Source organism: Sparus aurata, chromosome 23, assembly GCF_900880675.1.
Source record: "Sparus aurata chromosome 23, fSpaAur1.1, whole genome shotgun sequence".
In the NCBI taxonomy this organism is placed as follows: domain Eukaryota; kingdom Metazoa; phylum Chordata; class Actinopteri; order Spariformes; family Sparidae; genus Sparus; species Sparus aurata.
In genome coordinates this window covers 12,095,466-12,379,163 of record NC_044209.1, presented here as the reverse complement: position 1 = coordinate 12,379,163, position 283,698 = coordinate 12,095,466, and the positions used below count along the sequence as shown (strand labels likewise).

General features: G+C 39.7%; 23 protein-coding genes and 1 gene segment (V, D, J or C); 14 read left to right on the top strand and 10 right to left on the bottom strand.

The window, feature by feature from the left end:
* Window positions 1-18,204: 18,204 nt before the first annotated feature.
* On the bottom strand, window positions 18,205-22,150 carry LOC115575140 (sulfotransferase 2B1-like). The gene is made up of 6 exons (XM_030407005.1): window positions 21,975-22,150; window positions 21,254-21,450; window positions 19,988-20,114; window positions 19,754-19,848; window positions 18,468-18,645; window positions 18,205-18,287 (listed from the first exon to the last, which is right to left on the bottom strand). The coding sequence occupies exons 1-6, from the start codon at window positions 22,111-22,113 to the stop codon at window positions 18,205-18,207; spliced, it is 819 nt and encodes a 272-aa protein (XP_030262865.1). The 5' UTR covers window positions 22,114-22,150.
* Window positions 22,151-30,966: 8,816 nt separating this feature from the next.
* LOC115576253 (Ig heavy chain V region 914-like) lies at window positions 30,967-31,619 on the bottom strand. The segment is given in 2 exon segments: window positions 30,967-31,407; window positions 31,543-31,619. Coding segments are annotated over 2 exon segments (447 nt in total).
* Window positions 31,620-46,284: 14,665 nt separating this feature from the next.
* LOC115575139 (sulfotransferase 2B1-like) lies at window positions 46,285-49,162 on the bottom strand. The gene is made up of 6 exons (XM_030407004.1): window positions 48,968-49,162; window positions 48,251-48,447; window positions 48,004-48,130; window positions 47,767-47,861; window positions 46,482-46,659; window positions 46,285-46,301 (listed from the first exon to the last, which is right to left on the bottom strand). The coding sequence occupies exons 1-6, from the start codon at window positions 49,104-49,106 to the stop codon at window positions 46,285-46,287; spliced, it is 753 nt and encodes a 250-aa protein (XP_030262864.1). The 5' UTR covers window positions 49,107-49,162.
* A 27,245-nt stretch (window positions 49,163-76,407) lies between these two features.
* On the top strand, window positions 76,408-84,869 carry cabp5b (calcium binding protein 5b). Its single transcript, XM_030407420.1, has 6 exons — window positions 76,408-76,596; window positions 78,311-78,341; window positions 78,460-78,603; window positions 79,381-79,490; window positions 80,083-80,230; window positions 81,335-84,869. Exons 1-6 carry the CDS (start codon window positions 76,546-76,548, stop codon window positions 81,361-81,363), a joined length of 513 nt encoding a protein of 170 aa, XP_030263280.1. The 5' UTR covers window positions 76,408-76,545; the 3' UTR covers window positions 81,364-84,869.
* Window positions 83,594-90,118, bottom strand: asphd1 (aspartate beta-hydroxylase domain containing 1). Of its 3 annotated transcripts, XR_003982658.1 has the most exons (7): window positions 89,982-90,118; window positions 87,915-88,394; window positions 87,477-87,683; window positions 86,259-86,466; window positions 85,578-85,691; window positions 84,250-84,460; window positions 83,594-84,112 (listed from the first exon to the last, which is right to left on the bottom strand). XR_003982658.1 is itself a non-coding variant. In XM_030407417.1 (6 exons), exons 2-6 carry the CDS (start codon window positions 88,365-88,367, stop codon window positions 84,351-84,353), a joined length of 1,092 nt encoding a protein of 363 aa, XP_030263277.1. In that variant the 5' UTR covers window positions 88,368-88,394; window positions 89,982-90,118; the 3' UTR covers window positions 83,594-84,350. The 3 variants fall into 3 exon arrangements, 2 of the variants coding, with proteins under 2 accessions (XP_030263277.1, XP_030263279.1); XM_030407417.1 differs by having other exon boundaries at window positions 83,594-84,460; XM_030407419.1 differs by lacking the exon at window positions 85,578-85,691 and having other exon boundaries at window positions 83,594-84,460.
* A 28-nt stretch (window positions 90,119-90,146) lies between these two features.
* On the top strand, window positions 90,147-109,733 carry sez6l2 (seizure related 6 homolog (mouse)-like 2). Its single transcript, XM_030407416.1, has 19 exons — window positions 90,147-90,282; window positions 91,042-91,122; window positions 91,334-91,462; window positions 91,552-91,767; window positions 98,782-98,915; window positions 100,042-100,234; window positions 100,753-100,938; window positions 101,032-101,215; window positions 102,158-102,321; window positions 102,737-102,931; window positions 104,607-104,745; window positions 105,476-105,672; window positions 105,849-106,043; window positions 106,427-106,621; window positions 106,745-106,936; window positions 107,195-107,233; window positions 107,929-108,046; window positions 108,185-108,296; window positions 108,439-109,733. The coding sequence occupies exons 2-19, from the start codon at window positions 91,065-91,067 to the stop codon at window positions 108,466-108,468; spliced, it is 2,676 nt and encodes an 891-aa protein (XP_030263276.1). The 5' UTR covers window positions 90,147-90,282; window positions 91,042-91,064; the 3' UTR covers window positions 108,469-109,733.
* Window positions 109,734-110,881: 1,148 nt separating this feature from the next.
* Window positions 110,882-117,161, top strand: kctd13 (potassium channel tetramerization domain containing 13). Its single transcript, XM_030408856.1, has 7 exons — window positions 110,882-111,342; window positions 112,089-112,349; window positions 112,873-113,042; window positions 114,760-114,849; window positions 115,086-115,138; window positions 115,269-115,464; window positions 115,764-117,161. The coding sequence occupies exons 2-7, from the start codon at window positions 112,112-112,114 to the stop codon at window positions 116,010-116,012; spliced, it is 996 nt and encodes a 331-aa protein (XP_030264716.1). The 5' UTR covers window positions 110,882-111,342; window positions 112,089-112,111; the 3' UTR covers window positions 116,013-117,161.
* Window positions 117,162-117,982: 821 nt separating this feature from the next.
* Window positions 117,983-123,915, top strand: hirip3 (HIRA interacting protein 3). Of its 2 annotated transcripts, XM_030406476.1 has the most exons (9): window positions 117,983-118,121; window positions 119,387-119,507; window positions 119,626-119,776; window positions 120,089-120,096; window positions 120,631-120,907; window positions 121,012-121,169; window positions 121,463-121,610; window positions 122,398-122,496; window positions 123,495-123,915. In XM_030406476.1, the coding sequence occupies exons 1-9, from the start codon at window positions 118,048-118,050 to the stop codon at window positions 123,680-123,682; spliced, it is 1,224 nt and encodes a 407-aa protein (XP_030262336.1). In that variant the 5' UTR covers window positions 117,983-118,047; the 3' UTR covers window positions 123,683-123,915. The 2 variants fall into 2 exon arrangements, with proteins under 2 accessions (XP_030262336.1, XP_030262335.1); XM_030406475.1 differs by lacking the exon at window positions 120,089-120,096 and having other exon boundaries at window positions 120,527-120,907.
* A 538-nt stretch (window positions 123,916-124,453) lies between these two features.
* On the top strand, window positions 124,454-126,851 carry antkmt (adenine nucleotide translocase lysine methyltransferase). 2 transcript variants are annotated; one of them, XM_030406611.1, is made up of 7 exons: window positions 124,454-124,613; window positions 124,818-124,902; window positions 125,183-125,349; window positions 125,450-125,554; window positions 125,630-125,770; window positions 126,020-126,070; window positions 126,351-126,851. In XM_030406611.1, exons 3-7 carry the CDS (start codon window positions 125,185-125,187, stop codon window positions 126,570-126,572), a joined length of 684 nt encoding a protein of 227 aa, XP_030262471.1. In that variant the 5' UTR covers window positions 124,454-124,613; window positions 124,818-124,902; window positions 125,183-125,184; the 3' UTR covers window positions 126,573-126,851. The 2 variants fall into 2 exon arrangements, with proteins under 2 accessions (XP_030262471.1, XP_030262470.1); XM_030406610.1 differs by lacking the exon at window positions 124,818-124,902.
* Window positions 126,852-127,819: 968 nt separating this feature from the next.
* Window positions 127,820-143,843, top strand: xpo6 (exportin 6). The gene is made up of 24 exons (XM_030407023.1): window positions 127,820-128,625; window positions 129,784-129,874; window positions 130,415-130,527; window positions 131,038-131,235; window positions 132,030-132,189; window positions 132,501-132,578; window positions 133,562-134,093; window positions 134,882-135,008; window positions 135,136-135,245; window positions 135,404-135,512; window positions 135,704-135,796; window positions 136,876-136,945; window positions 137,083-137,242; window positions 137,494-137,586; window positions 138,150-138,294; window positions 138,734-138,883; window positions 139,139-139,328; window positions 139,441-139,596; window positions 139,938-140,052; window positions 140,174-140,345; window positions 140,669-140,830; window positions 140,935-141,033; window positions 141,630-141,860; window positions 142,792-143,843. The coding sequence occupies exons 1-24, from the start codon at window positions 128,623-128,625 to the stop codon at window positions 142,891-142,893; spliced, it is 3,459 nt and encodes a 1,152-aa protein (XP_030262883.1). The 5' UTR covers window positions 127,820-128,622; the 3' UTR covers window positions 142,894-143,843.
* A 2,265-nt stretch (window positions 143,844-146,108) lies between these two features.
* On the top strand, window positions 146,109-150,933 carry nme4 (NME/NM23 nucleoside diphosphate kinase 4). Its single transcript, XM_030407029.1, has 5 exons — window positions 146,109-146,276; window positions 147,000-147,130; window positions 147,220-147,321; window positions 147,476-147,588; window positions 147,783-150,933. The coding sequence occupies exons 1-5, from the start codon at window positions 146,162-146,164 to the stop codon at window positions 147,901-147,903; spliced, it is 582 nt and encodes a 193-aa protein (XP_030262889.1). The 5' UTR covers window positions 146,109-146,161; the 3' UTR covers window positions 147,904-150,933.
* eps8l1a (EPS8 signaling adaptor L1a) lies at window positions 149,246-160,446 on the bottom strand. Of its 3 annotated transcripts, XM_030407026.1 has the most exons (14): window positions 160,310-160,446; window positions 156,161-156,275; window positions 155,972-156,030; window positions 154,519-154,657; window positions 153,780-153,868; window positions 153,604-153,678; window positions 153,380-153,528; window positions 153,080-153,289; window positions 152,702-152,810; window positions 152,482-152,622; window positions 152,222-152,360; window positions 151,453-151,612; window positions 150,393-150,525; window positions 149,246-149,895 (listed from the first exon to the last, which is right to left on the bottom strand). In XM_030407026.1, exons 1-14 carry the CDS (start codon window positions 160,424-160,426, stop codon window positions 149,830-149,832), a joined length of 1,701 nt encoding a protein of 566 aa, XP_030262886.1. In that variant the 5' UTR covers window positions 160,427-160,446; the 3' UTR covers window positions 149,246-149,829. The 3 variants fall into 3 exon arrangements, with proteins under 3 accessions (XP_030262886.1, XP_030262888.1, XP_030262887.1); XM_030407028.1 differs by having other exon boundaries at window positions 149,246-150,525; window positions 160,306-160,323; XM_030407027.1 differs by lacking the exon at window positions 160,310-160,446 and adding an exon at window positions 157,073-157,267 and having other exon boundaries at window positions 149,246-150,525.
* Window positions 160,447-160,548: 102 nt separating this feature from the next.
* Window positions 160,549-173,139, top strand: slc6a16a (solute carrier family 6 member 16a). Its single transcript, XM_030407024.1, has 12 exons — window positions 160,549-160,681; window positions 165,883-166,108; window positions 166,358-166,515; window positions 167,756-167,882; window positions 167,969-168,144; window positions 168,444-168,554; window positions 168,698-168,939; window positions 169,389-169,581; window positions 171,263-171,464; window positions 171,982-172,141; window positions 172,234-172,396; window positions 172,738-173,139. The coding sequence occupies exons 1-12, from the start codon at window positions 160,679-160,681 to the stop codon at window positions 173,080-173,082; spliced, it is 2,106 nt and encodes a 701-aa protein (XP_030262884.1). The 5' UTR covers window positions 160,549-160,678; the 3' UTR covers window positions 173,083-173,139.
* Window positions 173,140-175,092: 1,953 nt separating this feature from the next.
* Window positions 175,093-194,766, top strand: slc17a7a (solute carrier family 17 member 7a). Its single transcript, XM_030406830.1, has 13 exons — window positions 175,093-175,307; window positions 185,594-185,846; window positions 186,292-186,410; window positions 186,606-186,720; window positions 186,811-186,898; window positions 187,096-187,182; window positions 187,873-188,015; window positions 188,114-188,263; window positions 189,077-189,209; window positions 190,050-190,160; window positions 191,541-191,668; window positions 191,788-191,857; window positions 191,946-194,766. The coding sequence occupies exons 1-13, from the start codon at window positions 175,246-175,248 to the stop codon at window positions 192,239-192,241; spliced, it is 1,755 nt and encodes a 584-aa protein (XP_030262690.1). The 5' UTR covers window positions 175,093-175,245; the 3' UTR covers window positions 192,242-194,766.
* Window positions 194,767-196,282: 1,516 nt separating this feature from the next.
* Window positions 196,283-201,460, top strand: LOC115575058 (GTPase HRas). Of its 2 annotated transcripts, none has more exons than XM_030406831.1 (5): window positions 196,283-196,602; window positions 196,835-196,947; window positions 198,026-198,204; window positions 199,248-199,407; window positions 199,573-201,460. In XM_030406831.1, exons 2-5 carry the CDS (start codon window positions 196,837-196,839, stop codon window positions 199,684-199,686), a joined length of 564 nt encoding a protein of 187 aa, XP_030262691.1. In that variant the 5' UTR covers window positions 196,283-196,602; window positions 196,835-196,836; the 3' UTR covers window positions 199,687-201,460. The 2 variants fall into 2 exon arrangements, with proteins under 2 accessions (XP_030262691.1, XP_030262692.1); XM_030406832.1 differs by having other exon boundaries at window positions 196,289-196,598.
* Window positions 201,461-202,232: 772 nt separating this feature from the next.
* On the bottom strand, window positions 202,233-212,470 carry pold1 (polymerase (DNA directed), delta 1, catalytic subunit). The gene is made up of 27 exons (XM_030409016.1): window positions 212,316-212,470; window positions 211,085-211,273; window positions 210,395-210,508; window positions 210,071-210,211; window positions 209,714-209,839; window positions 209,321-209,489; window positions 208,784-208,898; window positions 208,462-208,591; window positions 208,148-208,314; window positions 207,912-208,016; window positions 207,574-207,714; window positions 207,325-207,435; window positions 206,994-207,185; window positions 206,821-206,909; window positions 206,592-206,708; window positions 206,104-206,217; window positions 205,699-205,846; window positions 204,866-204,961; window positions 204,638-204,775; window positions 204,323-204,498; window positions 204,050-204,202; window positions 203,855-203,957; window positions 203,624-203,756; window positions 203,240-203,353; window positions 203,082-203,134; window positions 202,617-202,714; window positions 202,233-202,522 (listed from the first exon to the last, which is right to left on the bottom strand). Exons 2-27 carry the CDS (start codon window positions 211,269-211,271, stop codon window positions 202,435-202,437), a joined length of 3,318 nt encoding a protein of 1,105 aa, XP_030264876.1. The 5' UTR covers window positions 211,272-211,273; window positions 212,316-212,470; the 3' UTR covers window positions 202,233-202,434.
* A 1,975-nt stretch (window positions 212,471-214,445) lies between these two features.
* On the top strand, window positions 214,446-225,309 carry gys1 (glycogen synthase 1 (muscle)). Of its 2 annotated transcripts, none has more exons than XM_030408083.1 (16): window positions 214,446-214,595; window positions 217,395-217,513; window positions 217,965-218,174; window positions 219,489-219,680; window positions 219,890-220,075; window positions 220,242-220,386; window positions 220,505-220,622; window positions 220,842-220,962; window positions 221,099-221,205; window positions 221,353-221,412; window positions 221,680-221,872; window positions 222,782-222,908; window positions 223,007-223,102; window positions 223,207-223,370; window positions 223,455-223,535; window positions 223,625-225,309. In XM_030408083.1, exons 2-16 carry the CDS (start codon window positions 217,451-217,453, stop codon window positions 223,865-223,867), a joined length of 2,106 nt encoding a protein of 701 aa, XP_030263943.1. In that variant the 5' UTR covers window positions 214,446-214,595; window positions 217,395-217,450; the 3' UTR covers window positions 223,868-225,309. The 2 variants fall into 2 exon arrangements, with proteins under 2 accessions (XP_030263943.1, XP_030263942.1); XM_030408082.1 differs by having other exon boundaries at window positions 214,447-214,595; window positions 217,993-218,174.
* aspdh (aspartate dehydrogenase domain containing) lies at window positions 224,922-228,600 on the bottom strand. Its single transcript, XM_030408084.1, has 8 exons — window positions 228,515-228,600; window positions 228,278-228,335; window positions 227,990-228,134; window positions 227,786-227,870; window positions 227,358-227,507; window positions 226,817-227,040; window positions 226,593-226,732; window positions 224,922-225,553 (listed from the first exon to the last, which is right to left on the bottom strand). Exons 2-8 carry the CDS (start codon window positions 228,330-228,332, stop codon window positions 225,516-225,518), a joined length of 837 nt encoding a protein of 278 aa, XP_030263944.1. The 5' UTR covers window positions 228,333-228,335; window positions 228,515-228,600; the 3' UTR covers window positions 224,922-225,515.
* A 628-nt stretch (window positions 228,601-229,228) lies between these two features.
* tmem86b (transmembrane protein 86B) lies at window positions 229,229-231,217 on the top strand. Its single transcript, XM_030408649.1, has 3 exons — window positions 229,229-229,509; window positions 229,702-229,945; window positions 230,282-231,217. The coding sequence occupies exons 1-3, from the start codon at window positions 229,459-229,461 to the stop codon at window positions 230,731-230,733; spliced, it is 747 nt and encodes a 248-aa protein (XP_030264509.1). The 5' UTR covers window positions 229,229-229,458; the 3' UTR covers window positions 230,734-231,217.
* Window positions 231,218-231,416: 199 nt separating this feature from the next.
* hspbp1 (HSPA (heat shock 70kDa) binding protein, cytoplasmic cochaperone 1) lies at window positions 231,417-235,089 on the bottom strand. Of its 2 annotated transcripts, none has more exons than XM_030408646.1 (8): window positions 234,891-235,089; window positions 234,147-234,275; window positions 233,676-233,889; window positions 233,323-233,547; window positions 233,008-233,163; window positions 232,253-232,349; window positions 232,044-232,155; window positions 231,417-231,696 (listed from the first exon to the last, which is right to left on the bottom strand). In XM_030408646.1, exons 2-8 carry the CDS (start codon window positions 234,264-234,266, stop codon window positions 231,616-231,618), a joined length of 1,005 nt encoding a protein of 334 aa, XP_030264506.1. In that variant the 5' UTR covers window positions 234,267-234,275; window positions 234,891-235,089; the 3' UTR covers window positions 231,417-231,615. The 2 variants fall into 2 exon arrangements, with proteins under 2 accessions (XP_030264506.1, XP_030264507.1); XM_030408647.1 differs by having other exon boundaries at window positions 234,680-234,898.
* A 473-nt stretch (window positions 235,090-235,562) lies between these two features.
* On the top strand, window positions 235,563-239,465 carry tufm (Tu translation elongation factor, mitochondrial). The gene is made up of 10 exons (XM_030409015.1): window positions 235,563-235,654; window positions 236,414-236,460; window positions 236,555-236,693; window positions 236,856-237,022; window positions 237,213-237,482; window positions 237,669-237,801; window positions 237,915-238,019; window positions 238,160-238,311; window positions 238,516-238,635; window positions 239,016-239,465. Exons 1-10 carry the CDS (start codon window positions 235,618-235,620, stop codon window positions 239,184-239,186), a joined length of 1,341 nt encoding a protein of 446 aa, XP_030264875.1. The 5' UTR covers window positions 235,563-235,617; the 3' UTR covers window positions 239,187-239,465.
* Window positions 239,466-248,786: 9,321 nt separating this feature from the next.
* Window positions 248,787-254,701, bottom strand: kcnj12b (potassium inwardly rectifying channel subfamily J member 12b). Its single transcript, XM_030408779.1, has 2 exons — window positions 254,111-254,701; window positions 248,787-250,476 (listed from the first exon to the last, which is right to left on the bottom strand). Exon 2 carries the CDS (start codon window positions 250,331-250,333, stop codon window positions 249,059-249,061), a length of 1,275 nt encoding a protein of 424 aa, XP_030264639.1. The 5' UTR covers window positions 250,334-250,476; window positions 254,111-254,701; the 3' UTR covers window positions 248,787-249,058.
* A 6,963-nt stretch (window positions 254,702-261,664) lies between these two features.
* On the bottom strand, window positions 261,665-277,109 carry LOC115574921 (trichohyalin). Its single transcript, XM_030406600.1, has 18 exons — window positions 276,945-277,109; window positions 276,093-276,153; window positions 274,488-274,806; window positions 274,251-274,344; window positions 273,967-274,105; window positions 270,086-270,195; window positions 269,596-269,873; window positions 269,344-269,492; window positions 269,130-269,222; window positions 265,780-268,539; window positions 265,353-265,500; window positions 265,085-265,190; window positions 264,417-264,573; window positions 264,172-264,264; window positions 263,807-263,893; window positions 263,078-263,219; window positions 262,583-262,674; window positions 261,665-262,406 (listed from the first exon to the last, which is right to left on the bottom strand). The coding sequence occupies exons 1-18, from the start codon at window positions 276,962-276,964 to the stop codon at window positions 262,350-262,352; spliced, it is 4,905 nt and encodes a 1,634-aa protein (XP_030262460.1). The 5' UTR covers window positions 276,965-277,109; the 3' UTR covers window positions 261,665-262,349.
* A 1,415-nt stretch (window positions 277,110-278,524) lies between these two features.
* natd1 (protein NATD1) lies at window positions 278,525-282,167 on the top strand. Its single transcript, XM_030408940.1, has 3 exons — window positions 278,525-278,768; window positions 279,906-280,024; window positions 280,509-282,167. The coding sequence occupies exons 1-3, from the start codon at window positions 278,669-278,671 to the stop codon at window positions 280,623-280,625; spliced, it is 336 nt and encodes a 111-aa protein (XP_030264800.1). The 5' UTR covers window positions 278,525-278,668; the 3' UTR covers window positions 280,626-282,167.
* The last annotated feature ends 1,531 nt before the right edge of the window (window positions 282,168-283,698 follow it).

Below are 283,698 nucleotides of genomic sequence, written 5' to 3'. Positions count from 1 at the left end.
GCCAAGCTATCAGCCTCAGCTGACGTGTCTCCATTCTGGGGAACCCGCCTGGCCTACAAAGCTCCCCAACCTAGAAAGCGACGTTCTCGGCAGCGGCCTGCCTCCCTGAAGTCAGGCTCTGGGGCCCCAGCCCAAACGCATGCCTCAGCTCCGGCCACAGACCATGCCTCAGCTCCGGCCACAGACCACGCCTCAGCCACAGCACAGCTACCAGCCCATGCCTCAGCTCGATTCCCAGCTCCTATGTTGGCTGCCCAGCCGATGCCAGCTGGGTCATCCCCTTTGACGGCATGGCTGACAACGGTTCCAGCTGGCCTTCAGTCGGCGGCCCGGTCGACACCTGCCAGTGGCCTTCAGTCGGCGGCCCGGTCGACACCTGCCAGTGGCCTTCAGTCGGCGGCCGGTCGACACCTGCCAGTGGCCTTCAGTCGGCGGCCCGGTCGACACCTGCCAGTGGCCTTCAGTCGGCGGCCCGGTCGACACCTGCCAGTGGTCTTCAGTCGGCGGCCCGGTCGACACCTGCCAGTGGTCTTCAGTCGGCGGCCCGGTCGACACCTGCCAGTGGTCTTCAGTCGGCGGCCCGGTCGACACCTGCCAGTGGCCTTCAGTCGGCGGCCTGATCATCTGCAGATACACCTGCTGTTGTCTCTGGAGATGGTAAACCGGCCTTTGACTGACTCAGAGTAGTTGATGTAGCTACTACCATCACTGATAGTAGCAACCCACTCCAGTCTTTTTCCAGGAGCCTGTCTGATCCAGGCCATATAGTAGCTGCTGAATGTGAATCCAGAGGCTGTACAGGTCAATCTGTGAGATTCTCCAGGCCTTTTAACCACTGGTTCAGATTCTGTCAGAGTCTGACCATCATTAAACCAAAGAATAAATCAATGAATAATTATAACATGTGAATGTAAGGTATTGTCAGCACAAGTTATTTAAACTTAGGATAAGTGTAGCTCCTCACCTGCCCAGCAGACAGTTAAAAGCAGCAGTCCTGTCCTAAAGTCCATCATGTTAAACTGTGTGTCCACTGTTCTCTGTCATCCTCTCTGCAGTCAGATTAGTAGAGGAGGAAGACATCTGAGTTTTGCATTGACTCATCCTCACAGTGTGGAACTGGATTTGACTAAGATCTCATTTACTGTTTGGTAAAACTGATGAATGAATATTTACTGAACAAATTCATTCCTTCAAGAGAAACTGTTGCATGAATTGTAGTTTTTGTGCAGCTAAGACAAAAACATAATTTTGGCTGATTGCACCTCATTATAAAACCCCACTGCCGCACTGTGCATCATGTCAAGAATTTTTGCAATGCCACTGAAGAGAGTATTTTGTATTATATTTTGATAGGAAAAACAAATGTATGACAAAGGTTGTTGTTTATATAGTTATGTTGATTTGCTAAAAAGTGTTTATGGAACATGCCTTTTTAAGGACGTCGGAGTAAAGACAGCTAGACAAGCAACACACCTTTATTTAGTTTCATGTTTGTTCAGATAAAGAGATTTTTCAAAATTCAGTTGTGAGCTAGAATAAATTTGTCAGTATTTAACTTGTATATTGTGAGTCAGACAGACAAAATACACTTTTTGGAAAATGTTTCCATTCAATATTATAATTTTTAAAATATTTTCATACTCTCTTCCTCTCTTTACTGTAACAGTGAACTGGTGTCTAAATCATTAGTGGTCTGAGGGCTCCTCCTCTGGTGGCTTCATGTTACAAGTGTTCAGGCACTGAGGGGTTTTTGTTCAGGTCTACTGATGGTTTGTGTTATTGTGGCTCTCTGGCACAGTAATACACAGCAGTGTCTTCATGCTGCACATTCTGTCCATTTAGAGTCACTGTGTTGCTGGAAGAGTCTAAATTGACACTGAACTTGTTCTTTAGTGAATCCTTGATGTTAGTATCTGAACTAATCCACTCCAGTCCTTTCCCTGCAGGCTGTCTGATCCAAGCTGTCCAGTAGCTGCTAACAGAATAAGAGACCTGACAGGTGATGGTCAGACGTTGACCTGGCTGCACAGTCACAGAGGCTGGCTGTGTCAACTGTTCACACTTCACACCTGTGGAGGAAACAAAATGTTTTGTCAAAAATGATCAAGTTAAACTACAAAAGAAGAACTGTTGACTTTGACAAATCCAGAGAGACTCACATCCAGCTGCCAGCAGCAGAGCTACAGAAAACATGGTTGATGTTGAAAGTGACGTGCTGTGAACTCCACTGACAGCCTGATGGGAAGTTTTTATAGCTGAGTAACAAGGAAGCTCACTGAGTTTGCATAGAATCAAACATATGAAGCATCAATGTTGGTCTGACTGGAGCCAATAGAAGAGTCTGTTGACTGTTATTATTTCTGCAGAGTGAAAACATGCCTGGAAATCACCCCTGCTTTACACATATTTTCATTTCATTACACACTCAACTGGAACATTTTGAAACTGTCCCTGTTTTTACAGAAATTAAACAACTGTAAATGATTATCACAACTATTCTTACTGTGAATATTACATGAACCATAAATGATATCAAACTTCTGTCTGATGCTGCTGGTTGACAGAGTTTTAATCATTTCCGTGTCAGCAGATGTTTGAAGACATACAGAGAAACTTGCAGCTCAGGAACTGAAACCTGTGAGACAAAATGCAAAAACTACATCTGAGTGTTGAGAGTCAGTTAATATTAATGAGAACACAGAGTCTCCTTTAAGTAACAGGAGAGACAAACTGACTGCCCTCTAGTGATTTTATGAAAGGAACTGTAACATTATTTTTCATCTTTATGATGATCCTTTTAGATTGCACAAAGTTTAGAGACATTATTGTCTCTAAATTTTGTAGTAGTGTTATTTCAGTGACTACATTGTTGTGCTGTTCTGCAGGCTTTTTATCAACAAATATTCTTGTGTTTTATTTCATTTAACATTGACTATAAATGTTTCTCAGGAACAGATTAAAGATTATAATATAATTGTGTATGATATAAATACTTCATGCTTTGGCTCTTTCAGCCCAGTAAAGATGACTACTGTAGGTTTTTGTACAGCTGCTCAACAACTTCAGTCACTGTGGCTCTCGAGCACAATAATAAACAGCAGAATCTTCAGTCTTCAGACTGTTCATCTGCAGATACACCTGCTCTATGCTGTTGTCTCTGGAGGCAGTAAACCGGCCTTTGACTGACTCAGAGTAGTAGATTTAAGCACTGTCAGATCTGATATACGCAAGCCACTCCAGTCCTTTTCCAGGAGCCTGTCTGATCCAGCTCATCCAGTAGCCATTAATTGAAAATCCAGAGGCTGTACAGGTCAATCTGTGAGATTCTCCAGGCCTTTTAACCACTGGTTCAGATTCTGTCAGAGTTTGACCATCAACACCTGTCAAGAGAAAAAGGGATATGCCGTCCTTAGTTGCTTGAAGCGGGAAGCTTTTTGAAGACAACTCTGAATTAAGATCAGTGTAGATGTTCACCTGCCCAGCAGACAGTTAACAGCAGCAGTCCTGTCCTATAGTCCATCATGTTAAACTGTGTGTCCACTGTTCTCTGTCATCCTCTCTGCAGTCAGATAAGTAGAGGATGAAGACATCTGAGTTTTGCATTGACTCCTCCTCACAGTGTAGAACTGGATTTGACTTGCATCTCAGTTACTGTTTGGTGAAACTGGAGAATGAATATTTACTGAACATGTTTCATTCATTCCACAGAAACTTGTTCATGTTTAGCAGTTTTTGTGCAACTGTTTGACAAACACCCCTATATTGCCCCTCAATAGAAAGCACTCTGCACAATTTTAAGAAATTGACCAGCTGATCAGTTTTACAATACCACTAAATTGAGTATTTTCAACATTTTTTTATTAGGAAAAACACAACATTCGTGACAAATGTGGTTGTTTGTCTTGTAATGTTGATTTTCTAACAAAGGGTTTATGAGGCATACTTGTTTAAGGACATAGATGAAAGAAAACAAGACAAGTATGAGAAATAATTATTGAAGTTTCATGTTTGTTTAGATTGAGATTGTTTTTCAAAATGCTTTGAGCTGAAATAATGTCAGTATTTAACTTACATACTGAGTCAACACACAGAATATAGTTTTAGGAAAATGTCTCCATTCAATATGATCATTTTTGAATACTTTCATAAACCAGCTCATGTTTCTTTTACTTTGTTTAATGTGTCTCTTCCTCTTTACTGTAACAGTGAACTGGTGTTGAAATCATTAGTGGTCTGAGGGCTCCTCCTCTCGTGGCTTCATATTACAAGTGTTCAGGCACTGAGGGGTTTTTGTTCAGGTCTACTGATGGTTTGTGTTATTGTGGCTGTCTGGCACAGTAATACACAGCAGTGTCTTCAGACTGCACATTCTGTCCATTTAGAGTCACTGTGTTGCTGGAAGAGTCTGAGCTGATACTGAATTTGTTCTTTAGTGAATCTTTGATGTATGTGCTCCATCCACCACCACCGCCTCTTATAATCCACTCCAGTCCTTTCCCTGCAGGCTGTCTGATCCAGGCTGTAGCATAGCTGCCCAAAGAATAAGAGACCTGACAGGTGATGGTCAGACGTTGACCTGGCTGCACAGTCACAGAGGCTGGCTGTGTCAGCTGTTCACACTTCACACCTGTGGAGGAAAACATGTTGAATATTGAATGAGTGTAATAAGAGTGAACAGTCAGTGTGCTGTGATCATACTGTCAGTGTCTCTGCCTCAGTGAGACTCACAGGATCCAGCAGAGCTACAGAGAACATGGTTGGTATTGAAGGTGATCTGATGGGAGCTTTTCTTCTGCTGCAGCTGACAGCATGATATCAAGTCTTTATAGCAGACTGTGAGGAAATTCACTTTGCATAGAGAAGGACACTGACAGGATATAAAAGAAGGATCAACTGTCCTTTTACAAGAAGTCACGGCTAGAAGTTGTGAAAATTCATTTTGACACGCATGTAAGACAATGTTCATGTGATTTTAATGATGTTAGTTATTCAGTTTTTTTCTTATTGTTTACAAAACTTTATCAAGTCGGATGGAAACACGCTGACATAAAGACAATATCTAAAGCTGTAGTCTAACTACTTTTTGGTTATATTTGCTTAAATTGTCATTAAGATACAGGTCAGCTGTGTAAAAATCCACCGTCTGTGGCTCCAACCAGTGGCTGTAATTTGATTTGCAAGAATCTACTGCTCCCGGCTAAATACAACCAATCAGTGTCCCTCCCCCGCAGTGCCTGCTCTTACCTGGTCAGATACTTTCATGCCCAAACTGTAAACAATGGCAGAGGACAGACAACAACAACAGAGCAGAAAAATGCCCCGCCATTGCCCATGTCAAAGGAGAAGAAATAAGAAGACTGATAGAGAGAAAAGTAGGATAAATATCAGAGCGTCATTTCAGAGGTGGAGAGAGCTGCGGGATTTGCAAGGACTCAAGAGTGACGCAGAGTTTGCTGCTTTTCTGCTGGACAAGTAAGGACCCCCCCTTTGATATATGTTTAATTCTATGTTTTGACCACAAGGCTATGGTGGTGGTTACAGTAATACTCATAATAGGGCATATGGCCGTGTGATGTTGCAGTCAAGCTACGTAGCTTGTTGCTAAATCTAGTTTGTTATCTTGTTAACTCCAGTGTTTAACTTTGTGTTTATGGCTACAGGTTAGCAAAAAAGTCTTTCAAGTGACCGGGCAGTCATAATAACGTTAGCTTGTGTTCAGGACGCTCTGAAGCGGTTGAATTAGTGTAGAGAAATAATGTTATTCATGCTTCAGAGAAAAAAAAATGTTCAGGCCGGGGTAAAAAGGGGAAAACTATGGCGATATAGGAGTTGGACCCAAACGCAGATAATCAGAGGACAAGAGGCAGCAATGAGGGGAATGAAAGGCGAGCTTTAATAAAACTAAAGCTGAAGAAAAAAAACAAAGTAGCAACACAACAGCAGGACAAAGTAGCAAAATAAAACAGTTCAGCAAAGTGTAAAGAAAAAGGCAAAGTACAAATCAAACACGAAAAACTCTAAACCAAAACATACCACAAAGAGACTGGAAACAGGAGCGGACGTGGACAGCGGCAAACAGAGCCATGAACGGACGCTGGCAGAGACAATGAACGGACAAGGAGTGCAGGGAATTCACAGACTAAATACACAGACTAATGACCAGACAAGGAACAGGTGGGGAGAGAGGAGGGAGGAGCCCAGGTGAGGTAACGAGAGGGAGGAGCAAAGAGGACAAAACACTGACAGACAGAGGGAGACAGACTGCAACTAGGAAAACACACAGGAGAAATTTAAGAACACATGACACAAGAGGGCATGGAAAATCAAAACATGAGACAGAAAACACACAACAGACATAAAACCAGAGTCATGACAGATAAGCTGGTTGTCAAGTCGGGGTTTAAAGGGAAAACTAAGAAGGGATAGGAGGTGGACCCAAATGCAGTTACACACTGAAGGCATGTATTCTGAGTTTTGCATTGACTCCTCCTCACAGGGAGGAAACACTTCATCAGTTCAAGTGTAATTTGCCTCAGCATCATGGTTTCTCATTACTCCCCACAAGCATATTGGACAGATGAGGTCAATAATCTACTGTTCAGTATCTTTCAGTAATCAGAGAATATCCATGAGCATTTCTGAAAATGTTTTATTGTCATCTCATCATGTTAAACCATCCATCAATGATTTGAATGAAACTTTTTGATCAACAGCTTTCATTGTTTGTACTTAAACACAATGACATGGGCAGTTTAATATGAAATAATGTTTTGCCAATAGAGGAGACTATTTTTGTGAGTAATCTAGTGAAATAGCGTAGCTCGTCATGCTATAACCAGATATGATACATGATATCTTCACTGTCTCTCCAGGTCTTTTCACCTCAGAGGGAGACTGGTCCAGTTTGATCTCACTCCAAACTCCTGGAAGCAAAGAAAATGTGATCATTATCCAACAAACTTGTAAATTACAGGTTTGACATTTACAAAAGAAGTAAAGCCGAATTAATTTTCTCACCATGAATACTAACTACAAATAATAAACTCCAGATGATTGTATTTTCCATTCTGTGATAAACACTGTAGTTCAGAGCTCTCTGATCTCAGTGTTTCAAATATATCTCAGTCTGTCACAGGTTTCTGTCACAAGTTACTGATGGTGTGTTTATAAGAGGAGAGTTTGCATAGACCTCCTCTACAGGTTTAAAGAGGGAACATGTTACACACACACATTTCCATACGTTGAGTACAACAGACACTGTAGAAAAATGTCCTGGCAACTAACTTCTGGACTGAATGTGTCATGAAAAATAATCATCAGTGACAATCTTTAAATTACAAAATGGAAGCGTGCAGCTTATTTGTGAATAGATACACCTACTGTTTAAGTTGTAGTTGAATTACAAAATGTTTTCTCATTTTTTAAGGCATTACAATACATAAAGATAGATTAATAAAACAAGTCACATGCATCTTGTATTGAGGGACGTTTGAGTCTCTCAGCCTCTTCTGTACTGATGTCGACTGCAGGGGAAGTCAACTTAGATCTACCATTAAAATTCTCAACTCTTCTTCTGTCTGCCGGAAACACATAATTACCTAACAATTTTACATAACGATTCATTCATATAGACTCCTCAGACATCCCTGTATACATTAATGTTTGCATTTAACAACATGTGTGTGCTGGAGTCCCATGGTTTCTGGCTATTTGTGACTCAGACTCTAGATAGACCACACATATTAAGACAGAAAGGGAGTAAAAGTAGCATTTTAGAGTAAATTGTTTGTTGCATTTATTCAGACCATGTCCACTTACTTTGTGTACTGATGTATTGCTATTGTTTGTTAATCAGAGATGAAGGAAAAGTGATGGTTAGACAACTGAGCGTTCCCAGTGCTAAATAGAGGAAGTAGTTTTTGTATGACTCTCCTGTTATTGTCTCTCACTGTGTCTTTCTGGCACAGTAATACACTGCTGTGTCCTCAGTCTTCAGACTGTTCATCTGTAGGTAGACTTTACTGCTGGAGTCATCTCTGGAGATGGTGAATCTACCCTTGACTGACTGGGAGTAATAGATAGGAGTACTAGCTGTGCTTATATAAGCGATCCACTCCAGTCCTTTACCAGGAGCCTGTCTGATCCAGTGCATCCTGTAGTCACTGAATGTGAATCCAGAGGCTGTACAGGTCAATCTGTGAGATTCTCCAGGCCTTTTAACCACTGGTTCAGATTCTGTCAGAGTCTGACCATCAACACCTGTTGAGACAAAAAAATATGTGTGTGTCATTGGCTTGGAAGCACAAATAAAAGTTATCTGAAGGTTTAGGTCAGTGTAGATGTTCACCTGCCCAGCAGACAGTTAACAGCAGCAGTCCTGTCCTATAGTCCATCATGTTAAACTGTGTGTCCACTGTTCTCTGTCATCCTCTCTGCAGTGAGATAAGTAGAGGAGGAAGACATCTGAGTTTTGCATCAACTCCTCCTCACAGGGACCTGGATTTGATTCGCTCTACACAAGTCATTCATCCAAGAGACCATTTTGCATATTTTACTATATTTTATCTAACAGAGTGACAAACACAATATCTAAGTAGATTCCAAGCCAACATGTAATGTTAGGTTATTTAGATCATGTCTGTCCAGACCCACTTTTGTATGTCTGGTGAAATTAAGAACAGGTTTAATATCTGAATGTCCACCTGTTATGGATGTACAGGCTGCACATAGTATATTTGAATGTCTGGCTGGGGTCCCTCTTGGATGTCTATTGATGTTCAAAACAGGTTAAGTATCTGAATGTCTGACTTTTTTGGATGTCTGTGAACGTGCAAGAAGTGCTTAAAATCTTGCCATCTTGGCAGAACCCCACAGATGTCTGATGTAAGTTAAACATCTGAATTGCCTTTGTTGTAAAATACAACGTGTTTCTTGACAAATAGTCATGTATTTACCTGTTAATGAAAATAGATATCTAAATTATAGTGTAACAGTAGTTACAACTAATGACTATTTGAAATAAATATAAAAAATATTATGGATTATGGAAATTATGCTGGTCTATGCTGGTATGCTGATGCTATGATGGTGCTGGTAAGCTGGTCACCAGCATACACTTTCACTATTCGTTTTTGACTTTCTTCATAAGAATGATGTTTTCTGTGTTTATGTGATGATTTCCAGAGAGAGACAATACATTTCCACTTGTGACAAGACAAGAAGCTAAACTGACAAATCCCATTCCACAAATAAATTCTGAAATCACGACATCATGACTATCAGATAATAATAATAATCGAAGCCATGACAGTACAGATTTAATTTAATTTGATTTACTTCTTGTGAGCAGCAGCACGTGAGAAAACATGATCATCAAATCGATTATTTATTTTCCCTCCTTTCTGATGAAAATTACTGAGAAACAAAGAACCAAGAGTGACTGACAATCTGAGGTCTATTTGATTTTATCAAAGCTCAAAGGTAAGAGGCACATCTGAATCCTGTGGATGAGACATTATTTTTTACTTTTCTTTGACATAAACATGAGGGCGAGAGTAGAATATGAGTACTTCTACAAAATGTTCATGTTAAAACATGTTAAATACTTTTTCTCAAGTAAAATTTTGGATGCATGGCTTTTACCTTTAACAGAGTATCTCTACATCTGTGCTGGTCTGTCTGCTCTGTGTTGGAACTTCTAGTCAACAGGGCAGTTAGAAATTTTAACAGCAAAATTTGTACTCATTTTCATTATTTTTTAATTTTTAATTTTTGTAGAAAACTTTGTCTTGTGAGTCTTAGAGCTGTTGGGCTCAGACATAGAGGCCATCTTTACAAACCAGAAATGAAGGATAAAAGTCAACATGAAACAAATGCAATAATGGTAGTGATTCAAATGTACTCCAAACACAGATCTGTCAACACATCAGCCTTATACTGCACAGACAGATTGTCACCTGACAGGAAGGCACCAGAAAATGTGTGTCTAACACGTCAGCAATGTCGTCTCGTAACTCATTATTATCAAGAGAGTCTGGATTCTCCAAGGCTCATCTCTGACTGTCTGTACCTTTAAAAAGTCTCTCGTCTAATTCTCTGTGACTTTGTGCAGCACAACTCAGTTAGAAGAGGAAGTAGTTTTTGTATGACTCTCCTGTTATTGTCTCTCACTGTGTCTCTCTGGCACAGTAATACACTGCTGTGTCCTCAGTCTTCAGACTGTTCATCTGTAGGTAGAGTTTACTGCTGGAGTCATCTCTGGAGATGGTGAATCTACCCTTGACTGACTGGGAGTAATAGATAGGAGTACTATCTGTGTGTACAAGTGCGATCCACTCCAGTCCTTTTCCAGGAGCCTGTCTGATCCAGTTCCAGACTGAGCCTTCAAAGTCAAAACCAGATGCTGTGCAGGTGAGTCTGTGGGACCCTCCGGGTCTTTTAACTGTTGGTTCAGACTCTGTAATGGTCTGACCTTCAGCACCAGTGGAAACAAAGAGAGCAACAACCAGGAGTGTCAGCTTTCTGTAAGCCATGTTCAAAGTGTGCTTCTGTTTTCAAATCCATGAGTCCTCTTTAAATATGATGTCAACTGGATCACTGTGAGAGTTTGTATACAGGAAGCTCCTCCTACATCTCATTCTGCTTTTAAAGTCAAATTCAACAGTTTGAATGCAAAATAAAACAGCATTTAAACAACCTGACAGATACTGATTGAACACATCTGTACCTTCATGACTACAAAGAGCTGATGGGTAAATTTAGACAATTTGACTTTTCTATTTCATTATGTTTTTGTCAAAGCATCCAACAGATAGGTTGTTTAAACTTGAGTCAAATAAGCTACATAATGGCTTTAAGTCTGTTTAATATTGTAATGTAAAATGAAAAAAATGCTGTCGTGAACATGTAAATCTCTGCTGACTGTCGGTTAGATATTCTATATGTCAGTGATCTTTTAAATAACAATTACATCTTATATTATAAAATTTGCAATTACCACACAAATGCTGTTTTTTGTCAGCAACTGTTTTCTCTGAGGTGTGGATTCCAAGAAGTTCAACTATGGAATGAATAAGATGTCCCTTTTTTGTAATATTTTTGTTGTAATTAAACCTTATAGGTTTCTCATGATGATTTCAATTTAGCTGCATGTGTTATACGTATTATGTACAATGTATTACATGTAATTTTCTTCAACTGATGAGTGACAATGATATGTGAGATGATCATGATAATGATGAGTTCTCTTGAAGTTTTGTGATGTTTACAGACTTTATTTATGTAGTGAGTGTTTTTTTTTTATTATTATTATTGGTCAATGGTGATCTTTATCAGGCCAGTTTAGATGAGTTCTGTAGGTTTTTGTACAGCTGCTCAACAACTTCAGTCACTGTGGCTGTCGAGCACAATAATAAACAGCAGAATCTTCAGTCTTCAGACTGTTTATCTGCAGATACACCTGCTGTCTGCTGTTGTCTCTGGAGATGGTAAACCGGCCTTTGACCGACTCAGAGTAGTAGATGTCGCTACTGCCACTGCTGATATAAGCGACCCACTCCAGTCCTTTTCCAGGAGCCTGTCTGATCCAACCAGTAGCCCAGTGGCTAGCCAGAATATGTGCAGGTCAGTCTGTGGGATTCTCCAGGTCTTTTCACTGCTGATTCAGACTCAGTCAGTGTTTGACCCTCAGTACCTACAGACAGTTAAACAGCTCATTAGTTACTGTAATGCAGCCATGTTGTCTTTGTAGCAGGAGGGTTGTCAGAAAAAACAATCATCGTTCTTACCTGCCCAGTTAATAGACAGGATGAGAAAAACAACCAAATAATCAGGTGTGATCATTGTAAAAGCCAGTTGTCTCTGTCCAGTCTACAGTGTGTCTGTCAGTGATTCAGTCTCTGTCCTTCACTCTGCAACACATATGTAGAGATGAAGAGATCAGAGTTTTGCATCGACTCCTCCTCCTCACAAAGAAACACACCACATCTCACACACCTCTGGACAAAACAACAATGACATCATCATATTATGTTATACATTTTAAGTTTTTTTATTGTAATGTTTTTAATAATGAAGGTGAAGTTATTTAACAGTGATGTTTATTCACACACCAGTAAGATATATTTATGTGTTGGTCCATCCATATACTGGATATATCATGTAAATGTTCAATATATTCTCATCACCTGTTGTTAAACATTAATAATTGGAACATTTACATTTACATCCATCATTGTTGTAGAAAAACACATGTTAGATGTAACACTGAGAAACAGGAAGTCACAAACCACAACATCAGCTGTTGTTTTCATATGATGCATGTATGTATGTGTGAGTGTTTAGAGTCACTGTCAAACTCTCCTTAGTTAGTGTCATCTGACTTCATATGTTCTGCTCCCACCTGCACATGTTGTGTTAGATCTTTTTCTCAACTTCAGTTCTTGTAAACATTACAAGTTTTGAACTTCTATTTGTTATTTATGGCCTGTATACCTCACTGATCTGAGCGTATACATCTTGAATTCGAGTTCTAAAAAGCATCATTTCTGGATTATTTTGGCTATAAAAAATAATCAGATGAAACATAGTATATTGTTTATCACAGACTACTTAGGGTCAAAGTTACCAAGGACATTTGTTTCGAAACCATTTAATTTTTTTATACAGTCACATAAAGTAACACTAGTCGTGTTCCCGGTCAAAAGTGACCGGAAAGTTTTATTTGTGTACAAAGGAAATTATCCCCAAACAATTTCACAATATTACAAGATCGCTAAGTATCATTATAAACTTGCATGTTCCAGGCATAACTTGTCCTGGCATCACATGTTGCCCATATCTTTATGCCATATTTAGACGGCTTGCTTGGCATGTACTGTTTGAAAGGGCAGCGTCCCCTCAAAGCGACTAGACGCTCATCCACTATGACGTTTGGACTTGGGTTGTAGATGAGTGGCAGGCGCTCTACCCCAAACCTCCCTGATTGCTGCCAGTTTGTCTTGTTGACGACGGCCTGGTCTTGTATCACGGTTGTCAAAGCGAATCACCCGTGACAGCATGTGAAATTCCTGGAGTGACATGGTGGCCCAAAAACATGTCCGACCAGATTCTGCATCCCATAAACTGCTGGTATATTTGTTTCTGGATCTGTACACACCAGCCAAAATCAAAACACCCATGTATGCGTTCTTGTTTGTCTGTCTGGGTTACCTCCTTCCAATCGTATTTGTAGATCCGTTTCCCCACCAAGTTGGTCATGTTTACCACTGTTTTTGATGGAGTCAGTCAGGGACAGTTCAAAGCAGGATTTGATGTCATCAATTCGGGATACGGCATATTTTGTAGGTCCTGGGGTCCATTTTCAGCTGAAAGCCTACCTTGATTCTCAAATGGGGATGAAGACCAGGATAAGTTCCCATTATTTGACCTGAATGTGACAGCAGCCTCAGCATGGCCATTCTCTTCATCACTGGATTCCTCCCCATCAGTTAATTCTTGGACTAGATTATTATCTGTCGTCTTTATCTTCTGACACTTCCTCCTCTAATCCATCCTCACTGTCAGTTTCCTGGCCTCTCTCCTCCTCACCAGTGTGGTGATCACATAGCCTAAGTAATCAATAGCCTCACTTATGGTATCAGTCCCTCCAGAAAAACGCGATTATGCGATCGCATAATTCAATGCATAATCAGCATATTTATGCAGGGGGCCGCATTTTTTCAAATACGCTGCACTTTCGCTGCATAAATTGCTGATTTCCCGCCAAAATATGCGGGGGTTGCATGATTTCATAATCCCCTCATTTTCGTTGCAAAAAAGTCACATATATCTCAGCAGAAAGTTGAAAAATGTTGCGTCTGCTTCACACAAGAGCAGCCATTTTCCCCTGTTGCCATGGGAACGTTATGAAGTGACGTAATTACGCGACATGAACATCATCAAAAAGCTGCAAACCCTGCGATGAAGCCATGATGAAGCCCGCAAATCAGTCTCATTTGCCAACAAAAAATCATACTAGTTTCAAAAACCTTACAGTTGTAAGTATATTAGTTGTATGTAAATATATGGTACAGTAAGAGATTGCACATTGTGCATTGGAAGCACTTATTTTAACAGAAGATGTCTGTTTTGTATAGCTAGCTCTGTAAAACAGGAAACACACATTTAATTTTTTTATATTATCTTTATTCATTTTTACAGAAGGTGTAGCATATTCCTTTTGTAAAGCTACAGAACTTGTTTGACTCATCAATGTTTTGTAAGTTTGAGCCATGTATTTATTAAGGTCTGAAATAAAACAGGAACTTAAATATTCCCAGCACTTTCTGTGATGTAGTATGCTGCTTATCATAGGAAGTAATAAGAAATGACTCTTTACATTATGGTAGTAGCCTAGTGAGAACAGGGTGTTGGGGGAATCACTTTTTTTTCTCTTTTTATCATCAAACCGCAATTTTTGCAAGTTCCCGCAATTTTATCGCATAAAATTGCATAAATATCACGCATATTCCATCGCATTTTTTAAGAAAACGTGCCGCATAATCAAGGATTTTTGCCCGCAACAATCACAAAAAAACACTATGTTTCTCTGGAAGGACTGGTATATCGACGTGCCATGGTGCTGCCACACAATGAACTGTGAGCAAGGCCCCAAAAAAGCATTTATATAGGCTATCAAAGCTGCAAGAAAGGTTCAATATTATTGAAACAATGTTGCAACTTTCTGAGAACAGGTGTTGTTCCCGCGGGAGAGAGACTCTACTGGGCTAAGGTTCCCATGGTGGTTGCCTGGGAACCAAGGTGTGTTGGTGTGTGTGTGCGTGTGTGTGTGTGTGTGTGTGTGTGTGTGTGTGTGTGTCCATATGACAAATGAGGATGTACCTGAGATCTGTTTTTTACACTAATTGTAGTCTCCCCCATGACTGGTCATTTTTGACCGGGAACACCAAAGGTGTACAAAAGTTGAATAAAATACACAAAATTGTATGCAAATAAATACTGCGTTGAAATCCTCTTTGTGGACAAAGTCATGGACTCTTAGGTCAGTCTGATCAAATTAAGTACATTTTTCAGAGATAAAACTTTTAAATCGGACAGATTTGACCAGAACACAAAATAAGGGTTAAAGCAACAGTTTTTCTTCTGAAGAATTGTCTTAAATAAGCTTTGGTTTGCAAAATCAAGATATGCATATTTAATTTTATGATTGCTACATTTATTTTTTTAAGAAATATTCTCTAATTAAAAATTAGATTTTTTCACAAAGTATTTACTGTAAATGTTTTGTAACATGTTCTTGGAGACTGCTTGAAGTGAGAACAGAATTCATGTGAGATAATTGTGGTAAAGATGAGTTCTGCAGGTTTTGGTACAGCAACTCATCATACAGGTTTGTTTATCTTATATGCATTACAGACGTACAATTTGACATTTGACACACATACAATTTGATTTCTTAAACTATCACTATATTTGTGATCTAATTTGGACAGTAAATAACAGGTTAGACAAGTAATAAGATATTTGATAAGAAGTGTAAAATGGGGCAGATATGTTTTGATAATAATTATACAAATGAATGCTCCTTAAACAGGACTTTTACTCTTCTAACATGCAGCATATATTTTGAAAGTTGTAAACTGTTTCAATTTTAGAAGTTTGTCTGGGAGATCTTGGACGGCCAAACAAGATTCTTTTCATGACTTTTTGTGTGACAAATTTGCAATTGAATTGAATATTTTACATTTCAGTTTAGATAAAAAACGAATTCAATATTCAGTCAGAACTCTGAACTTTCATGACTGTCAGTCACAAAATGTGATACTGAGACAAGTGAAGGTTTCCATTGGTGGTAAATCGAGGAAGTAGTTTTTGTATGACTCTCCTGTTATTGTCTCTCACTGTGACTCTCTGGCACAGTAATACACAGCAGTGTCTTCAGACTGCACATTCTGTCCATTTAGAGTCACTGTGTTGCTGGAAGAGTCTAAGTCGATACTGAATTTGTTCTTGAGTGAATCTTTATAGTGTCAGCCTCCAGTATATCTCCTCCCAATCCACTCCAGTCCTTTCCCTGCAGGTTGTCTGATCCAAGCTGTGTAGTCGCTGCCAAGAGAATAAGAGACCTGACAGGTGATGGTCAGACGTTGACCTGGCTGCACAGTCACAGAGGCTGGCTGTGTCAACTGTTCACACTTCACACCTGTTAAAAAAACAAAATGTTTTGGAACAAATGATCAAGATAAACTGCAAAAGAAGAAGTGTTGACTTTGACAAATCCAGAGAGACTCACATCCAGCTGCCAACAGTAGCAGCAGAGCTACAGAAAACATGGTTGATGTTGAAAGTGACGTGCTGTGAACTCCTCTGACAGCCTGATGGGAAGTTTTTATAGCTGAGTAACAAGGAAGCTCACTGAGTTTGCATAGAATCAAACATATGAAGCATCAATGTTGGTCTGACTGGAGCCAATAGAAGAGTCTGTTGACTGTTATTATATCTGCAGAGTGAAAACATGCCTGGAAATCACCTCTGCTTTACACATGATATTTTCATTTCATTACACACTCAACTGGAACATTTTGAAAATGTCCCTGTTTAAAAGAGATGAAACAACTGTAAATGATTATCACAACCAGAGCCGGCCCTGGGCATAGGCAGTATGCAAATACTAGGGGCGCCGTCATCCGCGGGGGGCGCCAAAAACTAAAAATTAAAATGTAAAATGCAGTAGTCACATATACTTCTCTTCTCTCTTCAGATGCACTTTTAACATATTTCAGCACCAGCCCAGTGACACAGCTTTAAGACTAAAGGCTGCACCAGACCTGCTGACTGGACATCTCTTCTAACTGACAAAGTGAGATGAGAGCTAGTTCATAGAGGACCAGTTCAAATAAAAAAAATAAAAACAGTTACACATTTCCCAAAAACAAAGATGGGAGAGTGTCAACATAACTTTTGTAACAGATCCGTAGTCGATGCTGAACAAATCAAAAGAAGCTGGCTGATGTACTTAAGCAAAATGGTAGCTTGCACTGCTTCTGCTGCTAAATGTTTTCTCCAAAAGAATACAGACTTAATAAGGAAGGACTAAAGGACTGGAAAAATGCAAGCCACTTGCTGAAGGTTCATGAGGATAGCCAGGAGCACAATACCCACATGGCAACATGTAAGGAGTTGGAGGTCGTTTTGCAAAGCAGCTGACAATAGATAAGGCACTCTGAGGCTGAGAGATAATATGTTTGCACAGTGCCTTATTTATATTGTATTTTTATCACTTGTTTATTTCCTCAGTTTTTATTTGGTGTGATATTTTTGACTTAAAATAAATAAAATCTTGAATATATACATGCAGTTTCTGTGTGAGTATATGAAAATTGATTGTGAAATTGACTGCGATGCAAGGGGGCGCCGCCTAAGATTTTGCCTAACTCACCAAATTATTCAGGGATTGGACTGGGTTTACTGAAAAAAGCATTTGCTAGATCTACAACTGAGAAGTACTTGCTTTCATTAGGTACCTGTGACAGAACCATCAGTGCTCTGGCATGTACAGTGTCATTCACTGCTTTTAAATCTTGGACAAATCAGCAAGTTGGTTGATTTTCCTGTCGGGTCTATTTTACTGGTAAGATAGGAGTACGACATGGTGAGATTGGACACCGCAGAATAACCCCTTGATTCAAATAATGGACTTATCCCTTCAATAAGTTCTGGATTCAATGGGTATTGAGCTTTATAAGGTCTGTAATCACTAAGACTAACTAAGATGTGACAACCAATGGTGCTGAAGTTTTTACCAATCCTACATCATATTTGTGTTTTGTCCATAGTTCATTGGGAACATCAGCCAATCATGTACCATCAGCTGACATTAGTGTTGCAATTACAAATTGCCAGTGATCATACCCCTTCTGTATGTATTAATTCCTAACTAGTTTCTGCTCAAACATTGTTCCAAAGGTGGAATGATTTGCCAAAGTGATGGGCATTGATGAAAATATATGTTTAAAAATTATACTTCAATTTAATGACCTGAAAAGGTGATACAGCTCCCACATATGTGTGTGTGTGTGTGTGTATATATATATATATATATATATATATATATATATATATCTCAATCCCATATGAATGTATATTTAACATCTTGCTTAAGAGAAAGCAAGACATTGATAAAACATTGAAGGACAATAGGAGAACTTAACAGTCTTTGTCTTTGTAAACTGCATCAAAGTACTCTGCTTCTGCCACGGTAAGTTGGTTTTTCCAATCTCCAGCAATTCCTGAAACACAACATGCAAGATGATCATAGTGCAACTGAAGAAATGACGTGTGGCCCCATTTTAGGGTACAGCTTATTTGAAATTTCATAAAGATAGTGTGCTTGGCTCTATACTTTGCCCCAAGTAACAGTGGAAATTAAATCGGACTGTATGCTGTATGAATCATCTGTTGAAACTCACCTTTCCTCATAAATTCAGACTTAGACATGCAATTAATTTCAAGAGGAGCCAAAGAGAAGTTTGAGCTGTTTGTTTTCATGTTCTTGAAAAGACATCGGTCTGCTATCTTCTCGATCACCTCATTGTCCAAAGGTATCTCTAAGAACTGAGCGATTCTGGACACAGAGTCCTTCAGGTCCTGCAATAAACAGACACACACACACACCATGTGTGTATTCTCATGACACTGGAATTGTTTAAATATGTTTAGAATCAGAATCAGAATTTCCTTTATTTGTCCCACAAATGGGGAAATGTTTTCCTCACAGCAGCCACAGTACAGTAGTGTTGTAATAAACAATGATAATAGTACAAAATAAACAATACAACAAAAAAGTAAGAAATAGAAATAGACTCATATATATTGTAAATAAATAATGTTTTACACTGTTAACAGTGTATTTATAAGCAGTTTGGCAGTGAATTGTTGAATAAATCATAAATCTGGGTATGAAAAATTGTCCAGTTAGTAAAAAAAAAATGAGAAATTAGTTATTTTATGATATAGTGCACATGTGATGTCTGTTGGGAGCAATGCTGGTTGTACAGTCTGAAAGCAGCAGGAAGGAAGGACCTGCGATACCTCTCCTTCACACACTTAAGGTGTATCAGCCTATCACTGAATGAGCTGCTGATCAGTCATGGGAGCTGAATGTTCGCTACGTCACGGTTTATTCAGTCAATCTGTTTCAATAAAACAAATTGTGCATTAACTCTGATTCACAAAAGACCAAATCCACTTCAAGCCAACGTACAAACTTTATGGGGATTTTGCAGTTTTCGTAAAATGTCTAATGTGATATTCTTACAAATGTTTTATGGCAACACGGCTATTGTCCTCAGAGGATAATTTGTAAATTCCTTGACCCCAGAGACCTTTTGTGATGGTGCTACATCAGCAGGACAAAATTTCTGCAGTAGGACCCGAAAACCCAGTGCAGACACTCAGGCAGAACAAGTCAAAGGAAAAGGACTTAACTGTTGGACAAGTGGAGAATCAGAGCTCAACCACAGTCTGATCTTCTGGCTGCTGAGCAGCTCCACTGGATCAATTGTGGTTAACGGCTCTTTTGCTCAAGGGCACCTAAGCAGTGGTAATGAGGGAGGGGCAAGCACTGCCTTCCCCAACCACATTAGTCCTGTCTGTCTGGGGATTTGAACCGCCAACCCTCCAGCCACATGTTGCGTCTCTAACCTCTAGGCTACTTCACACTGCCCAAAACTTAAGGCACTGTTAAATGTCTCACCATTATCATCTCTTCATAGGAGATGTGCATCATGTGCTCTTGATCCTCAGCATTCAGCCAGCTCTTCACATGATCAAACCATGACCCATAGGCAACTAGAAGAAAAAGAAAATCACAAACACTCCAATATCATAAATGAACATCCATCTATCAGTGAAATGCAGTTCAGGTTGCTGTCACTTTATTGTGCGTTACGATAAAAAGCAAATTTCTTGAAATGAGTTTAAGAACAACCTTTTCCATCGAGGAACTTGTAGAGAAACTTGGTCTGTGGACCTGGGTTGACATGATAGGAGGCCTTCTCAAAATAGTGAATGGCAGATGTGAACACATCTTTGGGGTTTCTCATGACATTGATGACCTGGAACGATGTTGTCACATTCATCATTAACATGGCTGTTTGTATGGCACCAAAGGTAGAATGTGCATCAATGAAAAGAATGATCAAATCAATCAAATCAAATTTTATTTGTATAGCCCTTTACAATAGCCAGACGGTACCCAAAGTGCTTTCACATCAAAGCAATAAAATGATTCAAAAAACAATACATAAAAACACAAGAAAGTGCTACAGTGCTGCAAGAAAACACAAGAAAGTGCTACTAGTGCAGGCCCTCTAAAAGCGCATAAAGTAAAAAAACAGGAAAAAATAAGCACACCTAAGAGCAGTTAGTTAAATGCCAATCCAAAAAAAAGTGTGTCTTCAGCTTTGACTTAAAAAGGCTAAGGTCAGTAGTGGTGCGAATGTCAGGGGGGCAGTCTGTTCCACAGCCTGGGAGCTGTGACAGCAAAAGAACGATCGCCCCACTGTTTAAATCTTGACCTTGGGACCTCTAACAGGAGCTGGCCGGAAGAACGGAGGGCCCTGCCACGATCACGGACAGTTAAAATGTCTGACAGGTAGGAGGGAGCCAGGCCATTAATGGCGTAAAAAGTAAACAATAAAAGTTTAAAATCAATTCTAAAACGAACTGGAAGCCAGTGGAGTGTCGACAGCACATGGGTAATGTGTTCACGCCTGAACATGCCTGTTAAAAATCGGGCAGCAGCGCTCTTAACAAGTTGGAGACGCGAGATTAAAGACTGGCTGAGGCTGACATAAAGTGCATTACAAGAGTCCAGTCTTGAACTGATGAAAGCATGGATGGCCTTCTCGAGGTCCTGCCGACTTAAAAAAGGCTTCACTTTGGCCAGGAGACGCAGCTGAAAAAAACTTGTGCTAACAACAGACCTAATCTGTTTATCGAATCTGAGCCCACTGTTACCCCAAGATTCTTTACATGTGGTTTAAAAAAGGGCGCCAGAGTCCCAGAGTTTGTAATTAAAACATTTGACATAGATGGCGTGCCAAACATTCGGTTTTGCTGTCATTCAAGTGCAAAAAGTTCAGAGCCAGCCATTGTTTTACATCAGTGATACAGTCCAGTAACTGAGTAAGTGCAGTGTTTTCATTTCATCAGTGATGATAGTAATCAGTGACAAACTTTATGCCAGATTTACCCTTGGCTTCACTTTGAAGAAAGATGGTGGCATCATGTTGTACTGTAGATGTGTAGCATACATTCGTGGAGACGGCCTCCCTTCCAAGTTTGGGTCATACTCCAGCCAGGGAACACGATCCCAGTTAGGAGACTGGAGACAGGTCAAATCTCCTCCATTGACTATCAGAGGGACAATCTCTTGTGACCATGTGCTACCTGAGAGCAGGACAGGAGAATTTCTTTGACTTATTAGTTTATCATTTCAGCCTCCTTCAGACTTTCAACAGTCCAACAGTGAATAAATCATTCCAAATCAAATTAGAACAAAACAACAAATTAGGTGTTGTGCGCATTTGTTCGATTCAAGTATTCTTTCTTGTATTCACATTTAATGCTATGAGGGGTCGAGGCGAAGTCTGAACAAGTGAGTCTTGAGTCTGTTTGACAGCATTAAGACACATGTATTTTAAAAACAAACACACACTGTAGTTCATGTTTAATGGTATGTCATTCAATCACAGGTTTTTAGTGGAGTGCTCATATTGCCTTTAACTCCTCCTATTAAATACACCTTCAGTTAGAAATGCATGAGTGATGGTTAAATACTCATGAAGGGTAATGTGAAATAATACTACATTAAGACATGTGTTTTAAAAACAAACACACATTGTAGTTCATGTTAAATGGTATTCCTGAATCCTGAAGTACACAAACATTTGGAAAACAGTTCAAATGCGTACCTGACTTGGGATATGTTGCGATGACGATATCATCTGGCCGAAAAGAAAACTCCTCAAAGTATTTCAGAGTCTGTTGAGTATGGAATTGTTTGAGGAAATAGATCCCCTTGTACACAGTGTATAACTCTGCTTCAGTCATAGTTCAGAGAGAACATCTAGCAGATTCCCTGTAGTTAGTATCAGACTGGCACAGGCAGCTGTGGAGTGTCATTCACTGCATTGTCTTTATATATAGGGTATAGGGTTTCTGTCAGGCTACTGGTAAAACATGTATGACAGTTTACCGGTTAACATGAATGACAGGTTAACCCTCCACACTGGTAAAACATGTATGACAGGTTAACCCTCCACATTCTAGGGAGGGAGGTATTGTAAATATTAAAATTATAGGTTGAATTTCTTCTAGTGCCCATTTACACTTGCAGAATGTAGATAAAGACACACTCTAACAAATTATGTGCTGGCTCAACGTTAAAAATTTATGTAACAATTTGCACAGATATTTTCAAGCTATTTCAACTCAGCCAGTATTGAGTACATGCCACAAAACTTTTTTGGTTAGGCTAACTCAATTACTTTAGTACAAGCAACATGATTTGCCTTGTCTTCTACAAGCTTATTTTAGTTGAACCAACTTAATTCTAATTGTGTTAAAATTACTCCTTTTAGTTATTCTAACTTATTTCTTTTCATTTCATTCTACTCAGAAATTACCATGCAAATTGTTACCTGCATTTTTTTTAGCACAAGAACTTATTTATCTAACTTATTTAATCTTCTTTAAATGACGGCCAATATGCTCGAAGTATTCTCTTGTTGTGGAGATATCGTTTAAGGGGCAACATGGACACTTAAATGACAGTACAGCGGACAATGTCACTGTATCACAGGTTGAGTGACAGGTAGGTTCGCAGCCTGCCCCATGTTTTAAATGAGCAACAGCTCATTTAAAACATAGGGGTATAGGGTTTCTGTCACTCTACTGGTAAAACATGTATGACAGGTTAACCCTCCACATTCTGTATACGCCCCTTGTCCTCCGCTTCAAAAATGACACACCCTCACTAAAGATCTAAAATCAAGCAAAGTGCTTAAAATAAAGCAAAGTGATAGATAGTCACAATATTCTTTTTCATTTAGAGTATTTTGTCTGTAACAACGATGCTTGTATACTGCATTATTCATTTTGGCAGCTATTTTAGTCTTAGTCTTAACTTTCATAGTTTCAGTCTAGATTTAACATTTCAGTCAAGTTTTATTCAACAACAAATCATACGTGATTTACACACATTTCTCATGTTTTACTTTAACAACAGGTAACCATATGAAAAAGAAATATATTTGTGAACCCAAACGTTTACTTGTTCATGACAAGTTATAACTGAAAGGCCCTGCGTGTTTATTCACAAGCTTTGAAGCCAACAAACTACTGTTAGCTAAGACATTAACCCTGTCAACGTTAGCCTGCAGCGTAACAGTTTTCTTTCTGTGCACTCACTCTTTTAGATTTTACTATTTACAAGAGGGGGGAGGTATTGTAAATATATCAATTATAGGTTGAATTTATTCTAGTCGGTTTATACTGACTTTTAAATTGACTTTTTATGTCAAAATGACATTGAATGATTTTGTCTGCATGTACTATATATGAAGGTTTATATTTGAAGGCACGTGTCAGTGTTTCCTGTAGTCCAACAAATAGTGCAGTCAAAACGGTGAAGGCAAACAAAGTATTGAGGACCACAAGTGTCACAGAAATAGTAATTCAGCATTTAACACATTTTACATTAAATAAAGGCATTAATAATTTGTTTACAAATTAATGTATTAATCTTTTTATAAATAGACTAGATTACAATTCCTGCAATTTCCTTTTAGGATATGCATTTCCATTTACCTGCTGCTTTTCCTTTTCCTATTAGCTATTTGATTTGCTTAGTCATTTAGCTTCTCATTTTAGCCTTTCTGTGATACTTAGGTCCTTGAGCTGGTACAACGAGGTAAAGCATTGCAAATTAGCTGATGCATAAGCTCTCTGATTATTATCTGAAGACGTATGACATGCCTGGATTTGCATCTAAAATGAGCACACTTCCACCGACTGAGCCAGCTAACTTTTGGTTTAGTGCCTGCTCACTGGGATCCCTATCCCAGTGAATCATTGACTCATGTGGATCTTCTAGACTTTCCAAAAGTTATTGGACCCAGTGGCTCCAACTAGGGTCAGGGCTAAGGGGTTATTGTTAGGAAGGGGTAAGTTAGATAAGTTGTTGATTACAGTTTTTCTCGATTGTTTACACACATTTTCTGAAAGCATGCCTCATGCTCTCAGAACTCTACACACAAATCAAAAATCACACACACAATGGGCAAAACCCCTCAATTCTCCTGCAAAATTAAACTTTACATTCAAAACAATGTTATTTCTTCTCAAAATGGTATTTTGTTTTAAAATGACACACACAAACCATCAAATGAATAGACATTTATAAGAACCAGTAGAACACTGATGTTCTCAATGTAAAACACTATGATGAATGGACAACACTTCTTCATTCATCATAATGACTTAGGCCTTTTTTGTTCAGTTACACTTACTACAGTCAGTACATATATAAGTGTGATGTAAAATATTTGAGAATATTGTTTTTATACTCAGAACACACAAATACACGGTAACATATTTTATTTTTCCCACAAACACAATGTACACAGTGTACATCCCAACCAACACCAAGTGCATATACAACAATATGCGGTCTACATACAAAACAGAATAATTTACTGTACACAGTTACAGTAAAAAATGAACAAACAAAAAAACTGTGCAGCATGCCCTCCTCTGTTTCGGTCTGGCCACAGCACCTCATCCACATCACTGAGGCAGTTGTGTCTGAATTTGTGGAGACTTAATGAATAGTAACATGATGGTGAAAAAAATTGTTAGTCTCTTTCATGAAGTCACTAGAGGGCAGTCAGTGACAAGTTTGTCTCTCCTGTTACTTAAAGGAGACTCTGTGTTCTCATTAATATTAACTGACTGACTCAACACTCAGATGTAGTTTTTGCATTTTGTCTCTCAAGTTTCAGTTTCTGAGCAGCTGTTTTCTCTCGAGGCTCCAAGTTTCTCTGTATGTCTACAAACATCCGACACTGAAATGATTAAAACTTTTTCATGCCAACCAGCAGCATCAGACAGAAGTTTTCATACGGTTTACATGATGCTGTCTGCTGTCACTTTGCTGCAAATACAGGAAGAACACTAAGTGATCAAATGCTGCAATAACAAGAAGCTGTTCTTACATTTGAAGTTAATCTTAAATGTGATGTAGGAGGTGCTGACAGTAAATACATTCTCTCAGGAAAACAGTATACATCATATTTAAAGTGTTTTAATGATTTGAAAACATGCTGAACACACTGTAAACATGGCTTATAGAAAGCAACATTCTTGATGGTTTCTCCTTTTGTTTCCATGACACATCATCATATTGTAATGCTGATTTTAAAGAACATGTTTTTCATTATCTATGTTTCACGTAATATTCACAGTAAGAATAATTGAGATAATCATTTTCAGTTGTTTCATTTCTGTAAAAACAGGAACATTTTCAGAAAGGAGACACTTCAGCTGATGCTGGAGTTGAGGCATGGGCTGAGGCAGGTCGCTTGGCTGTGGCTGTGACTGGGGCGTGGGTTTCGGCTGGTAGCTTTGCTGTGGCTTGAAAAAAAAAGGTTGCCAGCAGCAATTTGAGGAGCCCGGCTAGCGGGGCTGGTCATAAAGTCCTGGTACCACCGAATAATCTCAAGGCCATTAACTGCAGGGTCCATTTTATAAGGGCTGGTCATTCTGTCAGGTAGGGGGTTAAGGGAAGACTATTGAAAAGGGGAAGGTGGACCCAAATGCAGTTACGGACGAGAGGCAAGGATACGGGGAAACAAAAGCGAGCTTTATTTTAAAGCTGAACACAAAAACAGAAGCAGGCAAAACGGGGGGCAAGAGGCAAAGTAGCAAAAGAATGCAAGGCAAAGTAGCAACAAAAATAGCAAGACAAAGTACAAATCAAAGGCAAAGTTCAAATCAAAAATGCAAAATGCAAAACTCCAAAAACACATACCGTGGGGGAAGAAGGAACAGACAGGCGGCAGCACAAGAACTGGGGCATGGACACAGACGGACGCTGACAAGAACAATGACCAGACAAGGAGTGAAAGGAACACGGAGACTAAATACACAGACACTGATGACAAGACGAGGAACAGGTGAGGTGGACCAACAGGTGAGATAACGAAAGGGAGGAGGACATGAGAACATGAAGGGAACAAAACCAATAGACAGAGGGAGCCAGAGGGAAGAACATAGGAAAATACACAGGAGAACTTAAAGGACACACGAGGGCATGGAAAAACAAAAGACAAGATACAAAGACATAAAACCAGAGTCATGACAGGATCTTTATTTCGCTAAATAATCTTTAAAAGGCAGAGGAGTATTAAATGATCTTAGAGTGTTCAATTAGGTTTAGATTTAACTAAGATTTCCTTCACAAACATTATTAATATCTTATCCTTCAAAACTCAAATGATTTCATTCATCTTGGTTTATAATATCCCTGACTGAAATGCATTAACCTTTTAAATAAAGTGACCAAAATCCTCAACTTACTAAAGCTGTATCTAATGCAGTAATTCAGCTTAGTGTATTGATGAGAATACATCTGAACAAAGAATACATGATCCCTAAATTAATAAATGTACTACATTTATATTAATGACTTAAAATTAGCGACATTATTGCCTCTTAATTTGTAGTTAAGTTTTATTTCAGTGACCCCATTGTTGTGCTGTCTTTGGGCCATTTGTTAGCAACTAATCTTTATTTTCGTTTGTTTCATTTAATGTTTACTATCAACATTTCTCAGGAAAAGATTTAAAATTATAATATAATTATGTATGATATAAAATACTTCATGCTTTGGCTCCTTCAGTCTAGTAAAGATGAGTTCTGTAGGTTTTTGTACAGCTGCTCAACAACTCCAGTCACTGTGGCTGCCGAGCACAATAATAAACAGCAGAATCTTCAGTCTTCAGACTGTTCATCTGCAGATACACCTGCTGTCTGCTGTTGTCTCTGGAGATGGTAAACCGGCCTTTGACTGACTCAGAGTAGTACTGGGTGCTACCACTTCCGCTATAAATCCAGACAATCCACTCCAGTCCTTTTCCAGGAGTCTGTCTGATCCAGTTCATATTGTAGCTGCTGAATGTGAATCCAGAGGCTGTACAGGTCAATCTGTGAGATTCTCCAGGCCTTTTAACCACTGGTTCAGATTCTGTCAGAGTCTGGCCATCAACACCTGTCAAACCAAAAAAGATACACAATGAGTTATGTTCCCTACACAAATAAAAATATGCAAAATAAAAGTCAGTGTAGATGTTCACCTGCCCAGCAGACAGTTAACAGCAGCAGTCCTGTCCTATAGTCCATCATGTTAAACTGTGTGTCCACTGTTCTCTGTCATCCTCTCTGCAGTCAGATAAGTAGAGGAGGAAGACATCTGAGTTTTGCATTGACTCCTCCTCACAGGGAGTAGAGAACTGAATTGGACTTGTTTACATATTGCTGTTCTTTGAGAGTTTTTACTCAAGCCAAAATAATTGGATTCATGCATCTAACATATATGTATATATTTATTTATGAATTTACCTTGTATACAAATTATTACATTTCAGACTGTTGGCACAATAATATGCATAATTGTTGGATGTCAGAATTTAAATGAGCCAGAAGGGAAACTGAGAGGTCAAGAAAAACTACTACTACTACTACTACAGGTAGAAGACTGAGGCCAAAATGGGACAGAACACTGCAGAGGAGGTGTGAAGTGAGATCAATCTCATACTTTATCATACTACAGTATGTAAATATATAATACTGTCTTATTAAATGATATACGATGTAGTATTTCTGCAATGTTTTAAAACAGACGAATAATTATGTCATCAATAAATCATATGAGTCTGTTTTGTACTGTTTGCTGAGTCTGTTGTTATTAATCACACCACTGTCACTTTACCTCAAACACCACCACTGCTCCCACCGCGCACATCACACGCTGTGTGTAGAGCACCAAGTGCTGAGGGGCACCAAAAATATCATCATGAAAAATGATCATAGTCATAATAATTATAATGCCGATATTATTTCAGTATAGAAATATCAGGCATATTTTAGCCATGTATATCACAAAAGAGGCAGAACAAGAGATATATTGAATTGCTCAAGAAAGTAATGATGGTGCCCCCTAAAGACACACACACACACACACACTCAAGTTCCCAAGCTCCCCGTGGGTGCCCCCACATGTTTAATCATTCTTAAATAAGGGCAATGTGCTTCTAATGTGATGGTCAGTCCAGCATACACCTCGAACTAGCTGATGTTATTGCTAATGTTAGCAAACTCAAATATGTTACAACTTAGGTACAAGCTAAATTGAGATTTTACTGTTAAACATTATCTATGGATTTTACAAGTAACTGACACCAGCTAGCTGTTACTTTAGATATTGAGCAGTAGTTTATGGTTGATTCTGACGTGACGGTGGTCAATACTTTCTCAGGAACAGTTAGCAAGTCAGTGCACCAGGTCGGCTAACAATTCCTCTTGCTTAACGCCATTTATTACCGTGTAGCATGCGGTAAATAGTCTTTAGCCAGGCATATCAAATGGCCCTTGTTAATGTGAAGTCTGAAGAACTCACACTTTTAGTGTTACTACTACAGCTAGCTTAGTTAACTTACAGCTGAATGTGACAGAAGCTACATGACAAAATGAACTGGGGATTTGATTGCATTTATATCAGGATGCAAAGGCATGGACGATATCTGCCAGTGAAATAGAAAAACGTTTTGTAATAGACAAAATACACTTGTGACCATATTTAAGTTGTATTCAATTAAATGTTAAAATAACATTTGAGATTCAGAAATGTAGTCTTGTGTAAGGTGTATCATTTTGCTCTTATTCCTGTATGTAACATATGGATATAAAATGTCATTATGAATGATATAAAGCAAATAGTATTGTTGAATTGGGTGCAATATTGCAACTCATTCTATTATGCTTTTATATGAGATTAGATTAGATTTATCAAATATTTGAAAAATAAGTAATAAAGCAGGAGAGCTCCTTGGCTGCATGCTTTCAGTTTTAAATAAAATTAAATAAATTTTAAAAAAAATTTCGGTATAGGATTCTTTGATTGAATATTTTGTCTATTTCTATACTGATTCTTTTTCTTCGTATTTTCATAAGGAAATTATGCTTAGGGGACCAAAACGGCTGCCAGCGGTACTGACCTCACCTTATTTAAAAACAAACAAACAAACTCATAGATTGTATTAATATGTTCATGAGGTCAGTCCTGCTGGTGGCCATCAAACTGTTTAACTCAGCTCAGATTTATCACATTATAGACTTTGGTGGACTTCGAGGCTGTAGCAGTCTCAATGGAGCTATTAAAGAACCTTATTATTGAGGCATTAAGTAATTTCTTGTGTAAATGCATAACAATTATGAGGATCATTATTACTGTTATTAACATGAATATTAACACAAATCATGGATAATAGGATTTAACACCATTTTATCCTTTATATTCAGATACAGATACATTTCTTGTCTGTTTGATTGAATAAAGCTGCCAATATCCCCCCCACATCTAAGAAAGTTACATTTCTCTCTAAATGTAACTTTAAATCAAGTCATACATCAGTGGTACTTAAATATGTATGTGTTGTAACATTTTGAATAAAGAGAATGCGCAGGGTCTATGAGCCCAGTGTGGATGAGAAATGTTTGTCACTATGGGATTGATTCTTCATCCATCTTTAATCAGGATTATAAATCTAATGACACAAACAAAAGCTATTTTAGATTGAGATCAGTGAAGATGTTCGCGTGTGTGTGTGTGTGTGTGTGCGTGCGTGCGTGCGTGCGTGCGTGAGTGCGTGCGTGCGTGCGTGCGTATGAGCATGTGTGTAATATTGAGAGTCAGACAGAAAACTTTGGGAAAAACCCTGCAATGTTCAATATTGTGTTATTAGGTCTTGTAATGATTAATGCCATATTAATTTCACTTTTCAGTACAACTTATGTCTGTTCCTCTCTTTACTTTATCAGTGAGCAGGTGTTGAAATCATTAGTGGTCTGAGGGCTCCTCCTCTGGTGGCTTCATGTTACAAGTGTTCAGGCACTGAGGGGTTTTTGTTCAGGTCTACTGATGGTTTGTGTTATTGTGGCTCTCTGGCACAGTAATACACAGCAGTGTCTTCAGACTGCACATTCTGTCCATTTAGAGTCACTGTGTTGCTGGAAGAGTCTGAGCTGATACTGAACTTGTTCTTTAGTGAATCTTTGATGCGTGTGCTATATCCACCACCTCCTCTTATAATCCACTCCAGTCCTTTCCCTGCAGGTTGTCTGATCCAAGCAGTAGCATAGCTGCTAACAGAATAAGAGACCTGACAGGTGATGGTCAGACGTTGACCTGGCTGCACAGTCACAGAGGCTGGCTGTGTCAACTGTTCACACTTCACACCTGTGGAGGAAAACATGTTGAATATTGAATGAGTGTGTGTGAGGAATGAGGAGTGAAGGACACTGACAGGATATAAAAGAAGGATCAACTGTCCTGTTACAAGGAGTCAAATACTCAGAGTTGTTACATTTATTATGAAAAGTAAAAGAAGAGAGAATGATTATGAAGAAGTTTTTTTACAGATGTGCTCCTTCCTGTGTCACTGTGGCTGTCGATCACAATAATAAACAATAATTAAACTGCTGTCAAACATTAATAATGGGAACATTATAAACCATCATTGTTAAAGAAAAACACATGTTAGATGTAACAGTGACAAACAGGAAGTCACGAACCACAACATCAGCTGTTGTTTTCATATGATGCATGTATGTATGTGTGAGTGTTTAGAGTCACTGTCATACTCTCCTTAGTTAGTGTCATCTGACTTCACATGTTCTGCTGCCACCTGTAGGTCTTTGGAAACAAATGTTCTGTGGAGTTTTTGTAAAGCTTCTCTGCTTCCTTTAACCAGTGTGTGTCTCTGGCACAGTAATACACAGCAGAGTCCTCTGGCTTTAAGTTGGACAGTCTCAGATACACCATGCTGCTGTTATCTTCTCTACTGATTTCTGCACGTCCTCGCACACTGCTGGCATAAGTGTTACTACTGGAGCTGGAGTAGCCAACCCCGATCCATTCCAGTCCTTTTCCTGCAGGTTGTCTGATCCAGCTCATAGTGCAGCAGCTGAATGTGAAGCCAGATCCCATGCAGGACAGACTGAGAGTCTCCCCAGGCTTTTTCGCTACTGAACTGGAAGGAATGGACTCCATACTCTGACCTGTACAACCTGATGAGATGAAAGAAGAGAGGAGCCACAGAAGAAAGTGAGACAGTCATCTGGGAAGTTTTCTGCTATCACTGACTGACCATCAGTCCATGTTGTGTGATAAAAGATAAAACAGCAAGAAGCAGGAGAACTCACAGGGCAGAGAGAGAGCAACCAGCAGAAGAGTGAGTGTGTTCATCATCCTGAGGCTGGAGATGTGACCTCTGATGCTCCACACAAAGTACAAGAGCAGTCAGCAGGACAGAAGTACACTGCATAGACTGAAGATTTGCATCAGGACATCATGTGGAGGGAGTGGCTCATCTACACACACACTGTTAGTTTCATTAATTGTGACATTATTTTTATTTATCTTCATTAATGCTGCTTGTCGTTTCATGTTGGATACATAAACACATCCAGAGAATGAACCACCCATTTATGTATTTACTTACCTACTATTACATGTATGTATTTATTTGTGAAGCACGTCTCAATGATTTAATGTAAAATTCTTGCTTATCACAGCTACAGAGAACATGGTTGATGTTAAAGCTGTTGAAACTCTTCTGTCCTTTCTCTGACACAAATGTCAATTCATTTTAATTATCATTTATTTGTATATATTTTAGGTGGAGAAAATGTTTTATCATAGGAAGATATTCATAAAAAAGAGCACTTGGGTTCTTTTTTATTGGGTGGAGAGCAATACTGAGGAGATCGAAGAGCCACACTTCAGGAATAAAGAAATGTTTCAAATGTATTTTACCAGAATAAACACACTTTCCTCACTAGAATGATGTGGGCAGCCAAGAAAACACAATAGAGCCTAAACAGAGCAGAGTTCTGAGAGAGAGAATGGCTGGCAAGAAGCTGGGCCTTTTATATCCTGTGGAGCACTGAGCCCAGGTGCTTCCAATAACCACAATCAGGTCCTCCTTGTCACCACTGCAGCCAGCTCCCACCTCAGAGACAACACAGTAAGTCAAAGCACATACAGGGGCCATCACACAAGCAAGAAAGAATGAGAATGAGGGTGAGAGACACCTGGGTGTCATTCCCCACCTCTTTTAAGACTTCACAAAAGGGTGTCGTTACATCATGATTGGCTGAGATGGAAATGCCCCAAGCTGCTTCCACTCCTCAATCAGGAGTCAGTCCCCAGGGGGCCAGAGTTCTCTGCAATTACTCCAAAGGGATTTTGGAAAATCAGCCAAAAACAGGAAAGATGGTAAATCAATCAGACTGCTATAAATAAACTGAACTAAACCAACAACTCCCCCCCCCACCTTTTTTAAATGTTTTTTATACATGCTTGAAGATACAATACAGCTGCAGTAATGCTGTCGTTTTATCAGTCTGTTGTTGTGAAGAAAGAGCTGAGCCGAAAGGCGAAACTCTCGATTGACCGGTCAGTCTGCGTTTCTACCCTCACCTGTGGTCATGAACTTTGAATCATGACCGAAAGAATAAGAACCCGGATACAAGTCGCCAAAATGAGTTTCCTCCGCAGGGTGGTAGGGCGCTCCCTTAGAGATAGGACGAGGAGCTCGGAGTAGAGCCGCTGCTCCTCCACATCGAGAGGAGCCAGCTGAGGTGGCTCAGGCATCTGTTTCATACGCCCCCTGGACGCCTTCCTCAGGAGGTGTTCCTGGCATGCCCCGCCAGGAGGAGACCCCGAGAAGAACCAGGACACTCTGGAGTGACTTTGTCACTCGGCTGGTCCTTGCTCAGACAGCTGCCCCTGCGACCCGGCCCCGGATAAGTGGAAGAAGATGGATGGATGGATGATAAGAGCTGTAAAATTGGGCAGAAGTTTTAATAAAATAGCTTTTTTTTTAATTTGTAAAATGTCTTAATTTCAGAGGTTTCTTGGGAGATCATGGACGGCCAAACAAGATTCTTTTCATGACTTTTTTTGTGACAAATGTGCAATTCAATTTAACATTTTACATTTCAGTTTAGATAAAATAAGAATTTAATATTCAGTCACAACTCTGAACTTTCATGACTAACAGTTACTCACAAAAATGTGATACTGACACAAGGGAATATTTCCAGTGGTGGTAAATAGAGGAAGTAGTTTTTGTATGACTCTCCTATTATTGTCTCTCACTGTGTCTCTTCTGGCACAGTAATACACAGCTGTGTCTTCAGACTGCACATTCTGTCCATTCAGAGTCACTGTGTTACTGGAAGAGTCTGAGCTGATACTGAACTTGTTCTTTAGTGAATCTTTGTAGTATGTTGTTGATCCAGTAGCTGCCATCCCAATCCACTCCAGTCCTTTCCCTGCAGGCTGTCTGATCCAAACTGTGTAGTAGCCACTAACAGAATAAGAGACCTGACAGGTGATGGTCAGACGTTGACCTGGCTGCACAGTCACAGAGGCTGGCTGTGTCAACTGTTCACACTTCACACCTGTTAAAAAAAATAAAATGTTTTGTAACAAATGATCAAGTTAAACTGCAAGAGAAGAACTGTTGACTTTGACAAATCCAGAGAGACTCACATCCAGCTGCCAACAGCAGCAGCAGAGCTACAGAAAACATGGTTGATGTTGAAAGTGACGTGCTGTGAACTCCACTGACAGCCTGATGGGAAGTTTTTATAGCTGAGTAACAAGGAAGCTCACTGAGTTTGCATAGAATCAAACATATGAAGAATTAATGTTGGTCTGACTGGAGCCAATAGAAGAGTCTGTTGACTGTTTTTATATCTGCAGATTGAAAACATGCCTGGAAATCACCTCTGCTTTACACATGATGTTTTCATTTCATTACACACTCAACTGAAACATTTTGTCCCTGTTTTTACAGAAATGAAACAACTGTAAATGATTATCACAGCTATTCTCACTGTGAATATTACATGAACCACAGATAATGGAAAACATATTCTTTCAAATCAGCATTACAATATTAATGATGATGTGTCATGGAAACAAAAGGAGAAACCACCAAGAATGTTGCTTTCTATAAGCCATGTTTACAGTGTATTCAGCATGTTTTCAAATCATTAAAACACTTTAAATATGATGTGAGTTGTTTTCCTGAGAGAATGTATTTACTGTCAGCACCTCCTACATCACATTTAAGATTAACTTCAAATGTAAGAACAGCTTGTTGTTATTGCAGCATTTGATCACTTAGTGTTCTTCCTGTATTTGCAGCAAAGTGACAGCAGACAGCATCATGTAAACAGTATGAAAACTTCTGTCTGATGCTGCTGGTTGGCAGGAAACAGTTTTAATCATTTCAGTGTCAGCAGATGTTTGAAGACATACAGAGAAACTTGGAGCCTCGAGACGAAAACAGCTGCTCAGGAACTGAAACCTGTGAGACAAAATGCAAAAACTACATCTGAGTGTTGAGAGTCAGTCAGTTAATATTAATGAGAACACAGAGTCTCCTTTAAGTAACAGAGGAGAGACACACTTGTCACTGACTGCCCTCTAGTGATCTTATGAAAGAAACTAACATTATTTTTCAACTATATATTATGACTCATTTAGATTCTACAAAATTTAGAGACATTATTGTCTCAAAATTTTGTAGTAGTTTTATTTCAGTGACCACACTGTTGTGCTGTCTTTGGGCATTTTTATCAACAAATATTCTTATTGTGTTTTATTTCATTTAAAGTTTACTATCAGTGTTTCTCAGGAACAGGTTTAAAATTATATGATTATGTATGATATGAAATACTTCATGCTTTGGCTCCATCAGTCCAGTAAACATGAGTTCTCCAGGTTTTTGTACAGCTGCTCAACCAACTCCAGTCATTGTGGCTCTCGAGCACAATAATAAACAGCAGAATCTTCAGTCTTCAGACTGTTCATCTGCAGATACACCTGCAGTCTGCTGTCGTCTCTCGAGATGGTAAACCGGCCTTTGACTGACTCAGAGTAGTAGATGTAGCTACTGCCTCCGCTGATGTATGCGACCCACTCCAGTCCTTTTCCAGGAGCCTGTCTGACCCAGTGCATATGATAGTCACTGTATGTGAATCCAGAGGCTGTACAGGTCAATCTGTGAGATTCTCCAGGCCTTTTAACAGCTGGTTCAGATTCTGTCAGAGTCTGACCATCAACACCTGTCATGAAGATAAAAATTAACCAAGTAAAATAACCTAATAACACAAACAAAAGCTTCATCATGTCAAGGCCTACAAAGTCTATTGACTTTTGAAGCAGAGTTGTTTCTATTTCACTGAATAGAAACTATAAATTAACTCTAGGAAATCATATGTTCCACTCTGTCCTCCATAAACAGGTTTAATAAAGGATCATTTTGCAATTAAATATATAAAGATAACATTTGACTTTAATATGAAAAAAGTGAGTGTTCTCATTTGTGGTGCTAAATAGAGGAAGTAGTTTTTGTATGACTCTCCTGTTATTGTCTCTCACTGTGTCTCTCTGGCACAGTAATACACTGCTGTGTCCTCAGTCTTCAGACTGTTCATCTGTAGGTAGACTTTACTGCTGGAGTCATCTCTGGAGATGGTGAATCTTCCCTTGACTGACTCGGAGTAATAGATAGGAGTACTAGCTGTGCTTATAAAAGCGATCCACTCCAGTCCTTTTTCCAGGAGCCTGTCTGATCCAGTGCATCTCATAGCTGAATGTGAATCCAGAGGCTGTACAGGTCAATCTGTGAGATTCTCCAGGCCTTTTAACCACTGGTTGAATTTCTGTCAGAGTCTGACCATAAACAACTGTTGAGATTAAAATGAGACACATGTCATGCTTAACGATGGTTGCAAAATTAAAATGACGAATCAAGCCCCGTGATGATGTTCACCTGCCCAGCAGACAGTTATCAGCAGCAGTCCTGTCCTAAAGTCCATCATGTTAAACTGTGTGTCCACTGTTCTCTGTTATCCTCTCTGCAGTCAGATAAGTAGAGGAGGAAGACATCTGAGTTTTGCATTGGGGGGGTGGTTCGGGGGGATTTCATTTTCATTGGGAGCATATGAATTTTTACTTTGTGATGTATCATCATAGTTGACCATATTTGATCATATTTATTAGTTTGTCAGGCTGATGGACTATTATTCACAGTGTTGCTCATATTTCCATTCCTAAATATAAAATGTAGAAACTGTTACTCTAAATACATCCATCCATCCATCCATTTTCATCCGCTTATCCGGTGCCGGGTCGCGGGGGCAGCTGCCTGAGCAGGGACACCCAGACCTCCCTCTCCCCGGATACTGCCTCCAGCTCTTCCGGGAGGACCCCAAGGCGTTCCCAGGCCAGCTGGGCGACATAGTCACACCAGCGTGTCCTGGGTCTTCCTCGGGGTCTCCTCCCGGAGGGACATGCCAGGAACACCTCCCGAGGGAGGCGTCCCGGGGGCATCCGAAACAGATGCCCGAGCCACCTCAGCTGGCTCCTCTCGATGTGGAGGAGCAGCGGCTCTACTCTGAGCTCCTCCCGGGTGACAGAGCTCTTCACCCTATCTCTAAGGGAGCGCCCTGCCACCCTGCGGAGGAAACTCATTTCGGCCGCTTGTATCCGGGATCTTATTCTTTCGGTCATGACCCAAAGTTCATGGCCATAGGTGAGGGTCGGAACGTAGATTGACTGGTAAATCGAGAGCTTCGCCTTTCGGCTCAGCTCTCTCTTCACCACGACGGACCGATACAAAGACCGCATTACTGCAGCCGCTGCACCGATCCGTCTGTCAATCTCACGCTCCATCCTTCCCTCACTCGTGAACAAGACCCCAAGATACTTAAACTCCTCCACTTGAGGCAGGAACTCTCCTCCCACCTGGAGGGAGCAGGCCACCTTTTTCCGGTCGAGAACCATGGCCTCAGATTTGGAGGTGCTGATTCTCATCCCAGCCGCTTCGCACTCGGCTGCAAACCGCCCCAGGACATGCTGGAGGTCCCGGCTCGAAGGAGCCAACAAGACCACATCATCCGCGAAAAGCAGAGATGAGATCCATTGGCTCCCGAACCAGATCCCCTCCGGCCCGTGGCTGCGCCTAGAAATTCTGTCCATAAAAGTAATGAACAGAACCGGTGACAAAGGGCAGCCCTGCCGGAGTCCAACATGTACTGGGAACAGGTCTGACTTACTGCCGGCAATGCGAACCAAGCTCCTGCTCCGGCAGTACAGGGACCGTACGGCCCTTAACAGAGGGCCCCCGACCCCGTACTCCCGGAGCACCCCCCACAGTACGCCACGAGGGACACGGTCGAATGCCTTCTCCAAGTCCACAAAACACATGTGGACTGGTTGGGCAAACTCCCATGAACCCTCGAGCACCCTGCGGAGGGTATAGAGCTGGTCCAGTGTTCCACGGCCAGGACGGAAACCGCATTGTTCCTCCTGGATCCGAGGTTCGACTATCGGCCGAATTCTCCTCTCCAGTACCCTGGAATAGACTTTCCCGGGGAGGCTGAGGAGTGTGATCCCCCGATAGTTGGAACACACCCTCCGGTCCCCCTTTTTAAATAGGGGGACCACCACCCCGGTCTGCCAGTCCAGAGGCACTGTCCCCGACTGCCACGCGATGCTGCAGAGACGTGTCAGCCAAGACAGCCCCACAACATCCAGAGACTTGAGGTACTCAGGGCGGATCTCATCCACCCCCGGTGCTTTGCCACTGAGGAGCTTACGGACTACCTCAGTGACTTCGGCTTGGGTGATGGATGGGTCAACCTCTGAGTCCCCAGCCTCTGCTTCCTCTATGGAAGGCGTGTCAGCGGGATTGAGGAGATCCTCGAAGTATTCCTTCCACCGCCCGACGATGTCCCCAGTCGAGGTCAACAGCTCCCCACCTCCACTGTAAACAGTGTTGGTGGAGGACTGCTTCCCCCTCCTGAGGCGCCGGATGGTTTGCCAGAATTTCTTCGAGGCCGACCGGTAGTCCTCCTCCATGGCCTCCCCGAACTCTTCCCAGACCCGAGTTTTTGCTTCCGAGACTGCCCGTGCTGCCGCACGCTTGGCCTGCCGGTACCCGTCAGCTGCCTCAGGAGTCCCCCGGGCCAGCCAGGCCCGGTAGGACTCCTTCTTCAGCTTGACAGCAACCCTTACTTCCGGGGTCCACCACCGGGTTCGGGGATTGCCGCCGCGACAGGCACCGGAGACCTTACGGCCACAGCTCCGGACAGCCGCGTCAACAATGGAGGTGGAGAACATGGTCCATTCGGACTCAATGTCCCCAGCCTCCCTCGGGATCTGGTCAAAGCTCTCCCGGAGGTGGGAGTTAAAGATCTCCCTGGCAGAGGGTTCTGCCAGACGTTCCCAGCAGACCCTCACGATACGTTTGGGTCTGCCAGGTCTGTCCAGCTTCCTCCCCCGCCAGCGGATCCAACTCACCACCAGGTGGTGATCAGTTGACAGCTCAGCCCCTCTCTTCACCCGAGTGTCCAAGACATACGGCCGGAGGTCAGATGACACGACCACAAAGTCGATCATTGATCTCCGGCCTAGGGTGTCCTGGTGCCACGTGCACATATGGACACCCTTATGCTTGAACATGGTGTTTGTTATGGACAAACTGTGACTAGCACAGAAGTCCAGTAACAAAGCACCACTCGGGTTCAGATCGGGGAGGCCGTTCCTCCCAATCACTCCCCTCCAGGTAACACTGTCATCGCCCACGTGGGCGTTGAAGTCCCCCAGGAGAACGACGGAGTCCCCGGTTGGAGCACTCTCCAGTACCCCTCCCAGGGACTCCAAGAAGGCCGGGTACTCTGCACCGCTGTTCGGCCCATAAGCCGAGACAACGGTGAGAGCCCTATCCCCGACCCGAAGGCGCAGGGAAACGACCCTCTCGTTCACCGGGGAGAACTCCAACACATGGCGGCTGAGCTGGGGGGCTATAAGCAAGCCCACACCAGCTCGCCGCCTCTCGCCGCGGGCAACTCCAGAGTAGAAGAGAGTCCAGCCTCTCTCAAGGAGTTGGGTTCCAGAGCCCAGGCTGTGCGTGGAGGTGAGCCCGACTATTTCTAGCCGGTACCGCTCAACCTCCCGCACCAGCTCAGGCTCTTTCCCCCCCAGTGAGGTGACATTCCATGTCCCCATGGCTAGAGTCACCATCCCGGGATTGGGCCGCCGGGGCCCCCGCCCACGACCGCCACCCATATCCCTCTGCACCGGCCCCGTCTGAACCCTCCCGCGAGTGGTGAGCCCACGGGAGGGCGGGCCCACGTTGCTCGTTCGGGCTGCGCCCGGCCGGGTCCCGTGGGCAGAGACCCGGCCACCAGGCGCTCGCCTGCGAGCCCCAACCCCAGGCCTGGCTCCAGGGTGGGGCCCCGGTGACGCCGATCCGGGCGACGTGCACGTCCTTGGTCTTGTTTTATTCATTCTAAATACATTTAGGGGGATTTAGTCCCGACTGCTATTTCTTTTTTACTTTCTCGTAATTTTTTTCTTTTTGTCTGACGATTGCCAGAGGGACACAGTTCATTCTCAATAAATTAACGAAAGAACCCATTTTCTTACATAAATGTTTGGAGTCTTGTTCTGGACTGAAGTTTGCTGATTTTCTGACTGCAATCTGTCGAGTGTTTGACACAGAATCTGCTTGACTGTGTGTTCTTATTTCAATGAAAAATGTGTCAGAATCAAACAAAAATGTAAATGTTGTCAATGGTCATGAATGAATGGACAAACAGCAATGACAGAAATGGGTGAAACTGTAATACCTGATATAAAACAATACAACTGAGGGCATAAAACTTGATTCAATAAAAGATACTGCTGCATTTACTCTCTTTTATCATCAAGAAATTAGTTTATCTTATATGCATTAAAGACTTGAAAGCACATACAATTTGATGTCTTAAACTACCAATATATTTGTTGAGGTAAACAGCAGGCCAACCCAATCTCTGCCTGAGTGCATCATGTTGGAGTACGCCTCTAAGCCTGGAGGCAGCTGATTGAGGGCACCAGGTGGAGATGATCTACTAATCATGAGGTTTGAAGGCACTCGCTCACAGGACAATGGAGGAGCAGTGGGTGAGCAGTGTGAGAGGAATGGTTGCAGGGTTGGGACTTTGGAAAAGGAGACTGCGGGACTAAGGCTTGGTTCAAAGGAAGAAGGAGCCGGTGAGCTTTCAGCTATGTGTCTATGCTGCCTGCATTGTGGACTAATTATGTCCACTAAAGTGGCGAATAAGTTATGTGATTAAAGTTGAATGTTATTTAATGTCAAGTGGGTTGAAAACGCATTCAATGACGTGGTGTATTTTTAAAAAAGAATATTCAAGCTAAAAGTAATTTGATAAATAATGTGTGTATTTATGGAAGCTAAAAGATGACAAAATGTGTAAGGTTAAAATCATTCTCAGATACTGCTTTAAAATGTAGTTAATTAATTTTGGGTTTCTAAATATGGGTATTTTTCACTTATTTTCAAGATTAATTTATAGTACTGTACAAATTAAGTATCTGATTTTGGGGTATGTTGATTGATTATGGTTTCTTGGGTTATATTTTTCCTGACTTTCTATCTGTGTTTGTGTTTAAGGTTTTTCACCTGGTATTGGCCTTGGCAACTTTTCAAATAAAAAGAAAGAAAAGAAAGAAAGCTGAATCGTGGTCATTGAGTGATTTCCAGTGGAATCTTCTGAATCGAGCTGCCTTTTCAAGTGGGGGAAGCTGCAGTTTTAACCTCATAAGAGTGTGGGCCACTTGACAATATTTGTGATCCAATACAGGTAAATTACAGGTTAGACTAGTAATAAGATATTGTTATAAGAACTGTAAAATGGGTTTTAATTAAAAAAACTTTAATGCTCCTTAAACAGGACTTTTCTAAGTAACATAACTTTTTAAAAGTTGTAAATTTTCTTAATTTCAGAAGTTTCTTGGGAGATCTTGGACGGCCAAACAAATTTGGAATTGAATTTAATATTAAATATTTCAGTTTAGATCAAATAAGAATTCAATATTGAGTCACAACTCTGAATTTTCATGACTGACGGTTACTCACAAAAATATGATACTGAGACAACTGAATGTTTCCAGTTGTGGTAAATAGAGGAAGTAGTTTTTGTATGACTCTCCTGTTATTGTCTCTCACTGTGGCTCTCTGACACAGTAATACACAGCAGTGTCTTCAGACTGCACATTCTGTCCATTTAGAGTCACTGTGTTGCTGGAAGAGTCTAAATCGATACTGAATTTGTTCTTGAGGGAATCTTTGATGTATGTGCTCCATCCAACACCTCCAAATATAATCCACTCCAGTCCTTTCCCTGCAGGCTGTCTGATCCAAGCTGTAGCATAGTCGCTAACAGAATAAGAGACCTGACAGGTGATGGTCAGACGTTGACCTGGCTGCACAGTCACAGAGGCTGTCTGTGTCAGCTGTTCACACTTCACACCTGTGGCGGAAAACATGTTGAATATTGAATGAGTGTAATAACAGTGAACAGTCAGTGTGCTGTGATCATACTGTCAGTGTCTCTGCCTCAGTGAGACTCACAGGATCCAGCAGCCAGCAGCAGCAGCAGAGCTACAGACAACATGGTTGGTATTGAAGGTGATCTGATGGGAGCTTCTCTTCTTCTGCTGCAGCTGACAGCATGATATCAAGTCTTTATAGCAGACTGTGAGGAAGTTCACTTTGCATAGAGAAGGACACTGACAGGATATAAAAGGAAGATCCACTCTCTTGTCACAAGGAGTCAAAGCTTGAACTTGAACTTTTGTCCTGATACCTTTCAGTATGATGACGTTCAATGTGACAACTTTTGTCCTGATATCTTTCAGTGTGATGACATTCAATGTGACAACTTTTGTCCTGATACCTTTCAGTGTGATGCCGTTCAATGTGATAATTTTTTTCCTGAGGCAGTTCAGTGTGACATTTTTTTTTCGTAGGCCTTTTGGTCCGATGACTATTTTTTATGTGGCTGTTTGGTGCGAGTGTGACAGAGCTTTTCCTGAGACCTTATACCTTTTCATCTGAGGTCTGACGCTGAAGCCTGATCCTGAGGATGTCCTAAAATGTACACCGTACCCAATACTTACATTTAAATACGAGATCTGTGCCACTTGAGGTCGCATTTATTTATTTATTTCTTCTCTTCTCTTTCTCCTCTTTTGCGATTAATCTTGGGATATGTGAGACCACGAAGTTTAGTAGCGGTGCACACTCGAAAAACAGGTGAAAGGAGTGCGCATTTGTGGGCAGCATTATGAGAACACTTTGAATTGGGACATCCTTCGTCACGGAATAGTGACGTAATCGCACTTCAAATGCACACTCGAAGTGTGCAGACCCTGAATTGGGACACAGCTTCGAACTCTGACCTGAACTCTGAGTAAGTGCTGTAGTTGCATTCAAGTTCCAGTACACAAGTGCAGGTGTGGGCCACAGGCCTTCTGGAGTACTCAGACATGTTGGTGAATGTAACCTTAGCCGTTTTTAAACAGCGTCTCCGCATCATCTCCGGAGCGGTGGTTCGTCAATTCTCCGCCGATGGTGATTCACACAGAGCGAAGCATCTCCGCCTTCACGTGTGTAATTCACACAGAAAGCTGCGCTGCGGCTCCTAAAGAGGCGTGACGGTACACGTCATGTTGATGACGTCGGTGTTCCCCCAGGTGTTCCCCTGTTAATCCAAACCCGCAACAGTTTATAATTATATGGATGCTGTTATAATGTACAGTGATTGAGATCCTCACCCACCAAACATCCTGGAAAGTGACGGAGTTACATTTTTCGCGCTAAATTACATAATTATAAATAATCACCATCAGTAAACAGGACGCTGTCTGACTCTGTCACTCGCGGGGACGGAGGCTGTTTTCTGGGGAAAGTTCCCTGAAGTCTCGGGCCGGAGGGCTGATGGTCACGGTGATTTATTTTCATCACAAACACTCGGTGAGTTAAAGTTTTTTGCCGGCAACAAACGCTGTTTTTTGAGGAGAAATGTGAGGAAGAGTCGGGAGGACAGGCCGGAGGACGGACGCTTCTCCACATACAGCTGTGGTATTTGTTTTCCTCATATAAGGTACCAAAGACAGTAAAAGTTACTACTTTACTTTTGTTCGGTCCTGTAACGTTGCTTTGTGGGGCATTTCTCTGTATTTAGTTGACTGAAGGACCTGTGCAGTTACCAGACCGCACGACCGACACGCCCTCGCTCCGCGCCTCTGGCTTATCCCTTCACACTGGGACGGCTCACCAATAATGCGGCCCTGATACTACCTCCAGAGGCGGATCAGCGCCGGAGCTACATTTTGTATGCAAACGGCAGTGTGAAAGAGGCTCTTGATTGTGTTTGACAGAAAAAGGTCAGACCCTGTGCAGAACCTAAGGAACTGAACCAATCTCTCTCTGATCAATTTCTCTGACAAATCTCAGAAGGTGAAGAGAGGTGGTCCTCTCTGCTGGTGACAGTTTGAAAACTGAATGTATTTTGTGATACTTCTTGCCTTTGGTTGAAGATCAGCAAGGATCTTGTCCAGCACTCCACCACTGAGAGAATATTCAATAGTTTCCAGGACTGGCTTCCAGCACTTTATTATAAATGCTGGCAGTTGTACCAACTCCTTGTGTGCTATTTCTTCCAACAATCTTTGTAAGTTTAGTTCTGTTGGTAGAGTGGTGCAGTTGTGACTGCTCAGAATGGTGAGAAGCTCTTCCATATCAGCTCCCTTGAAATCAGTCAAAGCCTCTGTAAATGCATCCTTCTCAGTTGGGCTTACATAGTTGAAAAATGCCTCCATAAGGCTGCAGTTTTGTGTAGACATGGAAAGGGCTTCACTAAGAAATGGCGGAGCCAGCTGAATAGGCAAGTATTTAAATCGCTGCCATCCAAAGGCTACAATACGGGCAACAGCTTTCCACTGCCTTTCTTGAAAGGCATGATGCAAAGTGGGGATCTTGTATGTGGTTCCAGAGGTTCTTGATGCATAGAACTTGCTCCAGAAATCAGTGATACAGTCCATAGCAAGCCCACTTCCCATTCCATTCTCCAACTCACCATTTTCTAGCACACGCCTAAATCCAATGTTGGCAACTAGTATATTTTCATTTGAAAATGCCTCAATCATGTCATTAACACAATGCACTGTGCGAATAGTAATTGTCTGCTTTTCAACTATGTTCTCTGGATTCTCATAGAAATTTATAGATGAGCTAGTTGTTGTAGGTGTAGTTTGAACTTGCTTCCTGATTTATGACTTCAAGTGGTGTTGACTGACTATCAAAGGAAGTGTCTGAGTCACCGTTTGTGGGCACAAGGTTGGAAATTTGTTCTTCAGTCAGAGGTTTGGGATTCTCAATTTCTGTCACATGCTGGATTATTCTGCAATCTCTGGTACTGGAGGCAAGGTTGGAATCCACTTGAACTTCAATAACATTATCTGATGGCTGCTGCTCAGAAGCATGGAGAGGCTGATAAATCAGTGTGTCACAAAGAACATCCAAGGAAAGGTTTTCATCATCACCAAGGAAAATAACTTCCTCATCACCAAGGACAATAACTTCATCATCAGGAGATAGACTAAATGGCTGGGCTACAGACACTTCAGATGTCTGAGAAGTTGGGGTAGAATTAGAATTGCTGGTACACTTGCATGCGTGAAAGGGCTGGAGCTAGACAAAGGCCCGTCCGAGGACCGAGAGGACATAGAGCTTAACGTTAGGCCTTTTCAGGTTTTATTTTACTGGTGTCTTTCCTGCTTGTATGTCAGTTAAATGCTATTACACTGTAATATATACACTGCACGTGTACTCTGCTTAGACTATATTGCTTTTCAGTGACAATAAAGTTGTATGAATCTCATCACATTTTCATTCTTAGTCTATATTAGTCTTATGTTTGGCACACACCAATCTGTTTTTTTTTTTTGTTTGTTTTTTTTTTTTATTAAAATGTACAGACTTAATAAGGAAGGACTAAATGACTGGAAAAATGCAAGCCACTTGCTGAAGGTTCATGAGGATAGCCAGGAGCACAATCCCCACATGGCAACATGTAAGGAGTTGGAGGTCGTTTTGCAAAGCAGCTGACAATAGATAAGGCACTCTGAGGCTGAGAGATAATATTTTTGCACAGTGCCTATTTATATTGTATTTATATCACTTGTTTATTTCCTGTTTTTATTTGGTGTGATATTTTTGACTTAAAATAAATAAAATCTTGAATATATACATGCAGTTTCTGTGTGAGTGTATGAAAATTGATTGTGAAATTGACTGCGATGCAAGGGGGCGCCGCCTAAGATTTTGTCTAGGGCACCAAATTATTCAGGCCTGGGACTGGGTATACTGAAAAAAGCATTTGCTAAATCTACAACTGAGAAGTACTTCCTTTCATTAGGTACCTGTGACAGAATTGTGTGGGGAAACAGAACCACCAGTGCTCTGGCATGTACAGTGTCATTCACTGCTTTTGAATCTTGGACAAATCAGCAAGTTGTAGGTTGATTTTCCTGTCGGGTCTATTTTACTGGTAAGATAGGAGTACGACATGGTGAGTCTGGACACGGCAGAATAACCCCTTGATTCAGATAATGGAGTTATCCCTTCAATAAGTTCTGGATTCAATGGGTATTGAGCTTTCCAAGGTCTGAAATCACTAAGACTAAGATGTGACAACCAATGGTGCTGAAGTTTTCATCAATCCTACATCCTATTTGTGTTTTGTCCATAGTTCATTGGGAACATCAGCCAATCATGTACCATCAGCTGACATTTGTGTTGCAATTACAAATTGCCAGTGATCATTCCCCTTCTGTATGTATTAATTCCTAACTACTTTCTGCTCAAACACTTTTCCAAAGTTGGAATGATTTGCCAAAGTGATGGGAATTGATGAAAATATATGTTTAAAAATTATACTTCAATTTAATGACCTGAAAAGGTGATACAGCTCCCCCATATATATATATATATGTATATATATATATATATATCAATCTCCGGCAATTCCTGAAACACAACATGCAAGATGATCATAGTGCAACTGAAGAAATGACGTGTGGCCCCATTTTAGGGTACAGCTTATATGAAATTTCATAAAGATAGTGTGTTTGGCTCTATACTTTGCCCCCAGTAACAGTGGAAATTAAATCGGATTGTATACTATATGAATCATTTGTTGAAACTCACCTTTCCTCATAAATTCAGACTTAGCCAATCTATCAATTTCAAGAGGAGACAAAGAGAAGTTTGAGCTGTTTGTCTTCATGTTCTTGAAAAGACATCGGTCTGCTATCTTCTCGATCACCTCATCGTCCAAAGGTATCTCTAAGAACTGAGCGATTCTGGACACAGAGTCCTTCAGGTCCTGCAATAAACAGACACACACACACCATGTGTGTATTCTCGTGACATTGGAATTGTTTAAATATGTTTAGAATCAGAATCAGAATTTCCTTTATTTGTCCCACAAATGGGAAAATTTCTTCCTCACAGCAGCCAAAGGACAGTAGTATTGTAATAAACAATGATAATAGTAGAAAATAAACAATACAATAAAAAAGTAAGAAATAGAAATAGACTCATATATATGGTAAATAAATAATGTTTTACACTGTTAACAGAGTATTTATAAGCAGTTTGGCAGTGTATTGTTGAATAAATAATAAATCTGGGTATGAAAAATTGTCCAGTTAGTAAAAAAAAACTGAGAAATTATTTATTTTATGATATAGTGCACATGTGATGTCTGTTGGGAGCAATGCTGGTTGTACAGTCTGAAAGCAGCAGGAAGGAAGGACCTGCGATACCTCTCCTTCACACACTTAAGGTGTATCAGCCTATCACTGAATGAGCTGCTGATCAGTCATGGGAGCTGAATGTTCGCTACGTCACGGTTTATTCAGTCAATCTGTTTCAATAAAACAAATTGTGCATTAACTCTGATTCACAAAAGACCAGATCCACTTCAAGCCAACGTACAAACTTTATGGGGATTTTGCAGTTTTCGTAAAATGTCTAATGTGATATTCTTACAAATGTTTTATGGCAACACGGCTATTGTCCTCAGAGGATAATTTGTAAATTCCTTGACCCCAGAGACCTTTTGTGATGGTGCTACATCAGCAGGACAAAATTTCTGCAGTAGGACCCGAAAACCCAGATGCAGACACTCAGGCAGAACAAGTCAAAGGAAAAGGACTTAACTGTTGGACAAGTGGAGAATCAGAGCTCAACCACAGTCTGATCTTCTGGCTGCTGAGCAGCTCCACTGGATCAATTGTGGTTAACGGCTCTTTTGCTCAAGGGCACCTGAGCAGTGGTAATGAGGGAGGGGCAAGCGCTGCCTTCACCAACCACATTAGTCCTGTCTGTCTGGGGATTTGAACCGCCAACCCTCCAGCCACACGTTGCGTCTCTAACCTCTAGGCTACTTCACACTGCCCAAAACTTAAGGCACTGTTAAATGTCTCACCATTATCATCTCTTCATAGGAGATGTGCATCATGTGCTCTTTATCCTCAGCATTCAGCCAGCTCTTCACATGATCAAACCATGAGCCATAGGCAACTAGAAGAAAAAGAAAATCCCAAACACTCCAATATCATAACTGAACATCCATCTATCAGTGAAATGCAGTTCAGGTTGCTGTCACTTACTTTATTGTGTGTTATAATAAAAGCAAATTTCTTGAAATTAGTTTAAGAACAACCTTTTCCATCGAGGAACTTGTGGAGAAACTTGGTCTGTGGACCTGGGCTGACATGATAGGAGGCCTTCTCAAAATAGTGAATGGCAGATGTGAACACATCTTTGGGGTTTCTCATGACATTGATGACCTGGAACGATGTTGTCACATTCATCATTAACATGGCTGTTTGTATGACACCAAAGGTAGAATGTGCATCAATGAAAAGAATGATGATAATAATCAGTGACAAACTTTATGCCAGATTTACCCTTGGCTTCACTTTGAAGAAAGATGGTGGCATCATGTTGTACTGTAGATGTGTAACATACATTCGTGGAGACGGCCTCCCTTCCAAGTTTAGGTCATACTCCAGCCAGGGAACACGATCCCAGTTAGGAGACTGGAGACAGGTCAGATCTCCTCCATTGACTATCAGAGGGACAATCTCTTGTGACCATGTGGTACCTGAGAGCAGGACAGGAGAATTTCTTTGACTTATTAGTTTATCATTTCAGCCTCCTTCAGACTTTCAACAGTCCAACAGTGAATAAATCATTCCAAATCAAATTAGAACAAAACAACAAATTAGGTGTTGTGCGCATTTGTTCGATTCAAGTATTCTTTCTTGTATTCACATTTAATGCTATGAGGGGTCGAGGTGAAGTCTGAACAAGTGAGTCTTGAGTCTGTTTGACAGCATTAAGACACATGTATTTTAAAAACAAACACACACTGTAGTTCATGTTTAATGGTATGTCATTCATTCACAGGTTTTTAGTGGAGTGCTCAAATTGCCTTTAACTCCTCCTATTAAATACACCCTCAGTTAGAAATGCATGAGTGATGGTTAAATACTGGGGTAATGTGAAATAACACTACATTAAGACATGTATTTTAAAAAACAAACACACATTGTAGTTCATGTTTAATAGTATTCCTGAATCCTGAAGTACACAAACATTTGGAAAACAGTTCAAATGCGTACCTGACTTGGGATATGTTGCGATGACGATATCATCTGGCCGAAAAGAAAACTCCTCAAAGTATTTCAGATTCTGTGAAGTATTGAAATGTTTGAGGAAATAGATCCCCTTGTACACAGTGTATAACTCTGCTTCAGTCATAGTTCAGAGAGAACATCTAGCAGATTCCCTGTAGTTAGTATCAGACCGGCACAGGCAGCTGTGGAGTGTCATTCACTGCATTGTCTTTATAGGGTTTCTGTCACTCTACTGGTAAAACATATATGACAGGTTAACCCTCCACATTCTGTATACGCCCCTTGTCCTCCGGTTCAAAAATGACACACCCTCACTAAAGATCTAAAATTAAGCAAAGTGCTTAAAATAAAGCAAAGTGATAGATAGTCACAATAGGGTGGACACTGAATATTCTTTTGTCCGTAACAACGATGCTTGTATACTGCATTATTCATTTTTGCAGCTATTTTAGTCTTAGTCTTAACCTGTAGACATAAAAGCTTCATTAGTTCTGTCAGATTTTAGTTATCTTAGTCCTTCATAGTTTCAGTCCAGATTTAACATTCAGTCAAGTTTTAGTTAACAACAAATCATACGTGATTTACACACATTTCTCATATTTTATTTTTACAACAGGTAACTATATGAAAAAGAAATTTATTTGTGCGACCCAAACGTTTGCTTGTTCATGACAAGTTATAACTGAAAGGCCCTGCATGTTTATTCACAAGCTTTTAAGCCAACAAACTACTGTTAGCTAAGACATTAACCCTGTCAACGTTAGCCTGCAGCGTAACAGTTTTCTTTCTGTGCACTCTCTCTTTAAGATTTTACTATTTACAATACCTCCCTCCCTCTAGGGAGGGAGGTATTGTAAATATTAAAATTATAAGTTTAATTTCTTCTAGTGCCCATTTACACTTGCAGAATGTAGATGAACACAGGCCCCGTCGGTTTATACTGACTTTTAAATTGACTTTTTATGTCAAAATGACATTGAATGATTTTGTCTGCATGTACTATATATGAAGGTTTATATTTGAAGGCACGTGTCAGTGTTTCCTGTAGTCCAACAAATAGTGCAGTCAAAACGGTGAAGGCAAACAAAGTATTGAGGACCACAAGTGTCACAGAAATAGTAATTCAGCATTTAACACATTTTACAATAAATATAGGCATTAATAATTTGTTTACAAATTAATGTATTAATCTATTTATAAATAGACTAAATTACAATTCTTGCAATTTCCTTTTAGGATATGCATTTCCATTTACCTGCTGCTTTTCCTTTTCCTATTAGCTATTTGATTTGCTTAGTCATTTAGCTTCTTTTAGCCTTTCTGTGATACTTAGGTCCTTGAGCCGGTACAACGAGGTAAAACATTGCAAATTAGCTGATGTATAAGCTCTCTGATTATTATCTGAAGACGTATGACATGCCTGGATTTGCATCTAAAATGAGCACACTTCCACCAACTGAGCCAGCTAACTTTTGGTTTAGTGCCTGCTCACTGGGATCCCACTCCCAGTGAGCCAGTTAATCATTGACTCATGTGGATCTTCTAGACTTTCCAAAAGTTATTGGACCCAATGGCTCCAATTAGGGTCCGGGCTAAGTAGGGCTGGGCGATATATCGAATATACTCGATGTATCGCGGCTTGTTCTCTGTGGGCAGTGGTGGACAGTAACGGAGTAAATTTACTTGAGTACTGTACTTAAGTACATATCCAGAGGATTTGTACTTTACTTGAGTATTAGATTTCTGTGGTACTTATTACTCTTACTTGAATACATTTCCAAGACAAATATTTTTACTTTTACTCAAGTTAATTTTTAGGAAGGCTGAAAAGTACTTGTTACTTTCAGGTAGCTCCTTTTTTTTTTTTTTTTCTAAAATACCATTGGACACAAGCTGTGTTTGTCAAAGAAGGAAACCTATCACAGTGCACGCTCTCCACTGGGATCTACGTAAAAGCGGAATACGTCATCCCTCCCCATAAGGATACCACCAAAGTAGCCACGCTCTCGACTGTGTCTGTCAACACAAAACCGCGACAATGGCTGCATCAGATGTAGTTTTTTGTAAAGCAGTGATTCTCAACCAGTGGTCTGGGGGCAACATTGGTCTTTGAGGGGGTTCCAGTTCCCAACTTAGCTAAATGATAGAGAGTTAGTTGGACGGTGCAGGTTCATTTGGTTACAGTTTTAATGATTGTTAATAAACATCTGCATCTGCAACATCTGCTGTCCTCCTGTGATCCCATTCATTTTATTTGTATTTAGGTGTTTCTGCAGGCTTTATATAACATTGTGGTTCTAAAAGCAAGCACATCAGTGCAGGTGGTTTCAAAGAGTTAATTCTCAGAAACAAGAGTTAAAAGGTCCTTAAAGGAGAACTTCGGTCGATTTAAACATGCAGCTTCATTGCTCAAGCTACCCTTGACTTGCCAGTACCGAAGACGCGAACAAATTTGGTCCAGCCATTACAGAGCTCCGTGAACGTAGACGTAGCATTGAACGCTAACAGCATGGGGTCAGAACTTTACACTGTGTTTTAAGCGTCTTAACATGCTCCACATCTCACACCAAAAGTTATGCAACATCAGCAGACACCTTAGCACACAGCACTGTAGCGTGTATGACTCAAAATGAATAAAAAAGTAGTTAAAACAGTGTGTTTGTGCAAGGAGCTACTTACCTGTTTGTTGACATCCGTGTGTTTCGGTAGCTAGACCAAACTAGCATATCCATCGAGTGTGCACTTAACAGGCTTAACAGGCTATTGTAAGGCTCATGGCTCATGACAGGCTGTAACATGGACATGTACATTATGAACATAAACACGAAAATGCTGGATTACGTTTCCGTCTCCGCCAGTGAGGGAGTAAGTGCACGCTCGACGGATTGACTAGCTTGGTCTAGCTACCGGAAGACGCCGATGTCAACAAACAGGTAAGTAGCTCCTATAGAAAAAATTATAGTAATTCATTGATGTGAAAAATAAGAAATTTACTCGTACTCTTACTCTTACTTTTACTTAAAGTAAATTTAAAAGCATGTACTTTTGGATACTTAAGTACCTTTAAAAGCAAGTACTTTTTTACTCTTACTCGAGTAACATGTCGACTGAGCTACTTTTACTTGTAACGGAGTAAATTTTGACCAGTAGTATTTGTACTCTTACTCAAGTACTGGGGTCGAGTACTCCGTCCATCTCTGTCTGTGGGATGTAGAAAATGACTATATCATGAATATTCGAGTATACATTCAATTGTCACGCAGTTGCTTTTAGTCGCGGGCACTGAACTACAGGTTTTTATCACTCTCTCTCTTCGCTCCGCACAGAGAGATAAAACAAACGCACCTAGTTACGTACATCACATTCTGTCGTGTGTGCCCGTCATACGCCCGGCAGCATGCAGCGGCAGAGATCTCAGGTAGTGGAAGCAGCAGGTGCTATGAAAAATGGAGGGAGAATTAATTCCCAAGAAAAACAATGCAGGATCCATCGTCTGGCGGTGGTTTGGGTACAAGAGGGAAGACGTAAAGTATGCATGGATTAAAGTTCTCCATCGCTACGAAGGATTTCCGTCATTCAAACTTCACAGAGGCGACTTATGAGATCGATATAGATCGGAGGAGAGCAAGTGTTGGCTGATATTATTGACAGATTGTCACACTCTACAGCCAATGGTATTGTTAACAGCGTGTGCGCGCCTGACCACTGACAATGTAGTGACACAAGGCGGGATCTAAACACGGAGCGGCGCTAACGTTTAGCTGCTTAGCTAGCAAGGACTCGTTGCGCTGCTACGTTATCAATTAGTTTTTTAGTTTAGTCAACATGTGAGAACTCGTCTGACACGGAGAGTCTCCTGTTATGTGCTACATGCTAACAAATATAGTCCAGACTTTGTCTGCAGTGTATCTGTGTAAACAGCTTCATTCAGCGTCTCTCCCTCCCCTCTGGCACCGTGAGTTACCATGGTTACAGGAACGCCCTGAAACTTTATAATAATCAATAAGAAGTTTTTGGTTAGTTTGACTGTACAAATTCATGAACGTTGCCTGATTGTAGCTCAATGCTGAAATCTTGTATTACAACATATAGAACAAATGTAAAGCCTCAGAGCTTCTTTGATTATAACAGTATGTAAGTGATGACAGAAAGGTGATAACTCGCCATCAGACTGACAAGGCTGCAAAAGTTGCTCTTTGTATGATGTATTTTTATGTTAAACGATAAGAGGTTCACTTTAAACATTATTAATAATAATAATAATAAAAATAATAATAATAATAATTAATGATAATGATGATGAGAAGAAGAAGTAGAAAAACAGCGTACTAATAAGGTTCCCTAGATGGTTGATTATTTGAAAGAGTAAATCTTGAGAGAAGCTTGGCAAAACAAAGCCACAGTTTGATTTCATAGATTGAAAATTACATTGAAAAGACAAAAAACACTTTAAGTGTGAATAGAACAGCTGTTCGGATCATCTTCCTGTAAAACACTGTTGGTCAAATATGTAAACGTGATGTCTGCATGAGAGAACATGGTGAGGCTGTTACTCTTATCTTGTTTTTTTAGCACATGTCAAGAAACGTGCCCTGTAACATGTTTCACAAATTATAAATTGGGAATATGACTTGGCTACAGCTCGAAAAAACATTTCAGTCAAAAGATTTTTTTTTTGCTATAATCCATGAAATCAGCATATATTAATGCAGTATGAACAATGTTTTTATGTAGACACGTAGAATCATCATACTGGCATGACTGTATGTATCAAAGTGTTTATTCAAGGCTAAGGGAAAATATCGAGATATATATTGTGTATCGTGACATGGCCTAAAAATATCGGGATATTACTAAAAGGCCATATCGCCCAGCCCTAGAGCTAAGGGGTTATTGTTAGGAAGGGGTAGGGTTAAGTTAGATGAGTTGTTGATAGCGTGCAGAGAGGCCTGCATAAGGATGCACGTGACCACACTACCCATTAAAAAACTGAGGTCCCTAAGGTTGTGCATATGTGCAGCTGTGTACTTTTAAGCCCTATAGTGTAGTTAAGGCCAAGAGCTGATCAGTGGTGAACCCCAAATCTGAAGCAATGGCCGTTGGGGTAAAACATGCAAAACAAAGTCACAATAGCTTAAAAACCCTTAACAAAAACCTCCTCAACACATAAGAAAACTGTATTACCATGTTGTGTACAAAAATCATAGCGAATAATAAAGAAGGAATGAATATAATCATATGATGTAAAATTGAGTAAAGCATGGTATTGGATGGATAATAATAATTATAATCATATTATAGGAAATTATATAGCTAAATACAAAATTTAGCTAAAAAAGCTAAAAACAAGCAAATCATGATGTACACCCCCAACAGGGGGTTATATAAATATAAGTATAGCATTTGCAGTCAGATGGGGTTCCTGCTGAAACCATCATGTTGGGTTGTAAATAAAGAGGATGAAATCCCCACACAAACATTGTGTCACCACATTTAAATGCATGTTTTATCTGTTTCTTTGTAGGCCTGCAGGCTTCAAAAAGCAGGGTGGAGGGTAAAAGCCCATTTGTGGTGTAAGGGGGACCTCTGGTGGATGAAACTGGGAAGGAGTGCGACCTAACAGGCAGGAGAGTAATGGTGGACCTCCTACCTGTTAGGTCGCACTCGGGGATCAACACTTTTTGTCTGCCATGACGGTGGCGCGCCGGAGGTGCTACTGCTAATGTGAGTTGTCCAAAAACCTTCTTTTTAGTAAACTCTGCATACACAAACAATGTTCTCAATGCTCGTGTTCATGTGTAGAGACCCTGGTGATACTATGAGCAAAGTTTCACGTTGTGTCGAGCCTTCTTATTGTTTTAAAACTAGCGATTTTGATGCTAGCGTAAAAGTGCGCCTGCACCCCATTGAAAATTAGCTTGCCCAAAAAGTGCTTCTTTCGTCGTAATTATGCATTTACATAAAGGTTTGACTCATATTCACAAGTAAACAACAACAATTAGCCACTCCTTTTTCAACAGAGGTGAATGTATATGCAGTTAACAAAACATTCAATAAATGATAATCAGGGCTGCTGGAAAATTTTATCTCCAGTCCACATCTAGACAGAATTATCCTCTCTTCTGTCTCATGATTAGCAGGCTGCCACAAATCTTTTCTTTTTTATTTCAACAACATACCCACCTTCAAGTGAAGCATGAGCCTCCTCTTTTTTTGACTTTTTCTTTCTTTTGCTTGCTCCCGATTCATATTGCTGTTTAGAGACCATCTCTCCACCTGCATCCAACTGCCTGTCAAGCGCACCTGACCGCTGATTGGTCAGATGCTGCGTGCTGTCAATCATTGCGGCAACGCGTGCGGTGTCAGATTACTCGTCTCTTTTTTTCTCTCTCCTGCTTCGGGCTGACTTGTTGCTCTACGCGCGCCTCACTGCAGCGATGCGCGTCCTTTGCTTATTTGCAGAGATTGCATCCCCTTGTGCAAAATGGGGCCCCCAATGGATCTTGGGGCCCTACGCACAGCATGTGTTCTGCGTGTAGGGAGGGGTGGCGCTGCTAGATCTACAACTGAGAAGTACTTGCTTTCATGAGGTACCTGTGACAAAATTGTGTGGGGAAACAGAACCACCAGTGCTCTGGCATGTACAGTGTCATTCACTGCTTTTAAATCTTGGACAAATCAGCAAGGTTGATTTTCTTGTGGAGTCTATTTTTACTGGGAAGATAGGAGTACATATCGTGAGTCTGGGCATGGCAGAATAACCCCTTGATTCAAATAATTAGTTATCCCTTCTATAGCTTCTGGATTCAATGGGTATTGAGCTTTACAAGGTCTGTAATCACTAAGACTGACTAAGATGTGACAACCAATGGTGCTGCTGTTTTCATCAATCCTACATCATATTTGTGTTTTGTCCATAGTTCATTGGGAACATCAGCCAATCATGTACCATCAGCTGACATTTGTTTTGCAATCACAAATGGCCACTGATCATACCCCTTCTGGGGTAGCTGATGAAATCAATCATTGATGTCATTGCCGCTTGAAACCCATGGATCTACATCACTCCATTCTTTTGTATGTGGCTTTGTTAAAGACACATGTGGATCAATGTGTTATTTGTGAAATATTTTAATCTCATTGGTCCCATTACCCCACAATAAGTAAGCGCCAGTCAACAACCCTGACTCTTTAACCTCTCTGAACACATAACTATGACTCTCTCTTTTGCTGCTACCAACGTTTTAATCATGGGCAATTGCATGGGATCACACATTGAGTCCTTTCTAAATAAAACGTTCTTGTTGTGCTTTGAGGATCATCATATACATGTATCTGCACACAACTAGATATTAATTCAGTGTTTGACTTTGGAAAGATGTTTGACTTTGGAAAGAAAAATGCAGCTTATAACAGCTTGATATTCACTTTTCACTTTCAACAAATTTGATACATTTTTCTTAATGTTTGGATTTGGAATAGCATGTGCACTGTTCCCAATGCATTTGCGTGAATGGAAATAAAAGCTATTATAAGGATTTTGAGCTTCACTCACTAAACACACTACACATTATTTCGAACACAACTGTAAGTGGCATCACTGGGTAACTAGCCTGCACTGCTCTGAGCCTGCGCTCTGCTTACACCTCTTTCTTCACACTCACTCCTCAACTGTTCTTTTAAAGACTGTCCTTCCTGCTGGGCAATATGGGTTATCAAGTCATTTAAGGCTGGGTCAGCTGTAGCTGGCCGGCTTGAAAGTTAAACCCTGCTGACTCTGACTGGAGGCGACAGTAACAGGCATGCATGTAGAACAAAAAGACTTTATTTATCCCACAACATGGAAATTCACTTGTTAAAACAGCTCAAGATGCAACAAGTAAAAGAAAAGGAATAAAAACTAGAATGAGCAAATGATCACATTTACACAACTTCTGTTGGAATCAGGGTTTTTTTTTAATCTGCTCTATGAACTGTATGTAGTTATTGTCCAATTTGTTAGTAAGCGAACTGCAAGTTAGCCTGCTGACTGAAGGGGTGTAAACAGGCCCAGCACAAAAAGAAGAAGGATAAGAAGACCAAAAGAAGTAGAAACGATCTTTGCTGTTACACTTACAGTGTGACAGGGCCTTTCTATGGAAGACATTACTGCCTACAGAGAACCTGAAATTAGGACTACTTCCTAGAAGGTGGATTTCTGAATCAGGCGCCACACTTTACACAACGGTGGCAGGATGATGTGGTGGGTGTGGGTGTCCTCCCCCAGATAAATGTGAGGTTAATAGACAGGATGAGAAAAACAACCAAATAATCAGGTGTGATCATTGTAAAAGCCAGTTGTCTCTGTCCAGTCTACAGTGTGTCTGTCAGTGATTCAGTCTCTGTCCTTCACTCTGCAACACATATGTAGAGATGAAGAGATCAGAGTTTTGCATCGACTCCTCCTCCTCACAGAGAAACACACCACATCTCACACACCTCTGGACAGAACAACAATGACATCATCATATTATGTGATACATTTTAAGATTTTCATTGTGATGTCTTATAATAATAATTAAGAAGTGTCTGAAGTTATTTAACAGCGATGTTTATTCACACACTAGTAAGATGTATTTATTTGTTGGTCCATTCATATACTGGATTTATCATGTAAATGTTCAAATATATTCTCATCACCTGTTGTTAAACATTAATAAACGGAACATTATAAACCATCATTGTTGTAGAAAAACACGTATTAGATGTAACACTGAGAAACAGGAAGTCACAAACCACAACATCAGCTGTTGTTTTCACATGATGCATGTATGTATGTGTGAGTGTTTAGAGTCACTGTCATACTCTCCTTAGTTAGTGTCATCTGACTTCATATGTTCTGCTGCCACCTGTAGGTCTTTGGAAACAAATGTTCTGTGGAGTTTTTGTAAAGCTTCTCTGCTTCCTTTAACCAGTGTGTGTGTTTGGCACAGTAATACACAGCAGAGTCCTCTGGCTTTAAGTTGGACAGTCTCAGATACACCATGCTGTTGCTATCTTCTCTACTGATTTCTGCACGTCCTTGCACACTGCTGGCATAAGTGTTACTACTGGAGCTGGAGAAGCCAACCCCGATCCATTCCAGTCCTTTTCCTGCAGGTTGTCTGATCCAGTGCATAGTGCAGCAGCTGAATGTGAAGCCAGATCCCCTGCAGGACAGACTGAGAGTCTCCCCAGGCTTTTTCACTACTGAACTGGAAGGAATGGACTCCATACTCTGACCTGTACAACCTGATGAGATGAAAGAAGAGAGGAGCCACAGAAGAAAGTGAGACAGTCATCTGGGAAGTGTTCTGCTATCACTGACTGACCATCAGTCCATGTTGTGTGATAAAAGATAAAACAGCAAGAAGCAGGAGAACTCACAGGGCAGAGAGAGAGCAACCAGCAGAAGAGTGAGTCTGTTCATCATCCTGAGGCTGGAGATGTGACCTCTGATGCTCCACACAAAGTACAAGAGCAGTCAGCAGGACAGAAGTACACTGCACACACTGAAGATTTGCATCAGGACAACATGAGGAGGGAGTGGCTCATGTACACACACACTGTTAGTTTCATTAATTTTGACATTCTGACATTATTTTTATTTATCTTTATTAATGCTGCTTGTCGTTTCATGTTGGATACAAAAACACATCCAGAGAATGAACCACCCATTTATGTATTTACTTACCTACTATTACATTTATGTATTTATTTGTGAAGCACGTCTCAATGATTTTATGTAAAATTCTTGCTTATCACAGCTACAGAGAACATGGTTGATGTTAAAGCTGTTGAAACTCTTCTGTCTTCTCACTGACACACATGTCAGTTCCTTTTAATTATCATTTATTTGTATATATTTTAGGTAGAGAAAATGTTTTATTATAGGAAAATATTTATAAAAAAGAGCTCATGTGGTCTTGTAATGGGGGGTTAATGTTTGGGGGGAAAGGCGAGTTCTTTTTTATTGGGTGGAGAGCAATACTGAGGAGACCAAAGAGCCAAAATTCAAGAATAAAGAAATGTTTCAAATGTATTTTACCAGAATAAACACACTTTCCTCACTAGAATGATGTGGGCAGCCAAGAAAACACAATAGGGCCGAAACAGAGCAGAGTTTCTGGCTGGAAATCTAATCTGAGCTTCTCAGTGACAAATTCAGAACGCAAGTGAGAAAATAATAATTGTCTAATAATGATATGAGAGGGATTATGGAAAATCAGACCAAACCAAAGAAAGATAGTAAGTCTTAAACAATAAGACTGCTACGAATGAAGTGAACTAAATAAACAAACCCCTTTTTCTTATATACATGCTTGAAATTTTAATCTGGACTGAGTTTTGCTGATTATCTGACTGGAATCTGTCCAAAACAAATGTAAAGGTAAGTGTTTTTCATGTTTATGAATGAATGGACAAACAGCAATGACAGACATAGCTGATGATGTAATACCTGATTTAAAACAATACAACAAGGACGTGAAACTTAATTCAATAAAAGACACTGCTGCATTACTCTCTCTTTAAATTAGTTCATCTTATATGCACTAAAGACTTAAAAGCACATGCAATTTGATTTCTTAAACTATCTCTATTTGTGATCTAATTTAGACTGTATATTACAGGTTAAACAAGTAATAAGATATTTGTATAAGAGCTGTAAAATGGGGCAGAAGTTTTGATTAAAAAAAACTTGAATGATCCTTAAACAGAACTTTTACTCTTCTGATAACTTTTTAAAAGTTGTAAAATGTCTTAACTTCAGAAGTATATTGGGAGATCTTGGACAGCCAAACAAGATTCTTTTCATGACTTTTTGTGTGACAAATTTGCAATTGAATATAATATTTTACATTTCAGTTTAGATAAAACAAGAATTCAATATGACTGACAGTCAAAAAATGTGATAATGAGACAAGTGAAGGTTTCCAGTGGTGGTAAATAGAGGAAGTAGTTTTTGTATGACTCTCCTGTTATTGTATCTCACTGTGTCTCTTCTGGCACAGTAATACACTGCTGTGTCTTCAGACTGCACATTCTGTCCATTTAGAGTCACTGTTTTGCTGGAAGAGTCTAAATCGATACTGAACTTGTTCTTTAGTGAATCTTTGTAGTATGAGGCTCCGGTATATTTCATCCCGATCCACTCCAGTCCTTTCCCTGCAGGCTGTCTGATCCAAGCTGTGTAGTAGCTGCCCAAAGAATAAGAGACCTGACAGGTGATGGTCAGACGTTGACCTGGCTGCACAGTCACAGAGGCTGGCTGTGTCAACTGTTCACACTTCACACCTGTTAAAAAAACAAAAATGTTTTGTAACAAATGATCAAGTTAAACTGCAAAAGAAGAACTGTTGACTTTGACAAATCCAGAGAGACTCACATCCAGCTGCCAACAGCAGCAGCAGAGCTACAGAAAACATGGTTGATGTTGAAACTGACGTGCTGTGAACTCCACTGACAGCCTGATGGGAAGTTTTTATAGCTGAGTAACAAGGAAGCTCACTGAGTTTGCATAGAATCAAACATATGAAGCATCAATGTTGGTCTGACTGGAGCCAATAGAAGAGTCTGTTGACCGTTATTATATCTGCAGAGTGAAAACATGCCTGGAAATCACCTCTGCTTTACACATGATATTTTCATTTCATTACACACTCAACTGGAACATTTTGAAAATGTCCCTGTTTTTACAAAAATGAAACAACTGTAAATGATTATCACAACTATTCTTACTGTGAATATTACATGAACCATAGATAATGGAAAACATATTCTTTAAAATCAGCATTACAATATTAATGATGATGTGTCATGGAAACAAAAGGAGAAACCACCAAGAATGTTGCTTTCTATAAGCCATGTTTACAGTGTGTTCAGCATGTTTTTTCAAATCATTAAAACACTTATTTAAAACACTAAATATAATGTGAGCTGTTTTCCTGAGAGAATGTATTTACTGTTATACAACAAGTAGTTCCGACCAAGCAATCTGATTGGTCAACAAGAAATTTAGACCGTGCTCAAATCAGCATGACAGCACGCCTGACTAATTACTCAAAATATTACTCCGCCAAGTCTGTGTATCCATCTCCCTGGCAACATTGTAACTGTCAGAGCTGGAGTAGGAAACGGCGGAAAAATAGGCTACAAAATGGATCGGTTTGTTGTTCATATTGATGTTTTTGCTTCAGCGTCTGTCCGAGGAGGACAGCAACAGGGCCAGGCTGGGAGCGGGCGAGGAGCTTGAGATAAACATGCGGGAATGAGTTATCAGCAAACGACGCTACGAGAGAGTGTCACGTTACATGATCAGGGTGATGGAGAAACAAATGTACGAGTCACAGCAGAGATGAGGAGTTTCCCGCTAGTGCTGGTTGTCTCCGCCGCAACAACTTCACTTGCAGAAGACAACTATTGCCCAGAATGATGCCAGAGAATTCACCGACAAGCTGGCGAAGTTTGTGACATTTTCATCCCGGATTTTTGAGAGGAAGGAATTAAACGTCTTTCCCAAATTGCCGCCTGGTCCCAAAATAAACGCCTGGTCTGTTAAGTGATTGAAACAAATAAACGCCCCGCCTATTATTTATATTCCCTTCAGTGTGAGAGACACTATTGTGACAGCATTGGAAACGATTTTTTTTTCTTTTATATTTTTTATAAAACGTTCTGTGTCTATAAAATGGTTCTGTGTGTGTGTGTGTGTGTGTGGGTGTGTGTGTGCGTGTGTGTGTGTGTGTGTGTGTGGAGAGGGGAATTTTTGCTATGTGTTCTCCAGTCATATATTACTGTTTATGATCATACTTTCAACATGACACAGGCTTCATGTGAAAGACGATGATATATATTTTTCTCATTTCTGTTCTCACAAATATGGCTGTGTTGTTATGCTGATTTGCTGAAAAAGTGCTTATGAGACATACATTTTTAAGGCCGTCAGAGTAAAGACAACTAGACTGACAACTGTTCAGATAAAGAGCTTTTCAAAATGCAGTTGTGAGCTGAAATACATTTGTCAACATTTAACTTATATATTGTGAGTCAGACAGACAGAATACACTTTTTGGAAAATGTTTCCGTTCAATGTTATAATTCTTGAATATTTTCATACTCCAGCATGTTTCTTGTACTTTGTTTAATGTGTCTCTTCCTCTCTTGACTGTAACAGTGAGCAGGTGTTGAAATCATTAGTGGTCTGAGGGCTCCTCCTCTGGTGGCTTCATGTTACAAGTGTTCAGGCACTGAGGGGTTTTTGTTCAGGTCTACTGATGGTTTGTGTTATTGTGGCTCTCTGGCACAGTAATACACAGCAGTGTCTTCATGCTGCACATTCTGTCCATTTAGAGTTAATGTTTTACTGGAAGAGTCTAAGTCGATACTGAACTTATTCTTTAGTGAATCTTTGTAGAGAGTATCTCCAGTATATTTCATTCCAATCCACTCCAGTCCTTTCCCTGCAGGCTGTCTGATCCAAGCTGTCCAGTAGTCACTAACAGAATAAGAGACCTGACAGGTGATGGTCAGACGTTGACCTGGCTGCACAGTCACAGAGGCTGGCTGTGTCAACTGGTCGCACTTCACACCTGTTAAAAAAACAAAATGTTTTGTAACAAATGATCAAGTTAAACTGCAAAAGAAGAACTGTTGACTTTGACAAATCCAGAGAGACTCACATCCAGCTGCCAACAGCAGCAGCAGAGCTACAGAAAACATGGTTGATGTTGAAACTGACGTGCTGTGAACTCCACTGATAGCCTGATGGGAAGTTTTTATAGCTGAGTAACAAGGAAGCTCACTGAGTTTGCATAGAATCAAACATATGAAGCATCAATGTTGGTCTGACTGGAGCAACATAGTTACATAGTTACATAGTTATAGTTGTTATTAGAGATGCATCGATCAGGATTTTTGGGGCCGATCACCGAAAGCAGTATCTGCCGATCCCGATATTGCCAATCACCGATCACAGCGTCAAATCCATAAATTCTTCCATATTGTTGTCTTGTGTAACTTTCATATATTTAATTAATGATTCTTCTTACACAACATTGACATTGTAGTATTAAGTATAAAAATTAGGAGATGAGAAAGTATCATGAATTGACAGCCGTTTTATTGCAGGCTCAACATTTCTTTTTGCCACTGCTTTTAACTGAAGCAATTCAAGTCTTTGAACTGCATTATTACTCTGAGTTTTTTTTTTTTTTTTTATAATGCAATTTTTAATGTCTTTTAAATTAAATGTTTATGTCTTTTAATGTAATTTGTGTGTGCCTGTAAAGCACTTTGAGTTGCCTTGTGTCTGAATTGTGCTATACAAATAAACTTGCCTTGCCTTGCCTTGAGGCAATGTGCAATATTTGACACTCTAGAGACTCTCTTAGAGACAACTTGGACTCAGCCTACATAGAGTAACTGTAGATTACTAGTGGGAATGCATGCAGTCAGGGTGGGAATTTCGTCATTTTAGGGGCAAGTCCATTTGGCCTTCACTTTTTTTTTCAGGGGCACCAAGGCCACAGAGTAAAATGTGTTGATTTACTTTCAGACTGATACCATAACATCCTAATTTATAATAAGACATGGATTATGTATTAAAACATTTTTTAATACCAAAATCAAGTTAAAGTTACATTAGAAAGTCGTTTTTGTTAAGTAGGGTTAGGGAGAGGTGAGTTTTGTGACACCACACTGAATATTAGTGTTATTGAGTATTTCTCCCAATAGAAATTCCCCAAAATTATGGCAAAGCACATTTTTTCCAAACAAAAAAATTGTAGAAAAACCAGCAGGAGACCACTGATGTGTGGAGTGATTTTGGTGACACTACACTCTAAATAATAGTGAAGTTATTGAATATTTTTTGTAGTATCTCTTTTCAGTGTTGCACTTTGTAGACGGTCCCTGTGCCCTCGTCTCACAGACGGCTGACCATATAGACCAGAGTTAATGTTCAGACGCTCGTTTTGATGAAAATACGGTTGTAGCTCGTTGTCTTCCTTACTACGGTAGGAATTTGCCATCATTTGTGTTTTAACAAGGTTTCAATTATGAGTTATTGATCCGGGAAGTTCGAATCTGTGAATATATTTCCAACTTTACCGAACTAAATCCTACCACATAAGTCAGTTACCTATCATGTCAAAACCGGCTGCGCTTGCTTGCTGTGCTGTAAGTTTCGTTCTTCTGTAATTAGGGGTACATGTCATGTCCATAGACTTTATTTATCAATTTATTTATTCATTCACTTCAAGCAATGATCTATTTAACATCAGGGCACATTTCTCTTTTATTCAATACAAAAAGTCAACAGATCCCATAATTTATTTAGCAAAAAATGCATATACTAAACTGGAATTTTAAGTTTTTTTGCTGTCCGATTTGATAAATGTCAGGTTTTGCTCCTCAGATTAAACCTAAATGACATGTTTTTGAAGAATATTTTCATAAATATTTATTCAAAATAGTTATTAAAACATGAGAAAAGCATTTTAAAATATATTTTGTTCATTCATGTACATTAAACCATCCACTTTATGTGTGTCCAAGAAATCTCCGTCAACCGTGTTACTCTTTGAAATATATCCTATAAATCAGCAATGGTTTGCTTTAAAGTCACTTGTCCAACATCACTTGATGTCATTTCCTTTCTGGAGGGAGATGTGAAGAGGGTGTGATAAGTCTCTACTTTTCCTCTTCAATATTTTATCAATAATATGATGTGCACATAGAGTAGATTAATTTATTGTCAACTGTGTTACCAACTTGTTCACATGAACTTGCATTAGATGTTACATTTACAAATATGCAGATAAAGTGTATGAAAACACAAGTTTTTAAAAGTCATATGGTGACAGGTCTGAGGTCTGCAGTGAGCACAAGGCCCTAAAATGGCTGAAATGTCAACTGTGTTACCTGTCAACCGTGTTAACTAGCCACTGTAACACAGTTGACAATGTTGGCAGTTAATTGTTAACTTTGAACTTAATTAAGTTAAGTTAATTGTATGAAATAAAATTCAAATTTGTTGAATGAAAATAACGTTTTTTTTCTTCAGAAAAGGGTTCTCTTGTTCTCCTGTCCTGTCAACTGTGTTACTCCTGTCAACTGTGTTACTCTTGTCAACTGTGTTACATGTGGTTTTTGTAGTATAAATCTTTTAAATGTTGGAAAAATTGCAAAAAAAAAAAGATTGGAAATATCTCTGGAGAGGGAAGTCTTACATAGGGATGATGAATATTTCTAAATTCAGTATAATGGGGATTTATGTTGAAAAAACGTTCATCCTTTGTCATAGCATCTCGCAGAATTTCCATCACGGAGCTCAAAATTCAAATGTTTTAATAAGTTTGACAAATAACCTCAAAACCCCTGTTCAACCACTGGTTAATAGACTCAAACACTTTCAAAAAAGTATGTCATTAAATGTGTAGTATTTCATATATGTTTTATAAGAAGCAACATTTTGTCCGTAACACAGTTGACAAAATAATGAATCAAAGGTTTTTTTCATTAAGATATTTAAAAAAATATTTGACCTTAAGCTTGCCAATTAATGAATTAGGCACATTAAGGGTGTATATAATGGAAACATCTAGTTTATTTATCAAAAAAGAATACTAATATTTTGACTTTTTGGTTGACATGAAATGTACCCCTAATTATAGAATGTCTGAGAGGCTTTCACGTGAGATCATCGTGATGATGAGACTCCACCTGCGCGAACCGCGAACTCACTGAAGTTACTGTGAGTGACTACTGTGCACTCAGGTGGCTGTAATTAAAGGCAAGCCCGCTACGCTGACCGGGCCAGGGGCACAGAGGCCACTGTGGCCGTACGATGAGTTTTTTTGTAACGCTGCATCAAGGCCAGAGTGCGGGGCAACGGCGGCCATGGCCGCTGTGAAATTCCCACCCTGCATGCAGTCAATGCACTGTCTTTACATTGAAACGTCATCTAATCGGCCTGATTTGATCTATTTTGAGAACTCCGATCAAAACTGATTGGGGCATTATCGGCCGATTGCGATCGGTTGCCGATCGATCGGTGCATCTCTAGTTGTTATTAATGTTCTCAATGTGAATATTAACATACATGATGGATAATGGAAAATATCTTAATTACACTTTAAATATGATGTGAGCTGCTTTCCTGAGATAATGTATTTACTGTCAGCACCTCCTACATCACATAAGATTAACTTCAAACATATGACAGCTTTATTTAGACTACATAATTTATTACAATTATTTTTTTGCTCATTTACACTACTTACTCACAGTATTTGCTGCAAACAGAAAAACAGTGACAGCAGCCAGCATCATGGGAATATGAAAACTTTAGTCAGATGCTGGTTTGCATCTGTGTTTGTAGATGCTTAAAGACATGCAGAGAAATTTGGAGTCTGGAGAGGAAAACAACTTCCCCGGAGCTCAAACTTGAGACAAGAAAACAAAACAAAAAATGGGTGGAGTGTCAGTCAGTTAAGACCAATGAGAACATCTCAGAGTGAGAAAGAGTAATATGACACTGACTGCCCTCCTGTGATTTTAGAGAACAGACTGTAACCTCATTTTCACCTTCATATTTTGGCTCTTGATCTCTTTGACTTTTTTATCAATAAGTGATCTTTATTAAATGTTGTTTTTTTTTCAGCCAGTTATAATGGTGATTTTGATATGTATCATTGTTACAGTCCTAGTGTTGTGGGCAAATTTGTGTTGTGTTTTTGTGTTGTGTTTCCCCTCAGGTGTCGCCCTCGTTCTCCCCCTCCTCCTTGCCTCCACACTTCTCCATGTGTGGAGGGCAGCACCTGGTCCTATTTGCCTTGCCTTGTGGTATAAAGTGCTGCTGGAGCCAGTGACTGAAGATTTGCATCAGGACATCATGAGGAGGGAGTGGCTCATGTACACCCTCTCTGTTAGTTTAATTTAATCTATTTTTAATTCATTATTTGTTTGTTTTTTTCAAATTAATGATGCTTTCATCATTGGATATAAAAACATATCTGCAGACAGAAACACCCATACATCTAATCATTGTTTTATATTATTTACATGTCTGTGTTTTTTTTGTCACTGCCAGCAGGAGTCAAATGAAAACAAATAATCTAAATGAATTATTGAGTTTGCAGCAGCTGGTTGAAGGCCTTTATTTTATTTATTGATATATTACTTCAAATGACACAACTACTTTTTTTTCCAGCAACTGCTTTTTTTCTGCGGAATCTTCTTTAATAAGCTTTGTTTTGGAAAAATCAAGATATTCATATGTACTTCAGTGAGTTCTACATTTATTTTATCAGAAATATTCTCTAATTAAACACGAGGTTTTCACCAAGTGTTTCCTGTAACTGTTTTGTAACATGTTTTTTGAGAATGCTTGAAGTGAGAACAGTGTTCATGTGAGATAATTGTGGTAAAGATGAGTTCTGTAGGTTTTTGTACAGCTGCTCAACAACTCCAGTCGCTGTGGCTGTCGAGCACAATAATAAACAGCAGAATCTTCAGTCTTCAGACTGTTCATCTGCAGATACACCTGCTGTCTGCTGTTGTCTCTGGAGATGGTAAACCGGCCTTTGACTGACTCAGAGTAGTACTGGGTGTCACCACTGGGTTGACTGATAAAAGCGATCCACTCCAGTCCTTTTCCAGGAGCCTGTCTGATCCAGTTCATCCTGTAGTCACTGAATGTGAATCCAGAGGCTGTACAGGTCAATCTGTGAGATTCTCCAGGCCTTTTGACCACTGGTTCAGATTCTGTCAGAGTCTGACCATCAACACCTGTCAAACCAAAAAAGATCCACATATAATGAGTTATGTTCCCTACAACAATGAAAATATGTGAAATAAAAATCAGATGTGTAGATGTTCACCTGCCCAGCAGACAGTTAAAAGCAGCAGTCCTGTCCTATAGTCCATCATGTTAAACTGTGTGTCCACTGTTCTCTGTCATCCTCTCTGCAGTCACATAAGTAGAGGAGGAAGACATCTGAGTTTTGCATTGACTCCTCCTTACATGGAGGAACCGGATTTGATTCATACTGTATATCAGTTACTGTTTGGTGAAACTGTAGAATTGAATTCTATGGATCATCAACAGGTTCAGTATCTGAACCTCTTTTTGTTCGTCTGTGAATGTGCAAGAAAAGCTTCTTGCCAGAACACCTTTTGGAGGTCTACAGACATCTGACACAGGTTCAACATCTGAATTACCTTTATTGTAAAAATGTTCAACAAATTGTCATGTAAAATACTTGCAAATGTGTAAACAGTAGTTTTGAATTATGGCTATTTGATATAAAGTAATTTCAAAACGATATTCATAATAAGGGGTTGACTTTTGAGAAAATGTCTAGAAATGTTACAAGGTTTGATCGTTGTGTAAAACATTATTGCATAGAAAGTAATCATTTGGCACAGTAAATCACAAGCAAGCACAATACCTTCACTATGATCAGTTTTATACAATGTTTTTGTCCTCTAACCTTTGAACAGTAGTCAAACTGATGGAGGTTTGATGATCAAACATGGTATTCAACAAATCTAATAGTGAATGAAGACAAGATTGGCCTTTTGAATTCAGTCATTACTATTAAAACATTGAATACTGAATGCTAAGTGGCTGATAGCTTATGCACAGGGGCACTGCCAGGGATTTTGGGGCCCATGAAAAGAAATCAAATTGGGCCCTTGAATAGGCCGGCGAAAAAATGTGATGCTGTTTTATATAAAACTATGCATTTTAATGATATTTTTGACGAACATTCCCATATTTGTGAAAAGAACAACTTAACAGTTACTTGGTTACTTCTCACTGTCTCCCTTGTAGTCCCGCATGCAGGTCTAAAATATCTCCACAACTGCAGACTCACAGGTGGTGGCATTGGATTTGGGGTGAAAAAATACATATATGAGGCTATATGGTTGTTGCGATTTAATCTTCTGATTTCCAGAAAATATAAACATTTCTCTGATTGTTTTGAGAGTTGTATTTAGTCACACAGTCTGCATGCACCATAAATTTTGTCCCACACTACTGACCAAACTTTCTATTTTAGTGATAGCTGAACTTGAACTATATCACACATACATATGCTCTTTTTATTTCAGAACTGTTTTTAATACATGAAAATCATTCTGAAATAAATATGGATTATAGGCTATTTTTATTTAATAGGGTGACAGACAGCTGATGATGATGATGATGATGATGATGATTTATGTTAGTATTGATAAGCTCCTTTCAGTTGAAACTTCTACAAATGATTGCCTGGCATAACTTTTATTTGCCACTATATGAGCTCACCTTGTCTCATGTCCTCTGTAACATCATCAGGAGATGATGAGGGACCTGCTGCTGTTCCACTCTCCCTGGCTGTTTCTGAAACTGAGGGTCATGTAGTTCAGTGGTTTTAAAAGTGGGGGCCGCGGCCCCCTGGGGGGCCTCAGAAAATTGGAGGGAAGATAAGATTTAATAACCATTTGTCCTGAACCATACAACATGTAAACTGCCGTAATCGTCGGATTCTCAAGTTCAGCTGCAAGTTTGGCCTGACGACGTCATAATCTGGACTGAAAAAAGGAATGGACCGGCTGTGAGGGCTTTGGGACAGAGAAGGGGCCCCAACACGAGCCGCTACTCGCTGAGAAGTGTAAGAACAGTACGTGCTTTCACGTCAGAGTCTTCAAAAGTCTCCAATAACACCAGAAAAAGTCGCTAGATTTGTCGCTACTCGCTTTTTTTTTAAAAAGAGTATCTAGAGAGGTCTGAAAACTCGCTAAATAAAGCGACAAAGTCGTTAAAATTGCAAAACTGGTTAGGAGACGCATTTTTGCACCTGCAGCTGCAGGGGTGGAATGAACTATTATGTTTTGTAAGGGGTGAGAGGGGCCTCAGACAGCCTCCACTATTTTTTTCATACAGAGTAAAGTCTCATATCCAATTCATTCTGCCAATTTTAAGTTAGTTATGACACTAATTGCTTAGAATTAAAAAAATAAAAATAAAAACAACATTTTTATTTCAGGCCTTTCAAGGGCCCCCTCCCCCATTGGGGCCCTGGGTAATCAGTCCCAGTTTCCCCCAGCTTGACGCCCCTGCTCATGCAGACCTCCCAGCAGCCACCAGTGTGAATCCCACTAGTTGTACCCAGAGTGATAGAGTAAACAGGGTGGCGACACTCCCAGACCTCAGTTGTAAAAAATGGCGGCGCTTTTTACCGCCTACTTCTGGGTTATGGAGCTCGGATTAGTTCCAAACTCTGCCATTTGGGCGTTGGACCTCATTCACTTACATTGCTGCACATCGAATAGTTCCAGAGGTAAATTGCTGAAATATCAACCTCTTTTGAATTGTCAACTGTCTATATTGTATCAGGCCCTTTATGTTGCTTATACTGGTCTTCATTTGTATATGCACAGCGTAATTATCTATATTTTATCTTGGTTGTTACAACCAATTTTCGAGCATTGCCTGCTAGCTAGTTAGCTAGCACAACTTCACCAGCTGTGAAGGCAAGAGTTTGGTAATGAATCGCTAGCAACTTTTATTTTAATGATGTTGGGTAACTAACAAGCAGGACTTACATGTATTTCAAGGGGTTTAATTTATTTTGGCTTTTATCCGCTGAACCTGACCGTGTCAGCCATCGTTAGTCGGTTATGTGTGTGATATAAGACTAGTTCTAGCTGCTAGCACTAGTAGAAATAAGGGGGCATTTGTGATAAATATTTAATTTAATATTTCATTGAATTTTTCGGACATACTAACTTTTCATTATGTGATGTGTTGTTGGCTGCCCATAATTTTTTGTACTGTTCCATGTTCAATTTAACATGGTTACTCTCTTCCATGTAGGCTACTGTGCTTTATTTTAAGCGGCTGCTGCTGGAGGTCAGGGCGGCTGACGGTGGTGGTGACAGCGGCTGACGATGGCTGCTGCTAATGGTCTGCTAATTGGCTGCTAATTTGGTCCTTCTCCTGAGTTTTTTTTTTTTCATTGTGGTTCTTCATGGGTGCAATGTCTTGGATCCGCCTACCCCTGCTTTTTGGTTTTCTTGTTTACACACATATACACACAAGCACACATTCTTGTTGTCTGTCATTGTTTAATAAAAATACTTTCTTTGAAAACCTTCATTTGTCTTCACTCATCCTTACACTGATTTCTCAATAACTGCAACAGGAGTTACAAGTGTTTGGTTATAATAGTTAATTGCTTTATTACTTGGGTTGAGTTACAGCTAATGTTACTCTTACTCTGTGCACTAACCCAGAACCACAGCAAAAAATCTTAATAGCTCTGCACCTACCTATAGACCCAAGCATACAAGCATAAATAAGTAATTATTCTGAAATAGTTCTGATAATATGTGTATGGCTTAATCTTAAATATTCTAGTAATGTTCTTAGTCTTAACATGATCATGTTTCACGTTGTGGTCCTGGGGTGGCCACTTTCATCAGAAGTGAGCTAGCTGCTAGGTGAATGCTGAACCGACCATCGGCAGACCTCTGCTACCATTAAGGTAATCTAATGGCTGAATCTGAATTTATGAGCCAAATCACGGGAATCAATAATACAGCCCTGTTTCACTAAAATGAAAATCATGAGACGTTTATAATCAAATAAATGATATGGAAAAGAAAAGTTAAACATGAACACTAAGCTTTTCCCACCAAAAATGTCAAACTTATCTAAGTAATACACAGCATTTTGTGGTCACACTGCCTCACAAAATGCAAAACTGACATTAACAAAACAGCTGAAAAAGTACTTGGGTGTGTGTTTATATATATATATATATATATATATATATATATATATATATATATATACAGACGCAGTCGCTGCTGTCTGTCCCATGGAAGAACATGACAGCCAGCCTGTGTTTTGGAACTATTCGGGCTTACGTGAACCACGTGACTGCCCCAGCGGCAACATCACAGTGTCACAACTCTTTATCTCTATGGCACTGGTTGTACCTTGTGTCCTGCTTTGCTCTGTATTCAAAGAATGAGACTTGAGTACCATAAGGATGTCTGGAGGTAGCTGAAAACAGGCGTCATGAAAAAGCAGCAGTCCTTTGGATGTCTGTCTGAGACGCTGAAAACAAGATTAAATAGTAAAAATGTTTCTTTTGAAGCCTGTGAGGTGGTCACCTGGACATCAGTAGAGATTGATATCAGGGGACAGAAAACTCCAGTAGGGATAAAAACAAATTTAGTTTGATGGTTTCTTTTCTTGTGAAATTAAAAACTTTTTAAAACATAGTTATGAGCTGAAAAAAAGTCATCAATAATTAATTAATTGTGACTCAGACAGAGAAGACACTTTTTAGATAATGTCTCTGCTACATTCAATAATATTGTTATTGTGCATTCTAATGAAATATGTTGTGTTCATTTTTCTTTATCATTGTTTAATGTGTCTGTTTATATTTACTGTAACAGTGAACTGGTGTTGAAATCATTAGTGGTCTGAGGGCTCCTCCTCTGGTGGCTTCATGTTACAAGTGTTCAGGCACTGAGGGGTTTTTGTTCAGGTCTACTGATGGTTTGTGTTATTGTGGCTCTCTGGCACAGTAATACACAGCAGTGTCTTCAGACTGCACATTCTGTCCATTTAGAGTCACTGTGTTGCTGGAAGAGTCTGAGTTGATACTAAACTTGTTCTTAAGTGACGCTTTCAGATAAGGGGTGCATCCAGCACATCCGCTTATAATCCACTCCAGTCCTTTCCCTGCAGGCTGTCTGATCCAGTGTGTGTAGTAGCTGCTAACAGAATAAGAGACCTGACAGGTGATGGTCAGACGTTGACCTGGCTGCACAGTCACAGAGGCTGGCTGTGTCAACTGTTCACACTTCACACCTGTGGAGGAAAACATGTTGAATATTGAATGAGTGTAATAACAGTGAACAGTCAGTGTGCTGTGATCATACTGTCAGTGTCTCTGCCTCAGTGAGACTCACAGGATCCAGCAGCCAGCAGCAGCAGCAGAGCTACAGAGAACATGGTTGGTATTGAAGGTGATCTGATGGGAGCTTCTTTTCTTCTGCTGCAGCTGACAGCATGATATCAAGTCTTTATAGCAGACTGTGAGGAAGTTCACTTTGCATAGAGAACAAGAGAACAGGGGTCAGAATGATATTGTTATGTTATTGTATAATTAGATTTCTTCCTTACAATCAAGTGAGGCATAACTTAATTGCTTTGCTGAATATAGCCACACCCTTCATTTTAGGTGAATTTGCAAACAGCTTACTTACATATTACATATTCCATCTATATGTCTCCACCCTCTGGAGTCTCTACTGTAGGTTTTGTGACCAAATATTGTTAAAGCCTTCTAAACAAAATAAGACACCTTGGTGTTGGTTGTAGTCTGACATGGACTATTAACTTGTCTTTTTATAACATGTAAAAAATATAAAAAGCTGAGTAATCTAAAGAGGACAAGTAGATTTATAAATCCACCTCAAACATATACTGATTTTTTTTTTTTTTTTTACAGCAGCCATTCCCTAAACAGTTTATCAAAAGCTTTTTTATGATTGAATAAATGAGGAATTAAATCATCTTGGTCTCCTTGAATTATTCCTGTCGTAAGCATAGAGTCAGCTCCTTCTCCTGTATGTACAGGCCCATTTTTATGTCTCACATTTAGTTATTTAGTCTCTAACACCTGTTTTTTTTTTATTATTCATTATGTTTTTGACTTGTGCCCTACTCAGTGTTTGGCAGTTATGAGCTATTTTCTTTTTTTAGTAGTTTAAATATAACTGAGAAAATCTTCACTCCTGCCTTTCAGAAAAACAGTTGGGTGTATAAAAATAGGAAGTGAAAAACCACAACCTCAGCTGGTGCTTTCACAATGTGTGTTTTTTAATGTGTGTCATACTGGTCAGAATATTTTAGATCTAATTGTTCTGCTGCCACCTGTTGGTGATTGTAGAAACTAGTTGTTTGAGGTTTTTGTGAAGCTTCCTCACTTACTTAGATGAGTGTGTGTCTTGCACAGTAATACACAGCAGAGTCCTCTGGCTTTAAGTTGGACAGTCTCAGGTACACCATGCTGTTACTATTATCTCTGGTGATTTCAATACGTCCTTGCACACTGCTGGCATACACTGTTTTACTTGCATCATAGTAAATAAGCCACATCCATTCCAGTGCTTTTCCTGAAGGCTGTCTGATCCAGTGCATGCCATACTGACTGAAATCAAATCCAGATCCCCTGCAGGACAGACTGAGGGCTTCTTGAGGCCTTTTCAACACTGACGTAGACGGAATGGACTCTAGAGCCTGGCCATTAAAACCTGCCAAAGAATAGAAGCAAAAAGGAGACCAGTGAGAACATGAGAGAAATAAATTCTTGATCAGTATTGTGGGATGAAGCAACTTACAAGGCAGACAGAGGGCTGTCAGCAGTAAAGACAGTTTTTCCATCATCTTGAGACTGGATATGTGAACTCAGCTGCTTCACACTAAACAAGAGACAGCAAGTCTGTGTGACAGCAGAAGTACATCTCTGAAAAACTCTGGATTTGCATTGAGAATTTGTAAGGGAGGGGCTAATGTGTTCAATAGTATCTTTAAGATACAAAATAAGTCATGTAAAATTGTATGCGTTTGTCAGCATTTTCAGTCATAAACATAGGCTCGCTACTTTACTTTGTGCTCATGCCTTGAACTGCTGACGCAATTAAATTATAAAAGATCAAAATCCCTAAAGAACCCCTTCTGACATGTTTAAGATGTATATTTAAATATAAAACACTGTAATTAAACCAATAATGTGTGTCTGATATATAGCTTTTAAGGAAGAAAAACAAGATGATAAACACATTTTTGACTGGAAGTGGTAAATTATAACAACACTATAGATGCATTTACAATGCTATCAGCCAATCATTTTTTAAATCTTTTAATAAAAATATGAATTGCTTCCTCTGTTAATACATTTCAACAAGCTCATCAGGTGTGTCCGAAAAATAATTTGTATCAGAGAGGTATCTTGTGTCAGTGGACAAAAATAACAGAAACAGCTAGAAAATACCTCAGTGCATCTAATAGCATCACTATGATCTTACTTGTATGATCAATCAGGTAAATACTTTTCACTGAGGTACAGGCACAGAGCAATTCATAGCTGTTTCATTACATCACATTAAAATGTCAGGCATTCATCTTTTTTCCACCCCTTGTTAGCTACTTTAACACTGACACTCTACATGTTTAGCATCATCATGCTACTGTGTCACATCTGATACAGTTCCTCACAATGGTCAAAGTCTGTTCAGCACGTGACTCTGTGAATATATTCCAGTGCATGGATGATGAAACTCTGAGTGAAATGTCACTTTCATTAAAAAACATTTTAACAAGAGTCTGTACTTTACAAAGTAAGAGAAATGGGATTTTATTGTATCTGGTGCATTTGAACTGTCTGTATGTAAAGTGTACCTATTATATGAACAGGATTAATGTTGCTCATATGTATGCACAACGTACAGACAGATAAAAAGGGACTTGACAGCAATATCTGGCAACGTGCTTATGAGTTCAGATAAAGTGCATTTTGTTTTTTATATATTACATACATACAGACCAAATTCACTATATTTAAAACACATTTTCACTGAAAATGTTGTTTTTGCCTGCAATCAAACTGACTGGTCATGTGCTTATTTATGCCTTCTCATGCAATCCAACAAACGATTGAGCTTCACACATGACCATTGCGTGTAGATTAAGAACATCCTCTTAGGCTGCACAGAACATTTAATTTTGCTGAAGCATATATGGTTATATTATAGGCTGATGATGTACAGTATATTCCCACTGTATAGTCCCCCTTGGGCTGCAATCATTTAGCAATGATCAGGTTACATCTTTTTTCAACATATTGAAAGGAATTACTAATTCATATGTAGTGGCATATGATTCACAATCTTTCTAATACTAGATTGTTACTCTGTCCACTCTCCCATCTGTTGTATTCTGTGTTGTTTCATCTAGTGATGACGAGGAGAGAGCCTTATCTAGACAGTCATTTACTCCACCAGTAGCACATGAAAGAATAGAAGGAGTCAACAAACTAAGCATAGATATGTATCCTTCATGGGTTTCCGTTTTCCAAACGAATAGGGATTTAAACCCAAAGATGAGGAGAGATGTCTATTTTTTATCATTAGTAAATTACAGTGAAATGTATTGATGACATTTAGATGCATTCATTCTATATGAAAATCAGTTAAAATAAACAGTCACATTTTCGCTGTGTATATGAATTTGTGTATATTCCCAACATTAAGCCTGTCTTTCTTTTCTAGACCGAAGCTGCAGAGTTAATCCATATGAGACCTCATCCCTCCTCTCAGGCATTTGCAGATAAGCACTGATCATGGTTTAAACACACACACACTGGCTCGCACTGGAAGCTGAATGATATAGCGACAGATAACACAGTAACATACATTTTTCTGACAAAGTATTCGCAAGTACCCAGCCCAGGATCTTGACTGAGGCTATCATTATGAGTCTTAAACAAGCCTGCATCTTTCTCAGAGGAGGAACCAAGAGACACGTAAGTCAAAATGGTTTTATGGTTTTACAGCATAGTTTATGGATTCATGGTGGTGTTTTTTCTTTTGGTTATATTATTTATTTATTTATTTTGTACTATTTGCCTGTCTTAGCTTGGTATTTCTAGTTTTTCTACTTTTTTTTTCTACTATGAATTTTAAAGGAAGTAAGTATTTATTATGCTGTATGTGATTGTTATCATTGGTTTACCAGGAACATAAAACTTATTTTCATCCACAAATTATTTATGAAACAGATATTGTTTTGTTATTATAGTCCTTCTCATGTGGTGTTAGTTGAGGCTAATGGGGGGGGAAAAGCTAAAAATGCTAGTCCCGTTGTGGAGTAAATGTGCAAGTGCAAAGTTTTTAGCTGCATGGCGCATTAAGGCTAAGGCACAGGCAATAAGTCAGTTTCTGTGCTTTGTCCCTAAATTTAAATAATGCATTTACAGAGAACCTTAATACTTTAAATGCAAATAACTCATAACATAGTAAGTAAGTTGCGCTCATAATTTATATTCATATTTGGACCAGAAATAGAAACTCTAGGAAATCTGGGCCAATGTTGTAATCCCAAAATGACCTGTGTGTCTGTGACACACACAGATGGCATATGGACAGATGCCAGAAGCACATGAACAGAAATGTTGTCTGGATATTAATAGAAATAAGTATAGCAATATGCATTACTGTGTGCTGATCAGAACGGGGGATTTACATATGTAATACATAATGTAATATACTATACGAGACGGCTGTGGCTCAGGGGTGGAGCCAGCATCTTATTATCGGAAGGCCTCTGGTTCAATTTCCCTGATCTGCATTTCAAAGTGTCCTTGGGCAAGATACTGAACCACAAACTGCTCCTGATCTGATGTCAGCACCTGTATGAATGTATGTGTGTATGAATTACTGTAAGTCACTTTGGACAAAAGTGCCTGCTAAATGCCCTTAAATGTAAATGTATTACAATAGTTGAGGAACCCTCCTGTCGAAGATGTAGCCGGAAGTAGATGCGAAAGAAATTCATAATCATTCAGATATTCAGAACAGTTCTTGACTTTAATAATTGTTAGATTCTTAGATTTCAAATGCAATTGAAATATTCAAGCCAATATAGTCTTTTTCATTTATCATATACCAAAATTATATACTTATATACTTGTTCACATCCAAAACAAAATTACAGGTGCAGAGAACATATGGTGGAATGTGCTGGTGCATATTAGGATGTTGAATGAAATTATAAGTTCACCACTCTAGAAAACCTAAAAAAATGTAGCTCTGATATCTGTTAAGCAATATTACAATAATGGTTCATTTGAGTGTATGATTAAACGTTTTAAAATGTGTGAAAGTCCCAACATATAATAGTCTAGAATAAAATTGATTTTGTCATTTGTCATGCCTGATTGGTAGTAATTTCCCATTTAATACACTAATTCTATCACTTACTTAGCAATTTTTGAATTACTTAAATTGGCAGTTCAAACCTATGTGTCTTATTTACATGTAAAAATCTTACTGATTTACAGAATAAAAAAATTCAACATATGTGTTTAGTGTGCTTTTCCCCCAGAAACGTAATTTCTCATCTGCAAAAAATGTGTATATACATGAAGTTTATGGAGCTTATATGTTATTGGCTTGCTTACATTTCGTGGTAAATCACTTTTTACTAAAATTTGTGTTTGTGCCATTATTAATTTGCAGTCAAGAGCTCTTACACAAGATGAGATCGAAGGTAACTGCTGTTTTTATGCTCTTAGATATACTTGTTAGAGTGCTGTGTAATCTTTTTTTTTTTTTTTTTTTGGTTTAGTCACATGTGATTCTCAATTTTGTGTCTGTATGTTCTTTAGAGCTGCATGAGGCTTTTGTAGAATTTGATAAAGACAAGGATGGTTTCATAAGCTGTAAAGACTTGGGGAACCTCATGAGGACCATGGGTTACATGCCAACTGAAATGGAGCTGATAGAACTGAGCCAGAACATCAACATGAATTGTGAGTAATGTTGTCTACTTCATGAGATAAAAGAAAACAATATGATGTAATATATTAATGCCTATTAATCCAAATTGTGTTGGGCTGGTAAAGTGATTAGAATATATATACTGCCCTTTGTTTGGTATGGGTAATTCCCATTTCTTACTAATGCCATAGAAATGGCAAATAAAAGAAACATGGGCAAAGCTTATAGGATGCCATTTCTGTAGGTTTTGGAGAATTAAAGAATGAGTACCATTCATTACTTATGTATAAATATATGGCAAAACATCTTGAAGACTGATTTCTGGTTTTAAAAGTTTAAGGAAATCTGTCTTTCAGTTGTGTCTCCAGAGATACAGGGCACATTTGAATATTCCAATCTTAAAAGTGTTGGTCGATACAAACACCACTGAAACACATAGTGTCTGTTTGCTTATCATGTGGCAGTTGTTCATATAAATTGTACAGCAGAGAACAGATAGCATCTTAGTTATCATATATTTGAATATCCCATCTGACAGTTGAATGTGAGCTCTGTGAACACTGCGTGTTGAGAGCTGTAGTTGTTTAAAACAAGGGAGATAACTGGCCAGAGAATATGGCTTATGTGTGCTTGTTTGCATGATCTACATTGTCCACTGACCACTTACACTTCCAGCAGAGTGCAGCAGAGTGAAAAGTAGGCACATAGACACGTGTTTTATTTTTGATTTATTACAGGTAAACTTTGCTTATGCTGTGTTTTCCTGCTGCTGCCTGACTATAGCTATAATATCATGTGTCTCATTACAGTGGGAGGGCGGGTGGACTTTGAAGATTTTGTGGAACTAATGACCCCCAAGCTTCTGGCTGAAACTGCAGGGATGATTGGGTTGAAGGAACTGAAAGAGGCGTTTAGAGAGGTAAGCTCAAAATACCTTTTCTCTCTTTATGGTCTTTGGCACCCCATGGTGGATAGTAAATGAACATACCGTAAAGGCTGAAATCTGGCAAAACATTATGTTATGATTGCAATATGTATCTTAAGTGCCCAAAAGCTTTGCAGTGAATTGGATATGCAATGTAAAAGATATATTTCACATATGTGTATATGTAATAAATTAACATTACATTTTTTTTTAAAACTCAAAACACTGATATCAAGAGATGACATGGACATACAATTAGTGTCATACCCAAATCAATTCTCTACATATTTATAGGTATGCCAATTAATGCCATATTGCAAATAAAGTACATATTTTGTCTAAAACGACATAATATATGCAATATACATTTTAAGTAATATATTTCTAAACACATTTGTCGGTATATGTTACCAATGTTATATCAAAATGTGCATTCATTATGTTTTTAACAAATTCTTGAAGCAATATAAGAATGTATTGGCATGTATCAAATGTTGTGTGAGGACTTAAAATGTGTTTTTTTCTATATTTTTCAGTATATGTCAATATATGCCAGTTCCGTAAGTGTTATTCCCTTCTCCTACAGTTCGATATAGATGGTGATGGTTCTATCACATCTGGTGAGCTGAGACATGCCATGATAAAGTTATTAGGAGAACAAACCAGCCAAAATGAAATTGAGGCTGTGGTCAAAGAAGCTGACAATAATGGAGACGGAACAGTTGACTTTGAGGGTGAGCTGCAAGGAAACAATGTACAAACACACACACATAAACACACACACACACACACACACACAAAAACACACACACACACACACACACAAACTGATTTAGTCTTTTTTGTAGCCTTATATTTAATTCTGCTGTCGAATGTTGCATTCGCATGGAATGAGGCAGAGGGAAGAAGGAAAATCTCATATAATTTCAGTGGATTAGAGGAGTATGGTAAAATTAGAAGAGGCTGGTATGGAATATAAAAAAATTAGCAGTCCTCTGCTGCAGAACTTACAAAGAGAAGCTGATAATTAGTCAGTTCTATTCAGCTTTGGATTTAAAGCTGCATTGTATAGCTACAAGCGCTACTAGAATAATTGAAATAATAGAATGCAACATGATTTTATTACATTCGCCAAGAGGAGGATGATCTAGACTTATTTAGTTGGCTGTATCTGTGAGTGAGAACGAAAGGAGAATGCTGGGCCTTGGCCAAGTTATGCACTCTACTGAGTGCCATTATTATTCAAGATATTCTGTTCCATTTTGGGCAAATGATACGATATCACCACTGCAACATATCGTTATGTGTGTTACATTTTTTTCACCCTGCCATTCCGACTGTTTTTCCTGTGACATCCAAAAGGTGTTGTCTACTGTCTGCTTGAATCCATGTGAATGCAACATCAATGTCAAGTAACATGTATTTAATCAATAATCTTTGTTTAACCTAAATAGTCACAGTTTTCTACAAAATTGTTGTTATTTCTTTGAGAGAATTATGAAACAAATTAACAGGGCTCTGATATTGGAGCAGACTCACTGGCACACCTGCTGCTCTGGCAAACCAAAATGTCTGCCACTGAATACTGTTAAAAACATTTGGTTTGTTAAATTGTATTTGATCATTGTTTCATGCATCCACCCATCTCATCATTTTGCTATCAGTAAGCTGTCATTTTCAGGCTGTTCTTAACTTATTATTTACATTCAGCAGAAAGCAAACTGTTTGGATGTTGGAGTTCTAGCTAATTGTAATCATACAATTATTAGCAATTAGCAATTAGCTTGCTATAAACCTAAAAATGTGGCTAATCAATATCTTTTCTATTCTTTTGGCAGAGTTTGTGAGAATGATGTCACAGAAATAAGGGCAACAGAATAAGTGGATTACTGTGAGTGGAAAGAACGCATTTGTATTGAATTTCATGCTGAATATAACCTACTTCTTCTGACCAATTTTACCTAATTTCCTGTTAAGTGGTATCTGTGTTACAATGATGTGCAGCTAATAATCTCAAGTGAAGAATTTGTTTTTTTGCTGAGTAAAAATTAATGGATATAAAATTGTAAATTGGAATGGTAGCATTAGACAGCCACGTGATCATATTTTTGGAGTTAAATTCGGTAAATTTGAAAAGTTGTTTATTTGCCGCTGAATTCCCAAACTTTTCCTACAGAGCAGTGACATGTGAAGTCTTAAGCTCTAGCAGTTTAAACTGGAAGAACTACTTAATGTTAAATTAAAGCTGTCTGTAATGTCAAGCTAAGCATGTCAACAGAGGTTGAAGTGTAGTAAGTGAGTCTAACAGAAATTTGTTCTTTAAATGGACCTAGGTCACATTTGGAATAGGGCCCTACTTTACTAAACATGCTATAGCATAATGTGTATAAAGTGATGTGGTTGATACAAGTTTTCCTCTCTAGACGTTGCCCTCTTTTTTTCCTCTTTCTAACACAATGCTGGCACTCCTTAAACAAAAGAGGTCGGATGTGGCGCCAGCATCTACTGTGACATTCTACAAACGCATGGGACACAACATACCAATTACAATCATTTAAACAATATATTAAAAAACAGGATAACTTATGAAATTGCAGTGATTTGCTAGGATATATCACAACATTTATATTTAACAAACATTTGCATATAAGGGAAATACACTCTCAGTTATTGTTCTTTAAAAAAAGGAAAATAAGCTCTATTTTGTTTTAACATAATATACTGGATAGGTTTCGAGGTTAATGTAGATGCCATGAAGAAGATGGTGTCTAATGATTTTGTCCATTACCAGCTCTTTTGTCAAGCTTCAACAGCACTGATTAAATGTGTGTCATCAGTATTTTATTATTTGTGCATCATGCGTGTCAGCAAATACAACCATCTGTCGGGCCAGTTTTAGCTCATGGGCCCCAGTTTGGGCAGTCCTGGTCTCGGCCATACGTCTTAATAAATAAATCTTAACTTGACTGAAATTGCTATACTATACCAAGCAAATGAATCCACATTTCAGTAAGTATGTCTGATATTCTGAATTGCAGATTGCCAACAAAAACAATATTAACAGATTAATTTTCCATCCACTTTGTTCATTTGGCATCTTTCACTGAAAGTAATCCCTCACTATTGCTGTTACATAACAAAAGGCCATCGTGTTGAGTGTGACAATTACTATTTTTGTCCTTTTAATAAATGTGTTGGTTACATTCTTTTGAAGATATAATGTCAAGACTGTCACAGAAGAACATTATTGTTTTTTATAGTATTAGTGTAATGGCCAGGAAACAAATACCAGTTCTGGTATCAACTGGTGTGGTGACCATTAGTAATGCAAGATGCAAGATAGCATCACACTAAGGACTTGAAAATGCCATCACTGTTCTGAAGACTTTGCATTGACACAGCACGATACATAACCTTGCTTTGTGATGATGATAGACAGTTGCTAGTGTTTTTTTCCAGCATTATCATGTCTTAATGCAAACCACAACAATAATACTTAATATTTGAGTTGCTGTAATATTTGCCTGAGAATCTGACAACACTGTTCCCATCCAATCCCAAGCAGCTCATAGAGTAAATGTCAAGTGTTGAACAAGTCATACATCATGACACAACATACATAAACTAACAATCTCAGGAATAATCTGTCTCTGTGGGGTGGATTAGTTCAGCCTCTGTAATCCCCATCATGGGACCCTTAAATGAACAGATGGCAGATAAGACAAAATCACCGCTCTAATTCTCATCTACTGACTAAAAAAAGTAACCAAAAAGGGAGCTTAAAGGGAGCTTAATGAACCAGAGCGTGTTTTTAAAATGATGTTTTAGTGTGTTTAAATCAAAGGACATGTTCATTAGAAATGTGTTATTGGCTCGTGTTTTTCCCCCCAGACAATAATACCGGTGATTTCAGAGTTCAATTGAGAATAAATACATTTAACTTTTAACTGCTCAGCAAACTGAGTAGTCAATTGGGTATAGTTAATCAAGATAATATACTTAAATAATATTTTTATTTTTACTTTCTGCTAAATGCATACTGTATCATACTGTACCTGCACATGTTTTACTCTATTAATCCATACACTGAGCCAATGCTGATTATTTGTCATTTATTTTGTTATTTGGTTTCCAAGAAAAACAAAATTGACAAAAATGCTGATGTATATAATATGTAAACCACCAATTATATCAATAAACAAAGAAAAAATAGATTTATAGATTCACATACAGAAACATACAAGCATACATAGAGGATAGTAATACGAAAAGAAATAATAACCACAGTGTGCAAAGTTTCAATAAGTTTGGCATTCAGTTTTGGAAAACAAAAATATAGATACATTTATATAATTTTCATTTTTTTCACAGTTGTTTTGGTTGAATGATAGGTAATCTACATACCTAAATTTCAAAATAATGAATGCCAGGATGACTCTAATTACCTTTCCTGAAGGCATATGAGTGCATGCATCAACATCTCATAACAAAGTACAGGGACAGTTTCACATGCAAGTAGCATTCACTAGTGTAGTATATGATGTCAAGATAAGATTTACAATAGTTAACAACCGTATCTGCTCTTCTTGGGTTTACTCTCATTGTGCTTGAAGCCAAATTGTCTAGCATGTTGCACTGTGTTAGCATCATCCATAATACCACACTCACATGGCACTTCCTGGTGTAGACCATTAATCAAACACCACTTGAAAGCTTGGCTAATGGCTTGTGTAATTCTTAGGGCAGATTCACACAGTGATTCATCGACTGGAATTAGATGCATGACCCACGACAAGCAGGGCAGAGTTAAGGCATCCCTGCATGTTGTATTTTGGTAGTGCAAGAGAGATGCATTTAGAGGTCGGGGCTGAACATGAAGTCCAAAGCTTGTCTTTCTGCTGCAGCTACATTTGGATGCCAGAGGTCCACACTCAAAATGACTCGAGGTCCAGCATCTGGAGGCCCTTTAGAAACAGAAACAGGTGCAATTTTAGGCCAAGCCATTAAGATTAAAACTGTTGGGAACAACTCATAAAATGGAGCAAAAAAAAAGATACTTAAGTAAAGAGTCACTTAAAAATAGAGATTATGTATTTCACTGCTTTTTTTATTTTTTGTGCATGTTTTAATGATGAGATAACAATTAAGAGAAAAAATGAGAGTAATAAATCAATGTTATAAGCATTTGTTTTCATCACAATTGTATTTGTTACCATTTGTTGTGGACGCATATGTAATTTCTGCCACAAGGGGTCTCTCAATAAAAGCAATTAAAACAAAAGATGTTGATGACAATGTGAAATAGCTTGTGATCAGAGGAGTTGTTGTCTTTATTGACATGTTTGCAGACAAAGAATTAAACTTTTATTCATGTTTTGTCTAGTCATGATTGCCAGCTACCCTTTTCACTATCTGACATATTGTCAGATGTTTTCCCAGAGGACTGACCAAATAAAACACACTGATACCTTCAATATATCACTGATTTCTTTGGGTTTTAAAATTGTTGGAAACATTTGGGAAAATGTAAGTGCAAAACTCAACACAATCTTTTAGAAACATCTAGTCATTCTTAATGTATAAATGTTGCATATTATATCTGTACATGTGCTAGATGTAAGAACTGTCCACCTAAAACAATTAATATTCTAAGCAACTCCGAACATTGGTGCCAGCTGCTGCTAACTGTTGCTGCTGTTAACTAGCAAGCTCTAGGATAGCGAGCGATCCTATTAGCTGACTCTGCCCAGAGCTCAGACCACCGGGGGAGTGTTGGTATTGTTTACTGGTGGACTATCATCTCTTGAGGTACAATGTGGCTATGGGCTAGCTGGTTGGCATGCTAACATCAAGAGATATGTCTCCAACCCAGTACAAAGATACCTTTGACATAACTTCAAAACTGTAATTTCTTCACATTAGGTTGATAATTTAAGTAAATTATTTTTAACATTATCAACACAAATTCTTATTCTTCTTGTTTTTTTAAATGATGAAATGCAATATTGTCACCCTAATACAACACATGGTCACAAATTACAGCAAAACTTTTATTTCAAAATTGTATGTGATTCAACCAACCCTTATGGGAGACAGTGTGAAGGAATGAGTCATCAACAAGGAGGCAGTGTCCCTCTGACCAGCACTGAGGCTCCCCTCCCACCACCAGCTCACAGGAGGGTGGAGTCTGCAGACCTGCAAATATGTCTGTTTTCAAACTTTGGAAAGAAAATATTGTGTGTTCTCTCAGCTAAGAAGGCCATGCACTCCATCCCTGTCTATATTTAAAAAGAGAGGATTATAGACAGACGGATCACCACACAAATTGGGCTATGGGGAAGTGAACCTCAACCGTGATCTCATAAGTATCCCATTACGTAATGGTTTAGTACTTTATCGGGTCATTTTGTTTTCTTCTCTTTTTTCTCTTCAGTATAGTTAAATCTGACAACAGTTATAATCAAATTAGTTGCACTGGAGCAATTCCAAAGTGCACCATACTGTGCTAGTGCACCTTTAACTTTCCTGTTTGTTTAAATACCACCCAGTTAGAGTTTTTGTTCATATACTGTAATCATATTCTGGTTCACACTATTGAGATTCATGTATTTTGGGGTGGTTATAGCACAGTGCATTGCATTAATTTTAATAAACCATGTGAAGAAAAAGTATGATTCAATGGATTTTGATTGGAAGAGTCTGATGTCTCTAAAATGCAAGTAAATGTAGATAAACCACGATGAATGAAACCCTTATACCCACCAAGATGACAACGTAGGCGTGTATTGGTGGGTCCATATGAGCTCCCCAGCGTGGCTCCAGGTCCCAACAGCCAAAATCCAGCAGATCCCAATGAGTTGCTGCTTATAAATGTACGAAGAGAGAGAAGTGTCCGGTAGGTACAGGGACAGGAGCGGCAGTTTCCTGCCACGCAGACACCTGCATTGTACAAAGAAAACACTGCCTGGCCCTAAAAAAGACAAGGAGCTGAAATTAACACATGACTTATATGAGACACAAACATCAGGATCAATTAATGTATCCCACTGTCAGTATCAGAGTTTAGGGGTGGATTTTTTGGGAGAAAATATTATGTTTCAGTTTAGGTTTTGCGCATGTAAAATAAGAACACTGATAAATCATTTGCCTGTGACATAGATTCAGACCTGAATTTAGAGAGTATTTGTTTTTTGATAATGTTCTACATGAGAAAGCACTTTGGCCATGCAGATAAAGAACAAAGTGGTGGAGACTTTCAACTTCATGGCAATTATAATTCAACCAATAACTATATTCACAAACAAATCTTTGTTATCATTTCATTAATTCATTCAACAATAATTAACAAGCTTAATCATTGTAAGCATTAAGAAGTGAAAGCTCTGAAACTAAAATATCAAAATATTTCAACTAATGTTGGGGTTGAGACTAAATATTATCAATTGTAACATAAGAAATAATCACTCTTCGACACCTGGATTTAACCAAGTAAATCGGTAAGAGACTAAATGACCATGTTTTCCATCAATGGATTTTTTACTTCCCTGATGGCACGGATTCCAAGATGAGAATGCCAGGATTCATCGGGCTCAGATGTGAAAGAGTGGTTCACACATCATGGATTGGCCACCACAGAGTCCAGACCTTGACTTAATTGAAAATCTTTGGGATGTGCGGGAGAATCTTTCACGCAGCGGCCGACTCGCTCATCATCGATACAAGATAGTGGTGAAAAATTAATGCAACTCTGGACCAAAATAAATGCTGTGACATTGCGTAAGCTTATTGAAATGATTTCACAGCAATTGCGTGCCATAATCAAAGATAAAGACGGTCCATCAAAATATTAGTGTGTGTGACTTTTTTTTTGGCTGGACAGTGTATGTATCAATATCGTTATATTATAGCTATATTTATATACAAAGCATGGAAATGTTCTTTCCTCAGCCCCTAGTGGGCTTGAATGATTTTATTATGTACCTTTGGTCCGAGGCAGGTCCAGCCTGATTTTGGGTCGATGCCCCGCTGGTAAACAGTTTTGAATTCAGCCAAGATTACAGCGTAGTTGGCTTCCAAGACCTCAATGTCATGTCGATGAGCATCACGGGGGAAGAAAGGAACACTTGGGACATCTGGCAGGAAGAAGAGATGAGGCTTCTGAATAGCAGAGTGATCATTCAGTCTGACCTATAGTAAGAAAAATAAGAAATCAATGATTAATTCTGGAGGATGTTTCCTATCTCCATCGTTTGAAGAAACTCTTTCCGTTCTGGACCAAATGAGGTGTTTGGATGACTACTTTTACACAAGATTATGACGTTTTATTTGCTTTGAAAACAAACTAAACACAGTTAAATTCAACGTAATATACTACTTATATAAGCACCAGTTTATGGCATGCATGGAATAAACTTGTACCTGCTCACGGAGGCCTTTATGAATGCGGCCCATGCCCACCCAACTGTAGCGCTTGGCATACTCTTGCAGTGCTGCGTACAGTTTCTTTGCTTCTGCAGATGCCTGGGCTGGGAACAAGGCATGACTCAGCACTGGGGTAAGGTAGCCCTGTCCCTGATCTTCGTCCTCTTCTGATTCCATGGAAATAAAGGGGGTAATTTGATCACTCCTTGAGAGCTTGGATCGGGCACTACACTTGGTTCCAGCACAGCTACCGCCACGGGACATCATGGACCGCCTTGAGCCTGACTTGAGCTTCCCAGCATGTGTGTGGCCTGGGATTGGCAGGTCAGAGCCCATCCGATAACAGTGCCACAGAAAAAGTAGCACTACAGTCCATAGAAGGCCACTCAGTGAATGAACACCCAGCTCAACATATAGAGGCATGGGTAGTGTGTTCATTGACCAGTGCATTCTTTAAAATTGTGAGATGCTAAAATACTGAAAAAGAAACAGATAAAAAGATTAAGGCAAGGACTGTACAAAAAAGAATGTAAATATAAACATTTTTTTACTGGCCTAGAACTGATTCTGTAGGTGACTCCAGATTGTCTACATCCCAAACAATTAGCGTTGATGGTGGTGTTTTGTCTACTATCCAAATAAATGTTTTGTCTTGTCAAACCGTTACAAATCGCGGTGAGAGAAGAAGAGGCTATGTTTTCTGAGCCTAATGGGGAATGATGGACTGTCCTGGTTTTAAACAGCCTACTCATTCATTACTTCCTTACTTCAATCCCCTTCAGGGGTCACAGGGAGCTGCTGCCTATCCCAGCATGCACTCAGAAGAAATTAGTGAAACAGTTAAGACAGGTTTGCTGGTCAATCACGGAACCACTTACCCTATGGTTTAGTTGCATCCGACATGGATTTCATTGTGTTACATAAGTCTAGATCTACCTCTCTGAGCAAGAGGTTCAGCTAGCTGTGGATGTAGATCAAGATTGCACAGCAAGCAATATTCTTCCGTCATACCAGGGCTTTTCATCTGAACTGGTTCTTGGATGCTAATTCAGAGAACACCTGTTTCTCCCTTTAATGTGTTTATTGTGTAAGCTTTCAAATGTTTCTTTTTATTGGCCTCAACATTAATCTAATTATAGCTGTTGTGTTATGAATAATGGACTGCTAGTCTCAGTTCACTTACTTTTCAGCTGGTGTAATTTAAGATTATCATATTGTTTAAAATCAATTACTAAAATAGATATTCAGTCTTTGCAAACAGATTTTTGCAGACGCTCAAGCACCTCAGCTGAGTCTGACTTTGATGAGCACTCAGGACATGGACACTTGTTCATCACTGTCATCAGTGTGAGTTCATGTCAGTAAAAAAGTCGAGAATAACAGGGCAGACCAAATTATGTGCTGTGAACAATTGATCAAAACTTGATTTGATACAATATACTGTGTGTGTGTGTGTGTGTGTGTGTGTGTGTGTGTGTGTGTCTGTCTGTCTGTCTGTCTGTCTGTGTCTGTGTCTGTGCGTGTGTGTGCGTGTGCGTGTGAGACAAACAGAGAGTCAGACAGACACACTTAGAATGAGATTTTTTGGTTTTGTTTTACTTTGTCCTCCAAAACAGGAAACATGAGTGTTTGCACGTCTGTGCATGCGCCTGTATGTATGTGTACGCGCGTGCGTGTTTGTTTTGGGTGGGAGGGCTCTCTCCTAATAGGCTTATTTAAACGGAGTCGCTTCGTAGTGGAATCAATTACATACCAAGCGATGACACTGGCCACTGGAAACACCTATTAGGCGACAACACAGTCACACATCACAAAAGGTGTCCTAATGTGGTTGCTTTTCTTGCGGGCGCGTCAGCATTCATTTTGTATTTGCTCTGCGCCAGCTCCCACAGCTCAGCTGGCTCGTGTTTAATGTCCGCATTCCATGTTAGCGCAAACATCCACCCATTACAGGAAACCACCACGGCACAAACATGTTCGCCATGCATACCGTGTTGGCACATGCAGGCCTGTACATGAGCAAACATACAGTGCGTGCCGCATCTCACATCTCTGTCTGATTACCTTGATGAACCGTGCAGCGTTGTTTGGGACGCGCTTCAGCACCGTGCTGGTGGACAGCTCCTCCAGCGCCCACTCACAAAATGTGGACGTCTCCCGCGCGCCGCTGCAGTTCCCGCGCGCTGCCGCTAGGGCGCACCTGAAGCTTCAACACAAATGCCCTCACATCATAGCCGAATGCGTCAACCACACGGTAACCAGCTAGGGGCATCTCACCAGCACAAACCCCGCCGTGTTCTCGGGGCCTAAAGCAACAGGATACAGTCCGAGCAACAGAGCACGGGACGTCGCCTTGAAGACAAAGGTAAGCGGCATGCACCTTTCAACGTTGCTGAGATGGTTGACGGTCTCACGGTTGTGATGACTGATGCCAAAAATCGTCCTCCGCACAAAGAGGGCCGGGGGAGGTGCGAGTGATGCTGCCTGGTATAGCCCCATCATTTTGTCACACAGCAGGCTGGTAATTTCACCGAGGAAACGCCTCGAACGACAGCGGAGAGGCTTTTTGTCACATTACCATTAACAGGTTGATGATAGAATAAGGTTTAGTATCCACCTGCGGTGAGGCCAGGCTCATCTGGTGAATTTTGGAATAGCGCATTTTCGGGCATGTTGTTGCAGATTTGGACGAGAAAACGCAGGGGGGAAGCCTGAATATTTAACCTTATAGCGTGTGCGATGTGTACCTGTCCCCTTCACCTGGACTTGCGGAAACAACTTCAATCTAATTGTCATATACACCATCTCTATTGAATCAACTGAATGGATATTTTCCAGATTGAGCTTTTACAGTATCACATCTCAATGATCCTCTGATCCGAGTCATCGTGGCCTGTGTGATGTAAACATATGCTCAGTACCTGAATAGCGATATCATTTTAAATTATGACTAATATTTTGCGATTCATTAGTACTCCAGCCAACATGGGTTATCTGTGTGCAGCCTGCAGTAATTACAAGCCACTGATAAGCAATTACATGACAGTACAAGATACAGTAATTGTTCTATTTACATGATTATATAATAGTTTGCTAATCAATCTGCTCACTTTAACCTTCCCAGGTCATTGAGTTTCATCCAAAGCCATGGGGTTCACACGCCTTGCCATGATGATGTCTGTCACTATGATGCACCTAGTTTCAGGTAACTCTAGTCAGTGCATGTGTGTGTGTGTGTGTGTGTGTGTGTTCTCCAATACATGCACATTTGTTGCCCACCACAAACGCGGTCTGGTGCAGTGTGTTGTTTTTTATTTTTATTTTATCTCATATCTCGAGGTTTGCTTGCTATTCCCTACTATATAGATTGTTTTCAGTTTGTTTTTGCAAACAATAATTACCTCCACTTATTGCAGGTATGAGCTTTATGACTCCTGAGCCTGATGCACCACCAACATCCACCCCAGACTCTTACCCTCTGGGTGACCTGATCCATGCTGCCCTGCAGAGTAAGGAATACTTAGGAGAGGCTTCTGCAGGCACAGGTAAACTAACACAGGCCTTTATGGCTTAGGTAATGTAGCTATAGTAGAATGATGACTGCTCATTGGAACTCAACCTTTGGACTCTGCAGGCACTACCACCAATCCAACACAAGCTGTGCCTGGGATGGGGCAGACCGAGTCAACAGCGACAGTCATATCACCAGGCCTGCTCACCACAGCTTTAAGTTCGTCAGCTGCAGCCAGTCAGACAGGATCAAGGAATACCATGTCCTCACTGCCCATCGAGGAGGAGACAACCACCACTCTGATCACCACGACCACCATAACCACAATGCACATGCCAGGTAATTGCATGCCACCACCTGGCTTCCCCTGAGTTTTGGTTGTTTATCGATGAAGTTTTCTGATACAGTGATGTGAAAATGCACAAGCAAATAATTCAGAATTTCAGCGGCGGCATTAGAGGTGCTCAGTTTTCATTTGCGGCAGCAGTGACGGTGAATTCCTTCTGAATGACATTGGTTCCCATCGCGACTCCAGCAATTTGTCTCCTCTTCCTCTCTTTGAAGACATAGCAACAAGAAGAGCTTGACAGACAAGGTAACATGAAACATGTTGTCATAAAATATTCATGTTGAAACATCAACAGGTTACTGTATGTGAGTTACACGCAAAGAAAGATTCACAAGTGCTTTCTATTATTTAGAAGATTGTCGCATTGTGACATAGACATTCTTTGGTGACTTTTAAAGCTATTTTTTAAAGCTAGCTATGGAGCTAACATAGCTACCTGCTATATGAATGCAGCAATTTCCCATTTACCTGCTGATGATGTGAAGCTGCATTCTGTTACACGTTCAGCATCCAGTATGGATTTTAGAATTGTAGCTTTTTTTTAGCTTGATTTTTGGTAACAATATGAGTTGAAAATAGTCAAGCAAAGTGTTTATGTTCATACATGCTTCTGTTTTTTTTCTGTAACAAATAATGTGTTTTTTGTATTTTTACATTTCAGGATTAATGCTATAAACATTCGGAGGGACAATGCAATAAGTGTTTGCACTTAAGATGGTTTACCAGCCTGAACTGCTGTGAGAAGAAAGCTGTCAGATGTGTCAGTAAAATGTCTGTAACATGGATGTGTGCATCTTGACTTAGGTGATGGTTAGGATAGCTGGCACTGAAAACAGAAACATGGGTGCAGAAAACAAAGCACAGGGTAGGGAAGGTAAATTCAGGATCTATATGGTCTGTTACTAAGTGGCTGAACCAGGAACACATTCACTTTGCTTTCATAGCTCTCTCTGTGTACTTAAATGATCATTTTAATCCAAGTAAAAATCTTTGTATGTATGGAGCTACAGAGAAGCATGCAAGACCTACCAGAGGGGCTTAGATTCATACCTGAAAGAATTCGGACATTCGCTGTTCTTTCACATTGTCACATGGAAAGTTCTGTATCCAGAATATTCTTGACAATAATGTCTCAATATGCTTTTTTGTCTTTTACGTATAATTACGACAAACACATTGCTCTTAATCATCGGGCACGACTGTTCACCACTTTTGTAGTCATTCAATTGTAAGAAGAGAAGTATTAATATGACAAACCAGTCAGTCAGTGATGCCGTCATGACCAGAATACTAATAGGGAGTGCTGAAGAGCAGAATAGCACCCTGTATGAGTGATAGTCAGATGTGAGACAACATTACAACATTCCTTTTGGCCGGGGTGCCTGTGCAGCTCTCACTGCAGGTGGATGAGAGCTGTTACTCATTCTGCTCATGAAATAAAAGACATAATTCGAGCAACAGCTACAAACGAGAGTTGAGGAAATGTGATTGAATAGGTAGGATGTACGTCAGCTGATTTACACTAGATATGAGGACGGAAATGTCATGTGTTAGATCTCGAGTTTGCCCCCTTCCAGGAGGCACTGGACCAGCTCTCTGTTATAAAGGGTTAGATCCCTAAACCTACAAAAGGTTGCTTAAAAAGTGGGAATTTAAATAGGGATTTCTTAAGCTGGTAGTGAGGAGACTCGCCTAGCTTCTCACTGCCTGGATCCGACCGTCTACCCTGCTTCCTCCGGTTTGGCATCTGACATGAATAGCCCTTGAGTCAGATATGCCCACCAGCCACGCCTGTTAATGGCAGCTCTCCTCTAAATGATCTGTGCACTTGTTATGGTGCTAAGTTGGATTTTAGGGCTTTTGGTTAACCCTTAAGGGACTGTTTTAATTTGGTAGGCTAGAGTAACCTTTAAGAACCTTTAAGATATTTTGCACACTTAATACCTAACTTTTTACTTCCATCAAACAGACATAAAATCAATGTCCTCAACTTTAACTTTACCTACATTATGTTGGTTTTATGGCATAGACTTTAGCAAGGGCAAAGCATACAGTACAATACTTACTTCAATTACCATCAATCATTGTCAAAAATGATTTTGAAATCTAAACACGGTAAATAATGAATCAATTTATTTGTTGTAATCCTTTTCGCAATGTTTAGACTGCTCACATACTCAGGTATTGCTTCAAGGCTGGAGCGAGTGGAACAACGTACCTTAGTCTGTGCCTCTGATTTATATACTTTCTTACTTTGGACGGTGGTTAACCGTCTCTTGATGACGGTTTGCAATTTCATAATGCCATCACGCCGTGGTCATGGTCTGTGCCCTTGCCCGATGTGTGGCCTTTCCTCCTGTCCTCATAACCACTTGATCAGTCCTTTAACACTTCCTCTTGGCCTCAGCTCAACACAGATTATTTACTGATTTAACATTTCCTTCATACATTTCTAAAATTCAATATTTTTCTTTCAATCACTGTTGCACATCACACATCGTTTTACTTTGCAAAGTTAATACTTAATTCTCATAGTGATCATGACAGACAGAGACTTAAGACACACTTCTCCTTTTTCTGCCAAACAGTGCTTCTGTCACTTCTTCTTGACCTTTTCCTCCAACACAACCTAAATATATTGTCTTAACATTACCTTCATTAAACTTCTAATTTGAATACATTTATTTCAGTCTTGGGTAAACATTACACATCCTTTTACTGTACTCATAGCAAGTTCATGCTAAATTCTTTTATGTTCATGATCATAATCAAAAAATATCATCCCCCCCTCTGACAGAGCCTTGAGTGTAACACTCCTTTTTCTACCAAACAGTGTAGTATCACTTTCCCTTGGCCTTTCCTTCATGAAACTTCTAAACTTCAATACGTTTATCTCAATCTCGGTTAAACATCATTTTACTGTAATCATGGCAAACACAATGCAGTAGGCAGAGCTTTGATATATCTCAGAATCATTTCAGTACTATGTATAATGTCCATTTCTTGTATTTGTGTCTGGCAGGAGTGTATGATTCTCATCTTTTCTGACAGTGTGTCTGTGTGTGCATGTGTGTGTCTGGCTTGTGGCTGAATGTTTGTGTGTGCGTGTGTCGGTGTGTGTGTGTGTGTGTGTGTGTGTGTGCGTACTGGTATTTCTATTTGACAGGAGTAAATGGATCTCAACTTTTCTGACACATGAGATGAATGATGAATGAGGTGTGTGTGTGTGTGTGTGTGTGTGTGTGTGTGTGTGTGTGTGTGTGTGTGTCAAGCACTCTCTGTGGTGCCATTGTTTTTGTTTTCTCTTCACTGAGAATTGTCATTTCAACCCTGTATAAAACACCTTCTACGTAGCAAGGAAGTGTCTCAAATATGCCATGTATTTCTGTAATAGACTAGTTCTTTCTTACCGTGAGTGTGTGAGTAGGTACTAGTCTCTTGTTTGTGTACTAAATATGATGTTACCGCCAGCAGCTGTTTAGCTTTGCTTAGCAGAAAGACAACAACAGGCTAAATACGTAACTAGAGTTTTAGTGTTAGATAAACAAGATATAATCTGTACATCAGTGAGCTTTTGCTGCACTGCAGTTGGCTGTGGCTCAGCAGGTAGTGCGGGTCATCCACTTATCAGAAGGTCAGTGGTTCAAGCTTCCAGCTGCATGTCAAATTATCCCTTGGCAAGATACTGAACCCCATATTGCTCCCGATGGCTGTTCCATCGATGTGTGGATGAGTGTGGATGACTGAGCACAGAAATACTGTGTGGCACTTTTGTAAGGAAACGCTGCGTGGCTCCTGATCAGCAGGTCTGAACCTTTCAATGCAGCCTCTGCCATCAGTGTATATATGTGTGTGTGAATGTGTGAATGGGTGAATGTAGCAAGGGTTATGAAGTGCTTTGTGTAGTTAGTAAATAGCAGAAAAAAACACTTTGCATGTACACTATGCAAGTCCATTTACCATCCATTTTTCTAGTTAGAAGATTTGTTGTCCTTGGACAGCAACTAGCTGTTTCCAGTCTTTACACCATGCTAAGCTAATGCTAAGCAGCTACTTGTTGTCCACATGTTGTATTTACAGTATAGAAATGAGAGTAATGTCTATCTTCTCATCTAACTCTAAATAAGAAGGTAAGCTTAATTCCTAAAATGTTAATCTATTAATACAAAATTCTTGAAAGGATTTTAATATGCTCAACTCGTGCACATTATGTGTTGTGGGCACACGTTATTATACACTCTCTGCAGTGAAAGAATTATGTGATGGCACCCAAGTGTGTCTGCTAAACTCAAATCCTGTCTGTCTTTAACAATTGCAGAAAGGACCAGAATTAAAGTGGCACATTTTTCATTTACTGTCACTGTTCTGTATGCTCAGTTATCACTGTCAGCTGAATTACTATATAGCACATTTTTTAAATCTGCTATACTGTATATGTGCAAGGTGCTAGGTTGCCTTCCCCTTATTGATGCATCAAGCAGACACCTTTTTTTGTTGTTCTTTGTTAATCAAATGGACTGTAAAGCCCTTTCCTCCCCGGATGCAATTTATGTTACAATTTGTGATCAATAATTTGATTCCACAGAATTATAGCAGCAGTTTCAGTCAGTCATTCGGTCAATAAAATAATTTAATGCAGGGCAATCCAACACATTACTGCTTCACCGAAGGCAGTGCTTTAATTCAGACAGTACTCACTAGGAATTACTTTTAATTTTTGCCCAATGTTACTGACAGCTGCATACTGCCACATAGTGATGAAACGCCAGGCTGTTATTATCAGATTGTATTTCCCTGTCTCACAAGCCCATAGATGAGGAAGAAATGTGTTGCTCCTGTCCACTGTCTGAGATGGGAAATTCGATTATACGAAGTGTAGGTGGTGATTTATTGGTTATTGTGGCAATAAATATAGCAGAGATCTGTGAATAATATGTTGATACTTTGGATAATTATGTGAGCCTTTTTATTGTTTTGTTTTTTACAAATCATGATTTTAATGTTTTTCAAATCAGCTGAGCGACTCTACAATCTTTCAATTAAGTAGAAGAAGTTGTAGAATAAGAATAACATCCTGTGATACATATGCCCCTGATTGATCACTGGCTGAGTTTTGCTCTTGTCTACAACACCCAGTATTAGACACTGCCCCCCATTACACAACAGTACCAATATTGAGACAACAGGAGGGACCATGTTAATGTGGGTGTGGTCCAGTCAACTCACTGTAAGCATTCAGGATCGAAATGGCCCAAGCATTCATACTTTTTATGTTTCTCTATTTAGAGAAATGTATCCAAAGATGAGACACACATGATAACGACCTGCTTAAAATCAGTCAACAAAACAAAAAAACATGGGTTGCCAACAATGCACAAATGTCCCGTAGTAACTAGTTTGGAAAACTAGCACAGTTTTTAGTATTAACTGACTGATGTTATTAACAACTGTTAAAACTTTGGTAATACATAATATTCAACTTTCAGTTTATGCTTACCACAAAGAATTGTACTGCCAGATGACATTTTCCTTGAGCTCAGCGATGTTTCCCTTGATCCATTAGATATTTTGATGATGTGCACAGTAGGGGGGTTTGTCACTGCCTATCTAGCAGTGCACAGCTATTTTGGTGTCAGTGATGACTATGATTTGCATCTTTCACCACTGACCTACTTGAAAGAGATTAACAGCACAGGAGAATTTTGCATTTTGTGTTTTTTGGGGGGGTGCATACCCAAGTAGACTCTTCCATAACCACAAAAAAAGCTCTTCTATGTAAGTTATAGCTGTTTGTTTTTATACATTCCTCAACCAGTAAATGCCTTTATATGCACACAAGAAATGTAGTTTTAATTTGATTACAGCATAGCAGCTTAGTAGAGTCTGACCTGTATAGTTATAATTCTTGTGAGTGTTAGCCAGACACAATCTGCCCCCTCTAATTTGACGGAAGCTTCCATGTAGCCATTTAATTACAGCACAAGTACATCTGTGTTCACTCTCAGCAGTAATCGCTCTCACCAATCCTTGTCCACGAAAAACAGGTTACTGGTATCTTCATGCAGAAGAAGAAATTTTGATATTAAGTGCAAAAGGTATAGGCACATTTTTGTGCCATGACATGCAGCCAAATGTAACATGTAATACAGCTTTAATAATCACCTAGAAACACCTATGGCCACAAACAAAATTCTAATGATTATAATAATTATTATCAAAAGTCTTTATTCTTCATCGCCAAAATGAACATGCACAATAACTACACAGCAAAAGACTGCCAGAAACGGGATTAATCTGAAAAGTAATTCTATTTATATGCACCGTGCATACACACTCAGCATGCATCCTATCAGATGGGAGCCTGGATTCACTGGAAAAGCATTTACATCATTAGGCCTATCAAAGGAAGCCCCAGCTAGCTGTCAGCTACTTTCAGATTAATTGGTGTCAGTTTGATGGGGACTGCAAGGTTAGCTTACATGATGGTTCAGGAGGGAGAGAAGAGCAAATATAAATGCTAAATCTTTAAGCAAATATTATTATACATGAATAACACATTTTATTTATTACAAGTTGTATCATCACTGCAATATTAAACAATGTTATCTTCACATTGTCCAGTAACAGTAGTAGTAGTGGGGAGGTCACAGATTTTAAGGGTGTGGGGACGAGTTGAACTTATTCAATGATCGTGTATTCTTTCCTAATATCATTTTGTTTCCCACTGTACCAAGGGTACACTGTATGTCTGTGGCCATGTAAATATGTTACCATTCCCTATGATAGCAGCTCCAAAAATTGTTTGGCTGGCTAGGGGAAAATAGCAACGAACGAAGCCTTTGAGTAAAGTACTTAAACTATATTAAAGTGAGTCATGCTGTTGCTATACAAAAAAAAAAGTTTGTTTGATTTAGAAATGTAATTTAAAAAGCATTAGATGTATTTCTCACCACACTGTTTTACCTTTTCTTTCTTTCCTTGTCTTTTCCCTCTTCCCCTCACAGTACAATGCAATGCAACTTTGTCAGCAATGGAGGATGTTGTTGAGTCACCAGATCCTGCATCGACATCATCTTTTTCCCCACTGGAATGCACCTACAGCATCACTGTGTATGCAGGTTATGGTGTGGAAATTCAGGTAAGGTGCATTAGTCCTGTGATTCCATTTAACATTCATCTTTTCAAATACATATTTCCACTGTCCATTTTAATGATGTCTTTGATCTACGTGTATTGGTTAATGCACTTTCATTGATCTCTAATACAATAATGAGGGGAATATTGACAGTACAAAAGTTAGACTTAAAGTAAACCTTATTAGATCTTTTATCTCATGGGATTTCAGATGTCAATTGACATACACAATGTTTCAGTCTAATAAATAGCAGCAGGTCACTGGTGCATGGTGAGAAGGCAAACCATTCATAATTATCTGTATCTTAAGAACAAAACGAAACAGTAATCACATGGGAGTGTACTGCAATTATTGAGAAATCTGGCCTGACTAAGTGACCGGTATTGACCTTTAAATAATAATGTGTTAATCTGTACTGGAGTCTGAGACAAACAGGGATTGAGAAATACTGATAACGTCATACACACCGACACATAACCGCATGGACTTGCCAGGACTTTCAAGAACTCTTGAAAACAGGAAACCTATACACCAAACCAACCAGCAAACAGAACAGCACACACACATACATGTATGAGTAAAACACGCACACACGCACACAAACTTTGGAAAGATTACTGGAAGTTAAATGATTTTTTAGGAAAGATAGAGAACAATGGGCCAATGAACATCTTGACATTTTGGTAGTGGTCCAGATCATCACTAAGAAACTGTGTAAACAAATGAGGTATAAAGGCTTGGTCAGCCCAGCAATAAACGGAATCCATTTTTTGCAACCCCGTCTCTGTGTCGATTCTTCTCAGAGTTTTGGCTGCATGATTAACATTTTGTATACATCCTCTACGACATAATTCCAATAGTAACAATATTGAAGCACAGTTACGGTCTATTAGCTTCACACTATTAACTTTTAGCTAATAAGGCCCGTGTGGAATTTTGGTTAATTAAACTAACTCAAAAGATGGGGATATAATGTCCATCATTAATTTATCAAATTAAGAAATGTTTTCTTTGTTCATCTTCATGGTGCAATATTCGGATATTAAGACTTTAACTCTGCAGAGCATTAGTTAAATAAGGCTGTAGATCAGTGATTGCATGTGTCATTATTTTCTCATTTTCCCTCCAGGTGAGGAAGGTGAACCTTTCTAAGAAAGAGTCCCTTACGATCATGGGGTATGGAGGTTTGGAACCAGAGCTCTTAGCCAACGAGACCCTGATGAGAGAGGGCCAGGTGATTCGCAGCACAACCAATCAGGTGTACATCCACTATCGCAGTCTCCAACAGACCAACCATGGCGTGTTCAGCCTCCATTATCAAGGTAAAATAACCCTTCAGGTTTCATGAAATAACTACAAATGTTTGAGAGATGTTTTCAGGTGCAACTTGGATTTATGTTTTTTTTAAACAGTAAGAATATTTTTAACAGTAAGAGTAAGGTTTTTCTCTATACATAAAGGAGTGTTACTCAGAGAAAGAATTAAAAACATTCAAGCAGAGTAGACAATCTGACTGATCATGGTAGATGATGCCAGTGTTGTTGAAGTGACAGCCAGTGGAAGATGGCTTCTGCTCAGTCGAGTCACCTGGGACAATCTGGCATTCATGGTGGTGATGTGTAAGGTGAAGAAAAAGCCAGACTGACAGCATCTTGAAGATCTAAAGCTGTAAAGATCAACACGCTACTGATTATTTGGTGGAATGCGGAGGGAAAGCTGAAGAGTCACACATTTTGTCAGGATGTGTAGAAGAAAATGTCCCTTTTGAATTGTCTACTTAACATTTTATTGTCCATTTTACTGAATGAATGTCGTTTTCTTCCTCTGTTTTCATCAACAGCCTTTCTGCTGTCTTGCCCGTTCCCTCTGTCTCCTGAGAGTGGCGGAGTGACAGTGACAGATATCCATCCTGGAGGTCAGGCACACTTCCACTGTGATCCAGGTTTCCAGGTTCGCGGCCATGAGGTGGCTACTTGTGTTAACACAACACAGCCCCACTGGAGCACTCCTGAGCCCCAGTGTGTCGGTCAGCAAACAGATTTGGATTTGAATTAAATGAAACAGTAGATTTACATGCTAGCCTTTTGAAAATAATGTGTGGCATGTTTTTTTTCCTAAGCTGTGTCTTGTGGAGGGTGGATTCGTAACGCAACAGTGGGCCGGATATTGTCTCCACCCCCTCCATCTGTCAGCAACCACAGTAATGGGAATAACCTAAGCTGCCACTGGTTAATAGAAGCCAAAGAGGGACACAGACTCCACCTGCACTTTGAAAGGATTGCACTGGATGAGGATGATGATAAGTAAGTTTGTGTTTCCACTAGCGTGTGTGTAACAGAATCTGTTTGTGACTCTGGTTTTAGGGCTGAAGAATGCCTGTTGATTTAAAAGCCCAAAGTCAGCTTCTTTCTTACAGAAAACACTATTCTCGCCTCGTCAGTAGTCCCACCTTTAATTCCTTGATTTCGTGACATCTCATTACATAACCATGTCAAACATTTGCATCATTTATGCCTAGTGACTACTTTGGCATGTAAGAATTGATTTAGCACAGCTGCTCTGTCACTGTTATCGGTGCTAGCTTGGGCATGTGTGAGCTGACCAATCAGAGCAGTGCAGCAGCAATGGTCTGTATAAGAAAAATGGTTAGTTTTATAAGGATTAAAGCATGCAAACCTATTCTAGTAGTTACCCAAAATAGAATTATGAGCCTGAAAATAAGCAATATGTGTCTCCTTTAAATTAGCCTCGATAAATAGTTCCATCTATTAAAACTGCAAATGGTGGAATTGGGTGATTTTGACTGGGGTCTCCCAGCACCCTGATACATTGTTATTTTGATTTAAAGAAGTTTTTAAAATGTAAATGACAAACAATATTTGTTTGCAATATCCCGATGTTGTCATTGGGAATAAATTGATTGGCATAGTGATGAAAACTTGGAAAAATAGAATAAAGCATCAGTGAGATATGAATAAAAGTATACCTCTGTGGATACTTCTACAGATACCACAGTCACATGGGTTGAGGTTAATGACAGGTAAATATTACATGTAATTATCATAAATAATGCTAAAAGAAAAGTGTTTTGCTCATACAAACATTCATCAAACATTTTCATTCTACACCAGTGTCCTACATTTTACACCATTACCTTTAATCTGATGTCAATATAAATTCACATTCCCTGTTCAGATACATCTCCCTTATTTCTCGAGCTTACCATTGAGCTTTGTTCCTCTCAGGTTAATTGTACGCAGTGGAAACAGTTCCCTGTCCTCACCGCTCTTTGACTCAGACCTGGATGATGTCCCAGAGCGTGGGCTGCTAAGTGAGAGCTCCACACTGTACCTGGAGCTTACAGCTGATTCTTCCTCCATCCCTCTGCTTCTGGCTCTGCGTTATGAAGGTGAGCAGAGACGCTTCAGATACTTGGATATTTTACATATTGTAACTTAACTGGGAATGAGGTAAATAGAATAGAGCCTTCTTAATATCCAAGCCTTTCTTTTCATCAGTTTGTTTTTTAAGAGCACCCTAATGAGCCACATAAGTGCTTACAGTCTGCCCACGCTTCACTGGGATTTATTTTAGGCTTTGGAGATGCTCACTGCTTCAGCTTTTAGCGTCTTACACCTGGGTTTTTCTAGCCAAGACGTTTTGAGATTCTGGGTCATCCCAAGTGAAAAGCTTCACTCCCACCTCAATTAAATAGGTATGGCAATGACGTCAAGCAGGGGAAGAACTACTAGAATACAAAACCAGGATCTGTGGAATAGGGGAATACTTTCACCTGGTGTATAATTTCTTATTCTCTTTTTAAGCGTTCGATGATGAACACTGCTGGGAGCCTTACATGCCCCATGGAAATTTCAGCAGCAGTGACATCACCTATCAGCTGGGCACCACTGTGACCTTCACCTGCTCTCCAGGCTTTGTCATGGAGCAAGGTTCAGGGACGATCGAGTGTGTCGACCCCAGCAATCCCCACTGGAACGACAGCGAGCCTGTGTGCAAAGGTAGGAGCTTAGGCTGTATTTCGAATGAATGATCAGCATCAACTTGTTCTTTTACTTTTTTTTTATTTTCCTGTTTCTCGTCCTTCATTCTGTTGTTTCTTGGCTTCATTTTCTTGATTGAATTGAACACATGGAGATCTGCAAATTTTGTGAGAAGCGAGAAAGTAATTTGATTTGTTAATACTGGGTGCCTGAAGTGTCAGGATGTTGTCACCACGCTGACGACTGTGTCATCTGCTCATCTGCTGCCATGCTGTGAAAACTGAGAGGAGCAGAGAGACTGAGGCAGATATACATAAAACTGACAGAGATATTGCTTCCTGTCAGAGAAACATAGTTGCTATAGTTGAAACGAAGCATTTAAGACATCATGTCATGTGGTATATCTGCTTACAGTAAAGCACAAGTACATTCAACAGTGATGTATAAGGTTGTTGGGATATCAGGAGAAGAGGTTGGAGTTTTAATCGTTGTCTTGAGGATCTCTGTGATTGATAATATGTTCAAATATGTTAGCGATCCTAACTAGAAAGAAAGCTGCTTTTCAGTATTAGGTATGATTCTGCTCATATTTTCTCATTATGCTTTCACTGAAATTGACAAATGTTGTTGTGGTTAAAATGTTACCATGGAACTGTTTGTACACTGGAAAAAAAATATTTTTTTTCCAGAATTTGTGTGAGATATCTGCAAGAGGAATTAAAAATTAATGATTATATAATAATTGTCTTGTCACTGAAATGTCACTCTCTAGTCGACTGTGTCTTATATCAATTGTAATTAAATATTTTGACTACAATTTAGTCAAATATACTTTTGAGTTCTAAGTTTTTAGTATGTAACTGCCTTCATGGACTGTTTCTCACATGTTTCTGTGAACAATCCTTTATTCTCTCCACAGCTGTGTGTTTGTGTGTCGCTTCACAATTTCATGCCACAGCTTTAATTGGAGCTTTAATTAGAGTTGCTTTCTGTCTTGGCATTTAATGTAAAGTCAGCAGCATCCTCCAAACAAATATTTAATTGAATGTTTCTCACAGGCAACAGTGTCTGTTGGTATGGTAATAGAAGTGCTACATTGGGTTCTTCTCACTTTAATTCGCACTCTGGAGTTGTCACCTCTGTAATGATACATTGTTTTTCTGCATCGGCTAAAAGATGCTGTGGTTAATGTGAAGTGATTAGGTATTTGTGTCAAAGTGATCTTGCTCATTATTCTTTAATTTATCTTACCTGAGCTGCAATATGGTAAAAAAAAAAAGAACTAAATGCGGAGGTTGCGGCAATGTTGAATTCGATATAAGTAAGAACATTTTAGAGACTATTTAAGTGTTGTTTCAAGTGTTTTAACTTTTAAATATATGCACATGCTTCGAACACCTGGACACAAAGAACAAAAACAGATTTTACAATTACAAACATGCCCAGTAAAGTTAAAGGGAAAAAGCAGAAGCTGTTTGCTTTTGATACCATACACGTTTTAGCACTTCTTTCTTCTTTAACTGTCTTTAACTCTCTGAGATCTTTATCATCTCTCCTTGATCATTTCACTCCCACCATCAATATTTCATTTTTCTCCAGGTGCTTCTCGTTTTCCACTTTCTGTTATTTCATCACCTGTTTCATCATTATGTCTGTTTCACCTCCGTTTCTCTCCTCTCCTCTGCTCTGTTAGCTCTGTGTGGAGGGGAGCTGACCGAGCCACTGGGCACCATCCTGTCTCCCGATTGGCCCCAGAGCTACTCCAAGGGGCTGGACTGTGTATGGCAGATCCACGGAAACGAGGAGAAACGCATCGAGCTGGATGTCCAGATGTGAGTATCGCTGATTTAAGCAGTTGCTGCCTCTAATTTTCTAATTTATTGAAGTCAAATATTCTTTCAGCCAAGTAGGCTTCATTACCAGGTTGATGATTATTATCTAACCAAAAAAAAAGGATGTAATAATGACCAGGTATTTGTTATTTGCTATTCTCAATATCACGGTGCTCTGAGCACAAAATGTAAAGATTAGTTGGCAAGTAGTCGTTAAATGCGTAGGACAATCTCCCCATACTGCCAAATGATAACATCTTACATGCCAAGGGTTTTCATACACGTCAAGACTTGGATTGGTGGAAGATGGTAGAAAAGAGATCAGAGAGAAACACGCTGTGCAGAAATTATTCAGGAATTTAACATCTTGGCATCAAAATCATATCATGTGTGCACCACATTCAGGCAATTTCAACTCATGTTATTCTGTTTTATTTCCTTCTAACATCTAATATAAAGTTTCTATTGTGATGAATGTTTGTTTGCAGATTGTAGGTAGAATACTGAAAATCTTTGGCCCATATGTAAATTTTACCCTTATGGAAAATAATATTCCAAATGGAAGGGAAAAGAAAATAATATCATGTTGCAGCTTTACATAATCTCCTGTGTTTCCTCTCTGTGCTCTGTACTGACTAATAAAAAATACCAAGTGGGTGGACTGCTCGTCTTAAAAACAGCATCTCTCTGAAGTGAAAACTCCTTTCTGCTTCTTATTCTCTTCTTAAAGTTTAAACATCCGCCACACTGATGTGCTGACCGTCTTTGACGGTCGTGATCTCATGTCCCATGTGATCGGTCAATACCTGGGGTCAAGAGAGCGTTTCCAGGTTGTGTCTGGAGGGTCAGAGGTCACCATTCAGTTTCAGAGTGATCCCGATGATTCCAGTTTCATCCTGAGTCAGGGATTCCTCATTCATTACCGTGGTAAGTACATTCATTGTGGCTCAAAATGAAAAAAAAAATTATAATTGAAATATTCAGCAGGCTTTTGTAGAAGTCGACCATGAACAGGACACGTTCTCTCTAGTGGGTCCACTGAGAAAGCGATCATAAATAACCTGTCGTCATTTCCTTTATTGCTGTCCTTCTGTGTGGTGCAGAGGTCGAGCCAAACGACACCTGCCCTACCCTCCCCAAAATTGATTTTGGCTGGATCAGCTCTTCCCACTCCTCCCCCGTGAGAGGCAGTGTGCTGACCTATCAGTGCCAACCGGGATATGACATCAGTGGCTCTGATATCATCACCTGCCAGTGGGATCTCTCGTGGAGCAGCAATCCACCGACATGTGTCAAAGGTGAGATGCGTAGTGGGACTTTTACAACTTCCCCTGATGCACAAGGGCCTTTTGACATTAGCTTACTTTGTGAAAGAAGCTGCTGTGAAGCAGTCAATACATTTTTTTTGGTGTCCCCATGAAATTACTCAAATGATTCAAGATGGACTGGGTCAAAACCGTAAGTTAGCAGCTTGGTCGGAGGATGTCTCTGTTGTACACGCTCCATGAGCTCCACAGTTTTGGATTTGGGTAATATCATACCCAGGGAGTCTAACTTTTTTGGCTCCATGCACCACTGAGCAGTGAACACAGCCCAGCCTCTGCCACTCTATCTGGTTTCTCCCCTCTCTCTCTCAATCAAGTTAAAAGCAATCATCTGTGTCTGACTCTGTCTCCTGCAGTCCAGCAGTGTCCTGATCCTGGAGAGGTGGTAAACGGCGCTCGCTCAGTGCGTCCTGAAGCAGGTTTTGCTGTTGGAACAGTGGTCCGTTTCTCTTGTAACCAGGGCTACCAGCTGGAGGGTCCCAGCCAAATTTCCTGCCATGGACGAGACACCGGCACCCCCAAATGGAGCGACCGCAGCCCAAAGTGTGTCTGTAAGTCCCTCTCCTGGACTTGGCTGCTATTATCTGTCTTCTTTTTATGCTTATTGCTGCACGTTTGGAAGTGAACTACAAATTCACAACAGTCCTCTGTGTGTTTTTGCATGCCCTGGACAGTAAAATACGACCCGTGCCCAAACCCCGGTGTCCCTGACAACGGCTACCAAACCTTATACAAGCACAGCTACCAGGCAGGAGAAACTCTGCGCTTCTTCTGTTACGAGGGCTACGAGCTTATCGGTGAGGTCATCATCAGCTGTGTTCCCGGCCATCCTTCTCAGTGGAACAGCCCGCCGCCCTTTTGCAAAGGTAAAGGTCATTATTGTCTCAACATTCGTGTATATACTAGTCTGTCTTCAGGATTAGCTTTCTTTAACAATGTTTTATTTTAGAATTTATTGATTATACAATGGTACAATGCTCTTATCATACCATGATCTTAGTAACAGAATATACTGATGATCAGCATCAGATATGGTGAGCTGATGCTGAAGGTGCATTTTGGACTTTCTGGTATAGTTTATGATAATTTATCTCATTTCTCTCTCTCTTTCTTTTATCACACAGTGGCATATGAGGAGCTCTTGGATGATCACAAATTAGAAGGTGATTTCTTCTCTCTTCTCCCAGCCGTGATATGTGTATAAAGTCAAACATGTTCTTCAGACATAATTATTAATCCGGCAATGGGCAATTATGAAGTAAATGTTGATTGTACAACGTAGCTGCTATAGAGAAATAACACTTCCTGTGTATCCTCGCTTTCACTTCTGTCGGACAACAGTATGTCGGACAGAAATGAAATACAGGCTCAATGAATGAATGAATTCACATTTTGCCCTGTGTTGTTGTTGCTACAATTAGGAAAACAAAAGCACTGCAGTTGTCTTTGTGACAGCAGTGCCAAATATAATACCACTTGAAAACGCTAAGAGAAGAAAACATGTCTGTTTCTACCTCCAAGCTACAACATCTAGGCTTTTAATTCCTTACTTTGGCATCATCTAGTGGTGATATTATGAACGACACTGTGACAGACACTGCTCCAGTGTTTTTGTAAACTGTAACACTTGGGAGATGAAAGAAACAATATTTCAATTTCAAGTTATTGTGCAATTCATGTAAACGAAGATATAAAATAAATAGCATTAATTTTTATACTAAAAATGTAGACTTCCTCCTCATCTGGAAGCCTGTTTTAATCTGTTTGACATTTTTGATTAACAACCAAAAAAAGAATGCATTGTGAAGAGAAAAAACATCAGTGTTAATTACAAAGCGTCTTCCTCTTCTTTCTGTAGTGTCCCAGTCATTCGAGCCGTCCCATCAGATCCTGAGTGAGAACATTGCTTTGGCAATAATCCTGCCAATCATCCTGGTCATCCTTCTGATTGGAGGAATTTACATGTATTACACAAAGTGAGTACGCTGGCTATCAAATCACAGACGCTCATCCATCTCTGCCATTTTTTTATACTTTTCTCATTGTTCACAATAATCTACATGCTTCTGCCTTTATTTGCGTGGTTATGTGTCATTTTATTTTCTAATTTGCAGCATCTGCAGACTAGAATGGAAGCCGCACTTCTGGAAGTCTCTTTCTCACACACACTCCTACAGTCCCATTACAGTCGAGTCCGATTTCAACAACCCTCTTTATGAGGCAGGGGTAAAAACTGTTCCTTATATTTATTTTAAGTGATACCTTAGACTATTTTATGCGTAGTTCTTGTGTATGTCTTTTTTAAATATTTATTTGTTTTAGAGTCTTAGGTTATGTTTTACTGATTGTTTTCTCACTTTGCCAACAGGATACACGGGAGTATGAAGTATCCATTTAAAGAAGAAATATGTCTTCGTGAGAATTAAAAACCACAGAAAGATTCAATTCTTTTGGAAAAACAAATTCATCAGGCCTCACTCCCCTTTTATCATTAGTTTTAAGTAATCTTTCTGTTTTTACCATCATTCTATCTCTGGTTTCTCGATTGTGGAAGTGCTTTATTTTGATTTGTTGCACTGATCTATGGTGGTCTGCCAAACGTGGGTCCTACTTCACGGTCCAGCTTTCTGCATCATTCGGACTGGTGCCTTATGAAGGGTAAGAAATTGAAAAAACACGAGTGTGGGCGGTATGAGAACATGAGGGAGGAAAAGGGTGAAGGGAAAGTGATTTTATTTATTAAATTATCGTGAGGCCAAAACATTGGAGCACTTGGCAATACTTTATTTGTAACTATCTAGAGTTACAGTCATGAGGACACAGTACACACTGAATGTTTTTCTTTAGTTTTTATCGTGGCTCATGTGACATTTTACAAAGTGAAACTGTAAAAGGGAAGAACACCTTCATTTCTATCATGAGAAAAGTTTGAGACCAACACAGTCATTTTCTCTCTTCCTCACTTTGTCTTTCCTTCTCTATGTATCTCACACACACAAATTGAATGTAAATATCTGACTTAATATTAATTGAGGTTGATATATATAATAAATTATATATATAAGCCTCATATATACACTTATACAAGGTGGTGGGAGGTTATATATTTTCATTATATATGTAATGAAAATTCAGTGCCAAAATATAATGTTAAATAATTTAATGTCCTTAAGTGTTTCATCTGTTGTTGCAATACTGTTTACAAAGACAGTGTTTATTTTATTCTTCGCTGTTTCTGGCGTGCATCGTCACCCAGTGTCACATGACATATAAGAAAAGGTGAGGACATGAATGTCATTATGCTTAGAGCATGCACTGATTGTAAATTATATTGCTTCTGCTCAATCTTGCCATTATCATTATAGTTATTGACAGTTATCATTGTTATCAGATTTGATGTTGTATGCACTATGTTGATGCAAAATTACAAACTTGGCTGCTTGCTGTGATGCATTATGTATTTATTTAAAACTGATTGTTTAAACGGTGAATGTCGTCTCATTCACTGTGCCAAATGAAGGATCTTGGAGACTGTTGCTTTGTAGACTTAATTCTTCTCTTATCATCAGTAGCATTTCTTTGCTTCATATATAAATACACTCTTTTGAAGGCAGTAAATTATTTGCTGAACTGAAAATAAAGTCTCTGTTGAATGGTGTAAAACTTGACTTGAATTGTATTTTTCCAAATAATGAGGCTTGTACACCTATGCATACACCATACCACAATGGCTATATATCTCTCATCCAGAATATCGCAATTGTAATTTAAAGTAATATTATACATTTTAGAGATAATTTTGAAGTTTTATGACTTCTTTATAGCCACGAGAAGAGAGCAACACGAAATACACATATCAAGTTGGGGAAGAATGGGCAGCTTATCAATATTTGAGGTTTAACCCATTCAGTAATCTGATTTGAAAATCAAAACGTACCTGTCCATAATGAAGAGTGATTTTTATGTTGTCTTTCTTACATAATGATAAAATCTGTTCATTCGTTTCTATAATTTTTTTTCAGTTTGGTCACTGTATTTTGAAAGTATTCTTTGGAAGTGTTAGCATGTCAGTAATTGTAGTGGTGCAGTTTCTCACTGTGGCCACTGGAGGACAGTAAACACTCCAGATACTAAAGTCATTCACTCAATATGCACATAAGGTAAACGCCACACCAGAATAAGGCTGCTAAACCAACTGTTTATGCATACAATTATTGCAAATGCTATTGCTCTACTTCTTTTTGTAATAATCACACTGAACCGGAAGTGTTAGCGAGCTGTCATGTATGCATCGATGCTAGCTTGATATTTCAAGTCGCAGTTCCTCGCGGTGTCCACCAGAGGGCAGTAAACACTCGTTACTCCAAATGCACTCAGGTCTCATCTTCTAACTAACTAACTAACTGCTGTACAGTATACAAAACGATTATAATAAAAAATAATAGCATTGCTGCATGAGCCGGAAATTTTTTTTTTTTAGTGTCGAAGTTCTCCATTGTGACCACAAGAAGGCAGTGCATACTCTTAAATACACGAGTCACCTGTCAAACGGCCCCCCTGGTGTCAATGAAGACAGTATTACACGATTATACTTCCGGTAAACCCTTTCAAAACAACAGCGGAGTTTTAAATTATATTTTGTCCGCTAACACAGGAGTGTGACGTTTGATTGTTTAACATCCAGGAATCAAGACTATTGGAACGTGATTGTTTTTTGTTCAGCTTGAAGCGACACAAATATACTCTAAATACATGCTATTTGGTGTCCTTGCGGCTTGCCCTCGATAGGTGGCAGTAATTCAAGTCACAAGTTGCTTTTTAACATAGTGTTGAAAGAAGAAGATGAAACCAGCGGAAGAAGATGTGCTAGTTTCGCTTCCGAGTGACCTATTTAGCTTCTCCTATTAGCTTCAGTAATAATCTTTATGTCCAACAATGGAACTGGTCGTTCCAAATGTAGCAGTTTGCATTTTTTGATGGCTAGTGTCAGATTTTTCACTCAAGAAGCGACACAAAACAAAAGCATTGCTAGCTTAAAGCGTACTAAAACAGGCTAGCTGTTGTTAGCACCTCTGTCTTAGCTAGGCTGTTGACGCTTAAAATGAGTTGTCAAACGTTTATGTCAGCTCCGTTGTAAGTTCATTTGTGTGGTTTGGGCTGTTCGTATTAGCCGGAGAGCTGAATATCGATTGCTGCTTGATAAAACTTTACACATTTAGGCATCTTGGCTCAGCTGGGTTCACTCTTGGAGCTCCCTTGGATGTTCAGTGTGGTACGTACAATTTGTTGTTAAGATAGCTAAACGTTGTTTGAGTTATTAGCCTGATAAATTAGCATCTATCGCCTCAACTTGATCTCCGTCAGTCTCATATTTTGTAGCTGACGGTAACGCTACTTGTGTTTGTAGCCTGCTTAGTTGTTGTTGTTAACATATTGTAGTTAAACACCTACATGTAGGTCTTAGCTGTGTTCAGCTGTACATGGGTTTATATGATGTGGGACAATTCGGCAGGACATATTCCTAATTAATGTAGAATGACTTGCTATATTCAAGGTTTCTTCTCCGACCATGCTTCCTGTATCCCACTGAGATGACGTGTGGACAGGGTGTGGTTGATCGATCTGACTACATTAAGACTGTTGTTTAGTATCTAATGTTGAATACTGGGAAATAAATGCCCCAGAGCTTCATTTCCTACCTACATTTGTTTAGTGAAAGGAATTATCATCGATCATATTAAAGAAGGGATGTAGTAGTCTCTCAGCATCTTCTATAGCATAGTTCTCAGTACATCTTTTTGATTTAGGTGTCAACAAATACTTTCATGTGTGCAGTAATTACCCAGAATTGACTGCATCTACTCTGATCATAATCCACACAGTCCAGCAGTTTTACACGCAACAGCACCTGCTCCATTTTCCATTCTACCATGCTCCAGCTTCCTAGTAATGTAAATATGTCATGCTGTAGGTGGTACCAGCACTATAAACAACCCGTCTTGTTCCTCTGTGTTACAGTCAGGAAGTGACTCCTCAGCCCCATGTCTGCTGAGGCTTCAGTTGGCAGTGATGCTGCTGACTCGGCCCCATCTGATGTTTCCCAGCCTGCCTTCCACAGCACAGAGGAGCTCAGACATCGCGGTCTGCTGGGGAGCAAGTATGTCAAATTAAATGTTGGCGGCTCGCTGCATTATACAACCGTCCAGACGTTAAGCAAGGAGGACAGTCTGTTGCGGAGCATATGCAACGGTGGAACGGAGGTTACAATAGACTCAGAAGGTGAGTGAGTGCTTCACTGAATCCACATCTTTTCTGTTTACTGTTTGAGGGCTGTGTCATTCAGTAGGATTTCCTATTTCATCGTAATCAGTGCCCTGGTTTATATCCATTTTCTGCAGGATTGTCTGCACTCACTGTTATTTTTCCGGCTTAATACAGTTGGACTTGATGCGGTTTATAAAATGATCTGGATTGGCAAGGCGTGTCGATAGTAGCCTTAAATAATTAATAATGTAACCTCAACATGAGGTAATGAACAGAAGGATAAGCTGACTAAATCCAGGGAGTAATCTTCAATGCCTTCTCAAATGTCCCTGCAAGAAAATGTTGATTCAGAAAGGTAATGATTGTGGATACTGTAAGCACAATCTAAAAACTGTTTACACTAATGTCCTAAATGTTTGTTAGCGGTGAAGCTAGAACATCATCCACAGTACACACTTTGGGCCACTGGCCACTATTACAAAAGTAACAAAAGTAATTAAGAAAGTAGCTCAGACTATTTTTTTTCCTGCTGTCCCAGGCTGGGTGGTTTTGGATAGGAGTGGACAACATTTTGGACTCGTTCTGAACTTCCTGCGAGATGGCTCAGTACCGCTTCCAGAGGACCACAGAGAGCTGGATGAGGTTTTAAAGGAGGCCCAGTACTATCGCGTCCAGGGACTCGTCCAGCACTGCCTCACTGCCTTGCAGGTAAATGGACTCTCTTTTTGATTATTACTGGTGTTGTTTGTGTCCAAAAGCACCTACAAACATACACACATTCAGATTTAAGCGTAACAAGTTTTATACATTATTAGTACAATCAAATATTACCATCGTACTTCTGTAATTCTATCACAAATACAGCGTTGCCCAGGTTTCTCAATTATATATCTTAAGATTAATTCTCACAGGTTTTTTAACATTTCTGCATAGTGTTGTCACGATACCAAAATTATGACTTCAGTACGATACCTGCCTGAAATATTTCGATACCGATACTGAAACGATACCACGGCGGAAAACTAGAATATCATCAAAAGAAAAGTAATAAAATATCAGATGACAGAATGTGGAACTTACAATGATTTATTTGTTTTTATTAATTACAACACTTAAAAAGTCAAAATAAAAATATACATTTTGTAAAAGCTGCTGAGCTTTATAGCTTCTGTATCCAAGAAGACAAGTGTCTTCTTGTTTTGTTCATTTGTCTTGTTTGCTCTCAGAGATTACTAAATAACCTGATTTTCCATTAAAATCTCAGTGCTTGTAGTAGAAAAACATTAACAGCACAATTTTATTCAGCATAAAAATAATGAACATAAATGACATTTACTGTAAGTCTGGCAATTCATATAATAAGATAATACTTATTCGTCCCACAAAGGGGAAATTTGCAATCTGCATTTCATGTTGATAAAGTTCAAACCCTGGATTATTAGCCTGCAAACTACAATAGTGCACTAAAGTACAACACGAATGATCCAGACCTGGTGGAGGTCTGTGCTCTAACCAGACCATTTTCTAATAATATAAATTGCAATATATATTATAAATTATTGGCAAAAATATACATGCTATGATTATATTACTAGTACTGATGGACTTAAAAAAGATCATTTATAAGTGGTGGTGTTGATCAGCATACTTGTGAACACCAGCGCATGTTATGATGAAGTTCATGTTACCAGTGTGAACGTTGTGTTTGCATACAGAGCTGTGTGGAACCACATTGGAATGTTAAACAGTTAGCTTTACCCCTGACTGCCTCCTGCAACTCTGATGGTGGAAATAGTTTGCTTGACTTCCATCCGGGGGATATCTATCGCTAACCTGCAGCTCTTTGAACTCTTTGAACAAGTCCGCATGTCTGTCAGCTGAAAGTGGCATGAGTGCTCCTCCCGACCGTCCTAGGCTTGTTGAAAAAGCAGACGCACGGAGCGAAATATGGAAATATTTTGCTTACGTTGCCGACAGTAAGAGCAAGCCCACAGACACCACAAAGCCCGTCTGTAAACGATGCTTTAAATCCGTAATAACCAAAGTAGCCAACACGTCTGTGTCGCTCTGCTCTGAAACTGTCACCGTGAAACCACGCCCACTGTGGCTGCAGGCAGTGAGGAAGCAGAGAGAAGCTGCACACAGACACGCTGCCCCGCTGTTGCACAAACGTCATAAAGTACCGATACTAATAAAATGTGAAAAAGTATTGTTCTTAACGGCTGGGTATCGCGGTACCTTTCTAGTATCGGTTAACCGTGTAACACTATTTCTGCAGAATTAAACAAGAAACCTAATGACACCACTAATAAGACCCTTGCGTCTTGTTATTTTTCCCATTAAATAGACCTGATTAGTAGTTGATATTTTATGAGCGATGTTCGTTGCAGATGTATTTCAATGTATTTTCTTCGTTTGCCGCCAGAAACAAAAGGATGTCTTTGAGAGTGTGTGTCGCATCCCCATGATCACTTCGGCTAAAGAAGAACAGAAGATGATTGCTACTTGTAGAAAGGTAAGTTTAACTTTAATCAAATGGACCCCTGACTAAAGTGTTTGTAAGGTATGCAGCTGTGAAACCTGAATTATTGTCTGCTGTTGTTTTTTGTGTTTGGTTCTCAAGACAAAGTGTATCAGTAGTTTATAAATTAAGAATGTATTTCTTTTTTTAGCTACTTCTCTTGGTGAATGCGGTTCTTTGTGCCCTTACGTACAATGACCACAATTTATTCCTGTTTTTTGTCTCTACAGCCGGTCGTAAAATTGCAGAACAACAGAGGAAACAACAAGTACTCTTACACCAGGTAAACATAAAGGCTGACTGTGCACCTGACCTTTACTTCTTTTAGCTTCACTTTGCACATTTGGACTGCCAAGTTCTTGATAATCCTCTCAGTAGATAATTCTCTACTCTTTGTCTCTCCCTGTGATCAGCAACTCTGACGATAACCTGCTGAAGAACATCGAACTCTTTGACAAACTTGTGCTGCGATTTAACGGACGCGTCCTGTTTGTCAAAGATGTGCTGGGGGATGAAATCTGCTGTTGGTCTTTCTACGGTGAAGGCCGCAAGATTGCTGAAGTATGCTGCACATCCATTGTCTACGCCACAGAGAAGAAGCAGACCAAAGTAAGCATGTCACAATGTGAACGCTGACGCCTTAAACCAGTGCTTTAAGAGTCAGGGAAATTGAAATAGCTAACTGACTTTTGTCCAGCTCACTACTGGAAGGCGAATCACCAAGTCTTCTGGTTTTACTGTTATATTATTCACAGCTACACTTAAGGGTGACTGCAACAGTGTGGGGTGATGTTGTGATAAGTTTCCTTATAGCAAAGGTGTATTTCTGAGCTGGAAAAAAACATTTGTTTTGCTTTGCCACACTTGCAGTTTCCTCTGTTATCATCAACTTCATCTGTGTTTTTTAGGTTGAATTTCCTGAGGCTCGAATCTTTGAAGAAACCCTCAATATCCTCATTTATGAGAACGGCAGGGGATCTGGTCCAGGAGGCTTACACCTTTTAGATTCAAGAGGCTCGGGGTCATCACTGGGAGCTGGCCAATCGGAGGAAGAGGGTGCTGTGGGAGGGGACAGGCGAGTAAGACGGATCCACGTCAGGAGGCATATAATGCACGATGAGAGAGGGCACGGTCAGCAAACTGTGTATAAAGACTGATAATGTGAAAAACATGAGACTTTTCCTGTTGGATGCGAGCAGACTGAAAGATGGTTTTGATCAGAGCAATAGGTTGATAGTTATTAGTTGTGTCACTGCAGAAATGAAAGGGTTGATGGCTGATTTGTAATTGAAGTACGACTCGTCTGGAGATGAAAAATGCTTCTGTTTACAAGAAAACAAATTGTGTACATTATTTAAATAGGAAATGTGTAAAATGACCTGGGATGTGAAACTGGCATAGACATGACTTTGCAAATGTTAAGGAACCTCCTGCACCTATAGGTAGATTTTATTCCTCGAGCAGACAGCCCACTGTTAATGTGGCTGTTAACGATATGCACTGGCTCCCTCCTCTGTGTGTGACTTGTAGGAAACACTGTGTCAGTCTGGTTATTCAGGTCCTGAAACATCTGTTGCCTTTTTCATAAGTTGGACCGATGTATGCTGCCCGATGTACAGAGGAAAGTCAAGTTAGGTTCGATGTGTTAACACTGGAATAAGACTGAGTAGCCATTTTTAGTGAGGTCATCTAAGAATGAGATTGTTGAGCAGCTCCTTTTTCTTTATTTAAATTATTACTGCTGTTGCTTCGAGATGTTTTTTATTAATTAATTTATGAACCTAATTTATTGTTTGGTATTTAACGTATTGTATGCAATCTTCGTGTTTAATTAGTGCTCAAGTGAGGTTTAATTTTTTGGGATAATACGATGCACTATATGGCACACGTCCGCTTTTCAATTTGCTCCTGTAAATGACTTAATGGTGAACTTACATTTCAGTTTAAAGTTTCAAGAGGAACCATGACCATTTCTTTGATATTGTTTTATTCTGAGCCATGATCTTTCACTTTATGTCTTCTACCAAACCACTGAAACTTGCTCAAGGTAATTGGACACACAGTGACGAGAAAGGCAATTAATACTTGGTTGTATTTTTATTTTCCTCAGGGAGAGGATACATATTTTTTCACTGGTGTCTTGTGTAAATCTAATCACTCTGAATACTGAAAACAAATGAGAGCAATATGTATCTCAGAACGTTTATGAAAGTCACCTTGGAATACCTTTTTAAAATATGCACTAATAAAACTTCCGTCCAGTAGTGGTCATGGGAATGTTCTGAATAAATTACTTGGGAAATCCATCTTTATGTGTGTCGTCTCATTTTTTTTCTCCTTATTTCCCTAATGTGTGATGCATGTTACAGAAAACAATCAGAAGTTACCAACAGGATATTATTTACCATGCAAGCTTGATATTCTCCAGAGCCTTTTTTTTCATTTAAAAACTGCTGATCTTAACAGATGCTCAACAGTACCATGGATTATTTGTATGTTATTAAGTATTAATGTACTGTTATTATTACATTACACAAATGACTTTAGCTGGTGTGTTTCTTATTGACAATATTTGTATTCATTATAAGTTTTACATCAAATAAAAAAATTAGCTGATGCTTTTATCAAAAGCGACTTGCAATAAGTGCATTCAACCACGTGAATACAACCCATAAATCATGCAGTGCAATTATATTTTACTTATACATGTACTGAGACATAAGATGTTGTCCATTCTCTTTCAAATGGCCTTATCAATCAAACAATTACCCATTTAATCATTGACAAAATGTTGACAGTGTGTGTTCCTTTAAAAAATGTGGTTATATATCATCATGTACATAATCTTTCTTTTTCTGAGGGTTTATGAAATATGTTAAATCATAAAGTCTTTTAAAAGAAAAACTACAATTGTGGATAAAACATTCCCATTGAAATCATAACATGTATACTGATATCAGGAAATTATATCATGACCTCTAGCATAAAGTTTAAAGTTGTGTTTTTACCATTGATGATTATAACTCAAAGCTCACAAAAAATTATTTTAGAAAAAAAAAAATAGTAAACTAACTTTATTTCTGATGAAGGGGCAAGTTTTATTTTTATTGTGAAGGGGCGTGGCGATTGTCGACGTCACGTCCGGCTACGTTCCGGGTAGCCGCCAAAAAGACATCACCGAAGTTTGAAGTGATGTTGTCCGAGAAAGAGACGAGAAATCTCCGCAGGTTTGTGTGCAGTCAACTCCGTGATGAGCCAGACCTCAGGTACAGCTGGAGCCTCCAGAGCTTGTTTTACAAAGAGCTGTATGAGTAAGAGCACTGACCTTTGGCTGTGAATGTGTGTGTTCAGAGGTAATTGATGCTGACTAAATGGTCTACATGGCAATTAACAGTGAAAACCCCTCTGACGTTAGCACACACCTTATTAAACACTGCTGTCTATTTCTCAGACCAGCTGCTTGTTTCGTTTTTAACGCCACATTGCGACACTGTAATGTCAATGTGCTACTTGTACGATAATAAGGCAAAACACGTGTGACGCAGGTTAATAATGCTGAGGTAAGTCATCCTCAAACGTTCAACTTCACGCGACCGAGCTGGCTTTGTCAAAACTTCAGTGTCGGTGTGACTGGCAGGCAAACGACACTTGCTGGTGGAGTGGAACAATGGCTGAGTGTGCCAGCCTTTTTGGTTGGTAGGTTTTTTTGCTGAAAGTGTGTCCAGTGATGTGCCAGCCTCCTTTTTAGTGATTTTAATTTAGTTTCTCTTTTTGGTTTTTGGAAGCACTACAAAAAAGAGTTCCTCTATGAAATGAATGGTGAACATCAACATGACGAATATATTCACAGCAATTAAAACTTTATTGTCGTACAGCCCGACTGATTCTCAGTTATCGGGACAATGCCGATACCAATGTAAGGGAGCGATAAATTCTGATATCAATATACCAGCCAATGGCCGATACACACAGGTTTTGCAATAATCCCTCAATTGCAGTTATCAAACTCTTGTGACAAATATATGTGACAGAGGCAGGATCGTTTTCACTTTAAAAAGTGCACTATGTAGTTTTAGGGAATAAATGTAATCAGAAGCGAAAGATCTTAATTGGCAGATTTTTTTATGCCTTAACAACCTTTCTTGTTTTCATGATTGAATAGACAAACTGACCCTAAAAGATAACACGATTTCATACTGTTTTACTTTGTCTCTATTTGGCGGACCCTGCCACATTTTGTACCTTCAAACAGTTTTTTGGGTACCTGATTTTCCCCATGTTTCATATCTGCACATATCAGACAACTTCTTTGCAGATACCAATATATCTGTTTAAGGCCGATATCAGATGCCTGTTGCATTAGTTGGGATCTAGATAGTCGAAATTTGACTAAAAGTTACGCCTGCAAAATGACATCATTTTCATCTGTTTAAATCAGGCACTCAGTATAATGTTTGTATATTTAATTGTTATCATTGTCAAATGTATGTCTTAGTTTGTATTTAAATCAATTCAAATGTTTTTTTTCCAGCACGCTGACCTTTCGAATTCTAAAAAAGCGATATCTGGCACAAGTTCAATGTCAATCATTAAGTCCAGAGGCCAAAATCTTCATGAAACAGGTGATTCAAGAGGAACTGATCAAAATGCAGGTATCTATCCCCAGCTGATGTTGTTTTGTGTTTTGGATTTTTGTAGAGGATCATTTCTTACTCCTGTCGATATTACCAAGATCAACATCATCATTCAACATATTTTTTGTCCTGCTAGGACAATGAAGAATATGGAAGTGAAGTGGAGACCAAGAAGCTCCAGAGCGAAAGGAAGAGAGAAAGGAAAAATGACGAGGTGGTAAGCGGGGGAGAAGATGAAGTTGAATCCACAGCAAGGAAATCCCGGCGTAAATCAAGCTCATCATCAGGTAGTGAATTACTTTTTTTTTTTTTTTTTTTAGTTTTTTTCATGCATTTTGATACCTGTATTTTTAATAATCTATAGCATGTTCTTGTTTCCAGTTACTCGGGGTAAAACGTGATAATAATGATGTGACTTATTGCATTAAGGACAACACTTTTTATTCGTTTTTTTTGTCTTGTTTTCATTTTTTTTTTTACTAAACATTATTGTAAAGGCTTCATTTTGTTGGCTGTCTGTGTGTCCCTGGCAGTTTTCTTTCATCAGTGTGACACAGCAGCACACTCGTAACACATACAAATTCTCATTGTTTTGACAGCAATAAACCATGATCCATGTCTCACACAATGCCATGTTGATAGCCGTCGTTGACCGTTTAGTCTCATCTGCAGGTCGTCAAAGACTGATGCCGTGGGTTGGCAGCTTGGGTCGGAGGTCAATAGAAAAAGCCGGCATTGATGACCTGCAGATGAGACTCAACATTCGACCATCTGTTGTCATGAAGTTACATTTTGATTCCTTGAGTTTGATGTTTAAGGAGGGATGGGAACCCTGAGTACCAGTGGTCACAATGTTGGCAGATCGGCTTTTGCACTTAGAACCAGACTTCTTATGCAGTACCATTTCAGATAATCTCCCTCAGTCGATAGTTATGTTTTCCTGGCCTTGTCTGTGTTAGCCAGAGTGTGAATATTTGTTTTTATTGTGGTTTTGTTGCTCTGTTGAAATGTTGTCTGTTTTGCCTGGTTACTGACAGAATCAGAGGATAAAGAGGACCATAAAACAGGTAGTGAGGAGAGTGAAGAGGAAGAGCAAGTAAAATCTGAATCTGAGGATGAAGTAAAAGAGGTGAAAAAATCTCAGCGAAAGACCAATGGAAACGGTAAACAGGAGTCGTCCGATGAGAAAAGGAACGAGTCTGAAGAAGGAGGGGATGAGAGTAACTCTGATGCCAGTCCAAAAGAGAAGGGAAAAAAGAAAGCAAGTACTAAAAAGAATGGACAGACAGGAAGCAGCAATACAAAGAAAGGAAAGGAAAAAGCACATAGTGATGAAGAGAATGATTCGGACTCAGACAGCGGGTCAGAAAAGAGTGACAAAATCAACGACAACAATTCCTCAGACGACAGTGAAAAAGGTGACTATGTAAACTTTATACTTCCCTATCCCATACATAAATGTTTGCTCATTTACATAGTCACTAATCACTGACTTGATTTGACTGTATGTTGTATTATGCAGAAGATAAAGTTTCAGTGGAAAAGAAAAATGACGACCCAGACTCTGATTCATCATCACTTCCCTCTGTGGAGGAAGAAGAGGCCAAAGGGAAAGAAAATACAGAAGATAACAAAAAGAAGAAAACTGTGAAAAAGGAGACAAGTGCCAAAAGTGAAAAGGTGAGCCCATGACTATGGTGTCATGCACTGTGGATGTTCAGGAACAGGAAATATTCAAAAAGACCAAACTGAGTAGCTCAACTTACAAATTAGAAAAGAGGAGCTGAAATATTTTGTGTCTGCTTGTGACCAATCCTTTATGCTTGTCTATCCTTCATGTTGATTGAAGATGCAACTAAATTCCCTCGGCTGCCCCGAGTGTTGTGAATAGCGTTGAGAGACGAAGTGCAAGATAAAACATCATAGGTGCACATTGGGTAACTGTAGAATGAATGTTTCACTTTCTTCCGCAGGATAACAACAAAACCGTTTTGAGGCTCAAACGCTACATTTCTCTCTGTGGTGTGAGGCGGAACTACAAGAAGCTCCTCGGTGGCTGTAAATCTATTCGCTCCCAGGTAGCGGTCCTGAAGAAGGAGCTTGAAGATCTTGGTGTCCATGGTCAGTGGTAACATAGTCACCTTTTAATAGACTTTCAATTTCTCCCTTTCTCTACATTTGGTCAAATACTGTACAGTGAGATGTTTTTGGTTTGTTGTGCTTTTAAAAGAACGATAGATAAGCTTAAAGGCAGGAACACACTGGTCCTAAACACATCTGAAACGTTTGGGGAGGCTGGGACAAGTTCTGGAACAAATGGTGACCAGTCACCAGCAAGACCAGCATATGTCTAGTTTTGGTGCTGATTCTGGTGCTGGTCTATGCTGGTTTTTCCAGCAGGGTGACGACGGTAAACATACCACTTTTTCCCTCCTGCGACGTCTTCGTATAATAACGAGCCCGAGAGCAGACAGAGCGACCATCAGCTCAGCCATAATGATCTTTCACGTAATGCCAAGTATTGTATTCCACAAACGTCTTCTCAGGTCAAACGAATACTGAGCCAATACTGTGTGCACTTTGTTTTTTTCTGACAATCGATGGGCTACACCGTCATTTCCTGTTTTCATGTTTTGGATCACTGGCACGAGACTAGCGCCACCTGATGTTACGAAGATTTACTGCATCTCATGCAAGTGCAGAATGTACATGCTGCTGTGTAGTTGGCAGTAGTAGAGGTGGTATGTTTCAATGCAACTTTTCTGCCAAACGGGTCAGACAAGGGGCAACAGAGTGGTCGGATGAAGGCAGTTGGCCGTTGGTTTGAGTCTGGGCGGTATGTGGGCCTCTTAAAACACAAACCTTCATTTGATTGTATTACTACATGTATGTATGTGTTTTCACACAGGCAACGCATCTATTGAGAAATGTAAAAAAGCCCGAATGAAGAGAGAGGAGACACAGGAACTCGCTGCACTTGATGTCAGCAACATCATTGCCACACAAGGTAATTTTTTGTTCTTTTCTTGGGTGTTTTCATCCATTACTAAATGCCTTCCAGGTGTCGTCATTTTCTTGTAACCAAGCAGAGGTTCTTATTCACTGTAAGAGGAAAGGAAAAAACAGAGACTATTTCAGAACCCTAACTATTGGCTGATTATTCGATTGGTAGATGGAACGAAAATTGAAAGCCAACCATTTTGGTAATCGGTTATTGTTTCAGTCTTTTTTTAAGCAAATACGCCATTGAATACAAGTATTTGCTGCTTTTCTTTGTCATTAATGAAAGTTAGATGGGTTTTTGGACTTTTGTGACACAAGAAGCATTTTGAAGACATTCCTTTTGAAGACAATGTGTGTTTTTCACAATTTTTTGATATTTCATACACTAAATGTTTAATCGGAAAAATTATTAACAGACATATTTATAATGAAAATAAACAACAGTTTTTTTGGTTCCCATCTGCTAAAATCTCAGGCTTGTGCAGTTGCGACTTCCAAACATCCCCTTGCTTTGAGATATAGTCGTTTTGGGTTTTTTTTATCCAAATGATTTTCTGTGCATGTCTCTTATTTGTACTGTACTGTAATTTCATTGTTTATTTTCACTGAGGTGTGAACAGGAAAATCCAATTGCTTTTACAAGTAATTTTAATACGATTTGTAAAAATGAAGATGAATGAATTGGGCTTGGCAATTATAGGGTTGAGGAATCTGCAAACATTCAATATGTGTTGCATATGCCCATTGGAAGTAAACATAGTCAGCACTGTAAAAAAATTGCTTTTACATTTAGTACTTTCTCAAACGATAAACTGTCACATACTGCAAAGTAATAGCACCTATATGTGTGGATTATATCATAATGGGTCAAGAAGTGCTATAGAAATGTTATTGTTGCAAAGATTTCAAGTGATTGAATCACTAGTATTGATTATGATTTTATAGCACATGCAAAATATGAAAATATTGAATGAGACCCTCAGATGTGGATATGTTTCTCAGGTCGCCCCAGGCGCAGCGGAGCCTTAGCACGGCAGCAACAACAGAACCCTCCATCCTCTGCATATAAGCGTACACTGAACTCGGGTTCTGAAAGTGAACAGGAAAACAAACCACAGACGAAGCGCAGAAGAATATCAGACTGGGCCAACCTGCAAGGGATCATCAGTGATGACGCTGACAGCGACTGACCTGGACAGTTCTTCTTTGAATATGGACATTACACTTCTTCTTTGTATCAATTGTCTTTTGGTCTGAGATCAGTTTAATCGTTAAGGGTTTTGATACCCATTATTTCTCTGACCTTTTTACAGAAAATATCTGAGTTTATCTGATAAATCATACGCTATAATATCAGACCATGAGGATAAATTATTGTTATATGTATATCTGTGTTCTAAAAAATAAAAGTCTTGTACCTTTGTTTTGGTGTGTGTGTGTGTGCACTGATTTTGGAATAAGCTTTTTACAACATGTTTAAAATGCTGTATAAAAAATGGTGCAAAAGGGGGAAGGACAAAGGAAAGTCAGGGGAACAGACAACATAAACTACTTCCCATACAAGTGCCAGGGAATGGCAACAATCCTTATCCTTATTATTATTCAGAGAGCCACTATACCTGCACAAAAGCTGGAGTGCTTTTATCCTGTGACGCATAGCTTCAATTCAACTCTATAGGCTTTATTGGCATTACACATACATTTACATTGCAATCATGAAAACAAAGGGGAAGGATTTTTTTTTTTCAAGTGTGATAATTTGTAAATATAAATTAATATATAAATATGCAGTATAAATAACAATAAATAAAACAAATAACCAAAGAAAACGGTGGCATTAAGAAGAATAGAGTACAGGTATGTGCATCTATTTTTTTCCCCATGGAAACATGCTGCTTGTTCGCACTTCCGGAACTAATGTAAGTAACCTCGTATATACGGAATATTTCGCAGATGGAGCGGTCCGACGGAGTAATGTGTCCGACCGCACTCCTGCAGGTCAATTATTTTGACCGTTTGTCACAGATGAGCATTTACCTCAGTGACAGGTTATAAGAAAGAAGTACGTTACATTTCACGCCTAAGGTAATTCGAAGTAACAAAGGGACCGACATATCAAAGGTTAGTGATTTAAAAAGATCTATAACGTTAATTGTAACATAATAGTATCTCTTAAGATTAATAAAATGACCACCAGATTTTACTGTCCGCCGATATGGGAAGAAATGAAACATGAGTAACACAAGGATGTGTTTGAAACATACATCTGCACCTTCTCTATACCAGTATAGTGCTCAGTTGTGTGCTACTCGATTGTTTTTGCAGGTTTATATTCAGACTGCCAGCCATCAGCTGATCCACTTAAAGCATGAAGATGCATTATATTGACAACACACTGTATGCATCCAAGGTATGTTTGTTAACGTGGCTATCTTGAGTGTAGAAGAAAAATATGAATGAAAAACCACACTGTGAAGAAGAAACTAACGAGGGATTTATGTAATAATAAATGGAGGTCTAGTCTGCAACCACTGTGCAGAGCCACCAGATTGGTTTATATACTGTACTGTTTGTGTGTAGAGAGAGCTCCTCTGCCAAGTAGTATACTATTTCACACAGCCAAGAGAAGATATATATCAAAACCCTTTCCCTGTAAATTTTAGTATAATCTCCTAACACATGTTATACAGGGATGGATGATGACGACGCACCGGATCAGGCCCTTGCTGATTTTAAGACGAGAAACCTCGGCGGATGGGGTGTTGCTCAGATTGCTGCAGGCACTGGCCTTGCTGTATATGCAATGTGGGTGGGAATCATCCAGCCTGGCTTCCGGAAAGTTCCATTGAAGCTACAGGTATGATCTAAATCATCATCAACATTATGAATAAGTTATTATAACATTTTTCTTGTACTATAAGTTTTTTTTATCAGAAGCTATTTCAACTATCTTTCAGGTCCCTTACATGCCCGCCAGCAAAGCTCAAGTGAATAATGTTATGACATTGCTGAGAGGTCGAAAGGGAGGCCTTGTGGATTTGGGGTCTGGTGATGGCCGCATTGTAAGCATAATCAGGACATTTGGTCTCCTTCCTCTTGCACTGGTGAACAATTGGTTTTGACTGTGGTCTCTTAAGGTCTTGGAAGCCCATCGGCAGGGTTTCACTCCTGCTATTGGATATGAGCTCAACCCCTGGCTTGTTAGTCTGTCCCGTTTCCATGCGTGGAGAGCAGGCCATCATGAAAAGGTGTCATACCGACGGGAGGATCTTTGGAAGGTTTGCCATTTTATATTTGTGTTATGGCCTTAGTAACACTCCTTAGTTACTCAGTTGCTACACCTCAGTTACACCAACATTTGGTTCAATTGGTCAGGGAGTAAATCTTTTAGTAACTACAGACTCCGAGAAAGCCATCTAAATAGTAAAAAAGCATATGCCTTTTACATGGGATCAGCATATTTATTTTATTCCAATTGTTCCTACAGTTATATGCCTATTTACCAATTGCTTTGTATGTCCTCACAGGTCGACATGACGAAATGCAAGAACATCACAGTGTTTTTGGCTCCTAGCGTGGTGAGTAGTATAGTAATTACAGTATTAGAGTGACCTCATTTAAAACCAGGGGAGACACAGAAAGTCTTGTCTCTGTTTCAGCTGAAGATTGCAATTTGTAAAAAAAAAAAAAAAAACTGTGCCATTACTTTACCACATTTTTGTATATTCCTAATATCCAAAAATGTGTCAGTATGTTTGAGGTGCAGTTGCAATCGGATTAATTGTTTTGGGTCAGTTTCAGTACATTTCTGTATAAAAGTATTGCAGTCATTTGGTATTGTGCTTTTGTGTTTCTCAGCTTTCATTGTTGCAGCAGAAGTTGCAGGCTGAGCTTCCTGATGATGCCTTAGTGGTAGCTGGTCGTTTTCCCTTCACTGAATGGACGCCATGCAGGATTGAGGGACACGGTGTGGACAGAGCGTGGGCATACAGCATGCAAGCACTGAGACAGCACACCTTTGATCAAAACGACAACATCACAGTAACGGACGGTGATAGTGAACTAACCAAGGAGAATTGAACCAGTTCAAGCTACATGGATGTTTGAAATGATAACATTTTATATTATTGTATATCATGGACGTACTTCTTATGAGATCCTTCACTGGACTATTGAGGCAGTTTTACATAATTTGCCCCCAGAACGCAAAAGTAATACTTTGGTAATTATCTGCCTGACTGAAAGTAAGCAAGTGTTGTATCTTCCTCGTTTTTTTTTTTTTTTTGTAAATTATATTCCACACAATTAGAGATTTATAACTGTTCTAGGTGTTCCTTTGATTAAAGCTAATTCCTTTTATTAATGAGTACTTCTTGTACAGGCCTACGTATAATTGGACAACTTCAGAGGAAATGTTGGTAGGAGGAACGAAGAGTGTAAAAAGATTGTCACTGATGGTCAGAGGCAAAGGTCAAAGGTGGCTAGTTTGTTTTTTCCCAATCTCACAGATTATAAATACTTGTATAAACCCCATGGGACCCATAGTGTATAAAGGGTAGATACTGTGCAGTAGCAGTATCATATTAATGGTATTTTCATTGACAGTATGACATGGTTACCACTGTATACATTTTACATAATTTAACAGACATCAAATTTGTCCAATCAGTTTGAATTTGCTGTGGCCTTTTCTCTTCATTCTCGTGAATTTTTAGGTTTTACCAGTTTTTGCATTAAAAGTAATTGCTCTAATCTATGTGTGGTGTTCAGGTGAAAATCGACTGTGGCTGACAATCTATGGTGGGCCAGGTGAATTATGCCCTAAACAAAACAAGGAATATTGGTTAACAGTGACTAAAACATGTCATTGTTGTAAGCAGACACATATATTTCCTTACACATGATCCAGGCTAGCTTTAAAGATAAACTGAATGATCTTGTACTCAGGTATCCATTACAATGTTGTGTATGAGACAAGGTGCAATGAGGAGTGGAGAGTAAAAGTTAAGTGCAGACTTCCTTCAATTTATGTATTGAGGTAAAGCACTGCAGATACATGGCTCAAAGGAGGGCAAAAGCCATTAGATTTGTGTCTTTAGGAGGGAGTGATTACTTTCACACTTATTTTGTAGGTCTTGTGTAATAAGTTTAAAGATCCAGCAATTTTTCCCTGTGATTTATAAATCATTGCTCCTCATTTCTAAATGTATTTACACAAGGATAGTTTACTCGAAATCGTTGTTTTTGTGAAAAATCTAAAGTGCTGTGGTAACCGGAAATGGTGCTCTTATTGTTGTGACTGACTTGACACAAGCCGATTGGGTTGGTTGAATTCTGCTCCCAAAGAGGAAGTTGCGACGAAGCAAACCCTGTAACTAGCAAGCTAGCCATATTTTTGAGCCGCCCTAAGCATTGAAAAGGGGAATAACAAGAACAAACGCGCACAGTATTATATGTCTAGTGTTATTGCAAATTTGCCAGATATATAACGTGGGTGTGCATATTCATCCGCTCTGAAATTACAAGCGGTAAATGCAGGTTGTCGTGACCAACAGTTAGAGAAACATGTCAACGTTTGACAGCTAACGAGAATGATACCTTCATCCTTCTAGAAAAGCTAACGAGTTAGCCATCCGCTGCAACGTTAGCAACTGGGTAACTTAGCATCGAAACGATTGGCACAGAAAGCTAATTAACTTTGCACATTTCTCCGGCACTGGAGCTAGCGTTAAATGTGCCACAAAAACGAAGTGTATGTGTTGTTCGTGACGGTAGATTACAACAACAATGCAGCTAGCCTACCGATTAGAGAAAGCTAATTCAATGTTAAGTGTATAGACTTGGTAACCGTGAACGCGTTTTATTCTAGCAGAGAAAAAAACGACGGAGTGTTCAACGTTGTTATTGGAAGCAAAGTCAACGACGCCAACCGTTGCGTGCTCGCTGTGCATGGAGTATCGACCCAAGTAGGCGAGCAGACCATGATGAGCCCCCTCTGCGGTTACGTCCGCCAGCAACACCTTAGCTAACGTTAGCTACAGAACTGGCTAGCTAGGTAGCTAATGTTGGTTTATTACTGTAATTAATCCGAGTGCAAATAAACTCAAGAAACCACCTGAGCCAGCTGAACATGGTAAGTAAAATGTAACTCGTACAATTTTCTAAGTAACTCACGTTCTCTTCCTGTCTTATTTGCTAGTAGCTAACGTGGTGCACATGCTTTTGACTCGATTATTTGACCAGGAAGACCTCAAGTTATGTTAATAAAGTATTTAAATATCCTCCACCGTGTATAATTGTATGCACTGCGGTTTCTTAATGACTATTAAGTCATATAACGGTTTGCTCGGGGCCAGGTATTTCACGGGATGTGACAGCTTGTTAAGCCATTTCACGGTACAAGACGCCCATCTTGCAAAACCAAATATTTGCTTTCAGTTGTGTTAAGCCTCGGCAAGTTGTGGCTTATTTGAGGAATTCAGACCCGCCTGATACAGGAGGTGCCCTTTAAAATGTAATTTTGCTATCTCAGTTTGGCTTAGCAGGGCCCAACTTCCCCTACAGTCTATGCTTGTTTAACTATCTTAATACAAATGATTTGTTACGACAACAACTTGATTTAGATTTTTATGCAACCATTTATTTTGAATCATATGAGCAAGTCCGATTGCAGTTGTAAACAGTAGAAATACTCAGCTGTGTGAACTGTTTTTCCATGACCCCGGGCCTAAATGTACACAATCCCAATATCAGTCAAACATGTGCAAGGACCAATTACAGTTCTGTGGAGGCAAGAGCATGTGCAGAAAGATTTCCGATTCACTAACCCATCCACCCAAGCAGGATGCCTGAGATACCTCTGCAAGCACTAGCTTACAAAAGGTCTCATCCTTTGGTCAGTTAACAGGGCCGCGTGTGGTAGTACTCTGCACATACACGTAGACATAATTTATAAGACTTGGTCTTTAATAATACTTGGATATGTAAACATAATACTTGAATAGCAATGCATCGTTCACCGCGAGAATGAGTTTCTTGCTCATGCACAGCTGTCAGTTGAGGTGCATTAAGTATCTGCTGTGCACATGCATATTAGATACTGCAAGACATGCAGTACACATGGAAAAAAAATGTGTCCGTCAGATGCTGGTCTAAGTATGATTTTTGTCATAATAATAGGTAGATGATTATGACAAAAATACAGAATTCAGTGGCTTAGATTATGTCTATTGTTAAATAGATAGTTTCAATGTGTATTTTGTACTAATCTTTAACTTCTATTATTCACCAGGCATCAGAGGAGTCATCACTGCGTGCTCTGGAGAGCCTTATGACGGAGTTTTTTCACAGCTGCACGACCAATGAGCGAAAAAGAGAAATAGGTATGTTTGTAAAACATGTCACGGCAAATTAGAAGCAAGACTTTCACGTTGAAAAAGGTGGAAATTGAATTTAATTCATAACCTTTTTGCCCCAGGGTCAGTTTAATATCACATTTACTTGTGTTAAATGTAAATGTAAAGGTGTCTATTGAAAAGGATCACTTAGTTGATTTAATCATGTTAGTTGATTAAAGGGTAATGATATACTTGAGGCCTTGTTCCTTTTTTAATATAGATTCGTCAGCATATAAAGGTTTGTCCCAATGTGATTTTTTTTTTCTTTATCCAAATTCTTTAAGCAGCTGGTACATATCTGCAAAAATACAATGTACTGTATTCTGACATATGCGATAGTTTAGAACTGGTTTAGTTGTCACCTTAAGAGTGTTTAATATGATCTGTCATTTTTTGCCTTCTATTGAGAGTATTTTTTGTGTTTCTTTTTTATGCACTTCCTGTGTTGTGACGCATTACTTTCAGTCTAGCCTACATAGCCTCGAACTGCTGTCATAGCTCATGCCTACTTCCTTTTTTCTGCAGAGGAGCTGCTGAATAACTTTGCACAGCAGAGTGGAGCATGGCGCCACTGCTTGTTCTTCCTCTCCAATACTCGGAATGAGTATGTAATGATGTACAGTCTCACAGTATTTGAAGTAAGTCTTCTAGGTTGGAGATACATGTTTTCAGTTCCTAGCACGGTCCAGGACCGTTTTTACCTTTTTTATGCTTTAAATATGATGGTATGCTGAGGAAAATGTTTTACAGGCACTGAGAAAAGAATTTGGTCAGGCTGTTTTCCTCTTTCCTATTAACTGTGCAAAACAAATTAGCAATGTATTGCTAAGTTGTACAATACACTTTGCATGGGATAAAATGTTGAACATCCAGTGACCCCTAATGGCATTGTTTCACCTTCTTTAATATATTAGAGATACGTAGGCATACATTTGCATTTCTCATTGGCAGCGTTATGTTTCTAGTGGAATGCATGTTGTAAAAATACTTCTTAGCTGCATTATACTGTGTTAAAAAAAATAATTTTCTGCATTAACTGAATCATCATACAAAGAGATCATTCATTACACTATTGAGTGTTACAAAATACGTGTATAGTCTACTTGTGACACAGCATTGACAGCCTATTGTTCCGTTTTATTTTTCAGAATCTGGTGAACAAGATGTGGATTGGTGTTGCTTCACAAGACAAAATGGAGATTCGCAGCTGTCTGCCTAAACTCTTAATGGCACAGCACAAAGCAGTGCCGTATTTCATTCGTAACAAACTCTGCAAAGTCATAGTAGACATTGGTCGCCAGGATTGGCCAATGTTCTATCATGATTTCTTTACGAACACACTTCAGGTATACCCTGTTTATGTTGTTTCTGTTGATAAATAACAGTTTAATTAATATGTTTGGTGCAAGTTTAAGAAATTTCATGTTACTCTTAGCTGCTCTATCTAATAAAGCCATCAAAAGACCCAAAAATATTAATAATAATGATAATAATAACTACAAAACCGTGGTACCTCTTACGCTGAAGATGGGTTCTTTGACAATGCGAATTTGCTCTCTTCTAACAACATCTTATCTAACAACATTACATTGTTGCTTGCTGGATATATAAGACTATTGCAAGGTGATGGCCTAAGAGTAAAATCCCAGCTGAGTTGGCTCTATCTTCATAAGATTTAATGTGAGTTTTTCATCTTTAAAACCATTGGTATTTTACTGTTTAACACTAGATTATTAACCAAAAAGTAATATGTCAGATAAACTTGAGGGTTTCCCCTCACGAAAGTGTTCAGCCAAGGTGTCAAGCCACACGCAAGAGATTCTGATGCATTCTTTTCTCATAATCAATTTACCGCGCAGATGATGTCCTAACCAGCAACACATTCTATTAGGAATTGACAGTAATATATAAAAAAAAAGCATAGCATATATAGTATTCGTTTCAGAACAAAAGGCCAAACCTGAGATAAAAAACTGTGAATAACCCTAATATGGCTACCAGCCCTCATATGGCATTTATTAGTTCCCTGCATGGAAAAGTCAGGGAACTGGTTTGAAAGACCTGTAAGTGATGGTCAAAATTCAGTCATCCTCATCTTTATTGATAGAACTATTGTCTGTTACTATCTTGTGAACTACAGTTGATCCAGTCCCCAGCTCTGGCGCCATTGGGGTTGGTGATGTTGAAAACCACATCAGAAGAACTTGCATGTCCTCGAGAAGACCTGAGTGTCGCCAGGAAAGATGAGCTTCGTAAGCTTCTGCTGGAGCAGGTACCGACAGTGCTTGGACTGTTGACAGGTGAGAAGAACCTTTTAATACTATACTTAATAAAAAAAATTTCTGGATAGAAGAAAAGCCTGCTGGCAAGATGTAGAGAAGAGATTTATGCTCTTAATGTTTAATCTATTTTTGCCATCTAGTTATTGTGCAGAACTGGTACTTGATACATGCAAGTGGGTGTAACCTATCAAGCAATGGCTGTGCTAAAGTTAACAGTGCTCACACTGTAAGTGTTGTCAGTATTGTATGCCACATTGCAATGTAGGTGAATCCGATCCAGTCTTCAAACTGGTGTACATTTATAAATGCTCTATGAATTGGTTTTGCAGGTATTCTGGAGACTTACTGGGACAAGCACAGCATCATAGCTTCCACCCCACCCCCCTCACCCACCTCAGGGGAAAGTGGTGAGTCAGTTGTCCTTAAGTTACCTAAAACTGCAAAGACTTGCTAGCAGGGCTGTAAACTAACTTTTTGGCTCACCTGCCAAGGGGACCGGTATATGAAAGAATCTACTGGCCAAGTAAATTGTTTTACCGGCCAAATAATAAATTGCCTCTTTTTGTTGCATATACATCTGTTTCGGTACTTTTCATGGAGATAACAGTATTATATACCAATACATGCTCAGAAAAGAGGCCAAAGTGTTATTTAGAAATACATTTTAATATTATTAATTAAATTTCATAACATTGCAAATTGAAAACTTGAACAGTGCAAAACTTTGACAAAGGAAACACTCATTAATTAACTATCAGGCTCTGTAATAGACTTGTCAGTGGCGACTGTACCATAATAACATTTACACTGGATTTGATGGACCCATGGTTTTACACGTTTTTTGACGTGATAACTGTCCTCATATTAAGCCACTTGATTATCATACTGAAACCTAATTGAAGGAAGTCGTTTAGAAATTAAGTATAACTTCCCTCAGCTCATGAGATAGGTGTCGTCATTGCTGCGCTCGAGACAGTCACTGCGCCAAACTTTTAAAGAGCGGTGACGCGCACGCTACGTTGCTTCTGAGGGGAACTATTTTCTACAGCGGTGACGTCGGGGGAGCTACTTCAGTGCGACACACAACAAATAGCCAGTTTAACATTAACGTTTGCTACCGTCATAATTTATCACTTCACAGCTACTACAATGTTTTGCTATAATTTATTGCAAGAGCACGACCATCGGGACAAACATTTACCCGCCACATGGTATCCTTCCAAAATTAAGTCGCCAGGGGAATATTTTAGTCGCATTTGGCGAGTGGCGACCGCTAGTTTACAGCCCTGCTTGCTAGTATCGTGGTGACACTGACCACAGCAAGCTTTTTATCAAGTGGTTTGTTGTTCGATGTTAACCAGACTATTTTTTTGTCCTTTCAATGTGCCAGTGGAATTGTTGGGGAATTTGTTTCAGGGCAGTCAGTACTCAAAGCTGCTTTGCCAGCCCATGGCAACATTGGACAATGAGAGTCATCAGCTCTGTTGTCTCGTTTTGGAGTGTTTGGCTCACCTGTTCAGCTGGATCCCACTCTCCACAAGCATCACACCCACACTGCTGGCATCCATTTTCCATTTTGCACGTTTTGGCTGTGATCTTCGGACAAAGGCCAAGATTGGATCCTTCATCTCCTCCAACTCCTCATCTTCAAATGGGCAGCTTAATCCTGGGACAATGCCACCAACATCAAACGGAGGAGGGCGAAATGGACAGCAGAGTGAGGGCAACAAGGTGGATCGTGCCCGGCTTGGTGTACTCGCCATGACCTGTGTCAATGAGCTTGTGTCAAAGAACTGTGTGCCAGTGGATTTTGAGGAGTATCTGCTGCGCATGTTCCAGCAGACCTTCTTTCTCCTGCAGAGGCTGACACGAGAGAATAATGCTCATACAGTCAAGAGCCGCCTACAGGAACTCGATGAGAGGTATGGCTCAATCCATAAGCTGAAACTAATGTTAGTGCATTTGTAAATTTGGTCTAAACTATAAATTCTGCTTTGACAATTCTAGCATGTGGTCTGAAAACCATCTTCCACTCAAACCTGTCTTTTAGTAGTCTATGTTTCAAAACGGCCTATGTTTTCATCACGTCTGCTGGTCACACTAGCTCTCTACAGCCATATACCTCAGCTCTATCTGTTGAGTTAACATAACTATAGACCATATTAATCAGTTTCAATTGTTAATTTGGTCACTTTTGCCATCTCAGTTTCTACATCGACCCAACCAACAGCTGCCAACATAACATTTTCTTATGCAAGACAATGATTTGCAGAATGGACATAAGTCACTAGGCTCCATTTAATCACCTCGGATCATCTGTGACCTCCCAGTCATTGTCAGCCAAGATTGTTTGGCCTTGGAGCTTGTGCAGAAACAAGTGTCTGTGAAACTGTCCAAATGAGACCATTAGCAAAAAGACTGGCTATTTCCACATAGTTTTTATATTTATTTAACGAGCTTGAGTCAGACTTATCCAGGTTGGATAAGTCATAGAATGAAAACGATCATTGTGGCAGAGTGCTGAGGATGAGTTGAGCAGTCTGACAGCCTGAGGAAAGAAGCTGTTCTGGTCTCTGGTGGTACAGTACGACAATATAACACAGTTAATTGTGTTTCACCATCGTAATTGTCCAAAGCACCCAACATATAAAATGTTTCTTGTACTAGTCTTAATGTTAAGTTTGGTAATGTTGTCTCTTTCTTCCTGCAGTTACTTGGAAAAGTTCACAGATTTTCTGCGCCTGTTTGTCAGTGTCCACTTGAGGCGGATTGAGTCTAGTCCTCAGTTTCCAATTGTAGAGTTTCTTGCCCTGCTTTTCAAGTACACCTTCAACCAGGTAATTATCATTTGGTTGAACAGTTATTTGTTTATGCAGTATACACCAAAGGTTGTTCATTTCTACAGGTTTTTCAGCAAACTATGAGTTCTGAGAGATTACATTACTTGTTCTCCTTGGGTTTCAGCCTAACCACGAAGGCTACTTTGCCTGTTTGGATATATGGAGTGTCTTTTTGGATTTTCTAACAACCAAAATCAAGAGCAGACTTGCTGACAGAGAAAGTGTTCTAAATAGGTAAGTTGCCCAAAATAAAACTGTTATTCCTTTTGAACTTCTGTGGTGTTACCCATGGAACACAAACAGATTACATCAAAGTAATGCAATTTTATAAAATATGATCTTGTGTGCCTGATTTTTGACTGACTTTTGTTTAAAATGTAATATCTTCACAGGTACAAAGATGCCCTAGTTCTTCTGTTAAGGGAAGTACTGAATCGCATACAGTTCAGATATAATCAGGCCCAGTTGGAGGAACTGGATGATGAGACTCTGGACGATGATGTAAGAACAATTGAGATATATTTCAGTCCGTCAGATTCACCTTTTACTTTGTCACTTGTAGCCACACAATGTCTCTGATAAAAGTTTATTGTATTATTAGCAGATGAGCCCATTTAAGACAGGCGCATTTTACAAAGGTGTATAGCTCGCACTTCAAAGTCTGATTTTCCTCTCTTATTTGGTAACTATAGCAACAGACTGAGTGGCAAAGATACCTGCGTCAGAGTCTGGAGGTGGTTGCCAAGGTGATGGAACTGCTCCCATCCCATGCATTCTCCACTCTGGTAAGAGTTTATGTTGGTGTCACCATGACATTTTGTAAGCTTTTTAGGCATATTTAAGTGTACGTCTCTGCACTATTTAGGTGTTCCAGCAGCTGCAAGTTAGCTGCAATAGAAAAGTTTGTCAGTACTGATATGGAATGTATTTGCTGGGCTTTAAGGAGCCTGTGGTGCAGCAGTTAAACAGCTAGACACGAGAGTGTAAGTCATAAAATACACAGCTTAAAACGCAGGTCATAAAGTAAACAAATCTGTTCTTAACATAAGACTATAAGACACAGACAATGTGATCATGTCACCTTAAACATAGTCATTGTCAAAAGTTTTGATACTTGTCAATTAATTGTATCAAATATATATTTGATTATAGGTATCTACAACAGTGTTGCTCAATACTTGTGCCAAATTGGAATAATAGGTTAAAGTCACTAAAAACGAGTTCTCTTAAGATAAATAATGTACACAGTGGAGGACACATTTTTGGTAAAACATTTTTTAATAGTTAACTGTTTTAACATTTTACTCAGCTTTAATGACTGGTTAGACCTGAATGTCACATTTACAGTGAACTTTAACCTAGGAGTAATAAGGCAGTAGTAGGGTGATGTACACAAGTTACAGATATGATAAGTTATGTTAAGTGTGCAGTGTAGAAGCTTGCATTTCACTTTCAGTTCAGATAGCACACAGGAAAACAGCAATATAATCATATAATTTATAATGATGTAATACAGTAAAAAAAAAAAAATTGTTTAGTTAAGGTGTTAACAACATGTCGGACTATATCAGGACACATATCTGGAGATGAGTTGCAGTCTTTAGTGAAATAAGATGTTCCTCTTTGATGTGTTTGTTTCAGAGGTTTTTTCTGCTCTTCTATTTTTGTGTTGCATTTCCGTATTGTGCATGTTACATGTTCTTGTGTGTCTTTATACTAACAAGTTAAAAGCTTAAAGAAGAATTTGAAAGAAACTGGATTCTTTTCACATGGTTATGGATTGTATTACTACGTGTTCAGAAATGTATCATGATAGATGCCAGTCATTGTCAGCCTCCTCTTTATTCCTCTTTTCTCTCTCAAGTTTCCGGTCCTCCAAGAAAATTTGGATGTATACATGGGTTTGCAGCAATTTATCGTCACCACTGGCACAAGTGAGAAGCTTTCCTTTTTATTTTCAAAATTTCTCTCGCTTTACCCTCTGTCTTTTTTACTGAGGTACAATCACACAGAGTGATACAAATTGAATACAGAAAAATATGTATGGCTTTTCATAATGTTCTTCTTTCAGGTCGGAGGCTTAATATCTCTGCGGAGAATGATTGCCGTCGACTTCACTGTTCTCTCAGGGACCTCAGCTCCCTACTTCAAGCTGTCGGACGCTTGGCTGAGTATTTCATCGGAGAAATCTTTGCTGCACGTTTCACTGATGCCCTGGCAGTGGTGGAGAGGTCAGTTCTCTAAATGTACTTTTCAATTCATTAAGAAGTGTTTCTTGGGCCTACATCATTACAATATATTGTTTGACATGCTTCAACAAAACTGCCATTCAACAGTGAATAGCTTTCACTCTTAAGTAGGTTGCTTTCTGTTCTAAATAGTGTTGATTGATTTTAAGTGGTGGTTGATTTTCTGTCAACTGTCATCTTGCTCCATTTTAAAAAGCAAAATATCATAACAGACCATCTATTTCTCTTTCAAGGTTGGTTGAAGTGACTTGCTACGGCTCTCAGACCAGCCTTTACGACCTCGAGACCGCTGTGCCTTCTGTGCTCAAGCCAGACCTCATTGATGTGTGAGTATCACATGTTTAAAGGGAAGGTCAACCATAACATGTGATGTCACACTATTGGGAACTATGGTTTCACTTACAAATAACAAAACGAAGCTGTTGTTAAGAAATACTTTGTGCAGCCTTTTGCAGACCATAATGGGGGAACTGATCGTGTGAACACTAGTTCGAGTGTTTGTGTGAATAAAGACACCTAACAGTCATATTTCACAGCACTAACCAAAACCACTGAAAAGAAGCTCTTGCTGTTAGCACAGTTTGAAGTTGCCTCCTGATGGTGGCCACCAGAGCTTATGTATTTTACATAATGAATATCCAGAATAATTGTATTTCTCAAACTGACCTGGTAAAAATCCAGATCTCAGTGTTTATCGCATTTAGATATTTTGTTTCAGTGCTTATTAGAAATGTATGACAAACTCAATTAGCACTGCCATGAATAAAACAAAAACTTTGCAAGTAACATTGTAGATTACATCTTTGAACGAATAAGGCTAAACAGGAGTCATGTTGATCTATTCAGTGTTTTTACTATGTGTGTATGTGTGTTGCTGTGTTCATTACAGACATGCGCAGGCTCTTGCTGCTTTGCAAGCCTACTCTCATTGGCTTGCACAGTTCTACAGTGAGGTCCACAGTCAAAATCAGAGCCAGTTCATCAACCTCATCACATCTGCAATAGATGCCAGCAGCCCACTCATCACAGCTAAGGTAAATTGGCTGATACACATCTGTTTATATGTGTTTTCTTTTTTCTTTTTGTTGTTGATTTATGCAGAATATCTTGATCAGTTAAGACATTTTAATTGATTATGGGTCAAACATAAAGTACAATTCATGTTTACTTGAATCAATAAAAATGTAGGTTATGATATATGTTGACACAGTAGTTCATTATGGAAGCTCCTGTTTATTTATCTGCTCCTTTTTGGTTGATATTCCCCTTTCTTGAGCGTTAAAAGCTATTTTCCGTTTAACTTTTATTAACTATTAGTCAGGTAAAGACCATATTTCACCCATTTTCAAATCTCCTACCGAATGGCACTAGACAATGCAATCAAATAGTTTTAAAAACTTGGGAGGGTTAAATAGTGATAAGAGGAACTATGTGGACATTTTTCGCATTCAAACACTTATATTTTGTCTCCAGGTACCGGAAAAGTTGCTGCTCTCAGCATGCCATCTGATGGTTTCCATAACCTCTACAGTGCGGCCTGTGTTCTTGGTCACTTTGCCAGCTGTTCAGAACATCTTCAACCTCATTACAACAGAGAATCAGACCCGCAGACTTCCCCAGGAGGTAAAACAAAACAAAAAATAATGGATTTGTTCAGTTTTGAGAAGTAGGATAGGAGGTGTAATATTGTAAGACTTTGATAGTTCATAACACGGATAATTAGTCAGTTTCTGTCTGTGATTAGTCAGTTTCTGTCTTCTGACAAAACGAACACTACACAAGCATAACCATTAGAAGAATTAAACGTGTTGAAATGCCATCAGTACATGAATTAATTGCTTTGTGTATAATTGTATGTGCACTTGCCCTCTCCTACAGGCTCACATGTTGGTGTGTAGGGCTTTGTCCAACATGCTGTTGCTCCCGTGGCCAAATTTACCAGAGAATGAACAGCAATGGCAGACACGCTCCAGCAACCACGCCAGCCTACTGGCAGCACTCACTCGAGAGTATCGTACTTTAAGAGGGACAGTGAACATTACTCCCCGGCAACCCGATCTGAATAACAGTCAGTATTTCTTGTTACTTGTTTTGTTTATGTTATTTATTACACTGGTGTCACACCCTGTCATTCCTATGTCCTGCTCTAAGTGTGTTTTCTGATTGTTTCTACACCCAAGTGAAGGCAGTGATACAGCAGACCCTGCCTGTGCTCAGAGACATAGTGGACAGCATCTCTGGGGAATCCACTAAATCACGTCAGATCTGTTACCAGAGTCTTCAAGAATCTGTCCAAGTGTCCCTCAGCCTTTTCCCAGTGTTTATTCAGCAGCCAGGTCAGTGTCTCTCATCTACAGTGTAGCTATGCAATTAGAGATTATCACAGTGTAAAGTTGATCCTATCTGTCTATCTGGTTTTCTGTACCTACTTGTTCTGTCACATGGGACTGAGGGCTATCCTTGTATGCACTGTATTTGGAAAACATGTAGAGAAAATCATGTTGGTCACATAAAAGAAACTGTCCTAAGATCACTACAAAGCTGTACTCTGTTTGCATAGAAAAATGTGTAGCTGTTTGAATTAGTGCAGTGAATAATAATTCATACAAAAATTGGAAACTTAAACAAAGAGGTTTGTCTGACTGAAGCACTGTACATTTTTACTTCTCTTTTCCAGATGTGACAGATGAGATGTTGGCCTTCTTCTTGACACTGTTCCAGGCGTTACGCGTACAGATGGGTGTTGCCTTCACAGGGCAGATCATCCACACTTTTCTCAGCATGTTCACCAGGTAAAAAAAAAAAGTGTTACTTCTCCACTATTATTCAAAACTAATGCTACTTTTGTAAGTTGTAGTCAGTTGTATTACATCCTGTGTCAACCTCATTAATGCACTTCACAATTTGTTTCAGGGAACAGCTGGCAGCCAGTATTTTGCAGGAGGGCAGTGCAGGGTGTAGAGTGGTACAGAAGTTCCTGAAAATCCTGCAGGTGGTGGTGCAAGAGCCCGGCCAAGCGTTCAAGCCCTTCCTGCCCAACATCCTCTCTCTGTGCATGGAGCAGGTTTACCCGGTTGTGGCTGAGGTAAGTTGGTGCTCACCTGTTTTGAGTTGACATTCATTCTGCGGTTTGATTTTTTTTCTGTATCTGCACTCATTTGCCTGCTAGCACCTAAAATTAGCATGTGATGTCACTTCTTCCAATGGAAATCATAAAACAATTCCCCTACAGTTAAATATGAATGATGTTGAAAAGCCTGTATTACATGAAATAATCCCGTTAAAAGTGGGTAACAATTACAATAATATGTAAGGGTGATAGCATTCCGATGCTATGTTTTGGGGGTTTGTGGCAATTATTACATTTCCTGGACTACAGATGCTCATTCAGTCTCTTGTCTTTGATAGCGGTCTTCCCCAGACATCAAGGCAGAGATGTTCGAGTTGCTTTACCAAATTCTTCATCAAAACTGGAGGTACTTCTTTAAAACGTCAGTCTTAACAAGTGTCCAAAGAGGAGCCCCTGAAGATACCATGGAAAATGAGGCTCAGTTCACAGCTGCCATGCAGGTTTGTGTATGCATGTGGCTTAGATGGTCATCATAGGCCTTTTGGATAGATTGACAGTCATTGTTAAGTTGCGAAACTGACTTGTGCTGAAATATTTTTCCCAGGCTTTCGGACAGTCTTTCCTGCAGCCTGACATCCACATCTTCAAGCAGAATCTCTCCTATTTGGAGTCACTGAACAGCAAGCACAAGTTGTATCACAGAGTAGGTTGGGCTTTCATGACAGTGTGTCTGTTTTTAAAGGTGTTGCAGGTTAGAGAGCAGAGATGTTCAGTAACCATCAAATTCTGTATTTCACTTACTCTCTTTCAACAGTGTGCAGATTGTCCTCAAGGGGCAATTGTCCAATCATTATCAAACCAATTGTACATTTGCCAACCTACACTATTTATAGAAAGGGGCATGTGTACCAATGTAAATATGTCAGTGTGACTTCATTCATGTTATAACAGCTGCAAAGTTAAGCAACCTTTTTAAGGATACTATTTCTGAGGTTTTATATTTTTCCTATATTTATTATATATTTATCAGTAAAACTTTGTTAGACATAGAAGTCATCTTTTTTCAAATTTATTTTGGCTTTTCATCCCTTTCTGACAAAAAATCTAGTTATCAGTCAGTAGGAGAGAACCCATGGTAGCTCTCAGATCAGTGTGACCTTTGTGCTATTCCCAGTGACCACAATAGTCGGAAGAATGTTATAGGATTTAATACATATTTTAGATCGAACACAGTATTCAGAAAAAGAAGTGACTGTACAGTGACTCTGATGCCATCGTTTTGTTTTTATTGTCCTTCAGAAGCTTTTCCGGACCTCCATGCTCCTCCACTTCATCAATGTGCTGCTGCAGGTCCTTCTCCATAAAAGCCACGACCTTCTTCAGGAGGAAATCACCGTTGCTATTTACAACATGGCCTCTGTCGACTTTGATGCCTTCTACTCGGCCTTCATGCCAGAGTTCCTCAATGGCTGCCAGGGTGTGGACTCCAGCCAACGGACTGTTCTTGCACGCAACTTCAAGCTTGAACGGGTAGATACGTTTTTTTTATCGTTTAACTGAATCGTACTGAAGTAACAGTTTCAAAGCTAGTAAATGCAAACATTCTGTTAAGTAGATTTCAAAGACTTGACAAACAGTTAAATTTTTATAGCGCTTTTATAACGACAGCTCAAAGCGCTGTACAACACATGCCACATTGACCCATTCACACACGCATTCATACACTGGTGACGGAGGCTGCCATGCAAGGCGCCAACTGCCCATCAGGAGCAATTTGGGGTTCAGTATCTTGCTCAAGGACACTTTGACATGCAACTAGGGGGAGCCGGGATTCGAACTGATGACCTTCCGATCACTAGACGACCCGCTCTACCCACTGAGCCACAGCCGCCCCAGTTACATACACTATATGGCCTGAAGTCACTGGACATCTTACCATCTCACCTATATGAGCTTGTTAGGCATCCCTTTCCAAAACCATGGTCATTAATATGGAGTTGGAAACTTCCAACTCACAAAAACAGCATTTTGAGTTGACCAGAGTAAATCAAACTGTCACATATTATTTCCTCACCTTTCTGCACTAAGATTGCATCCTATGACAGTGCTGTGTGTGAAGTCGCTGAGCTCTTTTCAGTTCATTTTCAATGTTTGTGATGGAGTGACTATATTCTGGATTTTATGCCCCTGTTATCAATGGGTGTAGCTGAAACACCTGAGCTCAGTAAATACTAGGAGTGTCTGACTCTTGGCCATATAGTTCACTGTTGTATAAGGTTAACAATGAAACTGCAATATGTTTCAAGATTAATTTGGGGAATTTTCAGTATAACCCTCTATCACCAGTGTTTTTTTTTCTTATTTGCCTGTTGTGTTGAATGTTTTCTTCCTTTCTTCACTCTAAACATAGTCAACTTCTGCCTCTTCTGTGAAGTAATTCAACTTTTTCTCGTTTTTCCAGGACTTGCCTTCGTTCACTCAAAGTGTGCAGAGGCTGGTGAATGACCTTCGCTACTACAGACTGTGTAATAGTAGCCTGCCCACTGGCACCATCAAGCTATAGCACAATGACTGCTTGAACCACTCCACACTTCAACTATGATCAAGGACTGCCTGTGCTGACCACTTTGCCCAACACTCCTTCTCCAATTCAGCTTTGCTCCACCTATTCATAGTGATAGGCAGGAACAACACACATGGTTTGGTTGAGTAATTGGAGGTTGAGGATGCTGCTGATTTTTCTCTTTGATTTCTACTGTAGAAGGTTGGCGCTTAATTATTTTTTTAAAAGCAGCGCCCTCCTTATGTGTTGCCAATGATAATTTGGCAAGAAATGAAACCTGGTCTGCAGTTGGCTTTTGCCCAGACCTGGAGCAGTCTGAGCCAGGCCTTCTTTCCCAAGCCTCCGCAACAAAGCTGGGCTGGGACTGAGCACTTTCAACTCATTTTGAGTTTTTAAAAATGTCTGCTTTTATTCATTATGCCTTCAATTTTTTTTTTCATCTCCAAAGGAGACAGACTCTCAACTTAAGATCTTTCATATCATTCCATTCTGAAAATGAGAAAACCTGCTTGATTAATAAAGTGCTTTTTTTTAGTAAAACTCAGGTACTTGTTATCTCATGATTTTATCAACTCTTGCAATGTTGATACAGTATTGTTTGTGAGGATAATGGTTGTATTAAGAGATAAGAGACACTGTTTTGTTTTACACTTGTCAATGGCATCCCTTTAAAATTTGCTTTTAACTGAAATTCATCTAGTTCAATTGCTGATTTTTATTTATTTTCTCTCCACGCCAGTCTTTTATTAGAACACATGCACAAATAATCAAATAGTCAGTCTGGGTCTTGACGGAGCATATTGATGAGGCAGATGTTAGATTTATGAATTGTTAAAAACCCTTCAACAGAATTTATGCGTAGCTTGCAACAAACGTGGACACAGCATGCGGGCGATAGGAAGCATCAGCACAGGAATAAGAATTAAACGACTTCACAAACCAACACAAAATATTGAATCATCTCTTCTGTCCGCTGAACATGCAGCTTCAACGTTGTGGTCTGTTCCGTCTCATCTTGTTGCTAAATATGTATTAGTTATGTCTTTAAAATTATGGATATTGTTACTGTAAAGTATTAGGGTTATATTTAGTGTATAATTAACTCTTAGAGGCTTTCACTGCATTGGAAATGAACCTAAAATGTTCATATTGATGTGCTTTTATTTCTCACCATTATTCAAGTCAAGAACACTTTATTCATTACTGTTAGTGTGCTTTATGTCTTGGGGCTGTCCAGTGGAGACAATAACCCTAGCCTGCTTTACAAACTGGTTGGACCTTAAAGGGTGATAAATATGGCATGGAGTGTTTAATGAAGAGACAGTTTAGTTCTATGGTGGGAAATGTAGGAGCCAGCAGTTTTGGTGGCTAAAAAAGATCCAAAAGGTGTCTTTCTGCATCAAGTTTTCAACCCTTTTCTGTTTTGTTTTATTGTCCCGAATAAGTCCACTAACTCCTCGAAAATGGCCTTGCTCAGTGGCTTGAATACCCCCTAAACATTCTTGTGCCATGATCATAGATTTTTTTTGTTGTTGTAGTTAAAGGTCCCATATTATACTGTTTTTCATCAATTTCACACAGCTGTCAGAGGTCCAACAAATCTGTATTCGATATGTATTGCCCCAAACACGTCCATGGTCCTGAACTCCAGCTGTCTAAAAGTCGCTCTGCTGAGCTCTGTTCACAGCACACTTTCTGTGCCTGCACCTTTAAATGCTAATGAGCTTCGTCTGTCAACGCCTACTTGGGGAGCCTTGCCTGCTACGTCACTCTCAGGGAGGGGAAGCCCCTTATGCTAAAGGTAGCATGCGCTAATGTTTACGGTGGATGTAACACTACGGCTCTCGGAGATTTTTTCGTTCAACCGACCAGTTTGACCCAGAAGTAGAGGCTCCGGAAGAAGTACAGACTCTGCGGCTGCAGCAGGACGTTTCAGAATGGTTAGTTTGGCTGAATAATATTAGTTTGTATGTGTTGTTACAGCTACTGCCATGTAGCTAATGGCTAATAGCTAGCGAAAGCTGTGTTTGTCTCCAACACAGTCTCCAAACTGTTATACACTGTTCGCATCGTCTCTGTCTCCAGTCTGCACATGTTTCCAGACTTTCTACTGTGACAACAAAGCTCCCTCGTAATATTATTAACAATAAACTCGCTTCAAACGCCATTGCATAGCGGACCGAAGCGGAGCTAACTAGTTAGCTAGTTTCAAGCTGACTTCACCATACTCGTCGGCAACTGTAAATGCTATCAAACCGCGGCGACACTTATCGCTGGCTCGGGTGCAGTTGCTGGGTCCAGTATGGTTGGGACTGATCCTTTTAGGAGGGTCAGTGTCGAGGCAAAGCCAGCTTTGTATTGACTCTCGTTACTGAAGCAGTCCGACGTGAGGTGGTTAGCACACACATACAAGCTAACACGAGCCGGCACGTTGTCATTAAAAATGAAACACGACCACTGTCTCTTCTGTTGTTCTGTAGCTGGGACAGAACATAGGCACTTCTGTTGATTTATACACCAACAACAGAGCAATCCCGGTCGTACATTCGCCATTTTTTAACCGAGCGGAAAAAAATGGCGCCGTTTAGATAATTCCTTCGAGTGTGGCAAACCTTCACCTGGGGCGGTGCCACCAACCTAGGGGGACGCGTCTAATCTGTCGGTGACGTCACCGACAGACTATCTTCAACTGGCCTGTATAAACACACATTTTCTAAAGGCAGAGAAAGCAAAAAAGGGAGAAGATGAACTTTTTTCATACCAGGGGTGATTGTAGACAGGCCGGGGATGCATATTATTGATGGAAAACCGCTCTAAGGTGTATTTTGCATAATATGGGACGTTTAACATTCGGTTAAAGGGTAAGATATTGTGTCAAATTAAAACCATGTTTTCAAAGCTCTACTTGCAGGAACGCAAGTGCAGGATCAGTGTTTGGCTCTTAAACTCACGGTCACAACGTCCACTGTTGCATACAGAGGGCTGGAAACACATAATTGCCTGAGTGGAGAGATATAAAAACTTTAAGCATCAGCGAGAAATCCAATGATTGAATCAGATGTACATGGGAAATATTTCTGAATCACTGCTCAGTGATGAAATCTCATGGAGACGACATGTCTGGCATCACTAGAGTTAACTATGTTTTCAGATTGAGTGACAATAAGGGGGCAGACAGACCGACAGACAGACAGGGGGATGACTCGTGAGTTTTGATTGAGGAGGGTTGACTTCTCTCACCAGAGGCTGGCAGAACACACGTCAAAATATGGCCATGATGCAGCGGTGCTTTTCTAACAGAATTCTTCAACAGTTTTGCTCAGGGACTCAAGTGACTCTTTTATCCGGCTGTCACAGAGCTGCTGGGCGCAGGAGCTTATCAAGTAAGTGACCGAACTTTCACATCAGCTCGTCTGAAGGGAATTAACTAAGTGTGCATTTGTTGTTACTCGCTCACTGTTTCCTTTCATTAAGGAACGACATCAAGTGAAATGGTTAAGAACGCCCATTAGGAAAAATCTATATTTTTAATGTTATCCTGACATAAATGTATATATTTCTTCAGATTCTAATGATATCCTACAAATCCGCATTATTGCCATCGAATCTAAGACTTTACCTCTAATGCGCAATGTGTTTTTGTTCCAACCCTTTGCTGTTAGCGAAAACAAATGTTTCTTGCACAACTCATGGGGTCATGTACTTGAACTGGGTCAGAGGCACAGAAGATAGTGGTGATGGTGTCGGTAACAGAAACGGTGACCTGTGTTGTGCGTAATCAGGTCCGGACTTGTGCGTAAAGGGCAAAGCCAGGTGCCATGTAAGACATCCGAACCTTATTTCCCCAGAACTAAACTTCCATCCAGCCTGTTTACGAATCGCTGTACTTCACTGGCACAGTCAGCCCTAAAGTTAAATGCCAGCTGAGTTTCTCTTGTGGCAGGTCACGTGTGAATGTAATTGATCGCATACACTCGTTCATTAGCTCCCAGTAGGGCTGAAGCTGCTATTCTTTGCGCAGCAAGAACCACAAATAACCATCTAAATACATATCGGATAGTTTAGAGCCATAGAAATTAGTAGTCCTCCTCTGTGTTTCCCATCAGGTGTTCCAGGTGTAAGGGAGCGGACTCTTATAGCGATAAAGCCAGATGGAGTTCAACGTCGCCTTGTTGGACAGATCATTCAGCGATTTGAGCAGAGGGGCTTCAAGCTGGTGGGCTTGAAAATGTTGCAGGTATAGAAGTCTGAAATAAATGTTTGCTGGTGCTTGTGTGATGTGCAAGACCTTGTTCCTATTTAACTGTAGCTGCCTCTCTTGCGAAGGTGTCCGATGATCTCCTGTCTCAGCACTATGGTCAACTAAGGACAAAGCCCTTCTATCCCGGGCTGCTGCAGTACATGACCTCAGGCCCTGTGGTTGCCATGGTGAGGGCTCTTTTGTCTGCCTCTTTATTTCTACTTTTTTTAAATGACATTTTCCACCTTTCCATTAGTTTAGCAGACATGTATGTTTTAGAAAGTCCTTGCTAGAAAATCATTTATACACAATACAGAGTATTTGTTTTTATGTTTTGTGTAGGTGTGGGAAGGGTACAAAGTGATCGAGAGTTCACGTATGATGGTGGGACATACTAACCCAGCTGAGGCACAGCCAGGCACAGTCAGAGGAGATTTCAGCATTCATGTCAGCAGGTAATGGGATGTCATTTGATCTCATCATGTGTATGGTTAAATAGTACTAAAGTAACTTAAAAGTAACTTAAGTTTCAGGATTAAATTACAACCACATGAGGCTGCAACTTTACAAATACTGCATCTTGTTGACTTAACGCATGTGATTTTTCTGCCCTGGATGTAAAATAATGACGTGTGACGTTCATTTAAAGGAATGTGGTTCATGCCAGTGATTCGGTGGAGGGGGCACAGAGAGAGATCCAGCTGTGGTTTAAGGGAAAGGAGCTCTTGAACTGGGAGTGCTGTGACCACGCCAGCACCTTTGGGCTGTGAAGACTCTGAGAGTCCAACGCAGTGAGAATCGGTAATAACTACCTCTTCTCCTGCTGCTCGAAGGTCTGTTTCTTATGACGGTGTGACCAAAGTGATTGGAAAAAGATGAATCATGTCGACTGTTCCTACCAAATAATTTACCTCAGAATAAGTGCACTTAAAATCACAAAGTTTTTTTTTTGTTTAAATCTATGTCAGTTTTTTTTATATTTTCAACTACACACATAGATTTAAAATAGGAGAAGTTTGCCTTTGATCTCAGGACAGGATGTTTGCACTAATTGTTTGTCATTCAGTGACATATTATCTTATTAATGTGTGTGAAATACATGAATATATCAAACACAAATGACAGTTACGGAAACTGTTAGTGTATCAGGACTTGATTTACAGTTTAAATGTTTTTATTATACTTTGATTTAAAGCAGGTGTAATGTATGCCTGTTAGCTGCTCTGCTGTGCGATGATCAGGCACAGCTCCCACATGCCTATGGATTACACAGAATCTCTAGTCTGTCAACACAGAGAGAAAACAATCCCCATTTTTTAAAGAGACTAAAATCGTCTTTTTGGCAACATAAAACATCATTTAACATTTCCACAAAGCCTTTCTGTGAAGGAATAATAAGTAAAATCCTATGTGCACTCGATGGCCAGTTTATTCAGTACGCCTTGCTGTACTGGATTGGATCATCTTCTTCAAAGATTTTGGTCCATATTGATCTGATAACATCACACAGCTGCTGCAGTTTTGTTGGCTGCACATCCATCTGGCAAAAAGCCCCTCCATAACCACGTCGCAAATGTGCTCCTTTAGATTAAGATCTGGTGACTGCGGACATTTGTGTACAGGTTTTTTGTTAATTTTATACTTGAACTATGCCCCTCAAATATCTTTATGTATTTTTTTTACTTGACTCAAATTTTAATTAGTTAAATGTGTATACTGACCCTCATGAAGTTATCATGAGGGTCAGTACCCAACTGATATTGGAATAGTTGCTCATAGTTAAGCCTACATCAAACATTTGACTTCTGGTTAATTTTTTCTGTATGTGCTGGTGCTGTTAAAGTAAATGTTGTTGATGATGATGATTTAACTCCACCTGCTGTTATTGAGCTCTGGGTGGATTCAGATTTTATGTATGTTGACATCTTCATTCTTGACGTCTTTAGTATTAATAATTAAATGACTTATCTTATTGTTCGCATGATTTTTATTAAATTGTATGTATATGTACTACATACTGATCACATGACTTGTCTATGTCAGAATATGAGAAGAAGAATCGGAGCAAATTCATATCTATGATAAAAGAAATAACACACAATGCCAGTACTCTGACAGCAATGTACTGTTATGTATTTCTGTATTGTACAGCATGTCGACACTGTCTTGTGAGCAGGCAGTAAACACAAAAAAATCAAATATCTGACTGTTCTGTTGAGTCCTAGGTATTTTTGAACAGAAAACGGTTCTTTATAGCTCTAAAAAGAAGATTTCAGTCCATTGCTGTTAAAACTAACAATCAGTGTGATTATGTTTATTGTACTGCATTTATGTTATTTTGTCATGTTTAATGATTCAGATACCGGCTTCAAAAGACAATAGAAATATTTAAAGTGTACAAGTATGATGAACACCAAATGGTAAAATAACTTTAGTTTAAAGCTTATTTGTCTTAAAAACCTGTGGAAATCCAAACCAGGCCAAATATGAATTAGTGTTAGTGAGTGAGCTTCACCTTTTACACAGCTTGCACAGTTGATGAGTCTGTGGCACATATGAGACATAACAGCATGGATGATTTACATTAACCTGCAAAATCACTTTGTGCGTCCAACTGTGTGCACTAACACATTCATCACCATTGATGCCGCCTTGGTATTAGTCTGAAAGCCAGGTCACACTGCATCACTCCCAGATTATTGGTCAATCTTCAGCTTTTGCTTCTCCATCGCAGTCTCTAGCTCTGTGGCTTTGCGTACATCCTGTGGAGGACACAAGAAAAAAATGTGAATTCACAACCAAATATTAAAGAAACCTTTTGGTGGGGCAAACTTGTTAAGAAGCCGCCTAACTTCTTTAGTTGATTAGTTTGAAACTGTTATTTTTGCTATTATTCGGTTGCATTTTAAAACCAAGGTCTGTGCTGTGAATGTCAAATTAAAAGACACACCTGAAGACATCCATTATGAAATTTGTTAAATACCAGACCAACAACAAGAGGGCTCTCTAGTTATTAACAACTATAAAATCTACCCACCATCGGCGAGGTCCATATCAGCTAATATAGATTTGGAGTTTTGTAAATCAGAAAGTAAATAATGTTTAATCAATGTAGGTCAGTAACAATGTAAAATGATGCAAGTCTGTGCATCAGTCAAGGCTGAGCAAACAACCACCTCAAAAAACCTGGACCCAGGCATAACCACACAAACACACACACAAAAACACACAGTACGGCCAAAGCAAACAGTCGACAAACCTCCAGGAGGGTCTTCTGTATCAGAATTTGGCTGTAAACTCTTGCACCTTCCTCTGGTGACACAGTGCGGAGCTCCTCTTTATTCAGGGAAAACAGCTGCGCTCCAGTTAGAATGCCCAGACTCTGAATCGTCCTAACAAAGAAGAGAGCAACAAAATCAGTGTTCGTGCTTCATTACCATAAAGCAACATTATGTAGAAATTGGCGTTTTGGGCAATTTGGCGCCCCTCAAGTGTCTGAGTGCAACACCACTGTTTCAGATACTAATCCCAAGTCTGTAACAATTTGTCTGACTTAATGTTGGTGCTAACCACTAACAAAACTCATTACATCCTAACAATGTTACATTACAGTATATTGAAAACTTGTATCTTGTAGTAAACATGTAACGCTGTGATCATACCATCAAATGATTTTGAAGCTGTTATTTTAAGTTAAAGCAGTTACATTGCTTTAAATGAACTATCATGGTTACAAGGTTCACCTATCTTTGAAGAATCCAGTCATTTAAACTGTAATAAATAAAAGAAGATCCAAGCTTCTCTTCTCTGAGAAATCATTTCTTAATTTTTTCTTGCTGCTTTTTAAAGTGCCACTAAATTTTTCTCAGCCCAGTTCAACTCAACTCAGCTCACAGTTAAGATGCAACACATAAACATTGGCATGGAGGACATTTTGACATTTGAGGGCGCTGTTGTCCACTAAACAATATCTAGGAGTGGTTGTTGAAGGCGGTATGTGCTGCAAGTATAATGCAATTCATTATGGAGATGATTTGATTTTCTTCATTGTTCTTCACGTCGACAGTCCCGAAGCGTCCTTTAAGCGCCCCCATACAACTCACTGCAATCTCCAATAACATCTGAGTCTTGCTCTAAATTTCCTGATACAGTAGGAGTCAATAATGCCCCTGAATCATTTTCATTTAGTATAACATTAAAGCAATAATGTTATAATGTTTATAATGGATAATAATGTTTGGTGTGATTGTGGATCTTGAGGCTTGGGTATAACTGAACAATTGTGTGAGCTGGAGTCTCCTCCAACCGTGCACACTCACTGCTGACTGAAGCCCTTGCTGGTGAGCCAGGCCTCCACCTCGGCAGACGGTGAGTGATAGTTCAGGGGGACAGAAGTGTCAGCTGTGCGGGGGACCACTCGACGGACTGAGCCTCTTTTCTCAGCCAGCCGCTGAAGTAGCTCATCATTCATTATCAGGACTGCAAATATGATACACACAAAACCAAGTAGTTTTCCCAACATTAGTGCTCCACACCCAGGGTTGTTTTGAATAAACTTCGAAGCAAAAAATGTTAATGATATCTGTCTGCAAAATGTCAGCTGATTTTTAAACCACACAGTCAGTTCATGTCCGGTTAATCCCTGTTCTTCCTATCAATGACATCCTGGTATTCTGTAATATTACACTGTTCAAACATCTGACTGCCCCTGCAAAAAACCCCAAAGCTCACCAATAATTTCTCTAATTACATTTCTCATTATACATCAATGTATAGTAAGAACAATTGCCTGGAGAGAAACATTTCAGTTAGATATAGGGATTTGTTTTAAGACAATTTTGACTTGTTTAATTCACAGATTCTTGCACAAATGCCTTAATCTATATTCTACAAATAGCACGTTGCAATAATAGTTTATTAGCTTTTTTTTCACTTATTTGTCATGTCTTTGGATGAGTTTATGGGTTGCAGATACCAAGAAATTTAACACAAGTTCCTGAGATCAAGTTCCTGAACTCTCTTGATACTCTAACAAGTCCCCCTTTGTGATTTACCACAGCTGATATTCAACATGTATAGGCACGTTACCTCGGTCACTGTCCTCTCCCTGCATTGTTGTTGAAGGTAAAACCATGCTCTGTGGTCGCAATGGGCTTGTTGGACTGGTCCCAATTGGACTTTGTGGAGCATATGAGAAGTACTTTGACCGAGGGGAAAGGGCCGTCCTCTGTTGTGGAAAAGAAGGAATTAATAAAAACTGCAAAGCAGCATGAGGGAAAATGCCACCAATGTTTGAGGCAACAGCAAAAGATGTGTGTGTCTGTGTTGCGTGTGTGTATGAACTCTACCGTTGACTGTCTGCGTACCACTGGGCTGTCTCTCCCAGTGTTATTCAGAGCAGACAGGGGCTCCAGGATATTAAAGGGAACAAATCCTATCTGATCAAAGCGATTTCGACACTTCCACCATCGTTTTGATGACTCGATTACCTGAACAAAAGATGACTCACAAATCAGTCGAGTTTTGTGACATATTCTAATTCCTCTCAGTCTAATTATGGGTGTGTACCTCTAGTGTTTCTCCTTGTAGCACAGAGAGTTCACTGCTGTTTCGAGCCACAAAGTCATAACTGCAGCAGTAAAGTCTCTCACCCTCAGGCGGAAGGCTACTTCCATTTCTGGAATAGAAATGTCAGTTCAAACATGCATCACGTATAAAAAAAACAACAACAAAAAATAGAATTAATAAAAAAAAAATGCAGAGTATAACATATCAGTAATGTTTCTAAAGAGATACACTGATATGATTTATTCTAATTTCATCCTCCATACTGATTTAATAAGGCAATAAACTGCCGGTTAAAGCCATCAGGAATTTGGCTGGCTTGTCACTCCTGCTATAAAAGATAATAATGCCATGTTCTTTCTTCAGTGTCTACATGCTTACACATCATCACTGTCTTCCGCATGGCCTTCCGCTGTCTGTTGTGCTTGGTTCTGTAGAGTTTGTGCCGCCCTACTTTCCCTGAAGGCATCTTGTTTGTGCTGCGACTCGATGGGATCCTCTAAAGTCTGGCTAGTTGAGTCAGACACCGGAGGCTGCCACCCATCCAGGAAGACAGGTGTGTATGGAGGAACAGACACACTAAGTTGTGAACTGTGAAAGAAGGCAGGAGGATCTTGTTAGAGCAACATTACACGCTGACAGAGATTTACACACATATACAAACATGTACAACACACAGACCGGGGTGAAGTCCAGTTGGGCCCTAATGAAGTCCACAGCCCCTTTTCCCCCTCGGTCAGATGCTCTTGGAGCAGTGAAACAGCACCACTGGTCATAGCAGGACTGACCACTGATGTACCTAACTCTGGCCCTCCAGTGGTTTTCACCATCTGAGAAAGAGAGTATTGCTTCAGTCAATACCACACAGTGAGAGGGACAGACAAACTAGTGAATAACAGACCCACCAGTCCAAGAGGCACAAAGATGGGATGCAAAAGCTCCGGTGCATCAGGCTGTGTGATGGATGACTTCAGGCGGTCCTAAAATGGAACATTAATGTGCATTTACAGTGGATTTATCAAAACTTATATGTAAAACTTTTCAGACAAATTTTGCTTAAATATGACTAGTCTATTCTCACCAGCAGACTGAGGGAGTACTTGATTTTCTGAAAGATATCCACAAATTCTTCCTCTGATGGAGGGCAGGCTTTCATGGTCAACAAATCATCTGCACAATGAAGAGCACAATCAAAGCTGCAATCAAAACAACTTACTTAGGATACATGAGAAATAACATGTGAAACACGCATTCACATTCATTTGTAATTATGTAGACTTCATATACATTGGTGTCATAACCATTTATTATGTGTTCTGTATTCTTATAACAATTTGCAAACTGCCAAATGCAAGTTAAATAGCATGTCTTTAAGAGTTAATGTTAACATGAAAGAATAATAGTAAGGAAAAATAATATAAAAGAGTAACTTAAGGACTTCAGTAAAATAAAGTCTTCAGGTGAAGGTGTGGGGTGTTTGCTCTAGCTTGTTCCAGCAAGTACTCCTACAAAACAATGACTGCTAGTGAGTAATGGTAATTACAATCTTTAATACAGTCATACATTCATAGACTTATCAACGGTCACACCTGTCCCAGCACGCACTGGCCACAAACCTGGGATACGCCCTGGTCAAGTTGTGAGGACAGCGCAGGGCAAAGTCAGAAAAAAGCTAACACTCTAATCTTATTCACATGTATTTGCAATTTTATTTTGTTGAGAAAACATCACTTTCTTGCTATATTACTTCAGACTCCTTTCCTAAAATATAATCTGACATATACAGTGGTTAGAAGAAAAATTGAAGAAAGAGCTCTTACCATCTTGATTCTGCTTCTTCTTGCTCTTCCTGCTTCTCGTCCTCTTCCCCCTCTGGTTGAGAATGCTCTGGGCCTCAGCTGTCTGCTGCAAGCGTGACATGAATCGCTCCACATCATCAAAGCAGTGGTTCAGAATCTCCTGATTAAGACAAACACAGCAAATATTATCATGCCGTTTAATTAACACTCGTCTCAACAAACAAACTGAACATAACAATCTCCACCAGGTAAGAGCTCAAACACCAAAAGGTAGCTCCTGCAATACACTCAGGACTGAATCGAATCCCCTTATTCACAACTGTATACAATCTCTGTGACAAGCTCATGTGTAAGTTATAATTAATATGAAATAATCCCACTAACACACTCTTTGTGGTTAAATTGGTGAAGTGGTTCATTATAATATCAGCAAACAAAGAAAAATCAACTAAAAGTCTTAAATGATGTGTTAATTCTGTGTATGTTACCATTCTGTACATTTCTTTTTATATTCTGGGTATCATATGCATGACATATTTCACATTAACATATTTTCATATCATCTATTTATTAAAGATTGAAGAAATGCTCTTTAATTCTATAGACATACTGAACTGGCTTTTGTCTCCACACCTTGCAGCTGGCTTCAAGAGCTATTTTTTTACATATCCTATAATGCCAATAATACTAATAATTAATAAAAATGCAAATTTAATGTTGATCAATATTTCCAGTCTTCACCTCACCATCACTGCTGTTGTCTTTTGCAAGTATAACAGATGGTTTATGTCCTGATTGTGCAGATAAACTTGATAGGCCAATTTGTCATGACTACAGCCATGTCACTAGATTTTCCTTGTGTTCCTCATCTTTTCCCTTCCCTTGTTTTTCTTGTGTTTGTCTTCTGTCTGTGAGTTTGTCAGTGTCTGTTCAGTGGGTGTGGTGATGATCCTCATTCTCAGCTCTCTGACTGGGACTATCTACACACCTGCAATCCATCTACTCATTAAGCCTGCAGCACAGGAACTCTGGTCCTTCCTCCACCCAGTGCCAGGTTGTTGTTGCGTCAGCCTCTGTGATAGTAGCACCTCTTGACCACCATTAATTGTGCATTCAAGTTATCTCTTTTTGCCTCACTTTGATTTTTGACCCCCTATGATCACCCCCTGCCTGCCTGCCTGCCAGATCACTTATCCCTGACTGCAACTCTGCACCACTGACTCCCAAGTGTTCCGGTCTACTCAGCCTCACAACTTCCCGCTGCCTTCATTGCTGGACTTACCCTCACCATCGTCTTCACATTCAGCATTGTTCAATAAACCAACTTCTATCCACCACATCCTGAGTTCGGTTCTGTATTTGGGATCATTTGTCTTTAGGTAACCCTCTCCTATGACTTTAACATCTTATTTGTAAACCACATACTGTACAATATTACATAAGGAATATTTATATTGTGTATTTAAGTACATACCACTTCTCTCGCTGCATTCAGTAGAGATGTATTATTTGACTCCCCATTGTCACCATTCACTGAGAGGAGAAAGACACGCAAAAATATTAGGTCAGTTCCAAGCAGCAGGAAAAACAGATGCAGATAATAAAAATATGTATTTGTAACTGCACATGTTCTAACTTATAAATAAGTCTTGAATGAATATACCTTTTCCAGAATCTTTGTAGATGGGAAGGCCACCAGGAGGAGGCTGCTCTCCTGGAGTTAGCATGACTCGGACCCCTGAATGCTTTCTCGGGACCACAGGAGGTGGTGCAGACATCTGTTGTGTTTGAACACAGACAGAGTAAAGTCAAGCATATATATATACAATAGGGGACAATACTTAAGGTAATATAATTAACTTTTTCTAGCCAAATGTTCACAGGTAAAATAACTTTAATATCCTGTTCCTTGGAACATGTTGTATTAGCTCTCAGTGTGAATCATACATTCCATACTAAATTGAAATGCATGTCTTTACTTTTCTTGCTGGACAGTCAAGATTGTTTAATGTGAAAATATTTTATCGACTTTATCCAACAAGCTTATCTTAGCTTCACCCGAATAAAAATTATAAATGGGGGCTTGATATTGTCACATTCCACAAGCTGACTGTAAGAATGCTGAGCATTCTGTCTGCACACACGCACGTGACAGATACACACGACAGGAAAAACCGCTGTCACCAGATGTATGGTATGTAGTTGACACAACCACCAAAACTTGATAGAACCAGTAGCTGAATAATTATAAAAGTCAGTTTATCATAAGTTTGAGTTATGCAAACACTTTGTAGCTATATGCTATCCTTTCCTTTCCTCTTGCCTATTATTCTTCCTCTTTCAAACTTTTTTCTGACAAAAACTATTGTACAGAGAAATTATTGAATATGTTGTAGTAGGATGAAGTGAAGCTGCTTCAAAAGTCTCCTTTGAGCAACATATTACTTGGCAGCTGTCATTCATATGACAGGTGTACTTGTCTCTCAAACCCTCTGTCAACTAAACACACATCGCACACTCACACACATACTGTTTGCACAATGATAACAAATAAAATCTAGATGCATCACTGTACCTTTTAGTGCGGCTCGAGCATACAAATCCAGGGCACAGAAACCTATCCTCGTGCTGAGTTGAATGCGCACTGAGCTTAGCTGTTTACACGGGAACGTCCTACCTTCTTGAGATATGCAGAAACAAGAAAAACGAGTCTGGCTGTCTTTTCAGAGTTAATCGGTGTTGCTTTCACTCTCCTCTGATTCTCTGATACATTCAGACACACACTCCCTCCTTCCTCCCACTCTTCTCTCTGCATCTTTGTGAGTCTCTCCTTCCTTTTGACAGGCATTTCTATCAACAACTGCCTGTGGCTTGTGCCAAGGGGCTAATGTGACCTGTAACAAATGCCATTTGAGAAATGTAACGCAGTCTTCCTCAAACACTCAACCTCCAACTATTCTGACATCAAGTTTCGTTTGAGATACTAAAAACAAAGCCCAGGTCGAGATAAGCCTGAGAGCTAGAAAAGGTCATTAACAGTTCAAATTAAGATTTTTTTAATATAAAAATAAAGTTTAATATGCACTTATTGACTGACAGAAATCATACGACATTGAAAGAATTAATCAACTGAGAATTTGTCAAATAAAACACTGTGAATGAAAGACATGTCATTGTTAAAAAGGACAGAACTGCACGCTTGTTTCAGAAATTCCAGAAAGGAGTATGAGCTCTGATAAGTGTTGAAGCTCTTCAACACTGTGAAAATATTGACTATGAACAATGAGCACAATTGCAAAAACAGACAAGAAGACAAAGCAATTAAATGATATGTTAGAAGGTGTAGAAAAGGATGTTAGTGAAACATTTGATATCTGGTTTCTGATATGAAGATGTTTTCTCCAGAACACTGTAGCACTGCAGACTCATGTCACCATCAGTAGTTTGAAAGATGTTGTATTAAATAGCAATCCTACTGTGGATAAAACAGATAATTGTGGATGCTTGTGTTTTTTTCAGAAATAGGGTCAGTCAATAGGCCCTCAGCCATACAGTAATGGTGATGCTGGTCAACTAAAGTAAAGCAGAAGATCAACGGGATCCTGTCAGAAGTCAGCCATTCCTAAACTTTAAAATGTTGTTTTTTGAGTGCCCAGGTACCAAAGGTCAAACAATGGTGGATCGAGAAGTGGGTATATTGACCATTTATCTTAGAATTAGGACCTCATTTCTGTAAAGGGGCAAATGTATCAAGGCTGAGCTGTTTGTGAACAGTTACACCAGCTGGATTGATAGACAGATATTGTAAATGGATACTTAATTGTCATTGCATTTTGAAACACAACAAACTTTTTTTGGCAGCAATCCATATCATAGCAGCATTAGATATAAAAAAAATAAATACTCTATAAAACTATGTATATAATAGATAGTCCATAATTAATAAGTAGTCCCTAAAATTGATAGAGTGCTAAAAACATGAAAAGTTATTGCACATTATCAGTTATTGCCCTGGGATCAGGTACTAATTCATCAGTTTTCTAAGGGGAAACCCTACATACAATTAATGCAAAAGAGAGAGGGGAAACATATCACCATCTTTATGTAATTGAGTTTAAGAAATAACATACATTTAATCAGGCTATGTGTAAGAAGTTAAGCTTGTACACAATATCACATAGTTAATGTTGTGTTTGGCTAAGTTTCCACTAGATGGCAGTATTAGCTTCTGCTGCATTCACCAGGCTTGAACCAAGGCAAGACTACCTCAATAGGTTCTTGGGCGAATGGATCAAGTAGTCTTGTGAAATCACATGTTTTATACATTAAACTAGTTGTACAAAAAACAGTTCCATTCGTATATAATTTCTCACTGTGATATGATACACATAATTTTGAGCAACAACAGGTCTTATCTCAGCCTAAGAGCTTTTCAGCTGACCTCTACAATTAGCTCAGGATTTACTGTACTGCCTTGAGCCTTGCATTCATTCAGAGCTTTGACTTGTCAAAAGGACACTTATAATCTGCATCCCAACAGTATGTGTGATGCAGTTCCAGTGACTTACACTGGAGGAAAGAGGGTAAACCCCCCATATTGGCCCATCTTTGAATTTAGTAGAAAAGTGTTCCTTTCAAATCAAGTTCAAAGCAGTTTCTTTATCACAAGTTGCTTGTATCATCAGAAATCATACAGATTTACTCTTTTACCACCCCATATGTCAAGAACCATAACCTTTAGGAATCCATAAGGTGGATTCCTGAATTCATTCTAGCAAGCATGTAGGGTCATTCTAGCATATTTGTTCCATGAGGGGGAAGTAGGCTTCACATTTGTCAACCAACAGGTGGCCGAGAATCTACTACTGACTTGTCTTGCTCAGCCAGCTGTGCACGGAGGCTTGCTTATTAGCTCTACTGGTGATGTGTTAGGAGCTGTCTACAGGCAGACACGATAGTCATCTTGAGCCCAGACTCCATGCAAGCCTCGAATACACCAAAAACCAAACCAAAATCCAAGACGATATATATAGTCTCATATCACAATAACAACATCGACATATTTTCCAGCACTTCGTGTTTATCTTGGACACAAAAAAGTTTAACCCTCTAAAGTTTACACTCTTAATTTTCTCCTGGGTGACATGACTGACTGAGTTACTACATGCGACTGCATACTCAGCAGACTTCTCCTATATTTTATATGTTTGCAGTTTAGGATTTTTCATACAAACTATAAGATTGGGTTCGGTATTCCATACACCTCCCCTTCAAAAAGTTTCCACTCTTGACAAAGTTTTGTTTTTGAAAGGCCTCTAAAGTAGCCAACATTTTGCCAATGGACTTTTAAAAGTCTACATTATGGCCTAGAGTAAAAAAGCTGGAATCGAAATTATTCCATGATCTTTTTTGAATGTTTCCTGATCTCACACAAATCCAACTAAATTCACGGCTTTATTGTATTCTATTTTATTTTTGCATGACGCAACAACCAATGAGGGCGCTGATTGCTGGAGCTGCTCGGAGTTAATTGGGAGTTAACGGGGGCTCATTAGGCGCGGACAGCCACCGCATATTTGTTCTGAGCCCCGTGTGGCCGACACTTGAATTGACCTGTACTAACGATGCAATCAGCGCCTGTACCCTGATTGCACGCATATGCGCGCACTTATAATCGGCGAACTAAATTTTCGGCAAACGACACCTTACAGAAATGTAGTATAGAGCAGTAAGTACATGAGCACAGTCAGTAACAGTTCTCATGTGAAATTACAACAAACACACACACACACACACACACACACACACACACACAAGCCTCAGCAGCGTGTACTCCTTCGTCGTCCAGCCCCGTTGAATGATTTGGGGAAGGGCCGTTCAGCCCCCTCGGTCCTCCCATTGGCTCCAGTTGCACTGACTTCTGCCTCATGTCTTCTTTGGTTGGCGACGACAAAGCCTGCTCCCACAATAAGAAACGTGGCCGCAAGTTGTCAAAACTAACGGGTCGAGACTTTTTTATTTGGTCCCAGCAAGTTACATCCGTTTGCTTGACTTCTATCAAAAGTTCAAAAAGGGGGAGTTCAAAAGTTGACTTGTCAGAAAGTGGCGAAGAGGGACGAGGAGAGAAACCAACACCCGGACTACTGGAAACTCTACTCCTCTCTTGGACCGTGCTGTCAGCATGGTATGTCCACAACTCAGACGTCAGTCTGCACTTTAATAACATGACTGTATGAGCTATAATGACTAAGTGCTCTTATTGTTCACTTCATGCTTATTCCCTTTTCTCTTTTGGGAAAGTTTGTGACTTATAGGTCGCTTAATTTACCGTCAACAGCTGTACCTCTGTGTCCGATAGTCAATCAGTCATGAATAGGCTTTAAGGCTCTGCTTTGCCTCACTTTGGATAATCTCCTCTGTGCAGCTGATTTTCTGAGCATTAACTTCGCAGGAATACCTTTGCTGCTCAGTGTTTCACACACTTCAGCAACTGTCAATGCATATGTACATGACAGCTGTGCAATGAAATATGGATAAACAACAGTGTATACTATACTGTGTAAATATTGAATTTGATGTCTTTTTATGATAATCCCGCAATCAATTTTGGGACATGGACTGCAATATTGAAAAGTATTCCTATACTGTTGATCTGATGTGGATGTAAACACAACTAAATGAAAGCTGAAAGGCAGCCCTTTCACCTCATAGTCATTGTTTCATTGTAAATTACATATGATGGAGCACAGAGCCAACACAACACAACAGTGATGTGCACACAAACCTACAGCTGTGCTGCACAGTAGCCAGTCGATCTTTGGCAAATGTAAAATAAAATGTTCTGTACGCTGAGGTATTTTTCCATGGGAAATTATCCCATAGGCAAAAAGCTATGCTGAAAGTGGGGAAATGTGTTTGTTCATGATTGATGGCAACTCAGGTTATGCAATAGGGGTTGTGTGAGTGAGTGTTGGGGGAAGCGTATCATATGCATATTTGCAAGTTTATACCTGTGCAGGGTGTTGGCCCTTTCACATTCATTAAATGTACGCTTACATAAAATTCCAACACTCAAATATGGCAGGTAGACAAAATCAACTTGAATGACCTTTTGAATGATATTAGCTTTTAATATGCTGCTTCCATTCTGCAGCTGTGCCACAGCTGTAAATTACTGTGATAGTGTTCTCCCTCTTTATATGTGTAATTCATATTTTCCTAACGCAGCAATAGATCTGAAGAGCTACTCTCTTCAGGTTCTGCCACAACATCATAAAGGTTGACAAGACATTACAGTTCAGTTTTGGCTCATGTTTCTTGTTTCCTGTTTTGCTATCTGATCATCATGGAGCAGCTGGTTTGGTTGGAAGTTGCACATGCATGGCAACCTGATCAGCTCATGAGTGCGATTGAGTCCAATGAGTGTTTAATATACTCTTGAGTCAAGGTGAAAGTATTACAGAAATTCTACTTGGTCCCAAGTAGGGAGGTCACCTAGGAGACATTACAGAAAAAAGTGCTCCTTTTCAAACATGACATTGACATGCAAAATTGCATACATGAATGGAGCTTTGTTCTGTTTTTTTGTGGAAGGTTGGGGTGTTTGCAAAGTCCTTTACATTATCTCATATGTGTGACAAAGAATTTTTGCCCCTTTGGTTTTATACTCCAGTTTAACTATTTTCTTCTATTTCTGTCCTCTTAAGCACCTTTCTGTTTCTGTAATGGTCACTTTAGAATGATTTATGTACAGTTTAGGAACAAATTGGGGATTAAAATCGATGGATAAGACAACAGAACGAAAGGTAAATTACATATCCCCCACAGTACCAAAGTTAAACATGTTGGTAATATGTAAAACTCTTCATATATGATAAATTGTTATGCACTTTTAACTTTTTACATTGTTTGACATTACATTTGCCTTGAGCAGTGTTGGATATTGTTGGCCAGCTATTGACTTGCCACTGCTGTTACACTACTTCAAACATCAACATTACCTAACCTGTGTATTTTTAGATGTATTATGTGTGAACTGAGTTCTGTTGGCAGGCTGGCTTGCCTTGATTTGCCCCTGAAGGGACAAATAAAGTACTTTGTCAATACCTTGACAGTTTGATTAGTAAAAGCAACTTTAAAACAAACAATCGGTAATATTCAGCATTATTGGAGATGTGATCCAGTGTAACTATATTTGCACAAATACTTCTAAAATGTTTCAGTTAATTATCTATATATATAACAAAGCAAAGGTGTTTCCAGAGATTAGATTGCACGGTTGGACCACTGCTGCATGCTTTTGCGCATTTGCTATTACTGTTCAGTGAGTGTGGTTGCCTGTCGCCTGCTGGGCCCCATCTGAACCCAGAGATAGACCTGGGCTGACCAGAAAATGTACAATCGCCCTGTTTGTGCTGGTGGAAGGGGGGGTATGATGCAAGAAGATAATTTAAGATTAGCCAAGGAGAAAGGGGTAAATACACAGAAGTTATTTTTCGCTGAAGATTTTAGGAACGCCTAGAACAGAAGAATAATCAGCAGTATTTGTTTCTCTTCTTTTTAAGATGTGTTAAAAGTTAAGATTAAAAAAAAAGAATTTGACTTTTAAACAAAACTGTTGCTGTGTGCTGATTGGTTCCTTATGGACAAACTACAAGGAGACCTAGTACAGAGTTACTGTGTCATTAAGAGCTTATGGATGCACTCATATATCCAGACTCATACATCCGACTGAGCACTTAGCTGTATTTGCAGTTATATACAGACCCATGTCAAGGACAGTATTTACATTTTGTGATTAAGTTGGTTCTCTCATTGTTTTGAAGTGGCCTTTTTTCCTTTCAAAGTAAAAAGTGTACACCACCAAGGTTACTCACAAATCTGATAGCTTTCTGTCAGCAGACTTTATCAGTTCACAATACAGTCATACAGTTAAATCAGGTTCAGATAACCTTGATGAATCACAACCCAAGGTAAGCTGAATCTGGATGTGACTCGGGTTGCAACCGGTTATGAACTTAATGGTTAGACGGTATTTAAGTCAGCATTACTACAGCAAAAGTCTGTTTTGATCCATGATCAATGGGTCTTTCACTTGTTGAAATAATTGAAATAGCTTCTCTCCTGCCTTGTTGCCAACTATATCTACAACGTGGTCCACCCTTTCACCTCAGCAACACCCACAGTGTGAACCAATGTGAACATGTGAACCTAACACCTCCTGCTGGGTGCTCCCGCCCATATGTCACCCAAGACTCTCCCACCTTCACCCAAAGTTCTGCCTAGTGGCTACTGCTCTTCCAACTTTTCCCTTCCCCTCTATTTGTGTGCACATGCGTATTTTTATCACTCTCTCACTCTCCCCTGTGCATGTGTGTATATATATTTGTGAAATCACCTGACTTAACCGGCCATGTGTCTTGACCAGCCACCTACTTTTCTGGGGCATAGCTCTCTTGTAATTTTCCATTCTCACCAGCTGATACCAGCAGTGTAGTATACAAATCATCCAGCTAGATGCGTCATGACCTTAAGCCAGTTTGGCTGATGTCAAACCATTTTGGATCTTGCCTGTTCCTCTGACCTAACTTAGCCTAGCTGGTGAGTGTGTGTAGTTTAAGTGCTGTCTGATGGTCTGACACACTTTAGCAGCAAGGGTTTCAATATTCTTGCGAAAAACTGAAACCAAACATTGGTGTTTTCTGTGCCTTTGTGTGAGCTTAACTTCCAGTCTATAGGACTGAATGGTATCTGCAGTAGCAGTGAGTGTGAAGACTGCAACCAACTGAGTAACTGTCGCCTAACCCTCCTCTGCAGTGGTTGCTACAAATGCAATAGAAAAATTAACATGAAAGACCCTCTCTAAAGTGTTTGGTTTGTCTGTTCTGTGCTACTAGAAACATGATGGTGCAACATGGGGATTTTGCACAAGACCTACTACCTTGGTAGATATAACAAGCTCATTCTAGGGGGAAGAAAACACAAAGATTCTGAGTTTCATGTAATTTTACACCAATGAAAACATTATTATGGGCATTATTGTCCATTTCTGCTAATAGATCCTCATAAATCACCCTAAATACACACCAGTCCTTAAAGTAGCAGAGAATTCAGACAGTCTAATCATCTTCTTATCGTATACATTTTCATAGAAAAAACCACAGTCGGCAACACATAAAGTAGTCTGTTCCTTAGAATAGTTGCCTAGTGACACGCTCCTTGACCGCATTAATTTACTCGGGTCTATGTTCTACTAAACAAAACATTAGGTAAATGGTTAGGGGACCAGGGTATCAGCAATCGCAAAAGTGATTATAGGTTAGTAGACACATGAACTATCATGGTTAACACAAATACAAATTCATTGTATTTTCTATGTCTATTCCACAAGAAAAGCAACCCAGAGTTTAGAGTTAGTTTTGAGAATGGTTTCAGTGTGAATCAGCAGCAGTAGGTAAAGTTGGGCTTGCTTTAACAGTTACTTCACACAGCTCTGATGCGGCTGGGGAGAGTGAAGCTAAAAATAGAATTGACTACAATAACCACCTGTCAAGTTGCTGTTTACATCCATGTCTGTTCAGACTCATATTTAGTGAAGACTTAGAAGGAATGAAAATAAATAAAAATGCTAAATCAATATATATAATGTGTGTGTGTGTATATATACATGCATACATACACACACACACATATATATGTATATGTATATATATATATATATATATATATATATATATATATATTTATATATATATATATATATATATATCTATATATATATATATATATATATCTATATACACACACACACACACACACACACACACACACACACACACACACACACACAATCACTTGTCATTGCTTGTCAACACGTTCTTTTTTTATTACCGACTGACTATTCAGTGAGAGAGACAAAAAACTTTAAATTTCTTGTATGTGTTCTCATACTTGGCCAGTAAAACTGATTTATATAGAGCACAGACGTATAGTCTTAAGGCAATGCTTGGATGCAAATACAGATGTTGCTGCAAAGAAGCCAAAAAAATCTAAAACATGGATGTTTCACACAGATCTTCAAGCCGGCAGCACAGCAGATCTATATAATCACCACTGTTTCAAGGTGTGCAACCAGTGTTAGTGTCACCAATTCAGTATCCAACTTGGTATGAAATGTGATCCCCATCGCCCCCTGAATTCCTGATTTATGTCATTGAATTATTGCTAGAAAAGTGTATTTGCAGAGCATTATGATGTCACAGTGAAGATGATCTTTGTTCAATTGGATGTGAAATGTCATCACTTGTCAACGCGTTCTTTTTTTATTACTGACTGATTATCATGTAAGTTTCCTTTCCTTCTTGTTCTTTTTTTGTTTATGACAAGACGGAGAAACCTCCGCTGGACAGCAATGAGGACAGAGCCTGGCTTGGCGAAGGTCAGTCGGAAACTCAGCTTACAAGCATAACTCCAGATCTGAGAGCTGAGACATCTGATGAAGACCGGCCAGCATGGGACTCTAAGATCCAGTATGTGTTGGCCCAGGTGGGGTTCAGTGTGGGCCTAGGCAATGTGTGGAGGTTCCCATACCTTTGCCACCAAAACGGAGGAGGTGAGTGTCTGAAAAGACAGAATTACATTTCCACTTAGTGGTTTTGACCAATGATCACGGTAGCTCTCTAAAAAAACAGCAAACAAGATGAATGATTCAGAAATAGAAATAAGGCAAACAAAGGAATAAAATATGGGTGTGTAAAAACTATAAAGGGATGTACAAAGTTAAAAAAGTTAGGTGTGTATTTGTATGGCGTCATGTTTTGAAATCATCCTCCTGTCCTTCTTCTCCTTTCCTTCCTTCCAGGGGCCTTCATGCTGCTGTATGTTTTTCTTTTACTGATTGTGGGAGTTCCACTGTTTTTTATGGAGCTGGCAGCTGGCCAAAGTATTCGCCAGGGAAGCATCGGCGTTTGGAAACACATCTCCCCAAAGCTGGCAGGGATCGGTTACTCCAGCTGCATGGTAAGGATTTAAAGTTTTTGTATTCGTTTACAATATGTCTTCTGGGTTTTTGGACAAAACTGTAATTGTGTATGTCTAAAAAGTCAGACTTTGTGTATTCTGCAAGGTATCTTAACTATGAGCAATGGTCTGAAAAAAAAAGGAAAAGATTGATGTTTACACACACGTCAGCAAAGTGATTACTCAAAGGATCTCGGTCAGGCTGCTGTGGTTTGTAAGCTGGCTGGCTTTACGTGTTTGGGTTTCAAAAATAGAGCCATTATCAGTATTTTTACTATGAGCCCCATAGTAAAGACATTCACAAGAATTAATGTTTACTTCCACTCCTCTCATTAAAAAGCCATTGCACGTATTACCTTTTTTCTTACCCTTCTGTAAACACCTTTCTTTTTATTACTTGCCACACTGTGTGTATACTTAAGAAAGGACGCCGACATCCCTCCATGCTGTAATGTGAGAGAGGCAGTGCTCTGTAGTGCTGGCAGTTTGTTGCGTAACACTTTTCTCTACGGACGGACAAGGCAAACACTGAGTAGACAAGAACTTTCTGTGTACATACTCTACAGCGCACAGGCGTATATTTGTATGCTTAAATGCCCGAGCTTTTTTTAACTTATTTTTTTCCTAGAAGGCTCAGCGCTCTTTATGTCCTGGTCAATGTCACTGTCACAATTCATTACACTTTACTTGTTGTGTTCTTGAAGAAAAACTCTGAGGTGTATTTGGATTTTCTGCTCCTTTCTACTCTGCTACATTTAATGACTTCAGTTACTTGTTACTTTCATGATTGAGATTAATAACACAAAATATAAATCAACCTTTTAATTATGTTGTATTAATACCATTTATGATGAAACTTTTTTGGTCACCTGGGGAATATTCAGAAGCTACCCAGAAGTATATCAAGTAATTAACTACTGACATTAAAGTGATGAACACATTCATGCAAGCAAGGGGCCATTCTGCATTATAAGTACTTTACTTTAGGCATTATTAGTATATTTTGATGTTAATAATTTTGCTTGTGACAGAGTATTTCTACTCTATGGTATTAGTACTTTTGCTTCTTCTACCAAAATCTTGCTTTGCTTTTCTCTACTTGGATAAAAGCATTTTCGACCTTGAAATAACTTTTATATAAGCTCAGCACATACTGTATCCTATATGTCTCAAGGGCTTGCTATGTACATATTGATAATTTGTTACATAATGGTTTATGAACCCTATTTTTCTCCTCTAGGTCTGTTTTTATGTGGCTCTTTACTACAATGTTATCATTGCTTGGAGCCTGTTCTACATGGGTAATTCTTTCCAGTATCCTCTGCCATGGGAGCAGTGTCCAATTGATGTAACTACCAATGACACAGGTACTGCAATAACTCATCAAAATGATACATCACATACAATAGATGCCTTTCCAATGTATTTAGTTTTGTCTTAACTTAATTAACAGTGAAAGAATGTGCGAGTTCTTCCCCAACATCGTATTTCTGGTTTCGGAAAGCCCTTAACATCACAAATTCCATCCAAGAATCTGGAGAGTTCAACCCCATCATGACAGGCTGTTTATTGGCTGCTTGGGCAATTGTCTCCTTGGCTATGATCAAGGGCATCAAGTCTTCTGCAAAGGTAAGATAACCTTTTTTTCCACCTCAGATTGCAACATAGCTCCTGTCCTTTGCAGTTTTTGTTACCTTCTGACAAACCCAGGCTAGCTTTGTCCCTCTCTTTCCAGTCTATGTGCTAAGCTAAGCTAACTAGCTGTCCATTACATCATCTGTGGTGAACAGACATGAGTGTGATATCAATCTTTTCATTTAACTCTCTGCCAGAAAGCAAATAAGCATATATCCCAAAACGTCAAACCATATCTTTGAAAAGTTCTGTCCGGAAGTCATCCTTCATTTCTTTTCTTATCTTTTTCTTAGGTGATGTACTTTTCATCAGTCTTCCCCTATGTGGTGCTCTTTATTTTCCTCATCCGAGGGTTGATGTTGGATGGCGCAATGGACGGTATCACCTATATGTTTTATCCTAAAGTAAGCACAAATTTCATCACATTTCTCTTAATGTTCTTTTTTTCTGATGAATGCTTGATAAAATGAGAGTTTTAAGAGGATATTTTTGAAGTTTGGTAACCCATACAATAATTGATGACACTTTATTATGTGGTGGTTTTCAGCTGGAAATCTGGGGTAATGTGCAAGTGTGGCGGCAGGCTGCTACTCAAGTGTTTTTTGCCCTCGGATTGGGCTATGGCTCCGTCATTGCATATTCCTCCTACAATCCAGTCAACAACAACTGCCACAGGGACGCACTGATGGTCTCCTGCATCAACTTTATGACGTCTGTGCTGGCCTCTCTAGTGGTTTTCGTCGTGCTGGGTTTCCGCGCTAAGAACATCGCACTTCGCTGTGTTGCTGAGTACGGATGTGTGCATGTGTGTCTGAATATTAGTACTGGTATTGGTCGATTAATAACAATATAATTTCTAATGCTGGCAAAATAAGTACTGTCACATATTAACGTGTGTTTTTTTTTTTTTAAATTGCAACATACTAAAGAAACAGCATTCTGAAAAAAAATTCCCAATTGCAAGAAAAAAAATGTTGCTCCTGTGCTTAATTATGTATCCAATTCAGGCCTGTCTATATCAGTAGAAACTATAAAATATATTACTTTTAAAGCTTTTATTGACTGATGCCAATGATGTGCCAATATGTTTGTGCATCCCTATCATGCTTAATTGTGCATTAATCTGTGATATTTTAGTTGGTTCCTAATAGTTAACAGTAACTATTATATAAAGCAATTTGCTCCATAATATCACATCACCTTTCTTAATTTTATATTTTTATTCTAACTTCCTGCAGAAATCTTGGTACCCTAAACCTCATGATGTCCATCGAATCTAAACAGCACTTGGTTGCTCCTGGTTGGCCTTGGATCAATACGACAGATCCGAGCTCTGTGTCTTTGGATGTATACAGAGAGTGGTACGCTCACCATGGCACCATGGTGGGGCCTAACATCACTGACTGCAGTCTGGAGAAGGAAATGAATAAGGTATCCTTGAGATATAATTTTGATTAACTTTCTTTATACTTTATAAATATATCAAGACATAATCATCACATTCTTCACAAAGAGATAAAACCAGATGACAAGAATCTCAAAAATAATTTTAAAAAAATCCAAACATATAGTTAAAACAGTTGTAAATATGCAATTAAAGCTGGAGTTGGAAACGTAAGCAACACACAGATTTTGGCAGTATGCAACTGAAAAAAATCTACCCCAACACCAGCGTTAACCGCCAAAACATTTGCTTCCTGAGCCAAACGCTATCTGGCCCAACAAAAGCCCCAGGCGCCAGAATTTTTTTGTTTGTTTTCGGGGTTTTTTATTATTTTATATAGATTATTTTTTTTGTCACTGCATTGTATTTATTGATTGCCCTCTGGATGTTAAGAGATTTTGCATATAATATAATACAATGACGCTGATAAAAAGATGACCTTCTGTAACTTTAAGCAATTTTATTTGGAAACAGATATGACTTGGTGTGTAGGCGTAGGTGAATATAGTCATGGAAGCCTATATCACCTTTGCATTAACGGTTTTGGTGAAATTTTAGTGAGCGACACACAAATTTTAGTAGAAGAGTGGTCATGCAGCAATATCTAGTAATATGGACTGGCCATTGGTGTCAAATCAGGCCTGTCATGTAGTAACTGGAGAACATCTGAGGTTCAAGAAGGATCACCACGGGTTGCTTAATGAGGTGCATGGCACTGGCTTGCTTAAAAGAAAAATCAGGAAGGTGAACATTTCAATGACAATAGTAAGTAGGTGGAGTGCTGAGGTTCCCAGGACTCCCTGAGTAATCTGTGAGGTACCGTAAAGTATCCAGCTGGCAAGAGGAAGAAAACATGTGGGACAGTTTATCCAGTAGGTGTCCAGGAGAGATGGACGCAAGCTGTGATGAAGGAGGGAAAGGAGAAACTAAAGAAACAGAGCAAGGGGTACTCAAAGTCATGGTATCTAACAGTGTTTATTGTTTTGTCAAAAAATGTCATACTACAAAAATAGAGGTTCAGTTGGAGTATATTTTCACACTGAAATGGGTATTTTTTCATGAATGTACCACAGTGAGCTCATATTAGGACTTCTTCTACCAGATTGTAGCTTTTGGTCTATCATGAATCTGGAAAACAGTTTGAGATGTAGTTTTAAATGTGACTTAGCTCAGCATGAAATGAAGCAGCAGTGTGGCTTAGAGGCCGCTGTAGAGTAGTGAAAAAAATTCCTCACCCCCTACTAGAGAGAACTACTGCAGCGGTGCTTCTAGTATGGTGCTATTATTTGTTAAATCGGACAACAGTGCATGGAGCCAGCAAATACAAGTTTCTTCAGTAAACATTTATAAGTTCAGTTACCTCCACCCGTCCTGCGCAAGGTGTTTTTTATTTTGAATTTTTAAGACTCAAAGTTTTCCCTGTTAACAGAATAAATACATATACACAAACTCAAATGCGTACAAAAATTGCAGAACAACATCTGCACAAAAACAATATATAGTAATATGAGGTTTTGGGTTTGTTTGTTTGGTTGGTTGGTTCTTTATTTGTTTTAAACGGATGCTTGAAAATCTTGTTCCAACGCATCAGGTAATACACAATTACACATAATCTAGCAATGATTTCAAGGATGATCTTATTGTATCTCACAATCCCTTTCTCTGCAGGGTGTTGAAGGCACAGGCCTGGCATTCATAGCATTCACGGAGGTGATGGCCCTTTTCCCTGCCAGCCCCTTCTGGTCTACACTGTTTTTCCTGATGCTGCTCAACCTGGGCCTCAGCACCATGTTTGGGACCATGCAGGGAATCCTCACACCTCTCATGGACAATTTTAGCCTTCTTGGGCGCCACCGGACCCTACTTACTGGTAACACACATGATTCAACAATAGTGGTGCTTTGTACTGCAGGCACAACTTTTTTTAAATGATTCTTGTCCTGACATATGTGGTTTAATTGATTATATATATATATATATATATTTATATATATATATATATATATATATATATATATATATATATATATATATATATATATATATATATATATATATATTATATATATATATATATATAATATATATATATATATATATATATATATATATATATATATATATATATGAGTATAATAAGAGTAATATTTATCTGTAGGCAGGACATTTTGATATCTTTGTGTAGGCATGGCTACATTTTTACATTAGTTGTTAAGTTCAGTTACTGCTTTTGTAGCTGTTTATGATGATTTATGTAGATGTAAACCCAAAATCTCGACAAAGCAGATATGATCAACACTAGTTTTTAGATCATATCAGAAATATACCATGTTTGCTCAGCTAACTGCTATTTTCTAACACTGTCGGCCTTCTTATTTGTTTTTCAGTGGCCAGTTGTGCTTTGGGTTTCTTAATGGGACTGTTGTTCACTCAGCGCTCTGGCAACTATTTTGTGACTATGTTTGATGACTACTCTGCAACTCTGCCATTGGTCATTGTAGTGATCTTTGAAACCATTAGTGTGGCATGGGTTTATGGAACAGATCGGTAAGAAACCTCTCTTTCTCCTCTCTGTCAGCTTTTTCATATTAAAGTTATTCTTATTTTAAAATCTCACTCAATATTTTCCAACACTGCAGTTTCCTTGATGACATTGAAGTAATGCTCAATTGGCGCCCCCCAGTGGTGTACAAATACCTGTGGAAATATGTTTGCTTGCTGGCTATGGTTAGTCTTCTGGCTGCCAGTTTGTTGCGCATGGTCTTCAAAGGGCCCACGTACACAGCCTGGAATCAAAGCACAGTAAGCTGTAGACCACTGCTTTTTATCCTACACAACATGAGTTTAATGAAAGTACCCTTTCTTATAGTTAACAATGTATGTGACAAATACACCAAGATACCTCTCCATATGTTTCCCCCAAGTGCACTCAAAAATTACAGTAACTGTTGATGCTGATGAAGCACATATTATGTTATCTTTTTACATGCTAATATTAACTGCCATAAGGACCCTGTTTTCTTACAGGAGTCATTTAATCATTCTAATCTTTGCAGATTTTCGTGTTGAATACGGTTAAATCTTGAGCAGTTTTGTGCCTGCCCATGTTTCTCTCTCTGACATGCTCCGCCTCTTCTCTCCAGGCCTCTGAGATGACTCTTGAGTACCCTGGCTGGGCCCTTGCTATGATTGTCATGCTTATAGTCTTTGCCAGCTTGCCTGTGCCCATTCTCTACATCCATTCCATGTGGAAAAACCGAAGGCTACATGATGACCATTCCGAGGAGGCAGCCAGCCAGGAGGTGCACCGCGAGTTGTATACAAAGTGCAGCTCCACTGAGCAGCTGGATTCAAACTCCCACCACCAAGTCCCTTCCGAGGAAGACGGGAATCATCCCAGGATTACCTTCCTGCCTATCGGCAGTGAACATTACCGGCTCCTGCCTCAGCAGGAGGAGGAAGATGAGGAAGAAGATACAGGGCTGTGAGCACGGCGGTTAGAGGATAGCTGTTCTGCAAAGTGAAGGGGGTGCAGATGTGAACAGAATTATTCTTTTTCCAAGGAAGAGTCTTTGTGTATCACCAGTTTTATCATATTCAGTAATCTCTACATTTTTGAGTTTTTTTTTTTTTTTAGCTATTTATATCATTGAAGGTGCATTACCAGTCAAAGCAAAAGCTTTTTGCATTCTGTAATGATGAAACTTCATCTCCTCCTTGTACCTCCCTCCTATTTGTTTTCTGAACCACTTGTACTGTTCAGAAGATAAAAACATCGCAAATACGCAAAAAAAATAATAAGCTGCTATATTTGTTGAAACAAAGGATTCATTGAATGTTTTAGAGTACACAATGGACCAGCCACCAGCATGTCAAACTTGTTTCGTATATTGTTTCTGACGACCTTGTTTTATGTGTGAGTCATAAGTATGTTGGCCGGTGGCTGGTGAATTAAGAAAGGCAGAAATGGACAAAAGTTGGCTTTATAATGAGTATTTTTAGCTAAATGTCAAGTATGGATGTCAAGATTGCATGAAAACATTGTACCTTGAGGAACTGTGTGTGTGTGTGTGTGTGTGTGTGTGTGTGTGTGTGTGTGTGTGTGTGTGCGTGTGTGTGCGCGTGTGTGTGTGTGTGTGTTCACGTGTGTTTGCGCACTTTAGCGTTTTTGCTCTTCTGTTGTGTTGAAATGACAGTTGTAAATATGTCAGAAACATAACTGTATTTTACCTTATATTTGTATCATTTTACCTCATAAGACCACAGCAATGTTTTTACATGTGTTCAGTGTAGTGATGTTGTACTGTACTAGATGAGGACTTAAATAAACCTCTAGATGGCAGCAAACTGACTGGATGTGCCTTTTTAACGATTTGCACATCATCTGTCAAACCTTAAGCTGTTAACACTCTCAAAAGATCACAGATGATTACATATTATTTATTTCATGTTTATTTGGGTTAAGAATAGTTTATAGTAATTTTATAGTTGTATGGTAAGTGTTGTCTTTTCCAGGTTTTAAAGTTCGTTTTTTTTAGTTACCTTTACCATCAATATATCCAAGTAACTGATGATAATCAAAAATGATATTGTGTTAGTATTTTGGGAAAGTACCAATAGTCATCCCTACAATATTGTCACGATATTAATATGAGGTATTTATTCAAAACCACCTCAGTTGATGTGTTATCTGTTTTCCAATCAGGTGCTATAAAGTCCCTTTATTACAGGGTTTCTAGTTAAAATTTGTGGGTTCTTGACTAAGGCATGCTCACAATGAAACACATTAATTAAACCACTGTAATATAAGTTTATACTCTTATTGTTTCTTTGATTCTGAAACTCATTTTGAGCAAGGTCTGTCCTTCTGCTAACAGGTGAATAGTGAACTTCACTGGTTGCTGGTCAATCATAAATGTTAGCAAAGAATTAAACAATGAAAGGTCTGTTTATCATTACGCATTGCAAGGCAAGAGAATGGTGAGAGTGGGAACAATGAGGTCCCTGAAAAGATGTTTTTCATCTTGTAGGAATATTAGAGAAGGTTACTAATTTGCAAAACAATTAATCAACTACTGACAAGTGAGCAAGTGAAGGACTGCATTTGCAAATGAAATGAAAAAAATAAGAAAAATCATGATGGTAGCCAATGTAGATTTTATTTGATCCTTAGTTTAAAGTCAGAACTCATTTGTGACCCTCATCATCTTCCTGTGTCACAGCCCACTTGGCTTTTGTTTACTGTCCTGTCAGTGAGTTTGTCCTATATTGCCAAGTTCTTTTTAAACGTGGGCAGAATTAGCATTTTCACAAGGTGATGATAATTATCAATTACATTTTTTCGACTCCAGATTAGACTCCATGAATTCATGTATATTCCCTGAGTCCATATGTCCAGTAAAGACCACAAGCTGCATGTAATTTCTTAGGCTACAGTGAACCAGAAAGGCCTACACCTTTCTGCGGCCCATCTGTGAGGTGGAGGCTGGTGTTAGTGTGTGTGTGTGTGTGTGTGTGTGTGTGTGTGTGTAGGGAGGGATGAGAGAGGGATGAGATGATGGAGAGAGAGTGAAAGAGGACTGCGCGCGCTCAGGCAGGACAGGAGGGCGCGCGGGACATCAGCACACCGGCCGGGTCAAGAAGCTGCAAGGATGGAGATCCGACCAGACAGGTTTAAGGCGCAGGCGGGCAAAACTCTGGGGAAAATTCACAGGTACACACCTATTTTAAATATCCCTGCTCCACCCCTGAATTTCCCCATTTTCACGCTGTTTGCTGGGGATAGTTTTGTTTTGCGGGACGCAGCAGTTCATCGTGCCGCGCGTTTCCATCCTCCGTCCTCCAACCAGTAACTCTGGTGGGAGGGGGGAAGTTTGTTCGTTATTGACTTTATCCGGGAAAAGAGGCGACTGATCGGTTTTAAAGCATCCAACATTATGTTGGAGCAGAAGTCCAGCTTTGCGCGGCGCACGGTTGAGGCAGAAGTGGGTGGAAAATGCTGAAAGTGACGGAGAAGACGTTTGGCTGTCATTTCACGCGTTGTTCATTTTTTTGCAAAAGAAAACAGGCAAATTAGGACGGAAAGTACTAGAGTAGTCAATTATGGGGATCATAAGGGAAGAAGTGGGCAATGAACTCGCTACAGAGTGCATGTGAGACTAAATAGAGCGTTTCTCGTTGGGATTCGATGCTTTAGAGTACTTTTCTTATAAAAAATCATGAATGATGCTGTGGCTCTTGTCAGATTTGGCCCAGCTGTAAGTGGATTGAGTATATTAGAGTCTCAGGCGACAAGAAACTGCGGTTACATAATGTTTCCGTGCCTTTCTGGCACGGAATCAGATGGAACCACTCATTATCTATCTATCTATCTATCTATCTATCTATCTATCTATCTATCTATCTATCTATCTATCTGTCTGTCTGTCTGTCTGTCTGTCTGTCTGTCTATCTATCTATCTATCAAATTACTTCTATATGTGTTTGAGCCATGAACTATGAGATCTCAATTAAATGTACCAAATTACATTTTTTGTTTTGTTTTTTTTTACAACAAATTCAGTGCTGTAACCAGTTGGCTAGAACGGGACAAAGCAACCATAATGATAGTTATTGTCATTATTGTAATACAAAGTTTAATTATTAGTTGATTGGCAGTCAGCCGTAACTTAATAGGCAACTAATTTCATAAACGATCAATCTTTGGAGTTTCTTTTCTAACAAAAAGACAAATATTGTGTGTTTCTTGCTTCTAGCTTCTCAGTTCAGACATTTTATTTTGTCTTAGGTGATAGAAATTTGAATGTCTTTGGTTTGTTGACTGTGGGTGGGATAAAACAATTTGCAGATTTCACAATGAATTGTATGATTCTTTTTTCAATTTCTGAAATAATTGCAGCCTTGTAGTCATATAAGTAAATGTGTATATATGTGTGTCACCTCTACAGCCTTTATATGATTCACACAATGGCTCTTCGAGTTGGTTCATGATTAAGCCGACCTTGACTAGTTCATGTACGTGCACAGTGTCATTTTTAATGAAAATATTGACATATATAACTGAAGTACTTTATCACAAGATGTATGTGAAATTGCATATCAGTACAAAAGTTGCAACACAGAATGGTGTGCTAACAATATTTCAGTATAACAGAGAGATTAAAGACACCGATAGAACCTCATGCAATAACCATCGCTTTAAGCTTTCGCTCTCTCAGGATTTGAGGTAGCAACCAAACGTATAAATCCCGTCCTGAAATAGCCTGTTTTTCAGTCCAGCTGTCGAGCCACGCAAATCCCTAAACTCTCCCCTCCCACTCACTCCATCCCAGCCCATGTCACTTCCTCCAGCCGCTCCCTCCACCTCCTCCTCCTCCTCCTCCTCCTCCTCCATCCCTCCATCCATCCATCCATTGAGACACCAGCACAGACAAGTTTCACCCTATCGGGATGTCCCAGATTAATGGACATGTAAATCTCAGGCTTTTTCTCTGCTCCTGGTCATGAGCCACGCATGTGCACGGCCACAGCTGATGCCATGAGAGATGTGATGTATCAGATTGGATCCAGATTGGTTTTAGTGGGCGTTTCCTCGGCTTAGCCAGTGAACTCTGGTTTTGTGTGGTTGCAGTGTTGGGCACTAAGCAATGGCTTCAATAGGAAAAGTGAATATTTTGTTCAAATCTATGTGTAAATTGTGTGTTCTGAGGCATGCATCTGTGTGTTTCTAAAAGTGCGCGTGTGTCAATATGATGCATCTTGCACACAGGACATCCCTGCACAGTGTGAGTAGAAGTGTGTTTGTGTGCAATCTCACCACCTCTCAGACAAAATCCCTCCTGATGAAAGCAGCCAGGAGTTCATCTATTATTTAAACATTTTCTCCATCAGAATGCATCTCCTGTTTCTATATTAAACTCCACTAGGTAAGCATAAACTCCAGCACTGTAAGGTCAAGTACACTCTACATCTCTACTGTCACCATTTCTATTTTTTAGGATCCTCAAACTAATGTCTTAATGTTATCTTTTAATCTCCTCATGCCAAGGAGCTACTTCACAGCACTGCATTAAATACAATCATGCTACATCTGTCCTCTCACCAATGTTTTGAATGTGCGTAAAAGTTTCTAATAGTATTCCTTTCTGCATCTCATAAAAATGCCACGTATATCAAATGAATTGGCAGTTTGCGTCAGCAGGATTGTGCAGCCAAAAAAGGGTGAGCTTGTGTTTCACTACGCACAGGGCAATACAGAATATAATAAGTAATTAATTTTTAATCCATTGTACTTGCAGTGGAGGGCTGCATTTTCAGTTAGCTCACAAGGTGTTCTAAAAAGTGATTTGAATAAAATAGTGAAATAATAATGACATTAACCTATGTTTAATTTTTTACCATTCAGAGTTTGGCAAAGTGCAAGAACTGAAAAACCCTTTGGCATTTTATTTTATATCATCATATTCCTTTCAATTTAAGAATAATTGTGAACTGTTGTTTTAAATATTGCACTACATTCTTGACATTAATACTTGAGAACACCCAGAGACAGAGCAGCTTTGCCACTTGGCTTTGCTTCTCTGTGCATGTGTGCAATCAGAGGGGTTTCCTGATGAATAAGGGGGTTTGTATCACGTTTTTGGAAACCTATGAAATGTAATACTGCAGCAAACTTACCTTAGTCACTTTTGCACAATGTACTGTAGGTGGTCTAATAACCACAGGTGAATATATACAAAAAAGTCTAATAAAAACAAGTGTGATGTAAAGTCTTAAAATCTGTTTTGACAAGCACAAATTAATGTTGGGATCATGATGAATACAGTATACAATACAACATTGTGATTAGAGCTGCAACAATTAATCAGTCACTCAATTTGTTGTCAGCTATTGAATTAATCGCCAACTATTTAATGTGAATATTTTCTGGTTTCTTTACTCCTCTGTGACAGTAAAATGAACATCTTTGGGTTGCGGACAAAACAAGACATTTGAGGATATGTTCTTGGGCTTTTGGGAAACATTTACTGACATTTTCACCGTATTACTGACCTAACAAATAATAATTTAATCAAGAAAGTAATTGATCGATTAATCAATGATGAGAAAAAATCACTGGTTGCAGCCCTGATTGTGACAAAGTGTGTAATAATGTGATTTGACTGGTTGTGAAGCTTAAAGATAACTACTGTGCTGGCAATCATTGTCATTGAGCCTGAAAACATCACACAGTGAATCCTGGGAGCCACATTTGAGACACATCTGTTTGTGTTCTCTCTCTGGATCTTTTGTCTGTCCGTCTGTCTATGCCAGTATGTCACTCTCGCTACCTGAATTGTTGTACTGTGTGTAGGTTTATTGCAGGGTCTGCACAGATGATGTATCTGTCAAGGGTTGTGCTGTATAACCAGTAACTCACCCCAATATAGGTCATTTCATATCCTGATAACGATACATATCAAGGTATACATGTGACTCTCTATACTATTTGACATGATTCTTGCATAGGTGGTAAAAGAGGTTTTGTATTATTTTAGTTCTCATGTCCTGGTCTGGTCAGGTATTTTCAAACCCAAACCACATCCATGTGACGGTAGAGCTCGTTTTGTCCTTCTCCTGTTTAGAACTATCCCATTTTGTGTCAAGTTCCCTCTCGTCCATATTTGTTTGTGTTGCCTCCATGCAAATTCCCTGCCTGTGTCAAGAATAAAAAGCCTCCTCCAATAGTGAAAAAAATTGCAGTAAAGAGTGTGATCTTATAACACAATAGAATATGAAATGATAGATAATTTTCCATTGTCACACAGTATATATCATCATATCGAAAGGCCCTAGACTTGCCAGAACCCAGCAGTCGCAACCGCTCAGTATGCTGAGTTGTTGGCAGCAATGATGTTTGAATCCATGATGTCAGGATTGCTTCCGTTTTTTTCAAAATATATCCACTGACCCGGCTCAGTCCATCATTACCTGTCTGGTAAATGCAGTAAGAAACTGTGTGTGTGTGTGTGTGTGTGTGTGTGTGTATGTGTCTGTCTGTCTGTCTGTCTGTCTGTCAGTGAGAGAGAGAGAGTGTACAGATGCAATCCGCACTTACTCAGTGATTGAGCCATACTATGTGAGTACATAGATAATATGTCTATGAAGGTCACACATGTGGGCATTTGAAAATTGTGTGTGTGTGTGTGTGTGTGTGTGTGTGTGTGTGTGTGTGTGTGTGTGTGTGTGTCCACAACAGGAGAGAGAGAGAAAAAAAAATTGGTGTGACAGGATGGGGAGGAGGGTGTCTCCCTGGGTGACACAGTCCCACCGAGACCCAATCTGTTCACTTCAGGGAGAGTGAGAGATTGTGGAGGAAGGGGGAGACACCACTATCGAAATTACAAAAGAACTGCAAAAATTTCATTTTGGAAATTAAGCTATTGCCCATATTTCCAAACACCTGATCAACACATAGAGCGTGAATAAGAATGCGGTTAAATCATCAGGACTAGAGTAAGAGCTCTGACATGAGGAACATGTTTCACACACGGCACAACGCAGGATCAATTCAGTGCATGAATGTGGACAAATGATGACCAGGGCGACTCACGTTATATAATATTTTCACTGTCAACCGCCCTCGCTGTCTCTCTTCCTCTCTATCATCCTCTTATGAGAGGATTACACAGGACGCTCTGTGAATTGGTGAATTTAATATACATGGCAAGAAAGGTCCCAGGTCAGCAGGCAGCACATGAGAGTCACAGTGTTGTTCTGTCATAGCTGATTTATTGTTGCAAAATCTCTTATTAGGAAAAATTGTAGATATTTTCTCACTAATTTAAAGCAAATGTAAAAAAAAAAAAAAAAAAATACAAAAAATTTATTGACTAAAAAGATCGTCATTCCTCTCACCTGCAAATGATGAATGATACGGTGAAATGGAGATATTTTCGGAGACAGTTATCGTACCTCATACCACTGCATCCCTATTTAGCACAGGGGTCAGAGGCTTCAGCAAGCGCTTCAGTGATTTCTTGACTATTCAAATGTTGAAGTAGTCGATCAAGACAATTCATCAGCAACTACGTTGAAAATCAAACTGTTTTAATCATGTTTAAAGCAAAAATGCCAAAACATCTCTGTTACAGATTATCAAATGTGAGCTATATAAATACATTATCTTGAGTATACCTGTCACTGATTATTGTTTAATCATAAAGAAAAGAGTAAACTTGTTGATTGGCTCTGTCAGATTGGCATTGTACATTCCGTGTCAGCTTTTAGGTTTTGGGTTGAACTTTGCTTCCTGTGCTCAGGTGAAACGCCTATATGAGCTCAGTTTGAGGTGTAAATGGCTCGTGAGTGTCCGCTGAGCCTGTTACTATTGTAATTATATTTCAGAGAGCCTGAGGTCACGGGACTCCTGCCTGCTCATTGCTCTCTCGCTCATTAATTGTGCCAGCTGAGACCAATCAGGTCCTCACTATGCTAACAAGAGAAGCTATATCAGCTGAGTGGCTGTGAGCCTCACACAAAAGCAAGATCTTTTCTCTTTTTTGCCTAATTTCTCTCAAAGAACTAGGAATTTTTACAAACCAGAACAGAAGTACCAGTGAGTCCTTTTATTATGACATGAAAACATTAGAAGATGGAGATACCTGGTTAGTCAGCCATTTTCAGAGACTTACACACGCATTAGTGTGAGATTGCCCTTTAGTGGGAGGCATCTGTAATTAACGGTAATTTTTGCTGTGGGCTAGCCTCGTTAGCTGGTAGCGTATGTGTAGGTGTCAGGCTGCAATCTGTCGTGAGCTTTAATGAGGATCCTCCTGCACCCTTCACTAACTCTGAAGTAGGATACTGCGCTCCACTCAGGGGGCATGTCAGCACATTTGTTCAGTACAGAGAGGACAGCAGTGTGAGCATGGACGACTGACTTGACAGAAAAATTGTACACACCTTCCCTCCTTTTTGTCACGTCTGCTTTTTGAGCAACTTATTGCTTTGATTTACAGAACTGGTAACGGTTTCATCTCTCTCTTTCTAGTGTTATGTACAGTTTCGCACGTGTCCACGAGCCAGTGCACCTACTATCAAATAAAAGTCACATGCTTGCATATGCTGTAGCTGAAACAACACTGACTTTATATATTTTTAGTCCCTGTAAATCTCCCATTTATACAAAAGTACCAAGGCACTTATATGTTGTCTCCCCAATTGGACTCTCATGGATGTGTGCACTTCTTTAAACTTCTTGTATGTACATTTTCCATCAAATTTTATAACATAGTTTCAGTGTAAAGGGTCACATTTGATGCACAGTTTTTCTATGATGTTGAGTCAACGTGTATGAATATCTAGGTGTGTGACTTATTACAGGAGACAGAACAGACCCTTATCAGAGTGACATTTTGACTTGTCAAAGCAGGAAAATCCCCGGTGGAGTTTCTATAATTAATTATGGCTACATTACATTTAGTTGAACTGCTTTCAGAGCTCTGGTACTGTGCACAACTTACTGGGACTCTTAATAGAAATAGAATGGAGCCATCCTTAACGTTATTGGTCATACCTGTGCTATTCCTGCTTTGAAAAGTCAAAATGTCTGCAGTGAAAAAGGTCTATAACCAATTTGAAATGCACTACTTTTACATAATAATTGAGTGATTAAAACTTGAAAAATACTATGTTCATGCAAAGATATCCCTTAACTTTAACATGTAATTTAATATGTAAAATATGGTGTATATATATGTATATATATGATGAATACTATTCATCATATACTATATAATACCTACTTAGAAAGCTAAGATGTGTTTGTATCAGCTGGGGCAAAAAACTCAGCTGAACATTTAATAAATCATTAAATGTTTGCCTTAAAACATAAAATGACTGCACGCTAAGTAAAAGCAGCCTCATTTACAAAAGGACTAAAACAAACTGAATCATAGGGCAGCATGAACTCAACGACAGTGTGTGTCGTGATATAGGGAGCGCATGCTAAACCACGCCCAGCGTTAGTCTGTCCTTCCATATTCATTTCCGGAAGTAAATCATTTTTGTAATCCTAATCTGAATGTTGTGACAGATTAAGAGAGAGGGAGAGAGAGAGAAAGAGAGAGAGAGAGAGAGAAAAAGAGAGACGGGGGGAGACAGCCTCTCTAATCTCTCACAATGTTGCTTAGCAAAGTATTACTCTCCTCTTGTCCATTGTGTTTTACTTGAAGAGTAGAATATATATCATGATGCATCCAAGTTTAATTGACGCATCATTAATCTGGCATATGTTTTATCTTTGTTTATTGACTGATTGCATGGATATGGATATAAAAAAGATTATGCAGATTCTGCTGTGTGGAAATGGGGGAGGGAGTGAAATCCACATGCATAGCTAAGAGATGAAACAACTGGATGGATGAGACTGTAGCTCTATGCAGAGATGCACAGAGAAAGGCGAACAGATAGATAGATAGTGACAGATTATGGTGTAAAAGCTGGACTGAATTATTTATCCACCCAAAAACACATCAATAATTAACCAGTGTCAGAGTCTGACTTGTCTTTTGGCGTGCGTGAATAAGTGATCTTGGAGGTTCAGTGTGCTGCAAAAGAGAGATGAAATGTCTTGAATGGTTGCTTGGAAAAACAGTTGTGTTAAATGCAGTAAACACTAGTTTCTTTTTCAACATATTAAAGCTCAAATTTGAAACAACTTTTGAAAAATGCAACAATCCTTTCATCACATGGAACAAATCCTTGTGATGATTGTGCCTGTTTCTGAGCATAATTCTCCAGCTCACTGACTAACTGGATCAGCCCAATGGAAAGCGGATGGCTGACACACGACTGTGCTTCACTATGAACTCCAACCTACCCCAAAACACATACACACAGGATAAAACATACATACACTAGATATTGTGGCAGTGTGGGCAATTTCATAGGAGAAAAATGCTGTATGCGTGTGTGAGTGTTAAATAGTGGGGGGTGTTGTTGAGAGTATGGAGGTTATAATACACAGATGGCCGCTCTCCTGACTTCTCTGTTTGACTCCTATGGAAAAAAGTGGCACTCGCCATTCGACAAAATGGTCTCACACAAACAGCCTAAAATAACAACAATTTGTGCTCTCTTTAAAGAAAAACTGATGATAACTAAAATAGTTGCTTGGTTGACATTTGGTTGTTATTCAGTTAAAGGACATATGGACATATATGCATACAAAAAATATAAAAAGGAATGCCTTTCTTTGCTTAAATGATCTCTGTTTTTGTCTATTTGTGCACCCACAAACCCCATTTGAAGTACCTTGAAGTTTAAACACACAAGCCTGTCCATCCAGTCATATGATTAGATTAGATGTCTGTCTCCTGAGAGAGTGGACATCTTAAACAGCACCAGTATGGCAGCAGGTCCCAGGCGTCCTAAAGAAGCGGTCACTGGGGGAATGTGCTGTCGTAGCTAACTCTGCTCCTCGGCTAGAGGCAGCTGCTTCCACACACTGGGACACGCTGAGTCAGACACGACCCCAACATGGCGCACATTGTCTGCATGGAAGTGTGCCTGTGTGTGTGTGTGTATGTGGGCGAGGGCGTGGGCGTTGGCATGGGAGTGCAGGCGTGTGTGTGTACGTGCATGTGTGTGTCAAATTCTGCAGTAAAAAGACATGCAACATGCACAAACAGCTTATAAATACTCCTTGCTACAGCCTGAATATAATGTTTGCAGTTCAGCGTGTTTCCTGCATTTCAAGCTTGTATGTACAACTAAATTTATAGTAGCTCACCTGAACAGAAAATGTTCCCGTACTCCCAGAAAATTCGAGCCACCATCTCCATGTTACATTAGTTTTTTGTCCCTCAAGAAGTCGTCACCTGACTGGCACCTCTTTTTTTTCCCCATCTTTTTCATGGCAAAGACTTTTTTGTGTCCCAGTCGTTTTTTTTTTCAAGAGAAATGCCAATCCAAGTTTTGGTACTTGGTGCAATATGTAAGATATTGCCCAAATTTTTCTCCAAAACATTCAAATGTGAAGAAGGTGTTGACATTATGTCAAAGATATCAATGTATTGAGCTGTAGAGATGACTACTAGATGACTAAGTTAGCATGCTAAGCAGCTAGCTCTGGCCACATCCTGTCTTGTTATACCACTTTGTATTAGCAAGAGGCAATAGTCCAACAGTACAGTTTCAAAACTCAACAGAAACATATTAACACACCAAAACAGTCTTGGTTTATCTTTCCACAATCAACTCTGTTTTGTTCTAAATAAATCCTAATTTTACTGAGTACAATATGAAATCATTCCGGCATTACACACAGTTTCCATGCACCTGCTTCTGATGCCCAACTTTCTCTCGCTTTCCATCTGCCGTGTCTTCACATCCCTGAAGTCATTGTCCGATCGGAGTCGCTATAAATCACCTCTATACTGTATCCCCCTCTCATCAAACTGAACTCCATCGGTCTCAGAGGCTGTGTTCAGTCTCAGTTTGGTGTCCAGCTGTGTGCACTGGGAGCCCAGATGAGCTAAGCCCTTTGTTTGCAGTAATTGCCCCCATGACCTGAGGTTGCAGTCCCAGCAAACCCCAGTCAATAGATACGGCCACTAGCTCTACAGCTAGATAGATAGAATTAGATAGAATTACTTTAATGATCCCAGCTAACAGAGCTTACTTCTGTAGCTAGTAGCTACAGCCAGAACTAACTACAGCAAGGAGTATTTTGAGCAGCAGTTAGCATTAACACCTATAATTTTGGAACTACCGTACCGTGGTCATAGCCAAAAAATTATACCTTTAAATGAGCAGGTATTGCAACCAAACCATTTGCATGTATCAAGATGATAACAACTAGAATTGTGTCCCTCTTGCGCATAATCCAAATCAGGCAGTGTAAAGAATCAATATTTTAAAGAGGCATGATAACTTCACTGTTACATGGTGTTTGCAGAGGCTGGCTCGTAGTTCTCCCCTTCTGCACAGTCTTTCAGTCTTTCCATCTGCTCTCAGGCTGATCGAGAAGCGGCAGCCCAATGGAGAAACCATTGAGTTATCGGCAGAGGGTCGTCCTGAGCTGGTGGAGGAGAAGGAGATGCCGGTGGTTGACTGCACCTGCTTCGGCTTGCCGAGGCGGTACATCATCGCTATCCTGTCTGGCCTGGGATTCTGTATTTCTTTTGGCATCCGGTGCAACCTGGGTGTTGCCATAGTAAGCATGGTCAATGACCACACTGTCTACAAAGGCAACAAGGAAGTACTTGTGGTAAGTGGCAAAACCAAAATCAGCGCCTGTCTGTCTTTGTTACAGATGTTTGCATCTGTAGATAAACCTCACACATTTGTTTGTGTTTCTCAATGATCTGCTTTATCTCTGCTCAGGAGTTGAATGAAGCCCAGATTTTTCTAAAAGAAAGAAACAAATGACAGTTAAACACTGATCTCAGGCCACGTGTACTTATGTTAACATGAGTGATAAAATGTTAGCATATGCAGTACATTTGGGAATTGAAAAAACTTTTTCTTAATCGATTACTATACCAAAATGTTACCAAATACATGTTGCAAGCTAAGAGTGCAGCAAAACAAAATGAGTTGGGGTCGACTACCTTTAACAATCTGAACAGAAGTTCCGATCAAAGATACAATCTTTGTTTTGAAGCGAGGGATTTTTTCATTTAAGTTTAACTGATATATCTTCTTTTTTCCAGGCTGCACAGTTCACCTGGGACCCTGAGACAGTGGGGATGATCCACGGCTCCTTCTTCTGGGGCTACATCGTCACACAGATCCCAGGAGGCTTTATATGTCAAAAATTTGCAGCCAACAGGTGAATATCTTCACATTTACTACAACTTCTCCAGTGCCTACATAGTTGTAATCTGGTCTACTTTTAATTGGTTGATTGATTGAACAATTTGGTAATTGTGCTGGGTTTGATAAAAGTAGACTAGGCATTTGTTTCTTCTTCTTTGCAATTAAATATTCAATCTGAGGCTGCTTGTTTGTCTTTTTTGTTTTTAAGAGTGTTTGGCTTTGCCATAGTGGCCACATCCACCCTCAACATGCTGATTCCGTCTGCTGCTCGCTGCCATTACAGCTGCGTCATACTTGTCAGAATATGCCAAGGCCTTGTTGAGGTAAAGCATGCGTCCGTGTACACAGACTTTGTAAGACTTTTCCTACTTGTTTGAGAATGTTTCCCTGAATGTTCCCCTTGTGTCCTTCAGGGTGTATCATACCCAGCCTGCCACGGGATCTGGGCAAAGTGGGCGCCACCTCTTGAGAGAAGTCGATTAGCCACAACAGCCTTTTGTGGTAAGGTTTCACACCTCACTGAAATTTCTTATCAGCAGAAATCTTGTGAAACAAGTTTTGTAGGTCGTGCCGATGGAGCCGCCTGAGGGTTCTGGACGTACTGCACGTGTGGATTTCCATCACCACCAAATATATATCAGACATTTTGAGAAATTCTTATTTGATTCTAAGGAAAAATGTGTCTGTTGCCTCCTAAGGATCCTATGCAGGAGCAGTGGTGGCCATGCCTTTAGCTGGGATACTGGTGCAATACTCTGGGTGGCCTTCAATATTCTACGTCTATGGTTAGTATCCTTGTATTCAAATATGTGTTTGCTTACTGCAGAGTTTTCTCAGCCGAGTCACATATACTAAAGGTCCAGTGTCTAGGATTAAGGGACAGAAATGGAATATACTATCCATAATTATGTTTTCATTAGTATATAATCTTCTTAGACTGTTTGTAACCTTAGAATCTTTAATAACTGCAGAGTCAGCGGGTCCACCATGTTGCAGCACTATGTTTTTACTGAAGCCCAGAACAGACACACCTATGCTTGGCTCTGGAGAGGGCCTTTTGTGTTTTGTTTTGGGTTTTTTTGTAAGGCAAGTTTAGGGCTGTTCAGTTGGTTGAAATTTGCAACCTTGCTGCTCGGTGCCACTAAATCCTACACACTGGACCTTTAATTCTTACATTAGCACTCCTCAGTTTAAATGCAAAAAAAAAATATCCAGATCTATTAATTAGTGTGTTTCTGTTACTCACAATCAAGAGTGAATGGCAGAGATTTGGTGTGAATCTCAAGAACGTATGTATGTATGCATCAGGTGCTCAGGTGTAGATTCTGTATTGCTAATCTTTTCTTGTGTCACCAGTAGCTACTTCTCCTTCTCTCTCTTCCTCTCTCACTACTGTACACTTGGTTTCTTTCTAGTACTCTTTCTCTACTGTACTCATGTCTGTGTGTTTTGTTTTCTTCCTCTTCCTCTCCCAGGCAGCTTTGGGATATTCTGGTATTTGTTCTGGATTCTGGTGTCGTATGAGAGTCCCGCAGCCCATCCCACCATCACACCAGAGGAGAGGAAGTACATTGAAGATGCAATTGGAGAATCTGCATCATTTCTGAATCCTCTCCATGTATGGTTCTGTATGACATCAATATTTAGCCTAGACAGAAACTCAGCTACTGTGGATGTACTGGATTGTAGTAATATCTCATTCCTTTTGGTGTGCAGAAATTTAAAACCCCATGGAGACACTTTTTCACCTCCATGCCAGTCTATGCCATCATTGTGGCCAACTTCTGCAGGAGCTGGACCTTCTACCTGCTACTCATCAGCCAGCCGGCCTACTTTGAAGAAGTCTTTGGCTTTGAGATCAGCAAGGTGAAATTAGATTATCTATATATCTACACAGACACAAGTTAGACATAGAGTTTTTTTTAGAAATTGCCATGTAGTCTTACAATTGGCATATGCCCGCAGCTACATTCATCTGCTGTATCCAACTGCGCCCCTTCCTGAGGATCTGGAGTTAAAGGAAAATTCTGGTATTTTTCTTCCTGGTGCTGACTATGGGTCAAAACAACTATGCACTAATCACTTAATTTTAAACTGCTTCATGCAAAATTTGACTTTATTTTGAGAGCTTTAACAGGCTTGCAAATCGCTACAGCAGAGTTGAAAAATGTTTTGTTATTTTTACTATCAACAGAGTTCCAGACTAGTCTCTTCAAAGCACCTGAAAGTGACATTTAGGTTTGGGAAACTAGTGTAACCTTATCATGTACTCGATTATATTGTAGAATTATTTTTTTGTGCACATGGAATTATCAATTTTAACACCTTTGATTAAAAACCAAGACTTATAATCAGAGACTTAGGGGTTACATGATGAAACCCCACAGCTCTACAAACTGTTTCTCATCTTCTTTCTTTGATATTATTGATATAATGTCCTCATTCAGATCACACTATCTCAGTTCAGTTTAAAGGAGCACTAGTCAACGTGAACATTTAATTATATACAGATCGATGTGCTAGTATCAAAAAAAAGTAACTTGGTCGTCAGGGCAAATTTGTACTTCAGTAAGTGATTTACAATCTTTTTCCAACCCCCATTGTCTCTAATACTAATGAAAACACTGTTCTCGTGTCACTCAATCACATATACATTCCCTCTCCTCTTTCCTCTTTCAGGTGGGCATGGTGTCAGCTTTGCCCCATCTGGTGATGACAATCATCGTGCCCATCGGAGGCCAGTTGGCAGACTACCTGAGAACACACAACCTGATGTCCACCACCAACGTCAGGAAGCTCATGAACTGTGGAGGTGAGTGTGTCAAACAGTAAAGGGTGACATTTTGAGGAAGGTGAGGATGGATAAACAAAAGAGAGGGAAAAAAAGCTCAATACAGTTCATACTGAATAACGCACTAAAACCACCTGAGTGTGCAAAAGAATTTCCCACATTTATGACAGAAAATTTATGAAAAAATAACACCTACTACTTGAGTAGATAGATAGACCTTGAATGTTTTGAGATGCTACCGAAATAAATAGTGCATTCACTGTAAAAGACAAACTATTGATCAAACTTAATAAAATATAAATTCACTTTGGGTTTGAGAGAAAATCTCCAAGGTGCTGTTTCATTAACCAAGAGTCCACCACAAAAGATGAAAGAAACATCTTCAGCTCTGAAAGTAAACTCGTCATCTGTCTGGACAGAGTGAGGCTCAAACGCACAAATCAATTAAGCCAAACTGTCTTCATCTTGTCATCAGGTAGAAATTAGGTTAGCATTTCACCGCAAACTACAACAATGCGACAATCTTCAGACACTTTTTTAGCGATGAGAGGAATGCAAGTGTGAATTGTATAGATGTGTTTGTCTATGATTGCCATAATTCTCCTGAAATTGTCTGACACTTTTTGCCCAGCAACTCTGATTCAGAGTGTTTGAAATGCAGCAGCTGCTAGGATTTGAATCCTATTAATATTTTAGCACAGCTTACATGTTATATCATTGTTTCTCCTGCCTGTGCATAAACATATGAACCAATGCACTGTAACAAAATTATTAAAAGATGACCATTGCTTGTTGAGACAGCATTCCTAGCTTTGAATAGTGATGGTGTTTGATGTGTTTTTTTGTGTGGACATGTTTCAGGTTTTGGGATGGAGGCCACTCTCCTGCTGGTGGTGGGGTACTCTCACTCAAAAGGTGTTGCTATTTCCTTTTTGGTCCTTGCTGTGGGTTTCAGTGGATTTGCTATCTCAGGTAAGAGATGTTATAAAAATGTTTGCTTTGATCAGATCTCCTGTTTCAACAGGAACTCCAATATCTGTCTCTTTAGCCAGAAGGTAGTACAACATGGGAAAGCCCCCTGTCAGTCAGTGCACCCAGCCATGAAATAGTCCAGGAAACAACCACCATAATAGACCAAACGATTAGTTTCACACTTTGCCAGGGTAGCTCTTTGTTTCCAGCTAAGCTAAGCTAACCAGCTGTTGGTTTTAGCAACATACTCTGCTATAAAAAGTATGCACCCCTTTGGATGTTTTCCCTTGTATTGCTTTTATTAATGGAATCATGGTCAATGTACAAAATAAATACAAAACAAAAAAACTTTTAATGTCAAAGTGAAAACAGATTTCTACAAAGTAATGTCAATTGATTAAAAATATATAATGTAAAATAAGTGATTTCAAGTATTCACCTCCTTTAAAGTGACTGGCCTAATTCAACAGTGGCCCAGCCAATTGGTGCTAGGAGTTTCATAGTTAGTGAAATGGAGATCACCCGAGTGCAGTGAATGTGTCTCAAGTGATTGTACTATAAAGAAATGTGTTCAGTTAAACCCATCATTAAGAAATGGAAGGAATATTGCACATTCGTAATTCTGCCTATAGCAGGCCGTCCTCACAAACTGAGTGACTGTGCAAGAAGGAGACTGGTGAGGGAGGCCACCTAGACACTTTTGACTACTACGAGGTAGTTAAAAGCTTCAGCACCATGGGGCATAGTGGTGGCAGCATCATGCTGTGGGGATGCTTCTCAGAAGCCTGGAAGGGTTGTAAAGGTAGATGGTAAAATGAATGCAGCAAAATAAAGGGAAATTCTGGAGGACAACCTGATTCATTGATTCCTAATCCCAATTAAGATTTATTTTCCAGTAAGGCAATGACCCAAAGCATACAGCAAAAGCACATAATTTGATTAAAGACAACAAGGTGAATGTTCTGGAGTGGCCGAGTCAAAGCCCAGATCTCAGTCCTATAGAGAATTTGTGGCTGGACTTGAAATGGGCTGTTCATGGTCACTGTGCAGCCTGACAGAGCTTGAGCAGTTCTGCAAAGAAGAATGGAGTAAAATTACAGTGTCCAGATGTAGAAGCCTGACTGAGACCTAACCACACAGACTCAATATTGTGATTGAGGCCAAAGTTGTATCTACTCAATGCTGACTTGAAGGGAGTGAATACTTATTTAATCACTTATTTTACATGATATATTTTTTATTATTTGACCTTACAAAAAGCTTAATACAGGACCTTTTACTCTGGTGAGGGATGACTTGGCCTCATGATGATCAAAATTGCAACAGTAAATCAATTCCCCAACTGAATTCCCTTACCTCTCTTGTTTTGTGAAATCTTAGGGTTCAATGTCAACCACTTGGATATCGCTCCTCGATATGCCAGCATACTCATGGGAATCTCAAACGGGGTGGGAACATTATCTGGAATGGTGTGTCCTCTCATAGTGGGAGCCATGACCAAACACAAGGTAAAAAACATTTACTTGTTTTGACTTTATAATTCTGTGCATAAAGTTTCAAAGTGTAAATACTTAATGGGAAAGGAGAACATTCTCTTGATGTTTCATACCTTTTTACATAATTTCAGACACGTGAGGAGTGGCAGGGAGTCTTCCTAATAGCTTCCCTCGTCCACTATGGAGGAGTGATTTTTTATGGTATGAAGTCACTTTTATATAAAGTGTTTTGATAAGCATGTGCAGAGGACCCCAGTCTAAACTTTGATCTTTGATTTTTTCTTACAAGGACTCTTCGCATCAGGAGAAAAGCAGCCATGGGCGGACATAGAGGACACCAGCGAGGAGAAGTGCGGTATCATCGATGAGGATGAACTGGCCAATGAGACAGAGGAGATGTACCGCGGAGGCGGGCAGTATGGGGCCATGAGCCAGCCGGTTGTTGGTTCCAACGGAGGAGGGGCCGGTGGAGGAGGAGCCGGGGCTGGATGGGTGTCGGACTGGGATAAGTCTGAGGAGTATGTGCAGCCACCTGGATACAACTCATACATGTATGGGGGAGAAGAGGAGAGGGAGCTGACATAGAAGATTGAAGTCACACAAGTTTTTCAAAAACAACATAAAGAAAAGGAGGAAGATTGTTTTGGGGAAAGGGATTGTAAGAAAGTCACTGCTATACTGACTGGACCTGCTGTGCGCTTTTGTGCAATATTTACAGTTGCACATTTCAAAAGTATGGATCTGATCCATTCCATTGTCACACCTGTGTATGTGAGTTTGTGTTTGTGTGTGTACATGTGTGCGTGTGTGTAGGTATGTGCATGCTGGCGTTAGAGCGGTTCATGTACACAAACACATACAGTATTCATCTGCAAAAACTGAGCTCATCTCCCAGACTTCCTTCCTGGTCCTGAGCTCATTGTGATTGGTCAGGAGTTCTGTTTCCATCACTGAGGAGATTTTGTGCGAGTGTGTGTGTGTGTGTGTGTGTGTGTGTGTGTGTGTGTGTGTGTGTGTGTGTGTGTGTGTGTGTGTGTGCGTGTGCGCGTACGTGTGTGACTTTTTGCCTGTACAGCAACTCTCTCAAGCCACTGGCATTGTGTTGTCTTTAAAGTTTTATGTGTAATCCACACATTTACTTATTTGCTGGGAAGGCACCTTTAGGTCCTCAGTTTTGAAACATGAACCTTTAAAGCTTACAACACTGTCCAAATATCTAAATACAACATGTGATGTCCCAACTGTACATTGCTCACACTTGTTTGTCTAGAGTATATCACACACAAGGCTCTCGGACGTAATAGAAATCATATCAGTTCAGCAATAAAATAATGCTCGCACTAAACGCAGCCATGTCCAGCCATTGGTGATGCATCCAGTTGTTTTCCTCTGCCACTGAAACATTACGTTTCTGAAGCATGCATAGTTCTAGTATGCTTGCATATGGTAGATAACATGGGTTCATTTATTAGTCATGTTTTAAAATACTTTCAAACTATTCAGTCAAAGAGGAAAAAGGTGCTTACATGTTGTATCAGTCTGTGTTTATGTGTGTGTAAAGCTGTTAAAGCCTGTGTTACAACAGGCTCCCCTTTATGTGTGTGTGTATTTGTGTGTTTGAATGTGCAAAGGTGTGTGTATGAACTTGTGCACAAAGCTGCATGTGTCGTCTAGCTGAATCTCACCTGGGTCTGACCTAACTAGGTCACGTCCATGGGTCATGGGTCACATGAGTAATCGTGTAGCATTTGTGACTTTCCACTTGGTGTGTGCGCCCCCCATTAGAGAGGTGGCCCAGAATGACAAGTAGAGTGTAATAGTTGCTTAACCAGCGAGCAACAACAGTTAGGCTATAATATTCCCAGGCATCACAGCACGTGCTGCCTCTGCTTCTGCCTTTTTCTGTGTCTCTGTGGCTGCCTCACCCTCTGTCCTCCTCCCTGTATTTAACAGGATGTTCACTGACTTCTCCTCTCTGTCCAGGCTGTCTTTAGTACCTACATGTCAGTCATGTTTGAATTGGTGGGTCAGAGCTTTTCAGATTGCCTATGTGTGTGTGTTTGTGTGACAGTGAGTGTGTCGCTGTGTTGGGTGCAGGTGCTAAAACATTGTGTGGTGAGCATGTTTTAATGAACACAGCAGTGCAGTACCCCGCCATCCCTCTCTTCCTTTTACAAACAAACACACAGGATGATAATTCAATGCTTCAACTACTTCATGGAAGTAAGGTGGGATCTGCAAAAGTCTATTATCATGCATTAATAGAGGGTGCGGTGAGAATTTATAACAATCATGGCCAATCACGTCAGCTCCCCTAATGCCCTTTAAAATGAGCACCCTCTCCATCTTGCCGCATTGACAGCTGGGTAATGGAGTGGAGGGTCCATAGGGGCTTCTCCTGAGAGAGCACTAGCACTCTCATACAGGAGAGGAGCTGTCATATTGTACAAGCTGCACAGTTTAGCTCGTTGCGCCTGTACGTACAATAAATAAAGCCAACATACTCAGACATGAATCGACATGTGCATGCAAGCACACACACAGACACCCGCACACAAACGCGATTTTGTGCGTGTACTCACAGGTCAAGTCAACACAGTAATGTTTTGAAATTTAAAAAGAACATTTGCAGAAAGCTCCTCTCCAGATCTATAATCTATTTTAATTTACAGATGGTTTGTGATTTGAGCTCACTTTTGTGGAAGAAAAATACACTGCTGGAATGTCAAAAAATGTTATTAATTGAAATGAGGATCTAATCGTTAAATGTGTCAGTACGTCAATAAATGATTTTTCAAATGTGATTTAGGCATATTACAATTTTCTTTTGAGTGAAATGTATATAAGACACGAATGATTATTCCTGTGAACGATTTCATTTTTAATTGTTGTGTCGGTGTATTTTTAATCAAGTTTCTCTTTGTCTCAGTTTATGGCTGTTCCAATGTTGTCCTCCTCCCTCTTGATGAAATGTATGGTGGGAATCAGTGTAAAAAAAAATTAAAAAGGAAATGATCATATTTAAAAATGCAAAATATAGAAAAATATTCCATGTATAAAAGATGTATATGTGAGATTTCCATGTGTATAATAAAATTTAAGCAATTTAAGATGGTGTCACTATTTCAGCATAATCATGTCATCGGCATTTATCACCTACAGCATCATGACGCAGTAAATTGGTGTTGTTGGGTTGTTGGGGTTTTTTTTTTTTACCTCATTACAGCGCAATGTCAGTGCTCTGTCTTTCTCTCAGGACAGATGGATGCAGGATTATCTCCGTGATTTTAGGCAAAGATTAGATAGGAGAGCAGATGCACTCAGTAGGAGAGTGAGGGAGAAACATGGACGTCACAGACAAGGGAAGTGTGGTTGACGGGGCAGAGGGTGGGGCATGTGAGTGTCCAGTGCAGTGCACCTGAAACTAAACATTTAAGAAGCACTTTAAATCAATATTCAATAATTCTTTAAAACATAATTAGTGACACTGTTTCGCCAATTATGATTTTTTTTTTTTTTTTTTGCGTCTAATTTGAGTGATGTGAATAATATAACACAGCTGCCCAAGGGGGTCTTAAATGAAGTCCTTTCTAGATTGTTATGATCCACTTATCATATTCATTTTATAATAAATTCGTTTCTGCCTTCTTCAGTTTTGTCAAAATTTTATTTTGAAACAATTCACTCTCAGGTCTTCACGCGATCATATCTGCACTGGCGCTTCTTTGACGAATATAATGTAGTGTTGCAGCTCCTCATTGTGACCACTAGAGAGCAGTAAACACTCACGATTCTACATACTCGTTAGCCCTAAACTGCCCTGACCCTGGTATGAACATCTGTAGAGGTAAACTGGTCCTTAAATTGTTATTAAAACTGCGTTTGAGATTGATTATAACTGTTTCAAATAATGCAGTTACCGCTATGACTAATATTAGCTTTGTTATTTGCAATATTAACACTAATACAAATGAACTGTATCTCTAGAAAGATAAATGGGTCACACCAAAAACTGTTATTATAACAGCTCCAAAATAATACAATCATTACCTATATTAAATGAAAATATCTTGTTTATTTTGTATTACCTTATAGTTGACTGTATTCTTATTTATAACGACTATACTGATTAAATGTATTATACTACATAAGTCACAAATTAAATACTTGATTGTAGTTTCGTGCTGTGACCACTGGGCGGCAGTGAACACGCATGAAATGTATGGTCTCATGTAAACTCCACGTTGCGTCAAGGCAGAAACCACAAATATCGCAGTAGTACTTCCGGTGAACACTTGAAAAATAAAATATTGCGAAGACACCGGCCGAAACTTTCGAAAAGATCATATTTACTGCAGAATTATTTATCGGAATTTCACTAATTTAGCACTTGAATGTGTGTGAATAACCGTCCTCTTATCGAGGAGATGTCTTACCATCTAAAGATATGCAGCTGGGAAGAGCCATGTGTGAAGTTTGCTTGAGAGGCCACGCCCAAATAGGGCTACTCCTGCATGTGATTGGAAGTTTGCGAATGATATGGGCGGTCTAAGAAGCTTCAACTTCACTGTGATTGGGCCGTTTCTATGTCAGTCTCCATGCTGCCAGGTCATTGGTTGTTTGACAAGGGGATTAACGTGAAAACGCTCTGCCTACAATGAACCTCAATGGAGACTAAAGAAGAGACTAAGGAGCTCGCCCAATTTTAGGCTTTTAATTTATTTATAACATGAAGTTACATTTTTACAAGTAGCTTCACGAGTCTAGAGTTAATATTTTGACAGTCAGAAAAACAACGTGCGGACATAACTCGAAGTTTGCCCATAAGTCTTTTGAATAAGGAAATCGTCTAAGGCTAGCGTTATGTAGCAAGCTAATCTCATTTAACGTTACCCATTCGTAAACTCATCTGTCATTTCACCGACCGTTATAAATCCTACACGTAGGTAAGTCCGTTTAATCGATTCCCACTTTTACCACCAGCACTCATTTATATCGATTCAGCAACTGTGAACAAGTGTTAACATAGAGACAACTAACGTCAGCAGATAGTAACCAATCTGGGTCAGTCAGTCTCTTCGCCATGTCAGTGCAGAGAGGAAGAGGGCATTATCAACTGGTTAGATTTGTTCGCTTTCACCTCTTACAACGGCTACCTGCTGGACTAATCCTTTCCAGGCATGACCGAGTACAAGCTTGTGGTGGTCGGGGCAGGAGGTGTGGGGAAGAGCGCTCTCACCATCCAGCTCATCCAGAACCACTTCGTTGATGAATACGATCCAACCATTGAGGTGAGACACTAACCATTAGACACACTGTCCTGTGCAGAGTTTAAGGTGTAAAGTGTAGTATAGCTGAGGAAACACAATCTAGTGTTTACCATGAAACTCCATACTCGCCTTCGTATGTTAAGGTAGTTTAAAACATCCACTGTAAAAGTTACATGTTAGTGAACATAAACCACAACACAGGATATTAAGTTACTCTTCCTTATGAAGAGTTGTAGAATAACAAGTGGTGGGAAAACACAGATCCTTTCATTGGTTTCACCTTTCTAGTATTTTTAATAATGCAATTTAACGATATGTGCAAGAGGATTTGTTCTTCCCTCAAATGTCTCATGTTTCAGTGTCTCATAAGTCTATGTAGGATTGGCACTTGTATGTGCATGACACAATGTATTTTCAAATAACTAACTTAGTATATGTGGAAATACAGAAAATCTAGTACTCTATTACAGGTAAAAGTCCTGCATTGACACTTCAGTTAAAAAATATAGGTGACAAATTGTACATGTTTAGAAGAATGTCCCCTGTCAAAGTCATATTGTTAGTGTGATTATGACTGACCCATAAACACAGAGGAAGCATGTTAATGTTGCAGCTGGTTGAGGCTGGTTGCAATGTGCTTTCAATGTAAAACCCTGCGTAGAAATACACTACAATGCAAACACCAGGCCATCTGTCGCACATCAGAGAGGCAAAAACACGTCGAAATCTTCCAGAACCTGCTAAAAGTTGCTGTGAACTTAACTGTGAAAATATTTACCGCCAACCGATAGAAATCAGCACTGCGGTGTATTCTCTGTTGCGTCTCACACTGTCGGCCAAGAATCACCCCAAGTATATTGTTAAGCTCTATATTCAGTTGGTGTTAATTGTGCGTCAGTTAATTCTATATTTCAAAGCAGATTTAAAAAAAAATAAAAAGCATGTTTCTGCAAGTTCAACACAAAAACATTCCATTCAACATGGTCTTGTTGCTACATGACGCAACAGTACAACCGTCGTGGGAACTGACATGATGCAATCCACTGGTAAAAAAAACAAAATGCTGCATTGACAAAATCATGCCAATGCTGTGTTCCAGGACTCGTACAGAAAACAGGTGGTGATTGATGGAGAGACCTGTCTGCTGGACATCCTGGACACTGCAGGTCAGGAGGAGTACAGCGCCATGAGGGACCAGTATATGAGAACAGGAGAGGGCTTCCTCTGTGTGTTTGCCATCAACAACACCAAGTCCTTTGAGGACGTTCATCTCTACAGGTACACGAGGCTTCATGACTTAGAAGTACACCGCCATAGACTGGTATCATTGAAACACAGCTGGAAAAAGGTAGTCTGTTTCAGTAATATGTGTTTGCCTTTACTCAGTCAGTAATCCAGCTAGTGTATACTGTAATGTGCAGGTTCAGACAGCCTAGCACTACAAAGGCTGCTTCCTGATTAGCAGGAACTGCCCATGTAATGATCTGTTACTCGTATCTTAAGATGTGGCTAGTTTGGCGAAGGGGTCCTCTGTGTCACTTCTGCTTTCTTCAGCACAGTTTTATGTATGTGGGTCAGTTAAAAAATGTGAAACCAGATTCTAGTTTACAAAGACCCAAATTAGTCATCTTTAAGGAACAATTACTAAGCAAGCAAGTTCATTAATACGACACCTGACTGACATAAGTCATAAAGCAGAGTCAAACACATACAGTCAAGTAAATTAATCTGACAAAGATAACACCAGATACAACGTATATGGTGAAATATATAAGTTAAAACATAAAATATCACATGCTAACTTAATGCCAGTCTGAACTGATGGGATTTCAGCTGCTAGTCCACAGAGTTCAAAGACCTCTAGCTTATTGACAGCGTCCCCATATTGGGGCTGTCAACTAGAAAGTATGAACTCTCGGAGTCTTAAACACTGTCCGAGTGACACTCAGATCCCAGGTCAAGCACCTAAGAACTTAGCATCTGGTGTGGGGCTGCAGAGGGTCCAGTGCAGAGAGATTGAAATAGGTGTAATGTGTGACTCTCCTCTGGACTGTGTTAAAAGTCTGGCAGCAGCGTTTTGGACAGTTTGTAAACAGTTTAAGGAAAAGATGTATTAAGACAGGTTAATTGGAGGAGAATTGCAGTATTTTAAGGCGGGTGATATAAAAGCATGTTCTGGTACGTCCTTTTAATTTCTTGACACAACAGACCCAAGTTTGGCCACATTTCTTAACTGAAAGAAGTTTGATCAATTGGTCGAGGAGCAGAATAAATGAGCCTAACAACAAGCACTTTACTGTCGAAATTTGTCTATTCCTCAGAGAGCAGATCAACAGGGTGAAGGACAGTGACAGTGTCCCCATGGTGCTGGTGGGAAATAAGAGCGACCTTAGTACCCGCACAGTGGAGTCAAAGCAGGCGCAGGAGCTGGCACGAAGCTACGGAGTACCGTTTGTCGAGACCTCTGCCAAAACAAGACAGGTATGCAGGGAAGACATTAACACCTGTATTTAGTTTGCACCGATGCATGCAAGAGGAAAACTGCAAATCAATACCTGAAATAAGACTTCTGATGACCAAAACATAAGTATGAAATTCTAATCTTTATTTTGCATGAAACAGACATTTTTTCTGCCTGTCTTGCAGGGTGTGGAGGAAGCTTTCTATTCACTGGTTCGTGAGATTAGAAGATATAAGGAGACCAACCGCAGCAACAAGAAGAGCAAGAAGAACACTCAGAGACGTTGCATAATACTATAGCAAACCACACACACCAGCATCCCTCGCAGCACTTATTTCATGCTCCCCCTCACACACTGCACCTCTTCTGTCACATTGGAGAAGTCCAGCGCAGCTCCAGACAAGGGAGCAGACGTGGCAAAACTCTTTTTTTTTTTTTTACTGCTGTCACAGTTTCCACTGAAAAGATTTGCCATTTATTTAGCACTGTGCAATGTACTGTGCAGTGTACTTCACCAATTCAGTTGGTGGTCCTAGTTTTTGTTTCGATGTCCAAACAATTCTAGAGTACAGTTTTTAGCAAAAAAAAAATTTTGGTTGAAGTCATCATTTGTGTGGACTTAATTTGAGTCTAGGGAAGAAATATATTTTCTTTTTCTTTTGCAAGTCCCAGAATGAGAATTAGTCTGTTCAGATAATTATCTTTTTCTAAGTGTTATTTGTCCAGCCAGTGTTTCTTAACAGACAGTTCAGCTCCTGTTGACTATTCAGGGGATCAAGGGTTCACAGTGATTCTCTTTTCCGTCACTGCACTTTGTACTGTCACATCAGGTGATTCACTCAGCCCAAATCAGAAAAATAATTTTAGGACTGAACGTTTTGTTTAGTGTGGTAAAATATGTGATCAATTGTATCCGATTGCTCTGTAGAAATCAGACTTCATGAAGTCCCACAAATAGCATGAATTGTCCCCTCTTCTCATTTCTCAGTTTCTACGTCTTCGATTCCTTTCGAAGGATACCGTTAAATATTTTACTTCTAGATGATTGCTCAAAACTTCTTGGGAGTTCAGAAAAATGTGTCCTCCCCTTGTGTTTTTTCACAGGCTTGTGTGTCCTATGGGGCTTGAATCACAGCAGCAATATCTATTTTTCTTTATGTTCTCAAAGTCCACATGTCCAATGAAAATATAATATTAGGGTAGGATCGGCACAGTATCCTAGCCTCAACAATGTGTTCCAGACTCTTAGGTGCACTTTATTAACTTACTGTTTTGTTCTTAATTGTAGGATTTAGGATTAGTTAGTGCCATTTATAAAGGTTTACCAAGGAATATAGATTTATACCGAGGAATAGCAAACCAGGAGCTGTTTCAGAGGATTGGTTGAGAACTGATGCCTGTGTCAATCATTTCACACCATCACTAACATACCGTTTGAAGTGTCAGCCTTGCTGTTTGTTCCTCACTCACACTGTATTCCAATGCAATTTTTATATTAATGCGAGTGTTGGTGGTTGCATTTGTAAGTTGCCATGTCTAAGCACTGTTGATGTTACACAACTTTATCAGAGCATGTAGCATGTGCAAATGTCTCTGTGGTACTGCATACATTCAAAGTACACTGATGCTGAAAGCGGTGTGAGAAATTTCTAAAGCTCGGACACAACGGCAATCACATTATCCAGTTATACTCTACGATGCTGGACGATAAGGAATTTTCAAAGGGCATCAATTTTTTACAGCAGTGTTTCTCTTCTTTGATAATTACTGTCATCCAAAATGTTATGGATTGTAAAATTTCTATTTTTGTAGCATTAAAAACAGCTTTTCCCAGTTTGCATTAACAAAGCACTGTCCACACATTTACTCAAGTTATATGGAAGTTCTATGAGCTAACTTCAGTGAATCCATACATGAAGGTTCCTACTTTGTCATGGTGTTAAACCAGCAGCTGTCGCATTGTCTGGACTTAATATGGAGTAACTCTAAAAAGATGTACAAGTCTCACTGACGGCTATGGAAAATCTTTAATGCACTCTGCTGTAATGAACAATTAAATGTCTTAAGCTTTTACCTCTTGTATGTTTTTGTTTAACCACAGTTGATCTTTACTGCTAAGGACATGTAGAATGTATTTTCATTATGAGATATAGGGCAGAATAAGTCATCTAGGGCCGCAACTAATGTTTATTTTTATTATCAAATCATCTGATTATTTTTGCAGGTAAATGTCAGAAAATTGTGAAAACTATTCATCACAAATACCCAAAGCAACACTTTCAAATGGCTTATTTTGTCCACCCAGCAGTCTAAAACCAAAGACTCTTCATTTACAATAATAACTGACCAAGAAAAGCAGCAAATTAACATTTGTTCTTTGAAAATGAATTGCTTAATCATCGTGGCTCTAAAATAATTTCAGACAATTCAACTAGAGAATGTGGTCATCACGTCAGAACAAACATAATCTCGAATTTCCATCATCAGTTTGTGCCATCAGAAGTTATAAACGATCAAGGTTTTTGATCTGAGTGGCAAGAGAAAGAAGTGGTTGATGGTTTATGAGGTTTGACAGTGACAATAAGGCTGAAGAGGAAGGAGATGAAGTTCCTCTTTTCATTTCTGTAAAACTACGCACTTTTACTTTGATGTCAAATTAAGATTAGGGAATGCACATGTGTAAAGCTGAACAATACATTGTGAACCTCTTTACAGTTCACACACAGGACACGTGAACTTTCTGCCTGGGGTGGTTTCAGCATCCTGTATGTAAATCTTGTGACTTCAAATGAGACTTTTGTAATATTTAATGAGTAATAATCATACATGACAGCCCAAAAAGAAATAGATTGCTTTTTCAATTTTATTTTACAAAAAAACACTTAGTTTATTCATATTAGAAAACATAGAAATAGTGTGACATATATGCATTTTTACAAGCACCCACAGGTGTAGAAACAAATACAGTGGGCCAATAAGAGTCTGAGGTCATGTGAAATGAGGCACATGAGGAATTTTGGAAGTATGGAAGGAAGTATGTGTGCCTCTCACCATCCAAAGCGAGACACCAGCTTGCTCTGATCATCCAAGTCTTTCTGAACCTTCTTCCTCATGTAAAAGATGGGACAGTCTCGGCTGCATAAGAGTCAGAAGGGACGGTGTTACTGGACATGAAGGGCTGCCACTGTAGTAAACACACAGTTATAGTAAATATTTGCAGTAAATGTACCTGGTACAGAGCACATCCTCATGGAGGGAGCCTTGACAACGCTGACACTGAGTCCACAGGCGAGAGAAACGCTCCTCCAGTGAGCTCAGGTGAAAGATCTGTAATTTAAAACCAGAATGTTGGATAGTTAGGAAAAGTTCAGATATCAACCCCTTAAATTGTTTTGTTAATAAATTAAAAACAAACCAAAAAGGACTTAATTAAATAAACTTTACTTAAGCACAAATTAAGAAAATTAGATTTGGTTTGATATTAAAATATGCATTCCGCTGTGTTTAATGTGTTCGATGTGCTTAAACACCATTGACTTCCAATTCTAAAGAGCCACCACAGGGTAATATGATGATTAACACTGGACAGCCATGGCTTAAAATAAGACATCTGAAACACAATCTTGAATCAAATAAACATGGTTCCGTTTGTAAGGAAAACCAACATATTAAAGTATGAAGTCATATCGCCTACCTCCTTCTGGTACAGTTCAGACTCCTTCTTCTTACAGAAATCGCACACAGCCGCTGCAATGACAAATATGATGAATGTCTAAATATAAATCTTCTAAATTAACCTCATTCAGTGGATATCAACTAGAAAACAAATCTTAAAATTCTGAGCAAACACACCATCCGTCTTAAGCACAGCTTTGCAGCCGATGCAGGTGCTCCTCTTCTGAGCAAATGCCATGAGGCCTCCGACCTTTGAGGTCAACACAGTCTTACAGCGCGTGTGGTCGCCCTCTGAAAGACACCAGAAACATTAAGATTTAAAGCTTGAGAAGCTAAGACATGTTAAGTGTCATTTATTGAACTATCACATCTTTATTACATCTATTTGACAAGGTTATTTCATAATTTTCTTGACTGGCGTGTGTAGCTTTGGTATATCAACTAAAAGATGACATACCTTATCATTTCACTAACACACATATGAATCACAGGATAATAAGAGTTTCAGCGAATTGGCTAAACTGCAATAAACACGATCGATGTGCATGTTTGTAGACTTACTGAGCAGGACGCTCTCTGCTTTGCTCTCTCCCAGGATGGGCTCAAATATTCTCAGCAGGGGCTTGGACAGCTGCTGCTCGAGGTAGTATTGTGTGTCGATGGGAATAGTGTTCTCCAGCACATAGATCGGGTCCTAAAGCAACACGTGGAAGAATCATGATCACCGTTGGGATAAATCAAAGAAAGCGCAAATGACGCAAACATGGTTTTATACAGACAAACACTACACACCTCTGACTTCATGTATGCTGCTGATCCCTTTGCAGCCTTGATAATGACATAAGGAACTCGGTCTCCCAGGTTCGGGGCACTGCCAGCATCTCTTTTCCTCATTCTGTAAATCAGTTTGAATGGTCAGGTCGCTCGTAATCATACAAACATGATATGATCTGAATTGATAAGTGAGGTCTCTCTGGTTAATCAGACCTCTCAGCCAGCTCCACGTGTGCCTGTTTGCCGGCATACTCCTGGGCAGTTCGCGTTAGCTCCTTGGTGATGACCAGCTGGCTGATGTCAATGCGGTTGCACAGAAGATCCGAGATCACTTCTTTAGCATGAGCCACAGCACCCTGGGGATCCCTGACGAAACATCACATTGACTGTGATTACTCTCACAATAAATTAACAGCTGTGGATAAAGTCTTATAACAACATGAATTGCATCAAGCACATATTATGTGTGTGTATGTGTGTGTGTACCTGTCTATGAGGATTTTCTGCAGACAGGTGTTGATAAGGTTTGCCACCAGGGGGCAGTTGTCTCTGCGAACAGTCTCAATGCCTTTACAGTCCATCTTTTCATGTGTATCTGCACTTGAGGAGAAATAAAGGCCAGCATAGCGCTTCTTGTTGATCAGCAGGTATGGGTAGTACACCTGTGGAAGTGACAAATATAAGCTCTCACCATCCCGTTTAAAAGAGGTAACAACTCGATCAAAACTTTGATGGATGATGGAATTGCTTGGACAGTAAGAAAGGCAGAGTTTCAATAGATCAAATGGGCAGGAATAGTACCTTCTCAAACTCCAGCTTGATGGGCGGTACAAAGTGGGATGAGACCCACTCTGCAGCCTCCCTTCCGATATCCATAGCCTCCCTGACTGTGGCAACTCCAAGCTTAACCATGACAGAGTCTGTATCCCCATAAATTACCTTTAAAAGAAAAAAAACATTTAAACAACAAGCACACAATGAAAACATCTAGGCAAGTATTGGTGCGTCAGAGCTACATCTATTCCTCACCTTGGCATCAGCTTGGAAACCATTGGAAATGGTGTACTTGGACTCCACCAGCTGTTTGGTTTGCTCAATCATCTGTCTTCCAAAACCAGTGACACTCTAGATGAGAAGACAAGGAAAAATTTTAACAAGTGTACCACTAGATGATCTGTGGTGAGGGAATAAGCTTTCACTGGCCATGGAGCAAAATCATTATCAATCACAATACAGTCAGTGAATTTCAATTCCTTGGACAAGATATCTGCCAGTGTGCAAGGCATTTCATTTCAAAACTGCTCATGTAACAGGTGTCTTCTCGACTCGAAAAGTATGTCAACCTTCCATAAAACAGAGAAACACAGTCTGCGGTACATTTTTAAACCTACAGCAGATCTGTGACTAAGTCTTTAAATTCCCACCTGTTCTGTGGCTTCCATTTCAACACTAATCTTTGTACTACATCTTTCTTGTTTAAAGTTCTTGCTGTGACTTCACATCTGTGAAAAACGGCGGAAAGTGCTACAACAAGTTAAGTGGGTACAACCTCATTTAGCTTGACTGATACACCAATGTGTTGGTCTAGAATTGTAAACATTTGACATGTTTGCAAAATACAATCATGCAACCTCTGACTCTCCTTTAGGGTGTGCAAGTAGGCCTTTCCTTTTGAAATCATCCTTTTCTAATGTTGATGTACTTTGTTGTCAAGGTATATGAAGGTATGAAGACATGTACAGAAGTGAGTTTACAGCAGCACTGTGCATAATGAGCAGTCACTTGTATCATATGTTAACAAGATAATCATTCCTTTGTTTTCAGCACATAAAAAACAGCATGAGACAGAGTCAAAAGCTCACCTGTGAGATCTCTAGGCAGGGCAGCTTGCCCACCTGGGCACCTGTGAAGCCATACACGGAGTTTGCACTGATTTTGAGAGCGAGCTGTCGGCCGTCCAGCACCTGCCTCTTAAAAGGGTCAGTTTCCTTCTTTAACTCTGTTTTGGCCCTGTGGACCGACAATGGGACAAGTTAAGATTGAAGCCAAGTCTGACCGATTTTCATTCATGGGTTGATAAGGTGAACCCTTTTGTGTTTTAGAGTAAATCTGAACACTATTACAGCAAGAGGAAACACATTACAAACTTACTGTTAGTGTGAGATGATCAAAAAGTTAACAGATTTAGTTACATGTTTAAAGTTTAAGGAGGGTTTCACTCAAGCTTGGATCAGTTTTATTTGGTGATTTATTTGAACAGTTCAAACCTCTTTCTAGCAGACAGCAGGTTCTCCAGGATCTCAGGGAGAAGACCTTTCCTCACGGAGCTCTTCACAAACATATCACCAGTTGGAGTTTTGATGAAGTCCTCTGGTGAGAGACTAAAAAAAAAAAAAAAAACACATCCACCTCAGATATGAGTTCACCATGTTAATACTAGACTGGGACACTTTTGAGCATCTTTTGAGCTTGACTAATGAATCACAGAATCATACTAGCTAAAGTTGCTCGTCATTGTGTCTGTGTTTCAGGCGTAATTTTTTTTTTGCCGTCTTTGGCCGGGCTATTTATATATTGAGCATCAAGGGACTACCAACACTGAGAGAAACCAAAGTTGTTCATTCATTTTAAGCTTAAACACCAACATAACATATCATGACTTCTGCCATTTTTTCTATTCCAGGTAGCAGACTGACAAACAAAACATCTGTTCTCATGATTTTCACAATAACCACGTTTGAAAAGACCCGCTTACCTGTTTTTTTCTGCCGAGCCTTTCTGCAGCAGTGTGGTGTAGCACAGATTGTGAGCCATCATGATGGAGGGGTACAAGGAGGAGAAATCCAAAGTGGCAATAGGAACGCTGTAATACCTACACAGAGAATAAGGTGGCGATGGAAAGATGTATGAGAAGCTTCCAAAAACCATCAACACCAAGAGCTGAGGGGGGATATACACTCACATTGACAGCAGTTATTACTTACCCTTTCTCTGGCTCAATGACAGTAGCTCCAGTGTAGTCCTCTCCTCCTTCTGTCTTTACAACAGGCATGACCAGGTCCTGTTTCATGGCCTAAACATGTACAGACACCTACAGTTACAGTCAACAAATAAGATGTACTCGTACAGTGACTGTCACCATGTTTGCCTTTGTTACCTGTCGCAGCAGCTGAGAGACAACTTTGATCTGCTGTCCTCTTGAGAGCAGGTAGGTGAGAGGCACACCCGTCACTCTCGCCATCTCCATGTAGTTGATCACACACATCAGCTTCTGCAGCAAGCGCAGCGGGAGATAGGCGTCTTTCAGGCAGTAGACAGCCAAACGACGACGCGTCTGTTCATTGCCATTCTGTGATGGAGAGAAAAAGGGGGAAGGATAGATGAGAATAAAACAGCAACAAATCAAGTTTAAGTTTGCTTAAATATTGATTTTCTGTTCTTTAAGATGAACAGCTCTCTTCCTGATGAAACAGTTGTTTGTGCTTCACCTGCAGATCAGTGATGATGGAGTGTTGCACATCCTCTTTCTGTTCTTGCAGAAAGTGATAACTCACAGCATTCAGTGTGTACGAGCGCAGTTTGTAGTCCCTAAGGAGAATCTGAGAGAAACGCACAACTGTTCAGTGGCTTTATCTGGAAAAAATCCTACGAAAGCAAACCACATGCCAACTCTATTGTTATTTAAATGTTGTTAACGATATGATGTGCAATAGTAAGTTGTTGCATTTGAAGCTTACCTGCAGTAAGTCAAACTGAACCCGACCCTCCATGTTTATGGTCTTGTTTTCTCTGCGGCCCATCTGCTTGCTCTGGAAGTTAAGGTCTTTCAAGACTGACTTGATGCCTCGCACACGGCCGAGGTAGGGAAAGAGATTCACCTGAACACAAAATAATTTTTTTATTGATTACAAAGTGGTAAAAAGGAATGTATATATATTTCTATAGAAAAAGGAAGTTCAAAGTATTTCTACTAAAAATACAATGTTCGAGAATTTTTAAGTGCATTGCAATCAATTGGACGGTTTTAAGCAATGTTATTGCATGGAAATACACAACAAATATGGCTCCATCTAACCTTTAAAGCAGCTGCTCTGTTGAGCAAGTAGGGAAAGTCAAAGTTCTGGATGTTGTATCCAGTAATGATGTCTGGGTCAACAGTCCTCAAAAACTCCGCCCAGCTCTGCTCACAGACACATAAAAAGAAACACAACGACAAGAAAGATGATCAACAAAAACTTAGGAAAGGGAATGAGGAAAACATGTCACAATATTCTTGTTTTTACAGTGCCTTACTGAAGCCTGTGCGCATACCTGTAGTAGCTGTTTCTCCTGTGTAAAGCACAATATCTGAGAGCCCACGATGCTGGCGCAGGACTGTAGAGTGAACACTGTGCGAATGAAGGGCTCCGTCTCACCCTGCCGCTGCACCATAGACGCTATCTGAATCACAGGGTCTTTGTCTGCCTCTGGGAAGATTCCTGGAAAGAAAGGAGTTAATGTCAGAGTCTGACTGCATTTGCTTTTCCTTAATTATGATCAGGCTTTATGGACAAAAAGATGGTATAGGTTATAGTTTGCATACTCTTTTATAAGAATGCCAGAGAGAAAGAAAGAAAGAAATTAACCTTTTCTTCCTGCACACTCAATGTCAAAGCTGAGGACCCTGAGCGGAGCTATCCTCTGCCAGTCTCCCTCTGCAGGGTGACTTATCAAATCTGTCCATCCCACATCTACCTCATACTGACACAAGGACACCTGAAGGACAAAACAAAGGAAGAAAGTTCATGAACACTGTTGGAAATGAAGAAATGAAGTTCCTAACGGAAAAATAAAGTTCTTTGAATTTGAATTGAATTTGAATTGAATAAAAGCCTGACATAACACATTTTATATGAAGGCACTCAGGACAGGCCGTAATGTGCCGTGATGTGTGTGAACTCGACCTACCTTGCCTGGGTAGCGAGAATCTGTCTCCCCTGTGCTCTTCTCCTCACGCACTCTGTAATTGCCTTTGGGAAGCTCAATCCAGCAGCATCCAACCACATTAGTGTCCACCATAAACCTGACAACAAAAGAGGCTCATTAAGCTGAAACGGTTTAGTGTTGCATCTACTCGTCAGTTGTTTTGTTAGAAAGTCATTAAATAAAACTAACATCTGCTACAACTGCAGCCAAGTTTCCCTGACATCATCTGGGGCCACATTTCATACATAAATATACAGTATATACACATGTAAATATAAGATTCATATTTCTGTTTCATTGGTTATATTACATACTACACAGGTAGGATTAAGCTAGCTTTGTCCACACGCTAGCAGGCTGACTTATCAGCATGTCAAATCCACAATAATGTATCTGCTTCGATGAATCAAGAATAAAAGCTGACATGATGATAATGACTGTCTTTTAACAGTTTTTTTTTTCATTACCTTTGCAGGCTTGAATAAACACAAACATACACGGACACACACACACACACACCTGATCTCAAAATCTATGTTGGCTTCATAGGGTTGGTAACTCTGTATGGGGAAATGTGCAAACTTGAAGCCCAGCTCCAGCAGTCTTTTAGCCGGGGCAATGAGACGGGGCATCGCCATGGTTATCCGCAAGAAATCCAGACTACGTTTCCCGTGGTAACCATACATGTCTTCAGCAAAAAAGAAAAAACAAACTTTAACAGCAGGAATCATATCGATTAACCAACTGCCTACGATGTATCTTTATCACAATGTGTGTAAATTGATAATCAAATGTGTTTTGTAACTAGGATCAACCTTCTCAGTTCACAATAACCTGAACAAAGACTTCCTTTACACACATAATCAGGGCACAACAAATAGACCTGAGCATTTGCACATCATTCATACTCACTCTCTTTGCGAGTGATGTCCACAGCCAATACTGTGACAGAAATGTTGTCCTTGTTGGATCTCATGTCCTTCAGGACAACAGAGTTCAACTCTTTTTTAAATTCACCCAGATGGGCGGACGTGAAACCTTTTCAAGGGAAGCAAAAAGAGTGCAACATTGCAGGAGTTGTAAGAATGAATTAGAAGATTTCCTCAATCAAAAGAGGTGACAATCCTACGAGAGAGAGTTGTGTTCTACTGAGAGAATATTTAATACTAACTGATTAAAAAGGTATTGTTCTGATCAACTGTGTCATGGAAATATAAAGCGTTATTAGCACACATTCTATGTATTGACAAAGTAACGCAAAGTACTCACCACTTGGTGCAGGAACATAGAAGTAAGGTGCAAAACCGTGAATGTGGCAACACACACTGTTACCACTGTCTGTCACCCCAAACATTCGAACGATCGGCACTTTCCCCTGTGACTGGCCAGGCATACCCGCAACAGCTTCCCCTGCATAATGCAAAAGTCAAACTCAACATAATATATAATTTGTTCTAAGATACAGCAACAGCACTTCGACATGTTAAACTCTTATTTAGATCCTAACAACAAACAAGTCATGCTGAATCGAAAAGAAAAGTAAATATAGCAGAACAACGTTTCCAGTCAACAAAAGTTGTCTTTGATAATTACCTAAATAATAGTCGAGATCAATCTGCTGAAACACCAAACTGTCAGATGATGGGTCCAGTGAGGGGGCATGAGGCCGCCGCCAGCGAGGGTTTAGGTCAGCTGAGAAGAGGTCACCTGACACCAAACAAAGTAGGGAGACAAAAGTAAACCAAACTGCATTATTTATCATTTCAATATAGTATAGGTAGCCGTTGTCAAAGCACAATCAGAAGTTCAACCAACACAATAAGAGCAACTTCCTGAAATGATGGTTAACTAGTTCCACAGTTGGATCTTATTGTTAGCGCAAAGGTGTATTATTCACAATGCAAAGCTATCCATCGATTCATTAATTGGCTACTTCCGCTTATCCTTGAGGGCTAAAAGGTAATTGGAGTTAATCACAGCTGACCAAGCATGCACTGAATTGTTTAAACAGCCAGTTGGTCAAATGACTTACCTTAAAATGAGAAATATCACGCTGTAAAAATAAACCTAACAAATTTTCTACAGATTCTGGTCTTTACATCGGTTGAGTGTTGTGTGAATATACAGCTTTAATACATCAGTGTTATCAAAGTATGTAGATGGTATAAAACTTAAGTAATTGTGAGCCATTACATTTTTGTAACATTCAACCTCTTCCTGCACCAGGATCATCCTTAAACATATACTTGATAATGTTTGAGTGTTTTTCTGTACAACACCCACCTACGGGAATGACATCATGGCCGGCCTGCCCCTCCATCTCCTCTGCGTCCAACTCTGCTTCGTCAAACATGGACAATTCTTCTTCAAACTGAGATGGACTGTCCTCCCATTCACCGGCGGTTTTACCCCGCTTGGCCTGGGACGCCCCACCAATAAAAGGGCCACCATTGCGTCTTTTAAAATCCATGTCTGCAAGAAACATTGAAGGCAAAAAGGGACACTAAGTAAGATGAGAGGTATGATGGCAGAAAAAAAACAAACAGCATGAGGGAGGACCACCCTGCAAATAAAGTTACCCTTCTGATATACAAACACAAAAATACTGTACATATGAAAGGTTAGACCCAACAGGAACAAAACAATTTTTTAACTGCATTTGTGTTAATATCCCTTCTAAGGTCAAAGCACAACTGGCATTCAGTGCATATATGCTTGGAAATTGTGTCGGCTATGAGGGGCTTACTGCAAATAAACCTAATAAAAAAGTGCAGTGCTGTCAGTGATCATGTCGATGTGTGTTACTCAGTGAATAAGATAAAGTGCAACCACATAAAGGGCAAAACAGCATCAGAGTGAGAAAGAACTGGACTGAACACAGTTAAAAGGGGAAGTGCGACACATGGTGAATGATAATTCTTGAATGTAATGATTTGATACGGTTAAACAAGTTATGTTGTTAATGTAATAAAGAGGAGGAGTATAACGTAATAAACTGGACGTCGTGTGGAAGGTAACGTAACAAGCAAAGCAACAAATGAGAGACAGCCTTCCGTACTAATGCACATGATGTAACCTTAGTCCATAAGCACCACATCTAGTATGGCTACTGATGTCTCTCCTAGCTGCACACAACACATTACACTGTTAGCATGACAACTAGTTTCTGTCTTGGCTTCATTATGTCTTTACAGGCTCCTAAATGTTTTTTGTTGTCGATAACTTATCAGCGCGTTATTGTAATACTTTACATTCACCTTCCATTCAAGACATAACATTATATTAGCCTTGCTATTCCAGTGCACAAGTTTATGTCAAGTTATCTTTCGTTCAAACTAGGGAAGCTGCTTCCTTTTGTATCGAGCTAAAGCAGCACCAGCTAGCAAGCGCAGGTGTAAATACAGGACCGTCTCGCGCCAAAGCCGATCCAACTAAACTGCAGGACTGATGCCACTGTTCAACAAGTCAAGGCGACTAGCGACGAAGGATGCGTTTTTACTGAAGTTATAAATACCTATTCAGCGTTACTTCTTGACAACAGCCCGTGGTTGACAACAGCTCCCGCCACTCGTCTTCAATTTGTGAACTTTCACCGACGAAAGCGCGGAAAATTTCCGTCTTGTAACTAGGTCCAATAGTAAAGCAATGGACAATGACGACACTCAAAAGGCGGAAACTCAGTGGTTCTTGAGGAGGAAGTCGGACGCGGATTGACTACACCCGGTACATGAAAAGGCCCGTGTGTTCCCGGCAAAATGACGTCAGAGTGTACGCGACAGCGAGGGAGGGAAAACGGCTCAACAGTCAGTAAAGAAAGCTTTAGATTCTGTTTTGTTGACTTAAAGGAGCACTAAACAGTTTTGGGCAATGAATATTAATAATAAAAAAAAAAAAAAAAAAAAACGTCATTGGTTGATCTTCGTGATTTTTTATACTGAATAAATAAACTGTCCTCAACGGACAACACAATTTCACACTGTTTTACTTTGTTTATATTCGCAGGACCCTGCTCCGTCAACACCTCTCTGACTTCAAACAACGTACTGGGACCCTATTTCTCTATGGAAAGCTTGTCTATTCAGTTATATTACCTTTCTGACATTTAATTCTTTCCAAAAGCTACAAAGCACACCTTTAACTTTATACAAGAATAACAAAACCCTTTCTGAATATTTATGTTTCATATTTTATGAAAGAAAAAACACACACTCAAGGAGGTTAACATTTAAACACTTCACAAACGTTACGTATGATTTAGGGGCCTGACTTTGTTGACTTGTGTATTGTGAATATTTTCTCTGTCCCTCTTCAATAAATTTCTTGTGAAATTATATCAATATCTGATGTTATTTTTAATCTATACATAATGCAGCAGGTACAGGGAAGGCTGCCGAGTGATTTTGCACAGATATGTGTGCAGCCCTCTCGCCTAATAATGAATTCAGTTTTCAACCTGAAGGTGTAGACTGTACAGTCACACAAATAAGAATAGTGTAGTTATGAGTATTATGAGTTTTACATTCCATATTGCACCTAACTTGAATGCTGGGCTCTGATACTTTGTGAAGTTTCAAAAGGCCATGGTCTGCAAGAGAGGCCTCAGACAAATTACATCTATTAAGATCACAAGACAGTTCAGTCACACAAAACTACGCACTGATCAAATCAATAGCCTTGTTGTCAAAACCTAGAAATTATCAGCAAGGAAAACTTAAGAGTTACCTTAGAGCAACATGTGTCCGTAACCTGTGTTGTGAGGTGCATGGTACCATCATTAATTCTTCTCAATATTAATAATAGTAACAGAGTGTGAAGACTCTTATCTGCCCTGTTACATAGTGAACTCAACTTTGAACTCAACCTACCTCTGCAACTTAGAATGTGTTTATAAATAAAAACACATGTACACTGATCATACTTTGTGTCTGTAACTATCCCTGAAAGTTTTTGTGCTTTTGTCACCCCCTCCTGACACACAGCCGGCGGTCACGCTGTAACACAGAACAACAGTGACCCCTCGGCAGTGCCGATCATTACTGAAATCAGCGTGGATCATTACTGAAATCACCGTGGAAACCCTACGTGCGTCTGAAATCAACACATCCAAATTTGGCAGGAGGATGGTGCAATGCTCAGTGACCCCTCGGCAGTGCCGATCATTACTGAAATCAGCGGCGTGGGATACAACCCAAGTGCCAGCAGCTTTACGAATATAGACCCTGACCACTGTTCCCATGTGATTACTGTAAGATAGATCACAGAGACATGTAGAGGGGTTGGGTGTCTTAATGTCACCGGTCACGTTGTATTCTCTAAACTGTGTTCTCTGTTGACCCTGAGATCATATTAAAAATAACCCCCTTCTCTCTTCTCATTGGTAAAAAAAAAAAAAAAAAAAGGAACAAGTCGGCCATGATTCCCCTGATTTGTATGGATGAAATGATATCTCACCAACCACCGCAGCTCTCTTTAACCTCTGCTCAGCCAATTGCGTCTCTCGGCTGAGGAAAACGCCCAGTTCCCATCACGTTGTGTACAGAGGCGGAGACAAAGAGGAAACTGAGGCCAATGGGAGTGAAGCTCATGAATAATGTGACACCAGAGACCCTGCATTCACCAACCCAACCCTCTTCCTGCATCAGCGAACGCATCAAACCAATGTGAATCGCTGGCATTTAAAGTAAAGCCGCCGCCCCCTTTCCCTCACTCTCTGATGGTTTCCTTTTTTTTGGATTGACTGCGACAGCTGCCAATGAGTAGTTCATCTTCGTAAAGTTAGGACAAAAACCGAAGGGTGAGTACACATCTGTCTTTTATTTTCCACAATGACTATAGCTGAATACTTCCTGAACGAGCGCGGCCGCGCGTCAGGACGCGGTGTCCTTTGCGCGTTTCCGCAGCTGGGTAGCAGACAGTGGGTGCCTGCATCATGTCACGTTCGCTTCTCATCTCATGAGAAAACACAGACGATGCGTACAGTAGCATGCATACTCAGCCAGGAGGTCTTCTGGTGGTTTTATGTCGCTTCTGTGGCCTGTAGTCTTCGGACCAGCAGCTGCTGTCCGAGGTGGGCGTGCAGTGCGTCCTCCATAGCCTGCCTTGGGACAGGTGGGGGATCCTATGCTTTACTAGACCTGTAGCTGGGCCTACTGGACAGAACTATATCAAAATATCAGTAAAAGCGCATGGCATGGACAAGGGCATGGTTGGGATTATTGTGATAGCGTGTGAATGTCAGTAGTTGATTAAAAAGCATCCATAAAGTGGTGTCCCAAGCAGGTTCCTATGGAGGGCCCGAGGGAATCCCAGGGGGTCCCTGAAGAAATGAACATCAGTTAAATTACTGCTATGTGAAATGTACTCTCTAAGTCTGTATGAAGATGGTAGTTTGTCCATATATTTCTTTTCCCCTCTGCATTATATCAAACTAAAACTATCAGATGCTGCTGTCTATGCTACTTTCAACCCCTCACTAAAGAGCACCTGTCGATACTATTATAAAGTCATCTGAAAGGTCCCCTTCACTCAAAATGTGTTTTTTCTTAATTTTTACTCAGTTTATTTGTTTGAGCCTCACTTTGCAGGATAACAGTACAGAGTTTGACACTTGAAGGCTGTTTTAACATTCATGAGCTGAAGGAGGGAAAGTTTCTCTGTGCTTACCTTAAATCTGAGTTCAAGCTACATACATGGGCTATAAGCATGATGTTGTGACATCACAACTAGCCTGAAAGCCATTTATGGTTCAAAATGCAACTTATACAGGTGTGATGTGAAAACTTGATGCCTATAGCGGAGGTGCACTGAGAAAAGAAGCATTTTGTGTACAGTAATTAAACTTTGAAATTACCAACATTTGCATCAATTCTATCTTTTTAGATGTAATTCACTTCATATCAGAAAACTTTATTTGTTCCCAGGGGGCAATTGAAGGCACGTGAAGTAGCTGTACACAGACAAGTCAGCACATTAAGTACACAAGTCCACATGTTAGTTACACAGATACAAACAAGTCTGCATGTTAGTGACAAGGACACAAAACAAGTCAAATATACTAAAAATAGACTGAATAAACTAAATATGAAATGTACAATATTTACATGAGGTGCAAAGTAGCATTTAGGTAGGTTGGGTTGTGCATTAAGAGGCAGCAGCAAGTTAGTCCAAATGTGCAGTGTGAAAAAATGCCGTTTGAGTGTGTGTGTGGGGGGGAGGGGGGAATGCAGTGACCATCAACAGGTTACTTAATATAAGGTAATTTCCTGGAAAACATATCAGACACAAATATGAGCGCCAAGCACAATATTTTACTTGTCTGCAGAAGATGTTGAACTTATATCACTGTGATGTGATTGTCTAAAATATATGAAGGACTGTTTATTTGAGATGCTGATCAGCGCACTCAGTAATCAGGTTACGGTACTCTAGTTTATCTGGGCTGGAACAGTGATGGACTGTTTACTGTCAATGAACGCAGGTCATTATCTTGTGTGTTGCTGCCATCAGCCACTTGAAATGCAAATGGAATTTGAAATCAGACTTCACATGTCTGAACTTTTACGCGGTTACAACATTTCCGCAAGTTCCACAGTATCCCACGTTACAGACATTGGATCAAGTTTATACTTGATCAGCAGCCATATCTGTGCCTTCCTCCACCTCTGCGTCTTCTCTCACGCCACTCCCTCATTTGTCACAAGGTTGCACCATTTCTGCATGCAGGAACTGAATGCAAAGTTGTATTTTCAGTGCGTCTTATGCTCACTCTTCGCTTTTTTGTCTCCACTGATAGTGGAAAGACAGATAATTAAACTTCTTCTGTTGCATTGATAAGAGTAAGATTAGTTTAAATTTCACAGGGCAAACTTGTTGCTTTTGCATATAATAGATAGACATGGTATTTGATATGCATGAATGTACATGCTTGTTTTATGTAGTTAGAAGTAGTTGTAGTGATAGCCAGAAGACACCCTTTGACTCTTTGGTCATCTTAGATTATATGCAGAGCAAATCCAGTAGACACACAATTGCTCACATGCATGCACACTGGACTGTATGTTGGATCATGTTACTCAATGTGCCACTTCAAAGTTGTTTGTTTGACCAAGGTATCCTATAGGAACAGCCAAAGGTTAAGTTTAGTTAACTGAAAAACAGTTTCGATCACCAGAATGATGACAAAGGTTGTGTTTACGTCACAGTCTTATAGTGAAATAGTGTTATGAAATAGGGGTGTGTGGTTTGTTGATGACATACAGTACTTGTTTCCTGCAGGTGTGTAAGGAAATGTTGGTCAAGAGAAAGGAACATTGTTTAAAATGTGTCATTTGCACCGTCTAACCGACAAACTGACATTGATAAACTGGAGACACTTTTAAATCCTTCAGTTTCTGTTGTCACAGGCAATCCTCAAAACCTCAAAGTGTCCTGATAACAAATGTAAAGAAATTGTATCCGAAGGTTGATGCTTTATGATATAATTTCTTTGTAAAAAATAAAAACAAAAGAGCAAGTTTAATTGAAAAGGGTTGTTTCATCATGTGCAGTCGTAATGTGCTCCCATCTCAGCTGAGTCTGTTCTGTGTTTACCCAGCATGCCGCTGGCTCGCAGCCTCTCTGTCACGTCCCTGTCAGGACTTGAGGAGTGGGATGAGGAGTTTGATTTGGAGGACGCTGTGCTTTTTGAAATTGCCTGGGAGGTCGCTAACAAAGGCAAGTGTTTCTGTGTGTGAGAACGAGTGTACTTGTGTTGCACTTACACGACCAAAACCCAAAAGTATATTTGGTTAAGTTTGAGTCAAAATACCACACTTCACTTTATAGAAGACACTGTTACAAGTAGATATTCAGTGAGATGAAGGACGCTTGTTTTAGATCATTTTCACTTGTTGCATTGACAGATTTGCTATTAATATAATTGCAAGAAAACCCTGATTTATTATTTGCTTATTTTCAACCATTTTGCCAGTGTATGAAAATAAATGGTATGCTAATATGAATACTGCATGAAAGGGAAAACTACAAATATAATGTAGTTTCCATTTATTTACACTGGTTATTCTAAGCAGGGGTATTCTAGTTGTAAGAGTTCTATCATCTTATTGCCACGTATATATATGAAGTCGAATCACTTTATATCTTTGTCTCAATTTTGTGTGCGTATGTGTGGCATGTTTGCTGCATGTGTGAAGTCGGAGGCATCTACACCGTCATCCAGACCAAAGCCCGTCTGACCTCAGAGGAATGGGGGGAGAACTATTTCCTGGTGGGTCCCTACGTGGAGAGCAACGTGCGCACTCAAGTGGAGCTGATCGAGCCCACCAACCCTGTGCTGAAGAGAACCATTGACAAGATGAACGCCAGTGGGTGTAAGGTACTACCACACGTACACAGTGAACACATACGCCTCTGAGTTAAATCTGCATGTTCCCCTCAAGGGCAGTCAAGGACTACAAGTATTTGGAGTAAGATTTGTGAATATGTGTGGTTCGAGTTCACTAAACTTACAAACCCAGTTAGAGATCATCCTTGGCCTCTCTTTCATACCTGACCCACTCGCTCTCTGGTCGGCCCTCCGTCCCTGACCACGTCTCTAAAACCCGTGACATTTCCCCATAAAGGTTAGAGGTTGTATCAGTGTCTCTCTGTCTCACTCACTCTGAAAGACACACACCAGAAATAGATGACTGTCGGTATGTGTGATACTTTTAATGCTTTGTGCTGTGTCACTCTGGGAGTGCTGTGGAGTTATGGGTCAAGGCTGGGAGTGGTAGTGGTACTATTTTAAAGGTACAGTGCCGCCTTTTCAGCGAAGTGTATCTGGTTTACCTCGAATCACATGACCTTTAAGCTCAAGAGAGAGCAGCACCATAGCACAGTTAAGATATTATGGTCCTGGTAAACTTAGTCCCACATTCAAGTTTTGACTTGAAGCGATTTCTGGGCTGGCAGGACACACTTCATCAAGGTTAATCTTGGATTGTGGGGTTGAAATGTGTTTTTGTTGGTGGGATGTGTCCCTCGAAGTACTTTTAGATTAGACACTGAAGGTCCTAACCAATCATTTGCAATTTTAAACATGATAAAAGTAGATAGATTATTAATGAATGTATACTTCTCTTTAAGCGGTTTATGCAATTTTTCTGGTAAAATTATGAAAAACCACGAATCTTTAAACCTTTCTCTTTTAAACTTTCTACAAGGGACTGTTAACTGCTTGTGAAACAGTCTTAATACTGGTGCCTCTATATGACCTACAAAAGCCAACAAGACCAACAGTGGAGACACTGGCTGTTTCTATATAGATATTTTTATTAGATTTATAGATCTTTTTTTTTATGGCAGAGTGTCACAGCCTGAGGAAAGAAGCTGATCTGAGGTCTGGTGGTACAGTGCAGCACCAAAACAAAGTTAATTTTATTTCATTGATGTCATATTCCTTTTGTAAATCGTCTGTAGCCGCAGATAAAAACATTACCTCATCGGCATGGATTATGCAAACAGCTGTGTTTGCATAAGGGTTAAAGATGAAATAGTATTTAAAATGGGTTGAAAGCTCAGTCTCGTTGTTTTAAAGTATCAGTTGTAACAAGGGAAAATACGCTCTCACCCATGGGTGATGTGTGGAGTAAAGACTGACAGTAATTATTTCCCTTTTTTTCACCCTTTTTCTCCATTTTCCCCCCAGGTCTACTTTGGCCGCTGGCTTATTGAGGGCAGCCCCTATGTCATTCTGATTGATGTAGCGTTCACCGCCTGGTCTCTGGACACCTGGAAGAGTGAGTTGTGGGACCTCTGTGATATTGGCGTGCCGTGGTTCGATCGCGAGGCCAACGATGCCGTGCTGTTTGGCTTCCTGACGGTCTGGCTTCTAGGAGAGGTCTGCAGCTTTGAAGAACTAACAATTGAAAAGAATTTCTATAAGTGGAAAAATGTTGCAGCTGTTCTGTGTCAAAGAGAGAGGTTGAGGTCCTTAAAAAGTCTGGAAAGGTTATATAATAGAAATGACACGTGAAAATTACTTATGATCCGATATATGTTGGGGTCTCATGTGTAGTCCATATGTCCATGTTTTCTCCCATATTACAGTACGCAGCTCAGTGTGATGAACCTCCACACATCGTGGCCCATTTCCACGAGTGGTTAGCGGGCCTGGGCCTGGTGTTGTGTAGACAGAGACAGCTTCCCGTCGCAACCGTCTTCACCACTCACGCCACACTGCTGGGACGATACCTGTGTGCTGGAAATGTGGACTTCTACAACAAACTTGCAGACGTATGTGTGTACACGGGAATGTAATATCACAGACACAAAATAATAGACAGAGGTGGTTTAATAGTAAAGGTGATCTTGATTTTTCTTTAAGTACATTAAACATGTATACATAATCAAACAGATCATGTATTCCACAAATAATTTGCTTAATTGTACTCTCACCCAGTTCAACGTGGAAAAGGAAGCAGGTGATAGACAGATCTACCACCGCTACTGTTTGGAGCGGGCGGCTGCACACTGTGCCCACGTCTTTACCACTGTGTCACAGATCACAGCCATTGAGGCAGAGCACCTGCTCAAGAGGAAACCAGGTGTGTGGAGGGGAATTCATGCGTGAAATTCGGAAACTTCCTCGACGGTTCACTCTTATCTCACTCTTCACTGATTTCGGTGTCTCTCTGCTCACGTAATCTTTGCCATCATGCACAGACATTGTCACTCCCAACGGGCTCAACGTGAAGAAGTTCTCCGCCGTGCACGAGTTTCAAAACCTCCATGCTCAGAGCAAGAATCGGATCCAGGAGTTCGTCAGGGGACACTTCTACGGGTGAGACAGAGACCCCACAACACACATCACACATTCACAGCTCAGTCGACTTTTAGATACATTTTAAGTTTCTCTTCTATGTTATGGGGAAGAGAGAAATGAAATTGGAAAGAATATAGTGCTCATTATGTTATTATGATAAATAAAAAAAGAAAGAACATATGTGCACACTGTAAGAGCGACACACATCCAGCTCTTTGTATTTGGTTTGACCCCCAGACACATGGACTTTAACCTGGACAAGTGTTTGTTCCTCTTCATCGCTGGAAGGTACGAGTTCTCAAACAAGGGCGCCGACATCTTCTTGGAAGCTTTAGCCAGACTCAACTATCTACTGAGAGTAAGTATGTGTTAGTGTAGTTATGTCAGCAGTTGTGTGCATGTATTTAAGTGTTTATGCGTAAAGGTGTGGGTGAGAAGGAAGAGGGTAAATCCTCGAGGTTAACCCGTGTTCCTGTATGGTCTCCGCTGTGCAGGTCAATCACAGTGATGTGACCGTCATTGCATTCTTCATCATGCCAGCTCGGACAAACAACTTCAATGTGGAGACGTTGAAGGGCCAAGCAGTTAGGAAACAACTCTGGTGAGGTTTCTTCTTATGTTCGACAGAGTCAAGCGCCGAGATGAAATATTTGACTAAAAGTGTACTTGTTTCTGTCCCGACACCTTGACAACTTTGTTTGTAGTTGTGCTTTTAAACATGTCTTGTTTTTATTTTTGTTGCTGGCAGGGATACTGCTCAGACTGTGAAGGAACGCTTCGGAAAGAAACTATATGAGTCACTTTTGGTGTAAGTTGACAGTTTTCATTCTATACCATGAAACCTGTATGATGTGCCTGTCTCATACTGTAATGTAAAACTTCTGTTAAACAAAACTCAAAAGTTTGCTATCAGACCTGGATTTATAACAAGCTGGTTAAGCTGTTTTCATGCTGATTAATATTTGATCGTAGTTGTTTTTAGAAATTACTGAGAAATTCAAATGCAAATCTTGTTTATCATTTTTGTTTTTTTAAGTTCAAAAGTTTCATTTCTCAAATGATCTGTTTCCTTTAGTGGACAGCTGCCAGATGTGTCAAAGATGCTGGACAAAGAGGATTTCACCATAATGAAGCGTGCCATCTTTGCAACTCAGAGACAATGCCAGCCTCCAGTCTGCACCCATAACATGCTGGAGGACAGCAGCGACCCCATCCTTAATTGCGTCCGCCGTATCGGCCTTTTCAACAGCTCTTCTGACCGTGTCAAGGTACGTCAGTTATCTTTAGTCCATATTATTACTAATGTTACAGACAAGAGACTGCGGTTTATTTCGGTCAGTCTGACTCCTTTTAAGGTTAATTAGGTTTCTTAAGGGATACCGTCAGGCTGTTGCTTAACCACAGTTCCTGTAAAACTAACCCGACAGAAAAGTGATGATTTTATAACTCTTCCACGCTGATATATGTTCAGAAACTATGAGTCGAAAAAAAAAAAAAAAACTTTTGATAGAACGAAAGTGTATTGTATTGAATAATACATTGAAATTCTGTTAAAGTAAACGTAGATTTGTGAAGTGGCTGTATGGTTTATAAATAAATTAAGTAAACATCTATAAATAGTCCTCAACCCATGTATCCGAATTAAGGTCATTTAAAATAAATAGGGTAATGTATTATTTCAAATATCGCAGGGCCCTTACTGATGGCAGTGGCTGCCACGAAGGTGCCATCTGCACATCAGGAGCAGTGTTGGGGTTCAGCATCTTGCTCAAGGATGCTTCGGCTTGTAACTCAGTCCTGCTCTGGGGAGCCAGGGATTCGAACCAGCGACCTTCCGGTCACTAGTCCTCAGCTCTACCCACTGAGCTACAGCTGCCCTGCAATGTCTGAGTCAAATAAAAAGAAATTATAAACAAGAATGGAAACAAAAGACCTAAAAAACAACGATTGCCCTGGAACCGGTGAAGACTTCTTCTCACCTTTATACATATCATTGTTCAGCCGAAGCACCCTAAAAATAACTTGTAATGCATTAAATGTGTACGTGAACAGAAACTGTGCCAGCTGGCACATCAATAACTGTTCTGGAGTGCACATGGTTTGAGTTTGTGCAGTGATTGTCATTCCATATTGTCACTTTTTTGAGTCTGACACTGAATGGCTTCTCCCTTTTGTAGATTATCTTCCATCCAGAGTTCCTTTCATCCACCTCTCCTCTACTTCCGATGGATTATGAGGAGTTTGTAAGAGGCTGCCACCTCGGCGTCTTCCCCTCTTACTATGAGCCCTGGGGCTACACACCAGGTATAACTCATGCTCGCTGAAGAGGTATTTTTATGTTTTTATGATTATTGTAAAATATTGAAATGTTAAACAGGCAGTACTTTTTCTGTCACCATCAGCTGAGTGCACAGTCATGGGAATTCCGTCGATCTCAACCAACCTGTCAGGCTTTGGCTGCTTCATGGAAGAACACATAGCAGACCCATCAGCATATGGTGCGCTTCTCATACTTGATGATCCTTGATTCTCAAAGTTTGTTTTTAAAAAGATACACATGATGAGTTGCTTTTTTTCACATTGTTCTGTTTCTTTTTTTCAGGTATTTACATCCTGGACCGGCGGTTTAGAGGGGTCGACGAGTCGTGTAACCAGCTCACTTCCTTCCTGTTTCAGTTCTGCAAGCAGAGCCGGCGCCAGCGGATCATCCAGAGAAACCGGACTGAGCGTCTGAGTGACCTCTTGGACTGGAGATACCTCGGGAGGGTGAGACTCCAAATCCCAAAGGACCCATTCTCTTCATGTGACTTCAAGATTATTTCATATTGTTTTATTTGTTCTCTTCACTAGTATTACATATCTGCACGTCATATGGCCCTGGCTAAAGCCTTCCCCGACACCTTCATGTATGAACTTCAGGAGCCCACATCAGTAAGTTATTTATTGCATTCACTGAAGTGAAGTCTTTCCACCTCCGCCCTCTCCTTGAGACTCTGATGCCTTATGGTTCTTCTCCTCAGGCCTCGGGCTTCCGTTACCCGCGACCAGCCTCCGTGCCACCTTCTCCAGCTCTGTCCCGCCACTCTTCCCCGCACCACAGCGAGGCAGAGGACAACGATGACGAGCGCTATGACGAGGATCTGGAGGCAGAGAAGGACCGGGTGAACATCCGCCAGCCCTACACTCTGCCATTCAAAAACAAGTCTTCTGCTGTGCACGGGGCCAATGGAATCACCGACGGTGTCACAAGCGAGAAAAACTGAGACACGTGGATGCACACACACACAGTACATGCTAAACCTCACTAGTGAAACCTGATCTGTGGCAAATGTCAAAAGTCCTCCATGTGCTCAGAAACTTAATAAATGAGTGCAGTTGTGTGAAAGCGAGTGATAAATTTAATATTGGCTTGTTGTGGAAAATTTTGCATCACTGTCAGTGTCTTCCCAACTTGTGCGTACCTCAGAATTTTTGTCAGTTTGATATGTTTGGTTACTGTTTCAGTTGCACCAGCAGTGCAAGTGGAGTAGATGCAGCAGCTAGAAAAGGGCTAAACGACAGCCCAACATGGAAAACAAATCAGGGTTGCTGGATTTTGTAGTGTACTAACACTGGATAACATAGGCCTAAAGCCTTGAAAAAAGATAACAGAGTAATATTAGGGGTCTCTGGAAGGGTTTTATACTTGATTTAAAGGTAGGTCAGAGCAGGGAAAACAACACAACCCTCCTTTATACCAGCTTGTCATTTTTAAAATATTAAAGGTCCAGTGTGTAGAATTGTGTGGCATCTAGCACACTCTCTTAAGGTGGCCGCTAAAAACACAAAAGGTGGTGTAACATGGTTGACTCTGTGGATATAGAAGGCTCATTCCAAGGTAACGAAAACTTAACAGTTCTTAGTTTGAGATTATTATACACTAATGACATCGTAATTTTTAAGAATATATTCCACTTGCGTCAAAACATCTACCTAAATCCTACACACTGGACTGGAAAGCAGGATCGGCTTCATTCCTGGTTTTAAAAAAAAAAAAAAGAGAAAAAAAAGGCCCATGGAAAGTGAGTGTCAGTTGCTGTGAGGACCGACAGAGAGCACCAGTTCTGTTTACTTGTGTTTGGCTTTAAGTGTGATGATGATTCAGTGCTTCAAACACATTTGTCCACCTTGTTGCATTTTCTTTTTCTTTCAGATGCCTTGTTTACTACAAAACATCCGAGGATGGAAATAAATATAAAACACACATATAAAAAAAAGCAACAAATTGCATCAGCAAACAAAAAGCTGATAGTTCTCTCATTTTGAGAGTAGTGTGTGTTTTAATTTTCTTTCTGCGCCTTATTGTGTCACAGCCTTTCAGTGATCCATGAATAACCTCACACTTCCTTTTGATCCTTCTATGTGTGCTTGTGTGGACACAGTTATTCTTGTTTTTTCCTGTTTTGGCAAGTATTTATTTGTGAAAGAAATAGATGTGAAACAGAAGGAGAAAAAAAAGGAACTGTGTCCTGAGATGACAGCCATGTTTTCAGATGATGAGAAGAGAAAGAGAGCTGGAAAAGGAGTAAGAGTACGTCTTGACTGTTTGTCAGTTATGGAAGAAGGAAAATGGTTTTACCAGGCGTGCACTCACAATCCCTGTAAGAGTTTTATCATTTGTTACAATCTTGCACCAGACAAACTTACAATAAAGTTTAAAGATATACCTATTAGTGTTTTACAATTTATAACTGACTCGCCTTTCTTTGTATGAATGAAGTTTATTAGGACACAAATATCCAAGGGTTGGTGGGTTTCCAAGTCCTCTGTAACATACTGACCCAATGACACCATCCACACCACTTATCCACTATAAACAATCTGATTTATCTGGAAGTGGATCTGCTTTCTGTGTTGCAGTTCTCCTCTGCTTCAACACAAGTATACTTGGCCCCCGTGACCTTTGCAAACTGTAAGAAAAAAAGAATGAAACAGAATTGACAGCATTTTCACTTTTCTGAAAAGTATTTTATGACTGAATAACTTCAAATTTTACTTAAATAGTATTTTACTTTACTCCACTTTTGAGATATTTGTGCAGTGATTGAGTATGTAAATTTTATACTTGTATTTCACTGCAATCCAGAGTGTCCACACTTTTATTTATAAGCCCTTTTATTACAGACAGGAAAGATGTTTTTTTCAACCCCTAAATTATGGTAAATTTGGCAAAACAAAATTTGAACGCCCTGCAAATCATAAATAATAAACAGTATGCAATAATTTGCAAACAAACTATGCAAGCATATGTTTACAAAAATGTGTTATATAGTCATGTTTTTCACAGGGTTGTGTAATAAAAAATTAAAAATCGTTCTTCTTTCCACTGCCCTTATATGTCCACTTAATTTATCTGACAACTGTAGTTACTAGTTATTTTCAAAACTAAGTTTTCACTTGAAAAAGATGGCATAAGCACATAAAACACAGCATCTGGTGTAAGATAAAACTAATTTTGCTTATGACCCATTCCAAAAAGTTTCTTGCTGGGCCCCCGGGTCACTTTTCAGATACTGTATCTTTGAGGTTCCACCTCTAACTCCAGATGATTTCAATTAAATGACTAGGAATGCAAAGAGATTGAAGCTGGATCCTAAAAGCAAAGATTAGAGTGTTCTATGTCCATAATATCTCTGCTAATGAGATGTTTTCTCTGAGAACAGATTGTGTCGTACGCTGTGCTAATTTTATCATCTTGAGGTAAACTGTAATATGTGATATTAGGATATATAAATAAGAACGAAATATATGAAAATTAATCAAATTGACTTGACTTGTACACTTTCCTGATAATGTTTCTACTTGATTAAGAAATTGAATGCAGGACTTGTAATGATCTATTTTTAGATTGGTACGTTCACCTAAGTAAACGACATGAGAACCTCCACATCCAGTGCTAGCAGAAAGCTGGTGGGATCAGGATCTTTTAAGATGTGATGGGGGACTTACCAAGTAAACTATTCCAGAAGGAGTTGTATGTTGCGCTGCCGGTCACAGCTCCGAGTTTAGCTGGATTCCTCCTCATTGTGTGCACTGAGAAACCACTAGGCCCAGTCACCTCCACCTCCACCACATGATAATCTCTTAACCTGGGTCAAGAAGAGGTATGAATATGTGATTCATGCAGTTATGAAACTATGCACAAGGGCAATCAGATATGTAGAACTACTCACGCTGTATCAGACACAATCTCTCCCTGAACACCAGCAAAGCCGAGTGTTTCTGCTGCCACTGCTGCTGCTGCCATTGTGTTAACGTTGTTTGGTGCAAGTGGACACAACTCGGCCACTGATCCTCTGAATAAAACGCGCCGGCCCTCGTCCTCTGTCCAATCAGAGAGGACGTCTCCTGTCAGTCGGTAGCAGGATGGATGCTTGGACATTCGTATAAACAAAGCCTGAAAACAAATCAAGAGAAGGACACAATAAAGTTAACCAGGAGACACAAAAATCCTGAGTAGTGAAATAAAATAATAGTTTTTTTTGTTTTTGATTGATTAGTTTCTCTTTAAATTTGACCCTTGTTCAAATCACAGAATAATACTCACAGATAAAAGCAGTGTTCTGTGTTGATTTAATTCCTTTATTGGTCATTTGTGCAGCTAACCCAACTGGACATGCTTAGAATAAAGCAGCTGCATTCAAATTCTCAAAGAGTGACAGCTGCATACCTATATCACTCTATAACGCCACACCTTCACAATACCAGTGTTACCTTCAAGCCCCCACTATCGTTCAACCTCTGGATGTCCTGGCCTCCCCATAATGCACCACTGGGGACATACACCGTCCTACCGTGGTTCTGAGCCGCCAGTCGGAGCTTCTGGTTCAGATCGGGGCTCGAGAGGGCAGAGGGAGAGCCCACCTGAGAGGAGGAGACATGAAGGATCAATCTCTCATACTACTGACTATACAAAAATCCTCACAATAATCCAATCTTTAAATACTACTTTTACTCTGCCCACATGTTTTCTTAAGATGGATTAAACAGCTTGTTTCTGTTACACATTTCAGTACACTAGCTTTCCCAAATTGAACACGTCATGAAAAAGCTCTTTACAGATGGGCTAAATCTACAACAAATGAAATAATAAATCAATAACCACAACGTCGAAGCAGTGACAGAAAGAAATACAATCTTACCATGAAATGAGACTGAGACAGGAAGTGAACCCCAAACTCTCTCACTATCTGTGGATGGCACACCTCTATAATCACATCGCATGGCCTGTAAAACATGTTTAAATAGATGTCATGGAATATTTGGTTGCACAGAGATAATATAAGCGTCATTATTCATAGTGTATTTTGCATGCAGGTTAATATTTCTTGTGAGTGTAATTCCACCTGTTTGCGAACGATGACAGATCACCAAGTATGAGCTCTTCAGGAACTAAACCTTTGAGCTTGTCTGAATTTCTGTTCCAAACGAATGCCAGGGTTAGACCGAGAGCAGCACCATCTTTGAGGATCCTGTCCACCAGGTACTGCCCTGAAGCACACACACACACACACACACACACACAGTAAAAAATGTACAGCACACTTTGTGACAGTATGATTCATCTTGTTGATAGAGGATTTAAGCAAAAGGATGTACGTCAGAAAGAGTGGGTATAGTTTTGACGGGCTGACCTAGATGTCCGTATCCTACAACTCCGATCCGTTGTGAGGAAGAGCTGGTTGCCATGTCCTGCGTTGAGAAAGCAAGCATGTTGAGAAAAACCTAGAACGTTAAAATGTAACTTGACCACACAAACCAAAGCACACACATGCTGGTCTGCTTTTGACATTACGTCCTATCTGAATATCTACCAAGATCTATCAATCCTCTGGACCAGTATAACTCTTGTGTTTTATTGCTCTACTCACCAAATAATCCCACACCCCCTTCAGAGCTAATTTGTCTCCCAATTTGACGCACTGCGACCAGAGCACGACTCCACAAATTGCGGGCAAGCAGAGTACAAAGTTTAACTGAGAGAGGCCATAGTTAATCATTGTCGGTTCATATATGTGAGGAACTGTCACATGCTGGGCTCCTCTTACACTGAAACAATATCAGTTTTAGATGCACTCAGAATCTCTTGTAAAGAAGACCCCAAATTTGTATGACAGATGAGACATTAATTGATCCGTACATTACATTACTGTACATCAATTAACACGATAACATTTCTTTTTCTTGGTCTTGCTTGCACAACAAATTGGTGTTTCTTTTTTCTTTAATCTGAAATTGCACGGTGTCACGGTGGCATCCAGTAATGACTCCATCAGAACTATTTCTCTCTCTTGTTATAGTTGTTGTAGAGATTCACATTTTCATTTAGAGATATGATTTAAATGATTTCCCAAAAGAAAGCCCATTTAAGAATGTGGCCATTTTCCCACAATTAATCTGTCATTAGCAACAGTCATCGGAAGTTCATATAAAGTAAACTAATGAAAGAACCTTTGTCGTATATTAGTTTACTACCAGTTTAACTTTGCCCCTTATGTGTTGATGTCACCAATGTATTCCAGCCGGAGAGGTCAAAGGTCAGCTGTTGGCCCACGAGAACTCAAAGCAGGGAGAACATTGATTATCAGAGTGCAATCAGACAGCAAGGATTGCTCCAAAGTTCATTTGTTGAAATACCAACAGACTGAGAGGGAGACGGCGGGGATCTGAGACAGGTGGGACTGGAGGACAAGACGATAATAGCTGAGGATTATACCAAGAGAGTAAAGGCAGAACTGCAAACACAGAAGAAGGAAGAAAGTGACAAATCCAACTGAGATCTGCTGGAGCTGACGTCAGTGCTTACTCTGAGACGATGGATATCCTTGAGACGGATGCCTATGACAGGCGCCAGAGGAGAAACACGGTACTTAAATGACATTTCCTCTCATTAACAGCTGTCATTAAAGTACAGTACAGTAAATAGTTGTCTATGTTACTTTTAAAATTCTCTCCATGTGTGATGTAAAAATAGTCTAAAATCATGATTCATAGAGTGGACTCTTACATTTTTTTTGTGTCGTGCCTCTTTGTTTTTCTCTTCCTCCCTCTCTATCAGTCCTGCGCTCTCTTTTTTTCCCTCTTGCCTTTTTTTTTGTCCACAGCTCTGTACTTCTACCTGTGGACTCCTGACATCCCCTCATCCATCACAAATGCAGGAGTGAAATCAGCACCAGCACTCCTACTGGCTGCAGCAGTGCTGAGCTGGAACGGAGGTCAGAGTGTCCTGGGTGTGGTGGGAGGACTGGTTTTCTCGGCTGTAGGTGACTTCTGCCTGGTATGGCCTGAGCTATTCTTGCATGGTAAGAGCTGTGTTTGGAGAGTTTTCAAGGTGCAAACTCAGCTGCAGTTTGGGCATTTTTGTCTGCTATTACAGTCAAGTCGAATCTGTGGCCTAATACTTAGAATATACTGTATGTGCATTGCATTTGTAAGTATGGATTTAATTGTATCGTGGTTTCTGTTTTATTTTGAGGTCCCTAACCAATTGCTATCAATATGTAATTTTTTCAGTATCTTATCTTTCAACGTGATCTGTACAACAAAAATCAAGCAGAATTAGCATTTTGTAAATCATTTATTTACATATTATTATTATTTATTTTACTAATCATTCATTTTATTTCCATCTGTTTCAGGAATGGGTGCATTTGCTGTGGCTCATCTGCTCTACTCCTTCACCTTCCTCTCCAGTCGCTATACAGCATATTCATCTTCCTCCTGGACCCGTTTTCTATATCTGATCCTGTTCCTGTTTGGAGGTGCTTTTTACATCTACCTATATCCATTCCTGCAAAAGGCCCCAAACTCAGATCTACTAGTTCCTGGTGTGGGGGTCTACATTTTGTTAATTGTTGTGATGGGGACATTAGCCATCAGAACCGGCCGCACATCAACACTGTTAGGAAGTTTAATTTTCATGGTATCTGACCTGTCACTAGCTTTGCAGGTTTTCAAGGTGACAGCACCAATGGAGCATGGTCACTTAGTAGTCATGGTGACGTATTATTTGGCACAGCTACTAATAGCTGTGGGCGATGTGAGGGCAGTGGAGAGCAAGGACGACTTTGCAAAATGGAAGAGGTCCTAAACAGCATCCCTGTGGAACCCCTAAAGTCTGATGGATCTCCCTCAACCTGGTTAGGTCCTAAAACTACCTATAAATATTTTCTGTCAGTAAATACGGAAAAAGAGGAAGATAAACAAAACAAGGTCAGCACTTGACAGCTACTGTGTTCAAAAGGTGGAATAATATAGCAGATTGCAAGCCAAGATATCTTAGTGTGTTTCCAATTTGTAATTGACATTTCAATGATCATACTAATAGCCAACACATTTTCAAATTCCAAAGTCCACAAACAAGACAGACAGAAACTCAAATATCAGTTGTGAATATTTTCTGTATTTTGTGACTAGTGCAAGCATATTTTAATCTGTGAAATCTGTGTTTATGTGCAGTTGGTGTGTGTAGTGGCAATGTTTTCTACTTATGCGCTGAACCCTTATGTGTATATTAATGCTCCCATTTGTTTTGTTTATAACTAATAAATGTGGAATAAAAAAAGCTGATGATGTCCATGATTCTGAGCTGTGTTACAAGAAACAATTGACTAAATTAAATGAAAATACTTGAACTCACAGACTTCATACAAACCCAGCATGGCGAGATATATATGTATATATTAACAAATGTAAAAGATAACAGTTAACTAACTACTTCCGATGGAGATGTATGGTGTGGCATTTAGAAATGAAAAACTCAAAACACTTGACTTAAGTACCAGATGACTTGGAAAGGTATTTTATAACTAGAGTTATTTACACAGTAAAATCCAGCTCCTGGATAACATGCAATATATGGACAGCATCTGTTCTAACAGACAAAAACATTGCTTCGCATCCATGAACTAGATCATGAATGTACTGTTACATTTTGCAAAGTTTTACAAAAACAGGAGAGGTAAATAAGTCTTCAGCGATCCATCCCACTGTCATCTGACTGCTGCCCACGGAAACATGTGACTCTCAAACTTTCACAGAAGTCCAGTTCTTCCTGTTGGAAATAAAAAAAAAAGATTAGTGTTTAAAGTTAGTTGAAAAGCTGGTTTCTGGACAAGAATTAGTCTTAAAAATTAGACTATGAACCTTTAAAATTTCTCAAGCATTGTTGAACGCTGGAATCTAGTTTAGACTTAGTACTGTACATTTTACAGCACTAGATTTGTCAGTCATGTAGCAGTACTTTAGTAAATGAGAAAAGAAAATGTTCTTATAACCATCTCTTTTACTTGCTCAACACAAAATAAATAAAAGATTTAAACACAATTTCAATTCTGAATGATCACAATGATTTAATCTAGTTTCACCATATTTTACCATCAAGCTAAAAGACATAATTACCTGACTCTCTTCCTTCCCTTGGAGCTCTCTGGATCGCTGTTTAAGAATCTCCTCCAGACCCAGAGGAGGATTCCTGCAGTCTTTGAGTCCCTGAGGACAGTCTTCCACCAGACTAGACAGATACAGGAAACAAAAAGGGTAAAATTATTAATGTGAATCATAAACTATTGTCAGTCTACAGATGGTGAAGTCAAGAGAGTGTTTCTTACTAGCAAAGGGCTCCAAGCACATGTTCATGGAAAGGTGCGTGTGGTGTGCGGAGAACAGATACCAGTTGCTGTACCATACCCATGGAGACAACCGTGTCTACAGGAAGGAGGAAACATGACAATAGATCAGCCAAAATGAATGAAAGTCCCAGGATTAGTTCAGGGAATAAGTAACTCTATACTGTCAGTGCTGACACAACGACTCCAAGCTGATTGGGCTCTTCAAGTCTCTCCTACTACAATAAAGGAGCACTCCGATCGCTGTAAAATCTAAGCCATGTTTATGCATAACAAGGGTTATGGTATCTGTGTAGTATCAGATCATAACTGATAGTAGGCATAAAAATAGTGGCCCCAAATTAACACCCAAACTAACTTGTTATGAATAATAACATTAACAACAAGAAGCAAACTACACGTTTCACACATCTTGCTTCAACAGATTTGCTCTATTTTTAAGATCTGTTGGGGCTCAATTGAACTTAATGGGGTCCATTTCATTAATGGGATGGACTTTATATCTTTATTTAACTGGGAACGCCTTAATGAGATTAAATATCTCTTCTAATAAACTTCTGGAGGAAGCAATAAAATGAGTTGTGTCTAAAACCATAAAAATACCTGAAACACTAACAAACAAAGGAGAGCTACTTAACTTCAAATGAAATGGAAGAATATAGCATCATAACTTAGTCTAAATGCTAGATTTTTGACAAAACAGCACTTTCCTGATTAAAGGCCCCTCTCCCACATACCTTTCTGTTCAGGATAAGACATCAGCAGGCTGAGCAGAAGGAATGCCGACTTCGTCCTGAGCTTCTCGTTTTCCGATTGCATGCCTCGCATCAGCACTGAGAAACCATCGTTGGTCAAAAAAGCCTGCAGACCTGCCTCCTGATCTCGAACCAAACCTAAAGTAAGAACCGGATAAATGCAGACAGCATTACAACCTAGTCTTAATGATTTACACTTTCCAGTGCTGTCTTAAAACAAATTAATGCTTCTGATCGTCTAATGTTCAGCAGCACTGAGCATCAAGAATTTTTAGCAGCACTGTCTTAGATACTCACAGGACACAGCGTAAAGGGCTTTTACTCTGACAGTGGGGTTGGGGTCTGAGTCTGTCAGCTGCAGCAGTTTAGGCAGCGCCCCGTTGCTAAGCAAGTGGAGCTGCACCTGCGGCATGTTCTGGGCACAAGAAGCAATGAGCTCAGCAGCACGCCACCTCAGCCCACTTTGACCATGACACAGATACAAGGAGAGGCACAGTTCCAGTCCACCGAGAGTCATTAGGTCTGTGGAGCAGAGAAGGAGAAACAGTCAACATAGAGACAACAAGGGTGATTTCATCCAATACCTCCATCTACAGTAGCTCAGGGCTCCATCAACATCTATAGTGACACTAATGCCGTTCATTACAAACCTCTAGCATTGTCCAGATTCTCACACAGCTCGGACAGCACCTCCAAGGCTGATTCCCGCACATCATCGTCTTCATCCCTCTCCTCCTCTCCTTCTCTCTCCCTTTCGCCTGATCCCTCTTGGCGCAAAATGTCCACGCATTGTTTTATCTTCTGCACTTCATCCATCTGCCCTTTGGTGACCTCTGCAAGAGCTTCTCTCAGCCACATTTTTCTCTATAACAAATAAGGAATATGATGAACAGGTGGGGGTCCTTATGGTACGAATAAAAGACTTATACCAGCCTAAAAAGGATGCAGCCATCACTGTCTTAGCCAAACCTAAGATGAACTCTTCTAAAACATAGTCTCCAACACACACACACACACACACACACACACACACACACACACACACACAGCCAAATGAACAGAAGATTACCTGGACACAACACACGCTTCAAGAGTTACAATGTAATAAAACAGGCATTTACCTCCTCTGACATGGGTTCAACAGGGGCAGGTCCCTCTGCAGCTGATCCCGCATCTACGGCCAGCTGCAGGACACCCTGCAGGTTCTGAGGATACCTCCTGCCCTGCCTGTCTTCTGCCATGATGTGTAGCTAAGGAGAAAAACGAGTACTATAAGTAAGACATGGACAACAGGGTTCGAGACATAACGTGCAGTTGTGCTGGACATGACCTGAGAATATAAACGCCAAACACAGGAAGCACTAACCACCAGGCAGATGTCTAAAGTCCTTTACTCTATCCAGTAGTTCAGCTGGCTTCACACTAAATATGTTAGCACCATTTCTAGGATCACAGTCACGGCAGTTTGGCAGTAACAGCTCATTTATTTACTTAAAATAAATAAATTACTTAAATCATGCTAACAAGTAACATGTACTAAATATCAGAAACACAGTAGCCCTAACTTACATAACAGACGCATAACCTAGCTAGTTTCAAATGTAGCTCGGGATAACACTGAAACTCGTTGACAATTAGTTTATATCCACCTTACCTTTACAGGAGTCTTATAAAACGTTATTCGAATACTATTTTTTTCAGCTCAAAACAAGTTAACACCCCTTATATACACTTAAATACGAATGAGCGAGAACATTCTAGCTAGCTATCTCACAAGTGCGGTGACAAAGGAGGCCGCCATGCTTTACCGTAAAATCTGAACCAAATTGGCGAGCAAAATGTTATTCCCGTACTCTTTTCCTCACCTCAAAGTATTTTCAGTCTTCAATTTTTCGGCGGCAACACAGCCCTTTATATTTATACTATAGCAAAACTAACAGCAACACGACGCTTGTATGGAACAGGGGCAACAGCAACCTCCTACACATTAACGTACTTAAGGTAAGACCCTGACATCTGTTCTCGCGACGTTCAGAGAGTGTCAGTAAAAGTGAGAGAAGTACCTCATGGCAATTCCTTCGAACAGGAACTGTGGTTTCTGGGTATCGGGCGTCTATTAAAGGAAAGTACTTCCTGGGGACGCCATAAAATGATTTTTTAAAATAGATAATTAACTATTCACGAAAGTCAAACCAAGAAAAGACAAAAAAGAAAAATAGGTAAACTAAATACAGTCTGTGCTTTACAACGCTATTGTTATGACGCCCAAATGAAAACATGACATTTCCAAACCCCCAGCTCAATCTTTCTACATGGACTTTGTGTTTGATAACGATCAATAATGACAATCAATTCATTTCCTTTATCTTCGATAGCTTTTCTGTCCCCGTCACTTTTCAACCGTTGTAACGAGAAAAAAACCCCGCTATTTTTGCAACCCAAGTCTGCTGATTGCAGTGACAGCTTTGGAGCTCGGTGACAGCAACGCACCAATTCGTTGTTTGCCAGCCGCCAATAAAACTCAAAGAAGCAGTTGCTGACCGGGTACTCTCTTAATTTTTTGTTCATCTTTGGCTTGTCTAACCATCCAAGATGGCGGCGCTGGTGGGACTGCGTGCATGTTTCTCCGGTAAAATCGCTTTACTGTCTTGTAGAATGCAACTTTTTATGTAGTTCTGACTGTGTATTGATTAATAACACCATTGGTTCCTCTACATAACAGAATAGGTGGTTTGTGTTTGTGGGAATATAACTTCTTACGATAAAAAAAGATGATGTGGTCTCTCCGGATAGCACAGCAAGGTCACGTTACCAAGAGTGTTAGCTTCCGATACAGCTAGCTGAGGATGAGGACAGACTGATGAATGACATCTGAAATGAGTTAATATTATTGACAGCTAGACAGGTACCGAAGCCTATAGTTTAGACAGCTAACAGCAGCTTAATTAACAGAGAATAACTTTGTTGAGTCCTTCTTTTCTTGTTCAAATGGGTTTGTTAGCTTGATGTCAGCTGCTGCAAAGCTGCTTTTAGCTACCTGATGTAACTGTTATGGTTATAAATGTAATACAAATCTTTGACATTTTCCCATTCTTATCATCAGAAAACACCGATGGTCTTGATCGATGCAAGTGTAAAACAGCTTAAATTCTCCAGACATGCTCATATATTTTAAATAACACGATGCCGTCCCCTGTTGCTCATTTGACACTTGCATAAATCTAAATTGAATAAATCACCATCATAAAGTTTCAAGGCTTTTATTGTGACAAGAAACATTTTCTTTGAGCACTTAGTGGTGATGAGAGGACGAGCTACATAGAAATATCCGGTTAATCTGCCATTACCTAATGTTATAAAATTATCATATTTGGATCTCTCCTCTCAGCCCTACAGCTCACTTCACCGAGCCTCCTGCACAGCTCCTTCAGATTAGTGAGTATGCACACAAACTGCAGTCTACAGTCAGTTTTTAACATGAATTTGGGAATTTTATTTTAAATTTCGTTGGATTGTCTTTGATTTATAGTGCGCTGTGCCTCTGAGTCGGCGGACCTTTGCTGCAGAAGCGAAGAAGACATACAGCAGAGAGAAGCCCCATGTGAACATAGGAACAATCGGCCATGTCGATCATGGCAAGACAACGCTGACTGCAGCCATCACGAAAGGTAGAATTACGGACAACCCAGCTTGTACTCCTACACTCCAGCATACTGAATAACATAGAAACTGACTGCTCTACTGACCTGTAACAAACAGTCAAGACCTAATTTTTCTTATTTTGTGAACCAATAAATCAGAAATGTAACCTTGTGTTTTTGTATCCTCAGTACTATCCGGAGCTGGTGGTGCAAACTATAAAAAGTATGAGGACATTGACAATGCCCCTGAGGAGAAGGCAAGAGGAATCACCATCAACGCCTCTCATGTAGAATACACCACAGCCAACAGACATTATGCTCACACAGACTGTCCTGGGCATGCTGACTACGTCAAGGTAATCTGCTTTTCTTCCATAAAACACCTGTAGCCAACCTGGCCTATAAAGTGTTGAACATGATGCAGCTTTGTTGTTATCGTAGCAGATCAGTCCTCACTTTAGTTAAGCATTTCAAGTTTGTTGACTTTATTATTGACTAAAGAAGTAATTTTCCCCTTTAATCACCCCAACCTCTTTCCTTTTTCAGAACATGATTACAGGCACAGCTCAGATGGACGGTTGCATCCTGGTGGTGGCAGCCACTGATGGCCAGATGCCTCAGACAAGAGAGCATCTCCTGTTGGCCAGACAGATCGGTGTAGAGCACGTGGTAGTTTTCATCAACAAGGCCGACGCTGTGGAGGACAAGGAGATGGTGGAGCTGGTGGAGATTGAGATCCGTGAGCTGCTTACTGAGTACGGCTATGATGGCGAGAACACACCTGTTGTGATAGGCTCAGCCCTCTGTGCCCTTGAGGTGAGGGGAAGGCTGGGAGTAAATAGTCTTACAGTTTAGATAACAGTCAGCTACTTCTTTTGTATCTATCAGTTACAGTAGAAAATATTGTAATTGCTTGAATTTGGCTCCATCTTTTGTGTTGACTAATTCAGTGCAGTGTCTAATGGGATCTGACAAAATGTTATTTGTTTTGCTCCATCTCAGAACAGAGAACCTGAGCTTGGTGTGAATGCAGTGATGAAATTGCTGGAGGTTGTGGATTCTTATGTTCCTCTGCCCAAAAGAGAGCTGGAAAAACCTTTCCTTCTGCCCATCGAAGGGGTTTATTCTATCCCAGGTATGAAAAAAAAAAGGCCAGAAATACAACCTGCACACATTTTGTCTTGCATTAAACTGAAGTGTAAAAGATCGCTGGCTTTGAATTGGAGGGTTATCAAATATCTCTCTCAGGCAGGGGCACGGTGGTGTCAGGCACTATGGAGAGGGGCATCATCAAGAAAGGAGACGACGCCGAGTTTGTGGGCCACAATCGCAGCCTCAAGTCAGTGGTTACAGGTGAGTGAAAGAAAAAGCAAAGCACATGAACCAAAACATGATAAATGTTCCGAGAGGGGACAAATTAGAGTAGAGTGGAGAAATTTTGCATAAATTAATTTTTTTTTAAAAATAGTGTCTGATCTAACAAACAATTTCAGGTATTGAGATGTTCCACAAGTCTCTGGATCGGGCAGAGGCAGGAGATAACCTGGGCGCTCTGGTCCGAGGGCTGAAGAGGGAGGATGTGAGGAGAGGGATGGTGATGTGCAAACCAGGATCCATCAAGCCACACCTGAAAGTCCAGGCCCAGGTCTGAGAGAACAAAGTTGCAGATTGTTGTTGTTGTAATGTTTTTGAACATTCAGTGAAATAAGTGACAAAACAATGTCTATTTTAAAATATAATACACTGGATTTTCTGGATACACTGTTATCCGGTAAATGAACACTGGTGTGTGTGTGTGTGTGTGTGTGTGTGTGTGTGTGTGGACACCTTTGTGTTTCCTGTATTTCAGGTGTATGTTCTGAGTAAGGAAGAGGGAGGACGACACAAACCGTTTGTCTCCAACTTCATGCCCGTCATGTTCTCTCTGACCTGGGACATGGCTTGCAGAATCACTCTGCCCGCTGACAAGGTGTGTGTGTGTATCTGTCTGTCAAATAGTCTCAGATTTGAAGCACATCCACAACTATTGCATGTAGCTACTGTTACTTTATGTAACTTCATGATGTTTCATGTATAATCTGTGAAACAATTTTTGTGTAATTTTTTTTTAATATACATTTGAAGCATTGTTATGTTTTAGGATGTGATAGTTGTGATTTTCACAAAGCTAAAATTTAATGCTAGACTGCATACAGTGGTTTCTGTTTTTCTCGTCACATGCTTGTCGCTTGTTTGGTTTACCAAACAAGTAATTGTAAAAGGATATAAAAAAGTGTACTTTTATAGACTTTTAACATTCTAATACAGCAACAAGAGTTTTCTTAAAAGTCACCACTCTCTGTCTTTCAGGAAATGGTTATGCCAGGAGAGGACACCTCCTTGACGCTCACGCTACGCCAGCCGATGGTTCTCGAAAAAGGCCAGAGGTTCACTCTGAGAGATGGAAACAAAACCATTGGCACCGGCCTGGTCACAGACATCCTGACAGCTACAGATGACGACAAGGCAAACTGGGGCTAAAGAGAAACTGCAGAGAGGGCTGGGCTGGGGGGAGGGTGTGCTGGGGGGGTCAGGGAGGCAGGGCGCGTGGGTGTCAAGGGCTGGTCAAATCAAATGATTATAGAAATAAACAAATACTCATGTACAAACCTCAAACACGAGAAGACTCAAAAGAATACATGGCTCTGTTGTGCAGTTCAACCAACCAAAAAAAAATTATGTTCAGCACTGACTATGTGTTTAGACCAGACTGTCAAAATTACTTCATTAATGTAATAAAATGTATTTAATATAAAAAAAGCATCCTTTCTTTTGTGGTACTGGTATTACAGATTATTTCTAAAAATGAATACATAAAAAAATGCTAAATGTTATAGATAAGCAGGAAGTATTCATTCATTTAAAGCGAGGAGAACACATTGATGGAGATTTACCCTGATGTCAGACCCAATAAAGCAAATATAGCAATAATCATCAAAGACACTAGGAGGTAGCAAGCAAGGAGGACTATGTGGATAAAACCAGATAAATAAAAAAATTGACACCGTTGCAGATAAAAAGCAAAGAAACGGGAACAATTAAAACATTTGAAGCAGTAACATTTACAATTAATACAATCTGCAATTAAAACTTATATATACATACTTATACACTTATATAAACTGATATATTACTATGTTCCATTCATACAGATTTGTAATGCTTAAAGACTTGGCTGACAATGGGAATTGTGTGCTGTATGTAGCAAGATGACTTTACCACATGAGGGCAGCAAATGGGTGCTTCAGGAGCCCACTGTATGCAGCTCATAATTCTGGGCTCAAAATGATTAGTCGCGAGCTTCTCTGAAAAATAGTTATATTTATTTAAACTAGTCTACTTGTTCTACAGTTTGTGGTGGATAGACATGATTATCTGGTTTATTAATTATCCAGGTGTAAGTACAAATAATCTGCTATATTGAGTGGTGATGGATTAAAAGTTTGACCTTTTTTCAGTCAATCCTGCAAGGGTAGATGAAGGTTACAGATACAACAAAATATATGGTTAAAGGTAAGTGCATTTAAATAAAAAAAAAAAAAACGAATAAAACATTCTTGTCACAACCAATTCTCAAATGAAATAAAATAAAAATGTTCCAACAAAATAACTATGTTTTGAATAGTGATCAGCTGAGAAACACAAAGTGCTCATTTCCCATTGTATTATTCAAAGTCTTTGATTGTATATGTGATTAGAATTGTCCCAAAAAATTATGCAATTGACCTTTAAAAGGTAGTTTTGGAGAAGAAAATTTAAACTCAGAATTTTAATATTTACTATATGAATGAGGTAACAATACTAACTCAGAAATAGTTATTTTTCCTTAACTGAATAACCAAGCTGTTCTCAGAGGGAAATAAGGTCTCAAGAGGACTGTTTGAAGGTAGAAAAGTGGCAGGGTCCACCTGAAAAAAGTAAAACAGTATGACATTGTGTTGTCCTTCAAGGTCAGTTTGTTTCTTCAGTTTATTCAGTCATGACAACAAAGTGTATTTAATTTGTTTAGGCATTTAAAAATTCTGTCAATTAAGCTTTTTCTCTCCTGATTAAAGTTTTTTTCTCCAAAACTCCCGATTGCACCTTTTAAGATGTAACTGAAAACCACATGTTTTGTTTAAATTAACTAATTTGACAATAACCCAAAGATTTAACTGCTGACAAAAATCCACTAATACTATAAATGAGAAAGAAAGAGAAACGACATCAGTGAATAGATGTAGAAATACCAAAGGACAGGAATAATCCTCAAGCGACGAAGTGAGGATGTGAGGGTGGTTACCGTGAGCCTTAATAGTTTTCTAGTGTCCTTCAGCAGATCATTTCCGTGTGATAAGCCAGGCCGACCCTGTCGGTGTTTGTGTGCGCTGAATTGTTGGTGTCCTCTCTGCCTGTTCATCCCCAGCAGGAAGTTCTCCTGTTGCTCTGTGTTTGCTGTAGGTATTTGAGTCAGTGCCTCCTGTAATCCAATCAGCCTGTTGCTGTAATCAAATACTGTATGTCTGCAGGAGCCGATGCTGGAGCAGCTAGCACTGCTGAGTGATGTGCTCAGCTGGACGATGAATGTCTCCATAAGCAAAATAACTTAAAGAGATACATGATCAGACAGTAAACGTCGCTGGTGGTCAGTGATACTGGCTTTAACTTTCAAGCAAGAGTGCTTGTACACTAAATTAGAAACCAGCATTTACCTGTGTCGATGTTTGCTGAGTCACATTGAGACTGTGGGCCTCCAGAGACATTTGTGCTCTGGTCACATGGCCATGTTGACAACAACCTGCGTGTAGACACACCAGCCAGATGAGATACTCTGTCAGCTTTCAACATTGTTGGTTGGATTGCCTGGATGATAGAAATAAAGATCCTACTTAAGGTTTAAGTTTAAGAATGGGTTAAAACACACTGAAATATAGTTGTAACGATATTTTTAAGATAGTAATATACAACGATTATAGTCGGGTAGTATACTACTTAATTTTTTATTGTACATGTAGAACTAGTGTTATGTAATCAGTTTCCTTTATCAGATTTTCCCAGTCAGGGTGGGTTTTCCATCCACGGGTCTTCCATTCCTTGTGAATGGAATATCACACTCCTCTAGCCTCAAAGCTGTCCACACCCCTCAAAATAATAACATGACACTGCCTTAGCTGTCTGACTATTCTGTGACAGGAAAGGGAGACTGCAATTTGATATCAAGAAGATGCTAAGACTGTTTTCTTTGACTTGTTCTGTATGATGAGATGTCACGTCCCCCGGCCAAGGACGACAAGATTTAAGGCGTATTTTCAGCCAGTCTTCTGCGGCGACGCCCATTTCCCAACAATACTGACTGGTTACGGCAAAAATCTGTTTGCATCTGAGGGTAGATGGATGGTTACATTTAAGAGACACGTCGAGGCAAAAACACGGAGGCTTCCAACTGACATTCTTTCACTTATCCTTGACAGTTATTAACCACATAGGAGCTTAAAACTGCACCAGAAAGACATACAGCTTCTCATCGCTTATCACAAAGAGAGCAATCAACCTGTTGAAAAAGACTCGTAACAACATAATACCAACACTTTCCTCATTACATGCATATGAGCTGAGTGTCATGTTGGGAGAAGAAGGTGATGGTGGTGGTATGACAGCTTGGCGAGAAGGCAGCCATGTAAGCAAACACTGTTCGAGATGGTGCTTCAACATTTTTAAGCATGAAACTTAGGAATATTTATAGGAAGACTTTGGACATTTTTTGGGTGCCTAAATCTAACCAGACCATAAGCAAGTCCCATAAAAATGTAGAGCTGAAGAAAAAGAAATGGAAAAATTCAATATAAACACTGCATTTAACATTTAACACTGAGATTAAATATTGAGATTTAGATTTACAATATAACAGGTTCACCACTGATATTTAATATATTTTTTTTTTTAACAAAAAAGTAGATATGGCAATGTTCACAGACATGGCTGTAAATCACACTAGTTTTGTAAATGTGTTTGGGGCAAAATGCTGCTTTTCGTTTCAGTGAGCTACACTTTACGTTGGTGACCCATATGACCGGGGTTTGCAGAAATCACATCGCCAAGATTTGGCAGACAGTATCGTAAAGAAGCTCTATGTTGAAGAACTTCACATTGTCTTAGTCAGAATTAATGGAATATCAGAATATTCAGGTACAATATGACTGTCTGAAGTTATAGCTTTAGGAAAGGCAGTGCAGCTGTTGCATCACGTTACTTATTTTTCCACCCTCCACCTCCATCTGGCAGCCGAGGGAAACCAGCAAAGAATAGAGCTGCTGCAATTAATGTTGAATTTGCCTTCCAACAGCCCACTCTGTATGTTGGAAGACTGACCCTCCGCAGCTTCTCATCCTCCAACACTGCCGAGTGGGTGAGAAGCATCCCGGTTTATTCTCAGTGCTCCTTCAATCACACAACGATCTCTCAGAGGATGCAGCGCCCTTCAAGCAAGAAATTATACATTCATCTGGCACTCAGATAAGTTCCTGGAAGTCAATTGCATGAAAGGATGGAGCTGCCTATTCTGTTAAATGTCACTGTGATGGGATGTGTTACCAAGATAACATTTAAATAGCTCATCCACCCACTCTTCAGCTCTATAGACAACAGGTCATAACGGGTAATTGAACAAAACCAGATCAGGATAAGATTATTCTTGGATAGACACACCACCAACACATAAACACAAGGACATTCTACTTATATTTCTATATTTTACAGGAATGTTAAGCATTTCCCATCATTGGGAGTTTTGTGAAATAGAGTTATATATAATATAGCAGCGAATATTAACTTATCAAATATGTGTATAAAACTTTCTTTGCTTTTAAATCAATGACAAAAAAATCAGCTGATATAGAAAGTCTGAGGGAACAGTAGCCGGCACAGATTTTTGTCCAGTTTGACAAAAGCTACTGTAACTTAAGTTTCTGTTTGTGCGCGTGTCTTTGTGAGTGTGCTCGTGTGCATGTGATCTCTTTTCCAGTGTTCAAGGTCACAGGGCAGTGAAATCAAGCAGGACTGCCAAGTCTTTTCTGTACGTATGCAAAGACGTGCCTGATGGATTGCATAAGAGTGAAAGAAGAAACCTCTGACCCCAACCAGATACCATCCCACCAAATCACAGCCATAAATTACACTCCATTCCTCTGTGTTTATCAAACGGCTCGCTCCCACTCTCTCTCCCTGCTGCACTTATTTGCTGTAACTCAACAACAAATGCATTCAGTGGACATGTTTGGTAAGATTATCCCTGTACTCTGTGTCTGAAGGGAAAAAGAAAATGGTTGGCTTTGTGAGATATATCTTTTATTGTGGTAGTCAACAGGATCATTCTTGTATTTGTCAATTCATAAATGGTTGTCTCACACAACACACTGAAACCCTGTGAGGAGAAGACAATGTGCAACTCAGAGAGAAGATTGCTTCAAATGCATTTAGTGGAAGACAGGAAGAGGTCGGTAGACATTATTTCAGTCCATCAAGCAAAGAGAGTGTTTCCAGTTTCCTGCATTGCTCAGAAAAGTTGTGATATTAACACTGATTTTTTTTAAATAAAGCATTAATACTTTTAGGGTCTATTCAGACAGAAAGATCATAAAACAAAAAAAAGAGAAATACATTTATTTACAGCCTGACTACTTTTACAAATAAGGAGTTCTTCCCTCTTCTTCATGCAGGAAGTCGTTGTCCGTGCTCTTGGCACAACAGGCGGTGGAGCCACCGATTGCTTTCCAGAGCAACCCCATTATGATATTTTCAGGACAAGTCAGCAAGATAAGAATACAAATGTGTAGAAATTTGCTGAAATGGCAGTCAGGTGTATAAGTTAACCCACATAGAGCTTTTAGTATGAAAAATGTGGTGGGAAAACTAATCCATCTCACCTGGGAGAAGGGAAACTGTGCTATGTAGTCTGACCCAATATCTTTATTACCTGTCCTATTAATAATAAAAGAAAAAAAGAGTAATGCCACTGGCCAAGAACATGTAAAAACATAATAAACTGTTGTATGACATCAATGAATTCAAAAGTAGAACAAATTAATACATCAAGTGCATGTATCAAAGGTTAATTTGGACACGGGCAATTTTATGAAGAGAGTTAATTTGTTATTTGTAGCCATGTGTGTGTGTGTGTGATCTACAACTTGATCAGGCCAGAGTGAAACTAGGACGCTCTTCCCTCGAAATCTCTTGGTATGAATAAGCAAACGTGTCTTGATTTCCTGCTGGACTGCTGTTTTTCACATTAACATACTTTAACAATATATGGCTACAGTAAGGCTGGATTTCTCTACACTTGTTTATTACTGTGACATATTCCTCAAACACATTTCAGACTTCTCCAAGTGTATTTTTCACCATCTGCTGCGCGGTTTGTTTTTTAAATTGTTTGATAAAATATCAAGATGACACTATCGTGAGTCTAAATGTGAGTTAGAGCTTGTTAAAACGTCCTGATTTTGCTGTCAAGAGTTTTGCACGAGTGATTACAGAACATGTGAATGTAAGAAATGTGTCCTAATGAATATCCAGAGGATTCAGGAGGTATTGATATGTTGGCTTTTACATCCACATCCAAGCAGATATATTCTCAGTACTGTACTTTGTGTTGTGTGCCAGGGCTTCTCTTTGGTCAACATTGTTTTTGGGATTTACTATTTTAACCTTATACAGAGCACAGATGTGTTGCAGCATTACTCCACTCTGTGCCACACGCACGTGCATGTGACAGGGTTTCATTTCAGATCACTTCCATTAGACTCAGCTAGATTCTCCCGGCTATGGACAGGGCTAAACTTTGAGGTGTGTTATTTTTCTTTGGTTATTTCTAATTTTGTAATTTGTTGATTCACACGGTTAGGATAACCTGCAGCAGCACATTTATAGAAAGAAAATGAATCATCTGCTAAACCCTATGCCCTTCCAGCAATGTTGCAGCCGTATCACAGTTGGCACATGAAGCTTTGGATTTCTTCAAATCTCCTACATTTAATAACTGTGGAAGGTGCCAATATTTTTGTGTTTAGCCTCTCCAAAAAAACCTAAAAATACAAAAGAGCAAGTGTGCAAGAACGGTGTGTTTGTCGGCTCTAAAGTCAGCTGTAAACATGCCTGTTGTGCCAGCTTCACCTAAAGTGACCTAACCCAGTGTTACCTCCAAGCCCAGCAGCATTTCAGACTACATTATTTTGTGTGGGGTCCCAGATTATGTCATTGCTTAAGAGCCTTGGTCACAACTAAAACATCCACTGTATAGTACTTCCCTCACTGTGAGGAAACTGGTCCTGGATGCTACCATATGAGAGTGTAGGCTAATATTTGCAGCTCTGTCATATAATCTGGCCTGATTAACAATCTGGCAACTTTTTGAGATGACATTATTAGTTCTAAACCTAAAGAGAATTAGAAAATAAGAAATATATAAATCTGTCTTATTTTCAGTAGCCTGGTCCTAAGATATCCACAACAAGATAATTTATGTCCTCTGCAACAAAAGAACAACTCTGTTTCTTTTTTTTTACCAGGTCTTTCTGTCATCGACTGATGGGGTCCCTTGGGTGAAGGGCTATTAGCTTTTGCCTACTTTTTTAGTTGGATATAATGATGTTACAGCAACTGCAGATATAAGACCACTTTTTCATTTGAAAAAGAGTCATCTTAAAACATCAAAAAATTATCTGGAGATGCTCTGTACAATCAACATGTGACGCAAACATTAGTTTAATTATCAAATCTGGCAGTGACAGCTGATGTGTCTGCTGAAAGCGAGACGGTTGTATCTGAGAAATTATAAACCGGCTTTTGTCTAGGTCATGACTGAGTAAAAACAAGAACCCATGCTTTGATTTTCCAGTCTGAAATCTGACTCCATTATCTCTGTAAAGTGCGTATGTGCTATGGGAGAACAGAGAGTTTGGTAGGCGTAGCATAACAGTAACCAAGGGTAGTTACGTTTCTATCACTGTTAACCACATTTGCCAGGTTCTGATCCAATTCTTCCCAGATTCACGGAAAATAACATGCAACATGCAAAGTAATCTGCATTTCCATCCATTACTACCACACTAACAAGGAATTTAAGTGCCTAAAGATAAATAGTTTGCACTAATTCCCCAATCAGGTGTCATCAAACCACTGCAAAATTAGAGGGCAGACTGAATTGACGTAAATAAAAGAGTGCTAGTCAAACCCCGTTGTAAAACAATGTAGAATACATGATAGCATGGCATATAGGTGAGTGTTATAGTCTCTCCTCATCGCTCCACACAAATTTACAGTATCTTTGTTGAAATGGAAGCTTTTCTAGACTTATTTACCTCATGTGAGCCTGCGTACATCATGATCATGAAGTCTTTTTGAATGGCACTTAGTTGCATTTTGCTTTAATTGATACAGCTTTTCTACCTCAGCCAAGGGCAAAACCTTTTTTTTTTTGTGCAAAACTCAGGGTTTGTTTAAAGTGAAACTCTCGCCAAAATGCAACCTAGGCTTTTTTGTGAATGTATATGAGTCAAACCTCGTGTAAAAGCATAATTAAGACGAAAGAGGCACTTTTAAGATTTACTGTATTTTCATTTTCAGGTCAAACTCATTTTAAATCGGAGTACTTGGGGCAAATTAGCAATAGCATCAAAATCGCTATTTTTAAAACAGTAAGAAGGCTCAACACAACATGAAACTTTGCTCGTAGTATCACCAGGGTCTCTACACATGAACATGAGAGAGAGAGTGAGAACATTGTTTGTGTACACAGAGTTTACTAAAAAGAAAGTTTTTGAAAAACTCACGTTAGCAGATGTTTCCTCCGCTCGCCGCTGTCCTGCCAGTGAGAAGTATCGATCTCCACATTCGATGTAACATGGAGGACAGTTAAGGTGGACCGCTCCTAAAGCTTAGTTCCATATAAATGCACGGATAATTCGTTGTTCTGTTGTAAGCGAAAAACAATATTGATCTTGAAGTTGAAAAAGGAGCCTCATATAAGAAACAATACTAAAATCAAAGCCGGAAAAGTCACGTGAGATACCGCGTGGATAGTTGTTGCTAGAAGACAGTAGCGTTCCACCTTAACTCTCCTAAACGTTACGTCGCATTCGGAGATCGATACTTCTTGGCTTCCATGACGGCGGCTAGCGGAGCAAGCTACTGCTAAGGTGAGTTGTTCAAAAACTTTCTTTTTAGTAAACTCTGTGTACACAAACAGTGTTCTTAATGCTTGTGTTCATGTGTAGAGACCCTGGTGATATTACGAGCATTTCATGTTGTGTTGAGCCTTCTTAGTGTTTTAAAAATAGCAATTTTGATGCTATCGCTAATTGCCCCAAGCACTCCTATTGATAATGAGTTTGACCCAAAAACGGAAATACAGTAAACCTAAAAGTGCCTCTTTCGTCGTAATTATGCTTTTACATGAAGATTTGACTCATATACATACACAAAAAAAGCCTAAGTTGCATTTTGGCGAGAGTTTTAACATTTTTGGTGTGTCCATTCAGCTGACTTTATGCACATATTTGGAGTATGCATAAAAATGATAAAGCGCCAACAATATCATTGCTAGTAAACTGGTGAAAAAGAAATTGCATACTCATCATAGTCTCAGGTATATGTTTAGACAGAGATGATTAGTTTTCCCCATTGGTATGCATGAATGAAATATTACATTTATTTCCCTTTACTTGATGGATATGTTTATAACTCTACCATGTCATAGGTCTCCCACAGTTCCATGCAGTCCATACAATGTATGATTTTCTGTGTTATGTAACTAACCAAACTAAAGTCTTCGACTTACACTGTATGATGTAAAATATTTAGTCATATCGTTCACATAAGTTATACCATTAAGATGGAAATCCACTGTTGAACTACACCTCTGTTTATACCAGATTATTCTGGAGAAATATCTCCAAGTTTTAGTTTTCTGAACATAATCTGCAAAGTGTCAATTCCACTCCACACTCAGGTGTACATTGTATATAAGGGGACTGTGAACAGCACCTGCAGATCGTCTCATCAAAACTATGAAACATCTCTCAAAATATTCATACAAAACTATGCTAATGTCATGCACTTTATTACTAGGATCATCTGCAAATTGAAATATTACAGTTTTGTTTGCATTTGATAAAGCTCAAAACCATTTAATGGAAGCAGCAAAAGTTAGTAAGAAATGTGATGAGTTTCATTCATGCTTTTATGACAGAGATCAGAAGTGTTTCTCCAGCTGCAGCAGAAATGTCTCCAGTGGTATCCTCATGTCAGTAGAATGACAGTCATAGGGCTCTTCATGTGACGCTTGCAAAACCAACAAAACAAGCAACAGCCAAAGGTTACATCACTGATTCCCTACAGGAGGACATTTGATCACGTCCGGGAGTGGCCTGCTGATTAACTAGCTCCGATGAACACTTCCCGTCTTTCTCCTCATTTCCCTCTTCATCCTCCTCATCCCTGCTGATGAAGGCCAGCTCGTTCTCATAGCAGAAGGAGTTGGCGCCAGATGTTGGGAATTTTCTCTCCTCCATGTCCTTAGCACTGCATCTGGGGGTGGATGGTACTTCGAATGTTTTGTGAAAGTAAGCATAATCTATCCTGTATTGGCTCTTCTCCTCAAAGATGACAGGCTCAAAGCGGTGACCCCATAAGATCTCCGAGGGCAGGTATGAGCTGCGTGCTTGCGTCGTCATAGCTGTGGCTTCTACCAGCCCTTCAAGTATAATTACTATCTCAAAGTCAGATGTTTCAAGATCTTGCTTACTGATGCCAAACAGTGGGCTTTCTTCATCAATTTCATGTATGACAGTGAGGGGTGCAACCAGAAACAGGCGGTCTGTGCCTTTGTCATAGCCTACATTCATGTCAAGCTGATCCAGCGGGATATATTCACCTTCCTCTGTGTAACGGGACTTGACGAGCTGGGCTCGCACATGAGCTTCCACAATGTGGCTTTTCCTTAGATTGGCAACCCTGAACATGAGGCACAGCTTACCATCACGCAAAGCGATTACTGCGTTGTGGCTGAACAGTAGAGTCTCTGCACGCTTTTTAGGCCGCGCCATCTTGGCCATGATGGCACCAATCATGAAAGCATCGATGATGCAGCCCATGATGGACTGGAAGACCACCATGAAGACTGCAGCCGGGCATTCCTCTGTCACATAACGAGCTCCATACCCAATGGTTGTCTGGGTCTCAATAGAGAACAAGAAAGCTGCCACAAAGGTGTTGACCTGCGTGACACAGGGAATAAAACTGTCATCTGCAAGATGTTCCAAGTCACCGTGTAGGAGGCCGATGACCCAGAAGGCCAGGCCGAATGTTAGCCAGGACACCACAAACACCAGGCTGAATAGCAGAAACATGTATCGCCAGCGGATGTCCACACAAGTTGTGAAAATGTCAGAGATATACCGCTGTGACTTCTCATCCATGTTTGAGAAATGGATGTTGCATTGGCCAGCCTTGCTGACAAACCGGCTGTGGTATTTGCGCCTTGTGTGAATCTTGCCATTGCCGAAGCTGCCCACAGCAGGCATGGTACTCAGTCTTAGGCCTTCTTCTTCACCGGACACGAAGCTGTGGTGGTGGGCCCTTCCCACACTCATGCCTCAGTGGGGCACAGCCACGTGACTTCACACTATTAGCCCGGCTCATACAAAACTGACCAGTCTCACAGGAAGTGCACAGCTCTGTCCAAAACTGACTCAGTGACACCTGGAATTGAACGACGAATCACAGAAGAAGTTTCCTGTAAAGAAAGGACAGGTAAAACATTAGTACAATTTCCATTATCTGACCAATGTCACTTTTGAAAAGTCAAATATCACCTGAAAAGTCGAATATGAACTCATGAATTAGTGTCTTTTTTTGAAAAAAATAAATAAATAATTAAGCCAGCAATGCAGTGATGGGATGTATTGATCCTTTGCAATATTTGATATCAATGTTGTTTGCTTCTGGTTTTCGCAGAGGGATTGTTTATGGATCACACTAGAAAAAACTAATGACTATGAGGTATACTTCAGCGCTTCATTGGCTATAGCTATGTTTTTGCCACCACTATTGCTTAAGTACAGACTTCTGTTGCTCATGATATACTTAAAAATATCTCGACATCTCTCAGGAGTCACTTGCTGTCAACTCTCATAGTTGTAGGACCTGGTGTCGGATAAATTATGTTGTATTTTCACTTGTTGATTGATATTAAGTAAAACAAACATGATGAATATAATTTACATTAATCTGGGCTTTGAAGCAGTTTTTAAATTGAGTAAATCAAACATTAAAGAGATAATGTGATTTTTAAACTGCCTTCTACATCAAAAGCTTGGTTTCAGGATAATATATTTAATCTTCTTTTACACAATACTAGTTAATCTGCTACATCTCCTTTTTCTGTATCTCCTTTCATAGCCTGCACTTTATTTTCTGTCTTACGTCTTTCTCCCATGCTGTTTTGGAAATACTCTGGTATATACAATACATGTTTCTCTGATCAACAAAGTACAGAAATAGCCAGCTAATCCAATGCCCTGCCATTTCATATGACGTATCTTCTGTTTCCTCCAGCTGGCACAGCTATTAGAGTCACTGGAGTACTGTGATGAGGCTGTGTGATTCCCCTGTGTGACTGAACTGGAAAATAATATGGGCTGAAAAACACGGTGCATAAAACGTGTATCATAGGGGAGACAGCCTCAGATAGAAATAGTTTGATGGTAGGAATCGATGGGATCACCACAGGCACATTAACGGGAAAAAATATTTCACAAAAAAGGGGAAATGTATCCTGATTGGCCCCAACTGCAGCCTTCAGCACATGCAGCTTGTTCTGTGTTCATGGTAGATATAAAAGTTTCTGCAAAGTTTTGTTTACTTTGTGAATTTTGTCTTTTATGATGTTTATACTTTGTGTTCTAGGATAAGAGTCTTAAAAATCAGTCTTATTATATAAAAATATAACTTACCCCTTATCCCTAGGTGTGTGTTAATTGTTGTACTAAGTGTACTAAATTTTTGCACAGAAAATTTTTAAATTGCCAAGTGATGAAGTGAAGTGGAGATTTGGAGCTGAGCCAGCCTTCGTGTCCTGGCCTCCAATCAAGTCAATAAAAATCTCTCCAAACATCCTGTTTCACACAGAAACACGTTACACAAAGGAAGACAACTGTGATGTCATTATTAGAAACAGGTTAATAGAGCCACTGCATGAATATTTTGGAGTCAGGCTGTTTATTGATGTTATAGACCTTGTACCTCAACTTCAATAGTAACTTTAATTTGTGATAAACAAGAACCTACAGTCGATAATGGAACAGTGATTGGTTGGGGTTTGGCACAAGGTATCTTTCACCATCACTAATTGGTTAGTCGCCACCCGCAAGGGGAGATGGGATAACAATGGCAGCGTCAACAACACGAGCAGAACATGCTGCTGTACGCGACTTGCCTGAAGACCCCCCGCTGCGTAAAGCCACTTTTGACGGTTGGAGATACAAACAATACTTTGAATTTGTTGAACATAAGGAAAATAACTTGACTGTAAGGTGCACACTTTGTCCGTGTTGGAAACTTCTCTCCACTGCTACTAACACTACCTCAAACTTAACGAAGCACCTACAGAGACAGCACGCACACACACAAAGCTTGTTGCTAAGGAACCATGAAGCAACATGAATGTAACGAGTAATGTAACGAGTAAGGTAACTAATTACTTTCTTCAGGGAGTAATCATGTAATGTAAGGCATTACTATTTTTGAGAGTAATGTGTAATGTGTAATATATTACTTTTTTGAGTAACGAGCCCAAACACTGGTGGGCAACTAGAAATCTTTATTCAGTGACACTAGATGAAAAGTTAAAGGTGCAATACTTAATCATTTTAGGTTAAAATATAAAAAAAGACTGACATTTTGAAAGAATGTGCTGAAATTTGAGTTTTGACATTATGTCATAGGCCTGTGTGTACAGTGTTGCAGAAATGTGTACTGAAGTTAGCATGCTAACCACCCCTTACCCCTAATACCACTTCGAGCTCCCAGTCCGGCAGTTAGCTGCAAGGCTTTTCAGTTTGAATTGGAGAGGTGGCTTACATATTGCACCTGTCATTGTACACGTTCATATCTCCCTTCGAATGCAGTCTAATCATTCAACTTGTTGAATAGCTGAAACATTTCATTTAAAAGCACAAATTTAAACCTCATGGTGGAACTACAAAAAAAAATCAGTGATCAGCAAAGTCATAAGGATTCATCCTCTGGGAAGAGAAATGTTTGACTGAAATTGTTGATTTAATAGTCTGCCACTAGCATGGCTGAACATTTAGCTCCATATACCAGCATTAGACAAGGCTCTAGTTTACTTCCTTAATGTTCAAAACATGTTCAGACGGTCTTGTCAGCTGTTCAGAGAGATTTTGATTTCTTGATGTTCACCTGTTCTGATTTTTCAAAGTACTGTTTTACTATTATAGGTTTAATTAACTGACACTAATCACAGTTTAATGTAATGGAACCATAACACCGTAGACTTGAGGGGCCAATAGGAAGGCACTTGAGCTACAGATCAGCACAAGGTGACATCACGGCCAAAAAACTGACATGTTAGAAGTTGACTTTGAGATAATGATTGATTTTGATTAAAGTGTTTGTCTTATGGGATATCTGCGAACTTTAGGTAATCACAAGACTAGGTTCACCCAGATCAGAGCTCATTAAGATGATTTGTTTTTTCAAGAGACAAGTTGCACTCAAACACCAAATAATATTCCTCTGTGATTTCAAAATGTTATAGAGCAACTTGGATTTCATCTTTAATGAAACTTCCAAATGGGGTCATGAAGGCAGCTGTGCAGGTGTCCCCACGAGGGATACTCTACAGCTATGGGGAGACATTAATACCTTGTGACAGAACAGGTGTGTTACAAGTAGGTAATCAATTCAGTACACATTTTCAGCTGTTTCAAACCCCCAGCCTAAATTTAAAGAGAAACGACTGATGGAAGAATGGCAATAACAACAAATTGTATATTTTCTTGCCTGGGATTGAGTGTATCTTATGCAGCATTTGCTGTTTCTCAATGCTCTAGTTGCTAGGAAGCAGGATGTTGAGTGTCCAAAGGATATTAATATCTAATATTTGGTGCGACTGCTCCTCAGCTCTCACTGGAGCTGCACTCTTCCCACTGGGCTGTGATCTTAGAGCCGGAGCAGAGATTAGTCTCTGTCACTGCTTACATTTCTCACAACTGCAGCTGTTCTCACAGAAAATATGAATGTAGCAATGAGAGGCAGTCGACAAGTTAGGAAATCTGTATAAGGTTGTTGGCTACAGTATGACAGCCTATTTATATATTTTCTGTGTGAAATCGCAAGCAGCTTACCTTGTTTGCAAGTGTTCCCAATAAATGTTGATTTCCAACTGTCCTTCTCTTCAAGATCTCCCAGTCTTTTAGCCAAACTACTGCATATCTCTCCTCAGGCTTCCTTCAACTCTTCTCTTCGGTTACGGGTAGAACCACTCTATCCTCCCGAGGCAGAAAACTAAATGGCCACAGAGTACCATCGTCTCTGCCTCCTAGTTTTAACGCGTATCTTTCTCCACTCAATGAGGAGAGCATCACAGTCACTCCTACTGTCCTCCAAAGTTACTGCTCGATTGATATCCAGTGGGTCAGAAACAGACAAGAAATTAGAAAATGACTTTAGTCATAATTCTGAACCTCAAAATAGCCACTTGATCAGAGTCAAATTAAATATCTGTAGGGATCACATGGCCTGTAGGGTCCAATCCAATCAAAAAATCACTTCCTCACAGCTTATTTTAGAGGCATGGGCAGTCGGCAGTCTCACACTTTCTTGGTATATCTGCTATCTGATCTTGTTCTGCTGCAGAACCCACTCTGTATCCCACATCCAGTGAACTATTGCTCACTGCTCAGCTCTCGTCCTCCCCCTCCCTCTCACGGTGTCACTGTAGATACTTGGCATTTGGAGACAGCGTGCTCTTCCCCTACCAAGTGTTGCACCAGTGCTGGTCAGCAACGGTCAGAGTTGGAAGAACCAACAACTATCAACAACTATGCTAAACTGATTGTTCAGGGTTTAATTAGGTTAAATTACTTTTCCTATAAAACATTTCTAGACACACTTCTGTAACATTGGGTGTATTATTGGTCAGTATATTAAATCTGCCCATTACATAGGCATCTATGAAAATAATAATTACAGGTAATTCAGTCTTCTAATTCACTACCATACTTTATAATGTTGAAACCAAACAGATCACAGAGTGGGTGGTGTGGTCTCTATTTTGACTCATTCAGATAAAGCAAGGCAGCTCCTGGTGAGCATGTTGGACTTTGAAAAGGCACATGTAGGCTGTTTCGTGCTGAACATCACGCATTTGTCTTATGTGTTGGTGCATGCCTGGGTGAAGAAGGAAATCACTTGGTGCCTGTGGATCGCAGGGCCAATAAGTAATTGTTCATCTTATTACGCCAGAGGCTCTGCGAGTGTGTGTTTAGGCACAGTGGTGCTTCAAGTTACAAGGTAATATCAGCATGTTAAACTTGCTCTCAATGGCAATGCTAAACAAGTAAAGCGTTCACTCGACTCAAAGCACAACTAAGGCACATTGTGATTACTTTGTATTTGTTCATACACCAAAGTATTGTAAAAACAAAAATGTTAAGTTAATAACGACTCTAGTTCATATGTCAGGAACATGAAAGTCATCAGGATGCATCATCTGGGAACCATGATATGTGTACCAAATTCTGTGCCAGCCCATCTAGGTAAATATTTACATTTGCTGGTGATGCTAGAGGAAAGGTCAGGGGATAAAATTATTCGGGTTCATCTTCTGGACACCACTAATATATCTGTTCAAAAATTTCATGTCAATCCATCCTCTTGTTGAAATAGTGGATGGATGAATGGTCCTCAAGGGAACATGAATGCCTGAACAAAATTTCAGGGCAATCCATCCAATAGATTAAAATCTACCTTCTCTGTGCTTTGGGCGAGCTACAACACATCTGATGTTTTTAACAACCCACTGCCACACAGTTCTGTGTGTTTATGAAATCTGTTGTGAGTTTATATGGACAGAAAAGAGATCAGTAGTTCCAGAACTGGCCTGACCCAGATTCACAAGAGGCCATCACAGAGCAGCGAGATGGTTGAAAGGTGTGCATGTGTGTCACTGGAATATAATGGCCTCCAAGGAAGCTAAGCCAAGGTCGTCTGAGTATCAGTTTTCTGATTATAATAGGAAAAAATACTTGACCTTTATGAGTGTTGGATCTGTGTTCACTAAGGCAGTAAGACTAGTATATCTTCGTTTCACGAGGACAACACATTATTTTAACTAATGCATGTATGACCTGACATTTTAAAGCATGTTAATGTACAGATTTATACAAATAAAAATAAACATTATACAAATTTCAGATATTATAAAGATGTCAACATTTGTGAGAACTTGACCAGATTGAAGAGACGTCACCTGAATCATATACAACTAAATGGTGCTAATGGTAAGGAATTACTTTGTTTCACAAGTCAGAGTAAAATCTTTTGCAGAAAATGTACTGATTGTAACTCTTGGTGGGCTATAACTAGAGATGAATGGTTATACCTTTAATACAGCACATTTCAAAACTAAAAAAACACAAGCTGCTTTGTGTGTGTGCTTCTGTGAGCGTGTGTTATTTTCTTTACATCCACACCACATGTTACTGGTACTGTACTGTTACTATGCTGTCAGGGCTGTATATGGGTTATGGGTTCAGTTAGGAGATGGCAGACCAGATGGGGATGTGAAGTGTGCTACAGAGAGAGCCCAGTTGATACCTCGTACCCTGAGAGTTATTTAAAGGCCTCCACACTGCGGCAGGACAAAGTGGGCCAGGCTCGGCCACACTCAAGACATAAGCTGCAGCATTTGATCACCTTTCAGATAATCAGCACACACTTGCCTGCTTCATTTCAAGTGTTATGTCAAGTTCTGTTATCCCTGTGTGGCACAGAAGACACCAGTAAGAGCACAGGATGTTTACAGGAGCGTAACTGGTTCTGGCAGGACACTCAGGATCAGGAGCATGGCAGGTACTCCAATTATACAACTGTGTAACCGTCTGTTTAGTTCAGTCTCACCAACTCCTGCTGTTCTCGCTCCCTATGTGTGATTCTGCAGTTCCTGCTCATTGTTCTATTATCTATAGCTGTACACAGGATCTGCAACATGGCCTGTAATTGCTGTTGGAATTCAAATTGATCACAGAGTTAATCAACACATGTATCAGCTGTTATCTCTTGTGCAATTGTGAAATCTTTGAGCAAGAGCTTGTGGCTCATTTTACCTTTCAGACGGTGAGTGCAGAGTTTATTTCAGAGGGGAAAGGCACAGTACACATAATTTAATGACCTACGATCACAGCCAAAGAGGATGGTTACATAAGATGGTGTTAAACAATGTGCTATTTAACATTTTTCTCATTTACCATGCCTTTTGTAGTACAGCAGTTTCACCCACTGATAATTAAATGAAAGATTAAATAAATATGACTCTTTATTAACTGCTTTGTCGACAATCTGTGCTAAATTAGGGTTAGAGTTGTTTATTTAGTATCCATGTCTTGGTGAGCTTTACTGGTGGTGGTGACAGCAGAGAGGATCATCTGTCAGTCGAGCCAACAAGTCAGCTGTGAAAAGAAAAAAGCCAAAATCTCAGCTGAAGCATCACTTGCTGCTTTCCAAAAAAAACAAAAATAACATGCAGAACAACATGACTCATCTAGTTTGTGCCAAATCTAATAAAAAAGGTGTGAAACATTACAAAATCAATCTATCGCACTAGTGAAGCTAATTAAGTACATGACAGAAACAGACGTTTTTTTCAGCTGACGTTAGCATTTGCACTTAACGTAACTGCTCCATAATTACAAAGGAGAAACTTGTAACAACACTTGAAACAACAACATAACACTGGGAGCATACCAATGTCAGTTGTTGTTTAGGTTATGAAAAAGCATAACAATGCATAAAACAACAACAAATTAAGAAATGCCAACTCCTGAAGTGAAATATCAGCGTTATTTGTGACATGAATGTAATGGTATCACAGTGATATTACTGTGCGAGAATTGTGAAAACATTAAACTGCTATTTTGTTGTTATCATAAGCACATTACACTATTATTACCCCACATTTCCCTCCATTTTAACGTTAGCCCTATCATATGACTTTATTAAAAGATTTGCCTGTTGGTACCCTGTTATGACTGAGATGCTTTGCTGTACTATTATCCTGAGATATGGTTAATAAATAGGATATTACCAGGGTATTATCCTTGTTGGTTTATTATTGCCCTCCTTATCAGCTTTTTATATGCCCTTAAGTGCTATCACATATTTTGCAGTCGCCCTTTGAGATTTTTTTCAGCTTGGCCACAAAAAGTATTTCGGTCCATCTTAGGAACAAAGCTAATTCTCCTCCAACAAAATGGCTGCAGGCCCGTGGTGTGAGACAGCCGTGATCACAAGGAAGAGAGAGAACAAACATGAGTCTTTGTTGGCAGCCAGCACCGACAAAAGCAATCTGAGTGGGGGAAGAAAGGCGCTGTGCACCCACCCAACAGAGAGAAATGCTGCATATCCACAAGACAGTGGACTTCTTTGGGAGCTTCTCACTAACCTCCCTGCTCCAGTTATACTCCAGACCAGCCTAATCAACACCCTGTCTCATAATAATAAAGTGCTCTCACCATGTGGAAAGGACACCATGTCAGCTCCACACATAAGGACTGGAGGTAAAATGTCAGGTAACTCTTACTGTGGGGCAACATCTGCATTCAATCCAATAAGTTGAATCAACCTTTCTATGTCTCATCCAGGTTGATAGTAAAGTGTCTTTTACATTTTGAACAAAATGAGATTCTAGGGCCATTTTATGACCACATACAATGTTTATCTCTCCATTATGGTGAGATGTTTAACATTACTGAGAAGTAACGGTATGTTTTGTTTTCAGTAATTAACAGATCCAATTCTAGCTGCAGAAAGATAAAAACAAGATATACAATAGCTTTAGTATCATTTTAAATGTAAGCTGCATCTGTTGAGTCAGATCAAAGAATGGTGCCTATCAACTGTTTTTGTATTGGATCATATCTTATGGCCCTCCAAGATGTCCATATCTAATAGAATTGTGCTGTACATCTTCACATCTGTTTTTCGCACCAACCAAACTTTGCTTGTTTTGGACACATTCTACTGACAGCACAATAGTTGACTGTATCAACATGGCTTCCCTAATACCAATCAGCATCATCTTCCTCCATGCAGAGGCTGGTGTTGCCAAACTGACAATGGTGCCAAATGTATATTTAACTCAGGTGAACAACATAGGATTTATCCATTGTCATGGAAACACTGACAAATTTGAGTATGAGCAAGCAAATTGCATGTAGGTCACACGCCTCTGGTCCTGCTTTTGTAACACTATGATGCAAATCAAATTGGGAAAAAGAACATCCATGCAGCTCCTTGCAGTGCATCAGGTTGTGCTCACTGATCAGAGCAGTGTCTGTGCTGGTTGCAGTAATTGATCTTTGCATGACTAAATGGGCCACTTATTTTTGCAGCACGAGCAGGTGCACCTGTGTACTGCTGGGTCTACATCAGCCGCTGATCAGTCATGAGGACCCGGTAGCGTTTGTGGGGCAGCTCAACTCAGAACAGGGAACACAGGTGCACCACGCTGCTCCACACATAAATGAATGTAGAAACACACTGACAGAAGTGGATATTTTCTATAGTTGAGAATTACTTTCTTTGTTTCTCTTTGTTCAAAGTTTTGTAATTGGATTAATATTGTATTGGTATTAGATTCTCAGGAATTTGAGATAAAATAAAACACAAAGCCATGAGAGAGCTATTTATGAACATGTTTTCAGTTAGATTCAATCAATCATGTGTGTTTATTCTTTGAAGTACAAAGATGACATGAAAATAATATGTCGGCGAGGTCATCTGGTTTAAGGGACAAAATTCATCCAACACCAAGAACCCTAACTTTATCATAGATTCAGTGTTTCATGCATTCTTTTAAATGATATCCAAGACTTTATAGTGGCCTACTAAAACCAATAAGCAACTAAACAGAAAATCATCCAATTATGGTTCAAAGTTTCTGTACTCATTGACCCTGTAAATGTAGATTTCTTTATATTTCTGAGAGAATTTTTCGAATTTCTAAATTATAGTGAAGCAAATTAAAAACTAGTTTTACAAAATCACACACATGTAAATGACCAAAACTCCACACTTTGGGAATATTTATAAATGTGGCAGTTTACTAATCCTGATCCCAAGAATTTCAATTTTGCTTTGTTGTCTTTTGTTGTTGTTTTTCTTCAGACACACAGTATCTATAGAGAGACTGAAGAGGCTGCCACATAGTCGTCACTTTAGGCAGACAGGGGTTTGGTGACTTGCTCAAGTGTACAGGAGTTGAACTGACAACTCTTCAGTCCACACTTTGTAACATGGTCTGAGCCAGACATGAACCAGGCAACCTCCAGGTTCCAAGTCAAGCCATGAATTATTAAAAAAAAACAAGAAAAGAAAAAAGGCCAGGGCAACCCGTTTAAAATTTTTGTTTTGTCCAGTACCCAAAGATATTCAATTTACCTTGCGATGAAAAATAGACTAGTTTTCTGCCAATTGACATATCAGCTATGTGTTTCAGCTCGAGTCCAATTACTGGCTGTTTGCAGAGCTGATGTTGAAACTACACTGACTTTTAGAAAACGGAGCCCACAGGTGCAGAATTATATCCACGATGGATTATATTAAGTATCAAAGTGTCGGCTCACATGACTGCAGTTTCACACGCAGTAGTCACAGGGAAGGAAAGATGAGTGTTAGGTTTTAATGAGGTGCAATGTTCCTCTTTAGGAATATGACTCCAAGGAACAGACCACTGTCAAGATTAGGTGTTCTGCAAGGGTGCTGAGAGATGATTGAGAATTTACACAGAAACCAGATCTCTGGAGATGTTGACATTTATCGTTAAAGATCTTTGTTTCCTCTGAAAAGCTGGACAGGTTGGAGTAAAAAGAAAACATCCTTCTTAAATCGCTCCATGTAACGTTCTATATAATTCTAGGTTCACATATATGAAGGGTTACAGGTTAACTGAGGCAAGCTGGAACATATCTCTGAGTAACGTGAGGCATGTTACTTAAATGTCAACAGCATGTTAAGCAAAGGTGGTTTATTCCGAAGCTGTTAGAAGATGTTTGGGATCTGCCTGCAATGAAACCGAGGATCCCGTTCCACTTCTGCATGTCAGCTGATCTGATGATGGCGACTCTACAGAAGTGTGTTATGAGATGCAGACCCCGTGCTCCACTGACAAGCTACAGTATGTGTGTTTTATGAGCAGAGCAGACATCAGTGTTTTCTCTTGCGACAGCCTCCTCATTAGCTGCAGGGCTCCTGAGCGCTCTGTGTCACACACTGTCACTGTATGTTGAACAACAAGGTGAGACAGTTCCTGGTTGAGTTTTTGGTTGACCAGCCAGGCCTCACATGCTCTGTAGTTATCATGTTCCAAACAGCTCTGCTATATCAACACTTAGGACACTTTATTTTACTGCAAGAGGCAGTGAGCCAGTTTTGCATTTCAATATCATGGGTATCATTTTTGCAAAAGTGGCTTGCCCGGCAAAGAGAATCCCTGCAAAAGAGCTGTCTTTAAACCATTTTACTAATAATAAGACATTACATGTACTAGTTACACACTTTACAATATATAGGAACATTATTTTCTTTTGGCATGGAAGACGGTTTTTTACTTTCATATCAGATATTGTGAGAGGGAAACAGGGTAAAACCTCTAATGTGTGTTCATTCGATTAACAGACAAATAAGATGCAAATACTTTATTGCCAGTCTTTACATGATGCCATTATGCCAGAATACAAAAGCTTCAAACATCATGACTAATATTTTCACACACTGATAAAAAAAAATATTAGCATTTCCTAAAATGTTCGCAGATTTGTTATTTTAAAAACAGATACAGGTCCAGTGACATCATCTCTGTTGCCTTCGCTGGCATGGTAAATGTTGTATTATGCTACATCTAGTGGTGCAATATGTTAATAACAGTTTTTATACAAAGGATGCAACACACTTAGTTATATTTGAATAAAAACACAGGCAATGTGTCTATACGTTACACTGTGCAAAATCCTGAGCATCAAAATATATTATTATTATAATTTCTGTGTGATTACTCTGTTATATTTCATAGTAAACTTTTAGAAATGTTTATCTAGAAAAGCCAGTGTTTGTTGCTCCCTCTAGTGGCATTAAGATGCTTCTCTCTCTCACACACACATACACAAAAACACTAAAATCTTGACTGCTCTTTTCCTAATCACAAAGCACATGAACAACAAACAAGAACAATTCAACTTTTTACACAGTTTAAAAAAAAGAGCTACACATACAGTAAGAAACAAAACAACATCCTCTGTCTTTGAACTGCACTGACCAAACAGCAGTTTTACTCCAAAACGCAGATCCCACACTCTCATCTTGTTTGGATCAGAAAGACTCAAACAGCTTCATTCTCTCTTGGGCTGAAAGGCCTTCTTTCAAACTCTGGAAGCCAAAAACAAATACAGAAAATATGAGGTAAAAGAAAAAATAATAGCGCTAAATCTCTACCTGGATGACTGAAACCCTTCAGTGTGAGGTAAGGGTATAAAAAAGGTGGTTTATACTGTATGAAGGCAACATATGAAGGTTTTTGTATTTATCAACTGACAAAATCTTACCTTGGATCTCACTCCTCTGATCTGTCTGGTGAGGTATGATTTCTCTGTTTTCTTCAGAAAAGCAGCATTACTTGTGTTTGTCACAGTGTCATCTGAAAAAGCACAAGAGCAGAAAACACAAAGGGAATTATCCATTACTCAATGAGGAGTTTATTTTCTAACCTATGGTCAGAGCCAGTCTGTTTCTACCTGTTATTTCATTTTGTTTAAAGCTGCTAACTGTGGCTTCCTTTTTACTAAACAGAAAAGAAAGTGGTATCATTCTTCTTGTCCCACTCTTGGCAAAAGAGCCAATGGCTTATTCCACCAGATTCCACAATTCCTTTTAGGTTGACCTAGACATGATTAAGTCAACTGTGCGCTGACAAAGTACACAAGGCTTCAATTTCACTAACCAGCTAAAGGAGTGTTAAACACTTGAATGTATGTGTGAGTATAAATCTCATAGGTTATCATTGCATTTTTAAAAAATACACAAAGTAAAGAGTGTCTCACCGAGGCTCAGTCCTGAAGCGTCTCTGTTGGGGGACCAAGTGTTGGACTTGAAATCTTCACAGAGTTTGTTGGCATCATGACGAGGTTCATCCTGGCTGTTTGTATAGAGAGCCTCGAGCTTGTTCTGGGCATATATTTTGTCCTGTTACAGACAGACACACATGCACCCAAACATTTACGAGCATGTCACTGTGAAATCAAAGATTGTTTTAGATCTAAAAGTTAATCTTTCATATGCATGATAAACACATCATCAGACTGTCAGGGTACATTAATAACATGTTTTACATGTGCATCCTTCATGTATATAAAACTATGGAACACTGTAGCTTTAAAAATTAGACTTGGAAACTCAGACTTAGTATGGCCTATAATTAGCTCCTGTCTCTTTGAATCTGTCTGTTTGAATCTTTGATGAGATGTGTTAATGCAGTTTTATAAATAGTAACTCTCATTCTCCCTCCCTCTTTGAGTGTAATTGATGCTTTTATTGCAGCCAAAATTCATTCATTCATCGTTTTAAACAGCTGCCTTGACCAAGTAAACTGTATCACATTTCCCTAGTCTTCAGGTAAATATTAAATGAAAAAAAGGTTATTGTTGTTGATCTGACATGTTTGCCTTTTTTGTTATTTTTTCATTAAATACCAGATGTTTTTTTAAGTTTGACTTCCAGAGATTATTTGAAAATTTAGACAAGAAAAAGGAAAATTAAAGAGATTTCCGTACCATTCTAGCAATCTTCAACTCTTCCCTGAGAGAACGGGCTTCCTGTCTGAGAAACTGCATTTCAGCCTCTCTCGCCCGCAGAATCACCTGTAACACATATCAATACAGTATGACAAAAAAACATATTAAAGTTCTCCAGTGATTTATATGTTCTATGTTAGTGATGTGGCGAAGATAAGTCCCAACATTTACTATTTACCTCTGGAAATAGCTGCATTATTCCACCTTTTCCCTCTAACATTTATAATATGTATAAATGACCTCAAATTGAATTTATTAAAGATAAATCATTCGCAAACTTAAGACAGACAGAGTTTATGATGTGGTACAAAGAACAGAAGGGTTAAACGTTTCCATACACTTACCTCCATCTCATAGATGTCATCTGCTTGAGTTGCATCAAATGACTGTTTTCCGTTTTGTGAGAAAATTTGTTGAGACATTTCATCTGCCTCGCTCTTAATAAAGAATGACAGGCAACAAGAAGTCAATACACAGATATATTTTATAAATGGCTTCAGAAATAAACACGCTCCTGTTGAATGAATACAGACGAAGAATACTCAGCTATTCTGTCTGAGACACCTTGGTGAGAAGAAACTGTTTATACCTGCTTCTTTTTGAGCTCCTCATTTCCTTGTTGGTATTGCATCAGAGACTGTCTCTCATGCTGCAGCTCCTGGTTCAGCTGAGAGTTTTCCAGGCATTTCTGAGTGTGCTGAACTGACAACACCTCGAGCTCCTTGTGCAATAACTGGATCTCCTTCCTGCAGTTGGCCAAACAGAAGGACAGGCGATGTAGTACAGTATAGTGAGTGAGAGTTTTGAACCAGACTTAGCAGATTAAAAAATACACTAATCAACAAATTACTTGATTGTATTCTCAATTTAATACAGGACATTGACCTGCATTAGGCATGGTTGTGATGAAGTCAAGAGGTTTTAAGAGGTGTGTTTGTATGTCTTTACATTTTGTCCATGCATTGTCCTCTGACAATGTCCTTTTTCAGACACAAATGGCGAGTTTTACTGTCAAGGAATGTTCCTGGTTATATCTGTCTTGACCAAAAAGTAAAAAAGAAAAAAAAAAAAAATCGTACTGTAGCCCCTGTCGCCTACCATATACAGAGTTACTAGTTAACTGTATAAGGAGCCACTTACAATATAATTCAATGTAATACATCAGACCTGCAGTAAATGCTCCAGTAATAGAGTAAGTCTGTAGCCACCAGTCAGTTTCAGCTTCAGTCTGCTGTGAAAGGACCAGCTTTCACTCACTCATGCTCGACGTACAGTTGTGTGATGTCAGCACTCTCCTTGATCTGCTGAGACTGTCGACTTCTCTCCAGCTCCTGTTTATGGGCTCTCCTCATTGCTACTATGGCTGCAGAAACATATGACAACTTGTATAACTGTTTATAATTGTTACCCAGAATAGCTTCATTTCTGCTCATCTACGTCTAACTTTTCGCAGTGCACACCAGCTTAGCAAGTCCTGTTGAAATTCTGTTTCTATTGATCTAACAGCGCTTTTATTTTTTTTTACCTGCCATTGTGGCAGCAGTCTCTTCCTGCAGCAGCTGGTCTTTCTCCTTCAGAAGTGCTGCCACCTCCTCATTATGCTGTCGCTGTAGATCACCAATCAGCTTCCTGTGTATTTCCTCCATAGCAGAGAAACCTTCATCACGGGACGTCTGTATTGAAATGATAAAAAACAATTATAAAATGTTTTAAATCTATAGTGTCATGTGTTATGTGCTAGATAATGCATTATGCAGTATAAAGACCAAATAGATATAAATAACCACTTGATCAGTTTTATACAGTTGACACAGAATATTTACTCGATTCTGACTTTTCCTCACCATTAGTGGCAGGAATAAAGCTGTGAATTGTTAAAAATTAAACAAAAAAAATAGAAAAAAAATAAATTGCTTGCCAAATATCTGACGATTTAATGAGTTCTTTGTTACCTCAACTTTTTCTAGATCTTTCTGGTAAGCCTCTCTTGCTGCATCACCTCCCATCATTCGGTTTCCGAACCCGAGTACCTCTGTGCAGGGTTTGGGTTGTTTCTCTTTGGTGTAGTAACCATGCAAGTGTTTCATCTCCTCCTCATGGATATGCTGCAGTTCCCTTATCTTCTCTTGATACTCTGTTTCCAGTTTTTTCATGCGTTCCTCACGATGATCCTCGATTTTCCCTATGTCTTCCAGGAGTCTCTGGTTCCCCGTCTCCATGGACATCATCTTTTGCTCAGCCTGCTCCAGTTCTTCTCTTAACACACTGTTGTCCTCCTGAAGCTGATATAAGGTGTGATTGAAAGCCTCCTGCTCGTCCTTGAATGTGGTATCCTGCTCCTTGTACAGAGCTTGCAGTTTGGCCCGTAACACCTCACTTTGCTGCAACTCTTGCTCTAAATCCAAGTGCAGCCTTTCCAACAAATAAATCAACTTTGCCTGCTCCTGCATCCAATTTACGTCAGCGGCAGAAGCATTTTCCCAGTTATCGTCCATACTACAGTCTACTCCATTGGCATTAGTGATTTCCTGGCAGAGCTGGCGTACACATTTAGCACGTTTTTGCAGCCGTGATATAAGTTGCTGTGACCAGTCTGTTTTTTTCTCTGCGTCTACCTCTTTGACATCAGAGCCGTCCTTTGCAGCTGGTTTTGCTGCTCCTTCTGCCTGGACTTGCTCCTCATAAGGAGCCAACTCCGGTGGACTGACATCTGCCAGACCCTTCCTCTGATGCTCCACTTCCTGATTATTCGCTTGAGTCATGCCCTCGTACTGCTGCTGACATTTCAAGGCAGCATAAATGAGCTCCGCTTCAGCACAGACTCTACTGATGGCTCCTTCACAGTCTGCTCTGCCCTTTTCTGTTTTTAGGGCTATTCTCTGGGAGACTATGTTCTTGTACCTGTGTGCCACATCACCCTCATCCTCACTTTGCGCAAAGGGTAGCTGTCCAATGCATTGTTGACTCTGAAGCACAGACGCCATTTTTTCTAGTACAAATAGCTCCTTCATTAAACACTTGCCAACACTTTCCATACGATCCTCTGATGGCAGTTTACTTTGAGCACTCTCAGCTCCATCCACCGTCACATCGTTGAGGATCTTGTCCTCTCCTTTGCTGGCATTACGTGATTCCTGCTTTTGTTTCTCTGCATCTTTCTCTCCTTGCTGAAGGCAGGCGACAACAGTGGCCAGTTGCTTCTCAAAGTCTGCAATGTTAATCGGGGCGGTCTGAAGCCTCTCTCTGCAGGCTTGTATGATGTTCAGTGCCACCTGAAACCTGCCGACCAACATCCTGCAGCAGTTCTCTGTCTCCTGGGCAAAGCGCTGGCCCTGCTTGGCCTGACTATGAAGGAGCAGACTGAGGTGCTGAGCGGTGGCTCGGCTCCGGGTGAGCTGGGAGCAAAGATGGGGGTCCTGGCAGGAGATGTGGCTCTGGCGTTCCTCTAGTCTTTGCATGATGTCTCTTAACTTCTCCTCAGTTGCATAAAGTTTGGTTTCCAGCATCTGAATCACAGACATAAACCTTTCTGGGTCATCTCCTGCAGTGACAAATCTCTTATATGATGAGCTAGTTGAGAGAGAACGGGCTCTTGCAGGTTCACCATTATTTTCATTTGAAGAGAGAAGATCAGTCGTCTGGTGTTGCTGTGAGGATTCATGAGCAGAAGCACAGGTGCAAACTTTGAGCATTTCATTCAGCTTCACTTCTGTCTCCTCCAGGCTGTTACCTAAGACTTCCATCTTCAGCAAAACCTCACTCAGCTCCTGTTCCTTCCTGTCCAGCTGTCTCTCGTAGCCTTCTCGCATGTCCTGTGTTTCAGACTCCTTTTGCTGCACCTTCCCTAAAGCCAGCTGCAGCTCCTCACAAACTCTCTCATATGAGTGCTCCAGATTGTAGTAGTGTGTCTCATCTGTTTTCAAACGGCTCTGCAGCCTGCCCACCTCCCCATCTGCCTCAAACAACTGGTTCTGCAGCTCCTGACAGCGACGGTCGAGCTGCTCTCTTTCCTCCTGTAGTTTCTCCACAGCAGATACCGTACATGCCAGCTCCTCTTGGAGCTGTTGTTGAGCCTTCTCAATTTCCCTGGTCCAGGCCTGAGTCTTATTCAGACTGCCCACCTGCTCCTCAGCCCTGTCCAACCTGTCCTGAAGTTCCTGTGAGAGTCGCTCTGCCTGCGTCAGGCTGGAGGTCAAGCTCCTCCGTTCTCTCTCCTGACTTGCTTGAAGGAGCATGAGGTGCTTCTGCAGGCGGGCCTCCTTTTCGGCCTGTGTCTCCTCATTAGCGCGAAGTTGAGTCGTCACCTCTTGGAGATTTTTCTGCAAGCGATCGGCCTCCTGCTGGAGATTGTGGAGATTCTGCAACTCCTGCTGCAGCTGTGTCGAGCGTGACTCAGCCTCCTTCCTCTGCTCCTCACTGATGCTCAGCTGGGACTTCAGGAAGGCCAAACGCCGTTCCCACTCCGCCTGCAGCTCTTGAAACTGCCTGCGATCTTGCTCTAGATGGGCTTGTGCAAGTGCCGTGGCATCACCTGTGACCAGTAACTGTGCTTGCTGGGCTAAGAGGTCTACTCGTCGCCGAAGTTCAGATTCTCTGGCTTCCTCCTGACTCCTTTTTTGAGCTTCCAGTTCACGGCGAAGGTCGTGGTTCATCTTCTGCAGTCGCTGTAGAGCCAACACTTGCTCCGAGGGCGAGTTTGAAAGAAGATCATTCTAGATGCAAGCCGTGAGCTTCAATTAGGACAAAGTGTGCTTTGGTGCTGATATTCTAATATAGAATAAACAACTTCTCTGTGTTATTACATTAATCATGGTGTAATTACAACTGTGGCTGTCCCTCCATAAATACATCTGAATGCAAAACTAACTTCTCTTACTTCCTATATTGCCTTTAAATTGTAGAGCAATGTGCATTTCCACAATATGGTAGGGAGCATCACCTTCAAACTAAATTAGTGTTAGTAAGTGTTTCCACACAAAATACCCAGATATTAATGTCTCAGGAGCTACTTTTCAAGGAACTAAAATGTCCCTTCAGCCCGTTGTTGCATGCATTTCCACCGTGGTCTTATTGCAAAGATGAGGTAAATTAGTCCACTGGCATATGCAAAACCCACAGGCGTTTTACATGTCATTTTTGCATGTGGAAGGGCACGGACTTTGTCATCAGTCCATCTGTTGTATGCTATCTTCTTTATTTAAATGTTGATGCTTTTAAAATAAAATGCTATGTGACAAAAAAATACTTTGAATATCTCTGTTTGTGTGTTTTTCTGTGTTATACCTGTCGACGAACCCCTTACCCGTGAATGACTCTCTCTCTCTTGTTGTAGCTCATCCTGCAGATTCCTGTTTACCTGCTGGAGTCGAGACAGTTCCCTCTGTGTTTGTTCTAGCTGCAGATAAAAATGGAGCTGCGTGTTATTTCTCCTTTGTGACACCTTTTTAGTTTGGCAGGGAGGACTAAAGATACGTATGTTTGTGGAGTAACAGATACACACTACAACATGACCTCACCTCTTTGACAAGTTGCCCAGTTTGCTGCTTATCAATTTCACTCTGCATGTTTGCCTGTTCATCACAACGCTCATCCTTTGACAGTATTGTTGTGGTAGCAAAGTTGTCACTTACAGTTCCGTCAATGCATGACAATGCATGTGTCCCACCTGGTGCACAGAAAGTTATACATTTAGCAACATACAGAGCAATTTTACATTTTAATTACCTGTGTGGCTGCAAGAACAAGCACACATTGATGACAGGATGTACCTTCACCCTCGATGGGAGACAGTGCAGAGGAGGCGGAGGGGGACATGGGGGAGGACAGATGAGAGGAGGACATCCTAGATAATGCAGGACTTCCATCAGCAGAACTCTGCTCTCTCTCTGGCAGCTCTTCTTTCTGCTGTTGATGTGTTGTCTCTGCACAGTCACTGGATTTGTGCTCTTGCAAAAAGCTGTTTGGTTGTTTATCTTTCTCCAGACCACCCGCCAACTGGAAGTCTGGTTGCTGTGAGTTCTGTTGAGTCGTCTGCTCTGGGAGGGAGCTGTGAGGATACGAAAGAAACTTCTTTAGAATCAACACAAAGGATAATATGTTAACAACCATAACATGGCTTGTAAGGCGTAAAGATACTCCATGATGTAAACTTTGAATGAAATCAGTCCTTAAGTCAGATCTCATGATAGCTGGTGGATTACATTTTATATACAGACCAATTCTGCAGCAATGTTAGAAATGAACTATAACTATATTTACCTTGTGACGTCAGGTATAGAATTGGGTCTCACATTCTTCAACACTGCTTGGACCCAGTTGCGTCTCATCCCAGAGGTCATAGCACAGAGTGTGTACACTCCATCTCTGGTCTGTGGAAAGTAAGAGATATCATTCATTAGACACTTCAAAGTGAAAGGTAATGGATTTGTTGGCTTTCAACAATGTTTTCCAGATGGATTTATTCTCATTACTGTCATGTCACAGGTTATCTAAACGTCCCATATTATGCTCATTTCCCAGTTCATACTTATATTTCAGGTGTCTACCAGAAAATCAAAAAACACATTATTTCTAAACACATAAATCACAACTTGTGACATCACAACTTCACACAAGTCCTGTCGGCTTCACAGTACTGGTATAGCACCTAGTCCCTCATGTTCTACAATATCACAATATGGGTTTTTTTAAATGATTGACACGATTTACCATTATTTTTGTTTTATATCAAAGAAGCTTGACCTCTGCTACCCACTTCTCTTTACTCATTTAGCGTTCAAAACATTTTTCTTAAAGGATTTTTTAAATGTTGTATGCTCTATGTTCAATGTGTCATGATGCCATTGTTCAATGGGAATAGGAAAACAGCAGAGAAAAACGGCACAGTACAGTTCTATAAGAAAACAGGTAATTTCACTGTCATTCTGAACAAGACAGACAAAAAGAAAGAGTTTGTGTTAAATATCACATTCTGTAAAACTAGACAAGTTAATAAGTAGTAAAGAACTGTTTTGATTATGCTTATTTTGCCAAAAGAATAATCTACTTTAAACTTCTGAAACTACTATATCAGGTGTTTATTACAGACAAAAATATTTCATCTTAGTAACACCAGGAAAAACAGTAATAGACACCAACCTGCATGAAAAAGAATGTTATAGTAACTAAGCACCGTTGCCCTCAAGTAAAATGTAACCCAGCAAAGATTGCATAGAAACTCTTTGCAACGTCTTTGCAAAGAATACTTCTGTATAAAATGCAGCATTATGACATAAAAGAGTAGTAATGATGCATCACTCATACAACAAAGAGGAGACAATGAAAAAAAAATGCAAATATTTAGGACCATAACACATTTAATATTTAACACAAACCTTTCAGAAACACCGAAAAAAAAATCAACCTTTTCCTGACTGGAAAGGTCACAAAGGTCATCCCCACCAAACGGTGTACGCAGATTGAAACATTCCTGGTTGAGAAGCCAAAATGAGCACGCTCTCAAATGAGCTGCTGGTCCATCTTTTCCCAGCACCACCAATCAGTAGCTTCAATGCTAAAAGATCCTTGATTCTGATTAGTTAGATACTGCCACTAACTATCTGACCTAGCTTCCTGTGTAGCTGCTAAATACCTTTATTTTACTGCTCTAAACATTTAATGAGCTATTAATATTGACAGTTCCAGTGGAGTCACTACATTTCTGCCTTCATCATACCTAATTTTTAAAAAACAGGCTCTACTTTGTTCAGTTCATGCCTTCTCACACACCACATATTGTATCACATGTGATGATTGAACTCACATGAATTTGAAAACCACAGTCCCTCTGAGCTGGGTAGTCTGTGATGTTAAAACATGTGGCCAAGTTTATCTCACCATCCACATCAGCTGCCTGAAATGAACAACCAGGGAACAAATAGCTGTAACATGAACCTCCATTCAGACATTCACTTACAGTTAATGCTGAGTAGAGCGTCATATGTCTGAATGTCCGACATCACATCTGAAGCATTCATGATTTACTTTAACCTGTTTTACGCTTGCTGAAGGATCAACCCATACTAACAGACATATGACCTTCTTCTCTAACTGTAAAGTTATATCTTTCTTTAATTCAATAAGACAGATTATAACAGAATACCAGCGCACCTCCTCAGCTATTGAATCTTTGTAGAACCTCAGGATTTGGTCAGTCAGGACAAACCAGTGTCGCTTCCACTACAGGAAACATATTCACAGTCAGAGCAGAACAAGATTACAAGCTTGTCAGGACTGTAGTCATGCAACTTTAAATGACAGTGAGTTGACCGAGTCACCTGTCCAGATGCATCCTGACGCATCATCCATCCTTTCTTAAAGTTGAGTAGGTCAGGCTAAAGAGGAAGCAAAGCATCTTATAGACCAAATCAAAGAAATACCGTATGCCAGTATAATAGCTAGCAATGAGTATTATTTAAATGATATTCTTTTGTTTTTTTGTTTTTTGTTTTAAAAAAACTAAATATTCAGCAGGGTCAAACATGCTGAGGGATCAATATGACTCTCTAATATGCAGGCATTAAAAGACATAACAGGATGTAAGCAAATCTCAAACTTGAGAGAGAAATCAGTTTGTAATTAGACTCACAATCACAGAGGCTTAAACATCTCTGCCCTCGATGGATTTGAGTCCGCAGTAACGAGGGAGGGATGAGCGTTTCAACTCCTGGCACAGAAAAGAATATATAGAACTGATACTTTGGGGTTTTGTTTTTGTTTTACTTGGCTTGAAAATCATCTCCTCTGTTTATCTTGAGTTGTCATTAAAGATCCCCTACACTTGTATATTGAGTCATATGTAAAGATTCTCTGATGTGTGTCTGACAAAAATATAGTTACCGCATTCAAATCCTTAAAATCCTTAAAGGATTTCTCCGTCATTAAGAATTCCCTGTCACACCTGTCTATGCTGAATATTGGAACAGAATTAGTTCCAAAACTCTTTGTGATGTCACAAAACATGCTTGCAGGCCTGCTTCTTAAAATGTTTCTACAGAGTGCTTTTTAACCTAATAGCAAATCTTCTCTTGATGGTGCTTTTCTCAAAGGTGGGTCTTGAACAAAGCAATGCATAAAAAAAGTATGAATTGGATGTTAAGTCAGCCATAGAAGACTCAAATGATACCGCTAAAGTCTGAATGTTAAAATGTATTCCCTGATTATGATATTGCTATCATGACACGACATATACCTAATATGACTGTCCGAACTTTTAAATTATTCATGTTATTATAAAGTCTGCAACTGCTTGTTTGGCATTCACAGTTTCTAAAATATTACTGAAAACTTTCTTTGTGCTTGTTTTGTCGGTTGATTCTCTAGAGTTCCAACATAGTAGTTCAGCACCCCACAGGACTTTCACTTCACTAAACAAAAATAAATTGCCACGATATGACAAGCAGGAAACACTGCAAACCCACAAACCAACAGAACCTCTTCCTCCAGTATCCTGGTACAAATCCATACAGAAGCCCGAAAGACATGATCCTTGTATTGGCTCCAGTTAATGGGAAGCAAATCTGTCATTTTCTCCTATGTGTTTGTTAAGCTGACTAAAACGGTTTATGGTACCTTCTCTTCTATTTATCACAAACGATCTATACATTTTCTTGAAAACTGCTTCTGTATGTTAAAACTGAATAGTTTCTCTTTGATTGCCTTCAGAGCTGAGTATCTTTAGTCCCCTCATCTGGAGCTCGCATTTGCAAATGCATTTCATACATGCCTGTCAAGTGAGCATGGAGCACATGATCTGGGCAACAGCATGCATTTTGTTTTCTATTATGTGAAGCGGCAATTAATGTTCAATAATAATATATTCTCAAGGGCAAACTGAGCCAATTCAGCAACACAGTGTTTGACTGTCATAGGAATGTTGGATAACTGACACTGAAGAGCCAAGAATACTGGGACCAAAATGTGGTATCCTTCTCTAATCAGCAAGAAACCAGACTGGACAGCCCCTCCTCCCACTGAATGACTACATGAGTCCATTACAGACAGACAAAAGTAGAGAGGCATCTGACATCTTGGCATCTCTGGGCTGCAGAGCCTTGAATATCCAGCATCAGCAGTTATTCATCAAGTAAAACTAAAAGTACCTGTTTCTGTACTTTGTTGGAGTGATGGTGACATTCAGCGGTGGCAACCATAGAGGAGGCAGACTCGGGTGGCTCGGAGGGGCTGCTCGTTTTCATTTTTTCAGCTTTAATATCACCACGACACCGGTCTTTGTTGTCTCTTTAATCATGGAAACATAAATGGAGCAGATTGTAGATGATTATTACTGACTGCAGATCACAATCAGAATATAACAGTATTTCAGACTATGTGAAAAAGCCAGGAGCCTCTGAAATTATTTTGCAAAATAAGAAGAACAACACACCTGTTTTGCTCCTGAGAGGAGAACAGCTGGCCTGAACTCAAGGCTTTCTTTTCTGGTGTTAGTCCTTTATTTACGTGTGAACTTGCATCTGAATCTGTTTCATAATGAGAGATATAAAGAAACAACAGCTGTGTCCGAAACAATTTGAAAAATGAATAAATTAATTTGGATAAATATTCAGGAAAAGATATTTAAGAACTACACATCAACACATATGTTAAACATGGATGCAGTTACCATTTCCAGTGCATCTTCTGTCGAGTCTGCTGAGAGAGCGGCTGCTCCTCATGAACGGAGCAGCAGCGAGAGACGAGCCTTGGAGGGATGAAAAGCTCCGGCTGCTGCTGAGGCGAGCAGCCGGTCCAGCTGAACGAGATCTGGTACCCTGTTGGCCAATGCTGCCTCTTTTCAAAGTGCCACCAGCCTTACTGCCACTCGAGTCACTGCCCCTGCCGCTGAGGCTGCTGCTCCTTCCAAAAGCAATGCTGGTTTTGGACGTACTGCTGCCAGCCTGTTTACCTCCACTGGATCCAGGTGCTGCTGATGCTGCCAAATCCTTTTGGAGAGAGGAAACATTAGCCACAACAAGACAGTTGTGTATGGTTTTCAGATTTGAGGATGATGTTTGAACCTCACACCTCCTGCTCACCCCCATCCCAACTTGGACTCTGTGACACATACAATCCAATCACCACTAGAGACAAACTTTTAATCCTCACAAGAGCTCTTAATTTGCTTAAGTACCATCTGACTGACACTGTGATCCCAGACACACGCACACACACACACACACACGCACACACACACACACACGCACAAACACACACACACACAAACACATTGAACTTAATTACACTTGAGCATTGCAAAGCCATCAGACATAGGCGGTCTGTTCCAGTCTGTGGAGATGCAACCTCACCAACTGCAGAGGCAATCAATCTGGGGCAGGACCATAAGAAGGAGAAATCAATTAGTGGACGCTCCAAGAGTCCTGACTTAGCGACTTGTGCAGGTTGTAACTGCGCTGACTTGATCTTCAGCCATTAATGGCTACATAAATCAAACCACATGCTGGGTGTCGAGCATAAACACACACCCACTCTGAGGAAATGGTGTCCGTGTTAAATGAACAACACTGAACATTAATATAGCGCAATGATCTCAAACACTTTTATCTAGCATTGTCTACACTTCTGGAGGAAGGGGAAGTTGTAAGATGCTGTACTTTGACTCTTCTTAAATCAGGTTATCATTGCCCTTGAGCTTCAGTTCTTATTAAAAAGAGGAATCTTTCTGTCTCTCTTAAAAAAGGCTGAGCAGATGTGTCAAATTCCGTGCAATTTTGCCTGCAAAGTAAACCTTTCTTTGGTGTTTATTTAAGTTTATTTGTTGTGCTTTGGTTCTGTGTTAATGTAGTTGATGGATATGATTTAGGGCGTAGACACTCAGAGGTGTGTTATTGATCTTATTTGCAGGACATCGCATGACCTAGTGCACAACTTCACAAATCAAAGCAATTGTAATACCACTGCTGTCTCATGCGCAGGACAGAATAATTTAACCACTGTCTTTAATGTCCCTTTTTAAATGCTTCAGTTCGTTTCTGTAAGTATGTATATTAATCATGACCTCTAAATCAGCATCATCTGCTTCCTGGTACAGCAATCAATAATATTTGTTTTTAGAAGAACAAATGAAGAAAAAACATTTCTCTTTACAGTTACTGCAATATAACAGTAACCTGTGCCTCTGAGAAGCTCCGTATTCAGACAAAAGGTGATAAGCATTACTAAATGACCAAAAGAGCATTTTTTTAAATTTCGATGTGAATGTAGCACTCACCTTCCCCCCTGACTTATGTGCAGGTTTGCTGGTCTTGGAGTTGACCAAGGTCTCATGCCACCTAGAAATAAGATTAAGACAGTTAAGTATAAATCATCCTGTTAGAAAACAATATTTTACTTGGATGTATTCAAAGATGAAAGCAGATATGTAATGAGGTTACTTGAGGTATAATATTGTGTTTGTGTTCACAAATGATATGTAGCTAGCAAACATCTGCGTCAGTGACGACTATTGTTGTTAAGAGGGATAATCTGTGCAGTTATATTTCTTGTGAACTAACTGATGACCTAACTAAGTAACTAATGCAGCAAGCCCTTTTCGGAATTATAACCCTTGAAAATGCGATGCAAAATCATTACTGCTACAACATATTGACTTTTTATTTTATTTAGTTGCCTGCAGCAGCCAAGAAGCCATTATTTCTTCAGGGGGGGGTGGGGGAGCATTTCACATGCTGTAAATTAGCACACAGCGTGTTAGCAGTATGTGCCAGAAAACATTAACAGCCATACGAGTGTAATATAGAGGCTGTGTCCAGAGCATGAATTAAAAAAGAAATTACATTCATCCCTCTCAAATTCAGAAAGAGAGAATCTACTGCTAATAAACTGATGTAGATAGAGAGGGTACCAGGTAAATTGTACATTTTGTCCCTAACGAATTAAACATACTCACTGCTCCTTCTTGTCTTTGCTTTATGACTATTAAGACGTTATGGTCACATTAATGTATTCATCTCTGAGTTTTTGTTTTAACCAATCCATCTAATTTTAAAGGAAATGACATAAAAGCAATGATACCCTAGTATTAATTTTAATGTGATATAGGAAACAGCTAAAGCTAACTTACCTTGGTGCCTTGGACATCATTTTCAGAAGAACAATGAAAAAACACTCTTATGATAAACATGAGAACTTCTTGCGGATATTGTTATCCATCTAGGAGGTACGATCTTATATTCTCTGGCAAAAAAACAGAGAGAACAAATTACAAACAAGTCGATGCGACAGTGTCTCAAACACCAACACACCTCACACATAATCCCATACAGAGTTGACATTAGAGTTCTGCAGGATTAGGCCAACAGCTTAACAGGATTACTACTCTGTAATTTTAGTGATCTTGAAGTTCCCGCCTACAATTTCTAGAAAGACTCAACATTTCTATCAAGTTTATATCAAGACACAGTATTCAATTTACAAGAGCAAAATCTACAATCTCAAGTCCATCTGAAGGATTTGGTGGCTGATTGTATTATTTGCTCATGAACACAGCAACACAGCTGTCACTAAGGATCTGTGAGCTGTGACCTCACATGAACTATCAACACCTATTTCTTTGATACATCACTATTTATAAATCAATAAATACATTTGTATGCAAGTAAGGCTATGGTGCCTGACCTAACTGATCATTTAAGTGTGTGCGGTCAAGGAAAAAGTTATAAAGCACAGTCTAAATGGAAAATTGAGAAAAGGAGTCGGAAAATGCTAAAAACGTTTAGTGAAATTTAATATATTTAAACCACTATGATAAAGATATAATGGCATACTGAAATTATGTAAGAATTGAAGACTGGATTGGTTTGTTTTTGGTGTGAGGCTCACACATTGGAACAAAAGAGGCTTGAAAGTAAAATGACTATTTCATAGACAATTTTATGATTATGAAGCAAGTTAGAAATTGTTTAGCCATAGAAATTATATTATCCTAATCTTATGCCATGAGGCAATTCTAAGAGGCTGTAACTGATATTAGTAAGGTAATATTATGGTAATATTAAGGTATTAAAGATAGGAAAATGTTGTTAAACTTGCATATGAAACACACACCTTTCCACATGATGTCGTTGTTTGTTAATGGAAGTTCCTCTACAAAAATGAGTTTTTCCGACATGAAAGTTAAATGTAAAAGCGATGCAATTTGGTCTCGCTTGCATTTATTATAATATTTTAATATTATCCTAATATAAGTAAGGTTGGCACATTGGAGATTTAGCTGCCAATGCCATCTGCCAAGAAACTGCAAACAACTGAATAACTTGCCTTTAATAATAAAATCAACATTGGTTATCCTTCAAAAGCTCTCAGAAGCTCTATTCTGACCATTTATTCATTAATGTTTACTCATATGACTTAGTAATTTGCTATACTTGAACATGAACTAAATTCAATAAACCAAAGTTAAGAATTAAGCTAATTTAAACTACTTTTACTTAATAAAACTACACTTTCACACACACTTTTTTTCCCCATGTGACATGAACGCACCATGGGAAACATTGGAGGTCGGTCTCAAAGTTTGGTGGTTTCAACTCCTGTTTCTATATTTTATCATTTCCCTATAACTATAATTCTGCAATAAGTAGTAAGTAATCAAAATATATAAACGTACCTGCATGGTTTCTTTCTCTCTGACAACATGGGCGTTGATTGGCTGGGCGTCACGTGACCCCACAGCTGATTTCGTTGGATGGAGTGTTTTGCTTTGGCCGTTCATCATTTCATGTAGCCATTTCTGGTTAGCGACGCTAAAGTAGCATTAGCAACCATCGTCAGCTGTAGCGAGCGACTATGGCACAGGCAGCACAGGCAAATGTCTTCGACGCGACCAACTCCCAGATTCAGGTGGAGCACGATAAAAAGCGCCGGCAGTTTGTCATAAGACTCAATGGTGAGTTAGACATGTCAACATTAGCATGCTAGCTAGCTAGTGTGAGCTAAGATGTTGCTGTAGCTTTCCTCTCTGTCTGTACCGTCGTCGTGCCCTCACTGATAATTCCAGCTGCCATTTCAGACACAGAGGCGTTATTCATGTCATGCAGTTGGGATGTCACGTCTTTGTTCGGGTTTTATTTTGTGTAAGGGGCTCTACAGACGACAGAGCCCTGACTTGTAACTTCACCATTTTGTTTTCTTGGCACGACGTAAATATTTTCTTCATTCGTTTCCTGAAAGAAAACGTACAACCTTCAATAACACCCACTGCCGACTGACATTGCTGAACGTCAATTACTCCTGTTAGTGAGGTTGTTGTGTCACTCTTCTCCCCAGCCTTTAAAAGTTTTGCTTAAAATACCAATCATCCACCAATCTGTTTCCTCATTTCATATTTCACTGCTTTGGTTAGACTTTTTATGGACTGTGGCACTTCCATTGTTTAAATCTAGTTACTTTTTTTGATATTTGAACCATTTGAGTTCATACTAAACTAGTATTCTGGTGTTTCGAATGTAATATTTAATGTTTTATGGACTTATTATTAACTAAGAACTTAAATGATCTTTCACATTACAGCTGAGTGAGCTGTGGTTACAGCAAAAAGCTGAAAGCCATTCCTCCTTCATTTGTTTTTATCAATCTCTATCTCTCTCCACTTAGCTACATTGTCCTTATCCACAAGTACTTGTCTGTGCCTGTCGAGGTGTTGTGTTTTTGTCTTGAAGTTATAAGGCCATTGACTGTGACACCACATCACATGGTATCAAACCAATGACCCTCATGTTTCGAGTTCAAAATACTTATGCCTTGTCATCTTGATCAATAACCTAGCCTGTGGACCTACACTCGGTCAATTGTGTTGTATGTGTGAGACTGATGGTGTGCAACAATTTTTTTTGTGTTGTGTTTGTCAAATGTGACTGTGAGCATTTTTTATAAGTGTGTTATACTATGTTTTTCCTTAAACTCTGACAGTTAGTCACTATTATTAGTATCCCCCTAGCAAGGTGGTGTCAAGTTGCTGCTTGTAATCTGTGGGAAAGTGGGTTGGGTAGTGACAAATCTAGCTGCTTCTTGCGTATGCCCTCAGGATCTCACGACCGTGCAGTTCTTTTGTATGAATACGTTGGGAAGAAGACAGTGGATCTGCAACACACTGAGGTTCCAGATGCTTACAGAGGAAGAGGAATAGCCAAACACCTGGCCAAGGTAAAACTCATGAAGACTGGTACATTTTCGGTCAATCTTAAGAGAAGAGAAGGAAAGAAGTTTATCTTTCTTTTCATATCTTCAAGGTCCAATTTGTAATATTTAGACTATGTACATTTTGAGTATGCACAAATGCCATGCACACTTTAGTCCAATGTGTAGGATTCAGGCGAAAAGTGGAATGTTATCAAGTTGTAAATGGGAAAACTAGCATTTTGTATTTATTATGTATTATTCAAAAAACAAAAAATAATAAACTTTTCAACCTCAGAGACACTTTAAAGTAAAAAGCATTGTGTACATAAGAACCCAAATTAGACTAATGCCAAATTAGTTCACAAATAGTGAACAGGCTTATTTAGACTAGTAATTTTACCACTTATATATTGGACGCCAACTCAAGCACACTTTACATATGACCAAAGTATCCATATAAAATGCTGTTTGAGGTTTTCAATGTGATTTTATGCTTTTGTGATGGCAGGCAGCCATGGATTTTGTGGTTGAAGAGGATCTGAAAGCCCACCTGACCTGCTGGTACATTCAGAAATACGTCAAAGAGAATCCTCAGCCTCAGTACTTTGAACATATTTATCAATGACGCTACACAGTTCTCTGACAAAGATGAAAAGGAGAAAGAGACTCTACGGGGATAAATACTGTGTGGCAGCATGCATCGGAGTCTCAGGCCGATATATAACAAAGGACCATCCAGGCATTGTTGAACATGACACTGAGTGACTCCAGACGCAACTGACCTCACAGCAAAGATATCTGTGAGCTGAACGTTGGGTCGCGGGTCAGTTATGTCCATAACACAGGGACACACTCTCATCAGAAACAGGAAGTGAATCAGCTGGTCATGACATGTAAAAACCATGAGCAAATAAACTAACCAAAGCTGAATCCTGTTACCTCAGACAGAATCCTTCAGGATGAATACCTATCACTGGCTGGAAGGTTGCGAGCAGAGCTATAAGATGACCAATCCAGGCGTTTTTCTCCACGATGGTTCGGACTGAAGCAATGAGGGCCTCACTGATGCTTAAACTGTGATGACTTTTATATTTTGACCCCCTTTTTGTTTTTTCTATGGCTTTGTTTTTGTCTTTTATTTTTTATCTCCTCTCTTACAAAATTGTGTTTCTAAAGCTAATGCTAATTTAGTAGATTGTTAATCCTGAATGCTTCTTTCAAGATACTCAGAAGAGGGTTTTTTGCCGGGTTAAGGGTTTTATTTGAAAATATAATCTTTATTTTGAAGACATTTATATTCCTGACCTCTCAATTTGGTTCCAGTGCTAATGTATCCACTTCAGTTCTTCCCAGTAACAGAAACTTACTGTCAATTATTGGGGATATAAATCGATTAGTCAAAGATGCAGGGATTTATGAACCAAAGAACCTGAAACTGAGGATGTCTAACTCTGGGGACACAATCCTAAACAAGCCTCAAGAAAAAACTCATCATTTCCTCTGTTGTACGTGTTAAATGTTACTAACACTGGGTCTGAAGCTTGTCACTGTGTGCTACAACACCTCGGCTTGGATATGGATAAACATCTCTGCACTGCTATATTCAGGGCATTTACATTATATGGTGTCAAGCATTCTTTGTTTTGTCATTCAGGGACAGTAGAGCGGATGGCCGAAATCAGAAATCATTTGATATGTTTTGTTTTTCTCTTACCCACAAGGCTTCCTTCACCAGCTGATGTTGAAATAATAAAGGTCATCATAGAAGAAAACTTTTACTGAAAACAACAAAAGGTCTACTGTGGATTCACTTTTTGGGCTCTTCGGGAGCTTTTGCTGTCGACAATCTTAAATGTTGAGGAGAAACATACCTCAGGTTACTCAACACACAGGACACACATCTGCTTTAATAACTAAGAGGTAATCGCAGGAAACCACTTTCCCTTTATACAGCTTTCCTTTAGGTGACACACATCCATTGATAGGTCAAGGTATTCAAGGTGTTTATGTTTGTTTATATTTGTGTGTTTTCTGGAATGGATGTTTTGAGCATATGGGTCTGCCAAATGCTTCAAAGTGTACCAATCCTTGTTATATTGTTTTGTGCTTGAGACCTTTTTCCATTCTTGTTGTCTATCAATAAATAAAACAAGTACTTATCACATTATTAATGTCAGAGTTTGTATTTTTAACAAAGGGAGAAGCACATGCAGGCCACTTCAAAGAGAAGAGAGGAGAAGGGTTGATTCAGTGCAATACATTTTAAGGTAGTGTGCATCTATCAGTGTGACTGTTAGCTGAAATATTTACAGAATATTTTTGAAGATGTAATTACAACAATATGACTCAGCAGAGATTGTGTTGTTTGTTTCAGTGTTAGATGTTGATGTCCACCTCAAAACACTTTTTCTTGGTCAGATGAAGTAAACAGTAAATAAATCAAAGAGCTATTTAAAGACATAACATTTCAAACCATGCATGTTGTGTGTCTTGGCAAGGTCATTTACATATTTCTCGAACAAACAGCACCAATAATAACTGGGAGAGGTTTGCTGATATTTTTTTTTTTTTACTAGATTCTGGCGCCACCTGTTGATGGTAGTGTGAATGACAATGGTAGATATTGAAATTCAAAGTGTTTGGTCAGCAGAAAAAATGAGCAGTAGTGTTATTTTTGTGCAGTTAACAATGAAGGAGGAAACACTTAGGATGAGAAGGACACAAATCTGCTAGTTTATCTCCCATTTGAAAGACACATGAAGTTCTCAAGACTTTACCCAACATGGAAGAAGTTGCCTAATTTCACTGCAATGCTGTAAAGACACATGATGCATTTGACAAGCCATAAAACATCTAAAAACATCGGATGTATACGCTCAAATGGATGTCCAAAGTCCATCTGGAATTACTAAATGTCAGTCTGTGAAAGAGATTCAGATCCACAACCAGGCCACAACTACCACTCATACACGCTGGGGTTAGCAACACATCAATGTCACTTATTCTACAGACTCCAGTATATTTAGACTTGATATACTTAAATGTGACTAATTGTGGGCCAACAAAAACCTGGTTGAAAAAGACTGGACTGGGCATTTATATTCATTATATAACGTGTCTTGGGCCATTTCTTTTTTAATATAAATATAGTCTGTTCACCCTGCTGCCGTCTGGGAAAAAAAAAAAGTTATTCACTGCCATACCACCAGACTACAGAGCAGCTTCTTTCCCCGGGCTGTGAGGCTCCTAATTCATCATCAACACTCCATTTTGTAAAATAGGTGCAGCACAAACACCCCAAACACAAAAAAAAGGAATTCTCTAAAGTGAGAAAAGTACTATCTGATCAAGGAATTTATAAACATCCGTATTTATGACCAAGCATTCAGAAGCCAACTTACAATACTACACAGTTTCCGATACCTTAATAGAATGTTGTAAGGTGCAATACCAATAAAGGAGGAATACAATAGGATGGTCAGAGGGCACTGAAAAGACTCAAGGCCTCAGTATTCATACAATCCTGGCTACAGCCCTAGCTGCAACAGCTTTCCTTTATTCTTTTCAATAAATTATTTCCCCATTAATACATTAATAATTTAAACATGAATTTATCAATTATTTCCCAACAAATAAGCATGTGATTTGTCTCCAAATAGCCTTAATTAGCTGAACTGGTTCTTGGTGGTATATTACAT

Coding starts and splice junctions, on each gene's coding strand:
- LOC115575140 (XM_030407005.1), bottom strand. CDS start 22,113: ATGACTGAAGCAGAGTTATACACTGTGTACAAGGGGATCTATTTCCTC. Junction 19,849..19,987: donor CAAGTTCCTCGATGGAAAAG/GTTGTTCTTAAA, acceptor TTTTTCTTCTAG/TTGCCTATGGGTCATGGTTT. Junction 18,646..19,753: donor CCTATGAAGAGATGATAATG/GTGAGACATTTA, acceptor TGTTTATTGCAG/GACCTGAAGGACTCTGTGTC.
- LOC115575139 (XM_030407004.1), bottom strand. CDS start 49,106: ATGACTGAAGCAGAGTTATACACTGTGTACAAGGGGATCTATTTCCTC. Junction 48,131..48,250: donor TCTTCAAAGTGAAGCCAAGG/GTAAATCTGGCA, acceptor ACATCGTTCCAG/GTCATCAATGTCATGAGAAA. Junction 46,660..47,766: donor CCTATGAAGAGATGATAATG/GTGAGACATTTA, acceptor TGTTTATTGCAG/GACCTGAAGGACTCTGTGTC.
- cabp5b (XM_030407420.1), top strand. CDS start 76,546: ATGAGTCTTAAACAAGCCTGCATCTTTCTCAGAGGAGGAACCAAGAGA. Junction 76,597..78,310: donor GAGGAGGAACCAAGAGACAC/GTAAGTCAAAAT, acceptor ATTAATTTGCAG/TCAAGAGCTCTTACACAAGA. Junction 78,342..78,459: donor TACACAAGATGAGATCGAAG/GTAACTGCTGTT, acceptor TATGTTCTTTAG/AGCTGCATGAGGCTTTTGTA.
- asphd1 (XM_030407417.1), bottom strand. CDS start 88,367: ATGCACTGGTCAATGAACACACTACCCATGCCTCTATATGTTGAGCTG. Junction 87,684..87,914: donor ATAAAGGCCTCCGTGAGCAG/GTACAAGTTTAT, acceptor TTCTTACTATAG/GTCAGACTGAATGATCACTC. Junction 86,467..87,476: donor GGACCTGCCTCGGACCAAAG/GTACATAATAAA, acceptor TGTCTTTTTTAG/GGCCAGGCAGTGTTTTCTTT.
- sez6l2 (XM_030407416.1), top strand. CDS start 91,065: ATGGGGTTCACACGCCTTGCCATGATGATGTCTGTCACTATGATGCAC. Junction 104,746..105,475: donor ATCGAGCTGGATGTCCAGAT/GTGAGTATCGCT, acceptor CTCTTCTTAAAG/TTTAAACATCCGCCACACTG. Junction 108,297..108,438: donor ACCCTCTTTATGAGGCAGGG/GTAAAAACTGTT, acceptor CTTTGCCAACAG/GATACACGGGAGTATGAAGT.
- kctd13 (XM_030408856.1), top strand. CDS start 112,112: ATGTCTGCTGAGGCTTCAGTTGGCAGTGATGCTGCTGACTCGGCCCCA. Junction 115,139..115,268: donor AACAAGTACTCTTACACCAG/GTAAACATAAAG, acceptor CCCTGTGATCAG/CAACTCTGACGATAACCTGC. Junction 115,465..115,763: donor CAGAGAAGAAGCAGACCAAA/GTAAGCATGTCA, acceptor TGTGTTTTTTAG/GTTGAATTTCCTGAGGCTCG.
- hirip3 (XM_030406475.1), top strand. CDS start 118,048: ATGTTGTCCGAGAAAGAGACGAGAAATCTCCGCAGGTTTGTGTGCAGT. Junction 119,508..119,625: donor AGGAACTGATCAAAATGCAG/GTATCTATCCCC, acceptor TTGTCCTGCTAG/GACAATGAAGAATATGGAAG. Junction 119,777..120,526: donor TAAATCAAGCTCATCATCAG/GTAGTGAATTAC, acceptor GGTTACTGACAG/AATCAGAGGATAAAGAGGAC.
- antkmt (XM_030406610.1), top strand. CDS start 125,185: ATGGATGATGACGACGCACCGGATCAGGCCCTTGCTGATTTTAAGACG. Junction 125,555..125,629: donor GGTCTGGTGATGGCCGCATT/GTAAGCATAATC, acceptor TGGTCTCTTAAG/GTCTTGGAAGCCCATCGGCA. Junction 126,071..126,350: donor TGTTTTTGGCTCCTAGCGTG/GTGAGTAGTATA, acceptor TGTGTTTCTCAG/CTTTCATTGTTGCAGCAGAA.
- xpo6 (XM_030407023.1), top strand. Junction 132,190..132,500: donor AGTGCTTGGACTGTTGACAG/GTGAGAAGAACC, acceptor TTGGTTTTGCAG/GTATTCTGGAGACTTACTGG. Junction 137,587..138,149: donor AAGCCAGACCTCATTGATGT/GTGAGTATCACA, acceptor TGTTCATTACAG/ACATGCGCAGGCTCTTGCTG.
- nme4 (XM_030407029.1), top strand. CDS start 146,162: ATGGCCATGATGCAGCGGTGCTTTTCTAACAGAATTCTTCAACAGTTT. Junction 147,322..147,475: donor CAGGCCCTGTGGTTGCCATG/GTGAGGGCTCTT, acceptor TGTTTTGTGTAG/GTGTGGGAAGGGTACAAAGT. Junction 147,589..147,782: donor TTCAGCATTCATGTCAGCAG/GTAATGGGATGT, acceptor GTTCATTTAAAG/GAATGTGGTTCATGCCAGTG.
- eps8l1a (XM_030407026.1), bottom strand. CDS start 160,426: ATGAGGCAGAAGTCAGTGCAACTGGAGCCAATGGGAGGACCGAGGGGG. Junction 153,290..153,379: donor CCCAACTGGACTTCACCCCG/GTCTGTGTGTTG, acceptor CTTCTTTCACAG/TTCACAACTTAGTGTGTCTG. Junction 152,361..152,481: donor TGGTACGCAGACAGTCAACG/GTAGAGTTCATA, acceptor TTTCCACAACAG/AGGACGGCCCTTTCCCCTCG.
- slc6a16a (XM_030407024.1), top strand. Junction 166,109..166,357: donor TTGCCACCAAAACGGAGGAG/GTGAGTGTCTGA, acceptor CCTTCCTTCCAG/GGGCCTTCATGCTGCTGTAT. Junction 172,142..172,233: donor TGGGTTTATGGAACAGATCG/GTAAGAAACCTC, acceptor CCAACACTGCAG/TTTCCTTGATGACATTGAAG.
- slc17a7a (XM_030406830.1), top strand. CDS start 175,246: ATGGAGATCCGACCAGACAGGTTTAAGGCGCAGGCGGGCAAAACTCTG. Junction 175,308..185,593: donor ACTCTGGGGAAAATTCACAG/GTACACACCTAT, acceptor ATCTGCTCTCAG/GCTGATCGAGAAGCGGCAGC. Junction 191,858..191,945: donor TGGAGGAGTGATTTTTTATG/GTATGAAGTCAC, acceptor TTTTCTTACAAG/GACTCTTCGCATCAGGAGAA.
- LOC115575058 (XM_030406831.1), top strand. CDS start 196,837: ATGACCGAGTACAAGCTTGTGGTGGTCGGGGCAGGAGGTGTGGGGAAG. Junction 198,205..199,247: donor GAGGACGTTCATCTCTACAG/GTACACGAGGCT, acceptor TCTATTCCTCAG/AGAGCAGATCAACAGGGTGA. Junction 199,408..199,572: donor CCTCTGCCAAAACAAGACAG/GTATGCAGGGAA, acceptor CCTGTCTTGCAG/GGTGTGGAGGAAGCTTTCTA.
- pold1 (XM_030409016.1), bottom strand. CDS start 211,271: ATGGATTTTAAAAGACGCAATGGTGGCCCTTTTATTGGTGGGGCGTCC. Junction 204,776..204,865: donor GTTTCCAAGCTGATGCCAAG/GTGAGGAATAGA, acceptor TTTCTTTTAAAG/GTAATTTATGGGGATACAGA. Junction 203,958..204,049: donor CACGTGGAGCTGGCTGAGAG/GTCTGATTAACC, acceptor ACTGATTTACAG/AATGAGGAAAAGAGATGCTG.
- gys1 (XM_030408082.1), top strand. CDS start 217,396: ATGCCGCTGGCTCGCAGCCTCTCTGTCACGTCCCTGTCAGGACTTGAG. Junction 220,623..220,841: donor GTCAGGGGACACTTCTACGG/GTGAGACAGAGA, acceptor TTTGACCCCCAG/ACACATGGACTTTAACCTGG. Junction 223,371..223,454: donor ACTGGAGATACCTCGGGAGG/GTGAGACTCCAA, acceptor TCTCTTCACTAG/TATTACATATCTGCACGTCA.
- aspdh (XM_030408084.1), bottom strand. CDS start 228,332: ATGGCAACCAGCTCTTCCTCACAACGGATCGGAGTTGTAGGATACGGA. Junction 228,135..228,277: donor TGTAGGATACGGACATCTAG/GTCAGCCCGTCA, acceptor TGTGTGCTTCAG/GGCAGTACCTGGTGGACAGG. Junction 226,733..226,816: donor GAGATTGTGTCTGATACAGC/GTGAGTAGTTCT, acceptor TTCTTGACCCAG/GTTAAGAGATTATCATGTGG.
- tmem86b (XM_030408649.1), top strand. CDS start 229,459: ATGGATATCCTTGAGACGGATGCCTATGACAGGCGCCAGAGGAGAAAC. Junction 229,510..229,701: donor GGCGCCAGAGGAGAAACACG/GTACTTAAATGA, acceptor CCTCTCTATCAG/TCCTGCGCTCTCTTTTTTTC. Junction 229,946..230,281: donor GCCTGAGCTATTCTTGCATG/GTAAGAGCTGTG, acceptor CATCTGTTTCAG/GAATGGGTGCATTTGCTGTG.
- hspbp1 (XM_030408646.1), bottom strand. CDS start 234,266: ATGGCAGAAGACAGGCAGGGCAGGAGGTATCCTCAGAACCTGCAGGGT. Junction 233,890..234,146: donor TTGAACCCATGTCAGAGGAG/GTAAATGCCTGT, acceptor TATTTGTTATAG/AGAAAAATGTGGCTGAGAGA. Junction 233,164..233,322: donor AGCCCTTTACGCTGTGTCCT/GTGAGTATCTAA, acceptor TTCTTACTTTAG/GTTTGGTTCGAGATCAGGAG.
- tufm (XM_030409015.1), top strand. CDS start 235,618: ATGGCGGCGCTGGTGGGACTGCGTGCATGTTTCTCCG. Junction 237,802..237,914: donor AGGGGTTTATTCTATCCCAG/GTATGAAAAAAA, acceptor TATCTCTCTCAG/GCAGGGGCACGGTGGTGTCA. Junction 238,312..238,515: donor ACCTGAAAGTCCAGGCCCAG/GTCTGAGAGAAC, acceptor CCTGTATTTCAG/GTGTATGTTCTGAGTAAGGA.
- kcnj12b (XM_030408779.1), bottom strand. CDS start 250,333: ATGAGTGTGGGAAGGGCCCACCACCACAGCTTCGTGTCCGGTGAAGAA.
- LOC115574921 (XM_030406600.1), bottom strand. CDS start 276,964: ATGATGTCCAAGGCACCAAG. Junction 274,807..276,092: donor CACATAAGTCAGGGGGGAAG/GTGAGTGCTACA, acceptor TCTCTCCAAAAG/GATTTGGCAGCATCAGCAGC. Junction 269,874..270,085: donor TCTATACCTGACGTCACAAG/GTAAATATAGTT, acceptor GTATCCTCACAG/CTCCCTCCCAGAGCAGACGA.
- natd1 (XM_030408940.1), top strand. CDS start 278,669: ATGGCACAGGCAGCACAGGCAAATGTCTTCGACGCGACCAACTCCCAG. Junction 278,769..279,905: donor GTTTGTCATAAGACTCAATG/GTGAGTTAGACA, acceptor GTATGCCCTCAG/GATCTCACGACCGTGCAGTT. Junction 280,025..280,508: donor TAGCCAAACACCTGGCCAAG/GTAAAACTCATG, acceptor TTGTGATGGCAG/GCAGCCATGGATTTTGTGGT.